This window comes from Melanerpes formicivorus, unplaced genomic scaffold, assembly GCF_026170545.1.
Source record: "Melanerpes formicivorus ecotype bairdi unplaced genomic scaffold, bMelFor1.0.p_v2 SCAF_62, whole genome shotgun sequence".
NCBI lineage: Eukaryota > Metazoa > Chordata > Aves > Piciformes > Picidae > Melanerpes > Melanerpes formicivorus.
Genome location: NW_027142414.1, coordinates 1,869,625 through 2,155,771, shown reverse-complemented (window position 1 = coordinate 2,155,771; position 286,147 = coordinate 1,869,625). Strand labels below are relative to the sequence as shown.

Genomic DNA, 286,147 nt, shown 5'->3' with positions numbered 1-286,147 from the left:
AGGCCACTCCTGATCGATAGAGGGCCTTGAAGTTCTCGCCTTCTTTCTGAAGCACTTTGAGGCAGTACTCCTTGACTCGCTCGTAGTTCACCAGCTCAGCCTGGAGCAGGCAAGCTGCAGGGGATGGGGATGATGGGCAAACAGACAGACAGTAGAACATTAGTGCCGGCGGCGTGTTTATCCCTGCCCTGCAATCTGCACGGGGAAAACGAGCGGTTTAGGTGAGGGAAATGACTCAGTCCCGTAATTCAGACAGGGTGCAGTGAGAGGGATTGTTTGCCAAACCCGATTGTTCGCAATTTAAATACAAATGCTTCTATTTTTGCCATCGCAAAGAGAAGGGATTGTTTTTTCTCGTGGGTGGGTGGGAGGGTGAGAGAATGTAAACAACTTCTTTTGTAGTTACCGCTTTGCAGACTGAGGGCTGGAGCTCAGGAAAGTACAAAAAGGTAATCAGATCTCTGACAAGGGAAAAAAGGAACTAAATTACATCTAAGTCTATTATTTGTCTTAATCCAAGCCTGTTAAAATTTACAAATAACCGCTAACTGCCTTTTATTCAGGAGGTCCTGTGTGGAGTTTTGCTATAGGGAACAAAGTGCTCTGCTCTCATGCTGCCAGCAAACCAGAGACCACCTGGAGTTGCAAGACAGGGAACAAATGTGCTACGCTTGTGCTTTCTGCTAAGTATTGCAGCACAGGTTCATCCCCAGAGGTCAGTTCTGCTGGTTTCCTCAAGGAAAAGGCAAACGCACTGAAGAAACAGTGCACTGAGGACTGTGCGTTGAAGGACAATTGTTGCATAAACATCAAGGAACATCCCCATCCTGAGCTTTCCACAGCTAGGAGCGAAATAAACGCAAAGGGGAGATCCTTGAGGCATACTTTACAGCCCTGTTTGTGGCTTACTGTAGTGCTTACTCTGGTGGGTTAAATTTTGTCAGGCATAGTCAGCATGAAGAATTATTTGGGGAATACTGACAGGAACAGGACACGGTGCAGTCACAATCTTTGGGAGAAGGAAGAAATTTGTGATGTCCACAAGCCCACCTGGTTCTGTAACCCAAGGCAGCTTTGGAATTGACATACTTTGGGGAAAGAAGGCAGGATGTTGCTGCAAGGAACAGTTCAGAGGCTGGCAGTGTCAAGTGCCAGGGCATGGAAAGAAATTTCCCATGGCAGGTGGTGTTACTCAGTGTGTCTCTGGCAAAGAGACTCACTGCTCCTGGAAATCCAAGTCATCACAGTTCAGGTGTCACCAGTGAACTGCCAGGCTTCATTTTTTGCATGTTAACTGCAATCTCCAGCTGAGAAGACACAGTGCTAGGTCAGGAATATGATACAGTTCTTGATCCCCTTCCCCTGCACCCCTAAAAGTAATCTGTGCACCCATTCTGTATCTCACTTTACATTTTGTAAGCAGGAGATTGGCTAGATGACCTCCAGGGATTCTTTTCAACCTAGATTAGCCCAAGTCTATGACAAGTTAGCATGGACAGAATATATGCCTAACCTAAGTACATGTTCAAAGCTTAAATAGCTAACTGGGAACAACTATAAACAGGCTTTTACCAGTACAGAACTGACAGTATAGAGGTGTTGAGCAAGGACTGCAGAACTAGCCCCACCACTGGTGCATTTGCTTGAGTGACACAGTAACTAGCAATGAGAGCTTTGTCCCATTTGCTTTAATATGGACTCCTAATATATTTTAACAGCTTTTGCCATTAAAGTGCATGGGTATTTCAAAGGCATCTGGTTGCTCCCTGTTTTATTGCCAGTTTAAGTGCATCTATGTTTCTAAAAGCTTAGAAGCATTTCCTTATCCAGAGTCTGTCCCTTCCTACTTGTCAAACGTCGCTTTTTCTCACTCCATTTCTCACAGAGCTTGAAATGATTATGCCTTGTTTTCCTTTATTTTTTGAAGCTACTAAAAAGATGAGTGTGTAGATTTACTGCCAGCTTCACAACCCTGGAAAGGAGATTGCTGTGTTTATCTGCTGACCAGTGGCATGTCCGGCAGTGGCAGTAGCTTTCTGCACACCTCCACTCTGATCCAACCTTTCATGTTCTATGAAACTGCCTTTCAGAACAACTGTGAGGGGTGGATTTCAGTCTCTCTGTTCATTTACTACTGGGTATTGCCAGTTAGAGCCATAGAAATTACTCTTGTGAAAAATGACAGGCAGTCTGTTCGTGTCTATTAACAAAACAATTCCATGTTAGACTTGCTTCATGGATTGGTTTGAAAGAAACAAAAATCTCTTCCACAGCCTGCTAATTCATAAACCCAAATGGGCTTCAAGATATCCAGCTAGGTTCTTTTGGTGACTCACACTCCCAGCAAAGATTCTGCAGGGCATCCCCAGTAACCGTGCACATGGCAGAGAGCAGTCAGTCCCTCATGGCTGGCAGGAGAGACATGTGTTCATCTGAACAAAGTGAGCAGATGGGTGTGCAGGAAACAGTTCTGCTGGAAGAGTTGGCCATTTGAAGAGCCAGTGTTGGAAGCAGCTCTTGGAAATGAACCTGAGGGGAGTGTCTCCTTTATACATATTCAGAGGTGTATGCTTGCAGTCCTTAATGGGCTGTGATTCTCCCTATGAGGAGAAGTTGAGGGAGCTGGGGTTGTTTAGCCTGGAGAAGAGGAGGCTCAGGGGAGACCTTATTGCTCTCTAGAACTTGCTAAAAGGAGCTTGTAGCCAGTTGGGGATTGGTTTCTTCTCCCAGGCAAACAGTGGCAGAACAAGAGGCCACAGTCTCAAGATGCACCAGGGGAAGTTTAGGCTCAAGGTGAGGAGAAAGTTCTTCACAGAAAATTGGCCAGTGGAATGGGCTGCCCAGGGAGGTGGTGGAGTCACCTGTCCCTGGCGCTGTTCAAAAAAGGATTGGATGTGGCACTTGAAGCCATGATTTAATTGTCATGAGGTGTTAAGTATTAGGTAATAGGTTGGACTTGATTTCTGAGGTCTTTTCCAACCTGATTGATTCAATACAAGTATCAAGGCTGTTAGTAATTCAGCTCTCAGATGGAAGAGACTTCCTACCTAATTCAGTCAGAAGAGAACTGTTTTGAAAACTCTGTTGGTTTTGCATCTTTGACTGGGAATGTTTGTTTACCACATCAAACAGCTCATTGCTTGCTTTCTTACTTCATAATAGGCCCCCAGTGAATCCTTTTGAGGAACAGAGCTCACTCAGAGACCAGAGAGAGACATTTACTCAGCTCTTCCGCTTTCCCAAAACTGAATGAGCTTGAACCTGCACAGCACCATCTCTAGTAGCATTCTGGCAATTGGAAGGGTGCCCTTGACTTGCAGATGTAAACTTACAGGCAACCATTCCCTGCAGGTCTCGTTGCAATACAGCATCTGGGGGCTACATGTCTCCAGCTCTGAGTGTAGGGAGTCCTGCTTCCCCACAGCATGTGATGGTTATCCATCACACTTGGTTATCTGTTCTCAATTTGGCAGCTGATGTACTGTGTCAGTTTAAGCAATAACTACTGTATTTTAAAACCTGTATGGCATGTGGTCATGAAGAGACCCTGTCTGCTATAAAATAAGGTGGTTTGAAACTACTAGGTGTGAAATGTGCTAAGGGCAGCAGCAGAAGGTTAGTGTTATTACCTCCAATGGAGGGGCCCTGTCCTTCATGCTCCCTGATTGCTGATGTTTAAGTAAGGAAACAGGAAGTTTGGGTGATTTTCTTCATAAGAGGAGTGTTAAGCCTAGATTTTTGTGTTTTAACTTGTGGACTCAATTTATGCCAGCCAGTTCCTTGAGTTGCAACAATTTGAATGCTGTAATACAGATCTGGTACCCTTAGAGCAAATTTATGTGGCCTTGTTCAGCACATGGTTAGGCAAAACAAAGATTAAAGCACCTTTAGAGCCAAAGCATGATCACACCTATAACCTTTCTCACTAGAAATGGTAGGAACTTGTAACTAAAATCCTGGCAACTGAGGGGTTTGTATTCTGGTTTATTGCACCTTGAGTTAGTGGTCAAGCACTGGAATAGGATGCCTAGCGAGGTGGTGGAGTCACCATCCCTGAAGGTGTTTGAATAAACCGCTTAGACATGGCACATCAGAGTATGGTTTAATGGCCACAGCAGTGTTAGGTCAATGGTTGGACTCAATAATCATAAAGGTCTCTTCCAGCCGAAACAACTTTGTGATTCTATGAGTTAATTTTGAATTCCTGAGTATCTTTGAGGAAGATATCTAAACTTGACAGGTGCTAGTGAGAAAGGATCCCTTTTCTTCCAAAGGTTAATTACCTCTTTGTTTAAGAAAGGATATTACTTTTCTGTAGTGTTTTCTGTGTGAATGCCTCTGTGCAAATAGCACAGCTTGGCCCAAACTTTTGCCTTCTAATTCTGGCTGAGCCAAGATCTAAGCCTGGAAGTAGGATGTATGTACAGGTCTTAACATGGAGATTTTGAACAACAGTATCAGGAACCTTGTCCACCTGGCAATTTTCACCAAGGGGTAAATCTCCATGTCAGAACAATCCTCCAGACAGTCTGTGTCACCAGCTAAATTCCTGCTGTAGGCAAGGCTCAAGACTCTTCTATGTTACAGAACACTTGAATGAGCCAAATTACTCTGCAAATAACATTAGTGTATCCCTACCCTGTGGCACGTTCCTTGGGCTCAGCACATAGTTAGTCATAACAGGAATTCCATTTGCTGTTGCTCTGGGAGATGAAAATGCCCCTGCCCTCCAGGAATACCTTGGGTTGCAAGTTCTTGTTTCACAAACTCCTGCCTTGCTTACTGTTTGCTGTCACTCAGGTAAGCCAGCAGTGCTGCCTATTTTTATGATTGCCTTGTACCTTCCCCTGTAGGAGAGAGTCAGCTGTTTATAACTTTATAGTCTTTTAAGTTTTTGGATTCAACTGTTCCATGTGCAATGTCTGCCTTTGGAAATGTCAGCCAAGACCCTTCAGGTATTTTTGAGAAACAGGCCAGGGAAACATAACTTCTTTGTACCTTGCTGAAGATCTCTGGTGACTGTCTCTCTGGATTTGTCTGATGCCTACTCATCACTTGGCTTTGCAAGCTGAAATCTGGCAGGTATCATTTGTGTCAAGCAGGTGCCTTCTGTCATCACTGGGGTAATCTATAGCTGGCCAAGTGATAATATTCTAAAAATAAAACCAGTATAGCACAGCATATAGTATTCTGAAGAGATGCTTTAGGATTTAGTACCCAGTCCACTGACTGTCCACGCTGGGCACAATCCAGTTGAGGAAAAATTAGGGATTTGGAAACTTGGAGAGCAAAAGAGCTCCAACTGGCTCACTGGTCACAGGAAGAAAGGAGTGCAGAAAGAGGAAACCAAGCTGAGAGGAGTTGTTTCTGTTATGACAGAAACAGAGGGAGGCAAGCTTTCAAGGGGAGGAGATGAGGGCTGAGCCACATGGGCACAGAGGCATAAAACTGTTGAGGTGATGAAAGGAGTATAAGAGTGAAAAGGGAAAGCCTAAGGCAGAAGTGAAGTTGTGAGTTTGGGACAAGGTGCTAGGGGTAGAGAGATCCAGTGCAACCAGCCTGGAGACTGAAAAAAAGCATTCATAGCAGTGAAATTCAAGAAATTCAAAGAAAACTGTTCTCCCTAGGTGTGTATGGCAGCAGCTCCTCTAGCAGATAGATCACTTAGCCACAAGTACATTCCTGCTCTGAATCATTCTTTTCTCTGCTGGGTGTACTCACCAGGAAATGCAATGCTGAGGGCCAGCCCTGGAGTCTGGATCTGGTGTCCTCTGCAGGAGCTTACAGTAAATCATGTGGCTGAACCACTCTTGTATAACCATGCAAAAGGATCTGAATCCAAAGGACCCTTGTTTTCCATTCCTTAGACTGAAAACCAGCCTGTATTCATAGAATCAACAAGGTTGGAAAAGACCTCAAAGATCATCAAGTCCAGCCTGTCACCCAAGACCTCATGGTTTTGTTTTGCTACAAAGAGAAGCAGCTAAACCCGTTTCTTCTTAAAACTGAAGTGGACATTCCCTCTTTGCTGTATTTATTTGGACTGGAGTTGAATAGTCTGTGTGGATTATTACTCCTTAGCAAGTGCTAGGTACACCAACCACTACAAACTCAGTTTGTATTTCACAAACTGACAAGTGTTTTTCCCAGAAATAACCACAACTTAACTGCACAATACTTTGCTTTCTGATCTGATTTTGCCCCAAGTATAGCAGCCAGCAGCTTGCTTGAAATCTGTTTCAATTGCAAGAAGAGGGTGCATAGTCTTGCCCTGGTTCTACTCTGGAAAACATGTGATAAATGCTTTCATGCTGCTGCCTCAGGGTTTTATTCAAGCATTTGATTAAGACCTTTATATATCATTGAACAGGCTTTGTTCTCCTATCTCTTTATATAGACTCAAAATAATAGAGCAGACCAGGAGAGTCATACTTAGGAGACTTGAGAAGACTTGGTATCCTTCACAGTGATGCTTTTACTCAGGGGGAGGCGGGGGTGGGGGGGGGAGAAAACATGGTAGTGATAACTTCTGTTCTGATTTAAAGTGTCTGGGTAGAAATAGTATTGTAACATAACAACAACAATAACAAGGGAAAAAAAACCAGGAGGAGTAAAACAAAAAGTTGTCTTGGAATAGACAGCATTTTCTAACCATGCCACTGGTTAGGCCACACCTTGAGTCCTGTGTCCAGTTCTGGGCCCCTCAGATTAGGAAAGATATTGAGTTGCTGGAACATGTCCAGAGAAGGGCAACAAAGCTGGGGAGGGGTTTGGAGCACAAGCCCTGTGAGGAGAGGCTGAGGGAGCTGGGGTTGCTTAGCCTGGAGAAGAGGAGGCTCAGAGGAGACCTCATTGCTCTCTACAACTACCTGAAGGGAGGCTGTAGCCAGGAGGGAGTTGGTCTCTTCTCCCAGCAACCAGCACCAGAACAAGAGGACACAGTCTCAGGCTGTGCCAGGGGAGGTTTAGGCTGGATGTTAGGAAGAAGTTCTTCACAGAAAGAGAGATTGCCCATTGGAATGGGCTGCCCAGGGAGGTGGTGGAGTCACTATCACTGGGAGTGTTTAAGAGAGGACTGGATGAGGCACTTGGTGCCATGGTTTAGTTGAATAGATGGTGTTGGGTGATAGGTTGGACTTGAGGATCTCGAAGGTCTTTTCCAACCTGGTTAATTCTATTCTATTCTGATGGATGCATCATTAATCTCTGCATGCTGCAGTCTGTGTAAATGGTATTTACAAAAAGCACATGGAGCTTACAGCAGCCACTGGAAGAACTGGAAGGGATACCATTACTACTTAAGACTGAAAAAATGAGCCATGTGTTAGTAATTTAAATGATCATTAACTTCTAAAATAAATGAGGTAAAGTGTGTCTCAAGAGATGTGGAAAGGGTTATCTTAGATTAAAATTCACCTTGATCTTAACCTGCTGTGATTTGGATGTACAGTGTAAGATGATCTGGACTACTGGAATGCTATACAAATTTCTCTGAAGCTAAAGTTATTGACCTTGAGTGTACAGGCCCCACAGGCTACCTTTGGATGGCACAGCCTGATTCTTAACCTGTGTTAAATTTTCACTCTGGATCAGCACTAACAGGAGTCGTAGGACACATGGGAACATAAGCCTACACCAAGAGAACAGAGCAGAGGTAGTAAAGCATCTGTATCTACACTAAGCTCCAGGTGTGCTGTGCCTCTCAAGAATGCAACCCAGCATTCCTCAAGAGATGTTTAAGGCATCTTTCCCACCAGCAGCCCACCTACAGAAATGCTGCATGAAATTTCACTGCTAGGCTAAGACATCAATGAGGGTCTGTAGTTTCCAAACAATCTCTTCCACGAAATATTTCTCTTCTTTCTCTCTAGTCCAAGCTTGCAAACAAAGAGGATTTTCTGGCTTCTCACCAATAAAAAGATAATTATAGACAGCTTGATAATATCTGGCAATAACCTGATCAGCTGACTCCTAGTTCCCAGACAACTTTAATGGGATGAAATGGGAGTATCAGGATGACAGTACAGCTTCCCAGCCAGTGGCTTTCCTTTACTCTTCTCTAGGTACCGAAAAATCCTAATCATCCTCATATGCTTCTGCTTGTGTGGAAAATGAAAAACCAAACTGTATGACAGGTTTTCTCTCTCTCCATAGGGAGAAATTAATGCTAAACAAAGTGTGCACCCACAAATATTTGGAAAGACCAAAGAAAGCCACCTCTTCCAGGCTGCTATCCCCTTCTTCTCACTCTGCCTCTCAATTTGTAGACAGATACCAGCTGGGCCTCCCCATCCTGCCTTCCTGGCCATGCTTTCATTCCAGTGCATGGCATGGTCTCCTCAGTTCTCTGCTGATCCCAAGTTCCTTGTTCCTCTTCTGGAAGAAAAACCCTGACTTCACTGTTTCGATTAGCTTGTCTAGGAGAGACAGACAGTACTAGTGACTAAAATATGTTGAAGTTTCCACACATCAAAAGGTATCCAGTAGTTCTCAAAGGGGCTGTTGAGCCTGTGTCTGGCAGCCCACTCTAAGATTCTGCTTACTGTCATTCCTCGGAGCACACAGGGCTGATAAGGAGGAGATAAGTAACAGCAAAAGTGCTCTACTGACTGTGAAGTTTCAAGGCACTGTCAAAAGGGACAAAGATGACAATGTGATGTGAAACTGGTAACATAACCTGGTACACAGCAGTACTCTTATTTGGGATGGCAGTTGGCAATACAAGATTTAAGATTGCACTCTTTGGGACTATTAAGATTTTCTCTTTTTTTTTTTTTTTTTTGGCTAAAATACGTGAGCTGGAAACAGTCAAAGAGGAAAAGGATGTGAATATGCTAGAGGATCACAGGATGACTGAGTCATTCATGTGACATAGTTATGGACAGGGAAATGAGAATCTGAGAGAAGTTTATTAATAAATCCAAACCGGTTAGCAGTGGTTCTCAAGCATGAAAATGTAATATTTACGTTACAGTTTTTATCCTATCTAACACAGCAGAGGATGTTCTGATTAGTTACATGTCTAAGCCTTCTTTTCTAACCTTATTAGAGTCTTTAACTCCATGATACCTTCTGGCACTGTACTCCAAGCTAATCAGCCCTGGGTTTAAAAAAATTATTTTGCATTAATCTACTAATTTAATTTACCTCCTTCCACCACATAAACCAAGCTCATGAGCTGCCTTGGTCTGAGCATAGTAGAGAATCTATAAAGCAAATTGAATATATTTTCTTTGTACTTCCAATATAGATGAGGGAGGATCTTATGCTGCTCTGATTTCCTTGCAATATGAATGCACTACTGTGTCTTAAGCAATTAATCACTGCAAAGCATTTAAGAGGATAGTAATCTAGGATTTGAATTGTGCTAGGATTAATAAAACCCCATGGTGACTGAAGGAGTTGAGGCTGAATTTTGAGCCATGTAGTTTGTTGGGGAAGGGGGGGTGGAAATCATTGCTTACACGCATGGGGCTGAGATTCTGATTTGATTCTTTGAAGCATTAGACAAGGGGGAAAAAAAAGGTGCCTTTGCAGAACGAGGGCTAGGGCTGACTTACAATGGCTTCCCAGAGTGTTGTGCAGACTCCTTGCCTAATCATTCTGCTTCTGCAAGATCAGCTGGGTAGGGTGATGACCTCCCTGGGCAGCGCCTGTTTGTGAGAGGCTGTGACCATTCCATGGATTTGTTCTCTGGAAGTGTGGGGGAAACAATCTTTCTGCCCATTCCCTCTCTAGGAGCAGGAATGGGGTAGAGATATGTGAATTCTCACAGCTTCTTCTCTGCAGCTGGCTGAAAGATCATTCTTTGTGTCACAGATGCTTTTCATTTGAGGGTGAATTTGTAGCTTAGATGATGACTGTAAGGATACTGCAGGACACCAAAGGTAGATATTTTTTCAGTAACATCAAGCCAAGAGTAGCAGAAGGAAGCACTAAAGGTTTGATATACATTTTCAAATCCCAAACATTTCCTTTGCTTTTAATTTGCTTCCAGGAGTAAATTTCCTCTCTCACTACACTGGGGAATATGCAGGGGAAAGGATACCCTGCTGCTTGTTTTGTATTCTCTTCTCCATCTGCTTCAGGTAGCAGCAAACAGCTCTTACCCAACTTGAAAGACTTAACTCTGGGTAGCTGGGCTAAGAAAAGCACCATCCAACTGGGCTGATCTGAAATCACTCTTTGTATGTTAGGCTAAGCCTTACAGATGGATCAGATGGGTAGTGAATTTCTACCACTGCCTGATTAGGGTCTACCATGACAGGCCTGAACGCTCTTGCTGTACAGAATAAGGTGACTTATAGCGAGGTAGATACCTCTCTTGAATTTCCTGAGGTAGAGAATAAGCTCATTAGATATCTCGGAGGTGGTCAGGGCAGAGTAACATCAGAGGTATGAAAACTGACAGGTGTAACCAGGGCATTAACAGGAGCTTTGGAACCAAAGTTTGAGTAAAGCTAGTTTGGTGGCTCCTTGCTGGTTGACAGAGAGGCTCCTTTCCAGCAGTTCCCAGGCAACTAGATCAATGGCTAGATTAGGAGAGTTTTGCTGCCTGCCACTCCAATATGAAATGAATTGCTGTTGCCATTGATGCAGAACAATCTACATGACAGCCCCCTAAACTGGCAGCAAGCAAATGCAATAGGCAGTGCTCTTATTAAAGAATGGGAATACTGAGTAGTAGCTAGAAAAGCACTCACTTCAGTAGGGCAGAGAGCTGACCTGTCAAAACATGGACAGGTTGAAGAAGGAAAAAATGCTGTAGCCTTGCAACCAAGTGTCCTGCGTTCTGAAATGCTTACACAGCAATCTAGAGACGGTTGTTCTCTCCATGGAGGGACATGTAAGGAGTTAGTGCCTTGCAGATGCTACATATGAGTGAATAGAACTCAGATGTCCTGATAGTTAGGAGCTTGGGCCACAGGGCTTGTCAAGCAGTTCTGGGGTCTCTGACAAACAGATCCACAACTGCTAGAGGTGCAAAGAGCACAACATTGCTTTCCATGACCCAACCCCAGTGGAGAGGCTGCTGCAGAACCATTCAGGAGTGGTGACTTGGTCCAAAGCTTTCAAGATGAATGCATGCTGCTGTGATGGGTGAGGTTGTAATCATGGCTACAGAGGACGAGTGTGTGTTAAAATGTATGCCATTGGAGGAGTTGGTCATTTTATCAATGGGAGTGCATGACAATGGATGTGAAGATAGTCATATACTTGCACCTGTACATGCTGTTGTAGAGAGGGGTTCTTCCTTATTATACATAAATAAGTTGTCAGCACCAACTGTCTTCCTGTAGGTATTAGAGCAGAGATGGTATTACAGGTACTACAGCTTGAGAACAGCCAGGAAGGGAAAAAAGGTCCAACCTACTGCAAGCATAATCAGCTCAAAGGAATCTGGTGCAACAAGGTGCTGTGGGGCAGAGTATGAGAACAAAAAGAACAAGAAAGTTTCACTGGCAGAACAGAGATGGGAGAAGCCTTGAAGAGGACAAAATTTAGTCTAGGAGGTAAAGCAATATGACATAACTACATTGGAACTGGGAGGGCCAGTAGAGGAATTCAAAGGGTAAAGGCATGAACTGCATAAGCAGTCTTGACTCTTGAGCTGAGAAACATGATGGGACAACTGGGTACACGGGACAAAGCCAAGGAGAAGCAGATGGTGCTCTCCAGCCTGTGAGCCTCAGGGCAATGGCATGTCAAGAATTTTGGAGAGTAGGGAGACTGGAGTGGATTTTGAAGTGAAGATTGTGACATTAGCTATAGCCTATGGATAGTAACAGATGAGCTCTGGCATGTCAAGCTATGACAGCTAAAGATCATTGCTCCCAGCTGTCACTTCTGCCATGGGTTATCACAGAGAGAAAATGTGACTGTGCCTAATTTGTTTCCATGAATTGTCTTAATATTGTTTCTAGCAGTGCCCCAAACTCCAAATGGCTATACTAAGACAGACTTGTCTACTCCAGCCCCACCTTCAATGGTTGCCATTGTAGCTGCCTAGGCAAGTGTGTAACAGGAACACAGCAAGCTACAATGTCCTACTATAAGCCCCCAGCGTTACCCAAGGGAATGTGTCTGAGCTGAAGCTCCCTTCAACAGCACCAGCAAAGCTTCCAGAAGCTGCACTGATGCTACAACCTTTGTTAAATAGAACAAAACAGTAACGCTCCACGCCACCACAAGATTTACCTGCATTCATCTATCAATGTCCTAAGCTTACTGTTTCCCATCCAAGGTGCAGTGCAGGAATAAACAAAAGGAGACAAATTCCTGGGCAGCCATTAGTAACAAATTTCTAGTTAATTATAGGAATATTGACTCTTTTGCAAATAATTTTTAGTCCTCAGTATTAGTCACTGGTATGGTTGCTTGAGCAAGCTGAAAACAAGATTAATAAACAGTTGTCTTCCTTCTACATCAATTTCTCATCCATGAAGTGAGAGAACAAAGATGAAAATAAGCACACAATGCATTTTTCTCCAAACTTCTTTTCATATTGTCTCCCTTTCTTCATTTTGTTTCTTTGGTTTCATTGTCCTTGCATATTATTTTCTGTGAGATAGCACAACATCAAGAAACTGGGACCTGGCAACATTTAAAACTCCCCTTTTATTTATTCTGTTTGCTTTTACTGCTCCTTTCCTCACAGCAGCTCCTTTATCAACTGCACATTAGATCTCAGCCTAAGATCTCGATGTGAAAGCTTCTGATGACCCTCCATTCTTGGAGCATTGCTTGTACTGTGCAGAGGACACTGATAAGGAACAGGGGATGTGCTGCTGAAGCAGTTCTAGGAGAGAGGATGGAGAGGCAAGTCTGCACTTGGGTTTGAATATTCTGTGTCTGAGCTCAAGTGAAGAGAGGGATGCTTCTCCTGCTGAACCATGCAGATGTGGCCCAGCTCTCAGAAAAGGAGGAAACCATGGAGCTCATGGGTGTATTTAGCAATAGATTGCAGACCAGATGTGATTTTTACAGATTTTACTGATTTTTTTACTGGTTTTACTGAACCAGCTGAACTGTCTTCAGCACAGCACCATTGGAAATCTGTGGAGGTATAAGTGGCTGTGACTCAACAGAGGAAACTCTAGGACAACACTTCAGAAGAGGATGGAGTACAGCTGGCAGGACATGCTACTACAGAGCTCTCAGAAAACATACCAGTGTTCTCAAGGTGAGAACTCCAGGAGTAGGGAGGTGATTGTCTCCTTGTACTCTGCACTGGTGAGGCTTGAGTATTGTATCCAGTTTTGGGCACCTCAATACAAGAGAGACGTGGAGGTGCTGGAGCAAGTGCAGAAGGTGACAAAAAGGCTGGGAAGGGCCTGGAGAATAAACCTTAGGAGGAACAACTGAGGGAGCTGAGGCTGTTCAGTCTGGAGAAGAAGCAGCTGAAGGGAGACTTCATTGCTCTCTACAAGTACCTGAAAGGATGTAGAGAGGCTGGTGCTTGTCTCTTTTCACAGATAATTAGTGATAGAACAAGAGGGAATGGCCTCAAGCTATGACTAGGGTTAGACTGGACATTAGGAAGAAGTTTTTCACAGAAAGAGTGGTCAGGCATTGGAATGTGCTGCCCCAGGGAGGTGACTGAGTTGCCAACCCTGGATGTGTTTAAAGGTTGTTTGGATGTGGTGCTTGGGGATATGGTTTAGGGGTGAGCCTTGTTGGACTTGATGATCCCGAGGGTCTTGTCCAACCTGAATGCTTCTGTGATTCTGTGAAGAACAACAGGTATTCTTTGGGGTTTTATGCTGTGTTCTTGAAGCTTTGTGATATTTGGTGATATTTCCTGCTATATTTCCCATGGACTCAGCTCACCAAGACTCTTCTGGGCAATCTGGCCCAGGAATCTATACCCTTTCAGTAACCTGTTTCGGGTACATGACAAAGTCAGCTGAGACAGGCTTCTCCTCATGCAAAGGGAAGGGAATTAAATATGTGGTAGAAGTGCAGAAAAAACCACCAGAGACTCAGGTTTTGAAAACATTTGGAAGAACAGTGATCTATACAGAGGAAAATGCATCTTCTGCCTCAGCAAGAGAGATGCTGTCAGACATGTATCACTTGAACCAAGTTTGGTGGCAGGTTGCCATCCTTTCTCTTCCCCCATCCCACCCCCCAGCATCTGGATGTATTTCCATCCTATCCTCTCTAGGCATGAGAAACTCCCTGAACATGGAGAATTTTGTTCTCCAAAGTAAAAGGCAATAAAATAGCAAGTATTTCTAAAGAGTAGTTCATTACTATGGCTTCAAATCCCACTTCTTTCTTAAATGCATGTTTAGGCCTATCACTAAAAAACAAACAAAAAACCCAACCAACCAAGAAACCCCAACACACAGTGATCTGTGTTTATTTCCTGCTGCTGTTGCACCTACCTGGAGCAGTACTTCCACCAGGCCTGTAAAACAAGACATTCCCATGCACCCTGGCTGAGTAGGTGCATATATACCAAGGGTCAGGAAAGTCCCCCTCGATCAGTGAAAGTACAAACCACCTCCTGCTCTGTTTGCTGCATTCTCTCTTTTCTGTTGCATGACATCCTTACAGAGGCTGTTTTTTGTTGATGCAGCACATAAACCCTTTGCATCAAGCAACAATCCAAGACTGCTTTAACACCCACAGTACCATGTGTCCTGGTAGAGTCTGTACTTGTTAACAGTTATATACTGAGATGGGATTTTAGCAGGGACTCCTTGTGAGGAGGCCTAGTGGGTGGTCAGCAGAGACAAGTTTTACCAGCTTTTCTCATGTTTAGTTATTATTTTTACTTGGATTAGGTATGAGAAGTATTTTTACTTGGATTTCTCAGTGGGACTACTCAGTAGGTGTCTGTGCAACTGGTTGACATTTGGGAATAGTGCTGGTAGCCCACCCTAGGGCCAGAGGATGCGAAGAGTGTTGCCTGAAGAGACATGTTTTGTGGGACTGTCACTGTGACCTTTGCCTAGTCATGACAGTACCAGTGCATAGTTCTGCTAGTGTAGGAAGCAAAACCTCATTATCCAGGCTGAAATGTATCTTGCATGGCTACATTTTGTAACACTCTGTGCAGCTATGTGCCCTCCTGCCAAGACGCCTACAGTAAACTAAACGTACCTGAATGGGGACGTAAACATGTTGTGTTTCATTAACATTCATGTAATAAACAAAGCCTTACTGTACTCCCAAGAGGTCATAAATGCAGGAAGATAAACTGAGGTTCAACGAATGGAAAGATTTGGTGAACATAATACAATTGGGTAGCAGAGAGATGAGAGGATTGGACACCCAGATCCCCCAGCATCCCTGCTTGCTCTCTCCCTGGCTGCATTCCTCCTGCCAGGAATAGCTCTAGCATTTCTGCATGCTTAGGAAAACCAGCAAAAGTTTGCTTATCACACTGCAACATTCCCTGACCAGAAAAACAACAACTTAAAACTATGCTTGCCCTAAGCATTTTGCTGCTTTGGAATGATTAGGACTTGTTTCTCTCTGCAGAGCAGATATAGTCCTTTTCATCCTGTAAACCTTTAGCCCTTGTGCTGGAGTGAAGTAACAGTTGTGTCTAATGAGAGTAATGGTTGCACTTGCAGGAAAATGATCCCTACCTCTGTGCAGCACTTACAAGCATTTAAGCTTCTTCTAGATCAAAGTGCTGTAGGAATAGAAAGAAGACTAAGGGCTCCTGAGGGATATTTGGCCAGTTTGCTATACTGCAAGCATTCTTCACATACTCATCTTCTTCTGAAAGGATACAAACCACTGACTTGGGGGAAACTCATGCACCATCAGGGTGAGATTGTTTTCCCTGTTCTTTATTTTTCAGTAGGGCTGAGGGAGGCAAAAAGATGTCAAATGATTTCCTCAAGGTCAGAGACCATAGTGAGTCATAAAGGAAGGACTGTTTGCCTTACAGCCCTGCATTCATTCCACAAGGCTGTATGCTGCTGGTAGGCTTTTTCTTTGCCTACCCTAGCAATTTCTGGGAACCTTGACCATGCTGCTTGTTGCTTGTGGTTTTGGTGACATTATCAGAAAGACTTGTGGGACAATGGAGAGGTACTGAAAGGCCTGTGAGAACACAGCAGCATTGGCTTTTGCAGATGTGAAGGGGAGTTCCTTTAATGAAAAACTCCTAGAGCTTAAACTGAAGCCCAGCTAGTAGCTTACTGAAAGAAATGCGAGCAGCACTGCCAATGGCAAGCAGTGAAAATCCAAGGCTGGATTTACAGTCACAAGAATTTAAAACCCAGCAGATTTGGGACCCTTTGAAACAGGCTAAATAGTTTAGGTCATGGAGATGCCACATAGCTCTGCAACAGGGGACCTTGGAAAACACGCTGAATATTGCGAGGGTCTGATTAAATGCAAGAGCTGCCCACTCCACCTCACAGTATGAAGGCGCTCTACAAAAGCTTAAATAGAATCCGTGTGCATTTGTGCCTAAATTTACATTCTGTAAGGCAATACAGGCACTGACAATAGTTTCATGCTTGTCTGCATGTTCTTACTCTGTGTAATCACATGGATTTAAAAAAATCATCCAACCAACCCCAGCTTTCACCCATGAAATTAGCCCAAATCCCCTTTGGGTGTGTACTTCTCGCCTAATTATTTGGCTAAATGCATATTTACCTGTAGCTGATGCTCTCCTCTGACTGGGGTGCTGCAGCTAAACAAGCAATTGTGTGTGTGCTGCTCTGTTGGTGATGCAAAGCCTCTCTGACAGGTGGATGTGTGGTGGCCACATGAGAAATGACAGCGCAAACGCAAGGTGGGTTTCTTAAAATGCTAAGCCAGAAGAGTAAGCAGAGGTGCTAAAAGAACTTGATAATAAGGACACTCAGATGACAGCTGCTAATGCCACCGGGTATGCATCAGAGCTAAGCAAAAAAAGGCTTTCTCCAGAATTAACATGTACTGCTGTGATGCTCTTGGCACTACGCAGATTTGTTTGTTTTAAAAACAGCTCCAGGCACCCATTCTGTGCTCAGAAGCAAAACTTCCTGCACCTCCTCTTCTCGCAGGGTCAGATAACACTGCCTTCAACTCCAAGGGAATGCGCTGGTGCCTCTCTGTAGAGAAACTGATGGCTTTTGCTGCAGCACACTTGGAAAATAAAGTTCCACCGCTGCACCTCTTGAAATTGCGATTAGAAAGGTACACTAATTACGGTGACAGTTCTGGGGATGCTCCCTCCTGCCTCTTCCCTTCAGAGTATTTGCAGATCCTCCTGCTAGAAACAAAGCTCTGGTTCTGGGCTAGGAGCAGCAACACTGCAATTCCAGTTCCACTGCACAGTCCCTTCTCCCTCTGACATGCAGGGCATTTGGCTGCTTGAAGGCAGCCCAGCAGCCACATGAAGCTACGGGTTGATGAGACAAATGCTGTTCTCTGCTCTGTGCGTGCCATCTACTGAAAACATGTGACAACCGTCTGTGCAAAACAACAGCTTGACCTGCTGTGAGGTTATCCCAGGAAAAGCACTGCTTGCCACTCCAGGGTTAATTATATTCATCTCTTCCTGTGTTCACACTGGTTAAATTTAGGAAAAAATCTGTTCAGATCTAGGTTAAGGAGGGAGCATGTTTCTCACACTGTGTTTGTTACCACTAACAAGATCAAATACAACCAACAGTTAAAAGAAATGACCATTACGCAGGACAACTCTTGTCAGCGGGAACAGACCCATTTCTAGCAAGTGTAACCTGTGTACTCAGCAGAAAGTGCCACAGGGGTGAATCCCACCTCTCCTTCCCACTTCATTTACCTTCTACCTACCACATCTCCTTTATATGTAGCAGAGAGATTGGCTGCAAGCACGCTTTTTGAGCCCAAGAACTTGACAACCTATATTGTTCAGAGTACTACAGGCTCTTTGTATAACCTTGCCAATCTAAACGATCCTTGCCAAATACAAAATGGATCTTAATAAACCTGTGAACAGAGAGACAAAGCCACACCTGTGGTATCCCTCTGGAATCTCACCCGCCTCTCCCTTTATGCAATTTCAACAGGCTTTTGAAGGATGAATATTTGAAAACAGGATGAAAGGGGTCTAAGCTGTTCCCCACCATTACACCTCAAAGGGTATGTCAAGTACAACAGATTGTCATGGATTAAGACAAGGGAAGATGCTGGCTTGGTGTTTCAAACCATTTGCTTTATGCTGCATCTTTTTTAGCACTAAACAACAGGAAAAAAAGCTAACCAACTGTCTAGAAAGCTGAATGCCAAGTGATGATGACAGCTGACATACCAATGTCCTGGGTTTTGCCATTTCCCCACCCCCAAGGATATAAAGGGTAGTGAGTGATCCTTCACCTTTCTGGAAAAACAACACAGCTTTATTAACGTTGTCACTTTGTGCACCTCACCCAGGTTATGAACTCTCTCTTCCCTGTGCATACCTAGGCACAAGTTTTTGCTTCAGGGATGCTTTCAGGCTTGGAAAGGAAAAATCCATGCCCTGCTAGGGACCAAAAATAACCTCTGAGCCTGCAGTTCTCGCTTGGGTACAGCTTCTTGAAGTCGACGGGAGTTCTGTCTCTGTAAAGGACTTCAGAATCAGACTACAAAGTAGTTAAACCCCCCGCCCTTCCCCTCCACCTTCTTGCAGCACCTCTTCTAAACAGATGGCAGGGAGCAACGGGAGTGAGATCAAATGCCTAGTGACCACAGTGGTCAGCAGTGAAAGGCAGTATGGTATCTGCTTTCAACTTTCATTGCTAAGACGCCAAAAAAAAATTCTTTTTATATCTAGTACTATTTGGAGCTATTGCAGCAGCACCCCAACCCTTCCCCTTCCTTACATCAAATGTGGTACAAGAACTCTCTCTCTGTAATACTGTTAATTACAGACACCAGAACGGGAGCTGTGGTGAAGGCACTGAAGGACATCTCGGGCTGAGGGAAAATCACAGCATACAAGCTTGGCCACTTCCCGGGCCACAATTGCTCCAAGTCTGAGCATCCCACGTACGCGCCGCTGCCTTCTCTCCTGTTTCCCGGGGGAAGAGGACACGGGGATTCACCCACCGGCGGCGGCCGGAGCAGCTCGGGGAAGGGCTGGGGGACCGTAAGGCTGCGGGGGAGAGCCGGTGCAAGGAGCGGCCTGACCGAACCTCCGAGGCAGCCGGGCCCCGAGCCGTGCACCGGCAGCACTTCTGCGCCAGGCGTGAGAACGAAAATAAAAATGGAAGACAACGGAAGGAAAAGGGGATGGAACGGGCTGAGAGGCGAGGCAGGGCTCTTTTGCAGAGGGGAAAGGCAATGTGCCTGGCCAAGGTGGGGGACCCCGCCGCCCCGCGCCCCGCTGACCTGCCAGGCTGTTGTAGCAGTCAACCTCGATGGCCTCCACCGCCTGCCGCTGCTCTTCGCTGAGCCCGGCGGCGGCAGCGGTGGCGGCGGGAGGGCGCTGCCCGGCCGGCTCCTGGCTCAGCAGCAGCAGCAGCGCCTTGAGCTCCAGGAGGGCGCGGTGGTACTTGCCGATGGCCTCTCGGAATTTCTTGTCCTTGTAGCACTGCGCCCCTTCGCTCTTGAAATCCAGCGCCCGCCCGATGAGCTCGCCGGGCTCTGCGCTGCCCGCCGCCGCCGCCCGCGGCTGGGCTCCCCCCGCGGGGCCGTGCCCGTCGCCCGCCCCACGGCCGCCGGCGTTCAGCTTCCCCGCCGCCGGGCTCGTCCGCTCCATGGCCGCGGCGCCACCCGGCTCCCGCGCCGCCCTACGCGGGCGATCCCGCGGCGCCCGCCGCCGCGCTGCCGGCCTTGCCCCCCGTGCCGCTCCCCGGCTACGCCGCTCGCTCCCATCCTCCGGCGGCCGCCGCTCCTCCTCCCCCGCCCCGCAGCCCGCGGGGCGCCCGCCTCCGCCCGCCCCCGCCACCGGCCGCCCGCCGCAGGCACCGCCGCCGCCCCTCCGCTCTGCCGCGACCCCCGCCCTGCGCCGCGCAGGGTGGGACGGTGGGGGCGATGCCGAGGTCCGCGATGCGCCGGCTCTGCAGCCTGCCCTTCGTGCTGGTCTCGCGGGGGTCGAGTGCCTGCCCGGCTGCCCAGTTCCCTGAAGTGACCATCCCCACTGACCCCCCAGCTGCCTTCCTGCGCTTCCTCAGGCTGGACTCCCACCAGCCCCTGGCAACCGAGTGCCTCCCGCTCCCTGCGCCTTGCCCATCTGCACCTTAAGGTCTCATGCCCCCGTCTGAAGGCTAGGGTCCCATCACTTCCTTTCCCCTCCTCACTCCCATTTCCCTTCTCCCTTGTCTTGCCAAGATCCCACCACCGGCCAGCCATCATCTGCACCTGCTCGTTGTCCCTCAGAGTGTAAGGTGGTTAGGTGGGTGTAGCCATTGTCGCTGGGCAAACAAGCACCAGGCAAACAAGCTTGCTGTGTTCTTTGCATTGGGGCAGCAAAAGCAAAGGCCTGGCAACTGCCCTGGCACCAGTCATTCAAGGACATTGATTTTCCAGTGATGAGTTTTCTCATGTGCTGCTGAAAAATGGGGCAATGCCCACTAATGCCTGGAACCTTTCCTGATTTTGGAGGAGCAGGGAGTGGCTCTTCTCATGCAGACACACAGAACTGCTCTCAGCACCAGGCTGTGCTTTATTAGGCCAAATATCATGTCTGCATTGTCAGAGCGGTTCAATGTATTTTGGGTGCATTGTTGTGCCAAGATGTTTTGTAGGTTGTACCTCAACCATAAAATTTAGAGGATGGATGCAAATATAGTAAGGGTTGGGTTTGTTTGTTTGTTTGTGCTTGTTTTGGTGTTTGTTTTGATTTCCCCCCCCCCCCCCGGTAATATACTAAGAGCATCTTTCCATTTCCCATATTTAGGTTTAGGTTGGATGTTAGGTTAGGTTGGATGTTCGCTGGGCTCAGTGAAGTTCTATACAGAGAGAGTGATTGCCCATTGGAATGGGCTGCCTGGGGAGGTGGTGGAGTTGCTGTCATTGGAGGTTTTCAGGAGGAGACTTGATGGGGTGCTTGGTGCCATGGGTTAGTTGTTTAGGTGGGTTGGATTGGTTGAAGGGTTGGATTGGTTGAAGGGTTGGACGCAATGATCTTGAAGGTCTCTTCCAACCTGGTCTATTCTATTCTATTCTACATAAACTTTACATGGTAGAGCAGGTACAGTGTGTTCAAGCTTCCATAGACAACTAGGAGGACATTTTAAAATGGAGACTTGAGCTTCTCTTTGAGTTATGTTCTGCCTAGTCTGATGGCATGTGGTGGTGCAGCGTGGGGCAAACTGGGATAGTCATGCATCACAGCTCCATGTAAAGGTATTAATGCAGGTCTGGCACTGGTGCCTGGATATTTCTTGGTTAGCAGAGCTAAGAAGTTGGGCTCTGTGTACTGGGAATGCAAGTTCACTACTGATAGGTTTCTGCAAGTTGTGAAGCTGATGAAGTTGTGTTCACAGTGTGCTGCAGACATACATTTTCTTACCTGAATTCAAAAGCCTCAATAAGAAGCAAATAGCATCATACTTGTGATAAATGTATAATTTTGGAAATACTTGCATGAGAGAAATTAGATCTGAGTATCTTATCTCAGCAATGATTGTATGATTTCAAGTGCTTTGATTTCCAGGTGCCTTACTAGACACACCTCCACCAAACCTTGCCTTATGAAAACGGATACTCAGCATTCTCAGGTTCCCCAAGCCAAGAATCAGATAAGTGACTTACAACTTTTGCTCAAAGTATCTAGTATCTAGAATCAGGAAATCCTGAGGGGTGGGTGTGGTGGTGGTTATTAGTCACAGTAGCTGGAACAGAATTAATGCGTGGAACCTGAAAACTAAGGAAGGAAAATTCCTGCTGGGTCATTTTTTAATTAGTTTGCTAGTCATATTGCCCAAAGTAAGTTTAAGTAACTGTAGAGGTTTCATTGTATTGTTATTGATTGCTGTTCAGGAGAATTTGCAAGGACAATGTATGTCTCTTGTGCTGGAATGCTGACTTTGCCAGAGGGAAGGAGGTTGCCACAGAGGTTTAATTCTTGAGACCAGAGCAGCTGCAGAAGCAATGGAAGAAGGGACTGGTTTCTTGGAGGATGGTCATTGATAACTTGGCCTTCTCTTCCCTTCTATGCATTAACTTTTCGGAAATCTTTGCTAATTCTCCCTTTGGTTGCTAGTCAGCACTGGATGCTTGAAGCAAGCTATAAAAAAACTGCAGTTTCCTTACAGACACGCCTGGCAGTGGTCACTGGCAATATGGGTGCAGATGTGTTCAGAAAAGGTCACAAAATATTGATACAACTCATGTGCTCCTCACATCATGAACTACACAGAATATACCAGACTGTGGCTTAGTCCCTAATACTGCCTAAACACCCAAATGAGTTTTTCATCTTGTAATTCTTCCAGAAATGTCCGAGCTCTCTTCCTGACAGATTGCTGGTGGATATGAAAAGGAATGTCACAACTGTGTAAATTCCAAAACAGATGATAGCAGAAGTGTCTGAATGATTGCTGTTTGTTGGCCAACTTAGACTCTGTGATGATGCCAAATAGTGTCCCTCAGCTGAGAGCTGGATCTCTCAGACGTAGAATTTAAAGCTGCCACAAGGTCTGCGCAGGAAGAACGGCAAGGGTCAGTTTAGTCCATCAGCTGCTTGCTTGCTCCTGGAGAGGAGGTAAGTAATGTGATGTTGGCACTAAAATATTTAGGAAACATTTCAACACCACAGGGTCACCACATTGACTGTCCTTGTAAGAGCCCACTCTTGTTTCTTTTTCAGGGGGATCATGGTGCTTGAGAGAAAACATGAGAAGCTATTGCCTTTCCAAGTTAGGCAAGATTTGTACTCCAGAAAGACCTCACACATCTTTTAACATATGACACGATGTCCTGATCTACATCTCGGCTGCCTGCAGCCCACAGGGCTCCCTGTACAGCCTTGCAGATGATCAACACCTCCAATGATATCCAGCTTGAAAACCTGGCAGGAACCTGACAGCATCAGAAAGAGCAGGTTTGTGCATTATTTGTGTATTTAGATGGGCAACAAGGCTTGTGAAGGGCCTGGGGCACATGACCTACAAGGAGCATCTGAGGGAGCTGGGGTTGTTTGGTCCAGAGAAGAGGAGGATGAGGGCAGACCTCATCGTTCTCTACAGCTACCTGCAGGGAGGTTGGAGCGAGGAGGGGGCTAGCCTGTTCTCCTTGGTGTCAAATGACAGGACTAGAGGAAATTATTGCAAGCAGCACCAGGGGAGGTTCAGGATGGATGTTAGGAAATGCTTCTTCACAGAGAGGATTATCAAACATTGAAATGGTCTGCCCAGGGCAGTGGTGGAGTCACCATCCCTGAAGGTGTTTAAGCAATGTGTGGACCTGGTGCTTATGGACATGGTTTAGTGTTGACCAGTCAGTGCTGGGTCAAAGGTTGGGCTGGATGATCTGTGAGGTCTCTTCCAACCAGATGTTTTCTGTGATTCTATAGATACACCAGGCTGTGAAGTAAGGCATATACTCAGATAAAACAAAACCAGTTTGCAGGAATTATCTGTATGCTGTGAGATGAGGTCATGGTACTGGTCAGTATTAGCTGTCTATTGTCCAACAGTGAGGTTTTTTTGCCCATAGAAGCAGAACATGCTTATCTCTCTCATTCTGAAATAGATGGGGTGTGCCTGTCTGTCTGGATGCCCTTAGGTGCTGTGAGTGCCTCAAACTGCCTGGGTGTGCCTGTCTCTCCTCCACACTGAGATTTCCTTAACAGGTTCTAAAAGCATACACTTGCGTTGCTCAATTATTATCATGATTGTTATTATTATGCAGTGGCCACATGCTTCATAGGGTATTTTAAGACCTGTGACTCACTAAACCAGAATTTCCTGCTCACAGCTTACCTGAAAAAAATTGTCTTTGTGGGGTCCTGGTCATTAATGGGAGATGTGCTCTGGGGTGAAACTGGAAATATTAAGAAAGACACTGGGCATGTATCTGTGAGATCTTCAGATCTTCTTCTAGCTGTGATTATTCCTTTCTGCCCATAGGAGGATTAATTTGCAGGTAGCTGTAGGACTGTCCTCGTATTTCAAGACAGTGTTGTAAGGAAACTGGAAAGGCTTCTGGGTAGAGCTAAGGAGGCTGGGTTCTGGTGATGCATCTTTCTAGCTGGGTGTGTATTTGCTGTAGCATTTACACTGTGGGTGAGTATTATATAAATGGAAACTTTAAGGGGTGCTATGAGACCTCAAGTCTATAAATTCAATACCAGATATCAATTTGGAAAGCAGAATAGCCTGCATGGCCTCAGTCCGGATCTCCTTGGACACTCATTGGTGTTGAATAGGACTGTTGACCATAGAATCATAGAATCAATAAGGTTGGAAAACACCACAGAGATCATCAAGTCCAACCTGTCACCCAAGACCTTATGACTACTAAACCATGGCACCAAGTGCCATGTCCAATCCCCTCTTCAACACCTCCAGGGATGGTGACTCCAGCAGCTCCCTGGGCAGCCCATTCCAATGGCTAACAACTCTCTCTGTGAAGAACTTTCTCCTAAACTTCCCCTGGCACAGTTTGAGACTGTGAGAATTGTTTTATCAAGTCCTTTATGGGGCAAACCCCTTTCTGAATGGGTGAAAAACAGATTGGGAAGAAAATGGTATCAAGTCCTTGTGAACTGCAGAAAAGGTTCCTCACTGTCCCCATTCAGCTGCAGAATTCCCAAGCTGTGTGAGGTTCCAGCATACACAGCTGCTGCTACTGTCTGTCACCAGCTTAGTCAATCATCTACCATTTATTTCCAAATTGTATGGAAAGCTTTGCACCATAGTTTCTGGAAGACCCAGGCAAACAAAAGCAGAGAAGTCTCTGAAAACCTTTCCTTAAGGAGAGGAGAGAGAAGAAAGATAAATAAAATCATATGCAACAAATGGTTGCCCCTTAGTACAAATTCCTTCAATCTCTCCATATAATTTGTTGCAGTCAACAATCCCTTTTAGCAAAGAAACCTTTTGTTTACAAGTGTTAATCAAATGCAACACACTTCACTTGGAGAGTATTGTCCATGTGTTTCCTTCCACAGCCTGGACTGTGTGATTGGTTCATGCTGCTGAGATGTTTGATGCCTGCTGATTGCCTAGGTGAGAACAGTTAATCAGGACTACAATGAATTCCCCAGCAACAGTATACAATCAAGGAAGAGTAGTCAACAGAAACGTTTGCAGGCAAATAAGAGCATCTCTCTCTGTGACAAGTCATTCCTCAGGTGTGTATATGAGGAGCATCATTGTCGCAGAAATGTTTGCTGATAAAGAATACTAATAGGTGGATAGTTAAACAGAAGAACTGTTCAGAATCAAAATGAGTCTTCCAAATTCTGTTAACCTACTGGACTCTTTCATTCTTTTTCATAAAGAGGCTAACATCATCACAGAATCACAGAATCACCAAGGTTGGAAGAGACCTCAAAGATCATCAAGTCCAACCTGTCACCACAGACCTCATGACTACTAAACCATGGCATCAAGTACCACATCCAATCTCCTCTTGAACACCTCCAGGGATGGTGACTCCACCACCTCCCTGGGCAGCCCATTCCAATGGCTAACAACTCTCTCTGTGAAGAACTTTCTCCTCTCCTCAAGCCTAAAGTTCCCCTGGTGCAGCTTGAGATTGTGTCCTCTTGTTCTGGTGCTGGTTGCCTGGGAGAAGAGACCAACTCACTCCTGGTTACAACCTCCCTTCAGGTAGTTGTAGACAGCAATAAGGTCTCCCCTGAGCCTCCTCTTCTCCAGGCTAAACAATCCCAACTTCCTCAGCCTCTCCTCATAGGGCTTGTGCTTGAGGCCTCTCATCAGCCTCGTTGCCCTTTTCTGGACATGTTCAAGAGTCTCAATGTCCTTCTTAAACTTAGGGGCCCAGAAATGGACACAGTACTCAAGGTGTGGCCTAACCAGTGCTGAGTACAGGGGCACAATGATTTCCCTGCTCCTGCTGGCCACACTATAATAGCTAACTAAGACCCAGAATGGACCAAATCAAACCCATTTATCAATGTATCTATTGCTTCTTTTTGCATTTTAATTACAAATGAGTACTCCAATTTACAGCATGGCTGTACTGGAAATGAACGCTGCTAAACAAAGTTTGAGAAACATTTTTAATCTCTTAAAATCAGTCGATGATAATAACCCACCTGCAGGCTAAATTGCAAGTAGTTTAAGGTTAGTAATGATCACTTCACTTAAAGAGGTGGACCAAGTGGCACTTGGTGCTGGTGTTCTGTACAGAAGTATGAAGATCTGTACAGGAGTCTGGAGTAAGTCACTTGGGTCTGAATCTAATCAGGCAGTATGTGAGTGTAATTGGAGATTGAATTACTGAACAGTACGAGAATCCTAAAATGCACTGGTTCCCTGTGAGTCTTGAATTACTGGTACTCAGGAGAAATGCCATCCAGTGAGCATTAGCAGTAAAGCTTGCTCAGTTTGTGTGCCACAGAATCACAGAATATTAGGGGTTTGAAAGGACCTCTAGAAATTATCTAGTCCAGCCTCCCTGCCAAAGCCAGATCACCTAGAGCAGGCCACACAAGAATGCATCCAGGTGGGTCATGAAAGTCTGCAAAGATGACTTCACAACCTCTCCGGGCAGCCTGTTCCAGTGCTCCTTCACTCTCACTGTAAAGAAGTTTTTCCTCATGCTGAGGTGGAACCTTCTTTGTTCCAGCTTGTACCCATTGTTTCTTATCCTATCACTGGGCACCACCTAAAAGAGATCACCACCTTCATCTTGACAGCCATTCTTCAGATATTTATAGGCATTGATAAGATCCCCTCTCAGCCTTTGCTTCTCAAGACTAAACAACCCCAGTTCTCTCAGTCTTTCTTCACAGGAGAGATGTTCAAGTCCCCCAGTCATCTTTGTAGCTCTTTGTTGGACTCTCTCCAGTCCTAGGACTGTTACCTAGTCTTTATGTCATCTTACACCTTCAGGATCTAGCAGTGATTGCAACTGCACTCCAGGATAAATGTGTATTTGCCATCATTACTTCCATAACTAACACCAGCACCCCTGGGTTGAACCCTCACATGCAGCTGTAACTCTCATTCAGCTTGAATTCCTCTTACAGGCATGCATCAAATGCACATCTAACTACACCAAAGCTTGAAAAAAAAAAGTTTCCCTCTTCCAGTTTTGTGGCTTAATCTCTGTTTGTGAGATTAAAAATGAAGTGTGGGAGCAAATGGGGACACTTGTGCTCCTAATTGCTTGCTTTGTGTGACAGCCAGAGAGTGCGAGGCACAGCGCTTCCCAACCCTTCTTGCAGCCGAACGGCAAGAGGAAAACTGTGAGCGCTAATTTTACAGAGCAAGCAGAGCTGCTAGAGAAGCAGCTGCTTTTTAATAGCTGTTCCAGTGATGTGCAATGGAGTTAACATCTCAGAAGAAGGAAAGTTGTCTGGGAAGTTGCTAGTTTGGAGACATCTTTGGGAACCAAGGCTTATGCGAATTGTCTTACGTGTGGCATCAATTTTTATTGTCTTATGTCATGGGCAAGTCTTTGCTAAGGTTCAATGCCTACAAACCTTGATGTGCCTGATGTGTACCAAACCCTATGAGAAGGCTCTTGATGTGTGAGATGTATAGGACCAGACTAATGTCAAAAGGAAAGTTTCTGTTGTTTTTATTTTCCTGTCTGGTCTCAAAAGTCCGAGCAAGTTGTAGATGGTGATCAGCTGAGTGGCCCCCAAGGAGAAACAAGCTATTTCAGGAAGTGTGGCTGATGATGCAGTAAATGGTACTCTCCCTTAAGAGAGTACTCAGCCACTCTGTTGGCAGACTGGCAGGCCCTGCGGCTCAGTTAGCTATGCTATCTTTGGAAGAGAGGTGAGATGAAGGTGGTTTATGCTCTGACCTTTAATACTCTTGTGCTGTTACTGAGTTTGAAGTGTAAGCTGCTGCAGGTTCTGGGTCAAATTTCAGTGTAAATGCATTTGCACTTGCTTTTCCAATTGGATACAGTTATTCTGCTTGCTTTTTTCTCTCTCCTAACGTGCTGGGGGTGCTGCAGTGCACAGCTAAGCAGATGGCTCACTTCATCCTAGAGACAGATCCATTTCTGAGCATGGGGATTCTTGTATCTAAAGAAGCGCTGGTGTGAAACCATTTGAGTGAAAGCTGCAGTGGAAACTGGAGATACTTAAGATCATTTACCACATGTATGGATGATCCGTTCACGAGAAAGCAGAAAAAGGCAGGAAAGTCCTGAAAGAGAAATGCTTCTTGCTGCATCTCCAGCATGCATCATCCTGCAGCATGTGGAGTTTTCCTCAGGACATCAATCCCAGATTTGCTAGAAACAAATTTGTAAGGTCTGGTGAGCACAAAGCCCCAGGCAACGTGGTCACAGGCTCACCATCTGTGCATGATCCTACTAGCATCAGGCCTGTAGCTCACATGGGAGGTTCTCAGCTTTCTTCTTTTGATGCAAAAATGGTGGTGCTCCACATCCAGGCAGCTTTCCAGACCAGACCTCATCTCCCAGGACACTGCAGCAATGGAAGGTGGCCAGTAAAATGTAGTATCCATATAACTCTCTGTATAAGAGGAGCTTAAGTGAACCTTAAGTGGGGAAACATCATTGCTTCATCCTGCAAAGAGAAGAGAAATTCTAATGGGCCTTGATTTATGAAAGCCTTTCAAAGTCATTTAGAGAGGCCATGTGATATTGCAAATGTAAGGTCCCAAGTGTGGACACATGGAGATTAGCACTATCACTATTTAGTCAAAGCTCACTGAGGATTAGACTGCAGAAAATTTATTTAGCTGCTCCTGCAATGCATTGTGGTTGCATTATACTCTTCTAGGAGGTAGTTCTTTCCCCATAAGCTGTTGTGAGCAGCATATAGAAATGAGGGGTGTGAACATGTCTTATGAGGAGCAGCTTGGGGAACTGGGTTTGTTTAGTGTGGAGAAGAGAAGGTTCAGGTGAGACCTTATCACTCTCTATATCTACCTGAAAGGAGGTTGTATTGAGGTGCATGTTGGTGCCTTTTCTCAAGTAACTAGTGATAGGACAAAATCAAATAGCCTCAAGTTGTGCCATAGGAGGTTTAGATTGGATATTAGGAAAATATTCTTTACTGAAAGAGGGGTCAGACATTGGAACAAGCTGCCCAGGGCAGTCACCATCCTTGCAGGTGTTAAAAAAACACATAGGTGTAGGACTCTGGGACATGATTTAGTGGTCATGTTAGTGTTGAGTTGACAGTTGGACAGTTGGGTTGTTGGGTTGACAGCTGATGCTCTTAGAGGTCTTTTCCAATCTTAATGATTCTGTGCTTCTCTAAGGTTACCCTGAGGAAAGTCTGAAGAGCAGTCTTTATGGCCCTGCTTTCCCACAGAGTGCTATCACATACCTCCTTAGCCCCAGGCAGGGGTGTCCTGGCAGCTCAGGAAACGAAGGCTTCTCAGTGTGGAGGAGATTTTGACATTTGAGTTTTCTCTAATGTTTTTAGAATTTTTTTCCCTGTTGCTGCCCACTGTGGGCCTTTTCTGGGCCTTTCCAATGATGTCCTCATTAATTTCTGCATTTTGTGTGACAGTGAAATGTTCCCTGACCTGGTGGCTTGGCTCCCAAGCATCACTGGCAGGTAAAATGACATTTGATGAAATGTCCTCAGTGAATGCAAAAATGCATCTCCTGCTCATGTACACATGTACTTGTACTTACACACAGAGGAATTATAGTAATGACCTAAATCACCAGCAATAGGAATACAACCCAAAGACTTTGGTCTTTAAAATAAACAATTTACATTACAAAGTATCATTTTCAGCACCACTTTCATGCTTTCACTATTTGGGCTACCTCTAAGTTGGGCCATATAAAACGTGGGCAAGCTGTAACATGAGTGAGTTTTGCCCTGGAGACAGTATCTTGTACAAGTCATGTCCCTCAGGTAATACCAGGTTAAATGATGCAAAGTTCAAAATATAGAATAGAATAGAATAGAATAGAATAGAATAGAATAGAATAGAATAGAACAGAACAGAACAGAATTAACCAGGTTGGAAAAGACCTTTGAGATCATCCAGTGCAACCTATCATCCAACACTATCTAATCAGCTAAACCATGGCACCAAGCACCCCATCCAGTCTCTTCCTAAACACCTCCAGTGATGGTGACCCCACCACCTCCCTGGGCAGCCCATTCCCATGGCCAATCACTCTTTCTATGAAGAACTTCTTCCTAACATCTGACCTAAACCTCCCCTGGCGCAGCTTGAGACTGTGTCCTCTTGTTCTGGTGCTGGTTGCCTGGGAGAAGAGGCCAACCCCCACTTGTCTACAACCTCCTTTCAGGTAGCTGTAGACAGCAAGAAGGTCTGCCTTGAACCTCCTCTTCTTCAGGCTAAGCAACCCCAGCTCCCTCAGCCTCTCCTCAATAGGGCTTGTGCTCCAAACCCCTCCCCAGCTTTGTTGCCCTTCTCTGGACTCGTTCCAGCAAGTCAACATCTTTCCTAAACTGAGGGGCCCAGAACTGGACACAGGACTCAAGGTGTGGCCTAACCAGTGCTGAGTCCAGGGGCAGAATGACCTTCCTGCTCCTGCTGGCCATACACTTTCTGATACAGGCCAAGATGCCATCTGCCTTCTTGACCACCAGGGCACTTCTCATATATGACTGTTAGGGCAATATAAACTACCTTTAATCAAGATACACCATGTAAAGAAAGGTCATTTCAATGTGGTGTTTCACATTTCTGAAAAAACACAGCTGTCTTAAGCTGTACTCATGATCTGTCCCCCCCTACCTTGCACTTGCATTAGAGGGTCAGAATAAGAAAACAATTTAAAAGTATACCACACAGAGGATTATGCAAAATTGCTGCTTTGAGCATCTGAAGCTGGAAATTCCTCTGTCTTGGATGGAAGCTATGAGTTTCCTGTCTTGGTACATTGGTGATGTGTTTTCTCCTTCACAATGTCCTGTTTAAGATGTTAAATATACACAATATATAGTATTTGCTAAAAGCAGAGGTACATATCTTTTTAATGTTGGTTGTGGAGACTGGAAGTAGCTTTTTATTGCAGTCAATGTTCCTGTAAAATACTGTTAAAAAATGTTTAAAATCAGCAGATAGCAGTTAAATACTAGCTATGGAAAGGGGAAAATGTATTTCTAGCAGGGATTTGGAAAATGGAGAATCATTGGTCTAGAGAGCACCAGGTGGATACTCCAGGGAAGGATCTGAACAGGAGCTTTGAAGTCAAAGGTACTGAGAATATGGAAGAACAAAGTGGAAAGAAGAAAAGATGAACTAGAAGGACATCACAGATGGGGAAGAAAATAGAAAATACTACAAGAAGAACAGTATCTTTGTTCCTTGGTGAGGAAGCAATGGATGTCTGAGGATAGAGCTGGTGCAACTTCTTGAAAGAAGTGCTGGTGGCTGGAACACCTGTACAAATCTCCATTTCTAGACCAGGGAGAAACAGAGGCCACGGGAGCAGTGGAGTGAGAAAGCAGAGCTAATTATCAGTAGCAGTGTGAAACCCGTGTTGAGGCACAAGCAAAATGTGCAGAACTCTTTTCTCTTGTCATCAGCCTACAGATAGCACTTGGTATCCAGATGACTGTTCCCTCGAGAAGTCAATTTAATCCTAAGTTAATTTAAAAAGTGCCCAGCCCTTTGCCAGTAAGCCTTCTGACAGGAACAGCAGGAAGAATTTGTCTGAGCCCTGATTCACTGCTTCCTTCAGACAAACCTGTAAAGTGAGATGGATTGATTATTTTCCAAATCATACCCGAGGTGTATTGTAATCAAGACTCCAAAGGTGTGGATGTCTGCAAGTAATAAAAGGAGATGGGCTCAGTGGAGAAAGGTGGTTAAGAAGAAAACTAATTTTCTAAACAGGGATGATAACATTGTAGGGGCTTGATCTGGTCAGCTCAAGTCAGCAAGACACCCCTTCTACAAAAGATGGGCTTGCAAAATTCCTGCTGCATAAATTCAGAGGTCAATGCCTGTACCAGTGAAGTACACGGGCATATGGGACAGGCTTTCTGAGAGCCTGCCTGCAAACCTGCCAGACCTACAGTAGATAACAGACTTTACAGCTGTCTGGGATTTTCTCATGCCAAGACCAGGTGCAGTGTATGAGGAATTCACCTGAACTCAGAGTTTCTTGCCCTCATTATTCTTACAATTTATCTCTGGAGAAGAGGAGGCTCAGGGGAGACCTTATTGCTGTCTACAACTACCTGAAAGGTGGTTGTAGCCAGGAAGGGGTTGGTCTCTTCTCCCAGGCAACCAGCACCAGAACAAGAGGACACAGTCTCAAGCTGTGCCAGGGGAAGTTTAGGCTTGAGGTGAGGAGAAAGTTCTTCACTGAGAGAGTTGTTAGCCATTGGAATGGGCTGCCCAGGGAGGTGGTGGAGTCACCATCCCTGGAGGTGTTCAAGAGGAGATTGGACGTGGCACTTGGTGCCATGGTTTAGTCACGAGGTCTGTGGTGACAGGTTGGACTTGATGATCTTTGAGGTCTCTTCCAACTTTTGTGATTCTGTGTGATTTAACCAAATCTACAATGCCCCCCAACATGGACACTTCTCTAAAATGAAAATCCCTGTATTATTATAGGTTAATTAAATTACTCAGTGACTCTCTGCTTCTCTGGTCACATCTCCTGTCAGCTACCCCCTGACTTCCATTTCCAGATTTCATTTAATTCTTGGTCCATTAATTTTCAATTATGGGTGGTTTGTTCATGAGGATCAACCCAGAAAAACCTCCTCCCGGGGCTGTTGCCTTCCTTTATGGAGTTGCACAATTATTTGACTGTTCTTCTCACAGTGCTAGGCTTAGAAATGCCAGTACTGAAAAACACAGAGTGCTTAGAAGAATAAGCTATGCCTGACCTTATTAGCAAGATCATTCATTCTGTATTGGGAGGCTTGGGAATTGGGCCAGTCTGCTGGGAGTAATGGGGTATGCCACAATTGTCCTTATGTTGTTTACTTGCTAAGCCATTGAGTATTTGGTTTAGTTTATTGATTATTCTTTTTCCTTTGTGTTTGAGGTTTCTTCCTACAGTAGCTCATGTAACATCTTAAGTTACTAAATGTGAAGACCTTCATGTTAGCCATGCAATTTACTCTAATTATTCTTAGGTGATGCCTACAAGAATATGAGACCTTGCCCAAACCCATCAGGTGATAACATCAAATGGGTGAACACACACTCAAGAGCAACACAGAGCTCCTGAAGCAGCTGATTTCAGAGAAGGTCCCTGCAACATGCCAGGGGATTAACATTTGGGAGTGAGATCCAGTACAGGGGACAGAGGCTCAAGGTTAAAGTCCAACCTCTTAGACACACCCCTTTGTAACTCCTGAATTACCTTCCCGCCTGTCTCCCCTGAGTCTCTCCCACTTCTCCCAGTGACCAAGCCCCTCTGACATGTGCCCCAGCACCATCATCTGGGATGAGGCTTCTCAGCTGCATCTATCAAAATGGAGTGGGGATGAGGGCCAATATCAGTGCACATGATGCATCATACATTTATAAGTGTATGATATATTTTAGCATTTAGGCATAGATAAGATACTTTGAAGCTTGCTTCTAAATACTGCATGATGAGTGCTTTAAAGTGAGGATAAATGCTGAAATGAGCTATCTCCCAGCTCAGGGGACTTGGTACCCAGTGAACAACTGGTCCTACTGCTAAAGGGTAAGGCAAACAAAGTACTGAGCACCTCAGCCTTTTCCTCGTCCTTGACCGCTATGTTGCCCCCTGAATCTAGTAAAGGACAGAGATTTTCTTTAGTCCTCCTTTACTTACTAATACATTTGTAGCAGCATTTCATGTTGTTTTTAACAATGGAAGCCAGATGAATTTCTTGTTGGTTTTTTTAATTTTCTCCTTTCATAGCTTCACAACTCAGCAGTCCTTCTGAGTGGCCTGCCCCTTCTTCCAAAGATGATATACTATCCTTTTTCCCACAAATTGCAACCAAATGTCTCTGTTCTACCAGGCCATCCTTATTCCCCACCAATTAATCTTTCAGAACATGGGGATGGCCTGTTGCTGAGCCTTTAAGACTGCCTTCTTGAAGAATGTCCAGCCTTCCTGGACTCCTTTGCCCTTCAGGACTGCCTCCCAAGGGACTTGAAGCAAATATTTTATGAAAAGGTCAATTTGTTTAGACAAACTGAATAAGCAGCAACATCTTTGTAGCTTCATTGATTATTTTTGTTCTCCTGTTTGAAAGGTAATATTCTGATGTACTTTTGCACTCATAAATCCAGTCTTTATCTGTCCAACAGTCTGAGGTCTCAGTGTTACAGAAATGAGAAAGCTGCAGAATTAGATTCTGGTTACCATTGAGACTAGGTGTTGCTTTGAAAATTGTTGCAGGAGATGATGCAGTTGCTATCTGGAAAACAAATGCTGTATATGGTAACTTCCACTCCCTCAGCTGTGAAAGGTATTCACAAATGGGAAAGTCAGTGTTTCCTGACTTGGAGGGTCTGAGATCTTGTTCTGGTTTCACTGGGATACAACCATAGGCTAGCCTGGGCTGCAGGCTATTAGCTGAGGCAGCTGACCCAGTCTGGCTCACAGGTCTATCCTAGACCATGGGACTGCTTTCCCATTTAATGTGACTGCTGTAAATTCACTGGGCTGAGTACAACTCTATGTACTTTATGTTGGCATTGGTATTACTATTAGTTTTGCTGCTTCATTAAGCCTGTTCTCACTTCAAGCCCATGAGTCTCCTCTCCTTTTCCTGATCACCATTCTTGGCTGGGGAGAGGTTGTGATGAAACAACCACTATAGTTTAGTCCTGGATATGGACTAAACATAGATAGATCTTTGAGGTGAAGCACAATAAATTTCCACAGTTCATATATTCTGTATTTTCCCCACAGAGACTGAAAGTTTATCAGTACCTGTAAAAGGTACTGATAAACAATGACTATAAAACACAGGCAGACATATACATTTTAAACAGATGAGACTCGTACAAAGAACTATGTGATGAGTACAGCTTTTCACATCCACTTTTGTAAATGTTCAAAGACAGGCAAAACATTTGATCTGCCATAAAAGCCACTGTGGATGAGAAAGTAGAAAACTCATGAGCAACACAAAAATTCAGGCTACAGCTTCTGTATGCCTGTTACTCACCTGAGATGCAGTTTGAAATGATCAGCTATTCTGCCCAGAATGGAGTCACAGAATCACCAAGGTTGGAAGAGAACCTCAAAGATCATCAAGTCCAACCTGTCACCCAACACCTCATGACTAAACCATGGCACCAAGTGCCATGTCCAATCCCCTCTTGAACACCTCCAGGGACAGTGACTCCACCACCTCCCTGGGCAGCCCATTCCAATCGCTAACAACTCCCTCAGTGAAGAACTTTCTCCTCACCTCAAGCCTAAACTTCCCCTGGAGTCCAAGGTTTTGTCTCAAAAGCTAGTAAGTCATCAGCTACAGAATATTCCTCTCTGCTCACCTTTCCATTTTAGGAAGGTGCATAGATGGATAATATGGATAGAAAAGGCACTGGAACTTAAGTCTGAAAGATATTGCTTTTATCACAACTCTGATAGTGTAATAAGTAATGAAACTCATTTAACCCAACCTTCCTTAAATACAAATATTGTTATAACTTGGAATGTATATACACACACACACACATATATATAAAGAGAGAGAGAAAGCGAGAAAGTCTAACAGGTTTTACAGATTGGTAAAGGGGCAGAGATTAAACAAGGGTTATTTTGAGTCTGGGTGAACAGTATCATAGGTCTTGGTAAGGCTCTTTTCCAGTACAGATCCCAGACTGATAATATAAAGGCATTTACTACTGGGCAAAAATACAGTTTCTTACCAATGCGAGTTTTTTACAGATGCAATCCTCTATATGTGAATGGCCTGCTTTGCTGCTGATTTGTCCCATTGTGACCGTTTGAGGCGGACACCCATACTGGAGAAGCCTGTCCTGGAAGAACAGCCCTATATGTGAATGACCCGCTTTGCTGCTGATTTGTCCCATACTGGAGAAGCCTGTCCTGGAAGAACAGCCCTATGTGTGAATGACCTGCTTTGCTGCTGATTTGTCCCATACTGGAGAAGCCTGTCCTGGAAGAACAGCCCTACTGACGGAGTGTGCTCATTGCCCTACCCTACCTTTTGTTTCCTCAGACAACAGTCCACACTTCATGGCACTGAATCAAGCTATGGAGGTCAGTTGTGTGGTGTATTGCTGATGGTAAATGTTATTTTTTGACAGATTTGTAGGACATATAGCTTGTCTGCATTTAACTCCTGATGTTCCCATTATCGTTATCTATCACTGGATCGTGATAGCTTCTGTGTCCCAGTGGAACCCTACTGTATTAAGTGCTATAGAAACATGTGCCTGGCTTTGCTGTTTTGGATCCATTCCACTTGATCAGTTACATTTGGGTATCTCCTGCCTTGCTATCCTGATATTTTTCTGTTCAGCAAGGGGGATATTTAGAACACTGGGGAGGGAATGGAATGGAATGGAATGGAATGGAATGGAATGGAATGGAATGGAATGGAATGGAATGGAATGGAATGGAATGGAATGGAATGGAATGGAATGGAATAGACCAGGTTGGAAAAGACCTTTGAGATCATCAAGTCCAATCTATCACCCAACACTATCTAATCAACTAAACCATGGCACCAAGCATCCCATCCAGTCTCTTCCTAAACATCTCCAGGGATGGTGACTCCACCACCTCCCTGGGCAGCCCATTCCAATGGCTAACAACTCTCTCTGTGAAGAACTTCTTTCTAACATCCAGCCTAAACCTCCCCTGGCACAGCTTGAGACTGTGTCCTTTTGTTCTGGTGCTGGCTACAACCTCCCTTCAGAGAGTTGTAGACAGCAAGAATGTCTCCCCTGAGCCTCCTCTTCTCCAGGCTAAGCAACCCCAGCTCCCTCAGCCTCTCCTCATAGGGCTTGTGCTCCAAACCCCTCCCCAGCTTTGTTGCCCTTCTCTGGACACATTCCAGCAACTCAACATCTTTCCTCAAGTGAGGGGCTCAGAACTGGACAGAGGACTCAAGGTGTGGCCTAACCAGTGCAGAGTACAGGTAATGATCAAAATAAGACCTTTTGCTTATTAATCTGTTAGTGTCCTTGCTCTACTCCATATTGCACGGATAGAAAACCATGGATATGCAACTATCCCAGTGTGTTCTCTAGGTTGCCACATACCTCCTGACTTCAATATGATGTGCAGAGCAGAGAATGAACATTTTGCTGTCCCTCATTTTTCACAGGCCCAGCAAATGGGCCAAGTTCCCCACTGCAAATTACTTCAGTCACTACCATTGAATCACTCTTGCTGTGGCCCTGGCTATATGGAGATAGCTAGCCTGAGGTCAGTGCCTGGGTGGCTTGTCTGTCTTTGACATTGTGTGGTGTGGAGGTACAGATGAAGGGACACACCAGTCAGGATGGAAATAATGAGTATTTTTTTTCACTACCTGTTGGGGACACACATGTAAAATTCCTGGGAGGGAAGCAGAGGTGTTAGGGTTACCAGGCAACCAACACTGGTAAAAATACTGTGAAAGGAGAGCAGGGCAAAAGGGATCCAATCAAGGACCTGCCTGGGCAATTAGGCACCTCAGACAGTGATAGAGTGAGCACATTAAGATTTCATAGTAGGTGAGGAAATCTGTTTTAGATAGACAGAGGCCATAAGAAAGAAGAAAAAAAAAGTGTCTGAGTATAGGGACAGCACAGAGATGAAAATTCTTCATTGAAATTAAATAAAATCCTTTATCTGAGGCTTTGTAAGGCCTGGGGTTGTTCACACAGAGAGATTTTTTTAGAGATTTCATTTATGTTCTGCCACCAATGCAGCTCATTGGATTTTGCAGCTCTCTCCAATCCTGAAACACTGCTATGAAGCATTTTTTCCCCCCCACTTCCTGATCTGGCCAGCCTGTCCAAATTTGCATCCTCTCACTGGGCAGCACAGGGCTCACTGCCAAACCAGTACCTTGGTTTTAACAGAAAAATACAGGAAAGCAAATCCTGCTTTTGTTCATCAGATTAGAGAGAGTCTTATTTTATTGACACCTTCTTTCAGATCACCTCTGTGTTTGACTGGTTTTGAAGAGCATAAAAATCAAAGATTTTTGCAATTTGGCCATACGAAGGTTTATAATGCACAGTAACATGATGGCATTCAAATCTTACTGAGAGCTGTTCTACAAATGCTAAATATGTGGTACAGTCCAGAGATTGGGATTATTAGATTATTATGTGTGCAGGGAGAGGTGATTTGTTTTCCCTTCCCCTTCCTTTTCCCCTTCCTCTTCCCCTTCCCCTTCCCCTTCCCCTTCCCCTTCCCCTTCCCCTTCCCCTTCCCCTTCCCCTTCCCCTTCCCCTTCCCCTTCCCCTTCCCCTTCCCCTTCCCCTTCCCCTTCCCCTTCCCCTTCCCCTTCCCCTTCCCCTTCCCCTTCCCCTTCCCCTTCCCCTTTCCCCTTCCCTTCCCCTCCCTTTCCCTTCCCTCCCTTTCCCTTCCCTCCCCTCCCCTCTCAGCAAGCTTTGGCTGTTAGTGGTCACTCACTGCTGCTCCTTGGCAGTGAGCAGGGCCAGGGCTCTACTCCACAGCCCTGATCAACCAACTCTTTGGAAAATGGGTGGAGGTAAAACACCAGCAGACTTCCAATCCCGCTGACAAACACAGAAAGGTAGAGCTGCGCGGGGCGGAGATCATGCTCCCCGACAGCTCAGTCTGCCTCTCCCTGGGTATTGGTCTGCATCTGCCCCAGAGCAGCTTCTGCTTCTCTCACTGGGTGATCCAACACCTGCACATTGGACTTGTTGCATCCTTTCCTGTCATGGGCTTTTATGAGGGTGGTGCCAACACAGCAGCAGAGATGCTAGGGTCAGAGATGCCTGCAGGAGCACAAAAATCAGCCATCTGGAGCTTCACTGTGCTTTTAATACATGATCATGTGTGAGATGACATTGCTGGTGCTTCCTTGCTTGGAGATCATTTCCCCCCTCCTGCCTGCAGTTATTAGCAGCCATGTGGCATCCTGACATTTGGTCTTTATTAACTTCTTGACAGATAGCCTTTTGGGGTTTATTGGGAGATTAATTGTTTTCAGGAAGCTTTTAGACTGTTAGCAATGTTTTATCTCTTTTTCTTCCCCCATCCCTTTGATCAGGTGATTTTAATGAAGCACTGTAAGATGTATCAAAATGCTCTGAGGATGCCAGGGGCATCACTCTTCTCACTGTGTCCAAGCTTTTCTGCTCTTTGCTTTGGGGACTTGGTTTTGAAGAGGGTACCAGCTGCAGCCATCATTGCAGCCGCTTCAGTTAGATCTTCCCCATGGCATTTTTCCAGGGGGAAAAAAAAAGAGCATGCAAGCCTGGCTATTTTTTTCTATAGTCAATGCATGTGATTAGGAGTATTTATAAAAACTGTGCAGAAAACAGCATCTCAGGAAAAGGAAAAGTACAGTCAGATGCACGGAACGAAAGGAGAAATTAACAGACTTTGAAGTCAGCAAAAGTGCCTGATTAAGGATTTAAACACCAGGATTTTGCGATTTGGCTGCGCTATGGGTTTCTGAAGCACAATTCAAGAGTGGCTTTTGAGACCTACTGGAAGCTGTTCCGTAAATGACTGCATGTGTAGTGCCATCTGAAGATACTAGCAATGTTGGCATTGTTTTCAGGGTGGAAAGAAAGAAACTTTACCAGCAAAAATGTTAAAAGAAGATAAGAGGGATGAACTCAGAGTAGCACACTCAAACCTTCATTCCCCCCCACCCCCCACCCCTCCCCAAAATTGTGTGATTTCAGCACTGCCCATAATTTTCTATCACTGGTTTGTTCCTTTTTGATGTCTTTCCCCCAAACCAAGAGATAAGCATTTAAAAGAACATTTCTCCATTCCTATTTACTACAAAACCTGCAGCAAACTGCTCATTTCATAGGTAATTCAAGCCTGGCAATTTCGCATTAGCAGAGGAATTTAAATCTCCCTTGTGCTCACTGCCCAGAACACAGAGTGGGACTTGAAGCTTTTTACTATTGATCTGTGAGTTCAAATGCAGGTTGGCAGAATCCAAAGTGCTGTGATGATCTCCTCATTTAGCAGGCTCTAATATGCTCTGGAAAGTGCCCAGGGTGTAATGATAAGCATACATATACAATGCTTCTCACCTGATGGCTATAGTTTGTTTATTTGTTCTGTCTCCACAGACTGCTAGAGACGTGCACAGAGACAGTTTTCTTTCCATTTGTAGATGTAGTTCTCTCAATTCAGCTGTGTTTATTTGAGGCTGTAAAGGGAGACCTTGGTAGTGTCCCCACTGCACCCATAGCACTGCCAGTCCTGCATCCACCGGAGATAACGAACGCTGTAAATTAGGGGCATGTCTCTTTTGGTGTATGTTTTTGTAGCACCTAGTAGAGTGGGGTGTAGTAGGATGAGATTCCTCATTAGCTCTGATCACAGAACAATGTAAAAATAATTCCACTCATGGAAGAGTGATACTGATATCTAAACATTGGGGCATGCATTGTGCTGGTTCTGTCCCAGTATTTGATGCATGTTTAAAGCAGACACATAGAATGAATATGTTTAAATAGTCATTTCCTAAGGTGCCTTCCTTTGGCATTAAAAGCAGCGTGCATAAATTCCTCATTTTACCTGATAGCTTCCATTAGCTCTCCATCTGTAATCCACACCTCCTGCTAACAGGGATGGAACTGCAACAGTCATTAGGCTCTCCCTGCAGAGGAAGCCAAGTGAAAAAACCTTAGACTTTTATGCTGCAGTAGAAGGTTGAAAACGTTACCAGATGAACAGTTCTTTCCAGCAGTGCTTTGGCTACTCTGACCATGTAATTGAAGATTTACTGTAAGCCATTAAACCCCATTATTTCCCAACAAGGAGTCTTTGCTTTTCAGCCTCTCACTCGTCCAAATACATACTTGCCGAGGAGAGGTGCAGAGTCAGCAGGAGAGATGGACATCATGAATAATTAAAATGGAGGTCGAGTTCCCATTTGCTGCTGAAGAGAAATGGTTTGCACAAAAATAGAATGAGACAGGGCATCAGAGATGCTCCAGGAGGGTGGCTGTTATGTCTGCTGGCATTTCTGCCCTTCAGCAGGATTGTTCATGACAGGGATATTTAAATATTGGGTCTGGGAGGGCTGCCTATCATAATATTATTTGGAAACACTCTGCTGTGGAAAGCACTAGAGAAGATATTTGGTGATGGCAGGAGCTGCTAACAAGTAGTAGTAAACTCGTGAACGGGGATCTGCAGTGTGCACTTGCGAATCACCTGGTGGAAAAGTATATTGCACAGGCTATTATCTCAGTAACAAAGACAAGCACTCAGAAATAAGAAAACTGAAAAAAATGAGGTCAGTTTTGATTTTTCCACTAGCTGTGCTGTTAAAATCTATGAAGTGCCATGTTTTTAAATCTACTGTGTTCAGTGTTAAGGATAGGGCATGCTCATGTGTTCAGTACTTTGTTTTCCTCCACTGCTCAATCTTTTTTACCCCTTAACTGCACATTAAGCAAATCCTTTTATGAAGAAGGGATTATTAATTTCCTCATGACACTAACCACCCCAGCATCATTAGATGTTTGAAGACATTAAATTTATGTTCATAAATGAATCAGACTTAAGGAACCTGTTATTATCCCCCCTTTTAGAAATGCAGTCTTGAGGCTTGGAGATTACGGTATTTGTTTGGGTTTGTTTTTTTTTTTGGTTGGTTGGTTGGTTTTTGTGGTTAAACTGAGAGAATTCAACTTCTCAGAGTGCAGAGAAATATAAAACAGACAAAGCATGACCGCCGTAACTTTATATGCAGCAAGGACTCAGCACATCTATAAATCTGGTGTCAGTCTCCAGAAAATAAGGAACTGAAATTACTGGGCAACTGTGAAATGCTGGGTTGAAAAAAGCTTCATTAATATAATGTATGACTATATCACCAAGATATAGAGCAAGAATAGAGTCCAGTGCTCCAAAGCAGCATTCTTCCGCTTTAACTGTTTGATCCTGTCACTTTCTGTAACCTTCACTTGGTACTTTGACATCTTTCACCATCTGAAACACAAAAAGTAAGCACTCTGCAGATAGCTCTCCATCACAGAAAATGAACCTGGTATATCCTCAAGTCATATAGTGACTCTAACAAGAATTCTAGGGGGTGGGGGGGAAATAAGAATATGTGGTCATGCAATTAAAGTCCATATTCTAATGCATTGGTTCAAGAGGACTAAATAAAGAGCAAATAAGCAAGGTCATCTCTAATTCATCCTAACTTTTGACTGCTCTCATACAATAATAACTCCTTTAGTGTACTTTGTACACACTCAACAGATGGAAAGGGAAGAAATTCCGTCACCTGTTACCACTCTGACGTGACACCGCTAAGGCGATAACCTCCAAGGTCACTTCACAGACCCTGCTGCTCCCAGAGAGAGAACAGCTGATCTCAGCAGCCCTCCACAAAGGCTCAGGAGAGGTGGGTGCGTGGGGCTATGCTGGTGGGATGAAGGGGTATTGAATGCTTTGTAGAGCATATTGGTGTGTTGTGGCTGTCAATCTAGATAAAAAGCTTGTTAATCTTCTTCCACCCACTGAATGTTTTCCTTCAGCATATAAATGACCAGTGGTATCACTTCAGAGTCAAAATGGCAAGGACCAAAACTTAGGATGGGAACCATACAGTGTTTTGATGGTGTGGTCTTAAACATCCCTTAATATTCTCTCCCAACTCCCAGGCTGAGTATGATGCTCATCAGGAACCTGCAGCCCACAATTCTGTCACTTCCAAAGTGGCTGGCAATTACCAGAGGGCCCAGAGGAGGTGAGAACAATTGTAAAATGCCTGTATCTTTGGGTTTTGAACAAACAGCTCAGAGTTAGCATTAAAAAGACCTTTAGATTTTGTCACTAATGATGTCATTCTGGTTATGTATCTGTCAAGGCTGGGTAGTCCTCTAAAGGAGTGACAGGCACTCTCTATTATCCCATGTCCCTTCCCCATGAGGAGGGGAAAGGCAATAAGGGAGAGAGACTGATGGGTTGGAAAAGAAAGCTAAACCAGCTTTAGTGAAAATTGTAACAAGAAAATTAAATATATACAAAATATTGAGCCCAACCCCACTAACGACCATCACATCACCAACACCACTGATGTTGTGGGCAGGCACTGGCGAAGACCCAGACTCAGTGAAAGATGGAAACCGGATTCAGGAACTGGATTCTGGAACTGGATGCAGCAACTCATGGGTAAGGATTGAAAGCAGAATGAGCAGGGTCCTCCTTGGACATCAGCAGTTGAAGAGGAAGCTTGACTATTGTCATTCCTCAGCTTTATACTGTGTATTATTTATATGGAATGGATTATGTTGATGATCAGTTTAGGGTCACCTGGCATGTCACCTGTCTCCTACCTGGAGATGTGACCTCTTACTTTCTGCACCCCAAGATAAATAGTACACAAGATTTAGCAGTGACCTTGGTCTGCGTGGGAGCCTTTTTGCCCATACTAACCCTTCATAGTAAGTATAAACATGGAGTGTTATCACTTGCAGAAGCAGACACTGTCTGCAAAAACATGCCATTAACTTCAGAAAGTGCCATCACTTAGGAGAGAGTGAGCTGAAAGTAAAATTGCTGAACAGATTTGGTTCTCTTCTAACTGAACCAGGATAGTATCATGTGGAAAGAGGGTTGTTTTCAGATAGCTTTGGAAAGCCATAGGGAAGATTTGCCTTTGCTCGAATTAGAGAAACCTATGTTTTGTCTTTGACTCCGAGGGTAATGTAAACACCTTGTAACCAAAGGAGAGAAACTAAGCAGAATTTGGTTGGATGTGTTAAAATATTGTTTTGTTATTTTGACCTATTGTATGCCTTAATTACATGCATGCCAGTAGAAAATGACCAATTGAGATGTGACACCTGTGCCTTCTGATAGGCTATATAACTTTGCTGTATAACGTAATAAACGTCTTTGCCTGCTTACATCTTGTCCTGAAACCATTGTTCGAGGTAATTACAACATCTATACTACAACAGTACCGCTCGTAGGTGAAAAGCCACTCACTGTGGCGACAGCACAACCCGGGACAGCGCGGCCCTGCGCTTCACGCTGCTGCTTTCCCGAGCAGTACCGGCGCGCCGGTAGGCAGCACCTCCTCCCGTCCCATTTCATCCCATCCCATCCCATGGGGCGGGGCGGGGCGGGGCGGGGCGGGGCGGGGCTGGGCTGGTCCCGCCCCTCTGCCGCTGCCTCCCGCCCCTCGGGCTGGCGCCGCTCTGCCCTGCTTCCGGTCGGGGCGGCAGCGGAAGTGCGCGGCGCGGCCATGGCGGCGGTGGATATACGAGGTAGGGTCGTAGGCGTTTGTGGGCTTTTTTGGTAGCGGCTCTGTTGAGTGGGGAGCACTTCTGCGGCTCCAGGTCGTGGGGATGGGGTCTGTCTCTACGTGGAGCCGTGGGTCCTGCCCGCTGCCCTGAGCTGAGCTCGGGGAGCCCCGGGGAACGCGAAGGGATGAGCCCCCGCCGTGGGGCAGAGCGCGGCGCCTGGCTGCCCCTGGGCAGTGGCGGCTGAAAGAGGAGCGTTGTGTAATGGGTCACTTGCTTGGGTAGCTTGAGGTTGCTGTGCTAGTGTTCACTCCACGTTAGTGGACCAAAGGTGCGGGGCTGGTAGAGCTGCGTCCTTTGATAGTGCTCCGTAGGGGCCACGGAGCAGCCAAGCTTACTTGTATGTCTTTGAAGACTCCGCGCAAGAGAGTTCAGTAGCGTTGGTAGTGCAGCTGTGTCGCGGGAAGGAACTGGGAAGAAAAACCGTCCAAAAAGAAGTTTCTTTGGGTATGAGGCAGGCTGGGAGAGTCTGTTCAGGGCCACCTGGGAAAAACAAGCTTCCCTTCTAGTACACTTCTGCTTTTCCAGATGGAATAAGGAGGTCCTGGAATGAGACCGTAAAGTAAGGGAACAGCCGAAAAAGAGACGTTTCGCTCCGAAGCATGAAGGAAAGTGGGAAACACGCGTGCGTGTGGGACTTGCACGGGACCCAAGCGGTGGGTGAAGCTGGTGATCCTAACAGCACTTAGGGTAAATGTGCTGAGCCCCCCAGGTAGTAGGAAAGCCAGAAAGCAGGCTGGGGTAACTGAGAACAAGAAAGGTTTGAGTGAGAATTCAGCAATAGGCATAGAAGGAGAGAATGTTTTGAAGAAGAAGGGAGGATATTTGAATGAAGCATTAAAAGATTTACAGTGTGAACAAAATGCAGGTTAAATTACTGGGAAGAGTTTGAGAGGAACAGGGACTTGAGGGGGCACAACAAATTAATTTTTCTCCATGAGGCATCTGAATGGAATTGTATTGAAAGCCTGTGGTGGAGTCTCAGAGAATGGCCAAGATATCTAGGGAAAGCTTATGCAGGGTTAATTTTGATAGTGTCACAAAGATTTTAGTCTTTTTTTTTCCTTCTAATTCTTCTTTAATGGTGCCTACAGTTCTGTTTGCTTTCCTGACTGTGTTGTTTCAGATTGCAGCCAGGAACTATGTGGACAATTAATGGAGGAGTGCTGTATTCAGATATTAGGTGGTACAAAAACCTTCTCTTAGTCAGATTGTTAAAGCTCCCTCATAGCCTTTAATACAGCTCAAGTTAAAGTAGATCTTGAAGCATACCTCTTGTTTTCTCACCTATCAAGCTCTTTTACTGTTCCCCTCAGTTTGTCAAAAGAACCATCCAGCCAGCAAGGCCAGGTGGAACAGAGTGTGAGACTTGTATTTATTTTTTGGTTTGCTGGCTTGTCTCCCAGATTGTCTTGAGATGCACTTTACTTTTGCATCTGTGATGCAAATTCCACCAAAAAGGAACAGGGAGTGGGGAACACTACCCTCTATCTCATACCCAAAATGAACAGCAGTACTCCCACCTAAGTGGGAGTAGCGGGCATGTCAGGTTCATGGTTGGTTTTGTTCGTTCTTCCCTTTTCTCTCAAGACTAGTTTAAGAAAACAGTCTTTCTATTTATAAAGGCAATTATAAATATTGGCACTAAGCAGCTATGGATAACTGAGCCTTAGAGCTCACTTTTATATTCCATGTAACAATGCATTTCTCAATCTACATATAGCTTGTGTGTGTATATATATATATATATATACATATATATATAAAATCACTGTATATATGTAGGAAACTTGCCTGATGTGCTTCTTAAGACCTGTAATTAAAGCATAATATGAGAATTTATTCTGGCCAGAATGCAGGCACCTGAGATTTCTGGTTTGATTGGGAAAGAGAGCTTGTCTTTCGGGTTTGAAAGACGTTTTGGATAATCAGTGCTACCACAAGTGGTTAATAATGGATCTTACTGCTCTGTTTCTGAGATTGCCTTTTTTATAGCAAGGAGGGAGAATAGTCACAGAGTCACAGAATGTCAGGGGTTGGAAAGGGCCTCAAAAAATCATCTAGTCCAGCCCCCCTGTCAGAGTAGGATCACCTACACCAGATCACACTGGAACACATCCAGGTGGGTTTTGAGTATCTCCAGAGAAGGAGACTCCACAGCCTACCTGGGCAGCCTGTTCCAGTACTTCATCACCCTCACAGTGAAAAAAATCCTCCTGTTTACATGGAACTTCCTATGCCTCAAGTTCTACCTGTTACCCCTTGTCATTGGGCATCACCAAGAAGAGCCGAACTCCATCCTCTTGGCACTAAGCCTTTACATATTTATAAATGTTAATGAGGTCACCCCTTAGTCTCCTCTTCTCCAAACTGAAGAGCCCCAGCTCCCTCAGCCTTTCATAAGGAAGATGTTCCACTCCCTTAATCATTTTTGTGGCTCTGTGCTGGACAGTTTCAAGCAGTTCCCCATCCTTAAACTGAGTGGCTCAGAACTGGACACAAATATTTGAGATGCAGCCTCACCAGGGCAGAGTAGAAGGGAAGGGAAGGAGAACCTGTCTTCACACCTGGTCTGTGTGAAGTAACAGGAATGCCTCTAGACTCCCCACTGCTGTTCTAAATGAGAGGCTGGCAAATTGGAGATTAATGAGGGAAAATAATTTAGGCATAGCTATTTATGCTGCACTTTTCCTGGTTTGCTGGGCAGCTAGTGTTACTTCATTAACCGTTCCTCAGAGAAGCTGCTAATAATATTGTGAACTGCTGCTTTTGGAACTGATCCAGGCATCCTTGAGCATGCAGAGTTGTTACAGAAGAATATTCACAGTGGAAAGATAAGTGGGAGTTCTGGGTATGTATGTAATGCCTGAGCATAAGGGACTGGTTCCTGCCAGAAGGGCATTTCAGTTCTTCATTCAGTCTTCAGTGGCTTCTCATCAGTTGTGTTTTAATTCTAAACAATGCATGCTTTTATATTCCTGCTTGAAAATTCTATTTGCTGCTGCTGCAGTTTAAAATGGAGAATTTCAGGGTGCTCTTCAAGGCCTCTGTTAGACCTTCAGTGATAGTAGATTTGTTAGCTTTGGAACCAGTTGTTGACTCTGCTCTGCTTTGTTAGCACACTGCTGCAGCATGATAATAAAATTCAGGGATTTTAATTAAAGAGTCCCCAGATTTGTAGAAACTTACCTGGCATATAATGCTTTGCAGGTTATAGTGTTTGGTTTGTCCAAAAACTTGCTTTTAATATAATTGTTAACATGATTTTTATTAGAGATTCCAGTAATACCCAGAGTTATGGAGTAAGTAATTTATTGCAGGCAGTTTTGCAGATTAATTGTAGAGCCAAGAATGGAATCTCTTGTTCAAGACTACTGGGAAACAGCTGCCCAATGGTAGCATCTTCATGACTACCATTCTGGTTTTGTTTCTTTGTTTTTTATAGAGTTCTTGCGAATAAAAAAAGTATCATAGAATCACTAGGGTTGGAAAAGACCTCAAGGATCATCAGGTCCAACCTGTCACCCAAGACCTCATGACTACTAAACCATGGCACCAAGTGCCACGTCCAGTCCCCTCTTGAACACCTCCAGGGATGGTGACTCTACCACCTCCCTGGGCAGCACATTGCAATGGCAAATAACTCTTTCTGTGAAGAACTTTCTCCTCACATTGAGCCTAAACTTCCCCTGAAGTGGCCAGTAGTAGGGAGACTGTTCTTTGACTTCAGTAGGTCCCAGATGAGTGGAAGCTGGCCGACGTGGTGCCCATCCACAAGAAGGGCTGGTTGGATGAGCCAGAGAATTACAGACCTGTCAGCCTGACCTCGGTGCCAGGCAAGATTATGGAACAGGGCACCTTGAGTGCAATCACACAGCACTTACAGGATGGCTAAGGGATCAGGCCCAGCCAGCATGGATTTAGGAAGGGCAGGTCCTGCCCCACCAACCTGATCTCCTTCTATGATCAGGTGACCCGCCTGCTATAATCATCAACCAGTGGAATTACTTGTAGTGTTTCTGGCTGTTTTGATACTCAGCAATCATTTCTCTTCCCAGATAATCTCTTGGGAATTTCCTGGGTTGACAGCTCCTGGATTCCAGTATTGAACAATGGGAACGTGTTGGACTATTTCTCGGAGCGAAGTAACCCCTTCTATGACCGAACCTGTAACAATGAAGTTGTCAAAATGCAGCGGATGACCTTGGACCATTTGAAGTAAGTTTTCATTTGGAACTGCTTCCTCTGCATTGTCCTTTGTCTCTCCGTCAAGAGGCTTTCAAGACTGAATGGAAGCATGCTGGAAACATCCTGTTCTGTGCTTTTGCTCCTACCACTTCACAGGGAGGCCAGGTTTTTTCATGTTTGTATGTCTTCTACTTTGTCTTGTGTTAAGCATAAAGCATGAATGAAGCATGTTCTGAGATTTCCCCAAATTACATGTTAGATAGTTCTGTAACTTAGGAAACCTGTCTTCTCCCAGCCTTCCAGCTCGATAGAACCCGAGTAACACTTAATGTAGTTCAGTGTTTTCCTGTGGTGAGTAGGATTTATGTTAGGGGATACTTAGACTTCGTAAATAGTTTGTGTTTCTGTATCCCACTGGCTACCTGCCATGACTAGTATGTAATTCCTCCAAAGAGCTGGCTTTTTAGTATGGATAATAAAAGTAGTGAGTGCTGTAAATAATCTGATCACAGATGGTTGTGTAATGAGATTGTGGCCTGCGTGAGTTAACTTTCTTTGCAGTTCCCCATCTGCTACACTCAGCACGAGTGGGATGCTTGAGAACTATTTAAAGGCTCCACAAGGGAGAGTGCAAGCTGAGATTAGAGTTCATTGGGAAAGGCACTTGTGCTCAGATGTGATTGCAGAGAAGCTTTCACATCAGATACACAGGTAGTGACATCATACACTGATGCTTTGTTTCTGTGTTTAAATGACATCTCTATGAGGAGAGAAGGTGAGCTTGCTGTGTATTTGTGTGATAACATGCTACTTAGATACTGTGTCAGGTGGTTGTAACTCTCTTTGTACATGCAGCTATGTTTTGATAGCTAGCTCAGGAAATCCCATGCCTTTATTTACTGCATGTTATAGAGCAAAGCTTCCAAAGCATCAAAACTTCATCACTTTACTGCAAAGCCCTTTGGTAGCTCTTCACATCCTACATATTTTACTTTGAGGAAGATAGTTATTCTAGTTGCTTCTTTTTCAGCCAGATGGTTGGAGTGGAGTATATCCTCCTTCATACTCAAGAGCCCATTCTCTTCATTATCCGAAAACAGCAAAGGCAATCTCCAACACAAGGTAAGGCCACTCCGTTCTGGTCACTGTTGAGAAGGCTGACCAGATAGTTGCTTTTATCTATTCATAGTTTGTGTTTAAGCACTTCTGGTTCCCTTTTTCTGCCTTTATCTTAAATCTAAATAAAAAGGCTATGAAACAAAGAAATTAGAAATGACACTTGATAGCCAACGAGTTTGTCAGGTTGGTGTTCTTTTATTGCAGCACTGGCGTACACTGGGACCTTTCCTGAAGTGTGTACTGCCAAATCCATGAGCCTATGAGCTTTTGGAGCATGTAAACATTGCATATTCACTAGTTTTCCCAGAAATCATTATCCTATCCCCTTCTGTACCTGGTGCTTGTATGTTATTCATAGCTATTATACCTTCATGGTCACTTGACCTTGTCTGTTGTCCATGGTCTTTTAACACCTCCAAATGGCTGGTGAGTGTATCCTCTCTGATAACTGAATCTTCTTGGACACCTGTCCTTCAGATGTGTGCTCCCAAGCCAACCATTTGTCTTATCTGTCTCTCAGCTCTCCCTGCTGTCCTGAAGTCCTTTTTGCCTGGAAAAGCTATCACCTGGTGACCAGCTTCACAAGTTCTGCTGCTTTTGCAGAGGCTGAGTCTTGCAAAATGCAGTTGTCTCCACAAGTCCCTTTGGAATCACAGTTACAAAATTCAACAGTTTCTGAAAAAAACCAAACCAAACCTACATGTTTTAAGTTTCCCTCTTTCAGCTATGAGGCTTTGCGGTGGGATGAAGGTAATTTTGTTGGAGTGACCTCTAGTGTGCTGACAGCAGGGGTTGCCACCTTGTGGTGAAATGGGAAGAGTGCAATGAGAAGGTGCTGCCCTGTGGTATATTATACCGAAGGAAACTGCTAACACCGTTCTTGCCGTGTCATGCACATCTGTTAGGCTTTGCAAGCGTTTTCAGTGTAATGATTTGTGCATAAGGCTGCCGATAGCCTCGGTTAGGGCTGATGAGTTGAAATGGCTAATATGTGACTGATTTACTTTGAAGAACCATAATTTCCACTAGTTAAGGAGAAGGGATTATTCATGCATCTGTTTAGGTTGTGTCATTCTCTTGTACTGCATTATCACTTGCATTATCCTTTTGTGTAGCTCTCAAAATCCCAACTCTTGTAAAGTCAGTTTTATGTTTGCAGTAGGACAGGATTTAAAGCTGAGGCTTTTAGAATAGAATTAACCAGCTTGGAAAAGACCTTTGAGATCAGTGAGTCCAACCTATCATCCAACACCACCTAATCAACTAAACCATGGCACCAAGCACCCCATCCAGTCTCTTCCTAAACACCTCCAGTGATGGTGACTCCACCACCTCCCCGGGCAGCCCGTTCCAATGGCCAATCACTCTCTCTATGAAGAACTTCTTCCTAACATCCAGCCTAAACCTCCCCTGGTGCAGCTTGAAACTCTGTCCTCTAACTGTGTCCTCTTCTGTCTGTAAAGCAGACCTTGTTCCCCTCATCAATCTGGCTAGGGTACAAATAAAGCACCTTGAAGGAACAGGTTTAAAAGAGAAACTTTGAGATGAATGCTGCGATATCTGTTGTTACTGCTAAAATTCAGCAACAGGCACACAGTCTTCAGCCAGAGCTTTAAGCTGATCCTGCTTTGTTTTTTTCTTCCCACAGTTATTCCATTGGCTGACTACTACATTATTGCTGGAGTGATTTATCAGGCACCTGACCTAGGCTCTGTCATTAACTCCAGAGTAGTAAGTGTTCTGTGATTTTTTTCATATATACTGCTTGCTTTCTGCTTTTCCTTTGGGTTGTTCCCTGTACTGCTTGAGGAGATATCCTGCTTATTACACAGTGGTTAATACCATGTCTGTCCCACATGGAAATGAAAGATATACGGACCAAAAAGCAGGATACATTGTTGTGCAGCATGGTATGGAACATCAGCAGATTCAACTCAACCCATGACAGCTGATTAAGGATCACAATAACTGCAGCTACACAGTTGGTGGAACAGTATGAAGTTTGAATAATCAGAAGAAATATTACATGGCAATTACATATGAAACAGCAAGTAAACACACAAGCAAGGCTTGGTTTGGAATGTTAAGGTAGTGCAATATTTCTCTTTAAATGAGGCTTACCTTTTTAGGTTGATGTATTATTTATTTTTAAATGACATACTGGGCTTTGTTTTGATTTATTGCTTTCTACAACTACCTGAAGGGAAGTTGAAGACAGGTGGGGGCTGGTCTCTTCTCCCAGGCAACCAGCACCAGAACAAGAGGACACAGTCTCAAGCTGCACCAGGGGAGGTTTAGGCTGGATGTCAGGAAGAAATTCTTCATAGAGAGAGTCATTGGCCATTGGAATGGGCTGCCTGGGGAGGGGGTGGAGTCACCATCACTGGAAGTGTTTAGGAAGAGACTGGATGGGGTGCTTGGTGCCATGGTTTAGTTGATTAGATAGTGTTGGATGATAGGTTGGACTCGATCTCTAAGGTCTCTTCCAACCTGGTCTGTTCTTATTCTTTTGTTCTAGTGAACTACTGCTTTGGCAAGTTTTACTCTGTCAGTTTAGAAAAGCACATCAGCAGAGGTCTTCTAAGAGCTTGTTAAAAAGATCACATTCTTGGTTCAAAACTAGATGTCCCAAGTTCCCTTCCCAGAACAAAAAGGAATATAGAATACTAATTCTAAAATTCCTTCTTTCAGAAAGGTATGCTGTATTTGCTCCTTAAATTCTGAATGCTGCCTTATGTTCTTGTTCTGAAAGCTCACTGCAGTGCATGGAATTCAGTCTGCTTTTGAAGAAGCTATGTCCTACTGTCGCTATCACCCATCCAAGGGCTACTGGTGGCACTTCAAAGATCAAGAGGAACGAGGTATGATTCCTAGCTGATCCTGCCTACTTTGGGTGAGGGAAACTAATGTAAAGAAAAGCTTGAGGCAGTGCACAGTGTTGTCATAGAGGTGAGGTTAAGAGTTTGTCTACCTGAAGAATAAGTTAGTGCTCCCTGTTAGGTGAAGGGAATCTTGGTCTTCTGTGCTGCTGGGGATGAACACTGAGGCATGAGTAGGAGATTAAAATGGGTCTGTGAAGTTGGCAACTCTTCAACCCACTGGAGACTAAAGTACGTTTTCAGGAGCCAAACTAGTTTGTTCAGGGGGTAAGAGTTGTCCTTAATCTATCTTCCACACCACCCCACCCAGCCAAGGGAGAATACAGGTGAAACTCAGAGATGAGACAAATACCAACTTGTCATACAACAAATTGCTGCTAAGAGGCCAGAACTTTTATTACAGCTTTCTCTTGCATTTGTGTGACTTGCAGAGAAAGCTAAACCAAAAGCCAAGAAGAAAGAAGAGCCAAGTTCTATTTTCCAAAGGCAACGGGTAGATGCTTTGCTTTTAGACCTCAGGCAGAAGTTTCCTCCCAGATTTGTTCAGGTATGACATTCACAAGCCATTGTATTGCTGTAAGTTACTTAGAATTTAAAGCAGTCATAAGTGCTTGAACAGCTGAAATGAAATGGGAATTTTGTGGGCTTTCTGCAATGATAACAGGCTAAATTAGATTATAGATACAGATAAGCTAATAGCTTTGAAATTGAAGGCTCTGATTGGAGTGTGGGATTCCCCTTTGTAATTGCAGAAGTCATTAAGGCCTGGGCAAAACCAAAGGTGAATTTTATTACACAGATTTGTGTAATAATCACAGAGGATCTGTTCTTGTCAGCTATCAGATTCTGCTGCTGCTTCCAGTTTCCTGCTTTGTGAGCTCAATCAAGCCACCACAGCTATTTTGCTTTAGTTACTCCATTGTTCTGGAGGCTCGGTAATTAGCATGGAAATTCCTGGCATTCTGTGAAGTTGTTGTGATTACCTGATTGTCTCTAGTTGTTATTTGTTCCACCAGGTCTTCTGCTGGGGAGCAAAGGAAATGGTGTTTACAGCATCTCACAAAACCACTCCTCAAATGTGGGAAAGACTGGCTAATTGTTTTTTGGTTTAGTGTTTTTCAGTTGTCAGAGGGAAAACTGGATGTTGTAAAGCATTAACTGTGTATGGTTAAAAGTGTATTTAGTGATCCCTTCTACACTCAACTATTAAGAGTGTGTTGCTTGGTTTATATTTCTAAGGAAGGGTTAAGAATTATGACTTTGTTTCCACTAATGTGATTTCTTGTTTTTAATGTTTGTATTCCCTCCCCCACAGCAAAAGCCTGGAGAAAAGCCTGTCCCAGGTAAAACCCTTAATAAATTCTCACATTACTTAAAAAATAGGCTTTATACAGAAGTGTCTTCTAGTTGCCATATAAGCTCCTTGCTATTGCTGCTGAGGTGGTTAGGAATTCTGGCATTGCCTAATTGTGCAAAGTATTGGATAAGAGGAGGGGGCAAAGTGCTAGGTAAGACTATGCTCTGACAGCCAGAGTGAAACTGAAAAATTTAGCTTTCTACTCCTGCCCTTTCTGTCTGTAAAACTGCATTGCTTGAAGGTCCAAATGCAGGAAGTTGTCTTTGAAAGCAGGAGGAAGTTGAAAGGTTGAATGTGGGAACAGTTTAGTCAGTGCTCAAGCTCAAAGCATGCAAAGGCTTTGATCATAAGCAGCTTCTTAGCAGGAAAACACAAACTGTCTCTCTTCAATCTATTCCACTTTTTAACTCATACAGGTATAAATTTAGTCCTTGGTTGTTCTTACACCTTTGAAATTAATTTTGCCCCTTTGACACCAGCAATATTTTCTATGTACTCTGAACAGGATTAATACATTTTAGGAAGAAAAATGGGAGGTTTAACTTTCCTTTCGCTGTTTCTTCTTAAGTGGATCAGATCAAGAAGGAGCCAGAACCAGCCCCTGAAGCTGTCAAACCAGAGGAAAAAGAGACTGCTAAGAATGCTCAGCAGAGTTCTGGCACTAAAGGACCACCTGAAAAACGGATGAGACTCCAGTGAAGAGAGTTCTTCTATATCTGGATGAGTCAGTACCTTGAAAATGGGAGATTCTTGCTCCCCTTTCTTTATATTTAAGCTCTTCCACAGAGACTGATGACTCAGGCACTGAAGGCTCTCTAATAGCTTTTTCTGTAGAAGCCTGTCATGCAAATGTTCATATCAGGATGTGAGCTGCTCCAAGGTCTTTCCAGTCTTCATCTTCTTTGGAATAATGGCTTCTGAGAATGGTGTTTAATGGACACATTTTGCAGCCTCCTGAAGTCTTCACAAACTCTTGCATCCTTTGTGTCTTGGTTTCCTATGTGAAAAGCAGAAACTTTTGTAAAAAGAAATTAAAAACCCAAAACAGACCAGTCTGAATTCTTGGAAAATGAAACTGGCTGCTAGAATGCCTTTCTTAAATGCTTGCTTTGTTAGTAGCAAATGCACCATGTGTGCTAGCAGCCTGGGTTTTTTGCTTTCATATTAGAATATATTGTATGCTATTTTGAGGAAGAAAAATTCAGCTAAAGGGTTTAGGTTTTCTCCTATAAATTGCCACACCTTTAGTCTGCTTAGGATACAGATAAAAGTTTTTTGATACCTGGAGACTCTGGTTGTAGCCAGGAGGGGGTTGGTCTCTTCTCCCAGGCAACCAGCACCAGAACAAGAGGACACAGTCTCAAACTCTGCCAGGGGAAGTTTAGGCTCGAGGCAAGGAGAAAGTTCTTCACTGAGAGAGTCGTTTACCATTGGAATGTGCTGCCCAGGGAGGTGGTGGAGTCACCATCCCTGGAGGTGTTCAAGAGGGGATTGGATGTGGCACTTGGTGCCATGGTTGAGTCATGAGGTCTGTGGTGACAGGTTGGACTTGATGATCTTTGAGGTCTCTTCCAATCTTGGTGATTCTGTGACTCAGATCCACGCAATTAGATCTCTGACTGGTGTTGGTCTCTCAATGTTCTTGGGCGCTCATTCTATTTAATGGCCAAGCTGGTCTGTTATAATAAAAGCTGGTGTTCTGTGAGGGAGATGACATCAACCAGGTGAATACGTCTTGCTGTTGCACACTCAATGAAGCTGCTTATTTTTTCTGCTTTTTCACTGTAACTCAAATACATCAATTACATCTCTTCCTCTGTGCTTCTACCACTTTCTTGCTGCATCTGATCATCTTGATTACACATCTGCCTTTTAGACCCAAGGGGGTAGGGCAGTGGAATAGAACTGGACACTGAACTCAAGGTCATTAACCTTCAGCTGAAATAGTGTGTTGCACAGCTCAATATCTGAAAAAAAAAAAAAAAAAGAGTTCTCCTGAAGTAGAGGGGTTTGAGGAGGAGCAGTAAAATGAGGAGTGGCAATAAAATGAGTAGGAGAAAGTTTCTCCTATGAAGCCACTGGGAGGACCAAGACTTTAGTTCTTTTGGAAAGAAAAGGCAAATACTGAGCCTTTAGAAACCAGAGGCATTGCAAAGCAAGTAGGAAAGTAGAGAACTCTTGGTCTGTCTTGTAGTAGGAAAATCAAGAGACAAGTTAATGAAATTGAGTTTGAGTTATGTTTAGACTGAATCATTCTGCTCTGTGCTCAGAATCTGAGTTGATTCAGAGATGAGGGTGGAACTTAAAGGGCTGACTGTCCTCACATCTGCATCTCTTAACAGCTATTTTTCTTTCTTTATGCAAAAGTACCTGGTATTACCTGATGTTGGAGGGCGTTACAAAGGATAGACTTCTGGTCTCATCCCATCTCAGATAATGAGAGGCTAGAAAATGGCTTCCATGCATGGAAAAAATGCATTAGAATGTGATAAGTGAATTGAGAGGGATAATCTTTTCCTGAGAGAATTAGATGAGAAAGCAGTGAGAGATGTTACCAATGAGTGTGTTGCTTTCTCAGTAGCTGTCCTTCAGTGCTGAAGATTTGCCTTATGAGGGACTGAAATACCTTCTGATCCAGTTACTTGTGGACAAGATACTCTGAAATAATTTTGTCAGCTAAATCAGCTTTGCTATTGACTTCAGTGGCATTATGTCAGATATTACTGTTAAACTCCAAGCAATTTCCTGCCACTAAGATGTTAAACATCTATCTTCTGCTCAGTAATGTTTTCCAGAGTATGAGAATCTCTTATCTCTGGTACTTAGATACTGTCTCTTGGTTTGGAGCCTGAGCACTGAAGTCCAGAGTCCCTCAAAGCACTTTTGGTATTTGCAAAGCTTACAGATGGAAGGGAAATAAGCAGGTAGCTCTGAAATCTGCCCTGTGCATCATTTTGTTTTGCATAAAGGAGAAATTTGGTTGTCCAGGAGAATTATCTCTATTTTTTTCTCACTTGGAATTCTAGAAGTTTCTTGGCCTAAATCATGGGCTGGAAGGAGCTAAAAATGACCTAGAATTAAGAGAAACGTGCTCCTGAGAGCCTGGAAGTACATGTAAATGTATGTGTGCACAGGAACAGATATGCATACCTGTATGTGTCTGTGTATTTATGCAAATATACACAGAACTCCAGCCAGGAGAGGGCAGAGGGGCAGTCTGGCTGCCTCAGTTCACTGTGTCAAGCTAATGCCATCTCAGATGGAGCAGAAATGCCATCTTTTTCAACCTACCACTAAGGTCTGAGCAGGCTATGTGGTGTTGCCACCCATTCCTCTTTGCTGCTTCATCCCCATGCTTTGCATTTTGGTAACCTTTTCCTAGCAAAGAAAGATGCCATTTGGACAGTCAGCACGTGGTGTACTTAGAGCAAGGTTAGAAGGGTAGGCAGGAGGAGGGACAAGGCAAAGGGGAGACATTAGCTTTATTTTGAGACATGGAGGTGCCTGGTAAAAAAAGTGAACATATGTTGTGCAAAAACCGCTGTAGCTAGACCAACAGATTGCTTCTGAACAAAAGGTGACAGGATACACTTTCCCAGCTATATTTGATGTTTTTTCAGTGGCAAAGCACCTGATAATAACTAGGCATTCAGGGTTCAAGGCAGCTTTTTTGTCTTGGGGAGGAAGATGAATTTTTGACAAAGTGTTGCTGTGGTCCTGTAATCATGTGTGGAACAATGACGAGTGTCCTTCTGCAGCCTAATGTGGATGAGTGTGGAGTGAGTTATGATGTATTGAGCTCTCCACAATCAGAAGGCTTCATTTCTTTCTGCCAGGACATTGGATTTCAACCTGTAGTTCAGAAGGCTGATGTCTTGCTAGTAGGATTCAGTTCCATAGCAGTCTGCATCTTCACTGGAAATTTGAGAAGCCTGCAAGATTGGAGGAAGAAGAGAAAAAAAAAAGTGTGAACACCATTTAGACCTTCCAAACATCTGTTTCTGCAGTTGAAATAGCTATGGATTGCTGCAATATTTTTTTTCCCTGCTCTACTGGGAAGTCAGTAATTTTTTTTCCTTCCAACCTGTTCACTGTCATGTAATGGGAATCTTTCCCTCCCTCCCCATTGATGTTTACCCAATTAGATCTGGTATAGAAGTGCAAGGCTGTGGTAACTGGTAACCACAAGCCCTACAAGGAGAAGCTGAGGGAGCTGGAATTGTTTAGCCTGGAGAAGAGGAGGCTCAGGGGAGACCTTATTGCTGCCTACAACTACCTGAAGGGAGGTTGTAGCCAGGTGGGGGTTGGTCTCTTCTCCCAGGCAACCAGCACCAGAACAAGAGGACAGAGTCTCAGGATGCACCAGGGGAAGTTTAGGCTGAAGGTGAGGAGAAAGTTCTTCACAGAGAGAGTTGTTAGCTGTTAGAATGGGCTGCCCAGGGAGGTGGTGGAGTCACCATCCCTGAAGGTGTTCAAGAGGGGATTGGATGTGGCACCTGGTGCCATGGTCTAGTAGTCATGAGGTGTTGGGTGACAGGTTGGACTTGATGACCTTTGAGGTCTTTTCCAACCTTATTGATTCTATGATTCTATGAACGGAACACAACTGTGTCATCCCTTTTTATGTAACCTCAATGCTGAAGAGCTTGTTCAGATGCTCAGCGCAGTGTTTCAAATGTAGGTTGATGCTTCTTCCCCAAGTACTCTGTAGTCCTAACTATTTAAACAGAAAGTAGTAGGCAACTTTGGGGGCAGGGAGCTGGCACTAAGACATGTCTCCAGCACACTGGCAAAGTGATTTAGTAGGGCCTTTTCTATAACGTAAGGAGTGATCACATAACAGAAGCATGCATTTAAAAATAGTGCTACAGTCATTGCATGCAGATTGTGTAAGAGGATTTTTCTCCTACTGTGGTCTGAGTTACATTAATTTCAAAAGACATAATCTGCTGCAGTTCAGTGCTGGGATGCAAAACTGATCCTTGAAAAATAGTGGGCAATTGTTCAACAACTGCACATAAAGGATTTCACAGAAAAGAGCTTATATAATTTTTAATGAGGCTAACACAGGTCACAAATTTGCTCACTGTAAAGCAGTAATAAATGCCAAATCATACACAATATGGAGATCTAGAAGGAGCTGAGGTGTACACTACTACTGCTGGCTGTGCTTGTACTGAATGAGCATGCTGCTAGTTCACAGAATCTGAAGCCCTTCTGGACAACTGTTGGTGACCTTCACAGCTGTTGGTTAGGCCTGCTGTGTGCTCAGCTCAAGGTACCAGCCCCCTCAAGGCCCTGAGGCATAAAGCAGCACCCTGCCAGCTGTTTCACTGCACAACCGTGTAAAGGGCAGAGCCTGTCTTGGACAGATTGAAATGTTTATAGTGTTGCTGTCCATGCTGGAGTGATGGTCAGGACCCAGAAGCTGGTGCCAAAAAGCAGGATTCCTGAGATGTGGTGGGAGGGTGCACCTCCTGCAGCTAGGAAAGATGAGGGCCATAGCAGGTTGGGCTTCCTCCCAGACATATTTTATTGCTGAAAAGAAAGTTGTGAACAGTTCCCAAAAGATAACAGCTGTGTCTGTGTTGAATCCCAGCACTACATTCCAAAAAAATCCCCAACCCATAGTGTGCATAGCTGTGTTGCACAGGACGTTCTGTCTCACCACAATCCAGATCACTTTCAGAGCTGTGTCTTAACAGAGCTGCTCCCTAGAACAGGGATGGCAGCAAAGTGGTAGATGTAGGCTCTCTCTTCCCCATGCTCTGCAAGCACAATCCTGTAGAAAGGCCATGGTGGGACACAACATCTGTTGCATCAGTGAGGTCTGTAGTTAAGGCACTTTGCTGCAGGTATGTAGCAGCTGTGGTGTGGATAGGCTTTATGCTTTTATGATTAATGATATTTGCCTTTTTATTACTGAACATGTTGGAAGTGAATTCCTGTTTGGTTTTACCTTTTTACTTGGGAGGGAGTGTGTGGTATGTGTATGGCTGTCGTAGCTATAGTAAGGCACATGTGAAGGAAGGGCACCAAGGAGTGCAGCTGTGTCCTAGTAACCACCTAGGGGACTGGTATTTCTGTACTTCTTTTTCATTTCAAATCTTCAGCTTTTCCAAATATTTCTTAGAGCAGAAGTTCTTAAGGAGCTGGGATTGTTCAGCCTGGAGAAAAGGAGGCTGGGGGGGGGACTGGAACAAGGCAGGGGACAGCCATTTCTCCCTGGTAGCAAGTGACAAGACTAGAGGAAACAGATGCAAGCTGTGCCAGAGGATGTTTAGGCTGGATATTAGGAAATATTTTTTCATGGAAAGGGTTATCAAACGCTGGTATAGGCTGCCCAGGGCAGTTGAGTCACCACCACTGCAGGCATTTAAATGGGGTGTGGACCTGGTACTTGGGGACATGGTTTAGTGGTGACCTTGCAGTGCTGGGTTGAAAAGTTGGACTAGATGATGTGGAAGGTTTCTTCCAGCCAAAGTTATTCTGTGATTCTGAACTGAAATAGTCAGTTCCTGATCTCTACTCACAGATCACCCTTTAATTAAACAAGCGAGCAAAGCAGAAGCCAGCCTTGGAGCTAGTAAAACAGATTTTCCCCCTCATAGTCTAACCAAATGATCCCTTTGCTGAACACCGATGTCCGTGATAGGGAGTGTGAAGCTGAGCTGGGGCCCCTCCTTGCTGTGTCTGCTCCAAAGGCAAAACACCCATTAATTTGAAAAGATCATAAAAAACTGGGAATGTGCTTGTGGTAGGGTAATGTATTTGTTCCTCCCCACAGCAGCCTCTCTGCATTCTCAAAGAGCAGAGGATGGACGTCTCAAAGCACCCTCGCAGCCCTCTGAGATGTGTCCCCAGGCAGCAGGGTGCCGTTTCCACAGGGGAAGGCGAAAGGGGCTTGTGCTCCCGTGGCGCGACGCTGCGGCTCCTCCCAGCTGCGGCCCTCTGCAGGCAGCGGCAGTTGGAGGCCTGGGGGTGGTTACCCGGGGCAGGGTCCTTCCAGACTCCATGCCCTCACAAGCCGGGGCGTGGGGTTGCTATGGAGGCAGTGCTGGGGCTGCTGGTGCTGCTGGGCCTGGCGGGGTGCCCTGCCGCCCTCAGGAACCTGTCACCAGGAGGGCTGCGTGTCACTGCCACATGGGTGACGATGCCGCGGCAGCTGAGACCCCGGACCGCTGCCGGCGCCCCGGCCGTCTCCTACTGGCTGGAGCTGGCGGGGCAGCCGCGGGTGCTGAGCCTGCGGCCCAGGCGGGGCCTGGTCTCTCGCCCCATCACCTTAGTCACCTACGGGCAGGACGGGGTCCGCTGGGAGGAGCACCCCTTCGTGCAGGACAACTGCTTCTACCAGGGCGAGGTGTGGGGAAGCCCCGGCTCCCTAGTGGCCCTCAGCACCTGCGGCCCGGGCCTCCACGGCGTCCTGTGGGTGGAGGGTGGCACCTACGAGATCGAGCCCATCCCCGGTGATCCGTTCCACCGGCACTTCCTGCACCGCATGGAGGCGGCCTGCAGCCCCGCGAGTCCCGCCTGCAGGCTCAGCTTGGTGGAGATGCAGCACCAAAAGGCTTCGCCGCCCGGGTTCAAGGCCCCCGAGGCCGAGGAGGAGGAGGAGGTGCTGGAGGACTGGTGGACGCACATCAGGTACGTGAAGATAGCAGTGGTCGTGGACAACGTGCGGTTTGTGAAGTCAGGCAGGAAGGAATCTGAAGTCTTGAGGCAAGTCATAGAAATCCTCAACGTTGGGGACTCGCTGTATAAACAGCTTTCTGTTCAGCTGTTTCTTGTGGGATTGGAGATCTGGACCAAAACCAACCTTATAAACGTTACTGACTCTGCCCCGAAGACGCTTCATGACTTTAACAAGTGGCGAAAGTCAGACCTGTCTCCACGGATGCCCCACGATACCGCTCACTTATTCGCCTTTCAGAGGTTCGGAAAGAACCTGGGACTGGCTTACGTAGGGTCCATATGTGATAATCAGTGGTCATCAGCAATTTCCTCCTTCACCGATAGGAAATTGTCCTCGCTTGTTAACACGTTTGTTCACGAGCTGGGCCACGTTCTTGGGATGCAGCATGACAAAAAGAACTGTAAATGCAGACGAGAGAAGTGCATTATGTATGAAAGCAGTGCCGACACGGATGCATTCAGTGACTGCAGTTACAAAGACTACTTTAACCAGCTTGCGCGCGATTCCAACTGCATTCGTCAGCCGCCAGCGCCCGGCACTTACTACGCCATAAAGCGTGAATACTGTGGGAATAAGATAGTAGAAAGTGGAGAGCAGTGTGACTGTGGTTCAGAGTCAGACTGCAGAAAGGATCCCTGTTGTCAGCCAAACTGTATGTTTGCTGAAGGTTCAGCCTGTGCTTCTGGAAAATGCTGTAGGAGCTGTCAGGTCCTTCCAGCAGGAACGCTCTGCAGAGCTAGTGCTGGCGACTGTGACCTGCCAGAGTATTGCGATGGGACTTCCCCTCAGTGCCTGCCAGATGTATACGTACAAGATGGAACCCCTTGCAAAGGTGGTTCTTACTGCTATCGAGGAAAATGTTCTTCCCACAGGAAGCAGTGCCAACATCTCTTTGGCAAACAAGCCAGGCCTGCTCCTTTAGACTGCTTCAAAGCAGTGAATACTCGAGGTGACCGTTTTGGGAATTGTGGTATTCGTAACAATATCCATTTTACCAAATGCAGCATTGAGAATATCTTATGTGGCAGGATCCAGTGTGAAAACATACACGAGTTACCTGTCTTGCAGAACCACCTGACGCTAGTCCAAACCCCTCTTGGAGATAAAAAGTGCTGGGGTTTTGACTATCATGTAGGGATGCCGATAGCGGACGTGGGAGCTGTGGAAGATGGCACACCATGTGGTAGGGATATGCTTTGTATCAACAGGACGTGTACCAGTGTATCACTGCTGAACTACGACTGTGATGTGACAAAGTGTCATGGCAGAGGAGTGTGTAACAATCGTAAGAACTGTCACTGCTGGTATGGATGGGATCCTCCGTATTGTGAACAGGAAGGATTTGGAGGTAGCATTGACAGTGGACCTCCTCCAGCCAGGGAGATTTTTCACACACAAAAAATACTACTTATTTTATTTTCCCCCTTTATCCTTTGTGTAACCCTTATCATATGTTACAAACAAGAAATAGTGGGATGGCTTAGGAAAAAAAAGGTCCAAATTCACTTAAGGTAGTTGTTTCAAATACTGGAAGCACCAGCAGTTCCAAACGGAGAACTGCTGGTGCATCAAAATCCACCACAAAGCACTTGCCAAAGACCAACAAGCAGTTGGGTGCTCCTGGGGAAAGCTCTCTTGAGCAAAGCCAACTGAAAATTCATCAGACTAATTCAAGACATTCTCAATAGTTCTAATCTCATGTGGCATCATTAAATGCAGAGTAAATGTTACCTAGTTTATGTTGAATTAATAAATGCAGGCAGTGAGGCATGCTGTTCTTTGCACCTTGAGCTCTTAAACTGAAGTAGGTAGGTAAGCTGTAGGTATAGCTTTTATGCTTCATATCAACAATTTACAAATGATTCTATGATTCTTAAGAAAAGTGTAAGTTATTTGCTCCATTTTGCTCCATTTTCCTCCATCCAATGTTTTATTCAGGGAGAGAGATAGTTGTGAACATCTTGCTGCTGTCCTTTATTAATAACCACAGACAAAAAATTGCTCCATTTAATTCACATCTGTGACGACACAAGCAGGCAAGAAACGGGTACTGCAGGGTGTCTGTGGTGTGAGCCCTTCCAAACTGTTTCCAGGGAGTAGCCCGTCAGGATGGAGGCACACCAGAGGGAAGAGAGTCTTCATTTTGTGAGACAGTGCAGTGTTACCCAGATCATGCCGGTAGGTGTTGTATTTCTGAACCAACAGATGCACATCAAGAGTGCAGCGACACCAAACCGGACATTTCACAAGGACAAATTGTCTTTATTCCCTGGAAACTTTCCAGTGCCTCGACTACCGAGTTCTTCTGGGAAGTGCTATGTATTTTGTTGTCACTAAGAGGAGCTGTGGGTGAGGCTGCACAACTTACCTGGATTCCTAAAACACTTGGAACTATTCTGCAAGTGTAGTTGTTCCCACATTGAATTTCTGCAATATTTGATAGATGCTTTAGCTAACTATCTCATAGGACTGTCCTTTGTTTGTGATTGCTTCTTAAGCTATTGTCCTTGCAGCTCTACTCAGTGCCATACAGAAACATTGTATTTTTTACTTTTTTTTTTTTTTTTATCCCAAGATCAGAAAATGAATCTAGCTTATGAGAAAAACAGGAGGGATGTGGAAATACCATTCAATAAGTCTTTTTTTAATTATTATTATTATTATAGTAATGACTGGATCTTCCAGCCAGATCAGCATAAACAGAAGGCTGGAGTCCAGATTTACAGTGAAAACTTTAAAGGACAGGTGTTTCTGAATTAAGGGCTATATAATGCACCTGTCTACTACCAAGGGAATTACTTGTATTTGGAAAGCAAATGCTAGATTTTTAGCAAACATACTATAAAGGCAGGGTAAGTACCCCGACGCTTGCAATATTTGAACGAAAAGATGTTGGCAACTGCAAATGCTGATGCTAAACTCTTGCTGCCTCCCAAGTGTGACATTAATGTTTTTAGAATACCCGTTTTTATGTGTACACTTTAAAAAAAACCAAAGTGGTCTGCCTCCAAAAAGGCCTGGTTACGTTGTGGTTGGATGTAAAATAAAAGGAATCTGATGTGCAGTGCTTCGCGGCTTTTTGTCTAAAGCAGACGGGCCCTTAAGCGGGGACGGCCTAAGGTGCTGTGTAGGAGCAGGTGCAGGAGGACGCGGTGTTGTACAGCCGGGGAGGGCTGCCGCCGCTGCGGTGAGAGTCCGTCAGAGGGCATTCGGGGACAGGAGGGAGAAGCCCCGTCCCGCAGCCCGAAGGATGTACCGCTGTCCGGACGCGTACTGACACCGCTTCCGACGGAACGGCCGCAGTGGGCGGCTGAGGACCGGGCCCCGCGGGCACCAGCCGGTGCTGGACCCCGGCGCTCCTCCCTGGGCCCGCGGCCTCGCTCGCCGCCCCCAGGGCCGGGTGCCCCCAGCGAGCCGGGGACGCTGGGCTGGCGGCGCAGCCCTGTCCCCGGGCGGCGCAGCCCTGTACCCGGGCGGCGCAGCCGGCCTCGAACTACAACTCCCAGCGCTCCGCGGAGCGGCGCGGCCCTCCGGCGGCGGCCGAAGAAACGAAAGAGGCTGCCCCGGGAGCTGACTTCACCTTCAGGCCGCAGCATGAACGGCAGCGTGGCGGGCGGCTTTTCGGAGGAGCTCATCCGCCTCACCCGCAGACCTTCAGGTACGGCGGAGGCGGCCGGTCCTCGCCGGGCCCTCGGCGCCTCCCGGGACGGGGCAGCCGCGCCGAGGCCTGCGGGAAGGCCGGAGCGAGACCGGTGCGGGCGGTGGTGCGGGTTGCTGGGGGGACACGTTAGCGGACTCTGTCGTGGCGGCAGGGAGGGCCCCTACGTGGAGACGACGACGAGCACAGTGCTCCGTCCCAGGCGCTGGAGCGGCAGCCCGGAGGCTCCTGGCCCCAGCGGCCTCTCCTGCCGCGGCGTGCCCCTGGCGGATACGCTGCTGTGGGGAGAGCCCGTGACCGAGGCAGGGGGAGAGCTGTCGGGGTCAGGCTTTGTCTCGGTGGGAGCAGCGGCTGCACTACTGTCTAGGGTGGAACAAGGCGCATCTGCTTTTCCCGGGAGCTGCCATCTCCAGCGCAGCACCCGCTGCAGGTGCTTTGCCCTCAGCCGTGTTGGATACCCAAAATTCAGGGGTGTTTTGAAGAGCGTCAGGGACAGTGTACACAGGTCGTGATACTACCTGGTAGTGCCAGCTTTGCATTAATTGTTCGACGCAGCATTCAGAGAGGGAGTCGAGGTGGTAAGTGAGAGGAGTGCAGACTGGAAGTGAGAGGGAACGGGGCAGCCTGTGGGGCACATTTTTGGCTTTGCTTTCCCCACCACAGCAGCCTGTGCTCTCACGGAAGCCTGTAGACACCTGTCTGCCCTCGTGTTATTACAAGCGTTACGATGCAGTTCAAGAAGTGTGCTCTCTATCTGGAATTTTGACTGCAACTTTTTAAAGTAGGTCTGGTACTAAACATTTCTGGCAAAAGCCTGCTGAGGAGGTGAACCTATTTATAGTGGCCAAGCAATGTGTGTATGTCTCTTTCAAATTTCTTTTTCAAGTACTAGGCTGAAATTAGGCAGAAAATTCTGGTTTTATGGAAAGCTAGCTAATTTAATCAGTTCAGTTTCCAGTATTATTTAACCTCTCTTAATCCTGCTAATCATGATTATCTTAATACCTTTTTGAGGAACTTTTTGAGTTTCAGGGGAGTAAATAAGGCATATAGGGAAGGTCAGAAGTTTAGCCCAGAACCTGAGTTGAAAGCTCTGCCATTCCACTTCTGGTAGTTCGCAGACCTGGGATTTTGTGCCATGTGTTCTCTTCTTTTCTATTGGTTGTGCTGTGTCTCCTTCTATGGCTGCATGAACTGGAAAGAGGGAGCTCAAGAAATGGTGGAGGGGAGATATTTTTAGCCAGTGGAAGTTTAAGTTCTGGAAAGGAAACTTACAGAGTGGAAGTTTAAGTTCTGGAAAGGAAAGGCGCAATGAAAAGCCCTGAGAATACTTAACTCGGTCAAGCATGAAGCTGCTGCCTTTGCGTCATGAAGATCTGCTCTCATCTCATGTTGCCTCTGTTTATGAAAGCTGTGACTTTTGATTACTTTTCCAATCATAGGTGGAAAGTTGCAAAATGTATACTTTTTTTTTTTTTTGAGGTGTTTTATATATGTGAAAGAGATTCAATGTATTTTGAAACTCTGATTGCTTCTTTCTGTCTTTTTAATAAGTGTTGATTAAACCTTGCACTTCCTGTGGTATTGATTCCCCCTGTTCCCAGGCTTATGGCTTCAGGTTTGTAGATTTTTTTTGGGGTGTGTGTGTAATTTTTAGTTTTTAATTTCCATCAAAAGGTGTTACACTGTGCACAGCTCTTCCTTCTTGGAACAGATATTACTCTGGCTAGAATGTCAGTGTTTCTTCAAGCTGCTGCTGCTGCTTCCATTTTCTTCCTCATTTATCTGAAGCTGCCAGGAAGAGGAGGAAAAAAAAAAGGTGGGGCAGGGTTGCTGTTAATATTTCTTTACTTCCCAGCTGTGGATGTATACTTAAAATAACATGACTCATCCTGTACATCCTTTGATCTGTGTCTGATGTAAAGTGCTGCTTCCCAGCAGGCACAAGGTGGTTTTACTTTCATTTGCAACTCTCTCAAAGTTTCTAGTCACAGCTTTGAGAGAAAGAAAGGGAAAATAAATCAGTCAGCCTGGCTGAATGTTGGGAAAATTTGCCTTCAGCTGTTCTTGACAGTAGGTTTTGGATGACTGGCTTATATCAGAAGGAAAAAAGGGTGGTTGTTTGTTGTTGGTTTTGGGTTTGTTTGATTTTGGTTTTGGTTTGTTTGTTTTTTTCATAGTATCATAGTCAGGGTTGGAAGGGCCCACAAGGATCATCTAGTTCCAACCCCCCTGCCATGGGCAGGGACATCCCACACTACATCAGGCTGGCCAGAGCCTCATCCAGCCTGCTCTTAAACACCTCCAGGGACGGGGCCTCAACCACCTCCCTGGACAACCCATTCTAGGGCTTCACCACTCTCATGGTGAAGAACCTCCTCCTCACCTCTAGCCTGAATCTCCCCACCTCCAGCTTCATTCCATTCCCCCTAGTCCTATCACTACCTGATATCCTGAGAAGTCCCTCCCCTGCCCTCCTGTAGGCCCCCTTCAGATACTGGAAGGCCACAATTAGGTCACCTGGGAGCCTTCTCTTCTGCAGACTGAACAGCCCCAACTCCTTCAGTCTGTCCTCATAGGAGAGGTGCTCCAGCCCTCTGATCATCCTCGTGGCCCTTCTCTGGACACGTTCCAGCACCTCCATATCCCTCTTGTAATAGGGGCTCCAGAGCTGGACGCAGTACTCCAGGTGGGGTCTCACCAGAGCTATTTGCTTTGATTTTATATTTGGATTTTATTTCTTTTCCCCATTGCCTTTTTTTTTTTTATTTTTTTTTCATTGCAAACCTCTTCTTAGGGAATCTCTCCCATCCCTTGTCACTTACTGTTTACAGAGAAACCATAGCTGCCTGTGCAATGGGGAAAGTGCTGTTGCAACCTGTGGTTTTGCAGATTTGAAATGCAGTTTGTTCTTCTGGATTTCAGTGAAAAAGGAAGCCTTAATCTTTAATTGCACTTCAGTCCAGCAGGTGATTCCAGCTAGAGAACTGTAGTTGAGGCTTACTTTAAAGAGCACTATGAAACATAACAAAAATGTGAGGTGGACACCAGTTCTTTTTAATGTATGTGTATTCCTTTGCATTTAGCTTTGAATCGCTGAACTTTGTCTCTATGTCCTATCCTGTTTTAAATTCTTGAAGCAATTATACACCATTTGAAGTAGCTGCATCTAAACTCATTCTGGGAGGTTAGGGATGCCAGTTCCAGCTCCTAAGATGTGAAAGAGGAGCCCTCTGAGCTCTAGGTGCCCTTGTGCTGGTCACACACTTCCACTTGCCTCTTTCCTCATCTGTAGGCAGCATCTAATGGTCTTTGCCTTTCCTCACTCTGTTTCCCAGCTCATGAAATGCTTGTCAGGCATGACTTCATGTTGCTCAAAGGTAATGATTTACTATAGCCTCCTGTGAAACGCATAAAGCTTTCCTTTCCTTTCATGCTGTGCTGAAGAGGCGTATTCCTGCCGAGGGCTGAATCAGCATTCCAAAAATAACGACATGTCCCTCTCTTCCCCAACACCCACCTGAAAACAGCTCATGGATACTTTAAGGAATGAGGCATCTTCACCCTCAGGCATTCAGGGTCTCTCTGCTTCCAAGACAAGTTTAATGAGAAGAAGTTTTCTAGTGATGATTGGAAAAAAATGGTGCAGGTTTGTGCGCTGTGAGTTTTAGCGTGGTGGAGAAGACAGGATGATGGGACAGGTGTAGAGTTCCCAACAACAGCAAGATTGTCTGAAGCTTTGAGTATTTTCTCATCAGCTTTCTCTCTGGCTTCCCTAAGGGCTGGGCTTCAACATTGTTGGTGGGACAGATCAGCAGTACGTTCCCAATGACAGCAGCATCTATGTCAGCCGGATCAAAAAGGACGGGCCAGCTTACCTGGATGGCCGCTTACGAGAAGGAGATAAAATTTTAGCGGTAAGCCCTTTCTTCTGTCCCCCTGTGTGTTCTTGAAATGCTGTGATCAGTGATGTGATACAAGATGCAGGTTTGCCACTCCAGTCCACAGAGAGGAAGGATATGATGAATGCAATTAGATGATGCTGAACAAACTCCATGAGGGAGCTGTCCTGGTGTCCTAGGGAGAGATTTGAGCACTAGGTAGATGAGTGCCTGTAGATACGGGCCCATCTCCTCTGCCTTCTTGATTTGTCTCTTTTTGTGCTGCATTTATATTTCTTCTGTGCCTTGCCTCCCTAAGGTTTTAGGATCCATCAGACCTCTTGCTCATTATGAATTGTCACTTGCACTTATGTAAATAAAGATCTCCCACCTCTAAATTTTGAATTTTTTTTGGACTGCTAGTTTGTGATTACTGATCCTTTTGCTCAGGGGATTTTTAGGCTGTACAACTTGTAGGCCTTAAAACTCTTCATTTCAGCTTACCAGGACTAATACAGACTGCTTCTTTTAGAAAAACATTTCCAAGTGTCTGAAGTTTAGTCCTGTTGGTTCTTCAGACAGCTGGCAATCATACAAGACAATATACTTTACAGAGTGATGAATGAAGAGGTAGCCTCTCCTGGTGTGATAAGTGATCTTTTAAATACTCCTCAGTTTTATTTTATAGTTGCTTACAGTGTTCCACATGTAATGTTTATTGCTTCTGTAGAGAGCCTTGCACTAGTCAGAGCCTATTACTGATCCAGAAAATGATACTAAGTTAAATGCAGAATATTATCCTGTCTTTTCTTGACAGTTTAATATCTACATGCTTGTATTTGGGGAGTCTAAATATCAAGAGAAGGGAGGCACTGCATGTCTTATCAGGAGATACAATTAGGGGTAATGAGGACTGTGGTGGGTTGAAGGGCCAGTCCTTCCCTGCTTCCCACCAGGGCAGAAAAAATGAGACTCACACAAACGGATTGCAGAAGTGGTGGGAAGTTTAAATGGAAAAGCAGTGAATGTTTTACAGAGAACCACAAGCACAGTGACAAAAAAGATCCCAAAGCATACCCAGAAGCCTCCCAGTATTCCCTTTTTCCCACCTGAGGGTACACCCAAAACCCCCAGGGCTCTTTCTTCTCCCCGCTCCGCTGTTAGGCTAATCTCAGCTGGCCAGATCTGAGATTGCTCTTCCCCCTTCTCCTCCTGGCATTAGGCCTGGCCAGGCCCAAGAGGCCTCGACATGACTCCCCCTCCATTACCACATAGGGACCATCTCCCACGGCAGCGGTGAGGAAGAAAGAGGAAGTGTAGGACTTTGTAGGTAGATTTATAGGGAGCAGGACATTATGGGATGCAATACACAGCTTCCTGTGTCCACCCACTGGGGTGGACCCTCGGGACACCAGGGGTGTGTCTTATGTGGCCGCAGCAGGGGGGCACCCAGCCCAAACTGCTACAAGGACGTAAAAGAAAAATGGGAATGGGTATCATCAGATAGTGAATGAAGTCAAATGGGTTCTAAACCCTTCTGCCCTGAGATACTAATTTAAATGAGCAAAAATCCTGACACTTTCAAGTGGATGTCAATGTATATGCGTGTCCTTCTTGTCTTGTTTTGCTACATCAAGAAGCTTTTAAATATATGTTTACAACACTCTTTCAGACAGAGATTTCAAAAGCAAACCAGTAGAGGGAACAGTGTGGGAAAGAGACTCATAATAATCATTTTGCTGTAGCTGCTCTTTTATTTTCATTAGCAGTCAGAATTACGCCTTTGCTTTGTTTCCAGTGAGGCAATAGCATAAGAAGCTGCTACTGACACAACTGCCTTCTCATATTCTGGTTTTGCTTTTAGGTATCTTTCTTCATTACCTCTGTGTTTTTGCTGGGAGTTTCTCATGTTACCTGTCAAAATATACAAAGACATCTATAATATGAATGGATGAATATGGATCTTGCTGATTGTAGTATAATTCTCCAAATACAGACTTTTGTGAAAGAGGAAGACTTTTATCTCCTTCCTGTGTTAGCCTGCATCTTAAAACAATTAGCTTTTTGCCCTTCAGCAACTGGTTGTCCTTTTCCTTTTTTGCTAGGTCAATGGCAAAGAGTTGAAGGATTTGCGGCACAAGGATGCTGTGGAACTGTTCAGGAATGCAGGCCATGACGTGTCTCTGAGAATTCAGCACAGGGTACGTTATGTTTGGCTCAGTTTACACTGGATTCTGTGATTCATAGCTCTCTCTTTCCTGAGGCTGAAAAATTCCATGTTCAGCTACTCAGTGTGAGCTGTGCATGTAAAGATGTTGTTTGAAGTATGGCCTTCTCTAGTTGCCCAGAGCTGTAAGCATCCATGCATTACTTGTTTGTAGCAGTGTCAGTGATGAGGTGAATTTGAAGTCCCCAAGTCTTTCTGTTGGTGGAGTATGGTGTGTTTTCTCTTAGATCTCCTTTCTCAGAGCCAAAGGCTTGTCTGTGATGACAGAATCTCAAGTTCTTCAGTTTTGTTTCAAGGGCTAAAATTTTTCTGGAGACAGAACTCCTTTGTTGTTTCAGAGATCATCACTTGCGTGTGTGTTGAGATGTGCATGCAGCTCAGCATTGCAAGAAGGAGGTTGAAGTGCTGGAGTCTGTCCAGAGAAGGGCAACAAAGCTACTAAAGGAGCTAGGAGCAAGCTTTATGAGGATTGGCTGAGGGAACTGGGGTTGTTTAGACTGGATCCAAGGAGGCTGAGGGTATACCTTCTCACTCTCCCCAGTTACCTGAAAGGAGGTTGTAGTAAAGTGGGGGTAGGTCTCTTCTTCCAAGTAACAAACAATAAGACAAGAGGAAATGGCCTCAAATCGCATCATAGGATATTTCTATTGGATATTAGAAAAAATTTCTTCCCTGAAAGTGTTGTCAAGCATTGGATCAGACTGCCCAGGGAAGTAGCTGATTCACTATCTCTGGAGGTGTTTAAAAGATGTGTAGATACGGTCCAGAGGGACAGGGCATAGTGATGGACTTGGCAGTGTTGGGTTATTGCTTGGACTCAATAATCTTAAGGGTCTTTTCCAACCAAAATGGTTCTATGATTCTATGAAACATGGGCTGCTGTAATTGAAATGTACTGGCACCATTTTGGGTATAGAAAGAAAGGAATCCTTGCTCCACTGTTGTAATTTGAACACCCCTGGCTAGAATTGAAGGTGACAAAGGAAATAGCCTGAAGCATGCCGAATGGGAGAGGTGAATTGAGGTCTCTTTTCTGCTCCCTTAGTAAAAGAGGAAATCTTCTGGACCAGTGTAGAGGGCAGGTAAGGAAACCAGAGAATTTGTGATGCCCTTCACCTGGTAAAGACACCAGGAAATGGTGTGGTGAGTACTTCAAGGGATGACTGGGGGGGTGTGTGTCCCTGCTCCAGGTGTTAGGAGTCCTAGTTTACAAAAGTGGCAGAGAATCATGAGGGTGCCTGGTGATGACTGGCTACACTGCAGTAAAGCTCAGTCCATCCAGAGCTGTTCTAACCCTCCCACGTGTGGAGTGTACAGCGACCTGGGGAGATCATTTTACAGAACCACCTGGTCCTGACACAGAACTGGGGGCCTCTCCTGTGATGGGCTCTGACACAAATACTCTTTTTTTCCCCCCTTGTAGTTGCAGACACAGAATGGCCCCGTGGGTCATCAAGGCGATGGCGGAGACTCAGGTGGGCTTCGTCTGGCAGCCATTCTTGTGCCAGGCCTGGCGCTTGCTGCAGCAGCGGTCTGGATCTTGCTGAGGCATCGGCAGCGGATGTGAAGAGTTCACACTTTGGATATCACTGCGTATTTTACACAGCTGTGATGTAATTTAAAGATAGAGAATCAACGATCTTACCACAGACTGATGACAGAAAGGATCATTGCCTATCATAAAGCTGCTGCTGCTGTTTATTGATTTTGTTGCAGGGTGGATTTTTGAAGCAGAGCGGAAAAGGGGGAAGGGAGCTTGTCCATGTGTAGCGGAGGTTTTTCCACCCCCTTCTATTTTGCACCAGGAACTTTCAAGCACATTCAGTTATTCCATGTTTTAAGATGCAACTTTTGGTTAAAGGGAGTGGGGGTTGAGGTGGTTTTAAATTCAAAGACATTTACTGGAGACTTTGCCTTGTTTCCAATGAATTTTTCTGGAAATGAATGATCCCTCTCTGAGCAATGCAGAGTAAAGAAGCAATGCAGAGGGTATGTTGTTCTTTTCCGTTGAATTCGTGGTGGTTGTTGCTAAATAAATGCCTTAAGAAGAATGTATAAAATTGATTCTGTTGTTTCACAGGTAAAATCATCAGCATAGCTGCTGATTTAACAGTAACATGCATTTAACAGTTCTGGAAAGGTGGAAGGTAGCCTGCTGCTGCTAGAAAAAGACTTTGATTGTCAGAGTGACTGCTCATTCCTGGGTCAGAGTTGTAAGAGAAAGCTTTCCACAAAATGCTAGTATGCTGGAGAGAGGCAGGCAGAAAATTGAATCACAGGCATAAGCAGTGGCAAAAGATTTGGGCTCATTGAAGCTATGGAAAAGTCACTGTCTTAATAATGAAGCACCTGTCAAGTGAGTTGAAGTCTGTATCTCTCAGGTTAAACCTCTGCTTTGGGGGTTATTTTTTGCATGGGGGTTGCTTTGAATAAAGTTTTCTATAGCAGCTAACAGGTTTTCTGCAGTCAGAAAAGCTTGGGGTGACTAAAAGGGAGAAGCTGAGAGCAGGCTGGGATCATCCTGGCGATTGATTGTTTGTGAGGACTGATGTGATGTTCAGGAGACAGACTGGTGGGTGTAAGCCAGCTCAGTGAGTAAAATAAATGGGAGAGACTCTTGCTCAGGAAAGCATGTTGCTGAATTTACCTGCAGGGTCTCATTTCCTCACTGTGATTTGAATAGTTTTAAATGCCCCAGCTGATGTGAGCTCTGATGTGGGGTATGACCTGTTTTTCTTATCTCCAAGAAATCAATGTCTTCTGTTGTATTTGTAACAGGAAAAGCAAACGTGTGTTCTGCTCTGTATGATACCAAAAAAAATAATCACACATGCCATATATGTTTTTAAACAAAGAAAAATTGGTGTCTTAGTGCTTTACTTACCTCTATTATGTATTATTCTAGCAGAAGATTGCCCGTGGATTTGAAATCACTGTGGTTGCTCAGGGCTGTATTCCTGCTCACTGCTGGACATACCAATGGTACGCTGTTGTACCTGATTCCCAAATCACTATAGAGTTCCACAGCACTTAGACCACATGAAATCTTGCTTTGGCCAATGAACTGCTCCAGTGTAAAGGGAAAAGGAAACAGGAGGAATTCTGCTCCATGTTCTTAGGGGACTTGGGGAGTAGACTTGGGATTTGGTGAACGTACATTGGTGTTGGATGGCCTGGGCCAATGCATGCCTTGGTCTGCAAACCAGTTATGCCTGATAGCAGAAGGGCTTCTGTTGGGACAGGTCTTTGCTGGTGTAGCACGCACCAGATTGCTTGTCTGTGACCTGGTCTGAATGTTTGGCTGTGGTGTCCACATAGAAGACAGGTGTGCATTGAAACAGATAATTAGAAGTTGATGCCATTGCCTTGCAGCCATCAGGATAGAGATGCAGATGGTAACAAAAAGGTCTGTCTGGAGCAAACCCTATGTTAGGCCTTGCCTGAATCAAGTTTCTGTGAGAGGGAGTATATGGGCCAGGCTGGGAGAAGAGTGGGTTTGTGGAAGGGATTGGGTAGTTCTGCACATTTCCCTTTGAGGTAAGCAGAGAAGGCAAAGCCTTTGGGGTTGTTTCCTTTTGGTTTGGGGTTTTTTTGTTTATGTGTTTTCAGTTTTGTTTGTTTAGGGGGGTTTGTTTGGTGCTTTTTTTTTGTTTGTTTGTTTTACCTTTTAGCTTTGGAATTTTGGTACTGTTCAGACATGATTGCCTTCTGTTGCAGGCAGTGGTCTTGTCATAATTACTGAATAATACCACAGCATGGTATTATTCTGCCTTTTCTAGAAGTCTGAAGCTTTCACTCAGAATTTAAACGATCCAGTCTAACCTTCAGGAGCAACTTTCTGTGTCTGCTGTCTTCAAACCAGAGCCTGGGGAGTACCAAGCAATCCCTTTTCCAATCTCCAGCCACCTCTTGTCCCATTTATTGACAAAATCCTTGTGGAAAATACACCTCAGCCTCAAACTCTTCTGTGAGCTGTGGCTCATGTTACTTCCTCTCAGCAGCTGGACAGTCTCATCGAAACTTTGTGCTTTACAAGGCTTTTTTTCTTCCATGTGGTTCCTGTACCCTTGAGTTTCATCTTTATATGAAATGCTGCATGTACATTTTCTGTTGTTGCAGAGTAAGTGAATTTTTAAAAAAATCTAGTGAGGACAGCTTATAAGTGATGAGAGAAAGCTTTAGCTTTTGTTACAACTTGAATCTCAGGGTTTGGGAAAAAAAAATAAAATCACAAAGACAAATACAAAAAACATCCTAACTCTAATTTAACTTTGTTTGTTTGTTTGTTTTTTAAGAACTCATTTGCCATTAATACCCAGAATCACCAAAGTTGGAAGAGACCTCAAAGATCATCGAGTCCAACCTGTCACCACAGACCTCATGACTAAACCATGGCACCAAGTGCCACGTCCAATCCCCTCTTGAACACCTTCAGGGATGGTGACTCCACCACCTCCCTGGGCAGCACATTCCAACGGCTAACAACTCTCTGTGAAGAACTTTCTCCTCACCTTCAGCCTAAACCTCCCCTGGCGCAGCTTGAGACTGTGTCCTCTTGTTCTGGTGCTGGTTGCCTGGGAGAGGAGACCAACCCCTTCTGGCTACAACCTCCCTTAAGGTAGTTGTAGAGAGCAAGAAGGTCTCCCCTGAGCCTCCTCTTCTCCAGGCTAAACAATCCCAACTTCCTCAGCCTCTCCTCATAGGGCTTGTGCTCGAGCCTCTCCCCAGCCTCGTTGCCCTTCTCTGGACATGTTCAAGTGTCTCAGTGTCCCTTCTTAAACTGAGGGGTCCAGAACTGGACACAGTACTCAAGGTGTTGACACTCTCAAGTGTCCATGTTTCTCTCCCATTCTCATCTGTTCTCTCAACCTTAATGTGAACTTCCTGACCTGCTGAAGGCTGGGTTTTCATATTCACGGTTTAAAGACAAATGCATCCGGTTTGAACTCCTTTGTATTCTAAGCGTTTGGGTTTCTTGTAGTCTCCTGAATTCTATATGCTAATAATATGTTTAACTTAGGCATGACAGCCAGACTTGATCTGAAGATAGGAAGATGCACTGCTTCTGGCACTTTTTAATTAAACTAGAGAGGAGTGTGTGGGAGGGAGAGGTGCCTTGCTCTCGAATTACCTTTAGGTTCCAACAACTGGTTTGTTAGGTTCTTCTGTGCTAGATTAAAGAGGCCTCTAATAACTGATAGTCCCTCCCTGTGAGAAGTCTTCTGCATTGTAATTGCTTACCTCTCATTGTTTTTAGGAAGAGAAGCCAACTGAGCCCTTGAAGATTCTCAGTGTAAGATACTTTCTTGGAGCAGTTCCTGTGTCTTTGTGCACCCTTTCCTGTGTTTTGCTATTGCCCCGTGAAATGCAGACACCCCAGCTATGTGCAGTCTGAGTACTGAGCATGCCAGTGCCCTGTCCTAGGAGTTTTCTTTATCATTTTTTTATCTGTAAAAGCTGAACATGTGGGTGTTTTTTTTTTTTTTGGTGAAAGTGCAGACATGTGCAAAGCAAATTTATGCCAACTCCTAAGAGCTGGCTTTTCTTCAGTAACTTTCACAAATCTCTTAGAAGTGGTATAATACAGCCTGCCCTTCTTTGTTTGCTTTCTGAAGTGCTGTAAGGAATCTGTAAGCCACAGAATAAATACCATTGCCACATGAGAGGTGAATTCTCCTCATTCCGGTTTGTAGATCAAAAGACCCAAGTCCTTTTGCTCATAGTGTGATGCTAGAAACAAGTGTTGAGCACTTGTCTATTCTGGCTTGTATGTCCTTGTCCATACCTGATGTGACCTGCATGGTGTGCTTCAAGGTGTCTGACTTTTCCATTTTGTTGAACAGCAGCATCACCTGTGCTTGCTGACAGGCCCAGATTACTCTCTCTCTGACTTGTCTGTATCCCACTACTTTCAGCAGGACTGGTGGTGTCTTCTGTTATCTTTTCTGGTGAAAATACCAAATGGAGTTTGGTATAATGGCAACTTCCCCCATGATGATTTTTCATTAGCTGTCGCTGTCTCCTGATAATTGGATTCTTTGTCTGTTAAACAGATATATTTTGATAGTGCATAGCATTGATTTTCCTAAACATATGGATATCAGCATGCTGCATGATACTAAGCAGATTACATCTGAGTGGTCAGGAAATTTTATCTGTTCACTTACTGGCAGGAGCTGATACAAGGGTAATAATCCATTCAGGTAAGCTTTAGAAGCCAGTCTTCCTCCCATCCTCTTTTCTAACTTACTGGTGTGGGTTTTGCCTATGAAAGCCACTTTCCTGTACTTGGGTGGAAGGAAAGAGCATGTCAGTTACTAATGTGACAGTATACCACAGATGGGGGCCCAAGGGAAGGGTTACATGGAGAAGACTGAAGAAGGGCCTTAACTATACCCTTGTCCTCAGGATTCTTCCTCATGACTGGCTTTCAGCAGACTCATGCTGCAACTATCCTATGTGTCTTCTGTGGAGCTCTGTTCTGTTTCTCCCCGTGTGCAACTGAGGGAGGACTCCAGGCCTTTCAAAGCTCCCTTGAAATCCCCATACAATGAGAACATACACTGGTTTAAATGAAGAGCAATGTTGTGCAGACTCAAAATGGATTTCCTTGTCAAATCTAAAAGCTTTTGTCCATGTTGCTGCAGCTGTAAGTGAACAAAGGCAAACTCCAGCATAGAGTGTGCTGTATATCTCTGACCTGGCTGCCAAAACCCACCAAACCAACCTTCCTAGGTTGGCACTCTTAGTAAGGAAGAGTAACTGCACTAAGTGTGCAGGGTAATTTGAATATTCAAAGTGGCATGTGAATGATTTGAGATCATTCACCATGCTTTCATGCTTGTGTTTGTGTCCGAGTCTTCTAGCTGTGTTTCCCTGTGGTAAGGTTCTCTTCCCTCTCATTCCTGTTCACCACTCAGCAGCCTAGTGTTTGTGCCTGGCTTGCATTTTTTTTTTTTGCTGTGACACAGAAGCAACTGTCACAAAAATTCTGCTTTTTCTCTGTGTCAGCAGGTGCTGATACTTGTTAATGCATTTGTGTCCCCTCAGCTGCTCAGAACTAGCTGTCAGACTTGGTGTTACTCCTTTCCTATTCCCTTTGGAAATGGATGCTACCACTTAGTTCTGTGACTGCCCTCATTCTGGCCTATTTGTAATGTGTTGGAGCAGATCACCTCCGAGGTAGTGGGGACTGTGCAGTTCAAGCAGTAAGGAACTCTAATCAGCTCTGAAATGAGCCCAGAGAAGCCCTAAGAACTTCAGTGTGTGGTTATATGGACACCAGAAGCTCTTGCTGAGTTATCAGTATTTCAAGCAGGATAGTCCAGGTCTCTACAGCGGTAAGGGCTGGATTTCAGTTTTGTGGATGCCTCTGAAGACCTCTGTTGATGTCATGCCAACCCCTAGCTCCCTTTTGCCCTTACAATGTGTCTGTCTCACCTTTCCAAGTGGCTGATTGTGGTGATTCTGAGAGAAAAGATGTTTCCAGCTGTTAGGCTGTGGCAGTCCAACTTGGACCTGTACCCTGTTTCCTGGTGTGGGATGGGTGGGCAGCATAGGTAGATCTTAGGGGTCACCAGCCAGATGACTATGTACCCACAACTTGGGAGCATGCAGCAGAAGCACACTTTATGCTAAGTGTGTCAGAGTATTTCTAGAATAGGGAGAAAAAGAGAAAGTTTAGCAAAGGCAAGCAGAGTTTTATAAAGACACCTGTACTTGTGCATGAGAGCAGGGTTGTCTGCATGTCTGTGGGAGAAACTTAACAGGCATGAGAAGAGAAGGGCTGAAGAAAACCTGTTTGTTCTTATTCCTAGTGTGTGAGGGAAGCATGCTCCTAAAGAACAGGAAATGAGGCTGAAATGAAATGACAGCTGAACCTGGTTCACTAGGACTGCTTGGGTTGGGGTGGGGAGGAGGGCAGGGAACACAGCTGCGGTTGGCTGGTTTAAATGCAGTGTTTTCAGGGAATGGAGAACTAGCAGAGTAAGGTTTAAGGCATGCTGGTTTTTCCTCTTTGACGCAGCCACCTGCCTCAGCTGCTTTAGTCTAATTAGTAATAAGCACTTGATGAACCATTAGAGCTACTCTGGATGCTAATAACATTCATGCAAATAGATTAGAAACTCAGTTTCCCTGAATCACTTAAAATTTAGAGTTCCTAGATAGTTTTCAAGGTAGATTGGTGACATTAGCTGAAGGACATCAAGCAGTGAAATGGGAAGTAGTCTAAGCTGGGTGGTTCTGTGGTTATTCAACATTCGTAACATTAGTGCAGGAAAATGCTTGGGTTCTTCACAGTGCTTTTTAAATCTATAATGACTGAGATCCTAGCAGTCTGGTGTGAAAAGTTGTTAGGATAGAGATTCCCAGGTGGAACTGGAGAATGCATGGAAGAAATTACTTGCTTAACTGGTGACATATTTGCTGTCTTGCTTAAGCAGCAGGGTTGCATAGGAGCCCAAATGCAACACGTGAACTGGTGGGTGCACAGTTACCCCAAAAGGTCTTTGGCATTCATTGCTCCTCAGAATGTTTTACTAAACTTCTAGATCACTGACACAATAGCACATGCAAGGAAAGGAGATAAAAGAGTTGTAACATTTAGGGCTTCTTTCGGTTCCTTATTTCTAAGTATAGTAAGTATCATACAAAGTTTAGAAATAGAGTTTAGACATTTATTTTCAAAAGGTGAGTGGTGAACCATGACTGCGTGGATTATTTTTCCCCTTCTTCTTTCTTTGTGTAAATAATACTCTTCAGAAGGGTTTCCAGTGAATTTAGAGAAGACTTTATTGATTGGATCTAGATGATCCTGGAGGTCCCTTCCAACCCTAACAGTTCTATGATTCTATGATTATGCAGCTCTGTTTACACTCCTCCACAGACTGTTAGCAGCTGATGCACAAAAAGGCATACTGGTCATGCACTCTAAAGGCAGAAATAATACCTTTGGCTATGAAGTGCTCTTGTAGAAGGGCCGTGTTCTTGGCTTGGCCATGTGGGGGTTGTGTAGGAATAGGAAGCAGAAATAAGGTAGGAAGTAAGGCCAGAAAAGATGCAGAGGCCTTGCAGAAGCAAGGTGGATATCAGCAGAATGCAAGGCCAGAGATGTGGTCTGCATGGCACAGCAGTTTACCACTGCTGGGAGCTTCCTTGCAGAAACCAAGCTGCTCAGCCTCTTCATCCAAATTCCTGCAGCACTGTGGGACTTCAGAGTCCCATCTGAGTTTGTCACATGCCACATGGCAAAATTGCAGCAGGAATGGCACAAAACCCCTTTTTGTGTGCCAGCCTGGCATTTGGAGATTACAGTTCTGCAAAGAAATTGCAGTCTTGAGACTTGTTTGTTAAATTACCTCCCCCCCCTAGCCAGCAGCAGTACCAGTTTTGCCAGTTAACTATAAAGCACTGAGGAAGTGTTGTGTAGGTATTGTCAAGGTATCTGATCAAACTGTTAACTTTCTTCTAATGGTAGTTACAAGGGAGTGTTTGAATCTGTACTGAAATTATACAGCAGGGTGTTTTATGGGCTCCACAGCATTTTGCTCAGAGGCTGAAACAGGACTTCAGATGTTCCTGTGTGAATATTTAGACACACTGGGATGAGGAGGAAAAAGCCTTCCCTATTCTATAGTCAAGTTCTCCCTGCTTGGCAAGCTTTAATTAATCTTCCCTTGAGCTTCTGGTATGTCCCATTTTGGCTGCTGAATTTGTAGTGTGGAGGATGTAAGAGCATTGAACAGCTGAATGTGGTTCTGAAGCTGTGGTATGAAGCAGGGGAATAAAACCAAGCACAATGCAGCACACGGACTTCTGTGGTTAAAAACAAACAAAAGAAGGGCAGTCTAAATGCTCCTTCAGGGAAACCACTTTGCTACTGCCCTCTCTGAGTGCTGTTTTAAATGCCAGCATCAGAACATACGTGCTGTTGCTCAAGGTGAACACCACAGTATGGAGGTGGTTGCATGTGAAAGGCCCTGATTATAAAAGATTGTCTGCAGAGGGGGAAGGGTTTAGATAACCCTGAGGACTTGTCATGAGCCTGCTGGCAGGTGGCATCTCTGCCTTGATGTCCTGGTGAGGTCTCTGCCTTGATGTCTGGTGAGGTCCCAGATGACTGGAAACTGGCCAACGTGGTCCCCATCCACAAGAAGGGTCGGATGGAGGAACCTGGAAACTACAGGCCAGTCAGCCTGACCTCAGTGCCAGGGAAAGTGATGGAGCAGATTATCCTGGCAGCAATAACTGCGCACCTGAAGGATGGCCAAGGGCTCAGGTCCAGCCAACATGGATTCAGGAAGGGCAGATCCTGCCTCTCCAACCTGATCTCTTTCTATGATCAGGTGACCCGCCTGGTGGATGTGGGGAGGCCTGTGGATGTGGTCTACCTAGACTTCAGCAAGGCCTTTGACACCGTCCCCCACAGCAAACTGCTGACTAAGCTGTCAGCCTGTGGATTGGACCACTACACTCTGTGCTGGGTTAGGAACTGGCTGGAGGGCCGGGCCCAGAGAGTGGTCGTGAACGGTGCCGCATCCAGCTGGAGGCCAGTCACCAGTGGTGTCCCCCAGGGATCAGTGCTGGGCCCTGTCCTCTTCAACATATTCGTTGATGATCTGGATGAAGGGGTAGAGTCAGTCATCAGCAAGTTTGCAGATGACACAAAGTTAGGGGCAGATGTTAGTCAATTAGAGGGTAGAAAGGCTCTGCAGAGGGACCTCGACCGACTGGAAAGATGGGCAGAGTCCAATGGGATGGCTTTCAACAAGTCCAAGTGCCGAGTGCTGCACTTTGGCTATGGCAATCCCATGCAGAGCTATAGGCTGGGGTCGGAGTGGCTGGAGAGCTCCCAGACAGAGAGGGACCTGGGGGTGCTGATCGACAGCCACCTGAATATGAGCCAGCAGTGTGCTCAGGTGGCCAGGAGGGCCAATAGCATTCTGGCCTGCATTAGGAATAGTGTGGCCAGCAGGAGCAGGGAGGTCATAGTGCCCCTGTACTCTGCTCTGGTTAGGCCGCACCTTGAGTACTGTGTCCAGTTCTGGGCTCCTCAGTTTAAGAAGGACATTGAGACACTTGAGCGTGTCCAGAGAAGGGCAACAAGGCTGGTGAGAGGCCTTGAACACAAGCCCTATGAGGAGAGGCTGAGGGAGCTGGGATTGTTTAGCCTGGAGAAGAGGAGGCTCAGGGGTGACCTCATTGCCCTCTACAACTACCTGAAGGGTGGTTGTAGCCAGGAGGGAGTTGGCCTCTTCTCCCAGGCAACCAGCACCAGAACAAGGGGACACAGTCTCAAGCTGCGCCAGGGGAGGTTCAGACTCGAGGTGAGGAGGAAGTTCTTCACCGAGCGAGTCATTCGGCATTGGAATGGGTTGCCCAGGGAGGTGGTTGAGTCATCGACCCTGGAGACGTTCAAGGGGAGATTGGACGTGGCACTTGGTGCCATGGTCTAGTCATGGGGTCTGCGGTGTCAGGTTGGACTCGATGATCCTCGAGGTCCTTTCCAACCTAAGTGATACTGTGATACTGTGATACTGTCCTGATGAATCATGAGCCCACCAAGCTAGAAAGAGCTCACCTTGGTGTGTCCAGTCAAGATCAAGATCACAGTTTGCATCTACTTTAGAAACTTTTGGAGATAAATCTGACTGATGGTTGTGTTGATGTTCCTCATTAGCTTTGCTCTTAGGAACGTTAGCATCAATGTGTCTCACCTTCACTGGAATTCTCTTAGTATGAGCAGCAATGTCCTGCCACAGATCTGCTGCCCAAATAGGCTTTCCTTTCCTCTGTCAACCATTCTTTTTCCAGTCCTTTAGCCAACCCCACAAAGTGTTGGCTACCATCCACGAATCAGTGTAGAGATAAAGCTTCAGCCATCTCTCACGTTCAACTACATTGGGAGCTAGCTGGACAGCTTTTATCTCTGCAAATTGGTTGGATTCACCTTCTCCATCTTTTAACTCTGCAACTCAGTGTGTTGGACTCCACACTGCAGACTTCCATTTCTGCTTGTTTCCAACAAGACGACAGGAACCATCTGTGCACAATGCATATTTCTTTTCGTCATCAGAAAGGTCACTGTAAGGAGGACATTCTTCAGCATGAGTTAGACTAGACTAGACTAGACTAGAATAGAATAGACCAGTTTAGAAAAGGCCTTTGAGATTATCGAGTCCAACCTATCACCCAACACTATCTAATCAGCTAAACCATGGCACCAAGCACCCCATCCAGTCTCTTCCTAAACACCTCCAGTGATGGTGACTCCACCACCTCCCTGGGCAGCACATTCCAATGGCTAAAAACTCTCTCTGTGAAGAAGTTTCTCCTCACCTTGAGCCTAAACTTCCTCTGGTGCAGTTTGAGACTATGTCCTCTTGTTCTGTTGGTGGTTGCCTGGGAGAAGAGACCAACCCCTACCTGGCTACAAGCTCCCTTCAGGTAGTTGTAGACAGCAATAAGGTCTCCTCTGAGCCCCCTCTTCTCCAGGCTAAACAACCCCAGTTCCCTTAGCCTCTCCTCAAAGGGCTTGAGAGAGTTAGTCGCTCCTCTGGAGGTTTTGTACAGTTAGTGCTTTCTGGCCAATTTGTGATTACTTCCACCAGACCAGGTCTTTCAAGATTTCCCATTCGAACTCTGTGTTGTCAGAGCCATCCACTTAGACCGTGTAGCATCCATTGCACGACGTGGTGAAGAACCTTTACCTTTGAACATCCAATTCATAACTGGCAATCTGGGAGTTAGAAGAAGTTGTGACTCATTTCCACAGCTTTTACTCCTTCAAAAGCAGCTAGTATCTCTTTCTCAGTTGGAATATAATTTTCCTCTGAGCCTTTGTAGCCATGGCTCCAGAAACCAAGTGGATGTCCATGTGTCTCACCTGGAGCTCTTTGCCATAAGCACCAGGTTGGAGCATTGTCACTTGCGGCCGTGTACAAAATGTTCTTAATGTCCAGACCAGTTCAGACAGGTCCCAGACCCATTGCAAGTTAGTATCTCCCAGAGCAAAGGGATGAGAAGAGAGTGAAATTGTTTGCATTACTAGCTTAAGTCCCTTATCTTTCCAAAAGGATTGTTTAGAACTATTTTCCTTTATAAGCCTGGTAGTGATTTATTTACATTTTACTACTTTGTGTTCAAGATCTGTGAAACATTTTTAAAGGCATAGCCTAAAACTATGTGACAGGTTTAGGCTGTGCCTTTAAGAAAGGGACAGCTACAGAATACTCTAGCTGAAATGTTTAGGTGTAAAAAGGAAACCAAAGATAGTTCTAAACAAATTTCATTGGCAGATCAGTAGAATGCAACTTTACGACCTTACAGTCTGTGTTCAGTCTCTTTTCTGGTCAGAATGCATGCAACTGACCTTGGACTGAAACTTATGAGATAAGAAAACTAACTTTCTTAACAACTGCTTTGAGGTAATGAAATTTCTCTTAATATCCATTTCTCCTTTTTTTCCCTCCATTTTTGTTTAATTAGCTTTGGACAGGAAAAGTGGGGAGAAGAGAGGGGTTTTGGGGGAACCTGGGGGGGAGATTCCCCTTGGGAGGGTTTTTCTGTGTTACTTTCTTCCCTGTATATTTTTGTATATACTGTATATTTTGTATGTATTCATTGCATTTCATTCTGCTTGTAAAATGCAGCTTTCCATTCGCTTCTCCGACTGAGTTTAGCTGTGCTTTATGTGGTGGGAGGATTAAACCTTCACACTACCACAAACTACCACAGGACTCAACAGTTGTTGCTGAAGGACAAGGTTTGGGTCACCTTCTGGCACTGTTTGCATGTGCCTCAGTCAAGGTCTTGTGTGTATTTGTGCTGATTCTTTGAGAAGCAGACCCTGCTTTTCCAAAATGCAAGCTTATTTTTCTGCACAAAGCCAACGTGCCCTTGATTTTAAAGTGGTTACAGTTAAAAGGGATTTCCTCTTGGTGGCTTCAGCTGACTGAAATAGGTTCTGACAATGGTGATATTTAACATTTTAGAGGTGAGATTTCAGGGGCAACCATTTCTGGTTCAGAGCTTTACAACAGGGGTTATGGAGGATGAATATCATGTGTTGAGGAAAGAAAAGCAATGTTAGGCTGGTGTTCCCACCACACTTCTGACAGTGGGAACAGGTGGGTGGGAGGAGAAGGGTGATGGCATAGAGTTGTCTGTCTTGCTTGTCAAATGCTGATCTATTTTAAGAGCACCAAACTGGAAACTGTTCTCTAAAACTTTGCTTTGCTACAGCTTTCTAATGATTTTTTCTGTGCCAGAAATATATTGCTTTTTTGCTGGCCTGTCACAAAACATATGTGACCTTTCTCTACCTAATTCTGAAAGTTTGTTCCCTGTCACCAGCTCTTCTATGCAATGGAGGGACACAAGAGCTATTTCAAGCCTGTGGTTTTCAAACCACAGACTTGAAGCTAAGTACAGGCTGATGCATTTCCTCTGAACTTAACTTTATTATGCTAATCTGATAAAGTGCTTGAGGGAGAAGAATGTTATGGTATCCTGGCCTGTATCAGGAATAGTGTGGCCAACAGGAGCAGGAAAATCATTGTGCCCCTGCACTCAGCACTGGTAGGGCACACCTTGAGTCCTGTGTCCAGTTCTGGGCTCCTCAGTTTAGGAAAGATGTTGACTTGCTGGAACGTGTCCAGAGAAGGGCAACAAAGCTGGGGAGGGGTTTGGAGCACAAGCCCTATGAGGAGAGGCTGAGGGAGCTGGGGTTGCTTAGCCCAAGGAAGAGAAGGCTCAGAGGAGACCCTCTTGCTGTCTACAACAACCTGAAGGGAGGTTGTAGCCAGGTGGGGGTTGGTCTCTTCTCCCAGGCAACCACCAACAGAACAAGAGGACACAGATTTTCTGCACAGAAAGAGTGATTGGCCATTGGAATGTGCTGCCCAGGGAAGTGGTGGAGTCACCATCACTGGCGGTGTTTAAGAAGAGACTGTATGGGGTGCTTGGTGCCATGGTTTAGTCGATTAGATAGTGCAGGATGATAGGTTGGACTTGATGATCTTGAAGGTCTTTTCCAACCTGGACTGGACTGTTCTGTTCTGTTCTATTCTATTCTATTCTATTCCATTCTTCGCTGTGGAAAAGAGATCTGTTTGCCCTTACTGTGAAACGCAGAGAGAGGTAATTATCACCTTTGGGACAGAGATGGGTTAGCAGGAGGAAAACCCCAGTGTGCCCTTAAGCTGTCCTCTTGAAATTTTGATTTGGAGATGAATTCAAATTGCTTGACTTGCTTTCTAAATGTATTTTTTACATTTGCCTTATTGATTAAATCAAAGGTGTCAAAAGCAGAACACTTGTTTTCAAAACCACCAGTGATAACATAAAAAAGGCTTTGGTAAATTCTTTCTGATGCATAGTCTTTGTGTGTGGCTTAGCTCCCATACTTTTCATGAGAGCACTTGATATATTTTTCTCTACCTGAATCTGTTTTCAAGTGTGCAGGGATGAAAAGAAGAAGTGATACTGCATACACGCAGGGATGACCATCTGTCCAATCAAATTACTGCCTGTTGATGGTACAGTCACTGAGCATTGGTGATCCTTTTGCAATTCCTATTAGGTTCCCTGGATGGCAATATCAAATCAGTACAGTGTTCTTGGTTATGATCAGTGGCTTGTCAGAATAGAATAGAATAGAATAGAATAGAATAGAATAGAATAGAATAGAATAGAATAGAATAGAATAGAATAGAATAGAATTAACCAGCTTGGAAAAGATCTTTGAGATCATCAAGTCCAACCTATCACCCAACACCATCTAATCAACTAAACCATGGCACCAAGCACCCCATCCACTCTCTTCCTAAACACCTCCAGTGATGGTGACTCCACCACCTCCCTGGGCAGCACATTCCAATGGCAAATCACTCTCTTTGTGAAGAACTTCTTCCTAACATCCAGCCTAAGCCTCCCCTGGTGCAGCTTGAGACTGTGTCCTCTTGTTCTGGTGCTGGTTGCCTGGGAGAAGAGACCAATCCCCACCTGGCTCCAACCTCCCTTCAGGTAGTTGTAGAGAGCAATAAGGTCTCCTCTGAGCTTCCTCTTCTTCAGGCTAAACAACCCCAGCTCCCTCAGCCTCTCTTCAATAGGGCTTGTGCTCCAAACCTCTCCCCAGCTTTGTTGCCCTTCTCTGGACACGTTCCAGCAAGTCAACATCTTTCCTAAACTGAGGAGCCCAGAACTGGACACAGGACTCAAGGTGTGGCCTAACCAATACATGTGTTGATGGTGGTTGTTTGATGGGGAAGGGTCAGATAAATGTTCATGCAAACTGGGAATCATGAATGCTAAGAGGGATGTGGAGCAAGGAAAATGAGGGCTTAATGCAAATGACGTGTTGTCACAGATGGTGAAAGAAGTGAGTCAGACTGGGATGTGCTGATAGCTGTTATTGATGAAGGAACGCTTTCTCAAACAGTTATTAGTATGGTTTAAGCTTATCATTTGTGGGCCTGTGTGTTTATCCCCAGGCTTTAACAACACAGACTGTTCAAGAGCTGACACTTGTAGCCACTTGTTCACAGCTGCTTGCACACATGGCTGCATGCAGACGGTCTCCAACAAGATGATCTGTGCCAGCATCAGTGACTGGCTGTATTGTTTCCCCTTAGCTAAGAGGATGAATGTCGATTATTGAAATAACCTGAAAAGAGCAGGAAGAGGGTAGAAGACTGAAGGCCTTTAGTATTTTACCTAGCACATCTTCAGCTTTGCAAACCAGGATAAATGGCATGCTGGAAGTGTCTGGTTATACACACCAGGAGGGCAATACACCTGTCAGTGGAGTTATCTGTGTCTAGGAGACGCAGTGTTCTTTCAATGTCTGACCTGCAGTTCCTGCCCTTTAGAAGTGGCTGCATTGATTGTGCTTCTTTCAGGATGACAATAAGGAACTTCTCCACAGAAGGGACAACTCCATGCTAGGTCTGAATGTCACACAAATTCTGATAGGCACAGCTTGACTGAGTGTTTGTTCAGAGTAGAGACTTTGAAAAACCTAAGTGGACAGTGCCACAGTTCTCTAAGCTATAGTTTATAGGCACTGACTCTGTCCTAGGATGAGTCTTTGTCCAAATAGCTGCAGTTTTTGATTTGCAGAGCTTCTGTTGAAGTCCTGCCCTGTCTCTGAAAGGAAAGGATCTTCACACAGATAACTCTGGTTAGCTGTTGCAAAAGGTGCCTCAGATGCTTAGAGGAGCTCAGGGAATGAGCCAGCAGTGTGCCCGGGTGGCCAAGAAGGCCAATGGCATCCTGGCTTCTATCAGGAACAGTGTAGCTAGCAGGAGCAGGGAGGTCATTCTGCCCCTGGGCTCGGCACTGGTTAGGCCACACTTTGAGTCCTGTGTCCACTTCTGGGCCCCTCAGATTAGGAAAGATGTTGACTTGCTGGAACGTGTCCAAAGAAGGGCAACAAAGCTGGGGAGAGGTTTGGAGCACAAGCCCTATTGAAGAGAGGCTGAGGGAGCTGGGGTTGTTTAGCCTGAAGAAGAGGAAGCTCAGGGGAGACCTTCTTGCTGTCTACAACAACCTGAAGGGAGGTTGTAGCCAGGTGGGGGTTGGTCTCTCCTCCTAGGCAACCACCAACAGAACAAGAGGGGACAGTCTCAAGCTGTGCTAGGGGAGGTTTAGGCTGGATGTTAGGAAGAAATTCCTCATAGAAAGAGTGATTTGCCATTGGAATGTGCTGCCCAGGGAGGTGGTGGAGTCACCATCACTGGAGGTGTTTAGGAAGAGAGTGGATGGGGTGCTTGGTGCCATGGTTTAGTTGATTAGATGGTGTTGGATGATAGGTTGGACTCGATGATCTCAAAAGTCTTTTCCAACCTGGTTAATTCTATCCTATGCTAAATCAAATGCCCTGCAATGATGGAAGTCTATTCTCAAGTGCAAAGAAACTTGGCTGTATACCATAGCATATGCATCTGCAGGTCAGATCCAATCCAAAAGTCTCCACCTGGAGCATGATGTGTCTTTTCAAGGGAGTCTTCTGGGCAACTGTTGGTGCTCAGCTCATGAAAATGTCAGTGACTGAGTTTTTGTGACTCCCACAAGTTCTGAAATCATATAGCAGTCAAAGCCAACCCTTTTACAGATGGCAGCACCCAGAGACATTCAGGAAGGAGTGGTGTAACAACATTTCAGTGAAGCAAGTGGAAGGGCTGCCAACAGGTAGCTCTTGGTCCTCTGGGGCAAGAGTGACCCTGTAGTGTTGGGAGAGTAATACATGCATCCCTTAAAGGTAGTTATCTTATTTCTGTGGACAACCAAGTAATTAGTGGTGTTCTAACAGCTCTTTTAATTTTCAGGTTGTTCCACTCTTGTTCAGAATTAGAGATCACTTAAGAATATTGGCAGATAAGGTTCTTCTACCCACAAAGTGCTCTCTCCTTGTCATTACCTTTCCTTCTTTCAAACATCAACAGTAATGGCAACAGGAAGACTAGAGGCAAATAAGCAGCTGGCAGTCTTCCTAATGGGCAGAAGCACAGGCTGGAGACTCTCCTGAATTGAGCAGCACAGTAGTAGAATTGCAGTAGTGTTGCTAACAGTGGCACAGAGTGCATTTTGTGCTCGCAGGGTGGCTGGGTTTAATGAGGTGAGGTACTGCTCATGCTAAATCTTTTACCAGAGCTGAACAACGTGATGCATACAAATATAGAAAGCGCTGCCCAAGGTATTAAAATGGCTTTCCTTATTTATTTGTTTGCTTATTTAGTTAGTTATTTTCCAGAACAAAAAATGGACTAGGTTGCAAAACTAGGACTGAAAGAGCTGCTAAGTTGCCTGCTCTGGATTCCCTCAAGAAGAAACGAGGGATATTGTGGTTGCCTCTCTTATCTGGCTTGAGTGTAGTGCCCTTCTTTTGGCCTAGCAAGTTTTCCACAAGTCAGAATGAGGGAGAGGAAAAGGTAGTTTTGACCACTATGGAGTTCAATAATAATGTTCAAGTGTTTGATTTCCAGTATACTTGTATGCAATCCCTCCTACTGTAGTTGTCTTGTTGGACCCTCACTCTGCGGACAGGTTTTCTGATTTACCTATATTAAGCTTCAGTCCATTCTTTCTTTTGCTCTTCTGAGAGTTTCCATAGCTCAGACTGTTTTCCCAGTTATAGGATTAAAAAAAGATACTTTACACTCAATGTGCCTATATAAGGTGAAAATGTTTGGTAGCTGTTACTATTATTTGGCCCCAGATCTAAATTGTCGAGATCTACCAAGCCTAATGGGGCAGGTTCATTCTTGATGTGCTTGAAAGGCACTGAATGTCTCACTGTGTTCTTAGTTATCTCTGAAGGGGAGGGGAATACTCCAAATTTCAGATCCTAGCCCTACTCTCATAAACTTTAAAGAGGTTTTGATTGGAGTTTTAATTTAAACTCCATTGCTTGGCTACATCTACCTGCTGGTTTGAAATTAATCTGGAGTTGAAACACTCTCTGTGCTTCATGGTGGTTCAAATCTGAATTTCAAGGATGGGGACGAGCAGGAGGGAGGGAGAAGGTAAGCTAGTGGGGCTCCTGAATTACTAGTAATGTTTGAATTAAGTGGAGTAGAGCTACATGAGTTTGATAATCTGAGCTTCTCTTTAGAATATTGCTGCCTGTTAGGAGATGCCTGCACTGGAAGTGGTTCTTTCTCGTAGTGCTACAGTTGTGTGAGAGCTTTATTAGTCTGTAATTTTTAATATAGGTAAAACCAGGAGTGGTAGTATTTGAAGGGTGTCAGTTGTGGCTGACAACTACTTCATCTCCATTTTGATACGTTCAGCTTTATGTTTGTAAGCATCCCCTGCAAAGATACAGCTTAAATATGTGGACTTCTGTGTGCTTCTATTCTATGTGGACTGCCTGCAAATTCCATTTGTCTGAGAACTATTCAAATGGCAATTTTTTTAGATGTGCAAGATGAGAGTCTGTGTCTGTGACAAGATGTTGAATTTAATCCTAAAATACCTCCCAGACTGCAACTGTTGCAAACAGCAATGGGTAAGGCCAGCTCAGTGTGCGTCAAGTTGTTGGGTGGCACCTGTCAACAAAACAGCTCTTCTACTGTCACCACTGTTTTTAGTGCTGGGGCCAGAGTATTGCTGCCTGCACTGAGATGCCAAGGGATTTACTTTGTAACCTGTTAGCTTTTGTTCCCAGGATCTCTTAGTCCTCCCCTGCGACGGAGTGGCCATGCAATGCCAGTCCTGTGGATGACATGTAATGCCCCTGGGTACCCAGCCACCTAGAAGCGGAGCAGAAAGAACTGGAGCCTTTCCATGTTGGAAGGGCAGAAGGAGGGAAGACTGCGTCTGTCTGAATCTGTGTGCCAGTGAAATTTTACTGAATGAACTTTCTGCAGTGCTCAGAGCAAGCTGCTACTGAGCTCCAGGTTTTCAGGACTTGAAAAGGAATCGTGGTCTTTAGAAGCTCATCTAAAAAGTGTAGTAGTGCTGCTCACTTCCAGGCTGTGAGTCAGAGCCTCATGGGGAGTGTGTTTGCAGTTTGGGGATCAGCAGAGGCACTGGCAGGGCTTGCCTCCTATGCAGTCTGTGGAGTGTGGCAGACAGGCTGCTGCACACAGCCTGTTCAGTGCTGCCCCTCAGAATCATGGCCACATCCAACTTTTGCTCCTGCCTACGAACAGCATGCTGAGTTCAGCCAGACTACGTGGGCATCAGCCGGTGGGCACATGCTGAAAACTGCAGCAGGGAGAACAGGGGCATTCTTCTTTTCTGCGGGGAATCATCTGCAACTCCTTTTAAAGAGCATTTTATTACAGAGTCATTTAGGCTTCAGAGACCAAAGGCTTGGCACTGCAAGATGTCCTCATTGCTGTCTGAGAGGCCTTCACCACCCTTCAGAATTGGACCACATCTTATCAACCACATTAAACGGGCGCAAGGGCTCTTCCTTCTTTCCCTGCACCTTGTGTTGCTCTCTGGTGGGACACTTCCTCTTTCCTTTATGCCGTGATTCCCAGCCCTGTGAGACTGCTGCTGTTTCTTAGCACTACAGTCTGCTCCCTGTGTCTTTTGGGTCTGCTTTTGCTTCTGAATTCAGTGGGGCTCCTGTATATAGTTTCAGTATGTTGGGAGAGGGACATTGTTGTTAAAAAACAAAGCAAACAATGTGAATTCTGAGCAAGAAAGCTCTTTCAAGGTGTAATTCATTTTATGGCAAAGTGCTTTTGAGGTGCACATAAACAAACATACTAAAAAAATCCTTCAGCTACGCAAAGCAAAGCAAACTTGGCACACGGAATAGCGTGTTAATAAGCATCCATAAAGTAGATAATGATTTCAATCTGATTTATTTTTCAGTCCTGTGGAGACAGCTGTTGAATCATACATGGTTATGGCACTTGTGAATTGGAAGTCTCCTCACGGCTGAAGGTAAATGTCAAAGACACCATGTGTTAGAACGAGATATTTAGCTTGGCAGGTATGGCTTACTCAGGAAATAGGTTTCTGGTTTGTAGATACACACTCTGCATTGCTCAATTGAGTGTATCGCTTCTTTGAGCACCCACCCTGTAGCTGTCTTCTGTGCTTGAATACCTCCTTCTCATTTAGTTAAATAGCATTTCCTTTGGTAGTGGAGCGGGGAGAGGGTATGAGCAGCGAATCCTTTCTCTTTGGCACTCTTCTAGTAAGCAATAAGCAGAACACATCTGTCACCTGTACGGTTCAGACACACAGCGTGAGGTGAGTTAGAACTGAGGTGTCAGAAGGCAAAATGTTTGTGGCTGTGTCCTTTGCTCTTGCTGACTTTGACTTCCTATATAGTGCGAGTGGGTTTCTCCTGTCAGTGCTTAGAGCTCTGGCCTGGCCTTTTTCCAGCAAAGAGATGAGGCTTCAGACAGCAAGGCTGAGCAAAGGACATCTAATGCAAAGCTTTTATCTCCTGACCTTCCAGTGCTGGTCTGAGGGAGGTGAAAGCTTTCCTAGAGCACCTGGCTCTGAAATGGTTCCCTGGAGAATTTTCACATCTCTTGATTTCTTTTAGCTTCTCACTGCTACCAACACAGACTTATCCAGGGATAAATCAAACAGCCCCGGTGCTGTTTGAGAGAGGAGCAGAGAGAAGTTTCCCCCTCTGTTCTTGAGCAGTGAGAATTGCAGCCTGCAAACTTTATTCAAAAGTGCTGCCCTTGTTCAGCAGCGTCTGTGAACGTGAGCCAGGCAAAGGACAAATGGAAAGACCATGGAAAATGGCATCACACTTGCAGCATTGCCAGTAGAATATGCTGTTATCCACCAGAAACACAGCACAGACCATTTCCTGCTGAACCTTTGCATTTTTGCCCTTGACCTGAGGAGCTGATGTAACTCAGTGTGATTGAGAGAGGCCAGGTATGTGGACCCTCATAACTCAGAAACCTGCATGTTGCTGGCATTTTACTGACTGTGTGAAAGAACACAGTGTGCTTTGAGCTAGGCACGATGGTAGAGCAGTATTGATATGGATGAGAGTGAATGTAGTGTTTTTCCTTATAGCTTGGTCTCAGGAAATCAGATAATGTATAAAGTATGATCCTTGCTGAGTACACCTAAAAATTAGATTACTGAAGGATTTTGAGTCTCTCCCAGTAGAACACACATCAAGGAAAAGTGGAGCTTCAAGATGAGCCAAGTGTAAGTACAAAGGTGTGGTCATACGCACTTGGTGCCATGGTCTAGTCATGAGGTCTGTGGTGACAGGTTGGACTCGATGATCTTTGAGATCTCTTCCAACCTTAGTGATACTGTGATAATAGTCTTGAGTGGATGCCATTGTGCACCTGTGAAACATGCCTCTGATGGCTGCATCTAGATTCCTGTAGCTCCTTATTGTCTCTTATTCCTGGGTCCTCACCTGTTGCCTATCTGCTCTGCTTACAGCCACTGATTGCCACTGCTCTGCTGCTGTGTGCCACAAAGAAAATAATTGTGGCCCTGAGCCCATCTCTGTAATCTTGGCCATTCTGCTGGATGATGTTTTTTAACTGTGCTTTCTTCCTTCTGGGTGCTGCCTCCCTCACAGATCACTACAGCTGAGATGAGGCAACGCAAGGCAGTTTGTAGGGAACTCTTCAAATTATGTTCTGTTGTGGATGATTTAGTTCCTGTAGATCCCCTCTTCCATTTTAGTCTCAGGGGAGATAGGCTTATCTTTGTCTAGCGATGAGTAGTGGAGTGGGTACAAGGGAGATGGAGGTGTAGCCCTGATTAGATCCTTCTTGGAGTGGCAGGTAAGGTTATTCCTGTGCTGTTACACACTCTATGCATATCTAAAAAGACCTTGTGTGTGAAAGTCTCCTCACTGCTATCAGTAAGTTTCATGGATGGAACTTTGGTTGGATGGTTGATTGTCACAGGTGTATCTTGGCAGAAACATACCTGAGCTGGTGCAAAGCATATTGCTAACTATCAGCTGCTGGGGTCAAGACAGGTTTCTGGCTTGGGTGAATTTAACTGAGTGGCAGGGACAGGGGATTCCTCTAAGCAGACTTAAAGACATTTAATTTAAACCAACATTTATTTTTTTTTCAAATCTTTCACTTGAATCTCTCTCTTCTCATACAAGAGATGTGATTAGCAGAGAGATTTCAAAAGCAATGCAGCTCAATATAGCGGAAAACACCTGACCTGTGTCTGATTCCATTTGGGATCTCAGTAACAGCTGCAAATGAGGCCAAGCTGAATTCCATCAGCATAGCAAGATCTCAAGAGCCCCTCTGGAATGTGCCCAGAATACAGAATAGAGCTCACCTCCTTGCATTGGCTAGCATGACAGCTCTGTGAGTGGGAGAAAGAGGACGTGTGTGTGTGTGATTCGGTGGCTAAAGGTAGACTTGTGCTGCTTGAATTTCTAAGGATGAATTCCTTGAGGCCTTGACGAGCCTGGGATGCTTTTAAGCTGGAGAAGAAGGATTGAATGCCTGCTGGGATTCCATTTTGCAAGCAGTTGTTTTTTTCTCTTTCCCTTTTTTTAATGACGAGTTATTTTGCTGCAGTGTTCTTTTGGTAAAAAATGGCTTTTTCATCCAAAAGGCTGGGATTGTTTCCCCCTCCCCCCCCAAGAAAATATTGATTTCCTGCTCAGTCAGTGAGATTTACCAAACAAAGCAAATTTCTCTCTTCTCTTTTGTCCATGAAGATATCTGGGGAGTGAGAAAAAGGATTTTAGCAAAGTGAGGAAAATAATGCGCTGAACTCTTTTCAAAGGTAGAGGGGTTTATATGTGTGCAAATCTATGTGCACATATGAATATACATTTAATGAAACCCTCAACACCTTTGTGCACGAATGTCTGTGCCAATATGGTCAGTTTCATCAGACTTCACTTTTCAAGTCTGCTAGCCCAGGTTCCTTTGGGGATGGTCAAAATCTGTGCCTGTGACTTTACCCTTCAGTTGCCTTCTGTCTCTATGCTGGATCAAACCCATTAACTGTCTAGCCCCACCCCTCCCCTCCCTTCCTCTGCCATTCCTTGATGATGTGTTTGGCCTGTAGCCTCTGCATCCTTGTGTGCTAAAATTGGTACAGTCTCCAGCATCCCCAAAGGGGTGTCCAGAACATTACAGATGGTGATTCCAGGGCAGGATGGGAAGGCCTGATGCATTCAAATCATGTGCTTCCCCTTCATTTCCCTTCACCCAGCTGGTTTCGTACAGCAGCCTCTTCTCACTGTGTCTTTGAAAAATACTTTTCTTTTTTTGATAGTTTAGGCTTCGACACTCCATAGTGCTTTCAGTGCCAGGAGCAGAGAATCAGAGAATCAAAGCATCACAGAAAGCACCTCCAAAGGTTATCTAGTCCAAGCTCCTCTGCAGTAAGCAGGGGCATCCTCAATGAGGTCAAGTTGCCCAGAGCCCTGTAAAGCCTCACCTTGAATATCTCCAGGAATGGGGCCCCAGCAACCTCCCTGTGCAACCTATTCCTGTGTTCCTCTACCCTTGTGGTAAAGAACTTGTTCCTAACGTGCAATATAAATCTACTCTTCACTAATTTGAAGCTATTGCACCTTGTCCTATCACTCCAGGCCTTTGCAAAAAGTCTCTCTCCATCCTTCTTGTAGGCCCCCTTTAGGTACTGAATGGCTGCTATTAGGTCTCCCTGGAGCCTTTTCCATGATGAACAACCCCAGCTCCCTCAGCCTGTCTTCATAGCAGAGGAGTTCCAACCCCTTGATCATTTTTGTGGCCCTCCTCTGGACCATCCCCATCAACTGCGTGTCCTTCCTCTGCTGAGGGCTTCAGACCTGGACACAGTACTCCTGGTGAGGTCTCACCAGAGCAGAGTAGCAGAGTCACCTCTCTGGATCTGCTGGCAATGCTTTTTTTGATGCAGCCCAGGATGTGATTTGCCTTCTGGGCTGCAAGCACACACTGTCTGCTCATGTCTAGCTTCTCATCCACCAGCACCCCCAAGTCCTTTTCCTCAGGGCTGCTTTCTATCACCTCATCTCTCAGCCTGTATTGTTAATGAGGATTGTTCTGACCCATGTGCAGGACCCTGCACTTGCTCTTGTTGAACCACATGAGGATCACTTGTGCCCACCTCTCCAGCTTTTCCAGATCCCTCTGGCTTATCAACATCACCACTCAGCTTGGTGTCATCTGCAAACTTGCTGATGGTGCACTTGATCCCACTGCCTATATCACCAATAAAAATACTAAACAGTACAGGTCCCAGTACGGACCCCTGAGGGACACCACTTGTCACTGCTCTCCATATGGACTTTGAGCCACTGAGCACCACCTTCTGGATGCAACCATCCAGCCAATTCCTTATCCACTGAACAGTCGACCCACCAAATCTGTATCTCTCCAACTTGGTGAGGAGGATGTTGTGGGGGGCCGTGTCAAAGCCCATGCAGAGGTCCAGCCAGGTTGTCCCTCATCCACTGACATAGTTGCTTTGTCATAGGAAGCCACTAGGTTGGTCAGGCATATCCTAGGCATACCCTGGTGTCACAGCTGAGCCTTGCATGGCTTAGCTCTGCTGTTTTGTCACTGTGAGAACTGTCTCTGCTTTCTCACCCACGGAGCAACATTCCCCTTGGCATAAGTACATTGGTTGCAGTCTTCACTGGTTCCCACTTGAAGAGTTGTGTCCCAGGCACTAGCAGGCTGAGGTGTCTGTGAGCCAGGGCCCTCCGCTAAGGTGACATAGTTCTCATTTGCTACTTTGGCACATTGTAGCCAAAAAAGGGTTTGCACTGCCCTGTTACTGCCTGCCAGCCATTTTCACCTCTCTTAGTGGTGAGCAGGAAGTGACACAGCACACACTCTTTGGGTTTCTGTATCCTATAAGGCTTAATTTTCATTAAGAATGCAAGATGCTGCTGCTGCAGTGCTGCAACAGAGCTTTCCAGCTGTTCAAGAATACCAGGAGCAGTTGCCATTTCCACAGCTACTTGGACATGTCTTGGTTTCGAGAGTCTGTTCAACTCAACTAATTTTTAATCCAGTTGATTTGTTTTCCCAACCAATTTTTTTTTTTTTTTAAATAACATCTGAAGAGAAAGAGAAATTCTGCCAGAATCCAGATCAGTTCCCTGCCCCTTATTAAGAAGAACTAATGGACTTCTTAGTGGAAAGCATGAGAAAGTTTGGGAACAGAAGCTAAGCCTGGTGTCTCCTCACCTCTGAAAACCTGAGACACAGGTGTGGTGAGCTATGGGTGTGGTAAGACTCTGATAAGAAGGGTTTAAAAGATAGCTGCTGCTTCCAGTTTCCTTTTTCCCCATCAGCTTCTCTGTAAATTGTGTCCTTCTTCTGGCTCTTCCAGATGACAGAAGCAGAGGGGCTGCCCTCTGTCCTTGCGGAGAAGCTGCTGATATCAGTCCCATGTCAACTTGAGCTCCCTGGACAGGATTTCCTCTTGGACTCAAGGACAACTTCTGTGTCAGTAAGAACCTTGGAAGAAAAAGGATACAACTAGGAAACAGAAGAGAGGAAGGCTATTGTCTTGTCCTGATGGTGGGAAAGGAAAGTGGTGATGGCTGGCTGGAAGGTAAGATTGGTGTTTAGAGGCTATTCCTGAAGGCTTCTTACCCAAGGACTCTTATAGATCCTGTGTGAGCCACATCGGCCTGTCTCCTACTCAGCAAATTCTGCCCAAGAAGAGAGTTTTGCTAATCTCCTTTTCAGCTGCAGCGCTGTCACTTCATTCCCCACAGCTGGTGGGTGAGATTTGGAGTTAAAAAGGAACAGAAGTGCTGGTCTGGGAATTCACAGACTCCTGGCAGGTGAAAGGGAGAGGGTTGAAATGAGGTTAAGACCCTTCTGCTCCCTTAAGTCCACAGCCATATGAAGTATATGAGTGCAGTCTGCAGCTGGGATCTTTGGAGCCCTAATGCAAGGGCAACCATTCTGTTAGAAAACTGCTAAGGGTGTATTTTGCTTTTCAATAAGGAGTCATTTTCTAGCTAATCATACAGGAGCTCTTATTCTAGAAATTCCTGTTCTTCAAATAACATCTTCACCCTAATTTAGAGATGGAGATCCTTCCTTGCAATTATTGTGTACTTGAGAATTATCGTTGCTGTAGATGACTTTGATTACTGCTGTGCAAAGACACAAGTCAGGGAAAGGCAAAGCATGCAGAAAGAGAAACAACTCCCACAGGCAGGTATCTAAGATGGGGCTCCTGAGCATGGCTAAAGCATGTGGTGTGGGAGAGTTTGAAAATGCAACCAAAGATGCACATGTGTCTGTCTGTGTGTGTGTAGAGGTGTGAGACTGAGAGAGAAGATGTCAGGATGCTCCTGGAGCAGGGCACAGAGTTCCCTGGGAGGAGCAAGCCTGCTATGGGTTTTGACTTTGTTGGTGGAAGTAGAACCCTGTGAGCCAGTAGGACTGCACCTGCATAACCCTTTTGCTGGTGTCATGATTCTTTTTCCTAATGGGAACCTAGATAGCACTCCAATAGTGGCATACTGCTTAAACAGAGTAGGCAGCACAGGAAGAAAAATGCTGCTTAATTTTAAGTTATTTTTATATATATGTTTTAAAACTAGTATTTTATTTTTATTTATTTTTAAATTTTATTCTGTTTTGGGGTTGGTTGGGAGGGAAAGGGGTCTGGGGGTTGGTTGAAAGGGTTGCCCAGGGAGGTGGTGGAGCCACCATCACTGGATGTGTTTAAGAAGAGACTGGATGGGGCGCTTGGTGCCATGGTTCAGTTGATTAGATAGTGTTGGATGATAGGTTGGACTCGGTGATCTCAAAGGTCTTTTCCAACCTGGTTAATTCTAAGTTTTTATATCTTATTATTTATATTATTTTATATTAAACTTTATTTCAGTGCTTTAACCAGAAAGCAGCAGATTTCAGCCTCTCTGTTAGGCTGGGGTGTGGCTGTGTGGGAGTAGTGCATGTGCTTTAGTGTTTATGACACCCCCAGTGAGCAGCTCACAGAATAGGCAAACTTTGGTGTGTGTCTGAAGCAGTACTGACACTTTTCTATGCTTCATTATCTCAAGCAGTACTTCAGGAAAAGTTGGCTCCTACTGGCTAGTCATTCCAGCACTGACGTAGCAAAATTATTTACTTAGGACTGTTGCTGTCCATTTTTTTTTCAGTGACTGAGGCTTGCATAAATCTGCATTAGCTACGGAGCTTGTTGATAAGCTCACTGAATTTGCTTAATTAATTCCTGTAATAATGAGTTGGTCCATTATCCTGCAGTGCCACCTAGCCTCCTCATCCTTGGGACAGCAGGGAGTATGGTGTGAATATTTAGAAAGATTAAAAACTACCTGGAAAACATTCATGTCATGATCTTCTCCCCCCTTTCATTTAAAGATACAACAATTCAACCTCATCAGAGCATTTTCATCTGCAGTCTGAAAATCATTGCCCTGTGGAGTTAAAACTGGGAGAGATGGAGATTATTTTTCTTCAGAATGGTAGTTCCTTGTTCATTGCAAGTACTCCTCATAACTGGTAAGGAAGCAGCCTAGCTGATGCATGACTATTAAATATTTTAACAATCTGATTCATCCTAAAGTGATTCAGAGGCTGTTGTTAGGAGTCCTATCAGAAGCTGCCATCTCTGTGGTGAAGCTGGAGTGGTTAGTGGCATAGTACTGGCGCTTTGTGGCATTTCATAGCATTCACGAGTTAGAAGTATGTGGGGGGAAATGAAGGCAGCAAATGGAGTTCTGCTGGGATGCTGAGATTGGCAGCTCTGCTACCTGAAGAAGTCATGCAGAATTGGCTTCCGCCAGTGGATGGGTGTCAGAGCAGATTGCTGAGGGGGAAAACAGCCCTAGCTCTGCTGCCTACCCTGCCTCTGCATGCCTTGGAGAGCCAGAGCTGCTGCTTTCCTATTCCTCCTCCTTTCCTGATTCTTTACTGGGTACAAGGAAGTTGATAAACTTGTGTTTGAAGAGTAGCAATGGCAAGACAGCACTTTGGCTGTGTTTCATGGGGGGGCATGGTCCTGGAATTGGGAAAATGATTGAGACATTAGCAAGGAGGCAGGGTGGGAGCAGCATCCCAAAATCAAGTTAGATGCAGGAGGTCAGTGAAGGGTAAGAAACACATCCATACATCCATGAACTCTACCAACTTTGCAAGATACCTTTGTGCTCCTCCCAGCCTCTCTGTCCTAGCTGCCAGTCAAACCTTCTCCATCACTCTTGCAAGGCAGATTTTTTTTCTTTATTTTTTATTCATGCTTTGGGTTCTGGCTTCACATTTTTTCCTTGCTGTTCAGATGATGATCTGACTTCTGTGTTACAGGATTCTTATTAAGTGATGGGGAAAATGAATTCATATAATCCATTTTTGTCTGATGCACTTCTGAGACATCTGTGATAGCTTCTTTCTTTCTCAATAACAAATGTATTTAATCTGAAGCTTTGGGTTTCAGTAGCTCTGTAGAAACAAACACACAGCTTTTTGCTTTGGCACCAGAAACTCCCTGCCTTTAGACATGGGATAGATTTGCAGTCTTTCACAAAGCACCTACATGCTGATGATAACTAAACCTGGGACCACTCTCATGGGATCAGCGGAAATAGGCAGAAAGTGGAAAAGATGAGTTTCCACAGGCTGCCTACGTGAAGTGGGGTCTCTCAGTTAGTTTGCTATTACCAAGAAAGACCTCAAACTAAGCTCAATGAATGTGGGTGGGATGGCACAACATTACTAACTTTCTTTGGTATGGATTCCGGCTTGTATTACATTAGCAGTAGTCAAAACCCCCAGTAGCCAGGTAGAATTAGAATAGAATTAACCAGGTTGGAAAAGACCTTTGAGATCATCAAATCCAACCTATCATCCAACACCATCTAATCAACTAAACCATGGCACCAAGTGCCCCATCCAGTCTCTTCCTAAACACCTCCAGTGATGGTGACTCCACCACCTCCCTGAGCAGCCCATTTCAATGGGCAATCACTCTCTCTGTGAAGAACTTCTTCCTAACATCCAGCCTAAACCTCCCCCAGCATAGCCTGAGACTGTGTCCTCTTGTTCTGGTGCTGGTTGCCTGGGAGAAGAGACCAAGCCCCACCTGGCTACAACCTCCCTTCAGGTAGTTGTAGACAGCAATAAGGTCTCCTCTGAGCCTCCTCTTCTCCAGGTGTACCACAGCAGGCTTAGGAAAATTTGGAGGTGGGAGGAGCAAGAGGAGAACATAAAAGAAATTGAGTTGCATCTCCAAATCCTGCTAGATTTTCTTCTTTATCAGCAGACATTTCTTTATTGTTTCTTGATCTTTTTACATCTGAACAATTTTGTTTGAGAAGGCACCATGGTGGGTTTTGACTTCAATCAAAAATCATCTGAGCAGTGTACATGTAGAATCACAGAATGGTTTTGGTTGGAAGGAACCTCCAAAGGTCATCTAGTCCAACCTTTCTGCTGTGAGCAGGGACATTCTCCACTAGACCATGTTGCTCAGAGCCTTGGTCAGGCTTTTCTAATGGTTAGCCATAGCCTGTCTGCTCATACAGATCATCTGCAAGGGCAACATAGAGCCTCTGGGTATATCATAGCATCATTCAGGGTTGGAAGGGACCACAAGGATCATCTAGTTCCAACCCCTCTGCCATGGGCAGGGACACCCCACACTAGATCAGCCTGGCCAGAGCCTCATCCAGCCTGGTCTTAAACACCCCCAGGGACGGGGCCTCGACCACCTCCCTGGACAACCCATTCCAGGGTTTCACCACTCTCATGGTGAAGAACCTCTTCCTCACATCCAGCCTGAATCTCCCCACCTCCAGCTTCATTCCATTCCCCCTAGTCCTATCACTACCTGAGATCCTGAGAAGTCCTTCCCCAGCCTTCCTGTAGGCCCCCTTCAGATATCTTACAGAATGTATTGGATTAAACAAAACACATCACTAAAGCCTTGTGAAGCTGTAAAATATTATCCAGAGGGCTCCAATGAATCCACTTAAGGATCTAACATGCCCTTGTTTCGAGAGAGTGATCTGCCTACTCTGTATCTAACTGAACAAGGGATAGGGAATTCAGCAGAGAGCTACCATCTTTGCTTGGGCATAGATTAATATCTCACTCTTTCAAATGAACAGAGGTTCTTGAGTGACAAGGGTTAAAAGTAGTTTAAAAATGACCCACCTGAAGAAGACATGGCAATACCTATAGTGGAGCTCCTCAGTAGAGAATAGTCTTGCACTTATCAGAAGGCACTCTGCCATCAGATGTGGTATTTAGTGTGTTACTGCAGGAGCTTATGTTGTCTGGGTGCTATAACAGCCCTGAAGAATCACATCAGCCAATGTGAATGGAAAGTCAAATAAGAAAAGGGAATTAAGTTGTAGTATTTGGAAAGAAAAATAAACACAAAAAAAACCCCAATAACCAACCCTAGTGACTTGTAATGCAAAGTAAAGACAGTGGAGCTACATTTTACTTTGCACATGCAATTAAAATACTCAATGGAAAAGTTAAAAAAATAGGACCAGTTCTGAGACCCCTTTCAATATGCTCTTGAGGGTCTCTTCCAACCTGATTTATTCTATTCCTTTTTTTCTTTTGAGGATTTCTTAATTTTTTTGTTCAAGTTCTATGAAGACTGCAAAAAGAGGCTTAGCTACAGAAGATGGAACAACTGAATTTGGTGCATAAGTTGTGTACATGCATCTCTTTATCCGATATTCTGTACCACTGGCTTTGAGAGCTCTTCTAGAATGATTGGAATGCAGCTATGATGCAACTGCAGAATATGATACTCAGCTTGACTGAACTCAGACATCTGGGCATTTGATGCCTGGATACCAATCAACTGGCAACTTGAGAGTGCTGGAACAATGTAGCTTAGTAGATAGGGAATGGGTCTAGGAGCAAGTGCTATAGCTCCCACCCTCTTTTCTGTGTTCACCCAATGTTAAATACATGTCTGTATGTGTAAATACATTAAATACGTGCCAGGTTCTGCACATTGGCCACAGCAACCCCATGCAGTGCTACAGGCTGGGGTCAAAGTGGCTGGAAAGCAGCCAGGCAGAGAGGGACCTGGGGGTACTCGTCTTTATTAGGCTGAACATGAGCCAGCAGTGTGCCCAGGCAGCCAAGAGGGCCAATGGCATCCTGGCCTGTATCAGGAACAGTGTGGCCAGCAGGAGCAGGGAGGTCATTCTGCCCCTGTACACTGCACTGGTTAGGCCACACCTTGAGTCCTGTGTCCAGTTCTGGGCCCCTCAGTTTAGGAAAGATGTTGAGATGCTGGAAGGTGTCCAGAGAAGGGCAACAAAGCTGGGGAGGGGTTTGGAGCACAAGCCCTGTGAGGAGAGACTGAGGGAGCTGGGGTTGCTTAGCCTGGAGAAGAGGAGGCTCAGGGGAGACCTTCTTCCTCTCTACAACTGCCTGAAGGGAGGTTGTAGCCAGGAGGGTGTTGGTCTCTACTCCCAGGCAACCAGTACCAGAACAAGAGGACACAGTCTCAAGCTGCACCAGGGGAGGTTTAGGCTGGATGTTAGGAGGAAGTTCTACACAGAGAGTGATTGCCCATCGGAATGTGCTGCCTGGGGAGGTGGTGGAGTCACCGGCATTGGAGGTGTTCAGGAGGAGACTTGGCAGGGTGCTTGGTTGCATGGTTTAGTTGATTATATGGTGTTGGATGACAGGTTGGACGTGATGATGTTGAGGGTCTCTTCCAACCTGGTCTATTGTATTCTATTCTCTCTTACTTTGGGAATGGAGCCTAAGGCTCCTTTTCTGTGTGGTGAGTATGAAAGATGCAGCTCTGTAATCTGAAGGTCTGGGTGCTTTTCTTGATGGGATGAGCTTTGAATCTGCAGGGCTAAGGGAGCCCAGGTTTCCAGTTTCCTGTGCTCTAGAAGGTGATTATATAAAAAGCAGCCAGTGACCCCAGCAGTGGTGGTGGTTTTTTTTTTTTTAAGAAGCTTGGTTTTTTCTTTAGGATTCTGAGTTTGTCTGCCAACATGTGGTAGGAGGCATCAGAGCACATCAGGAGACCAAATTATCTGGGGTTATTATGCATCAGAATACTGATTTTCTGCATCTCTGTCAGACTGTGACAGGAGTACAGAATCACAGGGCCTTGGTTAGGGTAGAATCATAGAATAGAATCATCGAATCAATAAGGTTGGAAAAGACCTCAAAGATCATCACTCCCAACCTGTCACCCCAGACCTCATGATTACTAGACCATGGCACCAAGTGCCACGTCCAATCCCCTCTTGAACACCTCCAGGGATGGTGACTCCGCAATCTCCCTGGGCAGCACATTCCAATGGCTAATAACGGTGAAGAACTTTCTCCTTACCTCGAGCCTAAACTTCCCGTGGCGCAGGTTGAGACTGTGTCCTCTTGTTCTGGTGCTGGTTGCCTGGGAGAAGAGACTAACCCCCTCCTGGCTGCAGCCATCCTTCAGGTAGTTTGGAACATGCTTAGCAGGGGAACAAAGATTGTCGTGGTTTGAGAGAGAGGCGGCTTAGCCGCACAGAGTATTACGCAGCACCTCTCCTTTTGGATCACATCTCATAGTGTCAATTCCTGTCTCCTTTGCAAGCATAGCATTGCACCTCGCTCCAGTTCTCTTTCATCCTGACTGTACAGCAGATTTGCTGTTTGGCTGAAGTCTGGTCACCTTGGTTCCTCACACCTCTATGACACAGGGTTGATGATGCATTCTTTTATTTACCTTGCTTTCACCTGCACCATCTCTTTGAATTACCATCTTTCACTGAGTAGTTGCACTTGTCTCCTGTGTTTTTATATAGTGTCCAGTAACATGGACCCCTGCTCCTTGCTGCAGCTTCTAAACATATTAGAGAGCAATGCAAACAAATAATATGAAAATGTTGCTGATGGAAAAACCCTCTGAAAGTAAACCTGCTTAGCTCCTCAGGTATACAACACATATGCCTGTTACTGGGTACCGGCTCTTTTAACCCAACGTGCATTGGCTGCTCTTGTATTGTTTGTGCTGTGAAATTGTAGTAATAACAACAACTACTTGCCTATTCTTTAGCATCAGAATGAACATAAATGTTCAGCCTTTTTGTACCAGTTTCCAGGTTGAAAATCTCTATGTACATTGCTTGGGTGCTCAGGGGAGACCTTATTGTTCTCTACCTTTACCTGAAAAGAGTCGCAGCGAGGTGGGGTCAGTCTCTTCTCTCAAGTAACAAGACAAGAGGAAATGGCCTCAAGTTGCACCAGGGGAGGTTTGGATTAGACATGAGGAAAAATTTCTGCACCAAAAGGGTCATCAAACATGGAACAGGTTGCCTAGAGGAGTGGTGGAGTCACCATCCTTGGAAGTATTGAAAAGGGATTAAAAAGCACATGTGATGCTTAGAGGTATGGTTTCTTTTCAGGGGCTTGAAAAAATGCAGCCTGTAGTATTTAAGAGGCCATTTCATACTTCCTTTAGGGAGGATAGTTTTGACTAATGTACTTGGAATGGGATCATAATGACAGCTTGACATGGGCAAAAGCACTAGATACAATCCAAAATGACAAGGTGTCAAACAGTATAATGGACAGCCAGGGGTGGTGCACCTGATGTGGAGACAAGACTATGACGTGTCTTGAAGTTTAAACTGGGCAGCCCTGCTGTGAAATGTGCTTGAAAGCCTCATTGTCTCCTGAGCTGCTAAGGAGCCTTTGAAAGTGCATGAGGGTCAGTTAAGGAAAAGTGTTAATTTAAACTAGAATTTCTGAATAGCAATACAAGTAGACAGACCCTCAGATATGGCCATTGCCTCTAATATATCCACTAGTCCTCTCTTGCTCTGCTGTTCTTTTGTTCTTGTCCTCAGTAGAATGCTACAGCACTGTTCACAGTACCTGGCACTGCCACTTTTTGTAACTGGGTCCTGGAGGAGGTGGCTGAAGCTCTCAGCTACTGCCTTGTTTAATGCACTAGGTAATTACCAAAGGTTGTACCTGATTCTTGGGTTTCTAATAAGTGTTGGATGGTGGCATTATTTTCCTTTTAACCCTTTTTCCTCTTTCTTAGTCTGGGAACACACATAAGGCCACATTGTTGTGTTAGACAGTGGTCATTGAAAATACACAATTACTTATGTCCTGAATAGAATAGAGTTAACCAGGTTGGAAAAGACCTTTGAGATCATAGAGTCCAACATATGATCCAATACTATCTAAGCAACTAAACCATGGCACCAAGTACCTCATTCAGTCTCTTCCTAAATACCTCCAATGATGGTGACTCCACCACCTCCCTGGGCAGAACATTCAAATGGCCAATCACTGTTTCTGTAAAGAATTTCTTCCTAACATCCAGCCTAAACCTCCCTTGGTGCAGCTTGAGACTGTGTCCTCTTGTTCTGGTGCTGCTTGCCTGGCAGAAGAGACCACCCCCCAGCTGGCTACAACCTCCCTTCAGGTAGTTGTAGAGAGCAATAAGATCTCCCCTGAGCCTCCTCTTCTCCAGGCTAAGCAACCCCAGCTCCCTCAGCCTCTCCTCATAGGGCTTGTGCTCCAAACCCCTCCCCAGCTTTGTTGCCCTGGACACATTCCAGCAACTCCACATCTTTCCTAAACTGAGGGGCCCAGAACTGGACATAGGACTCAAGGTGTGGCCTAACCAGTGCTGAGCACAGGGGCAGAATGACCTCCCTGCTCCTGCTGGCCACACTCTTCCTGATGCAGGCCAGGATGCCATTTGCCTTCTTGGCTGCCTGGGCACACTGCTGGCTCATGTTCAGCCTACTATCAACCAGTACCCCCAGGTCCCTCTCTGCCTGCCTGCTCTCCAGCCACTCTGACCCCAGCCTGTAGCACTGTATGGGGTTGTTGTGGCCAATGTGTAGAACCTGGCACTTGGATGTGTTCAATCTCATGCCCTTGGACTCTGCCCATCTGTCCAGCCTGTCAAGGCCCCTCTGCAGAGATAAATGTTGAATTCATCAGTCCCTTTGAAGGGAGTACCAAGGGTGTGAGGCATCTGAGAAAATCAGGCCTTGCAGCAGGTTGCTTCAATGTGAGTGAATGTGGTGTCTAGCTTTAGACATACATATGGGGAAAGTGTGTTGATATGGTTTCAGAACAGATCCCACAGCTATCATTCTAGCTGCTTGTGGGGGTTAGAACTGAACTGCTGTAACCACTAGTAAGAAGAATCTCCCTCTTCTTCTGTATTTACAATTCATTTAAAATTGAGTGCTTTTACAGGGCATGACTTGGACTGTGGTGCCTGCTGGCAGCAGTGGGGATATCTGCAGGATTGCACTCAAGCACTTGAAATAGAATGCTTCTGTTTCTTGGCTGGTATCAACCTGAGCTATTGTTGAAAGGCTTCAACACAGCTCAGAGCAAACCAAGCCTCGTAAAGAGTTCATCTGACTGTTGAACAGCTTATATTCATGTTAGGACATTTGTGTTCAGATTGGTCTCTTCTATCTGGAGTTAGACTCAGAATTATTTTGGTCTATGTGTTTTTTCAAACACTCAGGGACAGTGACTTCACTGCTTCCCTGGGCAACCTATGGCAATGCCTGGCCACTCTCTCAGTAATGAAATGTTTCCCTAGTATCCAATCTAAACCTTCCCTGGCACAGTTGCAGGCCATTCCCCCTTATTCTGTCACTTGATAATAAGGAGAAGAGAACAACCTGCAGATCACTACAACCTCCTTTCAGGAGGTCATCTGGGATAGAATAAGGTAGAAAAAGGAACTTAAAGATCCCTGGAGCACTGGTGAGAGTAATTCACAATGTGGAACAACTTATTTTCATGAAGGGGAAGAAAAGGGAGCCTAGACCAACCATGTTGGTAATGTAGCTCTTGCAGTTGTGTTTCAGGTTAGGAGGGGGGTGAATCCAGGTCTTACTGTGCAAGTGGTATTTACTGCCTTTCCTAGAGCAAAAGTCTTCTAAATAACAAATGCACATTTAGACTGGCTTGCATCTCTTAAGACAGGGAAATGAGTTTAAAGGCAAGGTTTTGGGTTTCATCTTTTCCTCCCTCATGTCTATAATTCAGAAGTGGCATTCTGGTCTTAATGTACAGCTTCCCCCACTCTCCCCAGTGATGATTTTAGAAATGTTTACAGGACAAAATGTCTAAGCTTGTGGCTGCCTGTCAGCTCTCCCAAATCCTGCTTATTTATAGATGCCTGTCCCTGGAATGTAGATTTGGTTTAAGTCTCTTAATTTATTTTAGTGAACTCTGGGCACAGCAGACATTGGAGTTAATTTAGCAAGTGGACAAATGTGGGAAGAGCTCATGTGCTGCTTCCCTCCCCCCCTCCCCCTCCTTTACATCTGTTAGTACAATAACAGCTATTCCCTCCCCTTTCAAGTCTCCTTAAACATCACCAGAGCAAGGCAAAACCAAACGTGGTGATCTCAGGGTATCTTTGACAGTTTAGCAGAAATCCTGTGGGATTCAGTAGGAGGTTCATTTTGCTATTTAGGGCATGAATGATAGTGCTTAGCTCCTTGCAGAAGGAGCTTTTCATGATGATGGGGCCTCAGCTGGTCCCCTGAGCAGCATCAGGACTCTGAGATGGTAAGAAGGAAGTACCTTTTCCCACCTGCACAAACTGCTCCTGCGAGTCCAGATGGTTGATGGCACCTAACAGAAAAGCTGGTGGGTTGAAGGGCTGGGGTGTGGAATTGCCTCGCCTACGCATGGAATGATTAGCCCGCATGAAATTGCTTTGCTGGAGTCCCTGTCACGTTGCACGCCCAGGGCTGAGCAGTGGCTTTGCTCTTTCGAAATGCAAATGCACACTGTTAGAGCAAAGCAGCCTACTGGGCTCTGGCATTGGCTGGAAGCAAAGTTTTCTGTCTGACTCCATCGGGCTGGCACTTTGCTATGCAGGACCTGAAATCGCCTCCCTTTCGTGCTGCCTACCTTCCCCACAAGTCTTTCTGCAGGCTGGGTAACAAGTCATGTACAAGGCTGCGGATCTATGATCTTATCATTCAGCTCCCGAGCCCTTTTTCCGGACGGGATTGTTCCCATGCTAAAGACAGTATCGGAAATGGCTGGGGCATGCTGGGTTTTGCTGATGTAACGGGCTCCTGCAATTTTCATTCAGCTCTGGTTGGCTATGAGCTGGCAGAGAGATTTGGATACGCCTCTAAATCAGATGAGGTCATCCCTGCTCTTGCTCCCCCCTCTTTTTCTCCCTGCTTCAGAAGGAGTCTGCGGTGTCTGAACAAACGTTTAAGGTCAGCGTGGTAATTCCCACACCACTGCAGTTCTCTGGGTGCAGGAATCCCCTTCTATCCCTCGTAACCCCTCCTTCTCCCTCCCCCCATTCCCAGCACCATCACAGACCCTGCTCTCCCCTTAAAGGGAGAGGAGGAGCAAAAGGAAGAGGAGTTTACCGCAGCAGATTTGATAACTGACTCTCGCATCCAGGTCGGAGGTGAACGTTTGCTGGCAAGGTATTGTAGAGTCGCCCGGGCTTCACACGGCTGTAAAGCAGCTCCAGGACAGAAGAAACTCCAGATCCTGCAGCTGTCAGAAGTGAAACTACTCGCCCTGCCCAGTCACTTGGTCCCTTCCCCGCCCTCCCACCGTGTGCTGTGCAGGGATGCGTCCGGCCAGCAGAGGACGGAGCAGGTCTCCGTGGCTGTCAGTCAGCAGGCTCTGCCCGGCTCGGGACTAGCTGATTCCGAAATAAGGACTGGCTCCGACGGAGAGCAGGCAGAGCTGGGGGTGCCCGGTCCCTCACCCTGCGTGGAAGCATCCCCCGCTCGTCATCATCTTCCCTGTAGTCCCGACTCCGGGTAATCCCTCTCTACCTCCAGCTGAGAGCTGCCCACTAACTTGGGCGCCGACGCCAGCTCTGCCTGCAGGGCTGCGGGCAGGATGGGGGTTGTGGCATTCCCCCTCTGCCCCGGGGGCAGCCAGCCCCTTCCTCTTCCTCCTCCCGCCGCTGAGCCCCACGCTGGAGCTTCTCTGGCACAGCCTCTCCGCGATGACCTGCCAGGGGCGGAGAGCCCTCCCCGGAGCGCTTGAGCGCGGGCCCAGCTCCGGCACCGCGGACGGCTTCCGGCGAGTCGGGCTCCAGCGCCCCGCACAACTCCCGGCTGCCGACGGGTCAAGCTCTGTTGCCGCGGACGGCTCCCGACGAGCCCCAGCGCTGCGGACGCCTCCCGGCTCGCCGAACGCCAGCGCCCCGGGCAGCTACCGGGAGCCGAGCTCCAGCACCGCGGACAGCTCCTGGGTACCGGCGGGCCGGGGTGGGGCTTGCCTCTGGGCTCTGCTCGCCGAGGGCCGTCGCCGACCGGCCCCGAACCTGCTGCATGCCTCGGTGCCGCCGTGCACTGCGCGGTGCCGGCAGCCCTGCGCTGTAGCAGCATCCCTCTGCTCCACCGGGAAGGACGCCGAGAGACCCCCCACACACGCCACCAGCCGCCGTTCTCGTGGTATCGGAAGAGAGCTTCTTTCTGGGTGGATCGGGATTTACGGGCTTGGACAGTGCCTGGTTACTCTGGTGTCTGCAGACCCTGAGGTGTGCTGCTACAGAGTTGGAAAGGAACGCTCACATCTGTCGTACTGTGGAGGAGTAAAATAAACCCTATACAATCATCAAACTCAGCCCAAGCCTTCCTGCCTCCCTGCAACCAACTTTACCACCCCCCTAACCACAAGAATTCCCTCCTTTCCTCCCCCCTCCATGCTCCTTCTTTTGGAGACTGTAGGATGAGGCATCTCCTTCTGCCCAGCTCAGGTTAAAGGCTTACCCCGAAGGCAGCAGCACATATCTGGCAGGGACTGAAATTATTTCAGCTTCTACTGCAATCAGCCATGGCAAATGAACCGGTAATTCTGAATGTTTATGACATGGTGAGTATGAAAGAGTAGTGGTTTTTTTTTGGGGGGGGGGGTGGGGGTGGGGGGAAAGGGCAGTGGGGCCGCCTAGGAATCTGTGCTTGAGGCAGGCAAGTGTATGAAGAAGAGCAAAACACAGGTCCCCAGAGAGACTGATTCCCACCCTACCAAACTCTTCATCCAAGCATATCATGTTCTGGCTGTCAGAGATGATGCTGACCCTGCCTTTTTACTTTGGAACATCTAGTAATACTGTACCATATTACAGGTAAAACTGCCTGATTTTATGCAGAGTCTTTAAGGAGCAGCACTGGGTGAGAGGAGAACTTTTTAATTTCCAGTGTCCCAGTTAAGGAAGGAGATGTGATCATCTCTTTCTTTGTGGGAGATAATTGCATCACGCACTGCCAGGCTGTGGGGAAGGGATTGCATCCAGGGAGGAGAAACAACTGTAGAATTGCAGTAAGGACATAGTTTCTAGGGTAATAGTACTGATCAGTCCCTCATAAGCATAAGATTGTAGTTAATTTTCTCTGAAGGTTAACCACAACAATAGGAGCAAGAAATTGTTTGGACTGGTGAAGTTTCAGCACAGGGACATGCTCCTCATCAATGTTTCCTGAAAGTTCATAGTGTACCAAGTAGCTTTCCTTGCCCTCCTCGTGGAGTGGGGAATGTCAGTGTGAATTGTCTGTGCTAGCAAATCAGAAGATATGAATGCCTTGGCGCAAGTTCTCAGAGAGAAGAAAGCCTTGGCACAACCTGTCAGCTTTCTGGTCTGACAGATGCTTAGGAGAGGCATGCTCAGTTGAGGAACATTTTGAGTATGATGTACTTGACCTCTGGTTTTTGTTCATGAGCTAATGATTTAGCAAAAAAGAGGGGGAAAAAAAAAAAGCTTTCAGATCATCTGAAAATTTACTGAACTTTGCTGGGGAAAATACAACCTTCTAAGGCCCAGGTGCTGCCTAAGTTCTAAATGTCTAGCTCCAGACCTGTAAGATTATGGCATGAATTTTCTTCTTGTCATCAGGCAGTGCTGACTTTCAACAGGAAGACCACAGTCTAATGTGGGTTTCCCTGTTGGGGGAATGCAGAGAGTAGAATCAATAAGGCTGAAGAAGACCTCAAAGGTCATCAGGTCCAACCTGTCACCCAACACCTCATGACTACTAAACCATGGCACCAAGTGCCACGTCCAATCCCCTCTTGAACACCTCCAGGGATGGTGACTCCAGAACCTTCCTGGGCAGCACATTCCAATGGCTAACAACTCTCTCTCTGAAGAACTTTCTCCTCACCTCCAGCCTAAACTTCCCCTGGCACAGCTTGAGACTGTGTCCTCTTGTTCTGGTGCTGGTTGCCTGGGAGAAGAGACCAACCCCCTCCTGGCTACAACCTCCCTTCAGGTAGTTGTAGATGGCAAAGAGCTTATGAGTTGGTTTCTGTAAACATCAAACCCTTTTTTATGATAAAGTGATCTTTTGTTGACTAAAAATGTTGGGTTGTTCTCTAAGGGAAGAGTGAGTGGTAAGGGGTATCTAGGTAGGACCATCTGAAAAACACAACTACAGTGCCTTGAAGCCGTCTCTTCTAGAGCTGGTATTGGTAAAATTGAGAAAGTTGGTGTGAAATCCTTCCCTTAGACTTTAGTTTTGAGTGTTGAATGGTCAGTTGCTTGATAGCCTGAACTGTCAGCTCCCTGAAGCTGTTCTTCAAGCAAAAGATCTGGACATCCTAGCAGTTGGTAGCTAGCACTTGGTACCAAGAGACTGGTGCTGCAAATGCACACTAAAGTTTCATATTAATGCTTTAAGGAGGATGCAGGCATTGTGCTGCCCTTTTATTATCTACTCTCCTCCCTGCAATTTCTGTAGCTTGTTGTGCTGCAGGCTGTGGTCTGAACTCTTCTCTCTCAGCCACTGTTGAGCTGTCCCAAATCAGTGAATATTTTGGTGCTGAGTTGAAGAGATCCACATACTGGGTGGACATGGTCTTTTACCAGTGATTTTTCCTGTGACTGACACCAAAGATGAAGCCCAAACAAATTACTGGAGACTGGATTTGCTGTTAATGGCCCACTGTGTTCTGAGATGGGTACCCAGGCACAGTGAACTGAATTGAGGTCATGAGTTTAACTCAGACTGAGGAATCTTTGATGCTTAGCAAGCCATGAAAACCTTCATGTGTGAGTACTAACTCCATGAGTTAACCACTCTGTACATAGAAACTGTTCTATTTTCATGTAGCATCTGTTTGACTACCACTGAGTCACGCCTCGTTCAGGTCCTACATTATGATTATTGAGGCTGCATGCTTTTCCATTGCTGCTATGATTTTAGCAACATGGAGTTTGGAATGGAGCCATGCAAAAATCTGCACTTTGTTATGCTGTGAATTGCGGGGGAACTGGGAAATGAGCACATTTGCTTGAATGACTGTTGGAAAACTAGCCTTCATGGGGAAAGGGGGGAAAAAAAGGACAGCTGGGCATAACGATTAACTGGATGTAAAACTCTGCTTTCCTGACAAGGAACATGACCCCTGTATGGCATCTGGAAGCACTTATGCTGCAGGAAAACTCACCCCTAGGGCAGAAGTTCAATTATGAGCTTTGTGCAACTATGAAACACTCATTCTGTGTAGCCTGGTGCATTCAAAGATTATAGTCATTTATCCTTTTACCCACTGGATATGTTCCAGGCTTCTTTAGGAAAAAAAGTGCTTCTATTCAATGAGGTGTTTTGCACAAATAGCTGAAGCAGGTAGATCTATTTGCAGACTTATTGTCTTCAGAATAAAAGAACTGAACAAAAATTACTACCTATTCCAAGTGTTCAAAATATCATCACTGAAAGAAACCTCCCTCACCCTCAGCTTGTAGGGTGATTACATCCTGCTCCCTCTGTTGCTAAAGAGCTTCTCCACACCTGCACTCCTACAAAACAGATAGGGCAGGAGAACTTTGCTACTCAACACTTCAAAGAGCCAATATGTGGATATTGAACTCTGATTTAAGGTCTAAGTGCAAATACAAAATAAAAACATGTATCAGGGGTGTGATGAATCCCTTTCCCAATCTGAATTCAGCTCTAGCTCCAGGACTTGCCCTAAGCCAACAGCTGTTTGGAGACCTGCATGAAATAATTTGGTCTATTAAAATCTGTGATAGAACTTGCTCTCATCAGTCAGTTGTCATTCTGTCTTCAGAGGGATACATCAAATTCCTCTTCATAACTTGCAGCTCTCTTCTCTTTGCCCTGCCTTAATAAGGTGTTTATTGTGGATCAGGTCTTGGATCACAGGGTTGACTTCCTTCAGCCAGGATGTCATCCTGTTTTCTCATCTCTTTAAATCCTTGTGCCTTACTTTGGAATAGTTGCTTCAGTCACTGCACATTAATAAATGTTGCCTACTTAAATCAGACAGAAGAGCAACTGAAATGATTGCCTAGGTTTAAATCTTAAACAAGCAAGCTAAACATATTCCAAGCTAAACATATTCCACTAAAAATAGTTCATTTGGCAGAGATTCAAGCTGGGGGCTCTCATCATATTTTCAGCTTATTGCACAGCGTGTTCACGCTATCAAATTAAAAGCAAAGATATTCATATCACTGCTATCCCCCTTTTATTACAGATATGGTTGTCCTGGATTTCCACTGTCTTTACAGCTGATAACATACAAGGCTGTCATTTTGATCTGCTAGTAATTTTGCTTACCCTTTATGCTGAGGAAAATGAGCCCCTGAGGTGTGTGGCAGAGGAGAATCAGAGCCCCATTTGACAGGGAGCAATGATGTAGGGTCTGTTTGGATGAGAGAGGTGAGTCTCTTTCTGAGCCTTGCTCACTGTTATTCCATTGGTTCCACAGGCATTACTTGTCTTCTCCTCTGGAGTGAGTGAGAGTGGAACAAAATTCAAGTCATTGTAGGCACACTGGCTCTGAGATATTTTTTTTTTTCCCCATGACTTCCAGTTTCACAGAAGTAGCCACAATGTAATTCTTTGTAATGGTCCTCTCACCAGCTCTTTGTGAGGAAAGGCATAAAGCTAAGAGGGCCTGTGTGGCCAAAGAATAAATGCATAAAATGAGTGCTTTAAAGCCAGCCTCTGATACAAAATAGTATTATAGAGGTGGGAATTTCCCTTTTTCTCTTTCAAGTTGAGTCATTTTCAACGTTGTGCATTGATGTGCCCAGAGAAGGGCAATGAAGTTGTTGAGGGGTTTGGAGTACAAACCCTGTGAGGAGAGGCTGAGGAACTTGGGGTTGCTTAGCCTGGAGAAGAGGAGGCTCGGGGGAGACCTTATTCCCCTCTACAACTACCTGAAGGGATGTTGTAGACAGCAGGGCTTGGTCTCTTCTCCCAGGCAACCAGCACCAGAAAAAGAGGACACAGTCTCAAGCTGTGCCATGGGTGGTTTAGGCTGGATGTTAGGAAGAAATTCTACACAGAGAGAGTGATTGCCCATTGGAATGGACTGCCCAGGGAGGTGGTGGAGTCACCATCATTGGGGGTGTTTATGAGGAGACTTGATGGAGTGCTTGGTGCCATGGTTTAGTTGATTAGATGGTGTTGGATGATGGGTTGGACGCAATGATCTTGAAGGTCTCTTCCAACCTATCCTATCCTATCCTATCCTATCCTATCCTATCCTATCCTATCCTATCCTATCCTATCCTATCCTATCCGGAGCAGATGACCTCTCCTCCCAGTCTTAGCATTCTAGTAACCTTTTTTTGGCTTCTTGTGTGAGTGGAAAAGAGAGTGAGACTCTTGGCTGCTATAATTAAATACTTTGGGAGTGAAGGAGTAGAGGTACTTAGTACCTCTAGCTTTGGTACAGGAAGAACATTTGAGTCTGCTTTAGAAGCAGCAACAGGATTGCAAGAAGAGCACTTTGTTCTGTGAAGTGATTGTTTTAAGCACTGGCTACATCATGGAACATTTTATTATCTCTCTGGAGGAAGGAGCAATTCTATTTATTCACCAAAATGTCAGCATGTTTGTGATTACTCTTAGTAGCAATTTCAGATTGTCTTGACTCACTTAGTCAGAAGAGTGAGAAATCCTATTGCAAGTGGTGGTCCCACCTCTGCACTACTCATTAGTTGTTTGTGAGCTGCTCTGTGTGGAGGTGTACAGCACCACCTGACTCTGGTATTCCAGGAAGCCACATGGAGAGCAAGGGAACATTTTTGTCAAGTATCTTGACAGCTGTGGAGTTTCTGGCTGTGGTGGGCTGTAGAGATGCTCTCAGCGACAGAAGGTCACTAGGATCTCTTCTTTCTTTTTCCTTTTTCACATGCTGGCCAAATGAAATGTATTTAACAAATAGAGAGCAAACTGCAAAATATTGCCTTGGGGAGATCTTAATTAACTCCTGGCAACTCCTAGACCATGCATATGAAAAGTTGTTCTGAAACAAAATCACCAGGTTTTAAAACACATGAAGTGAAATGTTTTGACTCTTCCTTCAAATATTTGCCAGTCATCTCTGGCCAAAATTATTTGTCAAATGTGAATCATTTCAGTTTTCCAAAACATGCTCTTCACTCAAAAGTTTACATTCCTGGAAGGGCTTGGTAGTTGTATCATATTCCTATTCATTCTGTAGCCACTCTCAAAGCTCAGAAGAATCCCCTCTTCCATGACTAAGAACTAAGGAATATCATGGGTGTTTTATCTTCTTCACAGGCTTGTAAAAGACAAATTTGATCCTTAAATTCCTGAATGAAAAGGGGAAGATTTTGGCCATGGAGCTTTACTTTGTCAGTGACTCTTCATTTACCCAGAGCCTTATTCGTTGTGCTGTTTTCAAACCACATCAAATACAGCATACTGGGTAACAAAACAGAATGGTGAGACAGCAGGTGCCTGGTGTCTAGTAATAGGTTCCCCATAGTGCTGTAACTTGTCCTACATAAACTAAACAGCCTTTGCTTCTAAGAGTAGCTGAGCGTAGTACGAGGGATCAGGTAGATCCCACGTGCTTGTTTTCTGTGCCTTCCTAGGGCTTTTAGCTGGCCTTCTGTGCTGTTCTGTTGGGTTGGAATCTTTTTGGGGGGGTTAGAACTGAGTTTAGACTGCTAAACTGTGCTTATGTTGCATAATAGGTCTGGGGTTTATAAACACAGAATCAATAAGGTTGGAAAAGACTTCAGAGATCAAGTCCAACCTGTCAGCCAACACCTCATGACTATTAAACCATGGCACCAAGTGCCACGTCCAATCCCTTTTTGAATACCTCCAGGGATGGTGACTCCACCACCTCCCTGGGCAGCCCATTCCAATGGCTAACAACTTTCTCTGTGAAGAACTTTCTCCTCACCTTGAACCTAAACTTACCCTGGTGCAGTTTGAGATTGTGTCCTCTTGTTCTGACGCTTGTTGCCTGGGAGAAGAGACCAACCCCCTCCTGGTTACAACCTCCCTTCAGGTAGTTCTAGACAGCAATAAGGTTTCCCCTGAGCCTCCTCTTCTCCAGGCTAAACAATCCCAGCTCCCTTAGCCTCTCCTTGTATCACATAGGTAAAGTAGTGGACCCACAGCAAAATCTGTTACAGTGATGTCCTACTTGTTATTATGGGTCCAAGAACTCCTTGGACAGACTCTTAGTTGAGAAGCAGGAAGATTAGATAGGACCAATGCTGTGGGTGAGACAGGAGGCAGAGAAAGCTATTCTCACTGTATGTCAGCAGAGTTCTGAGACTGTTATCCAGACTGCTTCACTTTTCTTGGATGTCTTGAATTTGAAAATAATAACAATAAGTTCTGGCAAGTCCAGTGGTGATACATAAGAAATTCCAAATACATCAGGCTGAGCAGCCTGGCACGGTGTGCAGGTGAGTCTTTGCTTCTGCTGCTCTTTTCCTTCTAGACTACCACATCAATTTAATTTGTGTGACAACAGGCTGACCTTAGGCAGGCTAGTCATAGAATGGGATTGTTGCCTTGCTCTGCCTGAACTCAGCAGCAGAAGGATAATGAAAGCAGTTTTGTGATGCAGAACACTGTTCTTTACTTGTTGCCCGGATCAAGCTTCTGAGAAAATGATAAAATGCAACTAGCTATCCCTCTCTTGAACCTTTGGAGAGAGGAAATCAGTTGGAGGCAGAAGAGAATGGAAACTGAATAAGCTGAGCTGCAGCTGAGTCCATTCCTTCCTGGAGGAATCCAAGCATGAATCTGATCTAAACTAATTAAGAAGCTAAAGACCAAGTGGCATGGCCTTGGTTAATAAGTGCAATGACCAAGTGTGCCCATTTATGCATAGTAAATAGATTTCAGTTGTCTTAGCAACAACCTGTAGATGTGTTATCCAGTCTGTTTTGATGTCAGGTTGACGAGCTGACTACCTGTCCATGTTACTGCTGATCTTCTCCAATACTGCAGGTCTTTAGCTGACTACTCTGTGGTTATACACAAGAAGTTTTAAAAGCTCTCTCTTTACTGTACACAGAGCTTTGCCTTCTCCAGCTACAGCATTCATCCCATCAGCAAGCTCACTGAAGCAGTGCTTTGTTGCCCTGTGGACTGACTCGCAGGGCCACGTGGGAACTCTCACTTCTGCTAGTCCTGCATGCACTACCACTGCTCCACAACATGCTCTCCTTTACATCAGCAAATGTAAGAGATTCTTAATGAGTGAGCAGAACCTAGGAAAGCTAACACAGCGTAAAAAAGTATGTGAACTCTGCTTCTGGAGCAAAGCTTCACAGATCCTGTTGTTAGCTCAGTTCCCACACCAGTGCTCCTGAGTTAGTCATCTGCAGAAACTATCTGGCTTACTGTCTCTAAAATACTCATTTCAAGGTGGCCCAAATTCTTGTGGAGTCAGAATTCTTATGGGCCAGATTTCACATGTAAGCCCAGAGGCTCAAGGTAAGGTCAGCTCTAACACAGAGATAAAGAAAACTGCTGCTGCTACTCTACGTTGTCCGTTTATCCAACTGCAGGCAAATTCACAGTTCCCCAGCCTGTCTCTGAGCATCTCTGAGACACATTATTGTTTCCCTTTGAAACCATATGGAAGCTGGTTTCCAGTGAGTCTTCTCTCTTGCTTTTTGGGGTTTCCCTAAACAGAAGGGCAGACTGCTTTTAAAACATGACACTTCTGTGAGCAAGATGTAGCCTCTGGCTCATTAGGCTGTCAAGGTTCCTAATGTCACTTGGCTATTCATTAGAGCAAACAAACCCCTCTTAGTATTGATGAAAGCTGATGTGTTGACAGTCTGGGAGGCTGTTGCTCTCCTACCAAATAAATTCATGTTGGCAGTAGCAAAGCAGATCCTTGTGCCTTTTGTACCTCGTTCCTGGTTTATAGATTGAACTACTCTGGCGTCATGGCTCAGCTGGTCACCCAACATCCCCTGAGGCAGCCCACAGGGACCAGTTATGCATGTGGTGGAAACTTCTGCTGGAGAGAGCTGAGCATTAGTGTAGAAACAGAGATACGAAGTTGGAACAGCTGTCAGACCATTTCTAAGTGTGGTAATGGGCAGGTAGGTAGTTGTGCATTAGTGCAATGAACTGAATTTAAATGGGTGTCCTAGGGCTGAAAGCTGTGTTAGTGACCCGGGTTGCCCTCACCCTTCTCTGTTTGTTTCATTCTCTCTTGTTCCTGTTGTTATGCCAAGATGGCGTAGCGGAAGCTGGGCAGGGAGGCAGAGATCAGTCAATACATAAAATCTATATTTCTGCTGGGGAACAAAAGAAGCAAAATTTACAAGTCTGGTGATTCTCTAGGAAAAGGGCTCAAACTCTTTGAGGGTCTGTGTGAACACTGGGTGTTCTTCAGAGGGAGAGGGACCTTGCAGAGGGACCTTGACAGGCTGGACAGATGGGCAGAATCCAATGGCATGAGATTTAATACATCCAAGTGCTGAGTTCTGCACATTGGCCACAGCAACCCCATGCAGTGCTACAGGCTGGGGTCAGAGTGGCTGGAGAGTGGCCAGGCAGCGAGGGACCTGGGAGTGCTGGTCAATGGTAGGCTGAACATGAGCCAGCAGTGTGCCCAGTCGGCCAGGAAGGCCAATGGCATCCTGGCCTGCATCAGGAGCAGTGTGGCCAGCAGGAGCAGGGACGTCATTCTGCCCCTGTACCCTGCACTGGTTAGGCCACACCTCGAGTACTGTGCCCAGTTCTGGGCCCCTCAGTTTAGGAAAGATGTTGACTTGCTGGAATGTGTCCAGAGAAGGGCAACAAAGTTGGTAAGGGGCTTGGAACACAAACCCTATGAGGAGAGACTGAGGGAGCTGGGATTGCTTAGCCTGGAGAAGAGGAGACTCAGGGGTGACCTTCTTGCTGTCTACAACTACCTGAAGGGAGGTTGTAGACAGGCAGAGGTTGGTCTCTTCTCCCAGGCAACGAGCACCAGAACAAGAGGACACAGTCTCAAGATGTGCCAGGGGAGGTTTTAGGCTGGAGGTTAGGAGGAAGTTCTATACAGAGAGAGTGATTGCCCATTGGAATGGGCTGCCCAGGGAGGTGGTGGGGTCACCATCACTGGAGGTGTTCAGGTGGAGATTTGATAGGGTGCTTGGTTGCATGGTTTTGTTGATTAGGTGGTGTTGGATGATAGGACAGACATGATGATCTTGAAGGTGTCTTCCAACCTGGTTTATTCCTATTCTATTCAGTATGCAGGATCTAGAGAAGTGAAAATAGATGTCTCTGCCTCAGAGCTCTATCTAATCAGCATGTGAATCTTCCCAGACTTCTCGTCTGGGAGCAAAATATGAGGCTATGTCCTAAGAGTGGAAAATGGTCTTAATTGCTAATTTAGTTTCTCAGCAATGAATCTTAAAGTGTCTGGGACAGCAATGATAAGGGAGGAAGAAATGCTGTGGGTTACAAATGATCTCTGATAGGTAGGAATGCTGATCTGCAGCAGGTATAGACATGGTGAAAGCATTTCAGCCTGTTCAGTGAGTGTCTTCATCGTGTGAGTCAACACATGGGTCAAATGCCATGTGATGACTGATAGATCCATATCTCAGAGAATGGTCTGAAGGTTCACATAGCTTGCTGAACCTTCAACTACTGATCTGTTACTGTGCTTTACATGCAGTCTTAAATCCACAAGAATCTATCAACTCCTATGCTGTTCTCTTCAGCATATCCGTTGATTGATTTATACTGGATACTGAAGCAAGGCAAAATACCTCATAGATGCTGATGGCTGACTCAGAGTTTAAAGTGCATGAGGAGTCCAGTGTTGCCTTCTAGACTGAATTACAGGTTTTGCTATAGATTAGTTTTCCCTAGGTACATGATCTTCTAGATGTCTGTTCATGGCTTATCTGTGTGTTTTGCTCTGTCGGGGATACATGGAGTAGATGATCCTATAATTGCTCTGTATCTGTCATTTCCCCCAGCTCTGGATTAGCCTGGTGTGTGTGAGAAGTGACAGAGAGGACCAAGAGGTTAAGCACAGAACTAGTTTAGTAAGTCATTACCTCTGTCATTATCCTGCACTCTTGGGCAGTACATGTGGCAAGAGCCTCAGCAAGCTGCTTCTAGCTGCAGAAAAAGAGGTCCAGGTTGTTGGTATTTCCAGGTATGGTTGAGGGGCTTTCCTAGCAAATATTTTATGTAGAAATGAAAGGCTCCATTCAGCTTCCTGAGCACAGACATTAAGGGCCATCTAGTTTCTTCCCTCACGGATCCTGTTTCATTGCTATCAACTTTGTAGAGATGTCTTGAATATTTTAGGGTATATGAGATGACATGACATGCCCAGAGGTTCTGACATGAGTGCTACTTATGTGCTGGGGGAGGTTCAGTAGTAGTTCTGCATTTGACTTCTACCATCTAGTGTGCTGATGCATATGGAGTGACAGTGACCTGGTTAAAATCCCTGAGGGACTCAAACACAACTTTCCCTTTTGTGCAGGTCTGCCATAGAAGCAGACAGCAGAAAGTTCCAGGCTTGGTTGTTCTGGGTCCCTTGTGTCAAAACTTCATGGTTTGGTTTGAAACACTCGCCATAAGACTGGATGTTTCCAGTGGATTGTAGGTGTTTCAGGAGGGTGTCCAGCCTGAAGCCAGGTAATAATGTTAGTCACACTTACTCTCTGGCCCAGTTAACACATATTTTATATGAAAGGAATCTTTATATGAAAGAAAACTGTTTCTCCATGAGGGGTTAAGAAAGCCTGACTCAGATACACTATAACCAGGTTGCTCCCCTCTGAGGCAGGGGGACAGTAAAATCCCCCCTGGGAGGCTGAGGTGGTTAGAACCCTCCTGGACAAGTGAGGTTGTACCCTCCTGGACAAGTGAGGACTCCTGGTTATCAGGTACAAACAGAAAGCACTTGCTGCTCTTGTAGAAGAACAAGTAGAGGTAAACCTTTCTCTTCCCTTCATTGCTTTGTTTCCATTCAGGGCAGTTTTAGGCAGATGTTAGGCTTTGTTGCCCTGAGAGGATTTCTTCTGCCCTTTCCTAGCTGTCTGGGTACCTAACTAGGAGAGTCAGATTAGCAGCCAGTTTTAATGAGCACACAATCTAGTACATCTTTAGAGTCTGTGATGGAGGGACTTGTGGAAAAACTGGGAAGACAGTCCTGGAGGTTTCCAAATCTGTGGAGACCAGATCTTAAAAATGCATGTCCCAGCTGAAATCCACCCACCATCTGTCTCCAGTTCTAACATTCATTGTTCTTGATTGCAGTGCCATTTGCTGTGCCCTTGTTCAGTCTAATTTTTGTAGCTGCTCATTATCCAAGACAGCTGGCTGTCTTCTCATTGGCAGTTCTTCAGGATGTGGAATAGACCTCTTCTATTTTCTGCTGCTGGAGCATTGTGCCTTGTGTGCTTGCTGCTGTGAGAATACTAGGAGCCAGTGCGTTGAGGAATGGGTTGTACTGAACTGAAACAGAATACATTAATTCCAGTGTAGGCCAAGAAAACATGGGGGCAAAATAAATGGGTCCATTTCACAATCATGTCTTCTTGGGACCAGAACAGAGGGTACTACAAATCCTTTTTCCCCCTGTAGGTCTCATAATATAAGCAAAAGAGCTGTGACTTCTGCTTAAGCAAAAACTCTGGAAGGATAAACAAGTGCAAACCACATGGATCTGTGAAGATTTCAGTCGATTTTATTGTCTGAGTTGAATTCTGCCTCCTCCCTTGGGCAGAGTGCTGTTGGCAGGAGGTGCTCTGTATCATAGTAGCCAGAGACTTTGGCAATCCAGGCCAGCAGACAGGACATCCCTTGAGGAGAAAGGGAGGATAGAAAGGCATTTATCCCAGCACCCTGTTAATTGGATTGGTCATACCTTCTCCCTCTGACTGCTGGGTGTACTCTTCTGTCGCTTGTATTCAGGCAGAGCTAATTGGAGGGAACACTTCACCTGCGTGCTGAAATGGGAGACAAAAGAAAAAGGAATGGGGAGGGGGAGAGAGACTCCTTATACTTTTTCATAGTCTTCTCCACTGTCTGCTTTGGAGATAAAAGCAAGAAAGCAGGAAGCAAGCTGAAGTCAAAGTGACATCCTAGCTTCCAAAACCATCTCTGCAGTGAAGTTGTGGTAGGAGGCTCAAGCGTCCCTCTCTGGCTTTTCAAGTGCCATTTGTAGTATGATGTGTTATTGAAATGCTTCAAGGATTCCCTTTGTAATGTGTAATTATGCTGCAGCTCAGTGCTTGTTGCAGCTGCTGTTTTGAATAATCTTGGTACAGTTAAAGCTGTTTGTTGGATCAGATGCATTTATGCAGATGGAGATTTTAAAGTTAGTGTAAAGAACAATTTAATAGTCTCTAACACATCAGGTGCTTCAAAATCCTGCTCTTGGTACCTCTGAACTTGAATACTACTTTGTCATACCCACAGGACCTTGAAGCATAATTCCAGCTGTCTGTTACCTCTCCTGAGATCTCAGAGGTGTCTCATTAAAGCTGATGTTAAAGGCTATTAAATACACGAATGCAGCTTCTAATGATGCATCTCATTTAGTGAGTTGTCACCAGGAATTGGCAGGGATCATTTCTACTCTGGTCCCACAATGGCATGGATAGTGAAAGCCACCTGGAGAAATGCAGGATAATATCTTCTTCTGTGCTGGGAGACAAAAGGCAAAGAGTCTTGAAAAGGCTACTGATGTCCAGGGTCACACCAACCTTGTCACCTTCTCATCCTACCTCCTCCCCTCCCTCCCTCCCACTGACAAAGTGCAGGCTCAGCTCCCTGAGCCTGCAGATGGGAGGCATCTGTCCTTGAGCTCATGGTGTCTCTCCAGCCACTCAATTATTAATCATCACAATATCCCTTATGTCAAGCATCTCAGCTGCTTGTGAAGCATGGAGATCTGTTTTATCAGAGTCAGAAAGGTTTTAGTGCTCTGCTGCTCTTCATTTGTAAAGTTGTTCTGTCAAAGAACTTCAGCATCCAGTAGTGATAGTTGCCTCATCTGAGCCCCATACCAGATGACCTGGTGCCAGGGGGGGCAGTAAAGGTGCAAAGTGGGAAACCAGAAGGGAAAGTTGAGGTTGTACCATGGATCCTACAAGAGAGCTGGTGCTGTACCTTGGGATCTGTTCAGAACTGTGATGCTACTGCAGCACAAGTATATTGCCCATTAGGAGCACCTTCTAGGAAAAACACATAAGTATTTAGCTTCCTTGGAAGATACCTGGGAGCTTTTGAACCCTTGGGGCACAACTACTTTCCTGTGACTGTTGACTGTCTGTTGTGCCTGTCTTTGGGATGCTGCTTGAAATGTGCTCTTTAGTGTCTCTATGACACAATTGGATTCTGTGTTCTCCTCCACCCTTCCTTCTATCCCAGGATCCAGAGTGAAAGAAATGATGGTGGGTCTGACAGAATTCTATTTTGTCTCAGGAAATTGATAAGTGCAGGGTCCTGCATCTGGGTCGAGGCAATCCCAGGCACAAATACAGGCTGGGCAGTGACTGGCTGGAAAGCAGCCCTGAGGAGAGAGACTTGGGGGTGCTGGGGGACAAAAAGCTCAACATGAGCTCTCAGTGTGCACTTGCAGCCCGCAAAGCCAATCAGATCCTGGGCTGCATCAGGAGAAGTGTGGCCAGCAGGTCAAGGGAGGTGATCCTCCCCCTCTACTCAGCTCTGGTGAGACCCCACCTGGAGTACTGTGTCCAGTTCTGGAGCCCCTATTACAAGAGGGATGTGGAGGTGCTGGAACGTATCCAGAGAAGGGCCAGCAGGATGAGCAGAGGGCTGGAGCACCTCTCCTGTGAGGACAGACTGAAGGAGTTGGGGCTGTTCAGTCTGCAGAAGAGAAGGCTCCGAGGTGACCTAATTGTGGCCTTCCAGTATCTGAAGGGGGCCTACAGGAAGGCTGGGGAAGGACTTCTAAGGATCTCAGGTAGTGATAGGACTAGGGGGAATGGAATGAAGCTAGAGGTGGGGAGATTCAGGCTAGATGTGAGGAGGAGGTTCTTCACCATGAGAGTGGTGAAGCCTTGGAATGGGTTGTCCAGGGAGGTGGTTGAGGCCCCGTCCCTGGGGGTGTTTAAGAGCAGGCTGGATGAGGCTCTGGCCAGCCTGATCTAGTGTAGGGTGTCCCTGCCCATGGCATGGGGGTTGGAACTAGATGATCCTTGTGGTCCCTTCCAACCCTGAATGAAACTATGAAACTATAACACTGTTGCTAATTAGCATAGCTAAGTTCAGGCTCACTCTTATTTATTGTCTGCTAGGACAGCATGATTGCAAGAGACCAGCTCTTAAATGCAGTAATAGCTGGAGCTGTTTCTTCCCCCTCCTTTCAGTTCAAACATAGTTATTGTGTTCAGTGATACCACAATGTTTTGTGAAAAGTACAAGTGCTTTGAACATGTGGGAATCAAAAAGCTCTCGACAGACTGTGTCATGCTGCCAACAAATCATGTCCTTGGACCCTAGCCGAGAACAACCAAACCTTTGTTTTGAGTAAAGCACTGGATGCTGAGAAAGAAATGCAAAGCTCTAGTCCTAGTTCTCACCTTGATTGCACTTCTAGCAAGTCACTTCAATCTCTTTGCTTTGGGTTGCCTCACCTGTAAGAAGGGAAAGAGAGCTCTTGCCTCTAGAGTGGGAGGAGATACTTGGGAGGTTAAAATTCTAACTGCTTTTTGGCATCTAAGAGGTAACTGCCTGGACTGATGTGACTCTCATAGGAATGGGAGGCAGCAGCAGGGTTTCTGAGTGGTGGGCTGTGAGACAGTACCCACCCAACCTGTGCCCAGGTCTCTGCTCTGTTGCAGCCTACTCAGGCTGGCTTAGCAGCTGTCCCTAGCTGGTTAATCGGGAGGTGGTGGTGCCCCTCCTTTCCCCACCAGAGCCTGTCTGGGGAGGGTGGGGAGTTGCTGCAAACAGCCAGCCTCGACATCTGCTCCTGGCCTTGGCTTTTGCTGCCCTTTGACCACATATAGCAGATGAAGCATTCAGCTGCTATTGCTGTCATTAGCATCCAGTCTTCCTAGGAGAAAACTGCTGGCTTTGTGACAGCTGAAATCTGATTCAGAGGAAGCTTTTTACTTCAGCATGTACAAAAGCAAGGGAAGAGTGAAGTAAGGGGGAGGGAAAGGCAGCGCTCATTCTGGTATTCATTTAATTCTGTTGGGGAAAGCCCAAGCAACTCAAGATGATGATGTGTGAGCTGCAGACACGCCTGTTGCAGCGTGATGAATATTGTTCAGGGGACTGAGGATGCAGAAACTGGGAGTAAGAAAACAACACAGCATGAGGGGAACGTATGGCTTGCTTCTTGCTGGGATAAATTAGCTCCCACTGACCAGTTTTGTGCTTTGGAGCTTGCTGATGGTACTTGCAGCTTAAAGCAAGTATGAGTTTCTCCATGCTGTGCTGCCATTGCAGGTGTTGGGACAGGAGGATACGCAAGAGACCTGCTTAACCTTCACTCAAGCACATGATCCTTTCTCGGTCCTCTCTAGTGCACTTCCCGGGGTTTCTCTGGGGAAGGAAAAGGTTGTTATCCCCACTCTGCAGCTGGGGCACTGGCATGCAGGGAGGCTGATTTGTCTGATTCTAGGACATGAGGAAATGGGATGAAGCTGCATCAGGGGAAGTCTCAGACTGGACATTAAAAAAAGGCTCTTCACTGAGAGGATGATTAGTCACTGGAACAGGGTCCCCAGAGAAGTGGTTGTTGCACCAAGCCTGTCATAGTTCAGTCATCATGGTTTCATTTTAGGTAGCCTTGCATCAAATTAGACTCAATTATCAGGGGAGACCTTAATGCTGTCTACAACTACCTGAAGGGAGGTTGTAGCCAGGTGGGAGTTGGTCTCTTCTCCCAGGCAGCCAGCACCAGAACAACAGGACACAGTCTCAGGCTGCGCTAGGGGAGGTTTAAGCTGGATGTTAGGAAGTAGTTTTTCACAGAAAGAGTGATTGGCCATTGGAATGGGCTGCTCATGGAGGTGGTGGAGTCACCATCACTGGAGGTGTTTAGGAAGAGACTGGATGGGGTGCTTGGTGCCATGGTTTAGTTGATTAGATAGTGTTGGATGATAGGTTGGACTTGATGATCTCAAAGGTCTTTTCCAACCTGGTTAATTCTATTCTATTCTATCCTTATAGGTGCCTTCCAACTTGTGGTACTCTATGATTAGGTGCCCTGTTGCTGTACTATGTCTTGGGTTTTGAGGTGGATTTATGTTTGTGAGATGGTTCTTGCTCTTCTCCACCTGTGTCTGCTGGAAATGCCCCAATTACTTTTTAAGTACTGTGACAGATGTATCAAAGCAAAGAGTTTTATTGAGATTTCCCAGTTTGATTTCCCCTTTGATGGAGTTCAGGTGGGTTCCAGCACTGGAATGAACTCTTTCAGCACTCAGTCTTTTTAAAATGAAAGTGCAGTCTTTCAGTTGCTGTGGTGATTTCCAGCTTGAAAGAAACCTCATAGGATTTCACGTTGTACTGTGATGCCATCAGGACCAGAGATGGCTCTTCCTAAATTAATTTACTGAGCAGCTCTGGTAATAAAACTCAAGAGGCTTTCTGAAAAGATGTCACTTAGTAAACAGAGATAAATGAGCCAGAGCATGAAAGATTAATACCAGCCTCTCCCTTCCCTATTTCCCATGACTCTGTACAAGCTTTGGACAGAGGTAGGAAGAGGTAAGGAGAAACTATCAGTCCTAGTCTGCCCGATGCCTCGACAAGAGGATTGCATGCCTAATAATCTACCAGAATTTATCCCCTGCTTTAGAAATAAAAACCATTGCTCTGGGCCAGCCCAGAGCCTTTATGCTAGCCAGGTTTGGTGGGTTATGATTTAACTTGATGGCAAATAGAGTTGAAAATTTTCTTGTGTTTAATGCTTGGGACTTGTCAAAATAACATCGTACCTAGAATCTGGGGGGATGGTAGGAAGACAGCGACCTTACACATTAGGGTTACAGGAGGAGATGTGTATAAACACTGCATGCACATATGTGCTGTGGGGACAGCTTGACAGGCTGCAGGCTTTTGGAAAGAGCTAGTCTAGCAAAGGAGGGGGGAGAAAAGCGTCTGTCAGTAAATGGATAAAGATGCTCTGTTCTGCTTTTCAGAAGCACCAATCATCTTTACAACTTTGACAGGTGGCAATGGGGCAGGAGGTGAGGAAGAGATTCAGAGAATTGTGCAGGTGGCAAAGAAATTAATCCTAATGAATTGGAAGAGCAAATCCACAGTGAGCAGAAAGCTTTGGATTTCTGCCCTGCTGGATATGAATACGTGCAAGAGAATTCCTTTTGGATGCAAGAGCTAATTGGGTCATTACAATGTAATCTCAAAACCTTTGCTTAATCTGTACCCTGACTATCAAAGTGTGAGGCAGATTCTGTTCCAGTGGTTCATAATGCTAGCCCAAAGTCTTTCAGATGAGTGTTTGAAATAGCTCTCCTCTTTATCTTTCCATCTCTTCTGGGAAATAAAACCTCTCTGTTAATTTTGTGGTTTGTAAAATATCACTGAGCTCTGATGGGGGGGGAACTAATTTCAACGCTTCCTTTCAGTGTTTTCATTCTTCTTTGTGCAGAAGAACACAAACATAAACATGACCAGACTGGCTCAGACCAAGGGCCATGTCATCCAATATTATTCTTCTCTCCTTAGTACCTGCTTGTGGGCATTATGAGAGAGAGAGCAGCACGAATGTATGTGACATTTCCTTCTAGCACTTTCACAGCTTCCAAACATATTCAGCTCTGGGTCTTCTCTGAGCTTGACCTCTATCTCATTAGTAATCCTTGATAGCTCTTTCTTTGATTCAGTTCTCTTGAAGAAGGTAACCTGTTGTATTAGCATCCCTTGCCAGGGAGCTTACAGGTCTACTACCTAGTGGTGAAAAGCCAAGTAATTTTTTTCTTTCTTCTACTTTTTTTGTGTGTGTAGGCTTTATATCTGACAGTAGTCATTTCCCATCTACTTTTCCCATGCCACTTGCAAAGCTCCACCATATCTCTTTGTCTCATGATGCTTAAAGACAATTGATGAAGTATGTAATCAAAAGTGGTTTTTAATAAGTTAACTACTTATTCACTGACTACTCCAATGAATAGCAAGAGCTGGATGTCACAGGGCATCCCCTTGTGGAAGTCATGTTGACCTTTACCCAAAAGATACTATTTATTGTCTGTTTTCTCTCTTTTTGTCTCTTATTGTCTCTTTTCTCTCTTCTGCAATTTAATCTGGTCTAGATGCCAGGCTTGCAGACTTGTAATTCCCTGTATCTCATGTAGACCTTTGTTTGAAGATTAGCATTACAGTTGCTACCTTCTGGTGCCTAGGTGCCAGACATTTTACATGAGTGGCTGCCCACAATCATTAGTAATTCAGATATTTTGTCCCTGTGATTCCTCTCTTACTCTTGGGTAAGTGACATCCCACACTTGGTATTCTCCAGGGTCAAATCCATCTGTCTATATCTCGCACTTACCTATGTCAGCTTCAAACAGCCTTTCCTGATTTAGAATAGAATAGAATAAAATAAACCAGGTTGGAAGAGACCTTCAAGATCGAGTCCAACCTATTATCCAACACCATCTAATCAACTAAACCATGGCACCAAGCACCCCATCCAGTCTCTTCCTAAACACCTCCAGTGATGGTGACTCCACCACCTCCCAGGGCAGCACATTCCAATGGCCAATCACTCTCTCTATGAAGAATTTCTTCCTAACATCCAGCCTAAACCTCCCCTGGCACAGCTTGAGACTGTGTCCTCTCGTTCTGGTGCTGCTTGCCTGGGAGAAGAGACCAACCCCCACCTGGCTACAACCTCCCTTCAGGTAGTTGTAGATGGCAATAAGGTCTCTCCAGGCTAAGCAACCCCAGCTCCCTCAGCCTCCCCTCATAGGGCTGTGCTCCAAACCCCTCCCCAGCTTTGTTGCCCTTCTCTGGACATGTTCCAGCAAGTCAACATACGACACACTGCTGCGTCTTGCTGAGATCACAGCAGACTGCAGATTTTAATTCACTCTTCCTGTAATTTCTAAAAAATAGGTAGGAAGTTGGGGCATGGGAATCTCACCAGTTTCATTTTGATGGAGACAGGAAAGCTATGATGCAAAGATGTGTTTTTCTCTGAAACAGCTGTGTCAGGTTTAGTATCAATTGACCCAACACACTTTTCTGTTGGAGGAAGGATTGATGAAATAGCTTAATGTAATTGGAAAGGCTGTCCTTGTCTTCCCCCCCCCCCCCCCCCCCCCCCCCTTTTTTTTTCTCCTTATAAAGCCTACCTGGAAGCTAAAGGTAATTTGGAAGAGGAATGATCACCAGTGAGAGAACTCTCTGTCTGCAGTGCTCTCTGCTGGATACCTTGGGGTTTTCCCACCCTAATTTGTGGGTTCATGTTATCTATATTCTTTATGTGACTGTGCTTGAACTAAGGTTTGAGTGTGACAATGCCAAGCAGTTCCACACTGTGAAGAAATAGAGCATCTGGGTGCTTGCAAAGGCTTAGGTATTCTTAAGGCTTTAAAACCCAAGACTGATTTCTGTTTACATCACCCAAAGTAGTATGTTGTTCTCTATGCTGGCTCACCGATAAACCTAGTTGGTAAGCTTTCTCTTGGAGACAGTATGTTTTCTTTCAAACTGGCAGCAACACAGCAGTTCAACATCAGGCTGGTCTTGCTCACATCTGTTGTGTACTGTCATCTGGTCAAACAGATGAAAAACATCCTGTGCCTTGCGGAGTTGCAAGTGCAAGCGAAGAAGGTATTTGCAAGCACAGATACACAGATCTCAATGGTATTGCTGTTTGAATGAGATAGAAACCATGGCTACATGAGGACATGAAACAGCAATCCAGCCCACATCAGCGTGTCATGGTCTTTTTTTCACAAAGAGAGAGGAAAAAGGTACATTTTTGGCTAGTATTTATCTACCCCAGATTGTTTCCCTGCTTGGTTACCTGGAATTCGCTGCTGCTGAAGGGAGCGCACCAAGCTGTGTATTTGTTCTTGTCATTCACAATGTAAAATGTACCTTGGAGGATAGTGTCAGCTGGGAGAGGGTTAAAACTTTTGCATCTTCTGCGATTTTCTTGTTGAAGAAGCCTGTCCTTTGAGCAGACCTAACTATTGCCACAGATGGCAGAGGCACTTCTATGCAAGTGGCCATAGAAGAGGATGGTTGGGAGAAAATTGTTCCCATAAGACTTGCCAAGGACAAATCTGTAGTGCAGCACTTTTGGTGCAATACTAGGCCTGCTTCTAGGCTTGCTTACCAACATGCTGTATGTGAAGAGAGGTGGATTGTCAGTCTGTCCATGGTTGGCTCTGTACATGTTCAGGTTTGTTTGCTACTATACTTTGCAGGACACCTCATGTGAACCAGAGAGTTGAACTGGGCTGTTCTCTAGGACTCCACAGTACACATGCAGACTGTATTTGTGTTTGCACATGTGATGTGTGAGCAAATCTATCTTATTTGCTGATGCAAGTCCCATCTGTTCTCTCCTGTGGGAGGAAGCAATGCTCTGCCTCTTATAACCTGCTGGTGTTTGTCTTGTCCTGCTGTTGATGAATTATTTGTGATACCAACTGAGCTGCAGCCATGAACTGAGATTTCACCATATTTCAGGCATAAATGGGAATCAGAGAGAGAACTCTGTCTCCAGAGAGATTATGAGCTGCTTTTTAATCTAGGTCTGATAGGATGCATGTAAACAGCAATTGGTTTATTAACTTCATCTGATGAACCTAACCTCTTCCAAGATCAGATTTCCCAAGGATGCAAACTTTCCTTTGGCTGCAGTGCCCAGTTAAATACAACTTTGTTCCCTCTGTCAAGTTTTATATTAATATTTTTATCCCTCTTTGCTGTCTTCCCATAAGGCTGAGCAAGATTCGAGAAGTGCTAAAGTAAAATGAAATACATAAATGCTGGCAACTCGCACTTCATAAAGCAAAAAAAAGTTCTACGTTAGGTGAAATATATCAGGCTGAGCTGCTGATCTTATTTGTTTGATAAATCTGTTTACCTCTTGCATGTATCCATCTAACTTAGGAAAAGGCAGATATATGGAGTGTGAACTGAATGGTCTCCAACCCATCCGTTTGTCACTTGCATGATGTATCACTTACATGACTTTCATTGATGGAGTGTCCAGATATTCCCTTGTCTTATACAGGAAAAGAAATATTTATTTTCCTCTTGCTCTGCAGGATAATTGCCTTAAGTTATAGATTTATAACATTTGTATTCCCTATCTTATGTGAGTGAACTTAAACAAAAGCAACCCTGGAGAACTGAGATACGCATCTCTTGTCCCTGCATCTTTTGTGGGAATCATGTCCCTATCTAAGCTGAGCCAAATTGTGTGGCGTTTTGTTCTTGTTCTCCTGCCCCATGCATCATTCTGGAAAGAGTGGGGTGATTTTTGTTAAGTCTCTGGTTCTCTGGGAAGCACTTCCCCCCCCACTTTGTGGCTATGTTGTATGACTTGTGTGTAGAATCATAAAATTGCTTTGGTTGAAAAAGATCTTTAAGATCACTGAGTCCAACCGTTATCTAACTCTACCAAGTTTGGGACTAAAGTATGTCCCTCAACACCACATCTATGCATCTTTTAAATACCTCCAGGGATGGGGATTCAACCACTGCCCTGGGAAGCCTATTTCAGTGTTTGAGACCCCTTTCAGTAAAGAATTTTCTTCTAATATCCAATCTAAACCTCCATAGAGCCCGTTTCTTCTTGTCCTATCACTTGTTACTAGGGAGAAGAGATTAATGCCTGCTTTCCTACAACCTCCTTTCTAGTAGTTGTAGAGAGCAAGAAGGTCTCCCCTCAGTCTCCTTTTGGCCAGGTGTAGTGTCTTATGAGAAGCATGGGCTCTTCTTTTTGGTGCTAATCAAAATGGAGTTGTGTTTGGAGTGTGCTTCTTCACTCCCAGAAATGAGTTATTATCTGCTTTTGAGAAAAGTCTTGGGCCATTGTCAGTTAGGGCTGAATAAAGCTTCATTTTCCTACAATAGACATCTGGGCACCTAGAAGGTTCACAAAAGGGCCAAATGAGCGAGACAGTTTAATCTGAGAGCAGATGTCTTTGGTATTAGAGGATATTGTGAGCTAGATGAGACATTTACGGTGCTTACCTCTTTTCCCTACATTAGCCTGGCCACAGCTCAGGTTAGATGTCTGCTCTGCATGCAGATGAATTTTTTGGCAGGTCTCTCAAAGATCTGGCAGACAATACCACTTGCATGCCATGGTATAAATATATAGACATTTCTCTTGTCACTAAAATAAATAGGAGCCAAAGTGTAGGTGCAGTATCTTAGGGATTTTATAGAAATGAATGCAAATGACAGAGAGGAAGGCGGGGAAATAGTCCCAGTGAAACTTGCTACATAAGGCAAATTTCCATTCTTGACCTTACTGAAGTATTTCCTTATCTTCCCTCTTCCTCTTCAATCCCTGATCTCACTGGGTCCATTTCAGGTGTGGAGATACCTTAAGATCCATGTCTGTGGTGAAACCAGTTGGCTGAATCACTAGGGTCATTCCAGGTCTGTTTCTAGATGTATGCAGTGCACAATGGGCTAGCACAGAAGATTTGTTTTAGCATAACTGTGAAATGATACTGTGCTCAGCAGAAGGGCAATACCTAGTGCAGCCTGAATGCTAGTCCAGCACCACTCTCATACATGCTATGTTGTTTAGTAGGAGGTGGGAGCAAGGGTAACAGTATTTCCCAAGGAAGCTGTATTGGTATGTTTCTGCTTCTCTCTGTGCAAGGGCGTGTGTGAAAAGTAAGCACAGGGCCTCTCCCTTTCAAGGGGCAAACATCTACATTTTATTCTGAAATGGGTTTAACCCAAACCAGTACCTTCATAGTACTAAATGCTGATGGATTGTTGCCAGGTACTGCTGCTGTCATCTCTGCCTTTCAGCAAGGGATGGCTAGGAAATAGAATAGAATTAACCAGGTTGGTAAAGACCTTTGAGATCATCGAGTCCAACCTATCATCCAGCACTATCTAATCAACTAAACCATGGCACCAAGCACCTCATCCAGTCTCTTAAACACCTCCTGTGATGGCAACTCCACCACTTCCCTGGGCAGCCCATTCCAATGGCAAATCACTCTTTCTGTGAAGAACTTCTTCCTAACATCCAGCCTAAACCTCCCCTGGTGCAGCTTGAGACTGTGTCCTCTTGTTCTGGTGCAGCATGAGTACTGCAGAGTTGCATGTCAGACCAGCAGACACTGGATTTTTGAATCTCCATGGCACAACAGCATTTTACCATTGCTATATTCAGGTTCCTTGCTTTCTGTTTTATGCCTTAAATTCTAATCTGGAGGCATCTCTGCAATGTGATTCTTTCATAATCATGCTGCAGTAGCAGAGAAAGGGTGTATGATAATATGCATAATAATACAGCATAACTATCAACTGCACCCATATCCTTTCTATTGTAGGAAAAGAGAACACAGAGTGATGAGATGCTGTATGAAATTGGCACTGTATCTGAGGAGTTTTGTCCAAGACAGGACAAAGCACTGTAGAGGAAAAGGGCAAGTCGCTAGCTGTGGGAATCTGTGTTTCCCAGTATTTTTCTAAGCTAAGCTGGTTAGGCACACTGCCAGCCAGGCCTGGCCCCTGGAACATCTCCAGGAAAAACATCTCTGCTTATCAAGGGTTTCCCTCATCCATGTGGATAAGAGATTCCCATCTCAGAAGCTTGGAGATGAATACTGATTTTTAATTTTTCCTGTCTGTCTGTCTTTCTGTCTTCTTTTCCCTCCATAATGAACTAATGTTAATGATACTCAGTCAATTTCTGCCAAGGCTACTACAAGACATTCAGGCTGGGGTCAGAGTGGCTGGAGAGTGGCCAGGCAGAAACGGACCTGGGGGTACTGGTTGATAGTAGGCTGAACATGAGCCAGCAGTGTGCCCAGGTGGCCAAGAAGGCCGATAGCATCCTGGCCTGCATCAGGAACACTGTGGCCAGCAGGAGCAGGGAGGTCATTCTGTCCTGCAGTCAGCACTGGTTAGGCCACACCTTGAGTCCTGTGTCCAGTTCTGGGCCCCTCAGTTTAAGAAAGATGTTGAGTTGCTGGAGCGTGTCCAGAGAAGGGCAACAAAGTTGATGAGAGGCCTCGAGCACAAGCCCTATGAAGAGAGGCTGAGGGAGCTGGGGTTGCTTAGCCTGGAAGAGGAGGCTCAAGGGAGACCTTCTTGCTGTCTACAACTACCTTAAGGGAGGTTGTAGCCAGGTGGGGGTTGGTCTCTTCTCCCAGGCAACCAGCACCAGAACAAGAGGACACAATCTCAAGCTGTGCCAGGGGAGGTTTAAGCTGGATGTTAGGAAGTAGTTGTTCACAGAAAGAGTGATTAGCCATTGGAATGGGCTGCCCAGGGAGGTGGTGGAGTCACCATCACTGGAGGTGTTTAGGAAGAGAGTGGATGGGGTGCTTGGTGCCATGGTTCAGTTGATTACATGGTGTTGGGTGACAGGTTGGACTCTATGATCTTGAAGGTCTCTTCCAACCTGGTTAGTTCTGTTCTGTTCTATTCTATTCTATTCTCACCAAAGCCAGCATGGTACTTTCCTTAGGGGTAACAGCCTGCACTGTACTCTTTTCTGAAGCTGCTGCTATTGGCTGAAGGACAATCACCACTGATTTTGGCAAGTGAGCAGGCATGAGACACCAAGAATTTACATGTCTGTATGGCATGTAAGTACTGGACTGAAATTTGGATTTATGCCTGGAGAGCAGCTCTGAGAGTGTTACTTGTTTTCTGTAGGGATGTAGATATCTTTGTGGTTTAACTCCTGGCTATGATGTTCTATTGCCACCATTAAGAATGCCAGGGTGAGGCCTGTGCCTATGGACTTTGAGCAGCAAAGAGTCAATGTTGAAAAGCAGAGCTGGGAGCCCATCTCTACTGGGGTTTCTTATAATCTGAGTGTGGAGCCCACCTGTTCTGGCTGTAGTATAGTGGGAAGGTCTTCCATTCAAATTATTGATACTAATGGTGTTAAGCACTTCAGGGTAAATGGGAATTTGAAAAGGAGTTTGGAGGATCACAGTTTGGAATTTGAAAGCAGTATCACGTTAATTAAACTTTAGTTCTGAGCTTTTCTTTAGTATGCCCATAGCAGAGCAGGGAAAGTGAACCTCTCAAGTCCTTGTTTGACATTCTGGTTATGGGAGTATCCTTCATCAGTTTGTCTATGGATGTTTGAACATGCTTCCACATCCTGTTTGAACCCAGGATGTTTTCTCTGCTTTCCTTTGGGCAATAATTTTCTCTCCTTTAACATTTGTGTGCCTCTCATTTTCAATTTTACTTTTCCCCCACTGAAGATGTCAGCTTTTGTCTAGTAAATGTCTGCCAGCCTGCAGATTCCTTTGAAGTAGTTTGCTGTTCCTTTGGATCTGTGCAGAACAGGTTGAAAACAGTGTTACTGTGCCTTGCATTAATGAGATAGAACAAAAGGAGCTATTGACTTGCTTCATTGTCTATGGCATTCTTGGTCCTTCTGTGACATCAGAAAGGGACTTCTTATCCCTTTGTGATGGCTGTAATACAAGGACTTTGTTGTTACCTCAGTCTTCTACAAGTAGTTATCCATATAGGAACTTGGCAGAAGTCAGAAGTTGTTTTAACTAGTTTCTTACACTTTCTTGATGTAAAGAGATGTCCCTGCCTTGTGTATCGAGGATGCTGCTGTCCTTGATCAAAGCATTAATGAATGGGGTTGCAATGTGTGTAGGTATACAGTGTTGTCAATAAGAGTTTTGACTTTTAAGGCTGTGAGTTCTCAGGAGATAGTAGAAGTTTAAAAATCACAGCTGAAACTTCTAACTCTTCTACACTCTTCCCTAATTCTGTTTGTCAAATGGGATGCTTATTTTTCAGTAGACTATTGTGTCTTTGGAAAAGAAAACCAGTGTGATATCCATTTTCAGAAGAAGAGCTATGGGTGGATCAGCATCAGTCCTTTCCACTTCAACAAACCATATGACAGTCCTGCAGATTGCTTCTTTTTGGTGGTTAACAATCCAGCATGGAAGTGGTGTTGGATTGTTAACCTTTGAGTCAGGATGTTGAGCTCATCTCTGCTCCCAGTCTGCTGTGCCTTTGTAGTCACAGCACAAGCTATATGCTTGTATTTTCTTCTTCTGCTTCTAAAACAAAGGTTATCTTCCTGCTTCACACAAGTGTTATGAGGCTTAATGACTTAATGCTTGTAAAGTACTGAAATCCTAGGAAGGATTGTGAAGTAGAGAAGCAGAGTGCCATTGAGCCATCTGAACTGAGATGTAAAAAAACCTAAGGAGATCTTTGAGTGCATCTTCAAATTTATGGAAAGCCTGTACCTTGACAGTTGCCACCTTTGCTATGCATAGGAGCAATCCTGAGCCTCATGGTTTCCAGGATTGCAATTCCTGAGTGACTTTCCCTTCTAGTATTACATCAGAAAGGTCTGTTTCTCCAAGGGGAGACCAAGAGCCAGATGATGATGAACCTGCATGCTGGCTCGCTCTCTCAAATTCTGCCCTGCTTTGCTCTGTTTCTTTTTGGTTTTCAATCATTTCATCTTCACAAGAAACTTCGAGCCCTAAGTTAAGCTTGATATCTAATTTCTTCCATTTAATAGTAATCTCTCAGAGTTTTTCTCCCCACTCCTGTTCTACCTTGGCACAGTATGTCTTCAGACAGCAGCACAGAAGGGAATGTTCTTGCCAGAATGAAATTGTAAGTGGTCTGCATGCAGCTAATACAAGTTTTCAAGGTCCTATGTCTGGCAATAAGGGCTTTGTTTAGTCTGTTGCATCTCATCTCTTCAGAATGGTCACAGCCTGGCATTTTGGAGGGTATTCTCCCTTCCCCTACTACTGACTAGATATGGTTTGGTAGGTAAGCAAATCTTGTGATATGAATAGAATAGAATTAACCAGGTTGGAAAAGACCTTTGAGATCATCAAGTCCAACCTATCATCCAACACTATCTAATCAACTGAACCATGGCACCAAGTGCCTCATTCAGTCTCTTCCTAAACACCTCCAGTGATGGTGACTCCACCACCTCCCTGGGCAGCACATTCCAATGGCCAATCACTCTTTCTGTGAAGAACTTCTTCCTAACATCCAGCCTAAACCTCCCCTGGTGCAGTTTGAGACTGTGTCCTCATGTTCTGGTGCTGACCGCCCGGGAGAAGAGACCAAACCCTACCTGGCTACAACCTCCCTTCAGGTAGTCATAGACAGCAATAAGGTCTCCCCTGAACTTCCTCTTCTCCAGGCTAAACAACCCCAGCTCCCTCAGCTTTATAGGGCTTGTGCTCCAAACCCCTCCCCAGCTTTGTTGTCCTTCTCTGGACACATTCCAGCAATTCAACATCTTTCGTAAACTGAGGGGCCCAAATGACAGTTGATCATGTTTGGACACCTGGCAGCTCTGAGTAATAATCAGAGGACAACTGAAAGGAGTCCCATTCAGGAATAACTGCAGATGCTTCAGTCCCCTAAGCCATAGAACTCTGCTCCTTGTTAACAGGATGAGCAGATAGACTTTTTTGTTATAGGTATTAATTTTCTCCCCAAAAGGCTTTGATGGCTATACCTATGAATTGGATCCTGTAGAACAATACTTCATTCCTGAATGGAGGCATCACAGTGGAGCATGTTTCAACCTATGCTGCAGTGTTTGGATGTTCTCATTAGATACCCAAGAAAAAGGCTGCAAGATATATGCCTCACGTGGTCAGACACGGACTGCTGGTGTGCCTGAGGTAGCCAAAGAGCAGTTACTTCTTTAGCCATGAAGGAGCACTTAAAGAGTAAGCCAATGAGGCAGAATCAGTGTCATGTTAGCATTTTGCTATTATGAGAGAGAAATGCAGGAACCTAAAGAAGGACCTAGATAAGACCTTAACAGAGAAGTCTTCACTGATAATTTTTTTTGGTGGCATGGATCTCTCAATCTCTTCTGCTAGAGCTGTTTACGTGGGCATGTCTCTCTTTGATGGAGAAGCTACACTTGGTGATTAGAGTGTTCATCTTGAATATGACAGACCGAAGTTCAAATCCCTGCTACCTGAAGCAGTGAGATGAGCTGTGCTTTTCGGTACCTCAGGGCCACGGTACTGCTCTTAGGCAATCAGCTATTCTGTGGAGGACTTGAGGTGCATGTTACCTGCAGCTCAAGTCCCTGTTCAGAGACAGAAGCTTTGGCCTAGGTAAGATTGATATGTAGAGTGGAGTGCATTTTCAAAAGGTGCACTAAATGTCTGTTTGCCCTCTGTAATGTTGGACCTTGGGACAGATGTAGAACAAGAGGACACAGTCTCAAGCTGCACCAGGGGAGGTTTAAGCTGGATGTTATGAAGAAGTTCTTCATAGAGAGAGTGATTGGCCATTGGAACGGGCTGCCCAGGGCGGTGGTGGAGTCACCATCACTGGAGGTGTTTAGAAAGAGACTGGATGGGGCAATTGGTGCCATGGTTTAGCTGATCAGATGGTGTTGGATGATAGGTTAGACTCGATGAGCTCAAAGGTCTTTTCCAACCTGGTTAATTCTGCTCTGCTCTGCTCTGCTCTGCTCTGCTCTGCTCTATTCTATTCTATTCTTTGGAGAGAAAGACTGGTATTAGTCCACAGAAGATAGTGAAGATCCTTACCAATAAGTAGAAGGTGTTATTATTCCTTGATCTGAGCAGGGCCTTGCTACAGCATTGCTCCACAGCATTGCTCCTGTTTATTATTGCAGTTCTGAGTTACATCTTTCCTGCAAGATGACGTACAGAGAGCCCTTAGGCTATACTTGTGACCCAAGACAGTTCCAGAGCCAAAGCCTCTGTATTGTGCTTGAGATATCTCTGGGTGAACCAAGGTGTAGGGTATTTATCTCCCTATGTTGGTGCTTGGTTGGTTTGCTTGTTGTTGTGGGTTTTTACAAGTCACCTAAATCCTCTTTGACAGGAAGTCTTCTTCCTGACATGCTCTGAAGACCATGCCTGTAGGTGTACAGAGTCTCAAACATGATCCTAGGCTCCTAGACGTTAGCAGAGAAAACCAATTCAGACCATTCTGTCCTGCACAGGCATGCTACGGCTTTCTTAATATCTGGTGTTGAGTTGTGCAAATGTTTCCTGGTGCTTTCTTGATGCCAGGAAACTTCTAAACACTTAGCTAAAGTCTCTCTTTTTGAAGCTGATTATGTTATTCCACTTGAATCCTTTCATATTGTTCTTAAGAAGTCTTCTCCCGTAATTCATGTCAGCCCTTCAAATGTTTGCAAATTTGTCATCTGTAGTCACTGCTTTGCCAAGCTATTAACTCCTCTGAATTAATTCTCTTATAAGTCAGTCTCACCATTTCCCTGATCATTTTGCTGCTGTTCTTTTTGAATACCTCTTGACCTGTCACTGTGAATGCATCCAAGGCAAAGGCTTTATCACTTTGCTAAATTTATAACACATCCAAATTTCTCAAGAATGTTCCCTGAGTAAATATGCTTCTGTGTAAGCCTGCAAATGAATGCTTTCTTCTCCCCTAGCTTCGTATAGCTGAGATTAAGATGGTACATCAAAGCTGTCAAAACCAAGGAGATATAGCATGTGAAGTGGTGTTCAATAGCAAGGGTAATCCTTCTACAGGGCTGTTTATGGGAACACTGCCTGGGACTGGTCCTTGGCACTGGCACATGCTGCACCCATCTCCATCAGCTCAGTGATTTCTGTGTGATACCTTCAGCCCCACCCCAGCCCCTTCAGGTTGGGAAAATGGCATATTGCTTCTCATATGGCACAATCAGTCTACTACAAATGGCCTGTTGTGTGCACAAACACCTAAGATGGGCCTTTAGTGTTGTGACCAGTGAGACAAACCCTTGGTGGATTAACTTCTGTGGGCTTCTGTGTGTTCTTACAAACAGAAGAGACAAGGATGTTCATTCTGCTGGGATAGAAAATAGTTGCTTAATTTAGGCAGCTAGTTGCCCTATCTCTCCACTGGAGAGGCAAGTTTCTGCTCAAGCTCTGAACCATAGGTTGGAGGAGCATTCACTGTCCCCTGAAAGAACTAACTGTATTTAATGCAGATCACTCTGGATTTAGCTCCTTTCTGAACATCAGGCTGCAAACCTGTGTGGCTTGAGGCAAAAGATACCCAGTGGTAAACTTCTCCCAGTTGTTGCTGCAGGAAAGAAGCTCTGCTTGGGACAATGCCTGCTGTCAGTGCAACAGGGTAGGCAGTGGAACAGTAATGGAGAAAGTAGATAATTCTGAGAGACTTCACATAATACCAGTGCACTGAGCCAGGACTGTGCCTGCCCTTCTATAGGGTGAGGCCGTCGGTGGAAACGGTGAAGGTATCCTGTTCTCACAGCTAACTCCTGTTAATGAATTGTAATTAAAAATATTTTAAATAGAACCAAAAGTTAACTTCTCAAATGCATGTTTCCACAGCATGATTAATGTTTCCTTCTGCCCTGCTATTCTTCCAGTCAAATCGCATTGCGTCACAGCACTGAGGCGTAAGCAGATTTCCAACTCTCCCTCGGCAGCAGCAGCAGTTTTTAATCCACATAGAGTGCTTTAGAAGCCACTGCAATAAGCTCTTTATGCTTTGTGATTGCAAAGACTTTAGTGTTGGCTCATGCATCAAGCAATTCAGAAGCACATTATAATGTCTGAAAAGTCATGGCAACCTCCAAAGCAATTCCTCCTCAGCAGACAGCTAAGAAATGTATTTAGCCCAGTCTGAGAGGAAGCAGAGCAGAGCCTGGCTGAAACAGAAGAGCTGCTGAGACTGAGTTGGCTGTCCCAGTCCGATGGACCTGTGACCTCTTGTCCCTCTCCAGGGTGCTTCCTGTGTCTTTTAGCATTTGTGGGTTTGCAGGAGGGAATGAGGGAATATGTTTATCAGTATACTTTGTGAATTTGGGGCTGTCATTTCCTAGGAAATTCCTGGTGTTTCAGAGTGTGTGTTAAACTGAAAGGTGGACAACTGTCCTCAGCAGAAGTTTCTTTCACTCAAAATGCAGCAGTGGAGTCAGTTGAGTGCCGAGAGATACCTTTCATTTTTCTTCTTTCTGTAATGTGACTCTGCTTCTCATATGTCTATTATCCAGTCAGTTCTCCTGTCCTGGTCCAAGTCTGACGTGGGGTCCCTCAGTGAGGTCCTGTATAACCCTGTATCCCTGCTTCAGAGCTACTTCAAGCTCCCTGCCTGCGCTGAAGCCAATGAATTCTCAGTACTTGAATGCTCTCCTGGAAGAAAATCCATAGTTCCTAAATCTTCACTCGGATCTGCCAGTTGGGTTGTTTGCAAACAGGCTATGCCCGCATCCTGGGAACTGTTTTTCTTGCCAATCACCACTGGAAGCTGAGTCTATCTGTACACAAGGGCCTGCTTAGGGTGCAGGACTTTGTTTCTTTAATACTGTCTGGTACTTTAAGTGAAAGTTAACCTACCTGACTACAGCAGGTGCTTTTGGTGAATTGGAGTGACCTGACAGCCTGCACACCCTGGTCTGTGACTTGCAGATTGATAGCTTTTGTGAGTAGCAAAGAGGACCTGATATAGGAAGTTATCCTCCAGCCAGTAAGAGTCACATTCTGCGTGTGCTGGAGTGAGGCTTCACCCAGACATCTTTCCCCAGGTTTGAAGCAGCAACTCTATGTCATTGTTCTTCTTCTCTACATTCTGTTAAGCTTCTTTTTCAGTTGCTATTCTGCCCACATGCATTTCTATCCTTTCCTGCTTAATCTTAATCAGGGCAATAGCATTTTAAGCATGGTGAATATGCAAGTCTTGGACCTTTGGAGAACTGAGTGTAGGAGACACAGGTCACACTGAAATGAGCTTCGGTCTCATCCAGTTGCTAAAGAAAACTTACCAATAGCAGCTATGCTGTATAATTTTATCTCATCCCACATGATAGTAATTCACATTACTAGAGCTCCAGGCCAGGAGGAGTGAACAGCAGGACTGAGCCATATTGGCAGAACTGAGTGTGTGCCTAGGGCTGTGGAACATACGCCACACTACTGCAATATGACTGAAGTGCCTTGGCAAAGACCTATGGGAAGCCCCCTGTCCTGCATGTTTGTAGCTGAGGTAATGCTTGCTTCACCCCTGCAAGCACTTCCGTGGGCCAAATTATGGATTGTGGTTTAGAAAAACGTATTGCAGGAAAGTGAAACTCTTCTGAAGTTGCTGGCTGTATAGGGCTGGGATTTTACTCACTAGTTTCCTGCAGTGATGCTCTCTGGCTTTCCCTTCTAGTTTGGTGCTCTCATATTTCATACCTAGATCAATTCAGCTCAGAAAATAATGCTGAGATATTACTTTGTTTCCTGGCTTGTCTCCTGCATCAATCAGATGTTGCCTTTTTAATGCTGGCTTTTATGTTGGGCTTTAACATTGCAGAGGATATTCCCAGTGTTTGAGAACGTGTACTAATACATGCACCAATTGGTCACAATTTTCTGCATGTTTTCATGATGCTGCCTAAGTTGACTTCAGGGGCCAAACACTGCTAAGCCCAGGACAAAGCCTCTGGGAAAAGACTTTCATAGAATCATAGCATGATTTGGGTCAGAAAGGACCTTTAAAGGTCATCTAGCCCAACACCCCTGCAATGTGCAGGGACATCTTCAACTAGATCAGGTTGCTTAAAGCCCTGTCCAATCTGATCTCAAATGTTTCCAGGGGTGGACCCTCCATCCCTCTGTGGGCAACCTGTGCCTGGTGTTTCATCACCCTCAGTGTAAAAAATGTGTTCTTTCCATCTAGCCTAAAACTACCCTCTTTTAGTTTAAATACTTTGTCCTGCCACTGCAGGTCTTGCTAAAAAGTGTATCCGTGTCTATCTTGTGCTGAGAGCTCCAGAGCAGGACACAGTACTCCAGGTGGGGTCTCACCACAGTGGAGTAGAGGGGCAGAATCCCTTCCCTGGACTTTACAGTGTGTAAAGGCAGAGATGTGAAAAAATGTTCTCTGCCAGTCTGACTCCTTTCATGAAGCACTCTAGTTAGCAGCTGGAACCCTGGGTGTTCTCCACTTGGATTTGTTGAGCCAAGAGTCTTTTCTGCTCCTCCATTCTACAGAAAGGAGACATCTCTGCAAAGAATTGCTTGGCTTTGCAATGTGTAACTTGGCCCTCAAAGAGGAAAGGACTAAGATCAAGACCATCTAATAGGGGGACAGTCTGTTAATGGACATGTGATTACAGGATCCATAAAGGCTAGCAGAGGGTGAGGTGATTTGTCCATTTCCTTCAATCCCTTAAGACACTCCTTGCTTACTAGCAATCATCAGAATTCTCTGTGTCTCTTGGCACTTTTTCCCCTCTCCTTCCTCCTAGAAGCAAATCTTTGCCAATGTGTTCACAGGGAAAAGGAAGTAATCCTGCTGAATTACATACAGGTAGTGTTTTGAGAGGAGATATGTTTAAATTAGTTTCTGGCTCATTATCTGTCCCACCCACCCTTGGGACAGGTTTCTCATTCAAAGCAGTGCGTGGTCATACATGGACATTAGAGCAACCAGATTAGTTCAGGCAACCAGCACCAGAACAAGAGGACACAGTCTCAAGCCGCACCAGGGGAAGTTTAGGCTGGAGGTGAGGAGAAAGCTCTTCACAGAGAGAGTTGTTAGCCATTGGAATGGGCTGCCTGGGGAGGTGGTGGAGTCACTATCCCTGGAGGTGTTCAAGAGGGGATTGGATGTGGCACTTGGTGCCATGGTTTAGTAGTCATGAGGTCTTGAGTGACAGGTTGGACTTGATGATCTTTGAGGTCTTTTCCAACCTTACTGATGCTATGATTCCATGAGTCTGTCTAACCTGGTACCCTGGATCGGACGATGATTGCATGTGATATCTGCTGAAGAGTACAAGAACATGGTGAGGATCTAGGACACTGAGTACTCAGAGTTTGGAATTATTTGCTGAAACCAGATTTATTTAACAACTCCCAGCAGATTTCTTTTCTGTATGTTTATCCTTATAATGAGAAAAGATGGTTCAGTGTCTGTTCAGCAGTGGATGGATCTGGTGGAGTGGAGTATCCAGTCTGTGCTGAGATACTCACAGAAGTGGTCTCGTCTCCAGCCTCTAGGGAGCTGGTTTGTTAAGCTGCTCAGTGCAGTGATGCAGGAGAGATTTTGGTGACATACCATGGAAAATAATGGTCAGAATTAGGGAGATAGAGACAAAGTTAGTGATGGAAACTTCAGTGTTACAATGCAATATTAATTGAAGGTAGAAGTTAGTGGTTGGATGGATGGAACTCTCGGAAACTCCTGTTTCTGGTAGGACTTCCCACGAGCTGCTGCTGTGAAAAGTCACCAGGATGACATCTGCTAGTATCATGCCATCTGCTTCTCCATTCTAGACTTACTGGAAGCATATCAATATAATAAAGCTTTTAAATTTCTTTTCTTTCTGGAAAGTTAGGGCATGGCTCACTGTCCCAGTGAGACTGTCACTTCCATCTCTGTGTGAAAGATGGATAGATGAAATGAATAACACAGCAACTGACTCAGAGTATCTTCTAGAATCTCAACTATCTCCCCAGATATTCTGGTCTCTGAACCAAACCAACCAGGACTTGAATAAAAACTGGAAAATTTCAGATTCTACTTCATCAGGGACCTGCTTTAAAAGCTCCTAACTGATACAATACAAACTAAATGCAGAGAGGTTACTCTGGGTTTGGATTTTGAGTCCTGGGTTTCTGCTGCTTCTGTGAAGCAGCTACAGTCTGGTTAGCTTTCCTCCCTGCCTCTCTTAGCTTCTGAGCTGTTCTCTCTCTGTTGAAAGTGGAAATGAGACAGCATGCTTCAAGTCCCTCTTTGTAGGGTTTACAGCATGATTTTGCAGGCAGGATGTAATGTAAGCATGAATCACAACTCCCTTTAAGACACTGCTGTGTTGGATTCCCTGAGTCTTTCATCTGACTCAGAACAGGCTGCAGATTTTTGTTTTTAATCTAAGCAGTATCCAATTTACTCGAGAGATGAGTATTTGCTGATTGTTACGCTCAGAATTGCAAACCCCTTGAAAAACAAGGCCAGCTCGTGCATTTATATACAAACCTGGTTTCAAATCTGGCTTGGATTCTCTCTTCCAGCTCAGCAAGTGACTGACATGTTCACTTTAGCAGAGCTTCCTCCCAAGACAAGCCGTGGGCTGTGCCAAAGTGCCATGAGGAGTTCGCTGCCTGTTCAGTCACACACTGGAGGCAGATTCTGCAGCACCCTGGAGACAGGGGTGAGATGAGGACAGCAGCAGCCATGATTCAGAGCTGCTTTGCATTTTGGTCTTGCTAATAGATTGTACTGAAAATTTTTATTTACAGTGAACCAAGATACAAATCAGATCCTGCTTTGATAACACCCTTGTGTTATTGCAATTATTTGAAAGGAAGTACTAACAGTACTAGACCAGTACAGCTTCTGTTCAGTTGAAATTCAGGTATGGCTGAGGCTGTTGCAGTTCAGTCCATAACAACTCACTAAAGGAATTTATACTTGAAAAATAACACCATTTAAATACAGAACTGTCTGTGTGATAGGCGTAACCCCCAACATCTGGCATCAGACAGAGAGCCATATTTGCTCCTTGAATCTTTATTTCTGGTGGAGCTTCCTCACCACTTGTGCTTCCAGAGCTGTCCTCAGCCTGGAGTTCAGCAGGATGGGCTTCAGGGACTGTGACTCCATGCTGGGAACAAGAGTGGTTGGGGGACAGCATAGGCTTGTGATCTGACAGAGCTCTGCACGTATGAGGTGATCGTGTCTCAGTGCATTACTCTAACAGGCTAATCAAGGAGAGGTTTTGGGTTTTTTTCCTGCTTGTTTGCTTATTTGTTGTTTGAATCCAACATAAACTTAAAAGATGTAAGAAGGAAAAGCTATAGCTGGAAGTGATTTTCAGTTCAACTTTCTAATTTGAAATACAAAGTCTAATGCAGAGCAGCCTCTGCAAATAGCCCTGACTTTGATAACTGGCAAAAGCATTTCTAATTTAAAAAGTCTCCCTTCTCTTCCTATTAGTTGTTCCTCTAAGCAAAGCAGCTGGTGTGACCTGGGCATTGTTGCTGTGAGACAATAGTTCAGCCTGAAGGAAGAAGACAACCTACTTACTGTATCCTCTGGGAGCTGTTATGGTGGTACTCTAGAAATCAGTGTTTATCTGAATCTTACTGAGTCTATCCGACAAGTTAACCCCTCAGATTTGGAAGATCAAAGAACTGAACAATGGGACACAGGCTTTGGTCTCTTCAGCAGATGTGGTCCATGTCATATGGGCTCCTGTATGCAACCTCTACCTCTGCATCTTCTTTCCCAGTCATAACAGGGATAGTCCTGTTGCAGAGGATGGGGCAATATAGAACTGTGGAGAAGGGCAGCAGTGGTCTCACAGAAAGCATTTCCAGGCGATTTACAGACCTATTGCAGTCATCAAAAATATGTAAGCAAGCAGTGTGAGGAAAGTAGAGGGAGTATGCTAGACCTCTGGTTACCTGACAGCAGAGGGGTTCTCACTCATGGAGAATAAATCTTATGAGGAATGGCTGAGGGAGCTGGGGCTGGTTAGTTTGGAAAAGAGGGGGCTGAGGGGAGACCTCATTGCTCTCTACAACTACCTGAAAGGATGTCATAGAGAGGCTGGTGCTGGTCTCTTCTCAAAGGTAATTAGTGATAGAACAATAGAGAATAGACAATAGAGAACGGCTACAACTGGGTAGGTTTAGACTGGACATTAGGAAGAAGTTTTTCACAGAAAGAGTGGTCAGGCATTGGAATGCGCTGCTCAGGGAGGTGGTTGAGTCACCAACCCTGGATGTGTTTAAAAGTCATTTGGATGTGGTGCTTGGGCATGTGGTTTAGGGGTGAACTTTGTAGAGTAGGGCTATCAGTTGGACTTGGTGATCCTGAGGGTCTTTTCCAACCCCTGTGATTCTGTGATACTATGTCAGCTCAGTGACACCAGACACCGGGGACTGTGCAGCTTATTCTGCCTCCAACAGAAGCAGCTACCAGACCCAAAAGAGAATTGTAGCTGAATAAGTCTGTCTTTGTACAGGGACAAGTGAAGAACACTCGCTTTCCTTGTAGTGCTTGATTAAAATCAGAATTTAGTTCCTCTGAGTTACTGGAGATGCATCTTCACTGCATAGTAGCTGTAAACAAGCTGGAAGTGTACCAGACATTTCCACTCAGTGCCTGAAAACATAGTTTCTGTAGCAGCACAGCTCTGCAGCTAACCTAATAAATACTAGTGCTGAGCAGGGCTAATTATCTCCAGTGCGGCACTGCCCTGGCATGTCTGTATAGCTTCCCACTCCAGAATTAGCATAGCTGAGACTTGTTTGGGTATCTGCGCTGTCCTTCACGGTATGGTGGAAACAGGCCTTGAGCAGTGCTTGGTACAGGAGCATTTCGTGCTTGCACCAGACTGCAGCATTACTCTGCTCTTAATGTACTGGGGAAGTGCTAGGCTCTGGGGAAATGAAGTCACTTTACAGCTCCTCTTGAAGATTTGTTTTTGACTTGGATGAAGTTGTGGTCACCCTGGACCTTTTGCCTCCTCTGAAAACAGTGCTTGTTAGTGTATGATGCCTCTGAACAAAATGTTGCTCCAACTATATATTTTTTTTCTTCTTTTATTCTACAATGGAGTTACCAATCATATAATTACTAAATTACTCTGACCTACAGGGGGAACAGACATCTGTCTGTATGACTTCATAGCCTGAAACCAACTTAATAAAAAGTAGATGTTGGAAAGTGTGGAAAATATTTGGGGATTCTCTAACTCAAGATTTTTGCAGATCAGGTAAGACAAGTGAATTGGTAAAACTGGCTCAGTGTCAGTTATTTAAGTGGCAAGAGAGATAAATAATCACATATCCTGTACCAGCTGGGTTTGTGAAGGTTCCAGTCCAGCTAGACCTTGATACAGGCTATTGCCTTACGTGGAAAGGATTAGATGAACATTTTTTGAAGACCTAGTCTCAGCCAGCTGTATAAACACAGCCCACTTCTGTCAGTCTGTAAGGAGTCTCAATTTGTTTATTTCAATATCATTTCAAAATCACTCTTGTCCATAAGAGACCTTGCCATGAGGACAAGAGATGGGGAATATACCCTAAACCCAAAGTCATGTGTTCTGTTTCCACTAATATTTCCAAATGTGGCTTTTCTCTTACTGTAGTACTGGATAAATGAATACACCTCCACCTTGGGGATTGGTGTCTTCCACTCTGGCATCGAGATCTACGGCAGAGGTATGAAGCACTTCCTTTTCACTACCTGCAGAGCATGGGGACAATTGTATGGCTAGTCTGATACAGAAAAGCACTCCAAACATACAGCTTTTGGCAAGGAGTGTTTTGAGGAACAAAAAGTCAGCCAGACCACTTTTTGGAGCCCATCGTGGAGTCCAGCAGGAACTTAGGCAGTTTTGTCATGCACCACGTAGCCCTTCTTATTTTCAGCATGTAACTGCAGACTCTATGGTGTGTGGAAGTGTGTGGCAGGATGGCAGGTAAGAGGGACCCAGCAGTGTTGGAAAACGGCTCTTTAATGAAGAAGATGGAGGGAGAATGGGACAGATGGAGAAGACAGAGGACAGGTGGATCAGTGGTTGTCTTGAGACCTGCACATCTGTGTTTGTACTAATCCTCTCTTTGGATGAATCCATTTTGCATTGATTCTTTATGAATGTCTATAGTCTAGAAACCTTGGCATTTAGATTTCCAGGTCTTCAAAGCTGTTCTTTTAAAACAGCAGAGTTACAAGGAAAAACAAAATGTCTAGTAAGACTTTTGGAGTGGTCTGCATTGAGTTGAAGCTGATTAAAGCACCCATTGCAACAGGCAGAGTCAAGAGATCTGGGAAAACAGCTGCAGAGTAGTGAAGGACAGACCAGTATTGCAGACTTCCTGTTTCCTCCTTCAGCATTAGATGTCAATGACTTTGGCTACTCTCATGGTATTTTTAGCCAGCACCATGCAGTGAATACAACCCCTCCAAGATGGCCTGTATGACATGGAGGGACTTTCTGGCTTGACCTGCATGCAGAGGCAGCACAGTGCAATCAGCTTGGTGTTCTGCAAAGAATCCCTACTTACCTGTCAATCCCTCTGGAAGATTGATCTGTCCCTACTCCAGGAAAGACTTCTTCCACCTCAGTATCACCACTGACAGTCTCTCTATGAGAGACTGAGAGAAGCCACCTGGAAGGGCACAGAGACAGAATTAGTTTGCTTGGCACTGTGGCAAAGCAGTAGTATTAGCATGGAGAGAGGCTGTGAGAGGCCAATAGGTAACCAAACAGAAAAAAACATCTTTCAGAGTCTAGCTGAAATGGATTTTGGCAGTAGCCCAGCCCCTGATGCTGAGCCATGCAGACAGCTGCCATAGACTTTTTCCTGACTTTGTGTTCATTTAATTACTCACAGTCTGTTTCCTTCCTTGTCAGAGTTTGCCTATGGAGGGCATCCCTACCCTTTCAGTGGGATTTTCGAGATCACACCTGGCAGTGCAGTAGAACTTGGCGAGACCTTTAAATTCAAGTAAGGGCCCTTTTCTACCTCTTTTTCTCTGCCCCCAGTAGCCATCAGTGTGGTCGTTGTGGAGCAGGAAAGCCCTATCCTCTGGGTCCCCGCTTCCTTTTCCTTGCAAACACCCTCCCTGCACCCTTTACTTGATCCTGGTTCCAGGCCAGCCCTGCAGGTGGATTGAAGGGCATGTACACCAAAGAAGAAACAGTGCTGAACTGTGTGTGTCAGGGTTTAAAGCCTACTTACAAATCAATGCAGTTCTTTTTTCTCATTTTCTGTGCTCCCAGTTCCATCTGTCAGCAAGAACAGGAGTAACTGTGTGTTGCACAGGGGAAAAAACAAAGCCTTGTCTTTTAATGAGTATCACCTATTTGTGGATGCTGTGCAGAGTACCAGAAGTCATCTCCTGTATTTATTCCTTCTTTGTCACAAGCAACAGACAAACTGATAGAGGAGGCTGAGAGGGTGCTGCATTAATGTGTTGTTCAGTGTGCTCAGACTGTGGGGCTGCTGGCAGGTGAGGCTTGATGTTTCCAGACTGCCAGTTTAAGCTGAGGATCACTGGAGACTTACAACTAGCACTACTAAGTGAACATTGGGAGAAGCAATAGATTTTTGCACAAAGTGTTCAGTCTGCTCCTCTTTGGCCTACCCCATGGAAACTCTCTCAATCATGAATCATAGAATGGTTTGGGTTGGAAGGGACCTCCAAAGGTCATCTATTCCAACCCTCTCTGCAGTAAGCAGGGTCATCCTCAAGTAGATCAGGTTATCCAGAGCCCTGTCAAGCCTCACCTTGAGGCCAGGATGTGGCCTCAACTACCTCCCTGTGCAACCTGTTCCAGTGTTCCACTACCCTCATGGAGAAAGCATCTCCTCTGTCCTACTGAAAATTTATGTTGTGGAATGATAGGCAGAGTGGGAGCAGAGCTGAGACTTTCCTGGTGGTGATCAGGAAACTCTTGAAGCTGTTTGTGGCGCTCCCTGCTTTGTGGATAATGTGGGGATTATCTGTGCCATTTTGTTAGTGAGAGTCTCCAGTAGCCCCAGATATGCATGCCCATGCTTTAAGCCTGCCCTTCTTGTCAATGCTCAATGATCTCTTCCTCCTTGGGTACATATCACTCTCTTCACTGTACCTTTCCATGTTTCCTGTTGTGTGTTTTGTTTCTCACTAGAGAATCCATTGCCTTGGGCACCACAGACTTCACAGAGGAGGATGTGGATAAGATTATGGAAGAGCTGGGGAAGGAGTACAAAGGAAATGCGTACCACCTGATGCACAAGAACTGTAATCACTTCTCTGCTGCTCTGGCTGAGGTGACCACAGCTGCTTTTTAAAATTTATTACTATTCTTAATTTATTCTTTTTTGCTTCTTCAGATCTGTAGGTAGTGCTTACAAAAAGAGAACTGGGGTTAGCACTGCTTGCCCCAACAGAGTTCATTGCCACATATGCTGTCTCTGCCCTTTACAGTTTTGGAAGGTCTTGCCTGTTAACAGGGATGAGGTCAGCAGGTGGAGATGAAGCATGGTTATCACATTTGGTCTAAACTGTGCGGGGAACAAGGAGTGCCTGAGTTGTTGGGTAGGTGCTGAGCAGGAATCGGAAGGGTGGACTTAGCCAGCATGCAAATGTGCATCATTTTTATAGCAAACACAAACAACCCTGTGTGATCTGCAAAGGAATGAAAATGACTTACCAGTGCTCTGCAAACAAAGCTTTGCAGTATTCAGGAAGTGGGTGTCCCTCTTTCTTATTTAATATGTGTCATCCAAAACCCATTAAATAGAAGTATTGATTTTCCTCATAGACATCTTTGGTGCTTTTTCATTTTCATGTTCACACAAACACTGTGAGTTACAACAGGGCTGTGATTTCTCTTCGGAACTGAAGCACAGAGAAGCACAAATTTGTCCTAAATACTTGCTTATTCAGGATATTGGATTTTGGTTTTATTCCTGAGGATCTGATTGTTTTGAGGGGAAATGCTTTCCTCCTCACCCCCTAGATGATGTGTTTAAAGTGCAGTTCATTAAAGGTGTGAGTATTCAGCACTCGTGTAAATCTGAATTCAGGACCTTCACTCAGTGCCAGAAAAAAGATGAGAAATGCACAAAATGGAAGTGAGCTTCCATAAAACCTGTTTCTGTGCTTTCCATAGGTGCTTTATGGCAAATGTAAGGAGAGAATAGAATTCCTTATGATTGGGTTCTGATGGTTAACACCCATCCTGGAATCAGTGGGGGGAGGGCTTGTAAGAGCATTGCCCTCCCTGCAGGGGGTTTTCCCCCTGGGAAACTAAATTAGTCTGTTCCACTCCCCTCCCTGCCCAGCAAGGCTATAAAAGGGAGCATACTGCAGCCATTAGCTCTCTTGGGGCCCTGCCTTTGCTTGGACCAGGACTGCTGGTGGCTCCCTGCTTCTCTGCCACATGGTTGGGCCTGATCCTTCTCCCTGCTGCCTCCACACCTCTTCAGAGAGATTGGTTTTGTATTCTTGGTTTTCTTTCCCCTCCCATCCATCCTTGTTTCTTGCCCTTGTGAACCTTTTGAAGAAAATTCTTTACCTCTCTACTTGCAAGCCAACTCCAAATTATTTCTTGGTGGATTTGCTCCTTTCCTTTCTTTTTTCCTCTCTGTTGGGAAGGAGGAAGGGGGAGCAGGGGACGGCTTCTCAGCCTTGTCCCCCATCTGAGCTCTTAAGTCCCAGTTAGGCTCAAACCAGCACAAGGGTCTAACTGCTTTAACAGTGAAATTTTCATTTCTCCTTCTGAGGTCCCCATCCTCATTCATTGCACATCACAGTATCACAGTATCACTTAGGTTGGAAAGGACCTCGAGGATCATCGAGTCCAACCTATCAACACAGACCCCATGACTAGACCATGGCACCAAGTGCCACGTCCAATCTCCTCTTGAACGCCTCCAGGGACGATGACTCCACCACCTCCCTGGGCAACCCATTCCAATGCCGAATGACTCGCTCGGTGAAGAATTTCCTCCTCACCTCGAGTCTAAACCTTCCCTGGCGCAGCTTGAGACTGTGTCCCCTTGTTCTGGTGCTGGTTGTCTGGGAGAAGAGGCCAACCCCTTCCTGGCTACAACCACCTTTCAGGTAGTTGTAGAGGGCAATGAGGTCGCCCCTGAGCCTCCTCTTCTCCAGGACATCTCTCACCTTTCTTTATCATATGGGGCAACAGGCCTCTGCCAGCAACCTCTCTACTCACAAGTGTCATTCATCCCCAAACAGGCCCAATCAGAGATTCAGAGTGAGATGAGATTCTGTAAAATAACCCACCACCCATTATATGGTTTTCTAAGAAAATCCCTGGTGAGTTCAAGAAGCAGCAATTCATTTACAAGGAACCTCCTTAGGCTCTTGGGAAAACCAGTTCTCCACTGGTCTCATCCTCGCTAATTACAGAAAGACAAAATGACTGAGTCCTTTCTGTAAATGCTAGCAAATTAAAATAGGAAGAAATTGTATTGGCACAGAGAGTGAAGTTTCAATCTGCAGTGATCAAGTCAGTGTTAGCCACACTGCTGTTTTGGAGTCCAATAACCAAATTAGTACAGCAGAAAATGGGAACTTGAAAAATTCTGAAGGGGACCCAGGAGAAAGCTGTGTGATTATTACCAAAAGCTAAAAATCCCTCTTCATCTGCAGCAGTGAAATAAGGTCATTGCCTATTATGTATTTTGATATGAGGAATATCTATCTCGTGTTTAAGCCATAAGCACAAAGCAGTGCTTCCTTGATTGTGCTATTACACATCAGTGAACCCCTCACTGCCCCTTCCTTACCCCACCTTCCAAACACAGGTCAAATAAGAGATACTAATAAAAAACAACAAGGGCACTCTGAATTGTGCTTTTAATATGCCTTCAGTGTACATCTTCACAGGAGTGGAATTTAGGGTTAAGTTTTCCTGCAGGAGCCTTCTTGATGGATTCGATGCGCTCATTCACTGCCCTCTAACCTGTCCAGATAATAAAACAAAAACTTAAATGGCTTGTTCTGACACTTCTCCTCCCAGGGGCAGAATTTATTCAGGATTTAGGTCAGTTTTAAAGAAACCCTCCATAAGCAAGCAGGATTTTTTTTGTTGCTGTTGCTCAACTGGCACCAGAACAAGAAGACACAGTCTCAAGCTGCACCAGGGGAGGTTTAGGCTGGATGCTAGGAAGAAGTTCTTCACAGAAAGAGTGATTGGCCATTGGAATGTGCTGCCCAGGGAGGTGGTGGAGTCACCATCACTGGAGGTATTCAGGAGGAGACTTGGCAGGGTGCTTGGTTGCATGGTTTAGTTGATTAGGTGGTGGTGGATAATAGGTTGGAAGTGATGATCTTGAAGGTCTTTTCCAACCTGGTCTGGTCTATTCTATTCTATTCTATTCTATTCTATTCTATTCTATTCTATTCTATTCTATTCTATTCTATTCTATTCTATTCTATTCTATTCTATTCTATTCTATTCTATTCTATTCCTTATTCTATTCTATTCCCTATTCTATTCCTTATTCTATTCTATTCCCTATTCTATTCCTAATTCTAATTCTGTTCTATTCTTATTCTATTCTATTCACATAAGCCTGTGTTTATTACCCTTCTCTAAAGTACTACAAATACAAAACCAGAGCAGTACCTGGACCACTTCAGGCTTAAGAAGAGAAGGTCAAGAGAAGTCTCTAGCATCAAGATACCAAAAAGATTCTTAAAGAAATAGCTGATTTTAAGACACTAAGCAAAGTCCTAGCGATTCAGTGTGCCTCAGTCAGCAACATGAGAAATGTATGTGGCTGTCTTATGACAGATGTCTCCATCTTTTCCAGTGAACACAGCAGTTTGGTAATCTCTGTGTTTTGGAGAAGTAGCACAGCTCATCTGGGGATACTTCTGACCTCTTGGAGGAAAGACTGCTGGATTTCTGTTGAGACAGAACTTGCATGAATTGAAAGCAATTGAAGTTTCTATTTGCATTTCCTGAGTGCTTGCTTAACTTTGCAACCTTAGCAGTTTTGTTTGTTTTGGTGGGGTTTGGTTTTGTTTTCTTTTTATTTTCCTTTTTTTTTTTTTTACTTTTTATTTTTGCTGTAGTTCCCATTAAAATGAAACAAAATGAAAATTGCCACATGAGGAAGCTCTGTGTCCTACCATATTGAGCTGTGAGGCATAGCCTTATAGTGCAGAGAACATGATGACTATGTGATGGGTGTCAACATTGTGAAAAGGGGCTTTCAAGACTGCATAGATATGGTTTTCCATAGTGGGCAGAATCACAGAATCACCAAGGTTGGAAGAGACCTCAAAGATCATCAAGTCCAACCTGTCACCACAGACCTCATGACTAAACCATGGCACCAAGTGCCACGTCCAATCCTCTCTTGAACACCTCCAGGGATGGTGACTCCACCACCTCTCTGGGCAGCCCATTCCAATGGCTAACAACTCTCCCTGTGAAGAACTTTCTCCTCATGTTGAGCCTAAACTTCCCCTGGTGCAGCTTGAGACTGTGTCTTGTTCTGGTGCTGATTGCCTGGGAGAAGAGACCAACCCCCCTCCTGGCTACAACCTCCCTTCAGGTAGTTGTAGACAGCAATAAGGTCTCTCCTGAGCCTCCTCTTCTCCAGGCTAAACAATCCCAGCTCCCTCAGCCTCTCCTCATAGGGCTTGTGCTCGAGGCTTCTCCCCAGCCTTGTTGCCCTTCTCTGGACACGTTCAAGTGTCTCAGTGTCCTTCTTAAACTGAGGGGCCCAGAAATGAAAGCAGAACTTGTATTTGTGCTCTAAAATTAATTCTGAGATGAGACTGTTTAGTGTTTGTATTGTCCTCTCTATCAGAGTTTTCACCTTTGAAGCAGTAATAATAAAAACAACAACAATGATGATAATATTCCCCTATAGCTGTATTATGTGGCAGTTAAAGACAGGAAACAGGAAATAAAAACCAAACAATTAAAAGATGTAGAAATTTTGTTCAGCAGAATATAATTTATTAACTGGAACTGAGATTTAACTCCAGCCACACAAAAAGCAGCCAAGGATTTCAAGTGGATATAAATTCTTGGTCTTTCTGTTGCTGTAGTGCAACTGTAAGGTGATGCTATCAATACTGCACTGCCTTTTCTTAACAGAGTGGGGTGGGGATTGAGGCTTAGTTTTTAGCTTGAAAGAGAGGGTGACCAGTGTTTCTTCCTACAAACTTTTAGTCCTTCTGTTCATGGGCATAAGCAGTTGTAGTAAGTTCAGGAAACTTGCCTGAGTAATGCCAAGCAATTCACATTCCTTCTTTCTGATTATGCAGCCCTCCTTTCACACTGGGTATTTTCCTTCCTACAAAAAGGGTTCTGAAAACTTTCAGTGACAGCTCTCTTACCTGCCAAGGTTCATTAGCTGGCTTACGGCTTGTCTCGTTCTGCAGCAGCACACAAAGCCAGAGCTAGAGCTGTATGGCCATGAGGCGATGTATGAGTTACTGTGTATTAACCCAGACCTGGCTGGCTGGATGGCCATGCGCTAGGTAGCTGTGTTTAGCTGCCTTAATTTCCTCGTCTGGCTGTGGGCTTGCTAATTGGTATCTGTACAGATGTTGCCCCAGTGGCTGGGCCACAGGGTGGGAGGATACCATCTGGTCTTGTGGTCTGAGGGCAGATGCAGCCGTGAGTCCTGCCGGCTGAGGTCATGTTTCTGCAGAGGGAATGAGAAGGAAGTATAAGGCTGGCTCCCCCTTCCCGGCCAGCTTTCTCAGGACCACACCGTGAGGCAATGGCCACATGTCCAATTGTCAGGACCTGTAAGTCAGGTTGCCCCTCCTCAGAAGGACTGCTGAAGCTATAGGAGTCAAGCTTTATAATCAAATTTTGTGTTCTTGTCATTTACCAGCACTTTCTCAGCAAACAGAACATCCGTTCAGGTATCTTCCACCTACACCTATTTATGAATGATTTTTCTGTCAAATTTCTGCTTTATATGATGATGCCTCAGGTTCCAACGTGATAACTGCAACTTCTCTTCAGCAGTTATATGCAGACTGACTGCTAATGGTTAGGGGCATGCTCTGTTCATAACTCTGTCAGTTGGCAAGTCCAGCACAGGCAGATAAGCTTTTCTTAACCACTGGGCATGGCTTTGACCTGCTGTTTAACTCCAGAGAAGCTCGCTTTGCAGTGTGATTGAGCATAATTGCATGCTGCTGTAGCATCGAGCCTCTCCCTATGATGCAACAAACCTCTTCTGAGTGTTCTGATCTTCCTGCCCACATTCAAGTGCAAGCTGCAAGGGGCTTTGTTACTCCTGCATGGGCATTGAGCTCAGAATTTTCCTTACTCTCTACTGCAGACTGCTGAGCGTGTTCATACTTGCTCAAGGTTTAGATCTCTCCCCACTTTGCCAGTTCCCTATGGACTTCTAATGAGCAGCTACTGGATCAAAGAGCCATGGCTGGGTCGGCTCACAAAGCAGAGAAAGAAAACAGAGAATGCCCTGATTTCAGCAGCAGCAGTTCAGACTTCATATTCTTCAATGCCATTTCATGGCAGACTCCTCACTAAGTGACATAGTGAACATGCTGCATGATTGGGAGTTACTTCCTGTGGATTTCCTGAGAAATTCTTACTCATCAGGGAACTCAGTTATTTAAGGAGTGAAGAGCTATGAGAGAGCATAAGTCTGCCTAGTAAGTGCCACATACCATCTTAATTAGTTTCCAGGGAAGTTCTGATGTAAAGCAGCACAGAATTTCTTAGTGGACAGTCATGAGAAAGAAATTGGATGTATTCTCTGTGCATTTGCCCAACTTCAATTTAAGGTCACTAGTACAAACACCACTTAATATCCTGTTTGCAATCTCCCTTTAACCTCACCAGCAGAGTTAAATGATGGTCAGACTCAGTGAACTTATTAAAGGGTCTTTGCCAGTTGAAATGATTCTATCATTCTCTCTGTGTCAGTGTGGGAAGGTGATGGCAGCTTGATCTAAGCAGTGAAAGTCTAGTTAGGGTTGCCTCAGCCACTCTCTTACTCCTGCACCATGGTACCTATATTTATATATTACTTAAGCAAATTGTTAGTGGGTTAAAATGAAGAGGGCCATCAAACTGGAATTAGCTATCTGCCTACAGGAAGCTTACTCTTTTCGTGGTGCTTATGTTGGCACTCCCTAGAATCCAGTAGTATCAGTACCATGGTCTCTGAAGAAACTGTCCAGGAGGATGGGCAATCCTTTGGAGGTACTTATGCTTGCAATTTCCTCAAAGAAAAATCAGGCCAGCATCAGGGCCCAAACTTCCCATCCTGTTCTGAGTTTGTGTCTTTCTCTGTGTCAGTACTCCAGGCAGGCAATGCTGCTGGCACACAGCAGGGGTTCTAGCATTCTAATGAGGCAACACACGTGTGGGGAATTCAGTTAGAATCATCTAAGTCTTGAGTAAAGCCCTTCTCTTTGATCACCTGTTGTTAAGTCACTATGTTCTTAACAACCCTGCATACATGCTTACAAAAGTAAGTCCAAATGGCCAGTTGAGAAGTTGCAAAATATTCATTTTCTTTATTAGGTGTCCTGGGGGATGAAAGAGGCTATTTAAATTCTACCACTTAGAGTAGAAAAGGGGAAAAAAAAAAAGCTTTGGAACATTAGGAAAAAACCTTTTAAAACAAAAAGGCTAAAGAAATTATTGGGGGGTTTTAATTATGTGAATCATTGAATTTTCTGATTTTCTATGAGATAGCAAAATGACAGAAGTTGCAAATTGCTGTAAAGCAGACATGAAGGGAAAGGAATATATTTGTGCTTTCAGGAAAAGGCCAACTTTGAAGTAAGCTCTGGGCTCTAAATACCCCTGCAAGGACCCACAGCTTTGAGGTCTCAGCCATGTCACTGCTTTGCAGGAGCACTTGTCACTGCAGTGGTTTGGAACAAGGATTACCCATGACAAACATGCAGTTACACACTTTTGGTAACCAAGTTTGTGCCCTTCCCCCCTCTTCCCTTCTTTTTTCTCTTTCTCTCTGGCTCAGAAACACCTGAGTGATCTGGTACAAATTCCTCTAGAGTTAATGAAAGAAGGATTACCATGACTTTCTCTTATACCCAGAGAAATCTATTAATAAAAACCCCCCAAACAACAAAAAAAGAAAGACTAGAACTGAGTTGAAAGTTAGTGCACATCTTTCACATCCACATGTGATCATTCTTCAGAAGGCTCTGTAAGGTCATTTGGATTTGAGGGATTAAAAATTCTCTCCAGGAAAACAGATTGGTATCTCATTATTCAGCTTCCCAATGCACCCGCTGATCCTTTTCACCACTGCATTCCTTCAAATATCAAAGACTCTGCTTCCTTATTGCTCAGCATTTCTTGATTCAAAGGACTGGATCCAGGGCACAGTGCTCAGAGATGCCACCTGGGTAAATAGCTAAAATGTGATCCAATTATTAGACCTGAAATAGGACTTTTTTTACAGTAAACCAAATCACCCAAAGTAGAGCAGGCAACCACCAACAGAACAAGAGGACACAGTCTTAAGCTGTGCCAGGGGAGGTTTTAGGCTGGATGTTAGGAAGAAATTCTTGTGATTGGTCAAAGGAATGGGCTGGCCAGGGAGGTGGTAGAGTCACCATCACTGGAAGTGTTTAGGAAGAGACTGGATGAGGCACTTCATGCCATGGTTTAGTTGATTAGATGGTGTTGGGTGATGGGTTGGACTTTATGATCTCAAAGGTCTTTTCCAACCTGGTTAATTCTATTCTAAGATGAGCCTTTTAGAGGTATTTGGCAAACTATTACTAGGACTTTCAAGTGTTTGGACAGACCTAGCTGGTGAGATATGCTCAACCTCAAATAACTGAGAGCTTTCTGGATAGAGAGAAGCTTGTTAGGGTGTGGGAGAACAAGTTGGGCTCAAGATTTATTTACCTTTTGTCTTGCATTTTAGCAAAAATTCTCCTGAATCTCAGTCAGAAGATGTTCTGGAGCAGGGAGTCCCTCAGCCTCCCCCATAGCAACTGTCCTACTTTAATTATTTACATCAACTAAGAATGTATTTCAGCAGGAGAAGAGCAGAATTCATAGGCTTGTGGGTTTAGAAGCTCATTTTGAAGTTGTAAGCTTTGCAGAAATTTCCAGAGGGAGAAAACTATTTTGGGAAACTATTTTGTTTGTGGGCTGAAAGGGCCTTGGAAAATAGGCTTGGGGGTTAATGAAGTCAGCTTGGCTTAGTCTTTGTTGACACAGGAGGAGTCTTCTAAGCATCTGAGGTGGCTTAGGTCAGCCTTGGAAAATTCTTCAGTATCCTAAATGAGGCTGATTCCTACAAGGCAAGGGCTATGGACCTTGTCACAGCCAAATGCTTGTCTGCCAGTCAGCTGCAGCACTGAAATGCTCAACCTGGGAGGTAAATAGCTCCCAGTCTGACAAGGTCAGCAGAACTCTCTCACATTGGTGTGAAAGGATGGTCTCCAATAGGAAATACCTTGAATATTAGCAGATGGATCTGAACAGTGGATCCTGCAAAATAATGGTTAGAAAGGACCGAAGCAGGCATCTAGCATACAGACTATTGATGCTGACAGCACAGTGATGTTATTAAATCTACATGCCAGATTGGGTGGAAATGCTTGGTGAAGCCACACAATCTGTGTTTCCTTGGAAGGCAGGGTGCAGTCAGGCTTACTCACACGCAGATCACATCTAGGTTGAATGCTATGGCTTCTTTTCCCTTTTCTTTGTATTATTGGTAAAGATCTGTTCTATTGATAGTAACAGAGAGAGGCTTTGTCATTGCAGATCAGCATGATAGCAGGAAATACACATCACTTGTAACTCGAGTGAGGGTAAGATCTCTGGAATTGGGTTTAGAGCTATATCTGATGTATGCTTCCCTGATGGCATGACTGTCTTGTTTGTCCTTTGTCAATATGGTTAGAGCTTTGGCAGGCCAAAGGGATCTTATTTTACTGGTGGAGGGCCTGGAGCTGTGCTGAAGTGACAGGAGATGGCAGCCAATGCATACTCTCTTCTCTTTGGCTATTTACCTGTCTCTTTTTCTGCCAAGGTGATGCTGACAGCATATAACAAACTTGCATCAGAACCCTGCTTATCTTAGATGAACTTGACTTGCAGTAAATGTTCTGAAAAAGGCAGCTTTGCTGAATCAAGGGCTGGGTGGCCAAGAAGGAAAATGGCATCCTGGCCAGTATCAGGAACAGTGTGGCGAGTAGGAGCAGGGAGGTCTTTCTGCCCCTGCACTCAGCACTGGTTAGGCCACACCTTGAGTCCTGTGTCCAGTTCTGGGCCCCTCAGTTTAGGAAAGATGTTGACTTGCTGGAACATGTCCAGAGGAGGGCAACAAAGCTGGGGAGGGTTTTGGAACATAAGCCCTATAAGGAGAGGCTGAAGGAGCTGGGGTTGCTTAGCCTGGAGAAGAGGAGGCTCAGGGAAGACCTTCTTGCTGTCTACAACTCCCTGAAGGGAGGTTGTAGCCAGGTGGGGGTTGGTCTCTTCTCCCAGGCAAACAGCACCAGAACAAGAGGACACAGTCTCAAGCTGTGCCAGGGAAGGTTTAGGCTGGATGTGGGGAAGAAGTTCTTCATAGAAAGAGTGATTGGCCATTGGAATGGGCTGCCCAGGGAGGTGGTGAAGTCACCATCCCTGGAGGTGTTTAGGAAGAGACTGGATGGGGTGCTTGGTGCCATGATTTAGTTGATTAGATAGTGTTGGATGATAGGTTGGACTCAATGATCTCAAAGGTCTCTTCCGGTCTATCCTATCCTATCCTATCCTATCCTATCCTATCCTATCCTATCCTATCCTATCCTATCCTATCCTATCCTATCCTATCCTATCCTATCCTATCCTATTGCCTTTTTTTAATCATCAGTGAATATGTTAAGCTGAAAGCTTTTCAGGTCCACCCCCCCACATGCATGAGTTCTTATCACAGTGTTAATAAAAGCTAGGCAGCTCCCCTTTGCCTGGAATCTATCAGGGAGACAGTATTAAATACCAGAGAAAAGAGCTTTGGGTGGCATTTGAGTCACAGTGAAAAAGCAGCAGAAGCTTTAATAAACCAGACTTCAGCAGATCCTAAGCAGACAAGTGATCGCCATGTTTTCCTTAGCCAACAATTGCTTTTCAATTGCCTCCCCTGAAGAAGAGGAGAGGTGTTCTGCTGCATAAAAGCCTGCATGCGGTTATGTTAACGTCAGGGGACACAATGCTCTCAGCAGATAGAAAGAAGAGAAAGAAATTAACAAGCAAATGACCAAACAAACAATCACAGGGCATTAAAGAATGTTAGAAACGCTTTATTACCTGTTCCTCACTGAAGGACTGGTTCATTGCAGCAGCCTTTGAATGCTGTTAGCTCTATGGGGGCAGGCTGTGTTTGTGTTCTGTTTTCTAACTGCCAGGTACATTGAGAAGCTTGCTAATAACTACATCCTGCACCCATAAATTATTGTCATGGTTTCAAATGAATGCAATTTTCCCTCTTGTTTCTGCCTGTAAGTATGCACGACCTTGACTGCCTAGAGTTAATAAACTGCTGTACTGAATTCCAGATGTGGCTTCTCTTTGGAGGCAAACAGATCCCTAGGTGGTTTGTGCATTAGTTAAAATTTATGAAGCATTTGGGAAGTCCTCAGAGTAAAGGCTGCTGCAAAAATACAAACATTTTTTACCATGGTTAACTTTCCTAGCCTTGCTGTCCTGGATGAATCTCCTAGCCCAGTAAAAACAATTTGTGGAATAACTTCTATATGGGATCTTTTGGCACTCTTAGTCCATCCTATTTTCCTTATCTATCAATGTGCACATGGGAATAGTATGAGGGTTAGGAACTGGCTGGAGGGCTGAGCCCAGAGAGTGGTGGTGAATGGTGCCACATCCAGCTGGTGGCCAGTCACTAGTGGTGTCCCTCAGGGATCAGTGCTGGGCCCCATCCTGTTCAGTATCTTTACCGATGATCTGGATGAAGGGATGGAGTCCATTATCAGTAAATTTGCAGATGACACCAAGCTAGGGGCAGGTGTTGAACTGTTAGAGGGTAGGAGAGCTCTGTAGAGGGACCTTGACAGGCTGGACAGATGAGCAGAGTCCAATGGCATGAGATTGAACACATCCAAGTGCCAGGTTCTACACATTGGCCACAACAACCCCATGCAGTGCTACAGGCTGGGGTCAGAGTGGCTGGAGAGCGGCCAGGCAGAGAGGGACCTGGGGGCACTGGTTGGCAGTAGGCTGAACATGAGACAGCAGTGTGCCCAGGTGGCCAAGAAGGCCAATAGCATCCTGGCCTGCATCAGGAATAGTGTGGCTGGGGTTGCTTAGCCTGGAGAAGAGGAGGCTCAGGGAAGACCTTCTTGCTGTCTACAACTACCTGAAGGGAGGTTGTAGCCAGGTGGAGGCTGGTCTCTTCTCCCAGGCAAGCAGCACCAGAACAAGAGGACACAGTCTCAAGCTGCACCAGGGGAGGTTTAGGCTGGATGTTGAGAAGAAGTTATTCATAGAAAGAGTGATTTGCCATTGGAATGGGCTGCCCAGGGTGGTGGTGGGGTCACCATCCCTGGAGGTGTTTGGGAAGAGACTGGCTGGGGTCCTCGGTGCCATGGTTTAGTTGATGATATAGTGTTGGGTGATAGGTTGGACTCTATGCTCTTGAAGGTCTCTTCCAACCTGGTCTGCTCTATTCTATTCTAAATGAAGCAGGCATCACACACACACACACATTCCCAGCAAGTTTTGAGCACATCATTTCAAGCTTTTGCAAATGGTGTGGTTTGGCAGTTATTCCAGGCTTTCCCTTTAAAGTGATCCATCTAGCAAAAAAAAAAATATTAAATATGAAGATATTTATTTTAAGAGTCTATTAAAAAAACGCCAAAACAAAACACAACCAAACAATCCATCTCAAGCCCTTTGGAGCTTGTGGAAATGTGGGTGTTTGGCACTACCTGTTTTACTTTATCTGGGTGTTTTTGCATGTCTTCCCAGCAGGTGTCCTTATCTGTTATAAATAAGCATAATACCTTGGAGCTAAGTTAGTTTGTACTGTCTGGCAAATTAATTTCTAGTTGCACCATCATGAAGCTTTTGTGTGTGTAAATGCCTGAGAACAGATGCCACCTTCCCATGAATGAAGATGGCAAGCAAAAGGTCTGTCCTTTTCACCAGCTGTCTGTTGATAAACAAAAAGTGTCAGGAGCATAAATGAACTGAGTGTGTTGATAGGCTTTAGGCTTTAGAGACTGGAACCTTTTGCTCAGGAGTCCTGCCAGCACTGCTAGACAGCAGGTCTCTCTCCCTGTTCCTATGGGTTCCTGTATTCTCTCTTCTCATTTTATCTCTATCTCCAGTAATCTGCTGCTCACTTAGGAAACAAGAGCTGAGAGTGAAACACAGGTTTTTCTTGGGTATTTATTCAGGGGAAAAAATAGATCCTCTCAATGCCCATCCCTCTATGCTTGTGGGTTGGCCTGGTGACCTTCAGCATGTCCACAAACACTGCAAAGCATAACCCTATTAGGCAGCAGCTGTTCTCAGCCACTGCCCTCAAAACAGCACCTGCTAGGAGAAGGCTGTTCCTCTTAGTGCTATCATGATAATATGAATGAATTGCAGTTGCACATTTGTTTGGTGGGAGAGACATTATTTTAAATGTCACTAACAAGGCTAGACTTAATTATACTTGGTATTCCCCAAATTGTCATCTGTTAAGAGGCCACTTGCTGCCTCTTGTCATCCTGCAGCTGCTGGCTGTATGTAGAAGTGCTGGTTACAAGGAACTTCATGCTCAAAGAGAGTATTGCCATATTCCAGTGCTGGTATAGAACTAATCAGTGATGTAGCTCAAAATTAAGCTCTGAATGTGGTTCACCCGGATGTCACATTTGCAGCCATTGTGCTACTACACTGGTGGCTACAGCTGGTGAAGCTGAAATGGTGCTGTTGAGTGCTGAGGTGGTCTAAGCCAGCTGTCCTGTTTGACCCTGAGCTATCTACTCCACCTTTTCTGTTCTGGTAGCCCTTTATGCAGACTCCTGCATAGAGGCAGTTTTGTCCTTCTGCCATAGGACTACAGATATGACTGACAAGTTTCTTCCAGCAAAGGGAGCAAGATCATAGGTATTAGTTCCTTCTTCCTATGCCTTCCCTTTTCCTCACTCCTGACTGGACTTAGGGAAATTCTACACATCTATGAAAATGGTGCAGGTGTTTCTGCTTTACATGACAGAAACAGCTGCACTCCTGGGGAAGACCTGTAGGGGTGGCAGTGCCCTGCCTTCTGTGGTCCAAAAAGAGATTGCATAGGAGAATGGAAGTATTTTAGACAGTTGCTTAAATGTGTTTAAAAGATTTTTCGGTTCCTGCCTTTGACTCGAGATGCTACCTCCCAGAATGCAGCCTCATTACTGAGCTCATTCAGCCTCATCTACAGTTTCTTAGCTGTACTCTTTTCCCAGCAAGATGCAGCCCATTCCTGGCTTCATGGCCCAGTGAAGCAGTTCCCTGCATCTATTTTGTGATCCCCCCAAGCTAGTTATATTCCTTAGAGCAGAAACCATTGGTTTTTACACAGTAACCATGCAATAAATCTGCTTCAAGCAATTGATCCTAGCATGCCAACTCCACCAAGCTGAGACTGTGCTCCTGGTGTGTGGCAAAGGCTGCATGTCTGTTCTCATTCAGGAATGTTATTTCCTGCATATATGCCATGTGCAGCAGCTGATGCTTAGAGGTACATTCCTCAGAGATGCATTCTCTGCCAGCACTGGGCAGTTAAACTACCAGTTTAGTTTTTGTAAGGTGATAAAAAAGATATCCCTGTGGATTGTGTTAATGGTTCATTCCAGATGTGTCTAAGCACTCAATTCATTCTGTTGCCATGCTTCTCTTTCTACATATGGCTTTTGGCTACACTAGCACAGCCTGCAAGCTTTGCCTGGGCTGAAGGCTGGTTCATGACTAATGGCCTTTCTCTGAAATGCTGATAAGCATCCTCTATGCTCTGTTGTCTAGGCCTTCTAGGAGCTAACTCATAGAATCATAGAATCAACAAGGTTGGAAAAGACCTCAAAGATCATCAAGTCCAACCTGTCACCACAGACCTCATGACTACTAGACCATGGCACCAAGTGCCATGTCCAATCCCCTCTTGAACACCTCCAGGGATGGTGACTCCACCACCTCCCTGGGCAGCCCATTCCAATGGCTAATGACTCTCTCAGTGAAGAACTTTCTCCCCACCTCGAGTCTAAACTTCCCCTGGTGCAGCTTGAGACTGTGTCCTCTCATTCTGGTGGTTTTCTGGGTGAAGAGACCAACCCCCACCTGGCTACAGCCTCCCTTCAGGTAGTTGTAGACAGCAATAAGGTCTCCCCTGAGCCTCCTTTTCTCCAGGCTAAACCACCCCAGCTCCCTCAGCCTCTCCTTGTAGGGCTTGTGCTCAAGGCCTCTCCCCTGGCTTGTTGCCCTTTTCTGGACATGTTCAAGAGTCTCAATGTCCTTCTTAAATTCAGGGGCCCAGAACTGGACACAGGACTCAAGGTTTGGCCTAACCAGTGCTGAGTCCAGGGGCACAATGACTTCCCTGATCCTGCTAGCCACACTATTCTTGATGCAGGCCTTCTTGGCCACCTGGGCACACTGCTGGCTCATGTTCAGCTGGCTGTCAATCAGCACCCCCAGGTCCCTTTCTGCCTCACTGCTCTCCAGCCACTCTGACCTGAGCCTGTAGTGCTGCATGGGGTTGTTATGGCCAAAGTGCAGCACTCGGCACTTGGACTTGTTAAATGTCATCATGTTGGACTCTGCCCATCTGTCCAGCGGGTCAAGATCCCTCTGGAGAGCCCTTCTACCCTCTAACAGATCAACACCTGCTCCCAACTTGGTGTCATCTGCAAATCTACTGATGACTGACTCAATCCCCTCATCCAGATTGTCAATGAAGGTATTAAACAGGATGTGGCCCAGCACTGATTCACAGACTGGAAAGATTTCCCTTGGGTTCTAAAGGCTTTGCTCTTAAAGTGTCCGGGGGAGGGTGTGTGTGTGTGTGTGTGTGTGTGTCAGGCGCTGATAAAAGCCCTTTGCAATTTGCTAAGACTCACCAAGGGGAATACTGTTACAGGAGCTCAAATAGATACATGCCCCACGTGGACACCACCTCATTTTTAGCAAAGCTGCTAAGTGGAGGTGGCAGTGGGTGTGGTTCAGCAGGTGTTCAGTGCTGAACTGTCTGAGCCTCAGTTTAAAGGCAAGAACTGAAGTAAATAATGTGTATTGCTTGAGCAGCATAATGTTGCCTCTGTGCATGGTGATTTTCATGGCGCTGTCAGCAAGACTCACTGAAAAATTCCTAAGTGCCTTGAGTTCTGTGCACGGCCTGAATTGCCCCAGTTGTGTCATCCAGCAGAGCACAGAACCTATTGCATTTGAGAGCTCTCTGTTACGATCTGCAACTGATCAGCTCTTCACTTTATTTTGAAAGGGGCTTAGCCTGTTGGACTATCTCAGATAATGTTCAGCATGTGCCCATGTACACAAAGTCCCCCAAAATGCAGCACTTGGATAGCATTGTCCTCTAGGAGGCAGGATACAGCTTATTCCATTGCTGGATGGCGTTTAAATCTATGTTTCCCAGCTGCCAGGCTGTTCCCCTGCCCACAGTAAAGCTTCACCATCTAAAGCACTACTGAGCAGTAGTGTCTAGTTCTTGGGACACTTAGGGGAGGAAAGAGTGATGGGGGTGCAGTCCTTACTCCCAGGGCAGTTTGTACATTTTAACCAGTGACTGTTTAGTGCAAACTGATGCAGCTTAAGATGCTCAGAGGAACTTCTTGCATCCTAAATGAGTTGTTTCTTGATGAGTTGAAATCCTAGTGTGGCTTTGACAGTTGCCTAGAAATAGCACACAAACTGTCAGGTCCCATTTCTCCCACACATTTGGCTTCAGCCACGGATGTCTGAACTGCTGTTTCCACTTGACTCTGCAGATGCCAGCTGGGTCATTCGCAGTTCTTACACCGAGTTCCCAGAAGAAGCTGCGGCAGCAGGACTTGGCTTTCTATCACAAGGTGCCGCTCAGTGGAAGCTGCAAGTACATGCAGCCTTTGCTGAAGTACCTGCCTGAAACAGAGACTGGTCTCTCGATGGGCTGCCAGAAGCTGTGCTTGCTGTCCCAGTCTGTGACAAGTACTGGCTGCCTCTGTGGGTTGAGAACAATTCACACCTTCAGAGACCTGACAGAGAGAAAAAGACAAGTGGCAATGATAGCCAGACACCATTCACAGGAGGTTTGCAAAGCCCAGGGAAGCCCTGCCTGGGCTGTGGTGTTCCAGGCTTCAATACCAGTAGTCTAGCTTCTAATGTACCCTGCAGTGTTTCCTGTCCCTAATGCTTTTCTGCCTCAAATAACCTATAACTAGCCCCTGAGCTTATATTTCAGGATTGTATCTCACATGAACTTAGCCTTTTCTTTAAAGTTCCCTCTACAGTCATCTGCATATCAAAAGCCTCAGCTATTTTCTTGTTCAATGTCAAACTCAGGTTCCACTACAGGTACATGAAGTTTCCCAGTACAGGACAATTTGGTATGATGGTCAGAACCAACAATTTCTGACCCATAACAGCTTTTTATTGATGAACTGACACGATGAGCAAATGACCCATCACAGAGAATTTTACCCCCTTTATAAGAGAATCCCCTACTTGTTTGGCAACGAAGAAAAAACCCAAACCCACACACTGTAAAATCCTAAGCCCTAAAAATATCTGGGAAAAAAAAAGGAATTCTGCTGATGGAAAGAATGGAGAGTAACAGGGTTCTGTGAGTTTATCATTCCAGTGTGTGTGGTTTTCAGCTGAGAATTGCCCTGAAAAGCTGCAGTAGGTAGATTTTTCTGTGGCTTCATATGCAATTGGAAAAGACCCAGTTCATCTTGCTTCCACTATTTTTTTTTAAACTCAGTTGGCTTAATCCCATTGCAGTCAGGTTTATTTGATGTTCCTCCATTAGCTGCGTACTGCTGGATGCTCCAGCACAATATGCTTCATGGCAAGGGGTGATAAACACAGGAGCAGGCTGCAGTGATAGCGGCATTCCCCGCCGTTGCCCTTCTGCTCCTGTTGAGTATTGTGTTTTGCTGTGGAATAGTAAGGAGGCTTCACTGACAAGAGGTGAGGACAAGCATGACTGAGGAGAGGGAAACTGCTTTGACTTCATCATTATCCTTAAGCTCCACCAGTGGCCCTTTGATGATGGATGGACTGATGCTCACATATCTCTGCTCTTTTTCTGTCTCTTCCTTGCCTCACTGATTCATTCTGGCTGAAGGAGCTCCCATAAACAAAAGGCAAGCATCTCAGCATTGCTTCCACATTGGGAAGTGCTATTTCATTTGCTAGTGAATCTGCTTAGGTGTGGTGGTTTGAGCCTTAACTGGGACTTAAGAGCTCAGATGGGGGCAAGGCTGAGAATCCTTCCCAGCTCCTCCCTCCTCTTTCCCAATAGAGAGGGGAAAAAAAAAGGGAAGGAGCAAATCCACCAAGAAATAATTTGGAGTTGGCTTGGAAGTAGAGAAGTAAAGAATTTTCTTTAATATATATATTATATATATATGTTATATATTTTATATATATATATTTTTTAATATATATATATATATATATATATGTGACAATAACAGGTAGGGTTCACAAGGGTAAGGAACAAGGATGGATGGGAGAAAAAATAAGAATACAAAACCAGTCTCTTTCAAGAGGTGTGGAGGTAGCAGGGAGAAGGATCAGGCCTGACCACATGGCAGAGAAGCAGGGAGCCACCAGTAGTCCTTGTCCAAAGCAAAGGCAGGGGCCAAGAGACCTAATGGCTGCAGTATCCTTCTTTTTATAGCCTTGCTGGGCAGGGAGGGGAGTGGAACAGACTAATTTCCCAGGGGGAAAACTCCCTGCAGGGAGGGCAATGCTCTCACAAGCCCTCCCCCTCTTGCTTCCACGATGGGCGTTAACCCATCACATTAGGAAAGAAAGACAATGCTTAAAAAGAGTATTTCCCTTTAAGGCAGATTTACCTTGTGCTGTTCTGTTGTTTCAGCTAATTTTCTGAACAGTCATACCGTGGTTTTGTTTTCCTATTATTACCTGGGGGAAAAAGCTTTATTAAGGCTTATGATTTCTTGAGAACTGAACTCCAATGCACACATAACATCACAAGGAGCCTAAACGGAGTCACTTTCAGTATGGTGCCAAAGTTCCTAAGGAGGAAGAAAGAGAAATGCTACACAATCTACAGCAATTGTGCTGCACTATTTGGCTTTGGTTCAGCTTCGGTGTCTGAGTAGAACATATTAAACACAATTAAAAAACTTCTGCAGTATTCTTGTGAGGGCCAATGGCATCCTGGCCTGCATCAAGAACAGTATAGCCAGCAGGAGCAGGAAGGTCATTCTGCCCCTTTACACTGCACTGGTTAGGCCACACCTCGAGTACTGTGTCCAGTTCTTTGCCCCTCAGTTTTGGAAGGATGTTGAGTTGCAGGAGCGTGTCCAGAGAAGGGTAACAAAGTTGGTGAGGGGCTTCGAACACAAGCCCTATGCGGAGAGACTGAGGGAGCTGGGGTTGCTTAGCCTGGAGAAGAGGAGACTCAGGGGTGACCTTATTGCTTTCTACAACTACCTTAAGGGAGGTTGTAGACAGGCAGAGGTTGGTCTCTCCTCCCAGGCAACCAGCACCAGAACAAGAGGACACAGTCTCAGGCTGCAACAGGGGAGGTTTAGGCTGGAGGTTAGGAGAAAGTTCTACAGAGAGAGAATGATTGCCCATTGGAATGGGTGGTGTGGTCACCATCACTGGAGGTGTTCAGGAGGAGACTTGATAGGGTGCTTGGTGCCATGGTTTAGTTGATTAGATGGTGTTGGATGATAGGTTGGACACGATGATCTTGAAGGTCTCTTTCAACCTGGTCTGGTCCATTCCATTCCATTCCATTCCATTATGGCCAGATACCTCTTGTGAGAAAAAAAAAAATCAAAGAGATCAGCACATTTTTATGAGTGAGTCTTAAACGCAGGTGGAGAGGTCATCTGCTTATAGGCACAGGTAATAACTCTTGCCATGGAAACCAGGGATGTGGATGGAGATAAAGAATTGCTAATAAAGTAATTGCTCCCAGATAAAAAATAATAATAAAAAATAGATTCATATAGCTGTATCTGAGGTTATGTAGAATGTGGCACTGGTAGGAACTGAAACAAAAGTCCTTGTGGTCTTTTAGGTAAAGAACAGTCTATGCTTGCAATTAATTTTAGCAGCTCAATGGCTCTGCTCATTCTCTGATACCTATGATAATGTCTTCAATTTCACACATTGATTTTTAAACACTGCATGGCAAAACAAAGTGAATTCAGTAGTCAAATTAGCAGTCAGAGGTTTGCCACCTTCTCCACACCGCTTTGGAAACTCCATGCTGTTGGAGCAAGCTGATTCCCTTACCCTCAAGGTGACTGCTGGAGTCGGGCTTAAACTGTTCTGCTCAGGCCAAGCTCATGAAGGACCAGCTGTCATTGGCCATAATAACTATCATGAGGCATAGCCTGCCCTCTAGCAACTGCTTCAGTTATGCTCCCTGAAAATCTCAGAATCACAGAATCACCAAGGTTGGAAGAGACCTCAAAGATCATCAAGTCCAACCTGTCACCACAGACCCCCTGACTAAACCATGACACCAAGTGTCACGTCCAATCCCGTCTTGAACACCTCCAGGGATGGTGACTCCACCACCTCCCTGGGCAGCCCATTCCAATGGTGAACGAATCTCTCAGTGAAGAACTTTCTCCTCACCTCGAGCCTAAACTTGCCCTGGCGCAGCTTGAGACTGTGTCCTCTTGTTCCTGTTTCCTCTTGAAACCTCTAAATACTGCATTTCTATTGGCAACAACACAGGCCTGCAACAGCTGAAATATTTGTCCAGAATTTCCGAGCTTCTTGTAAAAAGAGTGTCATTGTCTTGGTTGAGAAGCAGTAGCAGGCTTGCTCCTTGACCCATGGACTACCTGGAGAACAGAATGCCCAAAGATGTTTGGGGCCATGAATTTTCCCCAGACTCTGCTTTTATGCTGACAAGGACTATGGCTGGCAGGGCTCTGTGCCTGTTGAGCAGCTGTGTAGTCACTTGCATTTATAGCTGTTTCTGACCAAGGAAGACACTGCCTACATTTCAGATAGCTCTCTTCTGAACTACAAGGAATTGGCCTTGCTGAGGTGGTGGTGCAGATGGGAATGACATTGCCACCATGCACGTTTTTGGGTAATATTAACTATGCTCCTTTTTTGGTTTCCTCCACAGATACTGTGTGGGAAAGAGATCCCACGCTGGGTGAACCGCCTGGCCTACTTCAGCTCATGCATCCCCTTCCTCCAGAGCTGCCTTCCCAAGGAGTGGCTGACCCCAGCAGCCCTGCAAAGCCACATCAGCCTGGGCCTCCACAAGGAAGAGCAGGGGGACACAACGGATGACGAGTCCCCCTCTACGTCGGCAACCCCCTCAGCCTCAGGCTCATCTCGAACCTGTAGACATACCCGGGTCTAAACTGTGCCCAGTATGCCCTCAAATAACATACCCCTCTCTCTTGTACTATTTCTTTTTCACACCCCTTCACACACCATGGTTTGTCTCTTCTTCAACAGACAACTCAGCAGAGGGAAGAGCCATTTTACTGAGGAGGTGAAGCTTCCATGAGCTACCACTACAGTTGCTTGGCAAAATGACTATGAATCCCAACACTGAACTGAGGAGTGTGGCAACTAAACTGGATTCTCCTCCCAGAGCCCCCATGCCCCTCAATCCACAGAGAACTGCTAGCTCTCTCAGGCATGAGGGCATGTGTTTGGGCAGGGGGGTAACATACTGTGATGTTCCTTCTCTGGAACTGTTTTATCTTTTTATCTATTCCCCCACCTTTGTGAGCCCAGCAGCCTCTTCTCTATTTTGCTGGGTTTGCCATTTCCCAGTGACAAATCTCCTGCCCACATCCAGTGAAGGAATCAGAGCCAGAACTCACCCTTCTCATCTCTTAGACCAGCAACAGCCCCATCCCTTTTGTAATTACCAGGTTTCTAATTCATGTGAAGGACAAACGAAAGGTGCTGCTGTTCTACAACCACCAGTTTTCAGTACTCAAATTTCAGAGCTAGAATGATCACCCTGCTCTTGAAAATAATAACAAAGAACATAGAAAATGAATGTGTTACTGTGGCTTTTCTTTGGGGTCAAAAAGAGGATGGGGCTACTGCTTAGAGGCAGCTAAGTAGATGCAGAGATGACTGTTGATCATATTGGTGCTTTTTGATTTTGTGTTGTGGTTGGGGTTTTTATGTTTGGTTGGTTGAGGTTTTGTTTGTTTGTTTGTTTTCCTCATGGATTCCCTGAGGAATCCCTCTCCTATCTAAAATTTGCTGCCTGTCTTTGGGGGAATGGCCTTCCTGAACGGAAGGAGGAGGAAAGAGAATTTACTGGGAAGTTCAGTATTTCCTTCAGAATGCCAATGTGTTTCCTTATCCTTACTTTTTGGAGGTGGAGGGGGCCACATCTGGAAATCATGGATGACCCTTCCAATGCATGGGCCACTGTAACACTTTCCATTGTGTGCACTACTTCAGTGGCATGAAAAATGGGCATAGTTGTCTCACTGGCATCTCCAGGCTTGCTCTTGACAAGAATCTGGTCCTTGGATGTATTTATACTCATTTTGACAGCTGATGAGAAAGGAGAGGAGGAGAAAAGGACAAGTATACCAACTCTTCCAATTACCTCACTAGGACTTTAGTCAGAAGACATAGGAGAGATTTACAGAGGAAATCCAGGCCCCCTCTCTCCCTTGCAACTCCTCTTGGCTGCAGAAAGATGGATGAAAAAGTAGCAGGCACTTGTAGATAGGGTTGCCATTTTAGAAATGCTGTTCTCAACAGCTACTACCACCTCAGGACTTCCACTCTCTGCTCAGAAAGAACCACAAACCCTTAAGATGGGTGGTTGTTTCCTCTGATTGGTTGTAATAGCATGCTAGGGCCAAACAGCTGTCTCTTTTGCTCAGGTATACAGAAGTGTGTGCTTTCAGGGCTGAAAGTCGTGGCTATAATGTACATCATGTCTGCACAGGCAGTGCTTAATGGTTTGTTACATGTGCATGCTCTTAGGCTTTGGAGAGATCTATTGGATGGAAATACATTTCATAGGATGGCCTCACTCCACTGCCTCCTGAAGTGATGCGTGTTTGGGCAATCTTTACAACATGCCTCTCATTTTCAGCCTCCAAACAATTTGCTGCAAGTTCTGTACTGAACTAAAGTCAGGTTCCTGCTTAATCTTGGCTACTCACAGCCAATATTCCACTGTGAGCAATTCTGCAGCTCCTGGTAGGTATCCAGTCCAGCACCAATCCTGATTACCCTGGCTTGTTCAGGGATGTTTAATAAGATTTTCATCCTGTTCTCCTTCCAGCTGTCCAAAGCCCACGTTACACAATGTACTTTGCACTCTCTATTCCTCTGCAGTCATGGTGACTGCAGCCTAAACCAGCAGTGCTAGCTTCATTTGTCTGAAGTTCCCAGGGTGCCTGCCAACAGCCAGCAGCACATTATGTGCAGTGAATTTTAGAATCTTTTAGGTCCTTCTCTGGAGGAAAGTGAGAAGAGGCTTTCCTAGAGCTTTTGTCTAGGCCAGGGAAACTGCAGTCAGAAACACGTAGTTCCTGATGTGGCAAAAGCCAGTGAGCCATCATGGTTGTGTTTCTGCTCTGCACCTGGGCTTCAGATACAGCACCATGTATCTGTCTAGGAGAAAACTAGGCCTCCAGAGAAACACTCCACACAGAAAAGCCTCTCATACTATTTCACAAAGTGAAAAAATTATTAACTGGCTGTATGGCAACCTGGTCAAGAAAGCTACATTCAGCCTTCCTGGGGACATGAATATGTACTTGAGGTATGGGGAACAACACTTAGGGTGAGCTGTCAATGCCACAAAATCCAGATGTTTATATATATATATATATATATATATATATATATATATATATATATATATATATATATATATTATGTTTGTCTTTTTGTTTATGACAGTAGGGGTCACACCAAGGAGGCATCAAACCTCTGTTCTAAATCAAAACCAGAATATTCCAGTCTTCAAAAGCATTTCTCCCCATGCCTCTGTTCAAGGTGACCAGCCAACAATGACAAGAACAAAGGGACACTGTGGAAATAAAATATGTATTGATGATAGCTTTACCTCTGTAATTCAACACCATTTTAGGTTATTAAACATGAAGACATTTTAAAAGTCTAATTTACTATTCATCTCTGGCACAGTGTGTTTATTTTAGAAACCTTTCTTATCCTTCCAATTATTAGAAAATGACTGTTGCTACACAATCATATTTGTATTTAGCTACACAGTTGTGTTCTCTTGCTGGTTTAGAGCATAACACCACAGGAAAATTGCAGATACCAGCAGTTATCAATTAAAACAAAAGAGCAGCTTGTGAATCTTAACAGGAGTACCCTATGGCACTGTCACAAACTCCTAATCCTTCTTCTTCCTGCCAGGACTTTTGGTGCCTTTTTAAAAGGTGGAATGGGAGGGCACCAACTCTGCATGTAAACATCAGCAGCTGTGGGTTCTGCTTCTAACAAAGAGGCAGGTGGGGCATTAAGACTGAAGGTGAGGCTAGCCTAATGCTGGAATACCAGAGCTGCAGTACAAACTGCTTCTCTGGAAAGTTAGGGTGAGAGGAAAGAGGTAAGTAATAATGTCTCTGCTCAGTATGCTTGTATCTGTAATAAGCAACTCTCTTAATTTCAGGAGATTAAATTTCAGACTATTCTTACTGTTTTGGATTTTTATTTTTTTTTGTTTGGGTTTTTTTGGTTTGTTTTGGTTTTGGTCAGTCAACTGTGATTTGAGGCCTGTGTCTTACAAAGTTTTAAAAGGCACACTCATATTTTCAGAGACCCTGGGTGAGCTGGTCCCCCAGCACTAAGCTTGTGCTCCGAGTTCATCCCAGTTTCACCACAGCACAGGGATGGAGACAGACCTGCTCGCTTGTTCTCATCACTCCCCACTGAAAGTTTGCATTTCTCTTTCCTTTGTGCTATTGAGGTACTTGCAAAGCAGTAATTTCCTGCTATGTTATTTTTTGGTTTCTCTTCAGTTCTGTTTGTCTCTAGGCTGGAGAGGGTTTCACAATGAGTGGCTACTGGATTGCAGTAATGTAAGCTTATCTTCTCATACGTGTTCGATTCTCCTCATTTTAGTTTGTATATAATTGGTGACTTCTGACATGTACCTCCACCAATTCCCTGATGTGAATGGAGAAAACCAAAGGAAGAAATCATCAGTGTTTCACTTTCAAATGGTTTTAAGTTACTCTTGCATTGAGGCAGGAGCTGCCCTATTCCACTTTGTGCTTGCTGTGCACACCATCAGGTTATGATTTGCATTGTGGAAAGGTTGTGTTGTGACTTATGAAGCATTTAGAAGAGGAGCTTTCATTCTCCCAGCTCCACTCTGCCACTGCCACACGCTACCAAAACTTTGGCTACAGTAATATATGAAAACACTGCAATCTATGGTTGATAAGTATGTGCTCTTACCTCTAACATGTCAGCACTCTAGGTGTTGTGCATGTGGCTGTAGCTGAAAGGTGTTAGAGTGGATGGCATGGCACATTTAAATACTAGCAGGAATGCATGACTAGTAGCTCTAAATGTCAGAGTAGGACTGACCAATACTGCTTCTATAGCCAGCTTTGTTTTGAGCAGGCTATAAAACTTTTTGGGGTCCAATGAGACTGCAATTAGGGATAACAATGCAGGAAAACAGACAGTTGGCCATGGCAATCTTCTTTCCACAGGAAACCATCCAGAACAAAAAACATGGCAAGTGACCAGGCCTTCACAAATGCTTTAATCAATGAGCTTTGAGGCAAAGGTCAACATTACAGAAGGCAGCCTTCAGCAAACACTAGTGTTCACCTACCAAAGCTAGTAGGGACATGCACACGCACTGAGCCAGTGTGGATAGCTCCAAGAAGTGATCAGCGATGCCTGCAGAAACGTGGGCAGGAGCCTGCTGAGCCGGGCTGTGCCACACAGGCTGGCTGGATCACAGGAACATGAAGGTTGGAAGGGACCTTTAAGGGTCATCCAGTCCAACCCCCATGCAATAAACGGAGAGATCAACTAGGTCAGGCTGTCCAGAGCCCCGTCCAGCCTGGTCTTGAAGAATTCCAGGGGCATGACACCCACCACCCCTCTAGGCAGCCTGTTCCAGTGTTTCACCACCCACACTGTGAATAATTTCGGCCTGATATCTAGGCTAAATCTCCCCTGTTTTGGTTTAAAATCCTTAATCCTTGTCTGGTTGCGGCAGGCTGTCCCCATCGTTCAAGTACTTGAAGGCTGCAATAGTTTCCCAGGAGCCTTCTCCTCTCCAGGCTGAACAGCCCAACGCTCTGAGCCTCTCCTCCCTTTCGCTCCATCCATCTCCCTTAGACGCCGAGGTTCGCGGTGCCCACGTCCAGCCCGTGCCAAACGCCCCGAGAGCAGGCGGCGGGGCGCAGGCAGCAGGGCGGAACGCTGTGTTCGCGGCGCGTTGCAGCGGCGGAGGGGGCCGCTGTGGAGGGCGGACCCGCGCCCCGCCGGAAGCGCCGCGGCCGCGGAGGAGGCGGGAGAGCGCCCCCGGGGCCTATGGGGAGGGCGGGGGATGGAGCGGCTGCGGAAGCTGTGGAGAGGCCGCACGATGACTTTCGGGGTCCCCCTGTTGGTGAGCACCGCGGGGAGGGGCGCTGGCACCGGGAGGGAGGAGCGGCCTGGGGGCGGGTCGGTGCGACGCCAGGCCCCGTCGCGGCGGCACCCCGTATGGGCGAGCGTGCGCCGGGGGTGCCCCTGTTGCCCTACGGTCGGAGGGTCTGGAGCTTTGAGCGCTCAGCCCAGGCCCAGGTCGTGTGTGCTTGCAGGGTCTGGCTGCCGTGTGCTGCGGGGCAGGGAGCGGCAAGAGGGGGGCACGCTGTGGGGAGGTGTCTGTTGAGGTCTAAGGGAGCACGGCGATTGGATTTGTGCTGGCAGGATGGAGAGCGAGGGTTGTCCTCGCTGCAGGACGGTGCTTCTGGCTTCCACAGTTGTTGGGACCTGCAGGGGACCTGCGTGTGCCCGGAGAGAAGGCGAGGGGAGGGCGTGAGCTGTGTGCTCCGCTCTGCTTGCAGGTTCAGTGATGGCATTTGGTGGTCAGGGGAAGGGTTAGCGTAGTCGTACAGATGTTTCTCACTAAAAGGTGAGGAGAACGCAGCTTGGTGTTTGTTTGTTTTAAGCATCACTTAAGTGTTCGTCCAGCTTCCTTTAGCTTTTCAGCGAATTTTAAACCGCAGTGGATGTCTGGGTCTGATACTTTGTATCTCTAAAGAAATGGAAAGGTCGTGAGTTGTATGATTTGATAGGTTAATAGCGATTGAGCTCCAACCAATAGGTGAGGCATAGCTGTGAAGAATAGTCGAGATTAGAAAATATCAGTAAAGCTAAAGGAATGAAAAACTTGTAGGATGGACAGCATAATGGATTGCTCTTGCACATCCTGACTACCTGTGCACACGAGAGCAGAAATTAAACAATACAGAGCACCTCTCCTATGAGGACAGACTGAGGGAGTTGGGGCTGTTCAGTCTGGAGAAGAGAAGGCTCTGAGGTGACCTAATTGTGGCCTTCCAGTATCTGAAGGGGGCCTACAAGAAGGCTGGGGAAGGACTTCTCAGGAAATCAGGTAGTGATAGGACTAGGGGGAATGGAATGAAGCTGGAGGTGGGGAGATTCAGGCTGGATGTGAGGAGGAAGTTCTTCACCATGAGAGTGGTGAAGCCCTGGAATGGGTCGTCCAGGGAGGTGGTTGGGGCACCGTCCCTGGAGGTGTTTAAGCCCAGGCTGGATGAGGCTCTGGCCAGGCTGATCTAGTGTGGGGTGTCCCTACCCATGGCAGGGGGATTGGAACTAGATGATCCTTGTGGTCCCTTCCAACCCTGACTGATACTGTGATACTATGATACATTTATGGATAGAGATGCAGGAAGGAAGAGCAAATCAGCAGCCAGGACAGTGTGAGTTTAGTTTGCGCAATTCCTGCCTCGGTTTCCATGTATACAATCAGTGTGGAAAAAGTTAGCAAATTTCTTGGCAGATAAAGAATAGGGCAAAGGATAAGTCCAACATTTTAATATTAGTACTTGATATTAGTACTAGAGATAATGGGTGTCAGACTCCTCGTGCCTCCAGCAGCATGCCTCAGAGAAATGGAGTGGTCCGAAGAAGAAGAATGACACTAGTCAGACAGTAAAGAGGTTCTAGAATAAGGACTTAAAGTGGAAATATCTTTGCAGATGAAGACACTGAAGTGTCTTTTCTCCAAATGCTGATGAAGACATTTGCAAGGAATGAAAACAGAGTTTAAAAACAAAACCACACAAAGAAACCAACAAACTACTGTGATAATACCAGCACTGAATAAATCATTTGCATCAATAACTCCACTCCCAGATAGTGCAGACAACCTCTTCATGTAATACCTGGCATAGAGTGATGAAGCATAGCATTAGAACTGGTTAGATATCCTGCTGCCTGCATGTATATCTAACAGGCCATCCATAACTTTGTTGCTTTCAGGCCCAGGCTGAATTTATTCTGCTTTCTGATTTGTCATGTCGGTTTTTGAGCGCTCTGACATTAATCCTTAGTTCAACACTACTTTTCTTAGATGTTTAAGGTTGGATATAGTTGTAGGTCACATGTTGTTTATAGCATTGTTTGATGTTTGCAATTTCTCTTTCAAGATGATGGGAACCCAGGCAGGCTAGTACTCTTCAGCTCAATTGTAACCCCATAAAAGGTTTTGGGAAAACGTTACATGATTAAATTACAGCTGCTTAGATGTGATAACCTGCTGGACTGAAAAAACTCACCATAGCTTTTCAATAATAAGCATAGCAGATTTTGTATTTGATGGTTGCCTGTAAGAGGGCCACAGAGCTGAGACCTCCAGTCTCCGGAGTGTCCAGGCCAGTAGATGGACACAGGAAATAGAATAGAATAGAATTAACCAGGTTGGAAAAGACCTTTGAGATCATCGAGTCCAACCTATCATCCAACACCATCTAATCAACTAAACCATGGCACCAAGCACCCCACACTCTCTTCCTAAACACCTCCAGTGATGGTGACTCCACCACCTCCCTGGGCAGCCCATTCCAATGGCCAATCTCTTTCTATGAAGCACTTCTTCCTAACATCCAGCCTAAACCTCCCCCAGCGCAGTTTGAGACTGTGTCCTCTTGTTCTGGTGCTGGTTGCCTAGGAGAAGAGACCAACCCCCACCTGGCTACAACCTCCCTTCAGGTAGTTGTAGATAGCAATAAGGTCTCCCCTGAGCCTCCTCTTCTCCAGGCTAAACAATCCCAGCTCACTCAGCCTCTCCTCAATAAGGCTTCTGCTCAAGGCCTCTCTCCAGCCTCGTTGCCCTTCTCTGGACACATTCAAGAGTCTCAATGTCCTTAAATTGAGTTTTGTGTAAGGTTTTGGCTTAATGAGCTTGTGTGTTAAGCCTAGACTGTGTATTTCTTTGTATTTTATATGCTTTGCTGTGCTCCCACTCTGTAACTATAGCATTGCAGTTTGTGAATAGCCTTTCCATTTCAATATTGCATTACCATCCAATCCACTCTGTGTGAGTGTTATTCTTTGGCCCCTTTTGGAGCAATGGAGCAATCTGTCTGCTTGTTAAACCATGACAGATGGCTCAGCTGGTATAGTAGATGAGGAGGTGCAACTGATACACAAGATCTTGAGTTTGATTAAGTTTTCTACATGACCTGTGTGAGAATTGCACATTACAGGAAGTATGGCAAGGATGTACTTATCATTTGTGTTCTCAGAGGATTGAAAACATACTGTGAAGTGTAATTAGATGCCTTCCAAATTGGAAGGTGTCTTAGGTGGGGTGCATCCTGCAGAAGTAATGTGGGCTGTAACCTAGCGATGTCATCCTGGGATACAGAAACTTGTCAAAAGTAAAGCATGGAACAGAGCTCTTCCAGACTACTCAAAGCTGGAGTAGTTTTCTGCCTTTGTGGTGGTATTGTAGAAATGATGAAGACAAACTCTGAAGGCTCAAGAAGAGTGACATGAAAGATGGAGTAGACATTTCTACTGCTTGGAGGAATTGACTTAGATGAGAGAAATGTGAGAAGTTCTGTGTATCATATATTAAGAGTGGTAATTGCTTTTCATGCCTTGGGAAGAAGGTACCAAAATAAATGTGCTGTAGATCAGATGTGAGGAAAACACCACTCTTTGTTAGGATAGGGCAGCTGTATACACCATAGGGTTTTTAAGGGGAGGGTCTGGCAGCAATGGCTTAGATTTTCTCAGTTCTGCTTCAGTGCTGGAGGTAAGGCTTCAGCTTCCCAGGGCAAGGCAGACCTGTGGTTATTCCTTTGGCCCTCCTAGTGCTTTAGCATGATTTGCCATAGGTCATAGCAGAATTTTTTGAGACTGGTTCCTTTGCACTGCCTACTTTCATTCCATTTCTGTTACTGCAGAGCACTTTCTTCCAGAGGCAATAGTGTACAGAGGAATACTTTATTATGTTTCTTTCCAGGGTTTCATATCTCCCTGCCTTAAAATTCTGATGCCCCATGAGTACTCCAGAATATTTCTGTGTTGCTGCCCAAAGGCTTCCCAAGGAGTAAGAAAATGGAAAATTCATGCAATTCTTGTCAGTTCCCCAGCTGTCTATTGAATGCTGAAAGCCTCTCTGTAGCTGAATTGTGCTAAAAGATCAATTACAGTAAAAAAAAGGGCACTGAATCCATACACAGAATCTGAGGGAGCCTGCCTTTGTAACCCTTGACATTCTGCTGAAATTGCTGATAATACTAAACCCAAACATTTCTGTTACCTTCTTACATTCCCCCCACATAATTCTTTTACTAGTCAGGACTTTGCCCTTCACTATTACCTAGGCTTTCATCAGTGACATATTTCCTTTTTGTGTTAAAATAACTACACTGCATTAAAATATTAAAAATATCAAAATAATGAAATGTAAATAAATAAATACAATATTAAAATGATTGCACTTGCTGTATGAATGAAAAGTCCCCATGCCCCTTTGTTTAAAGCCTCCAAGGTTAAAGAAGTCAAAATTCAAAGAGAGATTGCATGTCTCATACAGATGCACACACACACACACATATATATTGCAAATGTTTTTTACTTTGTAGTGTAAGTTATGTTGATTCTTCATTCCTTTGGGCCCAGGGCTGTTGGATTTCAGTGAATTTTCTTCTATTCTAAGGCTCAGAGAAGACCTTCTTGCTGTCTACAGCTACCTGAAGGGGGGTTGTAACCAGGGGGGGTTGGTCTCTTCTCCCAGGTAACCAGCACCAGAACAAAAGGACACAGTCTCAAGCTGCACCAGGGGAGGTTTAGGCTGGATGTTAGGAAGAAGTTCTTTACAGAAAGAGTGATTGGCCATTGGAATGTGCTGCCCAGGGAGGTGGTGGAGTCACCATCCCTGGAGGTGTTTAGCAAGAGACTGGATGAGGCACTTGGTGCCATGGTTTAGTTGATTAGATGGTGTTGGGTGATATGTTGGACTCGATCTCAGAGATCTTTTCCAACCTGGTTAATTCTTTTCTATTCTTGGTTGATCTTTAAACCTCAAACTGATGACAGCTTTCAGAGCAAACTGTAAATCACAGTTTTCAGTCATACTTTCTCAGAAGGTAAGAGTGTTTCCCTGTGAGCACAGACAAGACTGTAGGGGGTAGGAATTAAACCTTCAGGAAACCCTGATTTGTAAATGTTTCCTTTAACTCTGTGAACTTCACAGATGTGTTATCTCTGCGTGGTATGAAACAGGAAGCATGCAGGAAAGAGTGATGTAACCTGCTGTGGAATATTTTAGCAGCTTGAGTGCTACAGGGTGAGTAGTCTTAAAGCACCGGTGAGGATGGTAACATCTGTGTAGGTGTTGGGATGAGCTCCAGTGACCTGACAGATGCATCTGTAAAATTTGCAGTTGTGATGAAGGCCCGTGCCTCTCTGTGGCAACTTCAACATCTTTGTCAGCTATACTGACATCTCCATTTCCTACCAAGATCATGGGAGCCTTTTCATTACCACATGAAGCTTAACTTTCATGTCTTCTCGATACTTGGTTCTGTTACAGAAAATGAGCTTCAGTCACCACTGCTTTACATTCCACAATCAACTCTACCTGGCCAAAAGCAAGGTTGTCTGTCAATGTCCTATTGCTGCTGTGATGCTTCTGTAAGATCTTGAGAGAGCAAGGCTGTTGGAATGTGCTGCCCAAGGAGGTGATGGAGTCGCCGTGCCTGGAGGTGTTCAAGAGGGGACTGGACGTGGCACTTGGTGCCATGGTTTAGTAGTCATGAGGTGTTCGGTGACAGGTTGGACTTGATGATCTTTGAGGTCTTTTCCAACCTTGTTGATTCTATGATTGCAGCTAGTGGATCCCATGTCCTCCCTTTCTTATGAGACACTGAACATGTAAGGTTGCTTCTCTAGTGCTGGAACTAATTTTTTTAGGCAAGTACAAAGGGTGGTTCTAGATCAGTGAGGAAATGTGTTTGGATTTCAGAACTGCAAAGCAGTAACAGTTTTTGTAAAAGTTTAAAAACTGTTTCAAAAAAAGAACATTATTACATAGGTTCCCCTCACTTCCCCAAACTTGCCTTTGTGGTTCTGCCTCTGTCTGATTCAAAACAGACATCTGTCATACTCCCTAAGCTGCAAGATGAATGTGTAGACATAGCTCCAGTTCTGTTGTCAACATGTTAACAGTGAAAATTTCAATTCTGAGGATGCAAACTGGTGTCTTGGCAGAGACAAAATAGTCTGTGGCTCATTTGAGGGTTTCTGTTGCACACCTAAAATAAATATATATTGCTTTGTAGGTGTAGTGTTGCAAATTTCAAACTTGCAGTATGTTGCAAAATTCTCCATATTCTCCATATCTATAGAAGTAGATTTTGGACATATTTTTGTGTTTTCTGGTTTGGTTTTTTTTTTTTTTTTTCCTCTCTGTGTAGTGTCTATACTTTTAAAAGTACTTTGCTTTACAGTATCACAGATCACAGTATCACAGTGTCACCAAGGTTGGAAGAGACCTCAAAGATCATCAAGTCCAACCTGTCACCACAGACCTCATGACTAAACCATGGCACCAAGTGCCACATCCAATCCCCTCTTGAACAACTCCAGGGACAGTGACTCCACCACCTCCCTGGGCAGCACATTCCAATGGCTAACAACTCTCCAGTGAAGAACTTTCTCCTCACCTCGAGCCTAAACTTCCCCTGGTGCTGCTTGAGACTGTGTCTTCTTGTTCTGGTGCTGGTTGCTAGGGAGAAGAGACCAACCCCCACCTGGCTACAACCACCCTTCAGGTAGTTGTAGAGAGCGATGAGGTCTCCCCTGAGCCTCCTCTTCTCCATGCTAAGCAACCCCAGCTCCCTCAGCCTCTCCTCATAGGGCTTGTGCTCGAGGCCTTTCCCCAGCCTTGTTGCCCTTCTCTGGACACGTTCAAGTGTCTCAGTGTCCTTCTTAAATTGAGGGGCCCAGAACTGGACACAGTACTCAAGGTGTGGCCTAACCAATGCAGAGTAACAGGGGCACAATGACTTCCCTGCTCCTGCTGGCCACACTGTTCTTGACGCAGGCCAGGATGCCATTGGCCTTCTTGGCCACCTGGGCTTCTCCTTCTGGATCTTGTCTTTGTTTGATGTGCTGCGCCAAGTGTTGCCAAAAGAGGAGATGGGGTAACTTGGGAGAGTGTGAGAGTTTCCCGTGAAGAAATGTGTTTCTAAAATCTCTGTCCATGTTTCTGCACACAGAGTACTATAATGCCATCTACTTTGCTGCCTTGAGAAGTACAGGTTTACTTGGAGGAACACTTTGTCTAGAGATGCCAGGAATGCGCATCTCATACAGGACAAGAAGAAAGAGCAGAGTAGAACGAGTCCCTGACAACGAGATCAGTGATTCCAGGTACTATTAGAGAAGGTCAGTGGCATCTTAAGCCCTTGTTAATGAACCAGTTGTCTCAGCCTTTTTTGACAAACAAAATAAAGCAAAGCACCCCACCCCAAACACACACCTTTCCCAGGCATCAGGACATGCAATTCTTTTTCAGTACGTTAGTTTCATTCTTTGGCGAAGTCAGGGTCACCTGAAAGCCATGATGATGCCCAGAAGTATTTTGCAAATACTGTGAAATGTTAATTGATTGTGCTGTGAGACACTGAAAGTTTTACAGGGCTAATGGATTGGGGAAATGTTCTTATCATTTAAATAACTAAATTTCCCCAGATTTCTTTAAATAGAATTAACCAGGTTGGAAAAGACCTTTGAGATCATCGAGTCCAACCTATCATCCAACACCATCTAATCAACTAAACCATGGCACCAAGCACCCCATCCAGTCTCTTCCTAAACACCTCCAGGGATGATGACTCCACCACCTCCCCAGGCAGCCCATTCCAATGGGCAATCACTCTTTCTATGAAGAACTTCTTCCTAACATCCAGCCTAAACCTCCCCTGGTGCAGCTTGATATTGCGTCCTCTTGTTCTGGTGCTGGTTGCCTGGGAGAACTGACCAAGTTCCACCTGTCTACAACCTCCCTTCAGGTAGTTGTAGATAGCAATAAGGTCTCCCCTGAGCCTCCTCCAGGCTAAGCAACCCCAGCTCCTCCAGCCTCTCATCATAGGGCTTTTGCTCCAAATACAGCATTCCCAATTAATTTCATAAAAAGCCTCTGAATTCTGTGTCCTGGGCTGTGCCGAACACAAGGCACACCTTTTTTTCCCCATGGATTCTGGAAGATCTGCCCATAAAAGATGATGTGAACAGGGAGAGACATGGGAAATTCTTAGGAGTAATCACATTTCTGAGATCTATGGCTGCCATCAGTGTCTATGTGTAGAAACCATTATTACATTATCTTCTGATGCTGGTTGAGAAAGGATTACTCCAATCAGCATTTTTCACTTTTAGATATGTCCATGTTATTGTTAACATCATTCACACTATCACCTTGATCAAATCATAAGATTGAACTGCAGGACTTTTATTGGTATCTATTACTTCATGTCACTTTACAATAAGGTGTGACATATGCATAGCAGTTGATTTAAATGTTAATACACTTTGGAGAGAGGAGCAGAAATTAACACTTACCCACAGGAAGAGAATTCTGACTTCTAATACTTGCAGATAAATTGTGACTGCCTGTAAGAGTCACAAGTGTTACATTTGTAGCCTGGAAAGGCAATAAATACAAACCTGTTCTTAAAATTTTAAACTGGTTACTCCTAATCATTGAAGCACAGAACATTGCTTTTATGCTTCAGTGACTGGTATTATAAATACTGGGTCTCTGAGCTGATGATGAGATACATCTTTGACTTCTGCTGCACTTCTGCTCTGCATCTCCTGTTCATCTGTTTGGTTTTGAACCCACAGTGGAGTGTGGAGCTGTTCCAGACAAAACCCCTGGAACTGTTTGTGCTGGAGTGGAAGCCAGTGTGTGTTCAAGCTCAATGAGCTTCTGTGGACTCCAGTTTGGGCTGTCTGAATTAGCTGATTTCATTCTTTCAGTTGGCCATCAGGCCTTAATATTTCACAGTATCACAGTGTCACCAAGGTTGGAAGAGACATCGAGGATCATCGAGTCCAACCTGTCACCACAGACCTCATGACTAGACCATGGCACCAAGTGCCACATCCAATTTCCTCTTGAACTCCTATAGGGACGGTGACTCCACCACCTCCCCGGACAGCACATTCCAACGGCTAACAACTCTCTCAGTGAAGAACTTTCTCCTCACCTTAAGCCTAAACTTCCCCTGGTGCAGCTTGAGACTGTGTCCTCTTGTTCTGGTGCTGGTTGTCTGGGAGAAGAGACCAACCCCTTCCTGGCTACAACCACCTTTCAGGTAGTTGTAGAGGGCAATGAGGTCTCCTCTGAGCCTCCTCTTCTCCAGGCTAAACAATCCCAGCTCCCTCAGCCTCTCCTCACAGGGCTGTGCTCAAGGCCTCTCCCCAGCCTTGTTGCCCTTCTCTGGACACATTCAAGTGTCTTGATGTCCTTCTTAAACTGAGGGGCCCAGAACTGGACACAGTACTCAAGGTGCAACCTAACCAATGCAGAGTACAGGGGCACAATGGCTTCCCTGCTTTCTGAGCTCATCTTTTGAATCAATGCCTTAAACTTTTGTTCTGATTCTTAACCTTTGAGTACTATTTTCCAGGTAAATATTATACACTCTTTAGTAGTCCATATTTCTTCTGTGTTCCACTTTAAAGCATAAATAGAGTGTGTTTGCCTTGTTGAGTGCTGTTCAAATGGCTAACTTGGCACTTGGGGGAACTGAGGTTCTATGTTGAGACTCAGAAGAGGAACATAAGTACAGACTTCTCTGTTTTCACTTTGTGTGTTTAGTCCTGCTCCAAGTCTCCATCTTCTTCAGGGGATGGCGATGGTTGATGTGTACTTTAGTGCATTTAATCTGCATCCTCTGTCCAGTGTTGTTAATAGGGAAGTTTTACCTGAGTAGTAGTGTTTTCTTTTTATGTTCTTTACTGCTGCTTTCAGTTTATTGTTTTGAGCTGGGCCTAGCATACCACAAGAACACCAGCTTGCCATGATATGTCACTATCTCTCATTGTAATGTGCTGGTGAGAGGCCTCGAGCACAAGCCCTACGAGGAGAGGCTGAGGGAGCTGGGATTGTGCAGCCTGGAGAAGTGGAGGCTCAGGGGAGACCTTACTGCTCTCTACAACTACCTGAAGGGAGATTGTAGCCAGCAGGGCGTTGGTCTCTTCTCCCAGGCAACCAGCACCAGAACAAGAGGACACAGTCTCAAGCTGCACCAGGGGAAGTTTAGGCTTGAGGTGAGGAGAAAGTTCTTCACTGAGAGAGTTGTTAGCTGTTGGATTGGGCTGCCCAGGGAGGTGGTGGAGTCACCATTTCTGGAGGTGTTTTGGAAGAGACGGGATGGGGTGCTTGGTGCCATGGTTTAGTCATGAGGTGTTGGGTGACAGGTTGGATTTGGTGATCTTTGAGGTCTCTCCCAACCTTGGTGATTCTGTGATTCTGTGCCTTGTCTGGATTGGAACTTCTGATTAAAGGGAACGATAATGTTAATAAAGAATCAAAGCGTTGGCTTTCAGAAGCTTACGAAGAAAGAGAAGGTGGTGCTCTGAAAGTGCAGCTTGACCACCAGGGCACACTTGGGTTTTCAAGCAGCTGCAGAGTGAAATTCCCTTGCCACCTGGCCAGCCCAAGCAATGTGTGTAATGCAAAATGACAATGCTGTGTCTGAAAATGCCCTTTTGTGCAAATTCCCATGCTGAGGAGCATACATATGTTTCTGTCTCCTCTGCATTGTTCTTAGTTTGGTTTCCATCAAATGCATTTTCTGTGCTTTCCAACCTGTTATGGAATGGGCATTTAAATAAACAATGACATAGAACAGTAGCAGTGAAAGGATATGGACAGGTTTAGTTTTGTTTTACTTTGGCCCGTAGTCATTCATATTTGCAAAGTCACACTCTGTATGGAACCAATTAACCAAATACCTTGGGTCAAGTTTAATACTCCATACAGAGTTGGGCATGCTGTGAAAACTATACCCCTCTGCTTTATCAGTCAGTTACAATTGGCTCCAGTTTACACCAGCTGCTGTCCCAGGGTGGTAGGTCTCAGGGTGGGTGCTGACCCAGCATAGTAGCCATGCAGTCATCTACTGGCATATTAAATCCATTTTTAATGTAATGCAAATCAGTCTTTCTGCAGTTTGTGAATTCTGGTGTATGCATTAAGTCAGTGCAGTTTGCTGTCCTTTTGAAGAAAATGACTACTAAGGGATGGATAGTTTCAGATTTTGGGTTTCCTCAAAGGAGGCCTCTGATCTGAACTGAAAATTGTATCCATTTGTTGTAGACAAGAAGAAAAGTTAGACTCCCTTCTGTGCCCATCGAGGGTAGAGAGAGGATTTAGTAAGTTTCTGAGGAGACTTTGCACCTTTCTGTCTTCTGAGTAGTTTCAGCTTTAGAGCCAAGTGCTGGAATGGCTGTGGAAAAACTCCCGAGAGTAAGAGCTGGCAGAGGGGGGCGCCTCAGGTTAAGATGACTTGCCTGGGTCTTTTCTGGGACTGGCAGTTTGCCCTGCTACTTTATTTAGGGAACTGAAAAGAGACTTCAGTCTTCTGGGCTGTCAGATTGCCATCTTTCACCAGTCTTGCATTGCACATAAGACAGTTTTTTAAACAGGAACCCCCCCAAACCCTTCTTACCACGATCCCTGCAAGCTAAAAGAAAACCATTCACATGACTGTTCTAATTTTGACACTCCTGACAAATAGCTGGAGGCTTTTGCAGCAGCAATCTTGAGGTTAGAAAATTATCATGTACCTTCTCAGTGATGTATATCATAACACTTCCCACCACTGTGTAATCTGTGTTGCCAGCACTAAATACTGTGATTTGGTTCATTTAGGGATTTATTTAATGTTGTAATCTGGCCTTCACAATTAGTCCTGTAGCAGGACTGGCTTTCTCAAACAACAGAGATGCCTGTAATATGGCAAATTGCTGGGTGCTGCCAGAGAAATAATTTCTGGTTACTTTAACCCACTGCACTGAAGATGGTTGCTTTAGATTGTGCAGGAGACTGAAAATATGGGGAATAGAATAGAATAGAATAGACCAGACCAGACCAGGTTGGAAGAGACCTTCAAGATCATTGTGTCCAACCTATCGTCCAACACCCCCTATCAACTAAACCATGGCACCAAGCACCCTATCAAGTCTCCTCCTGAACACCTCCAGTGATGGTGACTCCACCATCTCCCCAGGCAGCCCATTCCAATGGGCAGTCACTCTCTCTGTGTAGAGCTTCCTCCTAACCTTCAGCCTAAACCTCCCCTGGTGCAGCCTGAGACTGTGTCGTCTTGTTCTGGTGCTGATTGCCTGGGAGAAGAGACCAACCTCTGCCTGTCTACAGCCTCCCTTCAGGGAGTTGTAGAGAGCAATAAGGTCACCCCTGAGTCTCCTCCAGGCTAAACAACCCCAGCTCCCTCAGTCTCTCCTCATAGGGCTTGTGTTCCAAGCCCCTCTCCAACTTTGTTGCCCTTCTCTGGACATGCTTTGGCTATAAGTCCCAAGTTCTGCTGTCAAGAGAACAGTTAGAGTGACCATCTCACTGTAGCTGGTGACAAGTGCAAACATTCCCCATCCTAAGATGTGATTCAAGAGACAGGATTGCTGCCATCTCTAACTGATTGCATAACGTACTTCCCAATGGAGAAGGGAACAAATAGAATTTTGAAAGGAATGTTATTAAAGAGAATTTTATGTCACTTTTTTTTTTAAACATAAAAGATTTATTGAGGTTGCTGAGTGTATGTGACAGATGGTGCTCTTATGTCACATCCTATCTTTCATTTTGTTTTGGAACATGCAAGTCTTCCATGCATGCATAATTGCATTACAACATTGCAGGGTTCTTTTTTGTCTTGGTTGGTTTTGGTTTTGTTTTGGTTTGGTTGTTTCGTTTTGTGTTGTTTGTTTGTTTGGGATTTTTTGGGTTTGTTTGCTTTTTTTTTGTCTGTGTGTGTAGTGACTGAAACATAAAGGAATAATCCAATGTGAGATCTTTAGGGGGAGGTGGTGCTAGCAGTGCTGATATATGCTCTTTGCTTTGCTGTAAAGTGCTGGCTGACTGGTATGTTTTATGATTTTTGCCTATTGAAGGTAAACTTCAGATGACAAGGGAACAGGGAGAAGTTATAATTTCCTTGATGTACTGAATGCATTTGAGTAGCTGGACAGATGATGTTCACTGTGTAATAATGGGGTTTGCTCCACACTCTGAAGCATATAAAATAAGTAGTTCCCTCACAATCAAACAATGCAGGTCTATTTGAAATGTTAATCTTCAGAGCTCTTCAGATGCCAGTGCCTTAATGATTTATGATGTAAGTAATGTATCTGTATGATCCTAAAATTTGGCATGAAATAAAATATACCTTAATATTCTTTATATGCTGCATTACTTTTCCCCTTTCAGTAAACTGGAGGGTGAACTTGAGCCTGACTTCATTAGAATGTTGCCAACCTAACTGCTTTATTTATATGGCATCCTGAATCCTGGCATTCAACAAGTCCAAGTGCCGGGTGCTGCACTTTGGCCATGGCAACCCCATGCAGAGCTACAGGCTGGGATCAGAGTGGCTGGAGAGCTCCCAAACAGAGAGGGACCTGGGGGTGCTGATTGACAGCTGCCTAAACATGAGCCAGCAGTGTGCCCAGGTGGCCAAGAAGGCCAATGGCATCCTGGCCTGCATTAGGAATAGTGTGGCCAGCAGGATCAGGGAAGTCATTGTGCCCCTGTACTCTGCATTGGTTAGGCCACACCTTGAGTCCTGTGTCCAGTTCTGGGCCTCTCAGTTTAAGAAGGACATCGAAACACTTGAATGCGTCCAGAGAAGAGCACAAGGCTGGGGAGAGGCCTTGAGCACAAGCCCTATGAGGAGAGGCTGAAGGAGCTGGGATTGTTTAGCCTGGAGAAGAGGAGGCTCAGGGGTGACCTCATTGCTCTCTGCAACTACCTGAAAGGTGGTTGTAGCCAGGAAGGGGTTGATCTCTCTAGCAACCAGCACCAGAACAAGGGGACACAGTCTCAAGCTGCACCAGGGGAAGTTTAGGCTTGAGGTGAGGAGAAAATTTTTCACTGGGAGAGTCATTAGTCATTGGAATGTGCTGCCCAGGGAGGTGGTGGAGTCACCATCCCTGGAGTTGTTCAAGAGGGGATTGGATGTGGCACTTGGTGCCATGGTCTAGTCATGAGGTCTGTGGTGACAGATTGGACTTGATGGTCTTTGAGGTCTCTTCCAACCTTTGTGATACTGTGTGATACTGTGGTAACTTCCAGTGTGTCTTTTATACCTGGACTAGTGGATGGAACATACTGAATTTTGCTGTTGCCCTTGGCTTACACTGGGAAAATTTGTCCCTGGTAGTATTATTTGAATTGAGGAGTGGCTTTGCAAGGAATGTAGAGGTTATCTCTATTTTGTAGATGGGAAATTAGAAAGGTATGTGAGACCTATAGAATATGTAAAGCCAACAAGCTGATAATGATGCTGGACTTTTAAATTAGAGTCTTGTCTCACTTTTAATCATTTTGACTGGTGACTCTTGCTGCTTCGTTGTTGTTTGTGTGTATGCATTCTTACTTCTATATCTAGTTAAATTAAGGTAGTGAGGATATTTTCCCTCATAATGCAAAGAAGAGAAGGCAAACACGTAAATCAGGACTAGCATTTCCACTCCATGAATTGTCAGTCACTAAGTCCTTTACTTCCTTTAATGCTGTTACACTTGCATACATTCATTTATACCTTCTCTTACTAGCTTTTTAACACACTTTCCCAAAACCTAACTGACTAATTGCTGCTCTGGCTTGTGTAGATCAAGGAAGTTCATGTTCAGAGCTGGCAGCTAAATGTATTGACATGCTGTTGATTAAATAAATGCTGAATAAGACTGATTCTGGTCTGGTTTTACAATGGTCTTAGACATCATGTTAGGTTCTTTAGAACAAATTACTTATATATATTTATTGTGTGTGTGTGTCTCTGTGTGTATTCTGTACTTTGGAAAATGATGTAATCCTAGTCCTAACCTTCCAGCATTACATGGTGTAATATTTCACAGTAATTTCTTACAGCATCAGTGTTTCAACCTAAAATAAATCAACCATTGCAGTGCTGGAAGTGTAAAGGCAGCTATACTGGTAAAGCCCAATAAGCAAAATATGCCAGTTTGCCCCAGTAGTTACACTGCTTGTGCTGTGTGAAGAGCAGAAGTGCATCAGAAACCAAGCAGGTTTTTTTTCCCTTTAGTAATATAAAGGTGATGTGAGTAAAACAGGCCAAAACCTGTCTAAAGGAACTGAGATGTCTGTGTATCAACTTCTTTATCACCATGTATATAGCTGCAAATATAAAATGTGTTGTATAATAAATAGGTGGTTGCTGTCCAACAAGTGATATAATGAGATGAGATAAAATGAGCAGCACATGATTTATTTCATGCAACAACATTCTCCTTTATTTCCCTTAGTTACAGTGTATGTAATATAGTTTTGAATGAGCAAAGCTAAAGAATATATTATCACAGAACATTAGGAGTTGGAAGGGAACTTGAACGATCATTTAGACCAAATCCCCTGCCAGAGGAGGATCACCTAGAGTGGGTCACACAGGAACATGTCCAGGCAGGTTTTGAATGTCTCCAGAGAAGGAGACTCCACCTCTCTGGGCAGTCTGTGCCAGCGCTTTGCCACCCTCACAGTGAAAATGGTTTTTCTTATGTTTGTGTGAAACCTCCTGTGCTCCAGCTTGCACCCATTGCCCCTTCTCCTGCTATTTGACATCTCTGAGAAGAGCTTGGCTCCATCCTCCTGACACTTGCCCTTCACATATTTATGAACAGTAGTGAGGTCACCCCTTAGTCTCCTCTTGTCCAGGCTAAAGAGACCCAGCTCCCTCAGCCTTTCCTCCAGAGGGAGATGATCCACTCCCTTAATCATCTTTGTGGCTGCACTGGACTCTTTCAAGCAGTTCCCTGTCCTTCTTGAGCTGAGGGGCTCAGAACTTTTATTTTATGGTTTTGTTATTTTATTATTTATTTCCTTTTTTAGCCTGGACCATGGTTTTGTAAGACACAGCTTATATGTTAAAATAATAGTTGGGTTACGAGGAGGAGGCCAGTTGAAGGTCTTCCACTTGTTTATACTGCATCCCATAATGGTATGGAGTTCATACAAGTTTGTTATCAGGCAAACTGATTTTTAATTGATGTCACAAGTAATTGCTGCTTTCTGCCTGGTTTAACAGATGTGTACTGAACCATTTCTAACACAGTTGCTTTAGCCCTGCCATAGCCACTCTTTGACAGCCTGCTACTATACACAGAGGCAATAACCTGTGCTTTGTAGCAGCCATAAACTTGTCTGTAGCACCTCTGATTTCTGTTCATTAAGACTTGAAGTTTGTTAACTCATTGGCTGTTAATTAACACAAGGCTTGCTAGGAGTTAAAAGGAGGATCTGCTAATGAAGATTTATGCTGAGGTGTCAACCATATTGAAATTCAATTAGTTTCATCCTTGAGACTTTCAGCCTTATGTGTTACCATATCTTTAGGTGACAGATCCACTTTAATTGAATAGTGCTTGAACAATCACAGAATCAACAAGGTTGGAAGAGACCTCAAAGATCATCAAGTCCAACTTGTCGCCACAGACCTCATGACTAAACCATGGCACCAAGTGCCACATCCAATCCCCTCTTGAACACCTTCAGGGATGGTGACTCCACCACCTCCCTGGGCAGCCCATTCCAATGTCTAACAACTCTCTCAGTGAAGAAATTTCTCCTCACCTTGAGCCTAAACTTCCCCTGGTGCAGCTTGAGGCTGTGTCCTCTTCTTCTGGTGCAGGTTCTTTTTAAGCTTTTTGAATACTTCATTTTCTGTTTCCTGTTTCTCTTTTTGACTAAAATACTGGTGCATGAGGGTTCTTTTTTTGTTATTGTGTTTGGTTGGTTGGTTGTGGTTCCCCCCCCCCCCCCCCCCCCCTTTTGTATTTTGGTGATTCAGTATTTATAACATCATTGATTCTTGAATAGTTATGCTAGAAGTATGGTGCCATCCAGTTTTACAGTAGGTCAGATTTCTGGTCACTGAAAGTTAACTCGGTGCAATGTGATAATTTTCTGATCGTGGCCTAGTAGATGAGTGTTCCTATCACAAAATATTATCATAGTATCATAGTATCAGTCAGGGTTGGAAGGGACCACAAGGATCATCTAGTTCCAACCCCCCTGCCATGGGCAGGGACACCCCACACTAGATCAGGCTGGCCAGAGCCTCATCCAGCCTGGGCTTAAACACCTCAAGGGATGGGACCCCAACCACCTCCCTGGACAACCCATTCCAGTCTGTTTCTCTCTAATTATTAGCTAGAGGTTTAGACTGGATGTTAGGAAGAAATTCTTCACAGAGAGAGTGATTGCCCATTGGAATGGGCTGCCCAGGGAGGTGGCAGAGTCACCATCATTGGGGGTGTTTAGGAGGAGACTTGATAGGGTGCTTGGTGCCATGGTTTAGTTGATTAGGTGGTGTTGGATGATAGGTTAGATGCGATGATCTTGAAGGTCTCTTCCAAACTGGTCTGGTCTGGTCTATTCTATTCTACTCTATTCTATTCTACTCCTACTCCTATTCCTATTCCTATTCCTTATTCTATCCTATCCTTTCCTATCCTATCCTATCCTATCCTATCCTATCCTATCCTATCCTATCCTATCCTATCCTATCCTATCCTATCCTATCCCATCCTATCCCATCCTATCCTAAATTTCTAGGCTCATTGAAAGGGCCAGGTAAGAAAGAGGCTGTGGAGCCTTCAAATCCTGGCTGTCCTTGAAGGGTTTTCTGTTCTGCGAAGAGCACAGTGGTCCCTAGGTTCCAGTCTATAATTTACCAGCATATAAGTGTGTGTGGTGCACTCACATGGTTGTGACTAATTTAATCTGCTTGATGGGTAATCATGTAGTCCTGCAACTTCTAGAAGGAATAAATGTAGAAGATTGGTTTGTTTGTTGATTTGTTATTTAAATGGAATGAATATGACTTTGTGGCCTTGGTGATGTGAGCTTTGCGTTGCATACCTTTTGGAAAGAATTGTAACTACCTGCACAGCATAATTAGAACAATTCTTGGACACGAGCCATTGCTGCAAACTGAGTGTGTACCAGTCAATATTGTGTAGAAAACAGTTACCAGTGCAGCAACTGCCTGTGATGAAGGACTGTAAGAGCAATGTGGTGTAATAAAACAGCATGGGGTTGAGGCTTGTTTTTCATTTGGTTGGTCAGGTATTTTTTTCACTCAGGTCCTGAAAGCTTCCTTGTGCTACCACCTTCCATAGATGTGCATCTCTAAATGGGGAGCCTTCTGGCCTCCTGTGCCTTAACAGAGAACAGCAGAGAGTCTGTCAGGTCAGAGCAGGAGCCTGATTCTTCCACAAAGCAGCTAGTTTTCTAAGTAAAATTTAAAGTCCTTAATGTTGTTTGTTAATAATACTTCATCTTCTTTGGTTACTCTCTGTTTTTTTAATAGTGGAAATACATAGGCAGTTTTATGCTAGCCCTCTGTCATAAGAAAGAATAATTTAACAACTTCTTTATGTGCATATAAAGGTTTCCCCCCCCCATTTCTCCCTTTGTTATTCTCATTTATAAGCTTTACAGATGTGGAGGGAATTGCAAGCCATCTAAGGAGGCAGTAGTAAAAGTGCAGGTGTGCTGGATATGATTTCTTAGCCTATGTGATAATGTATCATTGAACTACAGCTTCAATCTTTTAAGAAGGTTAATTAGATCTCTTATCCACAGACATCAAAATAAGTCAATGTGGCCTTGGTACTTCCCCACAGAGTTTGCAAATGATAAGAATAAATCCTGTGGCATTGAGGTAAAGGTTCCTTTGCTGCAGTTACGTCAAGAAGCCATACAGGGAGGGGAAAGAAGGGGTAAGAGGAGAGGAAGTGTGTAGAAAATGTGAGTCATGAAGTAGTTGCCTTTGTATAAAGGAGGAAATTCATTAAATCCAAGATTTAGAGAGTGGAAGAAGCCTTTGGCTTTACATATACTCCTCTTGTCCTATAACATATCTTCCAAGTGATACTTGTTTTCATTTCCTGGTGTTTCCTGGTGTAGGATCTCTTGGTAAATTAATTGGGTCAGTATGCAAATGAAACTATGAAACTATGAAACTATGAAGCAAAGTGGTTTTTTCTCCCCCCAATAGTCCTCTAACATGTCTGTTTTCCTGTTGTTATTTTTCAGTTGTATCTTGTTGGAGGATCTTTTGGGCTCCGTGAGTTCGCTCAAATAAGATACGATGTTCACAAACTACATGGCAAGGTAGTTGAAATGGTTTGCTTTAGTTTTCATTTAATTTCATTTTGCATATGTACTGACTTCAAGCAAACTATTGGTATGAGGAATTTGTCTTTCAGTACTGGGCCCTGGGCAAACAGGTAAGGCTCTTGGGTAGCAAGTAGTGCAGGTAACAATAAAGGGGTTGACATGATGATGAATCCTTTTACTGTCTGAAATGTATCAACATAACAGAAAAATTGTGTTCCTTTGTTTAGTTATCAGTGGCAATTGTGAGTCCTAAGGAGGAAGTCTAGCACAACTGGAAGGAGGTTATTTCAAAGATATTTTATCTGATGTAGACTAAGAACACTGATATTTTAGAATAGAGTAGACCAGACCAGGTTGGAAGAGACCTTTGAGATCATCGTGTCCAACCTATCATCCAACACCGTCTAATCAACTAAACCATGGCACCAAGCACCCCATCCAGTCTGCTCCTAAACACCACCAGTGATGGCAACTCCACCACCTCCCTGGGCAGCCCATTCCAATGGGCAATCACTCTCTCTGTGAAGAATTTCTTCCTAACATCCAGCCTAAACCTCCCCTGGTGCAGCTTGAGACTGTGTCCTCTTGTTCTGGTGCTGCTTGCCTGGGAGAAGAGACCAACCCCCACCTGTCTACAACCTCCCTTCAGTTAGTTGTAGAGAGCAAGAAGGTCTCCCCTGAGCCTCCTCTTCTCCAGGCTAAGCAACCCCAGCTCCCTCAGCAATACTTGGCATTGAGTATATAGTATTAGATGTTTTTTAGGGCTTGGCTTTGCATTGCCTGAGATAAGCAGATACCTTTAACATTGAGCTATGTCCTATTCTGTAAGGTTTGTGAAAGAAGCAGGGGCTAGTCTTGAGCTGTTATGTCTGAAAGTGCTTTAACCAAACTGGAAACCTGAGTGAGGGAAATATCTTGCTTACTAGTGCTGCTTACACCTCCAAACATAAAATTAGTTCCAAAACTGGCTTTCTGCTGTGGTCACATGTTTGAGAGCTTAGAGATCCCTTTTTTGTTTTCCCTTAGACCCTTACTGTGGCCCATTAAAATTTACTATCATCATTCCTCACTGTTCCTTGTGCTGCATGCCTGGCTATGGCTTTTGAAGCACCATGTAGCCCACTTCTGCTCAATCCTGTATTTCACATAGCTTATAGACAAATCCAGTGCTGTCTTCTAGGTATTTTCTATCAGTCCTGAGATTTTAGGACCATTTGGAACCTTAGTATCAGTCAGGGTTGGAAGGGACCACAAGGATCCTCTAGTTCCAACCCCACTGCCATGGGTAGGGACACCCCTCACTAGATCAGGCTGGCCAGAGCCTCATCCAGCCTGTTCTTAAACACCTCCAGGGATGGGGCCTCAACCACTTCCCTGGACAACCCATTCCAGGGCTTCACCACTCTCATGGGGAAGAACTTCCTCCTCATATCCAGCCTTAATCTCCTCACCTCCAGCTTCATTCCATTCCCCCTAGTCCTATCACTACCTGATATCCTGAGAAGTCCTTCCCCAGTCTTCTTGTAGGCCCCCTTCAGATACTGGAAGGCCACAATTAGGTCTCCTGGGAGCCTTCTCTTCTGCAGACTGAACAGCCCCAACTCTTTCAGTCTGTCCTCATAGGAGAGGTGCTCCAGCCCTCTGATCATCCTTGTGGCCCTTCTCTGGACACACTCCAGCACCTCCATATCTCCAACCAGATGGGGATCACAGCAGGGCCATGAGTTTGCCTGTTGTGTTTCTGTCAGTTTTCTGGTCAGATTCCTACTCGGTGAGTTACGTTTGGCCTCCATGATGTGCGCTGTGACCTCAGCCCAGGGAAGAAACCCAGTAACAGTTGTGCACATTCAACTCTATGAGGCTCCTTGTCCCAACATTTATAATCAAGGGAAGCATCATTGAATTAGACAGTAGTACATGAAAGCTCTGAGGGGAAGCTGGAGTTCTTAAGCTCTGAAAAGCTAAAAAAGGACATCTGGATTCTGCTGTAACTGCTATTGCTTAAGACTGCAGCATCCCTTTTGTGTTTTCATTTTCACTACAGTTTCCCTTAGGAATAGATGAAATACAAATAAAGAGCAGTGCAGTATTGGTTGAGAGATAATAACACCAACCTTGGGCTCATTTGTAGGCAGACATTTCAAAACAGTGTGTTCCAGTAATTTCCTTTTCTATGTCCATAAAAAATAGAGCTAAGAACTATTCTAATTCTTTAAATAAGGCAGCAAAAGAATTTAGAATGCATTTTAACTGATAAAGAGAAACAAACCTAGTTTAGAAAGTACATGAAACACAGGAAAATAACATTAATCTAATTAATTTGAAACCACTATTAAAGTTCCTGGTATTCATAGCAGCTGCTAAATTTACCACTGGTTAAAATGGTTTTGTGTTGGAGCAGAATGTGCTTTCCTCACATAACACAATTTGACTAGCCTAAGTCCTTATCAGAGCAGAGACAAGCACTCAGTAAGGAAGAGGTTGGGCAGTTATATGCATATTGCAATAGCCAAGAAAATAAGTAGGATTTCTATTGTTTACAGTTGCTCCTTTGGAATAGTAACTATGTTTAATTAAATAAACCCTTTTTTTACAAGAGGCTCAAAAGGCTGTCACAGAATTTAATTGAATTAAGTTTCATTGCTTTATTGTCAGGAAAGGCAGGATGATGATGATTATGATGATTATTATTATTTCTGTTTTCCTGTGGAAAAATCAAAGTTGAAAAAAGTTAAGCACCCTGTCCAAAAGTAGATTAGGATTCATAATACCTGCATGCCTGTCCTTTCTGATCATGTTTTAAGGATATGCAAACCACAGTATCACCCCCTTTTGTAAGCCTGACTCCTAAATTTGTTTCCTTGCTAATTGAGCTGCTAGCTAGACAGAGCTGTAGTGGTATATCTCTAAAACATTTCAAATGCTAAACTATAATGCCTTCCCTTCCAAAGTGTTTGTCCTTTCCAAGTCTAACCATTCTCACTGTGCTGCGCGGGAAACCATATTAGTCAACAACTTCTCAGTTGACTCTGGTATTTCAAGGGAAGCATTGTTACTAAGGGGTTAATTGCCACTTTCACAGGGGCTCAATGAGCAGATGCTGCATTAGTGACAATGTCTGTGTTATTGATGGCAACCTGGCTTTTGAAGAGGAATCAAAATTCAAGAGAAAATGGTAGTTTGGATATTTCAGGAAGTATAGGGCTAGGATTAGGGGTGGGAGAGAGGCAGAGCCTAGAGCTGGACCTGGAACGGGGCTAGGAAGGGGCTGCAAAGGAATTCTGTCCTCTTGTTCATTTGGGTCATGGCTTGGAATTCTGGGCTGATGCTCAGCCAGTGTGTAGGATGGACAGAGCCTAGAGCTGCAGTTGAAGAGGGCACAGTGACAAAGAGATCCTAAAGCATACCCAAGATCATCCCAACACTTCCCTCTCCCCACCTGAGGGTACACCCAAAACCCCCAGGGCTCTTTCTTCACCCCTCCCCCCCCCCCCCCCCCCCCCCCCCCCTTCCCTTCCACTGTTAGGCTAATCTCAGCTGGCCAGATCTGAGACTGCCCTTCCCCCTTCTCCTCCTCCTGGCCTTAGGCCTAGCCAAGCCCAAGAGGCCTCAAGATAGCTCCCCCTTCATTACCAGATAGGGACCATCTCCATAGGAGCAGTGAAGGAGGAAAGAGGAAGTATAGAACCCTGCTGATGGTTTTATAAGGAGCAGGTCATTCTGGGATGAAATACGTGGCTTCCAGTGCCCACCCACTGGGCTGGAACCTCGGGACATCGCAGGTATAACTTGTGTGGTGGCAACAGGGGGCACTGAGCCTGAACCACCACAGTCATGTTCCCTTTACACACTGAGTGCTCTGGGTTTTTAAGCAAAGTTCTGCTCAGACTCTTGATGTAAATGGCTGTTTTTTGCTGGTCAGAATTCTCCTGCAACTAATCAAGGATTCCTCCATTATCTGTTGCTGCCAAAATGTCCATTAATGGAGGAATCATTCTGTAAGAGGTAATTGTTTCTTTTCTGGGAAGAATTTATGCAAATCCAAATTGGGTATAGAAAACCAGGTATGCTTACGGGAAAATTACTGGAATTAGAGGAGAAGAAAGGAGTAGCTTTGTATAGGCATCATTCCAAACACCTTTATTCTCAAGTGGAAAACTAGGCCCTTTCTCTGTCTTACTTCTCATTCTGTATGTAATGGAATAGAAATGCTTATTTAAGGAGGTTTTATATAGGAGATGTGACTTCTGTATAATAATTGAATTGTTTTTATTTACTGTGTGCCCACTGTTGTCATTCAAGGCGTGTTAGAGACCTGCTGATCTAATTGTGGATGGAAGAATCTCTGCCCTGGTGAGGCTGCGTCTGGAATATTTTGTCCTGTTCTGAGCCCATCAGTTCAAGAAGGACAGGGAACTGCTTGAAAGAGTCCAGTGCAGAGCCACAAAGATGATTAAGGGAGTAGAACATCTCCCTGTCTCCCTTCTGAGGAAAGGCTGAGGGAGCTGGGTATCTTTGGCCTGGAGAAGAGACTAAGGGGTGACCTTATTAGTGTTTATAAATGAAGGGTGAGTGCTGGGAGGATGCAGTCAGGCTCTTGTCAGTGATGTTCAGTGACAGAACGAGGGGCAGTGGGTGCAAGCTGGAGCACAGGAGGTTCCACATGAACATAAGGAAAAAAATTTTTCACTGTGAGGGTGACAGAGCACTGAAACAGACTCCCAGAGAGGTTGTGGAGTCTCCTCTGGAGACATTCAAAACCCACCTGGATGTGTTCCTGTGTGACCTACACTAGATGATCCTGCTCTGGCAGAGGGTTTGGACTAGATGTCTTTCAAGGTTCCTTCCAACCCCTGACATTCTTTCATCTCAGACATGTGGAATGGTCTGTGCAATTGACTGTTGGTTATTGTGGAGGGTTGAAGAGAAGCAGCTTACCAACTACCAGGGAAAGGCCAGACTGTCAGCCCAGCAGCAAACCATCTAGACTAATAAAAGAGAGTTCATAAGCTCCAAAACTGCTTTGCTGAAGAAGTGTTATTGCAAGGGAGGTTTGCAGAGTATGGGGAGGGGATAGAACTGAGTAAGTTCCTCCAGGGTAACATGCAGCAGAAGCACTTCAAGGAAGACTAGAATCTATGGGTCACTCTGTCACAAAGCAGAGCATCAGTTAGCCTTTGAACTCTGTAAATAGTTCTGCCGTGGCATATGTATGACAGTGTTGCTATACATACATCTCTAGTGCGTACAAATAACGTAGGATAGAATAGAATTAACCAGATTGGAAAAGACCTTTGAGATCATTACATCCAACCTATCATCCAACACCATCTAATCAACTAAACCATGGCACCAAGCACCCCATCCAGTCTCTTCTGGATTAATTATCTCCTCCAGTGATGGTGACTCCACCACCTCCCTGGGCAGCCCATTCCAATGGCAAATCACTCTTTCTATGAAGAACTTCTTCCTAACATCCAGCCTAAACCTCCCCTGGCACAGCTTGAGACTGTGTCCTCTTGTTCTGGTGCCTGGTTGCCTGGGAGAAGAGACCAGCCCCCACCTGGCTACAACCTCCCTTCAGGGAGTTGTAGAGAGCAATAAGGTCTCCCCTCAGCCTCCTCTTCTCCAAGCTAAGCAACCCCAACTCTCTCAGCCTCTCCTCACAGGGCTTGTGCTCCAAACCTCTCCCCAGCTTTGTTGCCCTTCTCTGGACACATTCCAGCAAGTCAACATCTTTCCTAAACTGAGGGGCCCAGAACTGGACACAGGACTCAAGGTGTGGCCTAACCAGTGCTGAGTCTGGGGGCAGAATGACCTCCCTGCTCCTGCTGGCCACACTGTTCCTGATACTGGCCAGGATGCCATTTGCCTTCTTGGCCACCCGGGCACACTGCTGGCTCATGTTCAGCCTACTATTGACCATACCCCCAGGTCCCTCTCTGCCTGGCCGCTCTCCAGCCACTCTGACCCCAGCCTGTAGCACTGCATGGGGTTGTTGTGGCCAATGTGTAGAACCCTGCACTTGGATGTGTTAAATCTCTTGCCATTGGACTCTGACCATCTGTCCAGCCTATTGAGGTCCCTCTGCAGAGCTTGGTGTCATCTGCAAACGTCCTGATGATGGACTCAATCCCTCATCCAGATCATTGATAAAGATATTAAAGAGCATGGGGCCCAGCACTGGTCCCTGGGGAACACCACTAGTGGCTGTTCATTTTGACTTTGCTCTATGCAAAGTGAGTGCACCCTAAATGTAAAATGTTAAGAAATGAGGATAATAACATTTTCTGTCTTACTGAGGCAGAAAATGGAAGCAGTGAAGAGTACAAATGACCAAAGTTCCTCCATTTCTCCTAGACAAGTTTTACCCTAGAATCATCTCTTATACCTTAGAATGCACATAGTGTGCCACTCTGAGAGTTAAAATCCAAGTGAAAATGGAAATACCTGACCTATTCTTTCAGAACACTATCCTCTATGAGCAATTAAACTCTGAAACCCAGAAAGAGCACAAAAGAAGTGCTGGTGGTGGCATGAAGCTTACTAGTAAGTGTGCTAGGAGCTTAAAGCTTTCTCTGAGTAGATGCCCTTAAAATTTCTTTTAAAGGATTGGCAGTGTTTTGAGCTCCTTTGCTAATCTTTTTGACCAGATGACTCTTGTGTTATTACCCCCTTAAAGACATCTGCAAGATAAAAGTCTTGTCATTATCAGTTCTCATTTATTTCATAGAACCAATAAGGTTGGAAAAGACCTTTGAGATCACCGAGTCCAACCTGTCACCACAGACCTCATGACTACTAAACCATGGCACCAAGTGCCATGTCCAATCCCCTCTTGAACACCTCCAGGGACAGTGACTCCACCACCTCCCTGGGCAGCACATTCCAATGGCTAACAACTCTCCCTGTGAAGAACTTTTACCTCACCTCAAGCCTAAACTTCCCCTGGCACAGCTTGAGACTGTGTCCTCTTGTTCTGGTGCTGGTTGCCTGGGAGAAGAGACCAACCCCCACTTGGCTACAACCACCCTTCAGGTAGTTGTAGAGAGCAATGAGGTCTCCTCTGAGCTTCTTCTTCTCCAGGCTAAACAATCCCAGCTCCCTCTGCTTCTCCTTGTAGGGTTTGTGTTTGAGGCCTCTCTCGTTTACTTGGTGTCTTAAAGTCCTAAGTCAGGAAATAATTATAACTCTGAGGATCTTAGCTTTCACTGTATAATTCTAGACCTTGGAGGTGGGAAGAAGAAGAGCACATATGGTGCTGGAAACCTTGCTGTCCTTTGAAAAAGAAAAGCATGAAGAGTGGAAAAGCAAAGAAGGCTAATGTAATGATTTATGACACTCTGACATTTTACTCATTTACAGCTATTCTCATAATTGAGCTTGATAATGATTTAAGTGTGGTGACTCTGTGTTTCTAGTCAGTATTAAAGTTTCAGGATAATGTTGGTGGCTCCCTGATGTTGTCCTTAACCATTGTATTTGAATGGGTGTCAGGGGACTCACCACAACATGTGATTTAAATAGCTTCCACTGATCTCATGGAAGTTCTATTGCCATTTTGTTCAGGTTCTTGCTTCAATTTCTTCCTCTTCCATGGAGGTCCCCCCTGCTTATGAAGCCGTTGAGTTTTAGTGTTTCACTTTCTGAGTCTGGGAAGATAATTAAAGGCAGATGATTAATCCTGTTCTACTTTACATAGGGAGCAGGGAAGTTAATTAATCCAAATAGAAGGAGCTATTTAAATTGCAGTGAGTGTTACAAAAAAAAAAAAGATTTCCTGAGGTGAGTTCCATCAATTCAGGTGTTTTGGGTTAGGGTGAAGTAGTCTAGGAGGAAGCAGGAGCAGAGAACGGATCAGTTTCCATGAGACCTTTTTACCAGGGGAGAACATAACTGGCATTTGCCTCAGGAAGGTCTAGGAAGTCAGTCCAGCATTTTCTCATTAGTATGAGTGGATAGTTGAGAGGTAATTGAAGCTGAGGGGAGACCTTCTTGCTCTCTACAACTCTTTGAAAGTTTTGATAATTGTTGGACTTCATAATCTGGTCTACCCTACTGCAGTTCTACCCTACTGCAGTTCTACCCTACTGCAGTTCTACCCTACTCCTGTTCTACTCTACTCCTGTTCTACTCTACTCTACTCTACTCTACTCTACTCTACTCTACTCTACTCTACTCTACTCTACTCCTATCCTCTCCTATCCTCTCCTATCCTCTCCTATCCTCTCCTATCCTCTCCTATCCTCTCCTATCCTCTCCTATCCTCTCCTATCCTAGCCTATCCATCTGAAAGGTCTTCTCCAATGGAAATAGTTTTGTGATTCTAACCGGTATCAGCCCATTAGAGTGCTCTTGCCTTGCAAAGAGAAATGGTTCTGGTTCACAGACTAACACTTGTTTCAAACTATTGAGTTGAGATGGTGACAACTGCATCAGCACAGTGTTTAAATGAGGTTGCAACATCCACCCAAAAGCAGGGAATACAGCTGCAAGTGACTGGACAAGACTGTGCTGTGTTGCACATCCATGTTGCTGTCATACATAAACTAGCTCAGATATGTCTGCAGCGGGTCCACACATAGGCACACCCTGAAATACTACAACTGAAATTATTGGTTATTGCTTCTGTTTTACCTGCCTGTGAACTCCACCTGGATAGGATTTGTTTGCCCCAGCAGATGATTGGTTTGATTTTGGGTTTGGGTTTTTTTCGTTGGCTTTGTGGGGTCTTTTTGGTGGGTTTGGTTTGGCTTTTGTTTTGCTTGTGTGTGTGTTTTGTTTCTTTGTTTATTTATTGTGTTTGTTGTTTTTTCTTTTCCCCCTGCAAAAGGAAGCATTACAGAGGTAAATGTAGTGTGAAAGGTTATTGTGAAGTTAGTATGGTTTCTGAACAAGCCACATAATTTTCTTCCTTTAAATGATGTGGTTTTGCAAGGTGTTTTTGTTCCAGTTCTTCATGGATAGGCATCCATGCTTGAAATTGTATTATACCTTGGTGTTCCCAAAGATCATAAGTCTGACCAAGTCAAGTTGACTTGACTTCACCATTTCAAGGAGTAATCTGGATAGGCCAGGTGATTTTGATTGGACTGGCCTGGCAAAGCCCGTGGTGGTGTAGTTTGTTCTAATGACAGCTAATGAACTTAACACAATGGCTGCCAGCCCAGGTCATTCTGTACATTCAGTTACCTTCCATCTTCTGCAGGCTTTCTGCCTGATTTTGATCCTCTTGATCCTGGTGTGCCAACACCCCCTACCTATGCTAAAGTCAATTTAAATTAACAATGGTAATACTCAAAATACTCTGAGTTATTTATATTGTTAAAGTTAAGGAAATGAGATCTCAACACTTAGTATCTGCTCAACTAAATCTAAATGTATGTTTATGGTGCAGTGCACTGTCAGGGATTCATCCTGCTCAGGTTTCTATTGTCTTAAATGAATTCCCAGTTTGAGGTAGCTATCCAGGCAGGTTGTGTGGATGTGAAGGGAAAAACATCCCATAATATGCTTCATTCAGTTTTAAAGTAGATGCTGGAGAAATAGGTTGTTCTCTCAACCAATGTGAAACTAGGGAGATTAGGCTCAACACTTTATTATTACCACATTCCAGTGAGATGAGCACCATCCATGGCATATGAAGATACATATATTCAATATGACCAGTGAATGGTAGGTGAGAGAATCATAGAAACAATAAGGTTGGAAAAGACCTCAAAGATCATCAAGACCAACCTGTCACCCAACACCTCATGACTACTAAACCATGGCTTCGAGTGCCACGTCCAATCCCTTTTAGACCACCTCCAGGGATGGTGATTCCACCACCTCCCTGGGCAGCACATTCCAATAGCTAACAACTCCCTCAGTGAAGAACTTTCTCCTCACCTCAAGCCTAAACTTCCTCTGGTGCAGCTTGAGACTCTGTCCTCTTGTTCTGGTGCTGGTTGCCTGGGAGAAGAGACCAACCCCCTCCTGGCTACAACCTCCCTTCAGGTAGTTGTAAACATCAGTAAGGTCTCCCCTGAACCTCCTCTTCTCCAGGCTAAACCATCCCAGCTCCCTTAGCCTCTCCCCATAGGGCTTGTGCTGGAGGCCTCTGAAGCCTCTGCCTAACTTCAGGTGCAGACAGGTTAGGGTTTTGGGCACATATCTTAAAGTGGAATTTTATATTCTGTGGAAATGCTCACATCTATTCAACTGACTGTAGGAGAAACTGAACTACAGACCTTTTGCTCCAAGTCAGAAATTTAGATGGATAAAACTAGGTGAGAAGAAGCCTGCCCTAAATATTCATTGCCTGGAGCTTCATTGGTAAACTAGCAGATGGCTTGAAGGAAGAGGAACTCTTATTTAATCCACTGTTTGTCTGAGGTATTCTATGGCTCTGAGGAGTTTCCTCCGTGATTTTGTTGGAGGTTGTGTTAACATCCTGTTTGGTTTGAGTGTGAACAAAATCAGAATGTCTTTAATTGGTGCCTGGTGGAAAGGTATCCTTTCTAAACTCATCAGCAAGGGAATTGTTTTAGTGTCTGTTGCAGAACTTGGAGGAATAATTAAGTCTCCTTGTCTAGCATTTTAGTATTTATTCATTTATCAAGGCATCTTTGTGTGTTTAATTGGTTTCAGTAAGCTAATTATACAAGCCCATTGTGGCAAGGGATTGATGGTGGTGATTATTGTTCTCTTCTTTTTTATAACTTAAGCAGGTTAGGTTGACCTGAGCCTCAAGTCTAATGAAGACAAACTTGGTCTAATGTACTTGTGTAAGTAGATTCAGTTGATTTTTTTTTTCCCAAAGACTAAATTCATTAATGAGCTTTGCCCTAGGGCCTCCAGAAATTAAGAAAATAATGCACTGAAATGTTGTTTGGTTCTTTAGGGAATGTGAGAGGCATAAGTTTTTGACTGCTTGTGGGTGAGGAAAAAAGATGGTTGTCAGTCATTTATGTAAAGAAGTGCATTTTGCTAAATTAAGCAGATCTTGCTTTCCAGTGGAGGGTTTAGAATTGGATGTTAAGGAGACAGCCTGGTTCCTGATTGATGGGTAAGCAGGTGTCCTTACAGTGTCTCTATTTCTGTTGGCAGGGGAAATTTTGGAACTTATTACATCTTTTAACCATGGTTTGGAATCATCCAAGGTAGTAATTTCAGTCCTGTAATATGGCACAGAAATGAAAGGGTAGCAGAGCTTTTTATACTCTCTATTGTGGTGGCACCAGATGTTCAGACAACAGTTTTCTTTCTTTTTTTTCCTGTTCAGTCCAAAAGGATTGTATGGCAATGAGCTCTTTACCCATGCTATTCTTGAAGATTTTGAGGTTCAGATGCTAGTGTTGGGTTTATGGTTTTGCACTGATTTCAGCAAAAACTAACCCATTTTGCTCGAGTTCAGATTACTTCCCCACTTTGTCTCTAAACAGCTGCTCACTGAATTTGGTACACCAGGCAGAGATGTGTATTTTTCCCTTTGTCAGACATCCTTTCAGTTTAGCATATTAACCACTGTTTTTCTGTAAAAGGCAAATGTGGAGTCAATCTGGGAATCAGTAAGATTTTTATTGCCCCATTCTGGGGCTGACACTGTGTGCATACTTTTGAATGGCTTCCAGTGACTGGATCCATCTAGACCTCTACTGCCTGTCATCATCACAAACAGCTTAAAGTGCTGTAGGGCAGTCTGGATGTTGCCCATAGCTGCTCTTTCATACCATCTTGTAGAAAGTTGACAAAAAAAGAGACCAAGGCTATATAGCCTGTCCTGATGAAACCAGGAGACTTGTAAATACCAGAAGACTTCTATTAATAACCTGAAAGAGCTTTGGGCTCTCAAAATCACAGTGTAGTTGTTACAAGTTGGGATGGTCCCATTTAATCCAGATTTATTACTATCTGATGATAGTAATAATAGTAATGCATAGATTCTTTTGGTAATATGTGTGTTCACTGATGAAGAATAAAAGCTGTTCTGGGCCCCTCAATTTAAGAAGGACATTGAGACACTTGAACATGTCCAGAGAAGGGCAACGAGGCTGGGGAGAGGCCTTGAGCACAAGCCCTACTAGGAGAGGCTGAGGGAGCTGGGGTTGTTTAGCCTGGAGCAGAGGAGGCTCAGGGGAGACCTTATTGCTCTCTACAACTACGTGAAGGGGGATTGTAGCCAGGAAGGGGTTGGTCTCTTCTCCCAGGCAACCAGCACCAGAACAAGAGGACACAGTTTCAAGCTGCACCAGGGGAGGTTTAGGCTGGATTTTAGGAAGAAGTTCTTCATAGAAAGAGTGATTGGCCATTGGGAATGGGCTGCCCAGGGAGGTGGTGGAGTCACCATCCCTGGAGGTGTTTAAGAGGGGATTGCACGTGGCACTTGGTGCCATGGCTTAGTCATGAAGTTTGTGGTGATGGGTTGGGCTTGATGATCTTTGAGGTCTTTTCCAACCTTGGTGATTCTGTGATCCTTTTTTATTTGGAATGCCTGTTTTTAAAATGAATCTTTAGTTTGTCTGGTTGTATTGTGTCAGCATAATTTTTTGGCAATGAATATGAAATTGTGGTGTTAATGGTACCGAGTTTGTCCAGAGACCCTAAATAATAGTATTCAGGGTTTCCATGGTAAAGTGTTTCACTGAATCTTTGTCAAGCTTTTTTAAAGAAGATTTTTCTTATGAAGGAAAGCTCTTCCCTGTCAGTTTCCATGCATGCAGTGGTTATTGCTGCTGCAGAAATTACAAGCCTCTTCTGCCCTCCATCCTGGAATGTTGTGCTACATGCTGTGTAGGATACATTAATAAACATCATTGAATCAAAAATGGCAAGTCTCTTGAGAGGCAGAGAGATCTTGTGCCTTTTATAAAGACTGGGGAAAATGGCTTAAAGTTTCATGGGCTTAATATCTATCGAGATCTGAAATTTTGATTCTTAAAATTTCCTTTCTGCAACTACCTGTGTGGTGTTGCTTTTTGGGCTGAAGATTAAGATGTTGAGTTGTTGGAATGTGTCCAGAGAGGGGCAACAAAGTTGGTGAGGGGTTTGGAGCACAAGCCCTATGAGGAGCAGCTGAGGGAGCTGGGGTTGCTTAGCCTGGAGAAGAGGAGGCTCAGAAGAGACCTTATTGCCCTCTACAACTACCTGAAGGGAGATTGTAGCCAGGTGGGGGCTGGTTTCTTTTCCCAGGCAACCAGTACCAGAACAAGAGGACACAGTCTCAAGCTGCACCAGGGGAGGTTTAGGCTGGATGTTAGGAAGAAGTTCTTCATAGAAAGAGTGATTTGCTGTTGAAATGGGCTGCCCAGGGAGGTAGTAGAGTCACCCTCCCTGGAGATGTTTAAAAAGAGACTGGCTGGGGTGCTTGATGCCATGGTTTAGACAGTGTTGGATGATAGGTTGGACTTGATGATCTGGAGGGTCTTTTCCAACCTGGTTAATTCTGTATTCTGTATCCTTTATGTACCTAAAATTCTGCTTTTGGGCAGGCTCTCTAGTACCGTAATTTTCATGATGCTGCATGCCTTGGTGTCTATTAAACGTACAGAAAATGTTTTATGCTCCATTAAATAGATGTTCTGCAATCCATGCTGTGCATGAGATCTGAGTGCTACTGCGTGAGCCATTGAGTACAGCTTGTGAGGCCTCCCAAAAATGGTTGTTGACGTAGGGATGCTGCTTTCTGTGACCTGCTGGTTCAGCCAGACAGCAGGTACCCAGGATGTGGGTGAGAGTTTCAAGACACATCTTTATCTGTGAAGCATGCAGTAACCATAGATTACAGGCACTATCAGCTCTCCTTTTAAAAACTCATCTCTGTATGGAATAGTGAAAAATTGTAAGAATGAGAGAGAAAATGTGACCTGGTGCTTAGATATGTGAAGTAGGGGAAACCTGGCTTTTAATTCCTATGACTTTAAAAATGTCTGTATTTTCATCAAACAAGTATTTAATAGTAAACATCCTGAATAGAGTAGAATTAACCAGGTTGGAAGAGACCTTTGAGATCATCGAGTCCAGCCTATCATCCAACACCATCTAATCAACTAAACCATGGCTCCAAGCGCCCCATCCAGTCTCTTCCTTAGCACCTCCAGAGATGGTGAAGCTGGACAACCTTTTGTCAGAGCATTCCTCTTTCTCTGAAATGAGGAATTTGATCTTTTTCTTTAAAACAAACAAAAACTGGTCTGCCTTACCCTGAGATGGCTAATGACTATGAATCCTAACTGGAAGGAAGTATCTTCTCAAATCTCAGGATAAGCTGTTTCAGTATTTACAAACTCTTGTCTGTAGTTAGTGCTGCTCTAATTGCAGCCCAGTCCAACATATCCCCTTTCTAAGCATCTTCTCTTGCCTTCACCCCCTTACCCCTTGATTCCAGAAGTCTGTTGATTTTACTACACAAACAGGTCCCTGTATATCTAGTTTTGAATCTTCAGATGTATGTACTAACATCTCTGTGCTTACTGCTATTGACCCATCTTGTATAAGCACCTTAGTGACCCTGTGCAGCGTTCCAACTTTCTCATATGAATGTGCAAGTTGAGGAAGCACTTAGAAGATTGCCTTGGAGCAAGTACTTCACACGGGGACTTTCATAGGCATGTTCTGAATTTCCTGGACATAAATACCTGGCATGTCTTACTCAGAACTATTAGTAAAGGGAGCATGTTAGATGTGTCCTGCACACAAAGCAGTTCTTTATTCAGATGCACAAAACTCCTGGTGCATGTAGATGTCCATGATTTCCAAGCATCGAGCAGCCCCATTATACGTACTACCTGACTATGCTGCCCAACATCTGGAAATTCCAGGCAAATATCCACAAGTTTTTACCTTTTTTAGTTTTTTTTAATTCATTTTTATTTTTTTCCAGGGCAGAATTTGTGTTGAAAAAAAGGGGCTGTGTCCAGAGAAACCTGGACAGCTGGCAGCTTTATCTCAGATTATTGAGCTTGTCTGTGATGAAATACAAAATAGAGTGCAAGTATTAAGACTTCCTTGGTTTAAACAGAAGCCATTTTTCAATGTCATCATTCTTGATAGCATTTTTGTTGTCAAGATTAGATTCAGCTGAAGAGAAGGTTATTAAGTGGAGAAACTCATTCTGATGCCATGGCAAGTGGAACTAATTTCAGTACATAAAATGTTGAGCTCTTTCAGGTTTTTACATTTTCTATGCTACCAAGAATTCTGTATGGTTGCTTTAAATCCTGTCATATTGCCACAATTAATTACTAGTATTTTTGCCTTGTAGTTGAAGTGATTACAAGTGTGTAATTCAGCTTCAGGCAGTTTATAGCCAAAACATAATTTAATATCCAGCTGGTTTTCCTCTCACATCCATCAAGCACCAGAAAACATCTAGCTTTCCAAACTCGTCTTGGGAAGCCAATAGCCATGGTGTCAGGAGATTGCAGCTCAAACAGAAGTACTGGGATCCCAGGCAGGTCAGGTTTTTCTGCACTTCTGGACTTGCAGATCACTGCAGAATTTAAAGGGCAGTGAAAACCCTTTGCTCTTTCCGGGTACTGAGTGGAGAAGAGAGATGACTTGACTTGATAACATCTAAAATGTACGAATTGAAATCTTTTGCATTTATAATCCCCACTGAATTAGGTGGAATTGCTTGTTAATGCTGTGTGTTTAGCCTTTAGAAACACATCTGGCATAACAGGAAAACAGTAACTTTGCTACTCTGGTTAAAATGTAATTATAGCAGCTTTTGCAGCTTCTCTAATGTACCCATCAGAAATCCTGAGCCTTTGGCAGGCAAACATGTTATTTATTAAGAACAGGAGCTAAATATCTTTCAAAAGAGAATGGTGCTTGATGTACCAATGTGTTGCAAATTCTAGTGATCTGAAGTAACAGGTAATTTGCAAGATGAAAAGCTTTCTGTAAGTGCAAAGTGTTGGAGTAGGCTTTTTCTCCTTACTGCAGAACTTCACTAGATGTCAGTGTGGAAAGAATTTTGAAACATAAATGCTGCACAAACTGTCCAATGAGAAGTGTTAATTCCTTTAGCACGTGCAGATTTAGGGCGTCATTTACTATGAATTTGGTAGTTTGGGGGTGGGGGGGTCATCAAATTTATTTGTAGAAATACTTGCAGTGTGCCCAGGTGGCCAAGAGGCCCAATGGCATCCTGGCCTGTATTAGGAATAGTGTGTCCAGCAGGAGCAGGGAGGTCATTCTGCCCCTGTACACTGCACTGGTTAAGCCACACCTTGAGTCCTGTGTCCAGTTCTGGGCCCCTCAGTTTAGGAAGGATGTTGACTTGCTGGAGCGTGTCCAGAGAAGGGCAGCAAAGTTGGTGAGGGGTTTGGAACACAAGCTCTATGAGGAGAGGCTGAGGGAGCTGGGGTTGCTTAGCCTGGAGAAGAGGAGGCTCAGGGGAGACCTTATTGCTGTTGTAGAGGTTGTAGACAGGCAGAGGTTGGTCTCTTCTCCCAGGCAAGCAGCACCAGAACAAGAGGACACAGTCTCAAGCTGTGCTAGGGGAGGTTTAGGCTGGAGGTTAGGAAGAAGTTCTACACAGGGAGAGTGATTGCCCATTGGAATGTGCTGCCCCGGGAGGTGGTGGAGTCACCATCATTGGAGGTGTTCAGGAGGAGACTTGATAGGGTGCTTGGTTGCATGGTTTAGTTGATTAGGTGGTGCTGGATAATAGGTTGGACGTAATGATCTTGAAGGTTTCTTCCAACCTGGTCTGGTCTGGTCTGGTCTGGTCTATTCTATTCTATTCTATTCTATTCTATTCTATTCTATTCTATTCTATTCTATTCTATTCTAAATGAAGCTTCAGAGCAATGAAAGTAATTTTGATAAGTTCACATTGAATCCTGAAAGTTATTGCTGTTCAAGTCGACGTAGAAAGTCAGAATTTGTTTCAGTATTTACACTTTTGAGTACACTTCTCAGTATTTAAACTTTTGGGATTCAATTTATAAATTAAAATGACATTTAAAAGCATAATTGAAACATTTTTTGTGGATTAAAAAACAACCCCAGAAGGTGAGGAGAAAGTTCTTCACAGAGAGAGCTGTTAGCTATTGGAATGGGCTGCCCAGGGAGGTGGTGGAGTCACCGTCCCTGGAGGTGTTCAAGAGGGGATTGGACATGGCACTTGGTGCCATGGTTTAGTAGTCATGAGGTGTTGGGTGACAGGTTGGACTTGATGCTTTTTGAGGTCTTTACCAACCTTGTTGATTCTATGATTCAGATTGGATGTTAGGAAAAAGTCCTTCATGATGTGGGTGGTGAGACGCTGGAACAGGTTGCCCAGGGAGGTGGTGGAAGCCCCATCCCTGGAAGTTTTTAAGGCCAGGCTGGGTGGGGCTCTGAGCAACCTGATCCAGTGTGAGGTGTCCCTGCCCATGGCAGGATGTTTGGAACTTGGTGCCATGGTTTAGTCATGAGGTCTGTGGTGACAGGTTGGGCTTCATAATCTTTGAGGTCTCTTCCAACCTTGGTGATTCTGTGATTCTGTAACAAAGCCCAGGAATGCCACCTTTCAGATCTGTACTGGGGTGGTCTGTCATTCTGACTTTGCGGTGGTTGAGTCTGTATTTAGAAATGGTTCACGGTTATTTATGTAGTAAATTTTCTTTTCCTTGCAGGGACCTTCCAAAAACACCAAGGGTCTTGCCATTAGTTCTGGACTTAGGGATGTTTATTGGAATATTTTGTTTTGGTTTGGACTGGAAGGAATTTAGACTGCACTGAATTTTGCTGTGAAATGAAATTTATGTTAGCATACTCAGAGCCAAGATTTGTGCTTTATAAATCAGATAAATAACTGTTTACCTGCAAATCAAGCTGGATGCAGAAGCGTACAAATCATTGATTAGGTATTTGTGTTCTTCTTGGAACTGAAAACTGTAGAACCCATGTTAGTTTTAATGACCTTATGCATGAGAAATCTAAGTATGCCTAAGAACTTGCTGAAGTATGAGATGGTTTGGACATTATGCTAGCCTTAAATTTAATTGTATTTCCCATGGCATTACCATGTGAAAATGTATGGTCCAGAGTTTGAGATTGTAGGTCCTTTTTTCTGATCCATCTGGAAGCAAGTAGAAGATTTGGATTTAGAGAGGTCATTGGTACACGATGTACTGTAACTCTGGGAACTGCTGCTGTAATAAGATTTTATATTGCTCTTTTGGAAATGTCTGCATTGATTTCTGTCAGAGGCTGGATGAAATATTTTTCTGTGTAACTGTCTGTATTCTATGTAGATCTTAGGAAAGAGTCAGAGGACACAAAGCCAGGTTCTGCATCTGATCTCCACTGCCTCCCCAGTGTTCAGAAGCACTCCAAGTCCAAGCATATGCAGTAGGCTTACCTAAGTGTTTCTCCTGTATTAAATAGCATAAATAATGTAGTTATAGGATGTTGTGCATGAGGTTGCATGGAATGGTATGTTTTGCCTTGCCCTTCTCTGTTACCAAAGACTATGCCAAATGGTTTGGCATAAGTACAACCTTTGTTGTACTTTACAACCTTTACAAGCTTTGTTCCTTTAATTCCTTAAGTAGAATGACACTCAGCTTGGCTGTAGTCTACAGTGCACTTCCTAAGTCTACAGCTTCTCCCTTTTCTGCAGGTTCTCACTCTGCTCATAAACCACAATTTGAAATATTTATGACACAGACCTTTGCAACATTTTGTGGGAGTCTTTTCTCCTTAAGGAAGATTAAGATTGACTGATCCGTGCAAGATCACCGATTTTTCCATTTAGGGGATTTAGGCATATGATAAATGTTTTCAAAGAGGCTATTCTACTGGGAGAGCCAGTACTAGTGGTTCTGGTTTACTCTGTTTGAAAAAAATGGGTGAGGAGAATAAAATGAAGGATTTCACATAAACAGTCCTTTTGTGGACTCTGTGTGTGGATACTGCAGGAGAATCGTGTCCAATCTATTTATGCTGATGGGAGCAGATGAAAGAAGAAATTAATTCACTTTCATTACATTCAACCCATTGTCCTTTCTCATTTCCAAAGTAAAAGCTGAAGTCTTTCTCAGAGGGATGTTATTCTGTGAAGGATACTCATGGTGTAGCAAAAAGAACTGATTTAAGATAAAAACATCTTCTACTGCCTTCTGTTAATGCTTGCGAGAGGGAAAGTTTTGTATGACTTCGGCATACAAATATTTGTTCGGTATGTGCCAGTCTCTGGACCCAAGTATACAGCTTACTGCACTGCCTTATGAAAGGATATTGTTAACAGCACAGTCCTCCTCTCATGACATGGTTTTCTCCTCACAGATACCTTGTGTAGTAGTTGAACCCTTCATTTTACAAGATGTAATACATTCGAGCTTTGGGTTTTTTCACTAAAACCAATGACCACAAATAGTAAGTGGGCAAATAAGTAATAACAGTTATAACTGAGAGAAACACTGCTTGTAAAAGAGGGCTATTTAAATTGCAGACACAGGCACATGTGTACCATGGATGACTGGGAGGCCACCCTCAAAATTATTGTGTGAATCGACGTGCTCCTTCTCTCTGAAAGCTGTACTTGATTGTCACTGCTAATCTGCTTTGCATTCCTGTGTTTCACAGAATCACAGAATATTTGGGGTTGGAAGGTGCTGTTAAGGGTCACCTACTTTAGGCTTGATAGGGTGCTTGGTTGCATGGTTTAGTTGATTAGGTGGTGTTGGATGATAGGTTGGACACAGTGATCTTGAAGGTGTCTTCCAACCTGGTCTGGTCTGGTCTATTCTATTTTCTATTCTATTTTCTATTCTATATTCTATTCTATTCTATTCTAACCCCTCTATGGTGAGCAGGAGCATCTTCAACTAGATCATGTTGCACAGAGCCCTGATGAGTGGAATGGAATGGAATGGAATAGACTTAACCAGGTTGGAAAAGAACTTTGAGATCATCAAGTCTAACCTATCATCCAACACTACCCAATCAACTAAACCATGGCACCGAGCACCCCATCCAGTCTCTTCTTAAACGCCTCCAGTGATGGTGACTCCACTACCTCCCAGGGCAGCACATTCCAATGGCCAGTCACTCTCTCTGTGAAGAATTTCTTCCTAACATCCAGCCTAAACCTCCCCTGGTGCAGCTTGAGACTGCGTCCTCTTGTTCTGGTGCTGCTTGCCTGGGAGAAGAGTCCAACCCCCACCTGGCTACAACCTCCCTTCAGGTAGTTGTAGACAGCAATAAGGTCTCCTCTGAGCCTCCTCTTCTCCTGGCTAAGCAAGCCCAGCTCCCTCAGCCTCTCCTCACAGGGCTTGTGTTCCAAACCCCTCCCCAACTTTGTTGCCCTTCTCTGGACACATTCCAGCAAGTCAACATCTTTCTGAAACTGAGGGGCCCAGAACTGAATGTGACATTGAACGTTTCTAGGGTTGGGGCTCCTGCCACCTCTCTGAGCAACCTGTGCCAGTGTTTTGCCACCTTCATTGTAAACAATTTCTTACTCATATCTAATCTGAGTCAACCCTCTCTTAATTTAAAATCATTGTCTCTTGTTCCATCACAGCAGGCCCTACTAAAAAGACTGTCCTCATCTTTCTTATAACCTCCCCTCTAAGTACTGGAAGGCCTTCAGGTCTCCCCAGAGCCTTCTCTTCTCCAGGCTGAAACAACCTCAACGTGCTCATCTTGTCCTTGTAGGAGAGGTGCCTCATCCCTCTGAACATCAGAAGGGGATACCAGTGGCATGCTTGGGGTTCCTTTGTGGAAGAGTTGTAACTTCCATTTCCTGGAGGTTACATTAGTAGCATTCACAAATTTCACAGTTGCTCTCTGTCTGTATTATTTGCTTTTGAACTGAAATACACTGTGGTCTCTTGAGGATCAATGCAAAATTGTTAGCTAGAGATTTATTTATTTATTTATTTTTACTAGCAGAACATTTGGGTTTGTAACTGTACCAGAAATATTTGTGTCACACACAAAAATTTCCCGCTGCTGGCAAGAGAGACCAACAGTTAATCACAGTCCCTGCAAGCACCACATATTCTTCCTTTGCTCTGAAGTGGTGCCCATTGTTTGCCCCCCGAGATGGATCTGGTCCCCCCTGCCCCCCCCCCCCCCCCCCCCCCCCAAAATTCAGTCCATATTGTAACTGAAAATCTGAAATGTCAGCCCTAAATGAGTAGTGGCAGCCAGATATTAAAGGGATTTTAGGTAATTACAGCCACAAATAGCTACCAGTGAAGATTTCCAAGAATAACTTTGTACTTAAGCCCTATTACTTTCAGCCACCTAAGAATGTTTTTTTTTTCAAGTCTTCATCTGTGGGAACCTTTTGAAGTTTAGTATGGGTAAATCATAAGGAGCAGCAAGCATGAAATGGGACAAAATTCTCATTTGAAAACATTGTTCTTAAACCTTCTTTTGAGCTTTCTGTCTATACCTGCTCTTGCGCTTTGAATGGATGTAATGTGAAATAAGAATGTATAGCCCAAAAGACTTTAAGAATGTTTCATTCATTGTTGCTTCAAGTGCTGCAGTAGGGAAAAACCAACACCACCACTGAGCCAGCCTAAAAAAAAATAGTAAAGCCTTGAAAAATTTTATTTACAGTATTGGTTTTGAAGCCTTGCACACAGCTTCTGATGAAAACTGAATAGAATTATAGAGTAGAATCATAGAATCAATAAGGTTGGAAAAGACCTCAAGGATCAGCAAGTCCAACCTGTCACCCAACACCTCATGGCTACTAGACCATGGCACCAAGTGCCACGTCCAATCCCCTCTTGAACACCTCCAGGGACGGTGACTCCACCACCTCCCTGGGCAGCCATTTCAATGACTAACAACCCTCTGTGAAGAACTTTCTCCTCACCTCGAGCCTAAACTTCCCCTGGTGCAGCTTGAGACTGTGTCCTCTTGCTCTGGTGCTGGTTGTTTGAGAGAAGAGTCCAACCCCCTCCTGGCTACAATACTCACATCAAGTGTTTCAGTAGTTTTTCAGTAAAAATTTAATGTGAAGTTATGCTGTAATTAGAAGCCCATATATCTTAGGACTCTATATTTAGAGACAAAGCTTGCATTTAAATGGGTCTTAAGTCTGAGATTTTTCCTGTCAAGAAGGAGCCCTCTAATGCAAAAGAATATTGTCTTCTGCTCTTTCCTGCCTCCTAAATAGTAGTGCAGAGGACACTGCCAGGCTGTTAGGGCATTTGGGCTTTGTCTGCTTCCTCCGTTGTATTTACTAATAGGGATTTGTATTCATAATTTAGCTGGTGATTCATTTGCTGGTCCGTAGCTGAGTAATTTTAGCTCCTTTGGCAGTATTTGCGTTGGCATAGCGGTCGTCAGGCAAGCGAACGTACGCGTTTAAATTTGGATCTCGTGGCAGATGTGTAACGTAAAGGAGCTACTGCTCTGGCGCAGCCACTTTTCGTGGCTCTGCCCACATTTTAAGTGTTCCCTAGTTATGAGCTGTGATTGTGGCTCACATTTGTGTTTATCTGCCTCTTCAGAACGAAAATGGCACCGTTCTGTTCTCCTTTCTTTGCTGTTTTTTTCTTTGTTGTTCTTGTGATCTTGTAAAGATGGTTCAGCGTTGGTACCGACGCTGTGGGAACAGAACTTTACGGTGAGGCTCTTTCTCAACTGCCATATTGGTTCTGAAAACAATTTGTAACCCATCTGTCTCCATTTCGCAGCTGAAAAGCAGGGCTTTGCAATCAGTCTTTAGAAAGTGCAGATGACTGTGCCAGGGGAAGTTTAGGCTCGAGGTGAGGAGAAAGTTTTTCACTGAGAGAGTTGTTAGCCATTGGAATGGGCTACTCCGGAAGGTGGTGGAGTCACCATCCCTGGAGATGCTCAAGAGGGGACTGGATGTGGCACTTGGTGCCATGGTTTAGTAGTCATGAGGTCTGTGGTGACAGGTTGGACTTGATGATCGTCTTTGAGGTCTTTTCCAACTTTACTGATTCTATGACTCAAATTCTGTGCAGAGTCATAGAATAGAATAGAATAGACCAGACCAGACCAGACCAGACCAGGTCAGGTTGGAAGAGACCTTCGAGATCATCGTGTCCAACCTATCATCCAACACTATCTAATCAACTAAACCATAGCACCAAGCACCCCATCAAGTCTCCTCCTAAACACCTCCAATGATGGCGACTCCACCACCTCCCTGGGCAGCCCATTCCAATGGGCGATCACTCTCTCTGTGTAGAACTTCTTCCTAACCTCCAGCCTGAACCTCCCCTGGTGCAGCTTGAGACTGTGTCCTCTTGTTCTGGTGCTGCTTGCCTGGGAGAAGAGACCAACCTCTGCCTGTCTACAACCTCCCTTCAGGGAGTTGTAGAGAGCAATAAGGTCACCCCTGAGTCTCCTCCTCTCCAGGCTAAGCAACCCCAGCAAGTGTGTTTAGATTGTTTTATGTGGGTAAGTATATATAGGAGGGAAAAAAAGGTAAAGACAAGACGAAATACAAACTTTCCCCCCCCCCCCCCTTTTTCTTTTAAATTGTTTTTCTTTCTGGTGGATCTTTGAGCAAAATAACATGTCCTTCAGAGTGAACTTCTGTCTTTCATGTGCCTGCCTGCTGAGTGTTGAGAGCATGTCAAGATGGTGTATATTGTGCCCTCAAATCAGGGTTTAATTACTTTTTTGCTAAGTTAATTTGCTGAGTAAAACTCCTGCTTCTAAAGAAGTTTCTCTTAATGTATCATTTACAGCATAACTTTTTTTTTTTTTTGAGAAACTTTTAACTACCCTCCTTCATTTCTGCATTTTTTGGGTGTCTGTGTTAAAGCTACAGCATGAAGCAGTTATGAATATTTGGAGGCTGTGTCACCGTTTTAGCTACTCTTCTCCCTTTGTGCAGGCAGAGGAGCCAAGACAAATGTGAGGACAGAAGGGCCTGTAAGGGAGCAGGAGCAGCAGTGACTTCACTGCTTATATTCCTTTATCTTGCATAAATGTGACCATGCAAACACCACACTTAAAAAAAAATACACTAAAAATTGCTAAAATAAAACTTGATAATGGAGCTATTGAACTTGGCAAGATAAATTCTGGCTGTGGTTAATTAAGTAAGAACACTGCTCCAACCATGTTATGTTTGGTGCTTTATTAAATGGATAGAAAGCACAGGAGGAGAACAACTCTTGCTTCTTGACTTGCTGGAACATTTATTTCCCCTTGTCTATATGTGTGTTGAGAGAACACCAAGCATAACAAATGGTGTTTGCCTTTAGTTCTGAATACAGTGAGGTCCATGATCACTCTTATCTCAGTGAAAGCAAGCTTCAAAGAGTTAGCATTTCTGCACATGTGATGGATGAGTTTGTTGTTCTAATGAAGCATGGCTGTTGTTGGAGGTCATGGTCACAGGAGAGCCGTAATCCATCTTTAATGAGGGGCAGTTGTATGCAGGCCTCAAATGCCACGACAGAGACGTAGCATTTCATTTTTTATTTGATGCGGAGGGCCAGTGCAGAGACAGTACCTTGTTTTACAAGTTGTTTTTATATTACAAAGAAGGTGGGAGCTGTATCCTGCACAGACTTCAACCATTTTCAAAGTTTTGGCTTAGTTCCCAAGTGTAGTGAGTCTGGAGGTTGCAAACACATTTACTTCTCTGGCCAGATCTCTGATCCGATAGGGAAATCAAACCTCTGGCCATGCACAGATGGTGTTAGACTTGCCTGTCTGAGCATCCTTAGGAACTGAGGTCTCACAGCCTGCATACTAACTAGCAGGCAGTGTCTGTAATCAAGGGGAATGTTATGGCCTAGGGAAATCTTCAGAGCAGTTCCCGTCAATAGAGGTAGTAGGTGTGTATTTTAAGTACCTCTGAGGATCAGGAGCTTGTGTTGGGACAGAATCTGAAAGGAGAGCTTCTCATCTCATCATTCTCAACCAGGCAAATTCTGTGACGTGTTGCCTTCTTTTTCTCTTCTAGACTGCTTATAGGCATTTGAAGTTGGTTGTGACAAGGACAGCTGAGCCCTTTTCATTTAGATCAAGAAGCAGAAAATTAAAAGAATAGCAGTTTTTCTTCATTGAACTAGTCATAGCTGCACTAGTGTACCAAGGATGTAGTACTAAACTCAGTACCAGTCTCCTCACACATCTGTTTTGTTTAACACTGGTTGTATTGAAGCTTTAAAAATGAGAATGTTTTCTTATGATAGATTTATTTGAGACTTTAATTGATTAGCCTAAATACTGTGTCTGAATACTGCATTTGTGGCTGATGTCTGTTTGAAGAGAAGACAAAACACTCTCTCTAAGCATGAAGAATGCTAATTCTCTTTCTCTGCTTTGCTTCCACACTAAGGCCTGTGGGAGACAGATGCTTCTTAGTGAAGGGGAGGATGAACATAGCTTCTTCTGGACTCAGAAGTTAAAACATGGAATGCATCTGCTATGGTTCACTGACGTCTCTGTTCTTAGATTTGTTCTTTGAACAGATTCCTGTGAAAGGTGTCGGGAATCATTGACATTGTTGGCACAGAATCAGAACTATGAAACAGCTGTGTATTCACCAGAAAAATGGAAGCTTGACTCATGCTTAGACACTGAAAAACCACTGAACACAACATTCAGCAGTAAAACATGTAATGTGATCACAATTGTCTCTTTCGTGGTCGTGTTTCATCTGTTTAAAGGCATTGCTTGGCTTGACAGTTTCAAACTAAAGAGTTACAGATCTTAGTGTCTAAGGTAATGCAATTGCAGGTATAAATGTGCTTCCTTTCTTGATTTGAAAAAAAATTGGCTGTTGACTTGTCTCTTTTCAGCCCAAGTCTTGTACTGTGTTCATCATCCTGGTATCTGAACAAAGAGCACAGGAACTCATTTAGGGATGGGTTTTCATTTAGAGGTTAAGATTTTTTTTAAGGAGAAATTCTTAAAAGCAAACTTATCTGTTTTGGGTTTGTCTTGCAGGTCGATCCAGCTTTGAAAGAAAAATTAAAACAGAACACAGTGACACTGGAATCTGAATATGAGGTAAAATAAATTTGTTGCTTGTGGCTCATAACCTTGGCTACCCTTGATTACCCTGGCCGCTGGTGGGCTGTATCTGGCCCTAACTAAAATTAGATCAGCCATCTGCCTTTGACTCACTGATGTCCAATAAAACCAAGATTTTGTGTAATGAAAGGTTTTTGAACATGCAGTGCTTCTTTCTGAACACAAGCTTTACTTTGATGTCCAGGTGTCAAGTACAGTGGCACAAATTAAGTTCCACCATTTCTGTGGCTAACCAGTCTGTAAATGCAGAGCTGAGGTTGGCCTTAGATGGAATGTGTGTATGTGTATGTGTCAACAGTTCCACTGTATGAGTTTTGATGATCTGTGTATCAAATTAGGGAACAAGGTGTTTGGTGTGCTTTCTGCTGTTTCTTGCTTCTGAAGCTTACACGTGTCTTTCAACTAACTGCTGTTCTTTTTCCCTATTTCAGAAAATTTTATAGGGAACTGTTTCACTCTTTCCTCAGCCATGCCTTTTCTTCAGATGTTACTGAGGTCCAAAATGGCTGTTTTGGTCAGATTGATAGCCACAGTTCCATAAATCTTCAGGCCTGCAAAAAGCAATGTTAGGAAAATAGGGAAAAACCACCCTGTATCCAGAAACAAAGGATAAAGCTGTGTAAGATAATTGATAATCTTCTAAAATGACTTGAATTGAATGCCCAGCTAACACTTTGTCTGTCTCTCTGGCTTACATGTTTAACACGGGTTTTCTTTTTCTTCCTGTGCCACATTCCTGTCACAAGCCTTTGAAGAGCTTGATTGCACCCATATCTGTCAGATGTCCAAATGGCAGCACATGGTCTTGCTGATCAAACTTTCCTGTCATGTTACTGTTTTGTGATTTTTCTGAAACAAGAGCAAAACTTTTCCTGTTTCTGTATGCTTAATTTCTCAGAATGCCTGCCCACCTGCCAGGTTTATGACAGTGTCTTTGCCATTATTGCAAACAGGTGTGGGGCATCCTCCTTCTATGAACCATGTTTTATGGTGCAGGGAATAAAAATATGTGATCCCTAAGTGCATGTGGAAGGCTCCAGTGGAAGCTCAAAATGTACAAATCCACAAAGTTCTGATTGCCTCAGGGATAATTGTGTCTCACTTTCTTGAGAATATACTGCAAGGCTGCTTTGGTTTATTTATGTGGAAGAGCCCCAAGCAGTGAAAGAAACCACATCTCTCTGTTTAACTCACTACCTAACCTCAAAATCAACTGATCTGTATTCAGATATGCCTTGCTTTCTCTTCAGAAGTAAATAGTTGAAGGATAATATTTAAATGGCCATAAATGCATTAGCTTTATGGATAAATCGATGATAATAAAATACAACTGGCATAACAACATATTACAAGCCTACTGGGTAATGAGGCTTCTTCCTGATGGACAGAAATGACAGAAGCAATCTTATTATTTTCTTCCTCTAAACTACAGAGAGTTCCCAGACTGAAATTCTCCCAAAGCAGTATTTAGGTGTTAGAGGGGCTAGACCAGTTCAACAAAACAAATGGATTTCCATTTCCACATAATGAAAATGCATTCAGATTAATGTTTTGAACTCTAATCTCAATATGCACTTTACTCTGGATACCAACTTGCCAGCACCAGGCAAATTCATTACTTGCTTCACTGAAACTTGTAGAACTACCAGCAGTCGTTGTGTGTACTTCATAGACTCAACACTGAGCGTGTGACAGATTTAGTCAACGTTACCTGTATATTCTGTTGGACAAAATCTAACCTGTCACTGAGTAACAGCTGGTGTTTAGGAGAGTAATTTTTTGTAGACCCCATGTGTTCTGGGCCAGGGTTTTTTTTTTAAACCCCCCCCCCCCATCATGTTTTTTTTACCTTGTCCAAAATACAGCTCTTGAGAACATCTTTTAATTGTATATGTAGGTCACAGTGGAGGATTACACTGGTGGCTGTTACTAAATATGGTATGAGAAGAGATCAAGGGCAGTTTAAAAAAAAAAAAAAAAAAAGTTGCTCTTTTCATATGTAAAGCCTTATTTTCCAATATTATTAGCATTTTATCTGCAGCTGTTACTGAGGACACCAAGCCAGCTCTTTTGAAGCATGGTTGCCTGATCCATGTAAATGTCCATTGGCCCTCTCTACGACTTTTAAAAATACCTTCTTGTCCTTACAGAAACCTCCTCACATACTGCCTATATGCTGAGTTCTTTTAGAATGTCACAATTCCTGCAACAAGCATACTTCTTTATGGGCATATTGCAAAAGATAAAGACTTTTGTGTGTGTGTGTGTGTGTGTATTTAAAACGTGTTGAAGTCTGTGTTTTGTCGCCAGCGTGGTGGTGGTGGTGGTGATGAAAAAAGTTGTAATCACAGATTGAATCAACTTACTGTGAGGAAATTAACATAAAGACATTTTCTCACCTTCTAATTTACTAACTTATGACTTCTCAAGCTATACACAAGTTCCTTTATTTCACACAGGAGTATTTCTGGCCAGGATACTATTTTGAGGAAGGAGGAATTGGCGTGTGTAATAGATACTGCACTTCTTGTATCTCTGATCTGTTAATAATGCTATTTATCTTCTGCCTTGGGACATGCCAGAGGAGCAAGCTACCTTTGCATGCATTTTCCCTTTATGCATTCCTTTCACACATTTTGGTGTCCTCATATGTCCTCATTAGTCCTTGCTGCTCCCCTTTGCCTAATAAATCACAGCTCTGTCCACTAGTGACACTGGTACTGATGTGAATGTAGTTCTGCTGCTGAGCTGGGCCTTGTAGAACACACTGTAAAAAATGTCAAGTGTTTGACCTGTGACAAAAGCCTAGAGTATTTTATTTGAAAGCATAGAAGTATTGTTTGAAAGAGGGGGATGAAAAATTGATCAATGTGATCTGTGAAAAACATTCTTGTAGATGTTTGACCACGGCAGTACAATCCTTTTCAGTGCTTTAAATGCAATCTCAGGATGGCATTCCTTTTTCTAACACTTGCTTTCTGTCCTTCTGTCAAATTAATGGTCTAGTACACACTGAAAAAAAATCTGTCCTCAGTTAGTTACATCAGACTCTAAAATAAGGAATTGTTGCTTAGGGTTTTCAAACAAACGAAAAGCTCTTTAAATGGAATTTATTAACATTTTACAATGAAAACATCAGTTAGATTTGAATCAAATGTATGGTATCCAGTGGGAATCAATGACAATTGAAAGCAGAGATAAAAAAATATCACAATAAAGAAAAAAATGTGAAGGATTGCTATGGAAACAGTGCATGAGATTATAAAGCAGTGAAGATTGATAAAAGGCACTAAAGACATCAGAGAATTGTCTGATAAGTTAAGCTGACAAGGATATGGGTAAGAGGATGGTGTTGCAGGGAACTAAATACAGTAATGAGAATGTAAAATCATGAGGAAGCACATTGGCAGAGTAGCAACATTAAAAAAAACAGCATTTCTATTGCTTTTGGAGAAAAAATTCCATGTATTCAAATGTGAAGAGACGAGGGATATACTTCCAAAACTCTTGATAATCAAACAAGATGTTATTTAATATAGTGTCAGGCTCTTATGGCTGGGAAGAAAATGCTGCGAAGACTTCAGTGACTGCTCAGAATATCAGTCTGGGAATGATGATTCTCTGGGAATCATCACTGGGCAGGAAAGTGGTGTTCTGAGGTGCTCAGTGAGATTTGGTTCATACCTGGGCTATACTGAGTACTTTTTTCAGTGATATGGAAGTAATTGTAAAATGAGTACTGAAGTGCAAGTGACACAAAAGTATTGAAAGGGCAAAAGTGTGGCAAGGCAGGGAGCTGGTCATACTCCTTGGGAAGCTGGCTCCATTAAATGAGCAAAGTACCTTTTGAAATAGCCAAAGTTATTTGTTTAAAAAACTGTAAATGCAGGCCCTAACCCTCCAGTAATGCTGGAGAAGATTTAGGAGTCAGTGCATAAGTAATTCAGATTGATCTGCTGTGCACGAAGAGCTAATTCAGTCTTTATGAATATAAACAGGAATGCTAGATGGTAGAATAGAATAGAATAGAGTAGAATAGTATAGCATAGACTAGACTAGACTAGACTAGACCAGACCAGACCAGACCAGGTTGGAAAAGACCTTCAAGATCATCGAGTCCAACCTATCATCCAACACCATCTAATCAACTAAACCACGGCACCAAGCACCCCATCAAGTCTCCTCCTAAACACCTCCAGTGATGGTGACTCCACCACCTCCCTGGGCAGCCCATTCCAATGGCCTTCTGAGTGTAATACTGATGAGACTAGTGCTGAAATGATGGATCTACTTCTGGTATCCACATTTTGAACAAGGCTTTAAAAATGGAACATGTTGCTGAGCAGGCTGAATATATCACCTTAGGGCTTGAGAAAATGCTTTAATTAAATCTTTTTAAAGATACCAAAAAGAATGTTAGTTATATACAGATGCCTTCATGAGAAGAAATGCTCGTTACTGAAGATTTTGGGTTTAATTCCTAAAATTAGAAGTATGTTTCGTTATTAGTAGATGGGAGCACCGTTTGAAGAGGGTCTTCACCCAGGGCTTTGAGAGGGCTTTAAACTAGGTGTGAAAGGGAGGGTGATAACAGCATCAGGCTTTTATGTGATAAGCTGTGGGATGACACACCAGAGCTGGTGGGATAGGGAACTAGTAAGAGCCTTCAGCCTGTGGCCCTGAAGCATGCTGGGGACACAGCAGCGCACCCAAAGTCTCATGGAGAGGAGCCAATTTCATAACCCATCCAGAATATTCTCTGATTGCCAGCATGCTTCCAGGTGATGCCTACATGCACACTCACTCTAAATTTTAAATACTTTAAAAGATTGTTATGCAATTCTTGCATGGTCTTTGCTTCTCAGGTTGTTTTTACTCATCTGTATTTAATGCTCAAACTTACGCTGTGCAATTGTAGTCTGCACCAGCAAGTTACAGTCAGAGAGTGGGTCTCACTGTCTGTCCTAAGAGGCTTACTGATTGAACACAAAAATGAGATCTAAGATGCCACTGCAGTCTGGCCATGGAGTCTGCATGCTTTTTAACTAAATAATCAAACTTTTAAAAAAATTGAATGGAAAAGGTCCCTATTTCAATACCTGACTTCATCATACAGCTGGTAAAACTTGAGTTTTGCCCAAGTACAGCTGGGAGACATCACTGAGAAATACAGAGGCTGAGGAGAATACTGTTGGCAGGTCAGTATGTAGTACTCCATCTTGTTCATGGCATCTTCCCAGCGAGTCACTGGAAAGCTACTGCTGCACTGTGCCCTCTTACAGTTCCAATGTGAAAATAGTCTAAGCATGATGGAGCTGAAAACTAAAATACTCCCCAGCTACAGAAAGAGCCCAGACCTTACCTTCTGAAATGTTCTCTTCATTCTTGTAAGAATGTAGATAGATGCCTCATTCCCTCTCAGATAGAAGTCACTCTGATTTAATTTTGAAGTCCTGTTGGTTCTGACAGAATGAAAGATTCATCAGGTTTTTGTGTACTGTACAATCAGCAGTATTGCTGAGAAATAGTTTTACTGTTATGGGCAGTATAGTGGGGTCTAACACTCATATTACTGTCCTCATCAAGTAGACAGGGGATGGCACAGAGAAGAGAGAGGAGGATTATCTTTTTTCCTAGGGGAAATTTCACCCCCCCAGCAGAAATCAAGCAGTAGCCATTGATATTGCTGAAAAAGAAAGCTATTTATGGCTGAAAGGATTGAAATTGCTCTTTTAATATTTAGACAAACCCCTAGTTTCTACACAGAAATGCATTCTGTTTCTGCATATAAATTGATAAGCACCTTATGGAAGAGAGCTGAGTGGAAAAATCAGCAGAAAGGTGTAGATAAGAAACAAAAGTCCTAAACTGCACTAACCAATGTTAGTGAACGTTAGGTGGACTGAGTGAGGCCAGGATAGAGGAGCAGTGTGTGAGACATGATTTAATTCACCAATTCAGAGTGGCTGATTTGAACATGTGGTTACTGTAAAATAGTTATTTAATTTCCTGGATTTAAGATTAATTGGACTCCAGTTCTGGAGCCCCTATTACAGGAGGGATATAGATGTGCTGGAGCGTGTCCAGAGAAGGGCCACAAGGATGATCAGAGGGCTGGAGCACCTCTCCTATGAGGACAGACTGAGGGAGTTGGGGCTGTTCAGTCTGGAGAAGAGAAGGCTCTGAGGTGACCTAATTGTGGCCTTCCAGTATCTGAAGGGGGCCTACAAGAAGGCTGGGGAGGGACTTCTCAGGATCTCAGGTAGTGATAGGACTAGGGGGAATGGAATGAAGCTGGAGGTGGGGAGATTCAGGCTAGATGTGAGGGGAGGAGGTTCTTCACCATGAGAGTGGTGAAACCCTGGAATGTGTTGTCCAGGGAGGTGGTCGAGGCCCCGTCCCTGGAGGTGTTTAAGCCCAGGCTGGATGAGGCTCTGGCCAGCCTGATCTAGTGTGAGGTGTCCCTGCCCATGGCAGGGGGGTTGGAACTAGATGATCCTTGTGGTCCCTTCCAACCCTGACTGATACTATTATTGTTGTAAACCACCTCTGATTGTATCTTTTCATATGCCCACACACTTCTGTTAGTAGCTTCATAGTGGCAACTGGTCATTTCTTGTGGTAATCCCTTAGCCCTTTGCTGTGATATTCACCACAGCTTTTTCTTCTTACATAAGCAGCCTGTACAAGCTTATTTTTCAGACCTTGTCAAAAAACACTGTGTATGACTCATGGGTCTGCTCTATTTTGATCCTTGTACACCTCTTTCTTTTTTTGATTAAGACTGTATTTTTTAATCATTATTAGAAGGACATAGTGTGCCAAGTTTTATATACACCAAGTAAAAAATATTGCCCACGCTTCCAAGTATACATAGTTCATGCAAGATGTTTGAAATAAACCTCTGTGGTGACAGGACACTTTTGGAGGCATCCTCCAGATGCTGTGGAAATCCACGTGCTCTTCCTACCAGCCACAGAACTGTCATTTTTAGCTCTTTTTAATTTTTTCTTCTTTCTCTCTCCCTGCATTCCTACACTGTAAGAGATCACATACCCCTTCAGCCAAGGTCACCTTTATGTAGTTAACAAAAATTCTGCACACGTGCCCAAAGCCTGTCCTTGGCTGCTCCTCTTTTAGAGGCTTGTGCTGCTCTAACTAGGACATACCTGTACGAAGTTGACAAGATCAGGCACTCAAAAGTTGGGAAATTCCCTGGTCCTGTTAACTTGGCTAGGTCTCCCAAGCTGTAATTCCAGAGGTGAACTTCAACAATGTGCCCTTCTCTTTCTAGGACACATGAATCATGGCTTGATATAATTTCCCATATACAAGAGAAATGAAAACTATCCTATGGGCACGTTAGTACTTAATTAAAAGTGGAGTTTGCTGAATTTTTGAGATTTGATCTTGAAGGTGTAGTATTGCACTCATGCTGTTCATTATGTTGGGTGTTTCAGGGTCTTATTTTTACCCAAGAAAAGAAGATAAGGTGGAAGTAAATGACCCACTCACGAGTTCTCTTGACTTTACCCATGGAACTTTTGAACCAAGAAGTCCATCTTGGGTGATCTGCAGGTGTAATGTGTAAATGGCTCCAGGTTATCCTCTGAGATTTGATGTGTTTTTCAAGGCATTCTTCATTTTAAGAAGTGAAGCAGTGTGTTGATTAGAAGGAAATCATGGTGAAGGAGTTGGGGCTGTTCAGTCTGGAGAAGAGAAGGCTCCGAGGTGACCTAATTGTGGCCTTCCAGTATCTGAAGGGGGGCCTACAAGAAGGCTGGGGAGGGGCTTCTCAGGATATCAGCTAGTGTAGGACTAGGGGTAATGGAATGAAGCTGGAGGTGGGGAGATTCAGGCTGGATGTGAGGAGGAAGTTCTTCAGCATGAGAGTGATGAAGCCCTGGAATGGGTTGTCCAGGGAGGTGGTTGAGGCCCTGTCCCTGGAGGTGTTCAAGACCAGGCTGGATGAGGCTCTGTCCAGCCTGATCTAGTGTGGGGTGTCCCTGCCCATGGCAGTGGGGTTGGAGCTAGATGATCCTTGTGGTCCCTTCCAACCCTGACTGATACTATGATACTATGAACCCTAAGTCCTAGATGCAAATATATCTGCCCAATGTTATTTTCCATTATTTCCAAAACTCAAGGCTGTGTAACTGTGTAGGTTTAACTGAATGCTACAAGTGTTTGATTTACTGAGTAATTTCTATCACTATAGCATCTTCACTCAAAACTATGAGAGCTTTAATTACAATCTCTTGACACCTCTGAGATGGAAGTAAATCCTATTCTTGTTCTTCAGATTGGGAAAAGGATGCACAAGCAAGTTGCTGGCACAGTTTCTTGATGCACATCTTTTACAGTGTAGCTACTCAGAAACGTTTCTGGTCTCTCTCCACCCAGGGATTCCTGCATCTATGCCAGTTCAAGTATTGCATACCCTTAAATAGGTTTAGTTCATCAACAGTATGTATTTCTTTTCTTCATCTATTTCATTTTTATGAGTGGGGCACAGCCCCACACTGTTTTGATTTGGCATAGCTAAAGGGAAAATTACCTATGGGGAAAGAGTCTCTTAAATCAGTTCACCATGGGTTAGTTAATTGATCCATAGATGAAAGGTCTTAGATCCCACTGAAGTTAGCCACAAAGCCTCTGATGGTTTCATCATCATGTTTTTTCTGCCAGTCTTCAGCAAAACTAAAAAGAGAAGCAGCTCTCTGGCTGCTTACATGCAAAAATATCCCCATTCCTTCCCTTAATGAACAAAAAAACCTTATTCTGGACATAGCATGCTGCTTGCTGACTTGCTTGTACACTAATAACATTTTTTACTTGGAAAAATGATTCTTTTTAATCTGAAGATTAAATTGCTAATCCCATTATCAAATGCTTAATGACAGGTGTTAAATTACATCACATCCTAAACAAATTAAGCAACATCAAGCTTAGAAGAAGAAAATAAGGTGTCCAAAAGTTGTCTCTAGGAGGGAGATGTAAATAAACAAGTAAGGCCCTATCAGTGTGATGATAAAGTTAAGATTTTCAGTTAGGCACATGACAGCAGATTCAGTATTAGTGTGATTTCTGTACCTTGGCATCTGTACATCACCATAGAGTTCCTCGATGTATTGTTTATGGCAAATACTGACTGGTTTAATACACTTCTTCCACTGCATGTTTCAGCCATGAGGATATTCTTCCTGGCTCATCTTCTATCTGTGAGTGGGTTTGCTTACTATAATGATGGGAAATATTTGTCTCTCTGAATGAGAGCAATTTCTTTCTGTGGTGCTCACCACAGAATTTATTGTATCAAGCTGTATAGCAAACAGGATTTTCTTATCCTACTTTTCACATGTGGGAAACAAAGACTGAAGTCAAACATTTTTCAGCAGTGACCACCTTGAAGTGACTCAGCCTGAGCACCAATTGCTCTAAATGAATTTCTGCAGGTTTTGGTTTGTTTATTATGGCAGGAAGAGTAGCAAGAGTAGGGTTCAAACTATTTTTAAATAGTTTATTTTAAGGCTTGACAGAGAATTGTGGCTTTTCCTTAATATCAACTCAGGCATATCACAGTAGTATCACAGTATCACCAAGGTTGGAAGAGACCTCAAAGATCATCAAGTCCAACCTGTCACCACAGACCTCATGACTAGACCATGGCATCAAGTACCATGTCCAATCCCCTCTTGAACACCTCCAGGGACGGTGACTCCACCACCTCCCTGGGCAGCCCATTCCAATGATGAATGACTCTCTCTATGAAGAACTTTCTCCCCACCTTGAGCCTAAATTTCCTCTGGCGCAGCTTGAGACTGTGTCCTCTTGTTCTGGTGCTGGTTGCTAGCACAAAGAGACCAACCCCTTCCTGGCTACAACCACCTTTCAGGTAGTTGTAGAGAGCAATGAGGTCACCCCTGAGCTTCCTCTTCTCCAGGCTAAGCAACCCCAACTCCCTCAGCCTCTCTTCCTAGGGCCTGTGCTTGAGGCCTCTCTCCAGCCTCGTTGCCCTTCTCTGGACACATTCAAATGTCTCAATGTCCTTAAACTGAGGGGCCCAGAACTGGACACAGTACCCAAGGTGTGTCCTAACCAATGCAGAGTACAGGGACACAATACCCTCCCTGCTCCTGCTGGCCACACTATTCCTAATGCAGGCCCGGATGCCATTGGCCTTCTTGGCCACCTGGGCACACTGCAGGCTCATGTTTAGGCAGCTGTCAATCAGCATCCCCAGGTCCCTTTCTGTTTGGCAGCTTTCCAGTCACTCTGCCCCCAGCCTGTAGCTTTGCATGGGGTTGCCGCGGCCATATAAACCAGCCATGAAGAAGCTAAGGTCTCTTTACATCCTTATCAGTACCTTTGCATCAGGCAAGCTTTTGGACAGGAGTCTTAAAAGTCAAATGTGTGAAGTATAGTTGAACATTTTTGGGGGTGGGGTGGAGTTGTTAGCTTTGCCTCTCTACATAGCTGTTTTTTGTTTCTTGGTTTTGTGGTTGTTGAATTTGCAGCTTCTGTCAGTGCTGGTTTTTTTAAGAGGTAGTTCAGCTGATTTAGGAAGTGAATCAGTAGATTTAATGGACTACACTGATCTTACTTTAAACAGCTAATTTTCAGTATCCTTTGGGCTATTTGAGAAAAGCAGAAGAAGCAGTGCTGGTCTGATCTGATTACACTTCATTGCAGTCTCCAGTGATTGACTATTTAGCACATTTGAATCAGGAGGACAAAGCTTTTCGGTTTTCAGGCTGCCAGTTCATATGTATTTCAATTTACTAAAACCTGGGAGTGATTTATGTGATATCTTCATTAAGTCAGGTGGGCAGAGTCTAGGTGGCTAAAAAGAAAAAAAAAATAGATTAAAAAGACAAAGATAAAAGAAGTTAAAGAGCCAGTTAGAATGAAAGAGGTGGGTTTTACCTGGGAGGAGAACTAGCTGCTTGCCTGATTCTCACTGTCCAGCTCAGAAAATATGCAGGAGCTGTGTATCTTTGCAGCTTCATGCTGCACCTCATTGATAGAAGGGCTCTCAGTTTGGTCTTACTCTCAGCACTAAGAAAATTGAAAATGTAGCTATGTGTGTATCTGTGGCCTACATCTAGTGTAGCCATTCTTTTGGTGGTGATACTGTTGTAAGAATTTTCATGTGAGTGTCCAAAGAAAAAGGTTGGATTTGGGTTAGTTGTGTGTGAAGTAGCATCATGGTTTAACCTCAGCTGACAGTTGAGCCCCATGCAGGCACTCTCTCACTCCCCACTGGTGGGCTAGGGAGAAAATCAGAAAGGTAAAAGGGAGAAAACTCGTGGCTTGAGATAGAGACAGCTTAATAGGTAAAGCAAAAGCTGTGTATGCAAACAAAGCAAAACAAAGAATTCATTCACTGCTTCCTATCAGCAGGCAGGTGTTCAGCCATCTCTAGGAGAGCAGGGCTCCATCACAGGTAATGGTTACTTGAGCAGACCATCACGCCAAAAGTCCCCACTTTCCTTCTTCCTCCCAAATTTTTATGCCTAATGTGGCATCATACCATATGGAATAGCCCTTTGGTCAGCTGAGGTCAGGTGTCCCAGCTCTACCTTTCCAACTCCTTGTGCACTCCCAGCACAAGATAGAAAGTAAAGACTAAAAAAAAAGATGAAAAATACAGATAAAAAGTATGCATGTCTCTTTTTATAGACTTCTCTGTGTGTCCTGTCTTTAGATACTGTGAGTTTTGTTCTATAGAATAGAATAGAATAGAATAGAATAGAATAGAATAGAATAGAATAGAATAGAATAGAATAGAATAGAATAGAATAGAATAGAATTAACCAGGTTGGAAAAGACCTTCAAGATCATTGAGTCCAACCTATCACCCAACACTATCTAATCAACTAAACCATGGCACCAAGCACCCTATCCAGTCTTCTAAACACCTTCAGTGATGGTGACTCCCACCACCTCCATGGGCAGCCCATTCCAATGGCCAATCAGTCTTTCTGTGAAGAACTTCTTCCTAACCTCCAGCCTAAACCTCCCCTGGTGCAGCTTGAGACTGTGTCCTCTTGTTCTGGTGCTGGTTGCCTGGGAGAAGAGGCCAACCCCCTCCTGGCTAGAACCTCCCTTCAGGTAGTTGTAGACAGCAAGAAGGTCTCCTCTAATGGAGCACCTTTGGGGATAGTTTAGATCCTCACAACTGGGTTGTTCCTTTGTGTTTAATAAAATCAGCATGGTTCCCTTCTGTTAAAGCACAAGGTTATTTTCAGTCTAGTTTTCCTTGAAGCTTCCATTGGAATCAGATGTTACACTCTGAATTTGCAATTGGAGTGGATAGTCACTGCTGCATGGGATGATGTGTACCTTCCCCTTTTCTCCCTCCTTCCATGTCAGCTCAGATCCCTTCCAGATGAAGTGAGGTACCAGATAATCATAAGATGTACAAAGCAGTGAAGACAATTCTTTAGAAGGACCTTTGCCAACTCCACTGTATAAAAAATTCAGTTGCTCCTACCTTGTGAACGTCTGCTCTGTTTGTGCATGTGTTCTAACAGATCTTCTGTTGAGTGTTGCCTAATTTCTTTTGATGCCTGACTAACCTCATTGCAATTTCCTCAATTGTAGAAGTGGCAGAAGAGTTTTACATAACATGAACTAATAGCAGCAGGTCTGTTCTGTTATAGCTGCTGAATTATTCTGGGGCTATTATTCAAGTCCCACAGTATTTGCCCATTTTTTGGATGATTGATGGCAGGCAAATTAGACCACGGGCTCAGGGCAGGGCTAAAGTTTTTTTGGAGTATTTTTACAGCATTTGCTGGGATGAGGCCCTGAACACAGATCAGAGGTTTAAATCTCAACTGCAGTACCTGTCATTAATGGTATGCAGCATGGCCCTTTTGGGGACATGTAGAATAGCCCTGTTCTCTGGTGGTGGTGCAGACCCCTCCTCAGTCTTTTGTTGGCAGAGCCCCACTGTGTCCAATGTACTGTTCCATGCTGCAGGCTGCTATGTGGGACTAGAGGTCTGGGAAGGGCCTTCTGTGTCTCTGCCAGCAGGACTGTGAATATGCAGTGCACGTTTGTCTTCTTCAACTGCAGCAGCTGGAATGTGGTGTCAGGAAGGTGCCTGTTCTTCACGTTTGCCTGCCTTTAAAGCTGGATAAGTACTTGCAATCATTGATTCTTCTGAATGGGGAAGATAGGAATAGGCAAGGAAATAATTAAATCTAGGTAGCTTTAAAGTATCTGACAGTTGAGCCAGCTAGTGTATCTCATGTATGATTTAGTGAGAGACCTGTCTGTGGTGGTTTGGTACCATGAGAAACTAGGCAGCAGAAAACATCACCTACCTCTCTCAAAACTGCATGAACTGAGAGGGATCACGCTGTTACTGTCTCTCTTTGTCTAGATAATTCATCTTTTCCAGTATGCTTTGTATCTATGCTGACAGGATACTACAGGTCACTAATTACTAATCTTCTCTTTGAACTGTATCAATGCTTATCACTCTTGCTTCCGTGCTTGACAGACTTGCAGTTGCAGAATAGATTGGGAAAGCAAGGTGAGAGAAGAAAGAAAAAGTGAATACAAGATCTCATCAGTCGTGTTTCATAGTTTCATAGTTTCATTCAGGGTTGGAAGGGATCACAAGGATCATCTAGTTCCAACCCCCCTGCCATGGGCAGGGACACCCCACACTAGATCAGGCTGGACAGAGCCTCATCCAGCCTGCTCTTAAACACCCCCAGGGACGGGGCCTCGACCACCTCCCTGGACAACCCATTCCAGGGTTTCACCACTCTCATGGTGAAGAACCTCCTCCTCACATCCAGCCTGAATCTCCCCACCTCCAGCTTCATTCCATTCCCCCTAGTCCTATCACTACCTGAGATCCTGAGAAGTCCCTCCCCAGCCTTCCTGTAGGCCCCCTTCAGATACTGGAAGGCCACAATTAGGTCACCTGGGAGCCTTCTCTTCTGCAGACTGAACAGCCCCAACTCCTTCGGTCTGCCCTCATAGGAGAGGTGCTCCAGCCCTCTGATCATCCTTGTGGCCCTTCTCTGGACACGTTCCAGCACCTCCACATCCCTCTTGTAATAGGGGCTCCAGAACTGGACACAGTACTCCAGGTGGGGTCTCACCAGGGCTGAGTAGAGGTGTTCAGGTGCTGTAGTGCTTCCTGTCCTACATCTTGTTTGTACCTGTTGATGAGTAGATGCCATGATGCCCACCTTAGTTGTTTATGCAGCTATATGGATAGCTCCTTAATTTTTTTCCTTATTGCTGAACTTCTTCTGCAGGGTAGGTCAAAGCTGATCAATCGAATAATGACACTGAGTTTCAGCTGGAAAAATAAAACCATTTAGAATAGTACATATTTTCAATCATGTCAAGTTGACAGTGTTACTTTTGCTGTTTATCTGCAGAAGCTGGAAAAGTCTGACTTGGATAACTGGCAGAACATCAGAGGACCCCGTCTGGGGGAAGACTCCAGGACTGTTCAGAAGCGACAACGAGAGGCTCTGCGTCTCAAAACAGAATGATTGAGCAAGACTGCTTTGGTGCTCCCCCTGCAAAAAAACCAAGCCCAACAACAAAACCACCTTAGGCTGAACTTTTAATTTTTAATCCATTGTCAGGAACAGACTTGAGATGGGTGGGCTGCACTGAGCCGTGTGTAACTGTGAGATCAGTCCAAAAAGCACTGTATAATGTGAAGCTCTTTGTTTGCCTGCATTTGCATAGAGCTCCACGGGCTGTAGATACAAACTCTCAATTAAAGAATAGCTGATTATTCTACTGAGAGTATTCCAGTGTTTTTCACTCTCTGTCATTCAAAACTGAGATGCTACAGCACAGAATAACATTTCAGGAGCCACTTGTCAGTACCAGAAGTTGTCACCCTAATGAGAACAACAGTGCTGTCATCTAGATGTGCGTGGCCCAGTAAATGCTGTTTCAGGGAGCCTCTGCATGACTTCAGGCTCTTAAGCTGGGAAGGGACTCCACAGGCATATGAGCTGTTTGGAACAGTGAGGCCAGTTTTGGCTAAATAATATTCTTGCTTCATTTCCAGGAACTTGACTGTACAGAGTGTCAGCTGGTAGTTGCTCAAATAACTTTTGTGTAGCTGTGGTGATATTTTTGCCATTACCTCTGTGCAGGTAGGTCCTTTCCACTGGAGCTTCTCAGTTTAAATTGGGAGGATTTTTCCTTACTAAAAAATAGAACAGAATAGGAATGGAATGGAATGGAATGGAATGGAATGGAATGGAATGGAATGGAATGGAGTAGAATAGAATAGAATAGAATAGAATAGAATAGAATAGAATAGAATAGAATAGAATAGAATAGAATAGAATAGAATAGAATAGAATAGAATAGAATAGAATAAGAGTAGAATAGACCAGGTTGGAAGAGACCTTTGAGATCATCGTGTCCAACCCATCATCCAACACTACCTAATCAACTAAACCATGGCACCAAGCACCCCATCAAGTCTCCTTCTAAACACCTCCAATGATGGTGACTGCACCACCTCCCTGGGCAGCCCATTCCAATGGCAAATCACTCTCTCTATGAAGAATTTCTTCCTAACCTCCAGCCTAAGCCTCCCCTGGTGCAGCTTGAGACTGTGTCCTCTTGTTCTGGTGCTGCTTGCCTGGGAGAAGAGACCAACCCCCACCTGTCCACACCCTCCCTTCAGGGAGTTGTAGAGAGCAATAAGGTCTCCTCTGAGCCTCCTCTTCTGCAGGCTAAGCAACCCCAGCTCCCTCAGCCTCTCCTCATAGAGCTTGTGCTCCAAACCCCTCCCCAGCTTTGTTGCCCTCCTCTGGACATGTTCCAGCAGGTTAACATCTTAGAGAGCTAAGAGCTATGCTGTTTTACTGTGAGCAGCTGTTGTAGCAGAATCCTCCCAAACCACTGTATAGTGGCAAAGCTCCTCTTACATGTATTACTGCATTTGTGCATGTGCAGAGAATTTATCTTTTGATGAATCCTTCTGAAATCCTTGTCTTTTTGCATTTGCTTTCGTGTGCTAAGTGCTTGCTGATAGACGAAAGCATGCAAGCATTCAGGACCCTTCTGCTGAGGCAGCTTTTATGTTTTTATGGTTGGGGCACAGCCCCACATTGTTTTGATTTGGCATAGCTTAAGGGAAAATAACCTATGGGGAAAGAGTCTCTTAAACCAGTTCACCATGGGTTAGTTAATTGATCCATAGGTGATTCAGTGAAGAAGCATCAAGTCAATCTTTCAAATGAAATGATGCTTTTGATAAGGTTTACAACAGATTGTCAAACTCCTCTTCAGAGGAATTGAGGAGTAGAGCACAGGTTAACAGTAGATTCCAGTTTCAAAGCATTCAGTGATGCCTATGAGTAAATCCTTTTGGAAGTGTCTTTGGAAGATGTATGGTCTTACTCCTCTCTTCAAGAGTGCCAAATACAATCTAAATGTCCTTTGAGATGCTTGATTTAGGGTAGCCTCCTTGTCCTCATGAAAACCTTCCCTCAGCACTTAGTTTTCTTCAATCTCTCAGTGATAAGGCCTAGTTTTTCTTTCAGAAAGAAGAACTAACATTGATTTAGAGAAGGTTGCAAGGCAGTTCATAAAGCATTACATGAAGTGTCTTATCCATGTTTTATGCATGTGTTCTTCTGGTAGAGTTGCAAAGACCATCAGAAAGTGTTGCATGTTACTTGGAACAAGGTTGGAGCCATGTGCTTGTGTATTTCCCTGTTCAATATCATAGATACCTTGGGTTCTAAAGAAATGTACTAACAAATTCCACCAACCAGAAGAGGCACAAGAGGAGCAATACAAGAGTGAGGTAGAGGGAAACAACTGGAAAAGTAGAATATGGTTGCACTAAGCTGTGCTACACCTAGACAAGAAAAAAAGCAATATTGATTTAATTGTTTTGTCATTAGTTTTACTGAAAAAACAAAGCAATATTCTTGGGCAGAAAAGATAAAAAATAGGACTAAATAAGGAGTGATTAAAGCTGTGCACATGGCTAAGCATTTTTTCTTCTCCTAAATCCAGGTTATGGTGCTTACAACATGGACCAATGCTACCCCTGAGATAAACACATGGTGTTCTAAGAGCAGCGTGTAGGAAAAGCTACCCTTTCCCCTAGGGGAAGAAGCAAAGATATTTCTCTTCCATGAACACCTTAGGCTTATCAATTTTCACTCACTTTGTGGTTTTAGTGATTTGGTATCCCACAAAAGTTATTTTGGAAGCAATCATCTTATTTCAGCAGGTCGGGAATTGTAGTTGTAAATAAGTACTTCCACGCAGAAGACTTTTTATGTTGTGGCTTAGGACCCAGTTTTGATTGGTTGCTTGCTGGTTGTAGGGTCTCTCTATCCTTCCCTGTTTCATAGGCACTAAATTTCCTGTAGCTTCTGAGGGCATATTTGGAAGGAACTTTTAAGTGACATCTCTGGAAAGTGATGGATTTAGCTCTGAGAAATACTGACATGCTGCTGGAAAACTTCCCAACTTGCCTCTCTCTTCAACTTCCCTTTGAAGAGACATCCCTTATCTATTGACAGTGCCCTAAAAACCCAAAAGTTTGTTGTTTGGGGGTTTTTTTTAATGCTGTTGACCCATTTATGAATTAAAAACCCCAAACAAACAAAAAAAACCCAAACACCAAAAAAACCCCAACCAAACAAAACCCCCACAAAACGAATCCCAAGCAGAACAATATCTCTTTGGCAGGTACAGAAGCTGCACCTTTCATAAAATGTTATTTCAGCAATTTTTTGTTGCCCTGTGCTTGGACAATGGCTTTCAGTTTTATGCTGTGGTTTGCTTAGCCATGGAATTGGAAATAGTACTTTGGGGAAGGAATAGATGGAGTCAATCAAAGTGCCTTAAGTTGTCATGCATCCCAGAGTAGAAGGCACTCCAGAAGTGTGGAAAATTATAGTTCACAACACTAGCAAGAGAGGGAAACTTAATTAGTTCAGGACTCATGCATAGTTTGGCTCCCTATTTGAACTGCCCTTTTGAAATCCATGTTACAACACTTCTGGTTATCTCTATGGCACCTGGGGACAGCTATGTTGAATTCCTGAATTGTTATTCTAAACATCTGTGGGTGTTGAGGGGGCGGTCAGAGGTAATTACATGGAATTGTCAGTCTGAGGCATTGTTTGATGTTTTTGCATCCTCTTTGGTAACTGGTAAATAGCTGTCTGAAGGGAATGAAAACAAGGCTTTAGTTAAAGGTGTGAAGTATGAAAGGGATAAAAGAGAGGACTGCAGGAGCCAGTTCTTTTAATCAGCCTTGTGGAGGTTAGACATAAAAGAAGCAAGTCTGGCTAGGTGTCTGCCTGTGTGTGGACTGAGAAAACAGGTTCAAAATCTCTGTTCTGACAATGAAGGAGAAAGTGTTTCTCTCTCAAAAGAAACTGTGGCAAAGTTGGTCTCTGCAATCTTCCCCCAGCAAAAAAAAAGCAGAAGGGCATAGAAGTGAAGGGCATCTGGGGCACCTGTCTCCAGGAACAGGGAGAGCTCAGTGTAAAGGGTATCTAGCTGGATGGTTCCCAGCTGCAGCTATCTGCAAAATGCTAACCAGATATTTGTATGAGATCAGCCCCGTGGAGCCTGCTTACTGAGTGTGTTTCTCCTATAGCACTTTGAATTTGCAGAGTCGTGGATGACCCAAAAGAGAAAGTGCTCAGTATCTTAGTTCAGCTGTAACGCAGATGAAGAGGAGGCTTTGCAAAAGCTGTAGCTGCTGTGATCCAAAAAAGGGTTCCAAAACTTGCTGAATAGCATAGCAGTTGAATTTCAGAGCTCCTAAATACATCTGGATGAGCGGCTGGGTGTTGAAAACTGTTAGAATGAAGATGTGGGAAACAGTCTTGCCAATAGTGATCCCCTAAGATCTTGAACGTGGCTCCAGCTACCCAAATAAAGGTAGGCTAGAGTATGAGAAGAGATGAATGATGATGAGAGAATCAGACCAGAATATAGAATGCAGAAACTGCTGAAAAAACAACTTGAACATATCCCATCATCAGCTGGGGACCAGTCCCAAAAAACAGAGGGAGAAATCCATTTCTTCACAGAGAAGCAACAACTGCCATGGATTTAAAGGTCACTGTTCACTGAATGTTTTGAGATTTTTATTTAGCTGTATGTGCATGTGTACAGGTGAAACATGAAACAGCAGGTTTCACCTTCTGAAGTAACTACACAGACCCTTGCACTTCTGGATGATCTTGCATTTGCTCTGAGTTGCTGTGTTTGAGTTTCCAGCACAAGTCTAGGGCAAATCTCATTTTTCTAGCTTGTACTTTCCAGAGGCTTTTCTTCTTGCAAGAAATGGGAAAGCCTAGTGTTATGCTTTGCTAGTAACTACTTGATGTCCACTGGAAAAAAGTAAGAATACAGCAACAGGGAAAAGAAGAGAATGATCTACAGTCTTGAGGGAATGCAGGATAGCTATTTTTACATGAAGATGGCCAAAGAGTTTTCCATAAACCCTTTTCATGGTCAAAAACACTGCTTTCTGACAGTGTTTGCAGTGGAAAACCATTTTTCATCCTTCAGTGGAGTAAGGTTCACACAAAAATTTCCAGCCTATTTTAGATGAGCAAATTGGAAGGCTTCAATCAAAGGAAAGTAATTGCTTGCTGTTTGGCCTTCTTTTCCTGCAAGGACTTGCAGCCAGACCCAGCCAACACACAAGCAGCCTCTATGCTTAGAAACAGAAACCCCATGTAAAGGTTCTTCTTGAGCCTGTCCTCACCCCATGAGCCCAAAGCAGGCTTTGACACCACTCAAATCAGAACGACCAGCTTTTGTTGTTGAGCAGGTGCTCTAATTGCGTGCTCAACCATCTTGCTTAACACAGGCAATCAAAGTTTCACCCTCACCAACTCAATGCTGCTTGGGAGGGGTGTTAAAATAAAACCCAACCAAAGCAGCAGCTGGTGGTGCCCAGAAAGCACATGTAAAACATGGTGATCCATTACAAATGTGAGAAGAAAATAGTGTCTGTGCCGTAGTTAGGGGCCATGTGAGAGAGAAAAGAAGCTGAAATCCAGATAGAAGGGAGTACTGTGTATTGCCAGTGCCTCTGTAGAAGACATTTGTGCACTTTCACCCAGCATACTTGGCGTCTAGCTTGATGGACTTCAGTTAGTGGGTAAATTACCATCCTTTTTTAGCATATCTGTTTCAAGGTAGGTGGTAAGAACCTTGACACCTACTGGTGTCCCATAGGGATCAGTGCTGGACCCCATCCTGTTTAATATCTTCATTGATGATCTGGATGAGGGGATTGAGTCAGTCATCAGTAAGTTTGCAGATGACACCAAGTTGGGAGAAGATGTTGATCTGTTAGAGGGTAGAAGGGCTCTGCAGCGGGACCTCGACTGGCTGGACAGATTGGCAGAGTCCAACATGATGGCATTCAAAAAACCCAAGTGCTGGGTGTTGCACTTTGGCCACAACAATCCCATGCAGAGCTACAGGCTGGGGTCAGAGTGGCTGGAGATTGACTGGTATGTTTTATGATTTTTGCCTATTTAAGGTAAACTTCAGATGACAAGGGAACAGGGAGAAGTTGTTATAATTTCCTTGATGTACTGAATGCATTTGAGTAGCTGGACAGATGATGTTCACTGTGTAATAATGGGGTTTGCTCCACACTCTGAAGCATATAAAATAAGTAGTTTCCTCACAATCAAACAATGCAGGTCTATTTGAAATGTTAATCTTCAGAGCTCTTCAGATGCCAGTGCCTTAATGATTTATGATGTAAGTAATGTATCTGTATGATCCTAAAATTTGGCATGAAGAAAAATACACCTTAATATTCTTTATATGCTGCATTGCTATTCCCCTTTCAGTAAACTGGAGGGTGAACTTGAGCCTGACTTCATTAGAATGTTGCCATCCTAACTGCTTTATTTATATGGCATCCTGAATCCTGGCATTCAACAAGTCCAAGTGCTGGGTGCTGCACTTTGGCCACAACAATCCCATGCAGAGCTACAGGTTGGGGTCAGAGTGGCTGAAGAGCAGCCAAACAGAAAGGGACTTGGGGGTACTGATTGACAGCTGGCTGAACATGAGCCAGCAGTGTGCCCAGGTGGCCAAGAAGGCCAATGGTATCCTGGCCTGCATCAGAAATAGTGTGGCTAGCAGGAGCTGGGAGGTCATTGTGCTCCTGTACTCAGCACTGGTTAGGCCACACCTTGAGTCCTGTGTCCAGTTCTGGGCTCCTCAGTTTAGGAAGGATGTTGACTTACTGGAATGTGTCCAGAGAAGGGCAACGAGGCTGGGAAGAGGCCTGGAGCTCAAGCCCTACAAGGAGAGGCTGAAGGAGCTGGGATTGTTTAGCCTGGAGAAGAGGAAGCTCAGGGGAGACCTTATTGCTCTCTACAACTACCTGAAGGGAGCTTGTGGCCAGGAGGGTCTCTTCTCCCAGACAACCAGCACCAGAACAAGAGGACACAGTCTCAAGCTGCACTGGGGGAAGTTTAGGCTTGAGGTGAGGAGAAAGTTCTTCACTGAGATAGTTGGAATGTGCTGCCCAAGGAGGTGGGGGAGTCACCGTCCCAGGAGGTGTTCAAGAGGGGATTGGATGTGGCACTTAGTTTAGTCATGATGTGGCACATGATTTAGTCATGAGGTGTTGGGTGACAGGTTGGACTTGATGATCTTTGAGGTCTTTTCCCACCTTGTTGATTCTATGATGTTCAGTACTAACACCATTGTGTGTATTCAGTACTAAATGCATTACAGGATTAGCCTCAAGGAGGTCTAGTGGCTCCCAGGTGTGTGGCTTAATCCCAGGCAGGATCAGAGGTCAACCCACCTGTCAGCCCTCTGTGACTTCTCCTTGGGTTTTCTGTCCTCTCTTCCAGTGTTCCTCCTAAAAGGTAACATCTCAGTCCCTGAGCTGCTCTTCTCTAACGGAGCTGGTTGAAAAATGTCACCTTCTTTTCATGGTCTACCAAGAACTGAGAGTAGTGGTTTCTAAATTGATTTGAAGCTGTCCTGCAAAAATGTAAGTTCAGAAGCAGAGAACCTAGTATTGTATTCCCATAGGTATGGCACCCAGCATACACTGGGTCTCTTTTTATCTTTAGATACACAATGCTGTGCTCTGTATTTTATGTACAAAGGAAATTAAATGTACGGTTTTTTTTCTTTAAAAGATGAGATATTCATCCATCACCAGCTGTCAGTTCCTAATAATGTTGCCCAGAGAAGTGTTATCTGTGATTTAGTGGCTTTAGTGAACTATCTTTTATTGAACAGAGGACAGCAGAATAAAAATTCAGCTTAATACAGCTCTTTCCATACTCTCTCTGAATAAACAGAGGAAAAGAGCAAAGAGTCTTGGGTTCCAGGCTTGAGTTTGTTCTGTTTTACAGTAGATAGGGCATTTTAAGAAAGAAAAGGAAAGAAAATGAAAGTGGAGGGGGGGTGGGGAGAAGAGGAAATAAAAGAAGAAATGTAGAAAGGAAAAAGCTTAGGGACAAAAATAGTAATCGAAAACACAGTGTTCTTTCTGACTGGTCCCTCTGGATAGAGTAGGAATGAAAATTGTTTCTGTATCAGGCAAAAACTTTTGAGCTCAAAAAATACTCAAGTCAGAATGAAAACTCAAGTATAATATTTTGCAAGACAGTGGTTTTAGAAATAACTTTTTTCTGGGGGGAGGGGGTGTGGAACTCCAATGTTTTCATAGAATCATAGAATCAACAAGGTTGGAAAAGACCTCAAAGATCATCAAGTCCAACCTGTCACCCAACACCTCATGACTACTAGACCATGGCACCAAGTGCCATGTCCAATTCCCCCTTGAACACCTCCAGGAATGGTGACTCAACCACCTCCCTGGACAGCACATTCCAACAGCTAACGACTCTCTCAGTGAAGAACTTTCTCCTCACCTTGAGCCTAAACTTTCCCTGGTGCAGCTTGAGACTGTGTCCTCTTGTTCTGGTGCTGGTTGCCTGGGAGAAGAGACCAAGCCCCACCTGGCCACAACCTCCCTTCAGGTAGTTGTAGAGAGAGCAATAAGGTCTCCCCTGAGCCTCCTCCTCTGCAGGCTAAACAATCCCAGCTCTCTCAGCCTGTCCTCGTAGGGCTTGTGCTTGAGGCCTCTTCCCAGCCTTGTTGCCCTTCTCTGGACACATTCAAGAGTCTCAATGTCCTTGTTAAATTGAGGAGCCCAGAGCTGGACACAGTACGCAAGGTGTGGCCTTACCAGAGTTGAGTACAGGAGCACAATGACCTCCCTGCTCCTGCTGGCCACACTATTTCTGATGCAGGCCAGGATGCCATTGGCCCTTTTATTTTCAAGTTTTCCCATTCTTGATTCATTTTCCTCAGGTGAGCTTAACTTCAGAAATGAAAACTCCCCATTGATCTTAACAGTGTGGGTTTCCACTTAAAAGGCTGTTAGCACAAAGTGTCTCAACAGTTTCCAAAACTGCACAAGAAGCATTCTCAGTAAGGGGAAAGATCTGTCAAAGCAGATCATTCCCAGGGAACAAGCTGCAGAGTGTCAATCAGTCAGATTGAAAAAAGCAAAAAGAAAAGAAAAGATACAAGCGAGGATCTTTCACCATTGGTACCAGTGAGTTCCTTTGTTAACTGGTGAGTGCTGATCCTGCTCTCTGGAGAGCGTGTGACTGCACAGCCCTGTGGCTGTGTACAGCAGCGTGCTCCCCCCAAGGGGTGCACACCTGCATTCTGGAAGTTGCACACTTTCAATTTAATAGGATTTTGCTGCTCAACAATCCCAAAGAGAAGACCTACCCCTTACTGCATCAAGTATTCTGATATCCTAGTTAATGACCAGGCCCAGGTGAACCTCCTGAGATTCAACTGGGTCTTGCACCTGGGCCAGAGCAATCCTCACTAGCAATACAGGCTGGGGGAGGAGGTGATAGAAAGCAGCCCTGTGGAAAAAGACTTGGTGCTGATGGATGAGAAGCTAGACATGAGCAGACAGTGTGTGCTTGCAGCCCAGAAGGTAAATCACATCCTGGGCTGCATCAAAAGAAGCATTGCCAGCAGATCCAGAGAGGTGATTCTACCACTTTGCCTGGAGTTCTGCATCCAGGTCTGGAGCCCTCAATATACTAAGGACATGGACTTGATGGATAGGGTCCAGAGGAGGGCCACAAAAGGGATCAAAGAGTTGAAACACCTCTGCTACAAAGACAGGCTGAGGGAGCTGGGGTTGTTCAGCCTGGAGTAGAGGAGGCTCCGGGGAGACCTAACAATGACCTTCCAGCACTTGAAGGGGACCTACAAGAAGGATAGACAGTTTGCAAAGGCCTGTAGTGATAGGATGAGGGGAAATGGCTTCAAACTAGAGAAGAGTAGATTTAGATTGGATGTTAGGAACAAGTTCTTTACCACGAGGGTAGCGGAACACTGGAACAGATTGCATGGGGAGTTAGTTAAGGCCCATCCTGGAGATATTGAAGGTGAAGCTTTACAGGGCTCTGGGCAGCCTGACCTAGTTGAGGATGCCCCTGCTTACTGCAGAAGGGGTTGCACTAGAAGACCTTTAGAGGTCCTTTTTGACCCAGACCATTCTACAATTCTATGATCTTTTGAAGTCCTTTCCAACCCCTAACATTCTGTGATTCTAACACATGCTCTCTATTATCCCCTCTCCTTTCCCAAAGGGAAGAGAAGGGGAATAAGGAAGAGAGATGATGGATTAGTAAAACTTAAACAGCTTTAATGAAAAGGATAACAATAAAACGAAATACATACAAACATATGCAAAGTATTGAGCCCAAATCCCCTGATGGCACTGTCACCACTGATGCTGTGGGCAGACACTGGGGAAGTCCCAGACTCAGCAACAAGTGGGAACCAGATTCAGGAGCTGGATTCTGAAGCTGGATTCATGATTGAAGGTAGAATGGACAGAGACTCCCTTCATTGCCAGCTGTTGAAGAGAGTTTAACCCACTTGTAGAAGTGGACACTGCGCAAACATGTTGCTGGCTTCAGAAAGTGCCATTGCTTAGAACAGCCTAAGCTGAAAGTAAAATCACTGAGCAGAATTAGTTATGTTCTGACTCATACCAGGCCCATTTGAAGGGACTATAGTCAATCTAATTTGGGAGTCATGCCTTTACCTTTATTTGGCTGTCTGCCCCACTGCAGACTTTTTTCTTGCCTTGCAAACATCCTGACTGGGCTGCAGATGTGACTGAAGTTAAGCCACATACTTTCAGCACAGAAGTCTGAGCTTGCACATTTCTTTTAGCAGGCATTTGGGTCTGTGTGCTTTCTGAGCAGTGCAAACATCCTTAGCAGCTCTGCTGGAATAACAAGCAGCAAAATCCTATGTTTTTATTTTTATCATCCTTTAAATCCAGATAGAACAGAATCAAATAGAATTAACCAGGTTGGAAAACACCTTTGAGATCATTGAGTCCAGCCTATCATCCAACACTATCTAATCAACTAAACCATGGCACCAAGCACCCCATCCAGTCTCATCCTAAACACCTCCAGTGATGGTGACTCCACCACATCCCTGGGCAGCCCATTCCAATGGTCAATCACTCTTTCTATGAAGAACTTCTTCCCCACATCCAGCCTAAACCTCCCCTGGTGCAGCTTGAGACTGTGTCCTCTTGTTCTGGTGCTGGGTGCCTGGGAGAAGAGGCCAACCCCCACCTGGCCACAACCTCCCTTCAGGGAGTTGTAGACAGCAAGAAAGTCTCCCCTGAGCCTCCTCTTCTTCAGGCTAAGCAACCCCAGCTCCCTCAGCCTCCCCTCATAGGGCTTGTGCTCCAAACCCCTCCCCAGCTTTGTTGCCCTTCTCTGCACACGTTCCAGCAAGTCAACATCTTTCCTAAACTGAGGGGCCCAGAACTGGACACAGGACTCAAGGTGTGGCCTAACCAGTGCTGAGTCCAGGGGCACAATGACCTCCCTGCTCCTGCTGGCCACACTATTCCTGATGCAGGCCAGGATGCCATTGGCCTTCTTGGCCACCTGGGCACACTGCTGGCTCATGTTCAGCCTACTATCAACCAGTACCCCCAGGTCTCTTTCTGCCTGGCTGCTCCCCACCTACTCTGACCCCAGTCTGTAGCACTGCATGGGGTTGTTGTGGCCAATGTGTAGAACCCAGCACTTGGATGTGTTCAATCTCATGCCCTTGAACTCTGCCCATCTGTCCAGCCTGTCAAGGTCCCTCTGCAGAGCTCTCCCACCCTTTAACACATCAACTCCTGCCCCCAGCTTGGTGTCATCTGCAAAATTCCTGATGATGGACTCAATCCCCTCATCCAGATCATCAGTGAAGATGTTGAACAGGATGGGGGCCAGGACTGATCCCTTGGGAACACCACTGGTGACTGGCCGCCAGCTGGATATGGCACCATTCACCACCACTCTCTGGGCTCGGCCCTCCAGCCAGTTCCTAACCCAGCACAGAGTGCTCCTGTCCAAGCCATGGGCTGACAGCTTGGCCAGGAGTTTGCTGTGGGGGATGGTGTCAAAAGCCTTGCTGAAGTCCAGCTAGACTACATCCACAGCCCTCCCCCACATCCACCAGGCAGATGATTGTGGAAGGAGATCAGGTTGGTCAGGCAGGACCTGCCCTTCCTAAATCCATGCTGGCTGGGCCTGATCCCTTAGCCATCCTGTGAGTGCTGTGTGATTGCACTCAAGGTGCCCTGTTCCATAATCTTGCCTGGCACTGAGGTCAGGCTGACAGGTCTGTAATTCCCTGGCTTGTCCAACCGGCCCTTCTTGTGGATAGGCACCACATTGGCCAGCTTCCAGTCTTCTGGGACCTCTGCATTGAGCCAGGAGTGTTGAAAAATGATGGAGAGAAGTCAAATGCCGTTTGATCAATTTTTGTAAAAGTTCAGCCTGGTCCTGATAAGAGGGTATTTTTTGGGGGGGAAAGGTTTAAAAGGGAATCATAACAGGCAGCGTTTTGCAGCTTGACTTAGGGGAGTTACTGCAGAGGATCAGCTGGGAATATTCAGGGTGTGTTTCAGTTGAGCTAAAACCCCTCTATATTTTAAATAATCAGCAATTTAAATGTGTTAAATGTTTGTTGAATGTTGATTTTTAATGTGTCTTCCGCGACCAGCACAGACCTTTTACGTTAAGTGACCTGGGGTTTGTGACTAAGCCAAGCTATTCAGACTTTGCAACAATGAAGCTGTTGGTGGGAACCTGTACTTTCTATGGCCAGACCCAGCTGGCTGGTCAGCGGTTTTGAATACCAGGAAGAGGAGGAGGAGACTTTTACCTCACATCTTTCATCCATTCAAGAAGATTTCATGCCCCTGTAATTAATTATTCACAACAAAAATCCAAAATCAACCAGTCTTGGTCCCTTGAAGCTACACAGGGCTGTGCAATGTTACCTGACAGGTCCGTTTTCCTAACACTATCTTAAAAGTGCAGATATGATTTCCTGGCAAAGCCAGATTTGCATGTTACTGCCTTAGACTAGTCTCACTAACTTGATAGCCTCCTCTGCATGTATTGTAGCATACACAAGCCTCCCAGTTATTTATCCCTGAGGTGTCTGTTTGTTTTCCCCTCATCTTCTTTGTTAGCAGTAGAAAGATGCACAGGATTTTCTACAGCTCCCTAAGGTTGAAACCTCAGCAATTCTTCTCCCCAAAAGGACATTTTCTTTTTAAACAATGGCAAACTATCTGCTTTTACTGCCACAGATTCTGCACAGTCTTTCTGCATTTTCTTTTCTGTGTGTGCAGGTAATGCCAAGAAAATACGGGGAGAACAGGTGTTAGTTCTCCTCTGTGCTCTCTGTCTGGAGACAGTGTGATTTAGGAACTCCTGCAGCAGTGGACCAAAGCATTTCTGTGCCTTGTTCTTTTGTCCTTGGGGAAGTTTTTTTCTGGCCCTCAGATGATTCACCACTCTGCTTTCTTTGCATGAAGAGGTGTAGCAGAAGGTCTGAAATTTGGAAAACACATAATACTGTCAGGCCTCTTGTGTGTTGCCGTGCTGCTGTTAAAGCTGGGTGTGCATGACAGAGACAGACAGATATATTTGACAGCCCCAGAGACTGCATTCCCTTCTGTGCCCACGCAATGGAGAGCTGGAGCACAGTATCCCTTTGCAGTCATTGCCTTGCCAAGGTGGGGACTTGCCAAGGATCTCCTCTGAGGGATGAGGATGGTTGTGGCAGCAGGAACTAGCTCTGTGTGGTAATTGCCTGCTCAGGTTACGTGGAAGAGAATTCCTTTTTCTGTCCATGCATTTGCTATCTCCACAGAAGTCAAATGCCTATGCAAACAAAGCACATGCAGTCATCACTTCATTCAAAAGTAGATGCTTGCCAAGGTGGGTATTGAATTGTGCTCCACCACTTCTTCCTTTCCACTGACCACGAAAGGCACTTCCATGACGAGTTTTGATCACTTTGCCTTTATAAACCTAGCCTTGGAAGATCTGGATCCCAAGGAATCTCCCTATTTAGCAAGCAGTTTGAGAAACTCCTCTTCTGGATTTCATGGAAGTTAAGGAAAAAATCTTTGGATGGATGCTTGCAAAACCAGTGAGGGCCTGTGTTCCCCTGCTAGTGCCCCCAAGCTTCTCTCCCTGAACCCTCTGGGACAGTGTTATGGACTGTGAATGGGTGTGAAAATTAGGGCATCTCTGATACTGCCAGAATTTTGAAGTTTGTTATTTCTTTCTCTTGAAAAGCTGGTGAGATTCTTGACAGAAATAAAGATTATCTCAGTAAACTATTTTTACAATGATCAGCAAATATTTTACTGTGTCACACTGGTGTTCAGACAGAAATTGCAATCCCAGCATTGCCTACCACAGAGGTAATATATCTAAGATGCCTTTTTGGATCAGGGAAATCATGGCACAGACAAGGGGAAGTCATGCTATAGGCTTTCTTGGGCAGCACTGAATGCAGTCCTGCCTGATGGATTAAGTAAACTAAGGGAATGCATCTTCCCTACTTCAAAAGCAAAGTTTTGCTTGGACCATCCTTCAGCCAAAGCTCCTTTTGTATGGGCAATAAGGACAGAGGATCCAGAGTCTTCTCCAAGTCAAGAGGGAGCAATAGAAAGATATTTTCTGCTGTTAAAGATAACCTTATGTACAATAAGGGCATGGACAGTGTGTCAGGAAACTGTCCCAGTGAGACTACTTTATTGATGCTGCCTCAGGTTGCCTGTAACATGTGAAACAGCATTATTTCTACAGCAGGGAACTGGCACAGACCTTTCAGGATTATGTATTAAGAGCAGCAAGTCAAATACTATCTGCCTAATGTGATAAATTCTAAGTATTATTCCAAAGAGGTTTGCCTGAATCTCCTCTGCCAAGCACATAGAGGCAGCTGCCAGTTGCTTTTATCCTCAGTCCCCTTCCCATTATTGCTTCTTGGCCTTTTGGCTAAGATCAAGTGTAGTATCAGTTGATGTCTTTGGGGACTCTATCCTGCCCTGGCAGCAGGCTGGGCTCAGTGACCTCCTAGCTCTTTTCCATCTGTAACTGCTATAATTCCTGCTCTTTACAAGACCTGGCAGCTTTTAGAAGCCAGGTCCCCTTTAACATGCCTTGCAAGTACAGCTGAGGTGCATTGCCCTGCATTGCTTCTGTTTCAAAAGGCGGGTGGGCCTCAGCTTTCTAGCCCGGGAGAAATTGTGATGCAGCTGGAGGGCTTAGCTCCCTTCTGTTGACGGCCAACATAAACCCATCTATGTGTAAGAGGAGATTCTTTCCTTTTTTAGTTTCTGTAATGTTTGGAGGAAATATGAACCAGAAATCGTTGGAAGAAGAAAAGAGAGGTAAGTCTTTACAGAGCTTTGCACTCCTGCATCAGCGGGGCTTAAGCCAGGAAAAAGACATCCCCTAGATAGGAAAACTTGAAAATGCTATGCTACACTGTTCATGTTTTTATGGTTTTGGTAGTAGTAAGCTTCCTAGATCTGAAGCTCACAATGGGCACTGTAATTGCCAGCCAGAATTAGTGCCTGAGGACCTTATGTAATCCTGGCTTTTATGCACAGATCTATTAATTTCCAAGGAAAAAGAGTTTGTTGGGCAGTTAGACCTGGGGGGAAATGCTGATGTCCCAGATAAAAACCTTTGCATGCTACTTTGTCTGGGAGTTTGTTGGAACACTTTTTCAATGCTTTGCCTTCCTGACCCATTCTAACTACTGTGATAGAAGATGGGTGATGTAATGTAGGTGGCACCTCCCTTCCTTCCCAGTTTAAACTGCTGCAGTTGCAGAATCATAGAATAAACAAGGTTGGAAAAGACCTCAAAGATCATCAAGTCCAACCTGTCACCCAATACAACATGACTACTAGACCATGGCACCAAGTGCCATGTCCAGTCCCCTCTTGAACACCTCCAGGGATAGTGACTCCACCACCTCTCTGGGCAGCACATTCCAATGGCTAACAACTCTCTCAGTGAAGACCTTTCTCCTCATCTCGAGCCTAAACTTCCTCTGGTGCAGCTTGAGACTGTGTCCTCTTGTTCTGGTGCTGGTTGCCTGGGAGAAGAGATCAACTCCCACCTGGCTACAACCTCCCTTCAGGTAGTTGTAGACAGCAATGAGGTCTTCCCTGAGCCTCCTCTTCTCCAGGCTAAACAATCCCAGTTCCTTCAGCCTCTCCTTGTAAGGCTTGTGCTCAACCTCCAAGTGAGGTGCTCTCCAGCAACAGATTTTGGCCAGACATCTGTGTGCATTTTTCTGTTGAGCTTTTCCTTCAGGGCAGTCCCTTGGTTTGATTTCTGTGGTGGACCTCCCTCGGGAATTATATGGAACAATTCCACCATGCATGATGTATGGGAGTTTGGGGGCTTTTCTTGGAACAAGAAATCATATATATTATTTCTGGAAGAAACCATAAAATGATAGAGGGGGGAACCCTTGTGGGTAACTCAAATAAAGGACTTTTACTCCAGTATTCCTACATCAAACCCCGTAACTACAGAGTGTTTTCCAGTCGCTATGTTGGCAGACATCACTTAAAAACCTCACCCTTGTGGCTGTATCTACCCTTTGTAGAGGAGTTACATGGAGGATGCTGTGAATTTGTCTTCCGCCCTGGGAGGGTTGGCCAAGTATTGCCCCAAAAAGCTTTTGGGGTGGCATCGGCCAGGTCTAAAACCCTTGATGTAGGAGCAGCTAAAGGAGACTTCTGCTGCAGGAAATCTCTGGCTGGCTTGTGTAGGAAGGCAGCAACATCTTCCAGAGTCTCCATTTCTCATCCTTGTCTCAAAGATCTGTCTGGTCTAGCAACACAAGTTGTGGGAGGCCAGGTTATGTTCACTGTCTCTGGCTGCTATTTTTGGTATGTGATTTTTTTCTATTTTGCCTGGCTGGGTGTAGAGGGAGTGTTTCTATGCTTTAGGGAACACTGCAATTAGATTCACTCAAAACAATCATGATTATTAATTATGACTGGTTTGTTACTAAAAAAGGAAAAGGTAGAAATAAATAATAAACCATGGTTACTTGGAAGACAATCTCTGTCTCTCTCTGTCTCTTTGAAGAGCTTTGAACAGACCTAGGAGCATTTGGATGCTCCTTAGGGGACAGCAAAGCCCTCATTTCCATACGTGGCAGCCAGCCTTGCTCCAGTGTGAGTAATCTGATGAGGTTTTTGACACAAGAACCATTTTTACCAGTTGGTGACCCTTGTTTGGTAAATCCCAGAGAAGTGCAGCAGCTGGGCAAATCTCAGCTGTGTTCCAAATAATTAGCAAAAGTATTTGAATCAATAATGGCAGGAAAACCACTAAACCAGATCAGGGGAAAAAACAAAACAGAAAGTGTTTGGTCAAGTGAAATCTGTTTACTGAGAAGAGCTTCTGTCTCCCTGTGGGTACGTGGCCTCAGGCCTGTAATGTGTAACAGAATCTGTTCCTACCTGAATTCCCACTTCACTGGCCCTGTAGAAGCTGAACTAGAGAAGTGCCATGCAAGCTGCTGGCCCTGTTTGCCAAGCTCTTGCCCCTCCCAGTGTCATGGTGGGGGATGCTGTCATGCTAGGAAGTGGTGCTGACCTGGGAAGCTGCTGCTTCACGCTGCTGCTGAGATAGGCAATAGCAGTGAGCATGCACAGAAAGGTCTGCTGGGAGGGCAGGGCACTGTGGGCTGCTCAGTGAAAGAAAACCATCTGTTGTCTTCAAGTTTCTGTAGAAATGGAGTTTGCCATGCAACAAGAGCCTGCCATTATTGGTGACAGTCTCACGGGTGCCACAGCTTGGTGCCTTGGTTGTGGAAGGACTGCTTCACTCATTAATTCGGCTTCCTGTGCAGGGTTGGAGAGGCTGTGATGCCCTATTCTTGTGGCAGCAGCTCTGCAGAATGTCTTTGGAGCCTTTTTTGATATACATAAATACATCATTGCATCACAGAATGGTTTGGGTTGGAAGGGACCTTCAAAGGTCATCTAGTCCAAATCCCCTACAGTGAGCAGGAACATTTAGAATAAACAGAATAAACCAAACCAGGTTGGAAGAGACCTTCAAGATCATCGTGTCCAACCCATCAACCAATCCAACCCACCCAAACAGCTAACCCATGGCACCAAGCACCCCATCAAGTCTCCTCCTGAACACCTCCAATGACGGTGACTCCACCACCTCTTTGGGCAGCCCATTGCAATGGGCAATCACTCTTTCTGTATAGAACTTCTTCCTAACATCCAACCTGAATCTCCCCTGGTGCAGCCTGAGACTGTGTCCTCTTGTTCTGGTACTGGCTGCCTGGGAGAAGAGACCATCATCCACCTGTCTACAACCTCCCTTCAGGTAGTTGTAGAGTGTGATAAGGTCACCCCGAGTCTTCTCTTCTCCAGGCTAAGCAATCCCAGCTCCCTCAGCCTTTCCTCATAGGGCTTGTTGCATGTTCAACTAGACCAGGTTGCTCAGAGCCCTGTCCAACATGACTTTGAATGTTTCCAGGGCTGGGGCTTCTACCACCTCTGAGACCAACCTATGGCAGTGTTTCACCACCCTCCTTGTAGAAAATGTCTTCCTTATTTCTAGCTGAAGCTCTTTAAACCCATCACCACTTATCCTGCAACAACAGGCCCAGTTGCCCCCATCTTTCTTGTAGGCCCCCTTTAAGGTTGCTATAAGATACTCCTGGAGCATTATATATTATCTACACAGGAGCATACACTTGTATTATATATATATAAAATATATATTCAGTTTGCTTTTTGCCTTCTTTTTTCATTCATGGGAGCTGAAAAGCTGTTTCACTTGCTTCAAACATGTATGAAAGTTTTTTTTTAGTTTAAAGTTGCCTCTAAGAGTAATGAATTCTTTCATCCTGTAATCAAAACAGAAGGCCGTCTTCTCTCTGGTTAATTTTTCCAGAGAGGTAACTCATGCTTCTGAGTTTACTAAGGAACTTCCTTCCATGTTCCTAAAGGAGTAATTCATTAGCCCTTAACACAGATTTTATACTTAAATGATTTCTGGTCAGTAGCTAGGACGTAAATTGAGTGTGCTCGTTTTCACAGAATCACCAAAGTTGGAAGAGGCCTCAAAGATCATCAAGTCCAACCTGTCACCCAACACCTCATGACTAGACCATGGCACCAAGTGCCACATCCAATCCCCTCCTGAACACCTCCAGGGATGGTGACTCCACCACCTCCCTGGGCAGCACATTCCAATGGCTAACAACTCTCTCAGTGAAGAACTTTCTCCTCACCTCGAGTCCAAAGTTCCCCTGGCACAGCTTGAGACTGTGTCCTCTTGTTCTGGTGCTGGTTGTCTGGGAGAAGAGACCAACCCCCTCCTGGCCACAACCTCTCTTCAGGTAGTTGTAGACAGCAATAAGGTCTCCCCTGAGCCTCCTTTTCTCCAGGCTAAACAACCCCAGCTCTCTCAGCCTCTCCTCATAGAGCTTGTGCTCAAGGCCTCTCCCCAGCCTCGTTGCCCTTCTCTGGACACGTTCAAGAGTCTCAATGTCCTTCTTAAATTGAGGAGCCCAGAACTGGACACAGTACTCAAGGTGTGGCCTAACCAATGCAGAGTACAGGGGCACAATGATTTCCCTGCTCCTGTGCATGAAGATATCTTCTCCATCTAACCTCACTATGAAGTTATATGAGGCTTGCATATTGCTACAAAACATCCACCTCAAAAGAGTTTTCCAACGTGTAAGAGGAAATGTCTGGTTTTATGCTCATCAATAATTCAGGAACCACAGGTGTGGTTAAAATGCTTCCAGTCATCCATTTCTCCTTATGCAACTTTTGAAATGAAGGATATGAGATGCTTATTAGAAGTGCCTTTCAGTAGTCCTGCACTTTTGTGCGTGCAAATTTTTCTCCTGAAAGGACAATGAAATGCCAAAGTCAGTCCCTAACAATAATCCTGAGTAGAAACCTTGTGTGTTTTCTTAATCTTCCTAATACAGAAGAGCTTCACAGAATCTGTTGCTTAAGGTAAAAGCTTTCCCTTTAACAACTGAGGTCTTGTACCAGTCTTACGTGTCCTGGTTTTAGGTAAAAATAACCATGTTGCTGGTTTTTCTTCCCTTTTTAATCCTCTGCTCTCGAGATTTGTTGCCTGCCATTTACAGCATTTGCAACTTGCAATTAAAGTTTCTATTTTAAATACCTAAGGCACAAGCAGGAATTACTGTAACTTAGTATTTAGCTCTGCCTTTCAACCAATAGAAGAAGGAAAAACACCATGTTTCAGATGTGAGGCAAAAGCATTTAAAGCTACAGAAAGTTCAGAGTGACCTAATGTTAAACAAAAAAACAACCCTGCAATTTTGTTAAATAATTCCTTGTTAGTTTGAAGAGCAGCCCTGCATAAAGTCTGCCTGATATAGGCTGTTAGCTTTTTTTTTTGGTAGCAGAATTGCAAGTATGTTGAGTGTTGGAAGCAAGAAGAGCTTCACATTTGCATGATTACCTCTTTATTATCTAAACCCCCCTGGACATTCACCTCTGGTCTGGAATGAGTATATGTAGCAAAGAGCTGTATTCCCTGGTAGAACAATTTATCCAGCCTGTGCACTGGTCCCCAGGCCTCTCTCTCCCCAGGGCCCCCCAGGAGCAGCAGGCAGTTGGCAGGGGTTTTGTGGTGCTTGTCTACCGGGAGGCTTGCGTTTCCATGGAGCATCCTGCTGCTGTGTGTGTGAGGAACCCCAGCTCTCCCTGCTGTATACTCAGTGCTACAGCAAGGAAGGGGCTCTGAGGACCTCAGAGAGCAGCTAAGGTGGCCAACAGCATGGGAGATGTGGTTACATTTAAGGGCTAGACCTCTAAGGAGTCTGGCTGATGGAAAGTTAGGCAGGGGAAAGTCTCTATTTCCTTTGTGGGGCTGGGGAGTGCTAACCGATGGCCATCCAAAGAACTAGACTAGGCCCAAGGTTTGAACCTTGGCTGTTAGTGTTGTATGAAGGAAGGACATAATGAAAACCAAGAAATGGTCTTGTCCCCCCAAATGCCTTTTGGACTAAATAACTGTTTGTTGGCTAGCAGGAAAGCTAGAAATTCTGTCCCAGCAGGGATGGGGGAGTGGGATGAAAGCCTGTGTGTATTTTTAGCACCCCTTGTAATCGTGTCACCTTTTAAAATGAAAGCACCAGTGCATTAGAGCGGAGGAACTGGGGAGAGGACGTGTTCTACCAAGGGAAATGTCATGCTCAGAGTGGATTGACTGAGTCACACATTGACTGAATGATATTGGTGCTGTCCAGGGCAAACTCATCTCCTCCCTGCTGCATGCTTCCTCCCCCTCCCAGCTCCTCAGTTTTATTTTGATTCCTCCTGCATGCATCTCTCCCCAGGTGATTCCACCCTCCAAACTATACCCAGCTGGAATGAAACCCAGCACATGCAAGATGCTTTGGGATGTTCACCCAGAGTGGTACCCAGGGGGTAGGCAGGCCTGGCCAGGTGCCATGGCCTGCCTTGATGGAAGCCAATTAGCAATGCCTTTTTCATTTATCTTTTTGCCGAAGAAAAAAGCAGATCTAACGCAAGGAAGAGAGGAGGGCATCTGTTCAGCAACGAATGTTTATTTGCTGTTCACCTCCAAAATGCCAATGAGCATTTGTGCTGTCTAGTGAACTGACTGTTGGCCTTGGAGAAATTACTGATGCTGCTCTTGAAAGAAATTGTCCCTTACTTGCTAAGGAGATGGAAAAGATCTGCCGCAGTTTCCCTCTGTGCTCGTGGATAGATCATGTCATTGATCTGCTTTGCCCACTGTCCTCCTTTGCCTAGCCTTCATAGGCTGGTAAGAAGGCAACAACTGGTTTCTCTGCATTTACACAATACCCAGGGCAATGATCCTCTGCAGTGGATAAATTCCTCGGTGCTGTTAGCATGCAGCTCGAACAGCTGGAGGCCACTTGTAGCTGTCCACCCTGTACCCCTGGCTCAGCTCCAGCAGGGGCATACAGGCACCAGAATTGGAGGACTGGCTTGCACTGTTGTTTTGGCATGTTATTCAGTGCCAAGTGGGAAGGTAAAGAAGCAGGAAGGATACTACTGCTTGAGGAAGGTTGACTGTCACATGCTAGGCAGACAGGTCTCTGTGTCTTGGTGAAGATGCCATCTGTGGCTCGGGTGACCTTCCTTACTGAACAAGGTGGATGTGCATTGAGTGCTGTAATCCTTTAAATGGGTCCTGTTGTCCCAGAGCGTTGTTTATGTGCCTGAGAGTTGGAGGCAACTCTCACCTCTTTATCCTTCCTCCCTTGAGCATCACATTGAATCCCTTCTCCATTGTACAGGCACCAGCAGAAGTGTGATGAATCTTCATTGTGCCAAGACTGTGGTCTCATGTTTATGCTACCTCCCAGAAGATTAATTAAGCCATGGTGCTGGCTTTATCCTCTCTCTCTCTCTCTTTCTCTCTCTCTCCCCTGTGCTTTCACTTGATGTACAGCTTCATGACTTGTCTGAAGGCAGAAGTGGAAAACTTCATGTGAAGAGCATGAGGGCTCCCTGAGAGCAGCAAGCCCACCAGCACAGCAAGCAAACACCAGTGGAGTGAGCTGACCTGGGCTGGCAGGAGCTTTTTTTAGCATGATCAGAGATGAGGAAATATTTCAAAGGGTGAATGTGGCTTTAATAGATTCCTTTTATTTTTTGGGTGTTTTTTTTTTCCTAGGCATTTTCATTTTACCTGGCTGTTAATGACAACAATTTCTATTTGTACAGCTCCCACCTAGGGATCTCCAAATATTTTTTCTGAGGCTGGAATGTCTGTTTTTCAACCTAGTTTTATAGACAGTGAAGCTAAGAAGTAGACAGGTTTGTGCAACAAACTCGTTGCAGTGCAGCTGTGCCAGGGTGAGAAGAGGTGAGCTGGCTGGCTGCTGGAGCTGTGCTGGCAGATGGAGAGGTGCAGAGTTGCTGGGGAGGCTTTAGGGCTGGCTGCTGCAGTGTGGGGTGAGGCTGGGCAGCTGCCCCCCGACTGCATCTGTCCCTGCCATCCATCCTTTCAGTAAGAGTGGGTAATTCTTGCTGAGAGTTGCTCTCTCAGAGGTTTGGGATTGTACACATTTGGGGCATGGCTTTGTCTGCTTGTGTGCACACCAGTATGGTGCCTTGCTTTAAGCATCCCCTGTGCCACCTAAGCAAGGCCTTTCCAGCTCCCCAGCATGTCTTGGCCAAGTTAGAGAGCAGCCCTGCATGCATACAGGCATTTGTTTTAGGGACTCACCCATCAGTTAAAGAGGAATTACATGCTTAACTTACTAAATTACTCTTGGCTTTGCTTAAGTGTGTAGTTAGGAATTATGTACTCAAAGATAACCATTTGTAGGACTGGGGTTTGCTGCCCTGCTTCCATTTCCCTAAATTACTTATGCTCTTAGAGTCTTATTCTGCCTGAGTGATGTCTCTAGCCACTGGGATCAGAGGGTGGCAGAGACAAGTGAGATACAGACCCACAGGAACACCTCATTGCTTTGGGGAGTTATCTCAAAACTTGGGAGCGTTTCAGGGGTCCAAATATAGCTGAAAAAAGCTTATTTAAATGTTGCACAGGGCTAAATGCTGGCTGTCCTCCAACTCCAAGCCTTTCTTCAAGAGACCTTTCCCAACATGGGTGGGTTGGCCATGGTTATCCTTATCTCAGCTGCTGGCAGGGCTGTGTCGCAGAATCATGCCCTAGCTGAGGACTGCTTGGTGTTTGGCAAGCTCAGCTTTGCAGACTGAAGCCCTCCCATACCTCCCCTAACAGTGCCTTCTCCAAATTGCTATCTGTGTCCCTGGAGGACAGCACTGGGGCAACATAAGCTGTCCCTCCCTGTGGTTAGACCACTACTGAAGGCTATAAAAGAAGAGGGCTGACTGGCCCTTGTGACCACAGCCTTCCACCAGAGACACCCATCTGCAGGATGAGGCCAGGAAGATCACTTTGCTGAGACATCCAGACTGCAGTAGGCAGTCTGCTCCTGAACAGCAAAGGGTCTGAAACCAGTAACAGTCATAGGCAAAGCCCAATGTCCATCAGCTCCTAGGTGCTGAGGTACTGGGGTCTCCTCAGCAGTGCCTCTCAGAGGATGAGGTCGCCTAGCCCTGCCACAATTTTGGCAAGCTTTGGCCTCCAGGATGAAAGCAGCCAGAGGAAAGATGTAGCTGTGCTCCAGACCGCACTGTATCAGTGGCTGGTTGGTTCCATCACTCAGCATTGGGCCCTGACTCTGTCCAGTTCTTGGCTCAGACTACACCTGTCTATGCAGATACTTCTAGGTCTACAGTCCCACAGCACCCTAAGAGCCTCCTCCTGGCCAAGTCCAATGAAGGTGACTTCTCTTCATCTGCAGAAACATACTCCCCAATCCTATTTGGATGTTGCCTTCCTCAGCTCCTGTCCTAAAGCAAGTGTCATGGTTATGGCTTTGCTGTGCTCCTCCTGAGGTTTCCATTTCCATGGTGGATGGAGTGACTCAGAGTGGTTTGTGAAGTTTTACAAAGACTTTCTTTGACCCTTGGGAGAAGAAAACCGGTATGGTTTCTAGTACGTACCCTTGCTTTCTGCAGGGTTTATTTTTCTCTCCAGTAAAGCAGGGACTAGCTTGGGCAATAATTTAGTGGTGTCACCTACAGGACAGCTGGTATTTGAGAACCAAGCCACTTACCTGAGATCATGCCTTTGGAACAGGCGCTCGCTCCAGCCTGCACCGAAAGGGAAGATCCCTGGCCCACAAAATGAACACTGCCTTTGGTGCCCCTGGACTAATTTGGCTCTTGCAGTAAAACTGAAAATGCTGTTTCCACAGTTCAAAGAGAGGCTTGCCTGCCCTCAGTGAGAAGCTTCCACTTCTTTTACATTCCCCCCCCAACTCCAGAGATCCCAGCGACAAACTCTGTGTCGCTTCAATGTATTTGTTCAATTCATCCTGCACACTCAATTCAGTTTTCTACAGCTTTTAGCAGCTCTCTTGTTTGAACACAGCTTCATCCCACATCTCCTTCCTGCTCTCTCTGTAACTACCCAGGGAAAGGCAGGTTTGTGTTTGCCTTTGAAAGCAGCAGCTCTTTCCAAAGGCCTGCCCATCATGTGGCTGTTTGGCAGCTGAACCCTCTGCCATAGCTCTTCAGGTGTTTTTTTCACAGAGGCGCCTCCTCATCTCTGATCTTCTGATAGCAAATGTTTCCTTTCATGTCCTACATCAAGGCTGGTGCTTTGGCCTCCTATCCCATTTGCTCCTCTCTTTTAATGCTGTGCCAAGCATATTAATGTCAGGCAGTGCTGCCCTGGACCCTTTGGCATAACTCTGAGTGCAAAACCTTCCCTTTGCCCGCTTGGCCAGGGCTTTTCTGGGCTTGCTTCTTCCTGGCCCCTTGTGCACGCTGCATTGTTGGCACCATCAAAGCCACAGCCTTTCTATTGTCCTATTTATTTTTCTCTAAGTCCTGTGTTCTTGGGCTCTGAGGAACCTGATCTAGCTGCAGGGAGGTTGGACTAGTTGACCTTTAAATTTCGCTTCCAACCCAAACCATTCTATGATTCTTAGGGATCCAGAGGGCTGGGCTGATTTCTGGCCCAATTGGCTCCACTGTGTCCATCTCTAAATGCATCCTGCTGCTCTCTTGTGAGAAAGGCCTGTGGTCCAAGCACAGCATTTGGGACCTGAAGAAGGAAGGTGGCCCAAGGAGCAAAATATCTGTTGCATGCAGACAGGGGCATGTTGACAAGTGACTGTAATTGGGGATTTTATTCCTATTTATCCTGGTGTGACTGCACACAAGCCAGTTGGGCTGCTCTGTATGTGCTCTGGTGAACTGAAGTTTTGCTGTGGTGTTAGTGTGAAGCAGAAGCTGCTCGTTGTCCACATCTCTAACGCATAGAAGGGGTTTATCCAACCTGACTAATGCCCTGCAACACATTACTGATGCCCAAGTGAGTAAGGCAGGGGAAGATCTGGTCACTCTGCTTTACTGACAGCCCCCTTGGGCAGCTGGAGTACTGTGCAGTGTGACAGCTCTCGCTGGCTCTGGCTAAGCTGGTGATGAGTCACCTTGAGTGCCTGACTTCTTGATAAGTCCTGGAAAAAAACAGGGTAGTTAAATGCCAGCCAATGGGGAAAATTTTCAGCTGGGCTAAGTTAAAGTCACTCCATAGCTGTCAGGGACCCTCAGCCACCAAACATCCACCTCAAGAGCTGGCTGGTGCAATAGCTCTTACCTGCAAAAGCTTTGCTGAGGTGAGGCTGGTAAGAGGGTCCAGAGCTTTTAAGGAAAGCCTGAGCTGCCAGCACTGTTTTCACTCTCCTGAGACCTCATAGTTTGTCTTATTAGTGGGGCCAGGTAAGTAAAGTGAAGGGTTCAGTCTTCCTCTGCTTTTCAGAAATTCTGGTAAAGCAGCAGCTGAGAAAATACCTCAGTTTGTGTCTAATCTACAGTTCTTTCCAGCTCCTCAGTTGTCTCTTTAATCACTTTAAAAGCTGATAGGAATTATTGATTTCATTTACTCTGTTTATCTTGACTGATTCTTTATTTGGAAACCAGAGTCTTGAAATGCAGAAGAAAAGCAAGGCTCACCTCATGGGCTGGAACAAAAATGTGCTTTAGGGCATCTGAAAGCTCTAAGGTGGCTTTGTATTTCCATGGGTTATGCTGAAATACCGAGTCCCTGGCAGGGAGGGGACCACAAACCCACTGCTGTGCTGTGGAGCGGACCCTCGTGGTCTTCTAGAAAGAACCTCTCTTGCTTATCGCCTGGATGTGCTCTTTTCCAGCTTATCTGAGCTCACAGCTCTGGAGAACCACTTGGGAGGAAAGCTGCTGCCAGCATTTCTGCCTCTGCCCAGGTAGCTCCTGCCCTCCAGGGCAGGTCTCATTGGTCCTAACTGAGGCATAAGAGACAAACCGTTTCCAGTTAGTGTGGCACAAGCTTCCCTCAGAACAGTCTTATGAGTGGGTTTGATGGTCAGTCCTAAGAGCACCGAGGGGAAGCACCGTAAAGAATATCACAGTATCACAGTATAACTTAGGTTGGAATGGACCTCGAGGATCATCGAGTCCAACCTGTCAACACAGACCCCATGACTAGACCATGGCACCAAGTGCCACGTCCAATCCCCTCTTGAACACCTCCAGGGACGATGACTCAACCACCTCCCTGGGCAACCCGTTCCAATGACAACCTTCTAACCCTAGGAGCAGTGAAAGACACTTTTCCAACAGCTGTGCTCGACTACAAGATAAGTTTCAGATGACCCACCTGAAGGAAATAAAAAGGAAAAAAAAATAATCTTCATTCTGGACAATCCTTGACCTACTTTTCCAGTCCTGTTCCTTCCCCATCACCACCCATTGCCTGTGAGAACACAATGTTTGCAAGGAAAATTGCTGTATGACTGATAATGGTTAAATGCAGTTTTCTTCATTGGATGCTTTAGAAAACATAAAGAACAGCTAAGTGCACAGACAGACTGTTGCATCCAAATGATTTACTGCTTTGCCTTTTATAGCTCTTGATTACATCAGGTTGCTGCATCAATATCTCATCTGTTACAGCCCAGCCTGATGGGCCAGCAAGGCAAGGAATATTATTGCTGGGTGGTTTTCCAGGTGGTGTAGCAATTAAAACGGCTTTCCAAGGGGATGTAGTGCAGATTTCCCCCAAAGCTGGGAAGCAGTTTAAACTGATGCATGTTTAGATGCTTGTCCAACCCATGAATCTAAATAAAAATCGCTGTTTTCATAAAATATTGAGGCTACTTTGCTTAGGGCTGGCTGTACTTGAGCAAAACCATTTCGTGTGTGTTTCACAGCACCTGTCTTTAATCCAAGGCTGCAATCCAGGCTGCAATAGCTGTCTGTGGCAAGAGATGAGTGAGGACTGTAAATCAGGGTTTGGACTCCAAAACCTCTGGAAAGCAAAGCTATTTGAGTCCAGCTCAGAAAGAGGTACCAACAGCAATGCCTTTCTCCAGGCTGGGATTTACAAGCTTCATCTCCTTCAAAATACCAGCAGGGTAAGGTCCAGGACTTGATACTTTAGTGCCACATCAGTGTTTGGTTTTGCATATCACAAACTTCATGGTCCTTCTGGGAAAGCATCCTCTTGCCTTCCTAACAGTGGAGAGAGCGCGTGATGGAATTTGGCTTTGCCAATCCAGCGAAGCCTGCAACACGAACAGGTTCCCAATGTTCTCACAGTTCCTGCAAGGCCAGATCCAAACCCACAAGAGGGTCTACCATGTAATAGAAAATCTACCCCCTGCCCTGCTCTTGTGGCTCTTCTGCCTTCTTCATTCCCTTCAGTAGGCAAATCAGCTTTTGCTGTAGGCTGCAGAAGGTGACAGAGTGAAGTTAACTGAGGTTATGTGTTACCTCTGCCGTGGCACAGAGCAGTTGGAGCAGAGAGAAAGGGAGCAAGAGGGAAAGAGGCTCTATGCACTTTGAGAGGGCTGTCCTCAGAGTGGACGGAAAAGGTGGGGCTACAAAAGCAAGTACTAAACCAGTTCATCAGTGCCTTGGTGAAAGAGGCAGTAGTTGTGATCTTAAGTTCTGGACAACACAGAATGGGAGAGGCAGGGAGAAGAGAGGGAAGCTCCCTGGTGAAAAGCATTTCCATCAACAGTTCAATTTCCTACTGTTGCCAGAGCTTGTGCCTCATCCATGTACATCTCTAAATCAGATACACTTCATGCTCCTGTTTGTTGGCTGCACACTAGGCACAACGAGTGATGGCAGGAAATTGAACACAGGACTGCATGTCTGTGGCTGCAGGGAATGTGATGGCATTAAGCAGTCTGGCCAAGGGTCTCTTTCTAGTGCCTCTAAACCTCACTAAAATACAACGCAGAACCTCAGTTCCAATTTCCTGCTCTCCTTTGTCCTGGGTCAGAGCAACGGCCTGGCATTATCAGGTGACCCATCATATTAAAACCAGGGGGGAGGAAAAACCACAGCAAAACCAAAATCTAATGCTTTGCAGTCTTTGAAGTGCTTCCCCTTTCATCCTTGCCCATAAAACTTTGATTTAGTTTTATATCCTGGCTCAAGGGTTTCTTTCTGTCCCAGTGCTGTGATCTGTTCAGTCCAATTTGGATGCTTGTGGAAACCAAGCACTACCTGCACCCACATGTGGCTCATGCTAGCCTTTCCTTCTGGACAGAGGTGAGGCTGGGGCTGTCACCCGCTACCACCATCCCATGCCAGGGAAGCAGGAGAATTGTTGCTGCCCCAGGTAATCCCCTTCCCCTCTGCTTCATTAAATAATGACCAGCCAAAGTGTAATGCCAGGGTGGCCAGTGACCTTGTGCTGGGCTGGTGTGTGAAGGAGGCAGCCCTTGCATGATGCAGGGAGCTTTCATGCATAGTGCACTCTGAGAGGCTGACACAGTGCCAGTGGGACTGCAATAACTTCCTTTCCAGTTCAATGTCAGCAGCAAACCAATGACCTGTTTGTGGTCTTGCTTTTCAGTGGCAGACATCCAATCAGCAGCTGTCATTAAAAGCCTTTTGTACTCTGTGAGGGGGCTCCTGGCTGTCATGTTCTGGACAGAGTTCAAATTCCATTCTGCTTCTGCAGGTTACTCTTGGAAGGTGTCAGAGGCAGTACGCTTTGTGTCCTGCCCTCTGTCACACTGCACTGCTCCTCCAGGCTCTTTAGCAGCTCCTATAGCATAGTATGGACTACAGTGTTCACAGGGACAACGTTCCAGCTAATTCCCATAGGATCAGGCTTTGGTTTGATCTCATTGTAGTCTGTACTCTGCTGAAGTGACTTGAAGCTCTGTGCATCTCCCACTGGGCAGGGCAATGCAGTGACACTCAGCTTGTCAGGACCTTGCAGCACTTGTCTGTCTCTAAATGCATTGGTTAAGGGAGAGGTCCTGCACTGGCAGGGGTGGGTGTGAGGACAGATTGTTCTCAGGTCCTCCAACAACTCAGAGAAGGTTTCTGAGGTTGATGAGTTTTTGTTTTCTGTATTGGTTTTACAAGGTGTAGAGACCCTTGATCTGGCCAAGGACAGAGCAATGCTCAGACAGTTAAGACAGTGCCTGGAGGCTGAGGTTGGGTTCTTGGTGCTTCACAGCTGGAGTATCCTTACTGCTACTGAGAGGTGACAAGAGCCTTTTCCAGGCAGCAGAGCCCTGGAGGAGTTTTCCACCTGTCTTATTTACTGTGTGCTGGTAAGAAATCTGTGAAAGGAACTTCCCCTGCTCAGCATCTCAGCATCCTGGGAGTTTTCTGTAGCAGGGACTGACACTCAGCTGTGTGTTTCCATCAAAGAAAAGAGGTGACCTGGTTTGGAGTGTTTTGTCTCATCACTTTCCCCACTGGTACCTGGGGTAAGAGGGAAGACTCCATAGCTGAACCTGGTGCTGCAATTGCATTCAGGAGAGGAAGGCTTCATGTCCCCACCTTCTGTGGTGAAAATCTTTGTCATAAAACTAATCAGTAATTTCACACATCCTGATACACTGTGCAAATGATTAGACACAGCAGCAGCTGGAGAAGTGATGGCACTCATTGAGGCTTTGCTCCTTTTAATAATATAATGTTTCTCTTTTATTCCACACACGTACACATACACCCTTTCCTGAACACACACTCATTGCTCATGGAAGCTGGCAAAGGACTTAAAATTTCAGTACAGCCCCCAAATAAGTCCAACAAGGGAGCTGCTCTTGCAGCCTGTCTCCTGGCCACACGGCAGCAGCTGTGTGTCTCACAAAGGCAGGAAGCCATGCAGCCACCAATAAAGAAAGGAGGATGGAAATGTGCCTATGCAGAGGCTAGATAAAAGGTGTTTCCTTGGTTTCTGTCTTTCTGAAAACATGACAAAATGAGATTCACCTCCTGGCTCCACTGCTTGCTGTTTTCCCTGCACACCCTCGTAGGGATGGAATCAAAGCTCTTAACAGCTATGCCCTTCACTTCCCCTGGGAGCTGTAATGGGTCTGGGAGCAACCCAGCCCAGAGGAGCCAGGGACTTGTCACCCAGCTTCTGAGTGCAGCAGGTGATAGGGAGCAACCCAGATGCCTACAGGCGTGCTGGGCTGCAAGACAGTGTTATGCAGAGGGGATACTGTTCTACCAACCAGTGGAGAAGAGGGGAGCCTTGTGTTTGGGGATTTCTTTTGCATAGTGGTAGCATATGGTTCGGATATCCCTAGTTCCCCTTGGCAGAAGCCACAGCTCTCTGCCTGTGCCGTGTAGGACACGGAGCCATCCTCCTACTCTCCCTTCAGTAACAAGAAAGTACCTGAAGAGGCACTAGAAAGACATTAAGCAGAATATTACCATACTGAGTAGGGGTGGGCTCAATCCATTCCTAGATGCAGCTGAAACCGGCAAGATCACGGAAGTGGGGACGGCAGCTGCAGGGGGAGCACAGTGGTTCATAGCAGAACCAGCTGAAAGGGAACCCAAGCACCTCAGGCCCTGCTGCTCTTGCAGTGTGGGCAAAACAACATGATGCTAAGAAAGGAGGTTGCTTTGAGATGCTTCTGCTGCTAGGATGTCATTTCCTTTGTCCAGTAAATGCTAACTTCTGTAATGAGGCACATGATGCATGTGCTGAACCTCACCTTCATTGTCCAGAGGGCATTGTGACCAAGTATCCAGAAATTAGCCCTTGCAGCAGCCTTGGGAGATGAGTAATGCCCTATTGCATCCAAGGAGTTGCCTGGCACTGCTGGAGCTCCTGGAGTAAGATAGGGCAGAGCTGGGAGCAGCATGTTTCCTGGCTCCCGGTCAGGTTACTTGGTCTGCAAGCTGCTGAGACTCAGAAGCCTGTTCTGTTGCATGGATAACTGGAAGATGGACATAGAAACTGCTTCTAGCACTGTCAGTTCCTTTGACTTGCAGTTCAGAAGTAAATCTAGGCTGTTCTAAGGACTGTGGATACAGCAGATGTGAGCTGAGTGCAAGCTGGGGCAGAGAACAGCATGTAGAAGTAGTGACTGGGTTGCTCATGTGGGTTCACAGATAATCACTGACCCCAGGAGGAAGGGGACTGGTGGGAGAAAAGGAGTGAGGACTCTGCCATGCCCCCAGAGTTTTCTGCAGGAGTCTTTCTGGGATACCAAAAGCACAAATCTTAAATAGGACCTGCTCCCTGGCATCACTCATTACCCTCCACAGAGGCAGCATCGCTGGGGAGGCAGCATGCTCCTGAGGGGCTGGATCCTACCTGCAGCTTGTCACCATTCTGGTCCCAGCCTGCCAGATCAGCCTGCTCTGAGCACACACCTGCTTGTTAGGCAGGTGAGCTGGGCCTCCCTGAGCACTACAAAGCTGCTTGCTTCTTCAGCTCTTGCCAGCACTGTAGGGAGCACAGCTCTGCTGGCCTTTGGGATTTGGTTTCCTCCAAACTCTGGTGTTTGAGGTTCTGCTGCTCTTCCCATTAAAATCCTTGGCATTTTCTCATGGTTTAGCCTCTGTAAATGGATTGTGGTGTTGGCACTTAATGTACATGTGTGTGATACCTGTTGTGACTTCTGGCATGGGTTCCTGGAGCAAGGAGCCTGTGTGGTCTTGCTTTGCCAGTAGGTACCTACCTGTGCTAGTCCCTCCCATAGCTGTAGGACCTACTAGCCCTCTGCAGGAAAACTTGGTAGTCAAGTAGCAGTTTCCAAAACTTTAACTTCTCCCTTGTGAGAAATTAGGCAAATGAGGGAAGGAAGGAGAGGCTGGGGATGCCAAAGCTGAGGGAAGCACCCAGTCTCTCTACTGGGAGACAAGGACTGTGGCCAGCTGGGTCTTGTCTGGCCAGCTGGGTCTTGTCTGCCCAGCTGTGCCAAGTGATGTTGAGTCACTCCTGATTAATGTGATGCAGGTGTGAATCCTGAACAAACCTCCTACCTGCACCTAGAGGTAAGGTAATTGTTCCTACCTGGTGTTTTTGATCTGTGGTGAGGTGATGAATTTGGTAACCAATGCTGTGAGTGGCCCCATGTGTCTGGGATTTCTGGAAGAGGGAGGTACTGCTCTGTAGCTGCAAGATGGTCAGCAGTGCAAAAATTAATGGGAAAATTCACACCGGCCAGAGGCTGTGCAAACTGCCTGCAGCCTTTGTCTGCCAGGAGCACGAGGATCATGCTGAGGGCAGAAGATGGGCAGCCTGAGACTTCCCATTCTGAAGTGTTTCTGCCATTCTGGGATATCCCTATATAATCTCCAGAGCAAAACTCCACCTGCACATCATGGGACGCAAATGAGTTATCATGGAGAGAAAGAAAGAGAGCTACTCCAAGTTCACAGTTTATGTGATGTGGTGACAAAGAGCAACAGGTAAACCCATATCCCCACAGCAAGCACATAAAGGAGGACTTGAAGAGGGTGGGTGGTGAGAGGAACAGGGGCATGAGTGGGTGTGCAGAAAGGGGCAGAGGCTGAGTGTAGGTCTGTGTACAAAGCACAGGGCAAAATACATATTGTGTGGAAAAGAGACCCCTTTAGAAAGAAAACTTGGGCTGTGAAAGACCACTCTGTCTTTTGTGCATGCATCTGAGCATGCCTTTTTCCTCCACAAATCAAATTCCTTCCATCTGAATCCTTTTGGCTACTCTGATGGTGGAATCCTGTTCCCAGAGCAATGCTGTGGGACTGTGACAGGACAAATAGGTTATGTTCAGCAGGATCTGAGCAGACACAGGTGGCATGCACCTCTGTCATTTTGTGGCTGTGCATTTTTTTTAAGCACTGAAACAAGTGATACTACTTGAGTTTGACCCTTGTCATCCTTTAAGTGGGCTCAGCCACTTCTTCTGAACATGAGCCAGCAGTGTGCCCAGGTGGCCAAGAAGGCCAAAGGCATCCTGGCCTGTATGAGGAATGGTGTGGCCAGCAGGAGTAGGGAGGTCATTCTGCCCCTGCACTTAGCACTGGTTAGGCCACACCTTGAGTCCTGTGTCCAGTTCTGGGCCCCTCAGTTTAGGAAAGATGTTGAGTTGCTGGAATGTGTCCAGAGAAGGGCAACAAAGCTGGGGAGGGGTTTGGAGCACAAGCCCTGTGATGGGTGGCTGGATGGAGCTGGGGTTGTTTAGCCTGTAGATGAGAAGGCTCAGGGGAGACCTCATTGCTCTCTACAACTACCTAAAGAGAAGTTGTAGCCAGGCGGAGGTTGGTCTCTTCTCCCAGGCAACCAGCACCAGAACAAGAGGACACAGTCTCAAGCTGCACCAGGGGAGGTTTAGGCTGAATGTTAGAAAGAAGTTCTTCACAGAAGGAGTGATTGCCCATTGGAATGGGCTGCCCAGAGAGGTGGTGGAGTCACCATCACTAGAGGTGTCTAGGAAGAGACTAGATGGGGTGCTTGGTGCCATGGTTTAGTTGATTAGAAGGTGCTGGGTGATAGGTTGGACTTGATGATCTCAAAAGTCTTTTCCAACCTGGTTAATTCTGTATTCTTAAACCACAGCACATATCAGAAGGGCAGTTGGGTGACATAACTAGAGGTTGAAGTCAAGGCTTCAGTGGTGAGAGTGATGGCAGCCCTCCTCTCAGGGAGACTCTTTGACCTGCCACAATCACCGGAGCAGTCTAGGATCAGACCTTGCACCAGGAGCAATTGTTCCATATGTATCCAATTTATTTAACAGCTTCCCCAAATCACTTTAAATTCCAAAGATCAATGGGAAAAACCCTCCTCTTTTATTGATTTTTGAAACCAAAGACAGAGAAAAATAAAAATCAACTGTACCTCCATCACTCTGGTTTCCCTGTGAAACACTGGCACCAGCTGTTTTTTGCCAGCTTCCTCCACTATGTGCTGTCTCACAGCATGAAAAACAATTGCTGTGTTTCTAACTAAGCCAGTGCTTCATGGAGAGGATTCACCACGATTCTAGAGCAGCAGCTGGTGCTTTGGCCATGTGCTGTGCACAGGCTGACTTTCTTACACCTCTCTCAAAGTATTCCCCCTTCATCCTGTTGCCTGTACCTTCAAATTCTGGGTAAGCTACTCCCTGGCCAGTGGATTTGCTAGCAGGCTGAATTGTGCTGCTATTGGTAATGAAAAATGGTCAGGCTACAGGTAACATATTGGTAGCAGGAAGATGTTCTCTCTCTTGTGGATTCCAGTTCCTAAGGGTCTTCCACAAAGGGAAAGTGCAGGTTTTCCTGGGTCCTGCCAGACCTGGTCAGAGACCATGTGTATCCTAGAGCTGGGTGCATCTCTCCAATCAATCCACACCCAAGCTGCTCACTATTTTTAATTAAACTGATAACTTTCATTAACAGCTGATGTTAAATTACTTCATAGGGGTTTTTTGATTATAGGAGCTGAGTCTCCTAGAGAGAAGCATGGCTTTCTTCTGACTGCCCAGGGGGGAAGAGGCAATCTGGCACTCTCCACTTTGTCCCAGATTTTCGAAGACAGAGACATTATCGCATAGGAGACTTTTCTTTATTCATTTTATTTTTCAGTAGGTCTCAGTTGCTTTGCTAAGAAAATTATTGCATTGACCTTAGGAGGATAGTAAAATCTTATGCTATCTTGATCCAGCATTTACTGTTATCCCCGCTGGACTCTGCTGTTAAGGTCTGTATCTGTGCTGTCTGGGAACATCCCCTGAGGTCTGGGGCCTTCAGCTCTGGCATCTTGCTTGCTCAAAGTGGAGACAAACCACAGCGTGAATCCTTGTTTGCAGCTCCCACAGAAACTGTGATGATGTGAAGGGCAGGGGCACCTGTAGCTGCACCAGCATTTCCTGAGCACCCACAGCCCTGTGCCAGGCTCTGCTAATGCAGGCCATAGGGTGAATGTGCTTCTCCCTAGGAGATTCAGCTCCTGGTCTATAAAAATCAGGGGTGAAAAACTGCTATGAAGTAATTTAACATAAACAAAGAATGAGCAATGCTTTGTCCTTCCTTGGGCATCTGTGACAGAAATCCTTTTGGTAGGACCTGTGGGGGAATTGCTTACTGGTCACAAGAATTGCCATGAAGAGAGGGTGGGCTTTCCCAGTGTCTGAACGGACCTTGTGCACTGTTGGGGATGTTTGTGTGAAGCTCAGCCTGCCTCTCAGAGCCTCACTCATGTTTGCAAAGCAGACTTTTACATTTAAACTGGGTTCATTTGCTCCGTAATCAGGGACAGCCTTGAAGCTGCCTCCTACACCATGGCTCCTTTCCTCTTTCCCCTAGAAAGCAATTTTTTCTCAGATTTGGATCTTCATTTCAAGGCACTGCAGATGCATCATACTAATAAATGTCACATTATCCCATCACTTCTGACATGTACGTGAGCAGGCACCTGATGAAAGCTGATGAGAGAGGAAAAGCAAAGTGATGAAAAAAAGAACCAGACACGTAAACCAGGTTCACCAAGCCCAATCTTGAGTGAGAAAAGAGGGCTGTGCTAGGTCCTTACATACTAACCTTGGAGCAGGAGCAGTTGGGCCACTTGTACTCAAGCAACAAGGGCAAATGCAGACAGTGTTTGTGGCTATTCTTGGGTCATGGGTTGAAAGATCAGAGAAGGTTTGTTAAGATGATGGAAGAAATTCCTATGGCTTTGCTCAGCTAGAAATTTTCCAAGGAGACAAACCTGGAGCTTGTGGTGTGTCCCACAATAAAACAATAACGTGACCATATCCATCTGGATATGGATTGGATGTTAGGAAGAAGTTCTTCACCATGAGGGTGGTGAGACACTGGAACAGCTTGCCCAGGGAGGCGGTAGTAGCCCCATCCCTGGAGGTTTTGAAGGCCAGGCTGGATGTGGCTCTGAGCAATCTGATGTAGTGTGAGGTGTTCCTGCCCATGGCAAGGGGATTGGAACTAGATGATCCTTGAGGTCCCTTCCAACCCTAACAAGTCTGTGATTCTGTGATCTGAAATTTTGGAGGGTGCCTGTGTGAAATTCTGACCCATTTGTGCCAAGTGCATGGCTGGTGGGTGAAGCAGGGGGAGTAAGTCCTTTCTGAATCAGCTAACACACTCCTAGAGTTTCTTCTGGAACTTATAGGACATTGGCAGGTTTTTTATGTCAATAGATGATACCAGCCTGGCAGAGCAAGTCGATGCCTGTTCCGCACGTTGGTTTTATCGACGGTGCTGCCATCGGCTACATTCTGCTGTCAGCGTCTTTATTATCAGCACAGCTGCCAGCAGAAGGCTGAAGCCATGAAATGCTGAAACCATGGATTAAGTTAGAAAAACCTTCTCTAGTCGTAGGTGGACAAGGAGAGGAAGAGCAAAATCACTCATGAGAGAAGGACTGGACCTATGGCTTTCTGGCTCTCGAGCGATGAGAGTGTTGAGTCAGTCATCAGCAAATTTGCAGATGACACCAAGTTGGGAGCAGATGTTGATCTGTTAGAGGGTAGAAGGGCTCTCCAGAAAGGGACCTGGGGGTGCTGATTGACAGCCAGCTGAACATGAACCAGCAGTGTGCCCAGGTGGCCAAGAAGGCCAGTGGCATCCTGGCATGCATCCAGCAGGAGCAGGAAAGTCATTATGCACCTGTAGTCAGCACTGGCTAGGCCACACCTTGAGTCCTGTGTCCAGTTTTGGGCCCCTCAGTTTAAGAAGGACATTGAGAAACTTGAAGGTGTCCAGAGAAGGGCAACGAGGCTGGGGAGAGGCCTTGAGCACAAGCCCTACTAGGAGAGGCTGAGGGAGCTGGGATTGTTTAGCCTGGAGAAGAGGAGGCTCAGGGGAGACCTTATTGCTGTCTACAGCCACCTGAAGGGAAGTTGTAGCCAGGAGGGGGTTGGTCTCTTCTCCCAGGCAACCAGCACCAGAACAAGAGGACACAGTCTCAAGCTGCACCAGGGGAAGTTTAGGCTTGAGGTGAGGAGAAAGTTCTACACTGAGAGAGTTGTTAGCCATTGGAATGTGCTGCCCAGGGAAGTGGTGGAGTCACCATCCCTGGAGGTGTTCAGGAGGGGATTGGATGTGGCACTTGATGCCATGGTCTAGTCATGAGGTCTGTGGTGACAGGTTGGACTTGATCTTCGAGGTCTCTTCCAACCTTGGTGATTCTGTGGTTCTGTGACTCTGGAGGGGAATGGGGTTTGCTTTACAAATTGTATGTTTACTTTTTGTTGCTGCACAATGAAGTTATTAACCATCAGTTATATGTCTGTTGCTCACAGGGAGTGAGAAAACTTTTATGAAAGAAACAGTGTGTGTTCCTTCAATATGTTAGTATTTGATAGTCTTCCCCTGGTTTTGGTTTAGGTGAGGTAACTCTGGAAGCATCAAATTATTTTGGCATTCATTGAAAACTTTAGTTTTCAATGCTTCTTTAGTGAGATTGTGCTAAGCAGCCCAGGAGTTTGAAATCCCTGTATTTTATTTGCTAAAGCTAAGGTAAACAAGAAGGGGCTGGGGTGGTTTGGGGTTTTTTTGTGTTTGGTTGGTTGGTTGGTTTGTGGGGGGTTTTTAATAGTATTTTTATGTAAATGATTTAGATCCTCTCTTCCTAGGTTAGTATGTTGCAAGGACACCTTTAAGACAAAGGAGATAAAAACATTTCATGTACTTCCACTGGTGATGAACAATTTTTGCTTAAGCTGATCAGTGTAAGACCAGGAAGGGAAGAGGGAAATGCCTGGCAGCACTTCTTAAACGTATTAGACATGATTTTTATGTACTGAGTTGAGGTGATGAGGTGAAATGAAACATCTGTGTACAATGAACAGCTCTGACTCTCTTAAGTTATTGTCAACTGTATATTTGTGTGCTGCCCCCAGGGCTTGTTCCCGCACTGTTCTCTGACTCCTGACTTGCTCTCACTGAGCCTGAAACACAAGTGGTTGTTTGGAAGTGCCTGATGATGTGCTGTGAGTTGGGAGAGATTCCCTGGGATGGCCAGGATAGTTTCCTTTGCTTATTATTGGAGGAGACTGAAGAGCTGCTGCCTTTGGGGGTCTCTCCCCACTGGCAGGGCTGTGAGGTTTGGGAGGTGGCCACCCAGCTAGTGAGTGATAGTAGCTGCCACCAGGGTCCCTGCATCCATGCAGTCTTGGGTTTTAGCCATTGATGCTGTGCTGCTGACTTCATGTACTTTTTGACAGCTTTCCAAAGCATAGCATTTTCCTGGAGAAACTAGCTGCTCATAGCTTGGATGGGTGGACACTTGGCTGGGTGAAAAAAATGGCTGGATGGCCAGGTCCAAAGAGTGGTAGTGAATGGAGTTAAATCCAGTTGGTGACCATCCATAAGTGGTGTTCCCCAGGGCTCAGGTTTGGGGCCAGCTGTGTTTAATACCTTTATTGATGATCTGCACTAGTTATTGGTGAGGCAGCACCTTGAACTCTATGTTCAGTTTTCAGCTTCTTGCCCCAAGAAGGACACTGAGGTTCTGAGGCATGTCTGAAGAAGGGCAGTGAAGCTGGTGATGGGTCCAGAGCACAAGTCCTGTGAGAAATGGCTGAGGGAAGTGGGGTTCTTTAGCCCGAAGAAAAGGAAGCTCAGGGTGGGTGTAACAAGGTTGATGTCAGTCTCTTCTCCCAAGTGAAAAGTGATAGGACAAGAGGAAACTGCCTCAAGTTGCATGAGGGGAGGTTTAGGTAGGATATTAGCAAACATTTCCTCACTGAAATATTTGTGAAGCCTTGGAACAAGCTCTCTAGAGAAGTGATGGAGTTGGAAGGTGGAAATGGGTACCACCCCTGGAAGTATATAAAAGTCCTGCAGATGTGGTACTTAGGAACATGGTTTAATGGTGGACTTGGCAGTGCTACGTTAGTAGTTGAACTCAATGATATTAAAAGTCTTTTCCAACTTAAATGATTCTCTAATTCTATGTTAATAAGGGGTCTTCCACAGCTCCAGCAAGCCTGCTGGGCACTTTAATGCCTTGGGCCACACATGTATAAATGTCTCTGTGCCTCTGGGCACTGGAAAACCCTTCCCATCCCTGAAGACATAGTATCATAGTAGGCAGGCAGCTCTGTGTGAGGCTGGCAAGTGTCCGAGCTTAGGCATCTCAGCACATGTGAGATTTCACCTTGTCCTCTGGTCTGCATGCATCCTGTACCACGTTCCCACCCTGTACGCTTCCTTGCTTGGGTTATTTGGGGACAGCAGGAGTGGGGAGATACAGGTCTGAGTCTGGGACCCACTCTTTTGTGCTGCCATCTCCTTCTCATTTACCCCACCCAGCAGCAGCCTTGTGGCCTCCTCCAGCTGGACCTTGGTCTCTGGGATTCCTTGTAACAAGGAGTAGCCAGACCAGGGTGTGCGACTGTTCCTCAAGGTCTCTAGATCATTTCTGTGCTGAGATGTGGAGCTGCCCTGTGAAGCCATAACCAGAACATACCAGTGAACTCGCAGGGACCCAGTGGTCCATGCTTTGCTGTGGGGGACCACAGTCTTTCTGCAGCTTTCCTTACTTGTTTTTGGCAGTGTGAAGTAGGTGCAACTGTTTCACATCACCCTCCCTGTAACTGCTCTGCTGCCCTTTCCCCTTTCCTCTCTGTATATCCCCTGCCTGTGCCAAGGTAAGAACTGTTACCCAGACTCAGGTTTCTCAGAGCAGTTTACACAGCTGCTTTTGACATGGACAGTTTGTGCATGTGCTTGGGTCTCACCAGAAAAATTCTGCCCCCTCATCATCTCACAGTGTAAGGGGAGTCATTGGTGACAACGGGTTGGGGACAGTTTCTCTCTGGAAGATGAAACAGCCCATCCTTTGGCTGAATAGCCCTGTGTCAGGGACTGTTGCTTTAGAGCATACAGGCTTCCTGTTTTTTTAAGGAAGTGACAAGCCATGCCAGGAGGTAAATCTTCTGCAGACACATGTCTGCCTGTAATTACTGTGGCAAAACCAGGGGATGCCAAGGAGAGACAGTCCTGTGTGCAAACATTGTGATGTGTCTTTGCAAGGCATAAACCTACTGTCCTGTCCCACAGCCCAGGAAACCATCCCTCAGTCATCTTCTGACAATGTCAAATAGCAACTTTGGAGACAACATGTACGTTTTACCTCATAATGACTTGCTGTCCCACAACTTGTTATTTGACTTTGGTGAAAAAGAAGTGACTGGGAGGTTTCTGCAAGCCCAAACCAGAGCATGCAGCTTCACATGGGCACAAGGACCAACTCTGCCCATGTAATTACATCGCCTATATTTAATCTCTCAGAAGTGTTTGGCAGATGCTTTAAATTCCAGATATGCAATCAATATCTGCTGTTCTGAGGCTCAGCTACCCTGTTCTTCCCCTCCCTTGCTTCCAATACCCAAAGTCAAGTCAATGCACTTGGAGGGTAGAGGAGTGACTGCTGCTCAGTGAATGTCTGTCTCCAGGTACCTGGGGGGCTCTCATGGCGATGGGTGCGTGTGTGTGCATGCTACACGCGAGACGTGCTCTGCCTTTATTTATTTTGGAAAGGGTTTGCTCTGGTTTTGTCGTGCCTGGCTTTTAAACGCTCTGAAAATCCCCCCCTTGGACTCCAAAGAATAAATATGCATGGCTTGTAATTCTGTTGCAGCCCTCCCTGGCTGCCAGCTGATAGGGTGACGTGGAGTTTGGAGGCTCGCAGATTGGCTTTTTGATTTGGCTTCTTGCTGCAGTTGTGCAAACCTCGCTGGCTCTCAGAAATCAGGCTCAGCGCTTTGCCGTGATGCTGGGAAGCCTGGACCGAGCCCTGACGGTGTGAGAGCGGGAGCGGGGGAAGCCCAGCAGATTCAGTGGCAATCTGGGGGACAAGCCATTTTCTCTTCCCCCCTCCCTCGACCCCCATTCATCTTCGTCCTCCTCCCCCTCCGCCAGCTCTCCCTTCCCTCCCCAAACTCCATCGCACGGAGCTGAAGATCGAGGCTGGTGGATTTATCAACATTTTACCTCCACCCCCACCCCCTTTTCCAGATGCACCTCCCCGCTCACCCTGACAGCTGCAAAAGCGAGCACAGGTTCTGTAACGAGCCAGGCAACTTGGACTGACATGCAAAGGCGAATCCCCCCCGAACCCGCACACACCGTCGGTGAATCACCGGGAGATGCGATGAGCTCCCTTTAGGAACCGGAAGGATTTGTACTGGGGAGCCAGCGGAGCCCCCCCTCAAAAATAAAACAAAAAAGAAAAAAAAAAAAAAAGGGGGAAAAAAAAAGTCGGGAAAGCCATCAGAAGGGGTAAGTACGTGGGTGCTACCCCCTGCTCTGTAGGAGATCCAGGGCTGGCGGTTAAGTGTCCTGCTATTAAGTGGGGCTTCACGCCTCACATGCGAATGGCCGGGGGTGCTGGGGAGGGGGGAGTGGTGGAAGGGGGGCTGCGGGGGGCTCCTTGTAGCTCATCTCCCGGGCTGGGAGTGGGAAGGGAACGTGTAACGTTGGCCCGGCGCTGGGAGCCCGCTCTATCCGCGCTGTTTTCCCGGAGCCGCGATGCTCTGTGTGTGTGTGTGTGTGCGGGTGCGTGTGTGTGCTGCGGGGGCAGGGCTTTGCATACGGCGCGGAGCAGGCGCTGCGGGGTGGATGCGCGCCGGGGAGGGGGCGCCGGGCCGGGCCGGGCCGGGCGCTGCGGGGTCGGGGCCTGGCGGGCGGTGGGAGCCGCGGCGGCTCCGGCGGGGCGTGAGCGGCGGGGAGCAGCCCGAGCCCGCGGCACTGCGCGCGCGACCCCGGGATCCCCCCAGCCACTGGCGGGGGTGCCCCGGCTCGGCGCGGCGCGATGCGGCGCGGCCCCCAGGGATGCCGGAGAGCCCGGGAGGGCGGCTCTGCCCGCGGCTGCCGGGCGGGAAAGCGGCTTTCATGCAGTGCCATAAATTTCCCTTTCGGTTTGCTTTTAATTTCCTTTTTTTTTTTTTTTTTCCCCCCCTTTTTTTTTTTTTCCTTTTTTTTTTTTTTTTTTTTTTTCCCTTTCGCCTGTGTGGGAGACCGGGGTCGGTCCAGCCCCGGCCGCGAGGTGGGGGCACCGAGGCCGCTGTCCCGGGCAGCTGTCGCGCTCTGTCCACCGGGGCCGGCTTGTTTACCCTCGGTGTCAAATATAGCTGCTGCGCCAGGCTCTGCCCTAAATAGAGCAGGGGGCCGCTTGCGGGGCCCCCGCAGTCCCCGGCAGGCAGGGGGGAGCAGTAATGTCTCACACACAAACACATAAGAGCTGACCTAAATGTTGGGCAATTTCATATTCTTTCTCCCTTCTGGCAAGCTTCAGGGCTTTAATTTTGTCACCTGTGTCTAAAGTATCGATCACCCTGTGTGGAAGATAAAACCATTACAAGTGATTTGGGGATTTATTACTGTTATTCAAAAATGTGAAGCTATGGCCATCCCCCCATCTCTTCCCTCCCCTCTCACCTCCCAAGTGGAGCTGTAGTGTAGTGGTTGGGTTCCTGGCTCCTTGGTTTGTTCCTGGGCACGTTCTGGGGATTTCACCCTAAAAATCTTTTCAGATGTAAGGTGAGACACTGAAGGAACAGTGTGGGTGAGAAGGGGTTTTCCTTTAATTCATTGCATCTTGTAGAGCAGAAAGATGATTTTGTTGAGCTTCTTTATTTCTGGAGAGGACAGGGCTGGAAGACTTAGGTAACTGTCAGCAGCATCTTCCCATTCAAGAGTGCTCATCCTGTGCTCTCTGGGAGCCTGGCGGGAGGCCCAGGAGAGCAGAGCTGGCTTGAGGGGACTGCTAAGACACAAAGGCCTTGAAGGTATTTTGTAGGTTTGGTGCAGTGGGGAGAGGCATCACTCCCCCATGGCACAAGCATCCAAATCCTACTCCATCCACTGCTGTTGCAGGCATTTGTGTAGCTTTATCATGGTTAAGAAAGTAAGTCGTGTTTAGTGCTTATGTTCAGGCCTCTGCGGTCAGCTGGAACAAGACTTGTTTTCTGAGCAGAAGTCATGATGATAGAGAAGAGCATGTCCATCTACTGCTGAGGGCTGGCTGAGGAGCAGTGAGAGCGAGAGCTCCTGGTTCTGCTGCAAGTGTGAAACCTGATGGCAGTCAAATTGGTTATCCCTACGGTAAATAAAACGGTGTAATAGCAACTGGGATGGGGAAGGAGAGAACTGAGTGGGAATAGATAAAGAGCCCTAGGCAAAAGGTGCAGTACAGCCATCTGCTTGGTTTTTTTCTCCAAGCTAAATATGAGTCCTGCTCTAGTAAGTAGGTGGTTCAACCATTTCTGAAATGGCCAAGGTATGACAGATTGTGGTGATCTTGCTGCTGAGGTCCTGCATGAGTGCAGGGGAAATGCAAGCAGGCACCTGGTCTCTGGCACACCTCCAGTGTGCTGCTGGGTGCATTGTTTCATCTCCCCAGGTCTCATTTGTATTGTTAATTACATGTTGCTACCCATGTGGGGATTTTGTGAGAACACGGTTGCAGCAACTAGTGGGTGACAGGGTGCGAGAGAGAAGGCAAGCGTGTAGCCATCCTGACACCACGCTGTGCAGCATTGTTCCTTGCAGAGAGATTGCCCCAATCCACTGTACAGCAGCCAGCTGACAGGATGGCACCTGGGAGGGTTGATGCCATCACCAGGTGGCATAGTCCTTAGCATCACCCTGGGCAAGGTGAGAAGCATGCTCTGCACTGTCTTGACCACCAGCATCCAGAACAGCAGAGTGTATGTGGAGCTGGATATTGAGTATGGCCTGGGTCATCCACCATGCTGTGCACCATGGGCTCTCATGGGCTACTGCAAGGGCAGGAGCTGCCCCATCCAACTGGAGCAGGCTTTGTTGTTGGGAATCATGGGCAGTTCTAAATAGCAGTCGCAGGGTACTCTGGGCACTGCTTCTTGGCTTGGCTGGCTTGTGGGAAGAAAAGAGATACCCAAGGATAAACCCAGCCTCCCTGTTTCATCTGCCTTCCTCTGGAGCTGGTGGTGCTGAAATCAGATGAGGTTGATCTGATGCAATGGTGTTGCTGGTCAGACAGGTAGAGGGATTGCTAAGGACCTGGGCTGACTTGCTGTTGTGCCCTGTCCTGGAGGTATCCTTTGGTTTCAGAGAATCCTTCCTGTGATAGGCATCTTCCATCCCCAAGGCAGGGATGTGCCATAACAGAGTGTGTCAGCAGTTTTTATTAGAAACCAAGTGAAGATGTATTCCCTCCACCAATATACAGATAAATGGTCTGTCTGTCAGGTTTTTGTTTGCTTGTTTTAAACAAACAGCATCAGTCTCCTCCCCTAAGCTTCCCCAATGACCAAGTGGCGTTGACAAATAGTTCCTTGTTCTTTGTTGCTGTTGTGTTTCAGACTCTTTCATGTGCTTAAACAGTTAAAAAGATGGCTTTGATTGCCAGCCAGCCCTTTTGTTTTTTTGAGTCAGGCAGTAATATCTAATTCTGTATTACTAAAAAAAAAAAAAAAACCAAAAAAAAGTGAGGGAAATTAAATTATTCAGACAAAACCATCTTCTTAACAGGGGGAAAAAAAAAGTCTCTGAAGCCAGGAAATTTATATTTGTGATGCTCCGTCTCCCATCACCCACTGTGTTTAGTTATTGTGGCATAGATTAATACTGCTGTTGATTTACTGTTTAGATAACAGTAACTCCTAAAGACATCAGCCTCGTCGGGAGCCCGTGTTTCCAAGTTCCATACAGATGTCTAATAAATTATAGTCTAGTACCAAAGAGTTTCATGCATTGAGGGGTGCATGAGATCACAAGCTGGTCTTGGGGGGCTTTTAAAATACCTCCTGTGCTGCTGAGCTTGTGGTTCTGCATTTGCTGATTTCAGTGACGTGGGGCTCAGGGTTGGAGACAAGCTTGCTGCACCTGCTCACTTCCAGGATGAAATCCAAGAAGCACCTCGAGTCTCCTGCAGCTTCAGTGGACTGCTGGGCTGCTTGGGGACTGATGTGATACAGACAGTAGTCTATATGCTTCCTTCCCCTCTGCTCTCTCTTCTTTAAACTGTAAGCTTTGGTTGAGGGCCATCACAGATGTGTGTGCTCAAAGTTCAGCACAATGGCTTCTCATCTCCCCTCTAGGCGTCTTTGTCAGAGGGTTTCATGGGAACAGCAAGGCAGCATTCTGCCATTCTGAAGGTACCACCACTCTTCTATCTTGCCAGTATCTCAACAGTAAGCGCCAGCAACAAGACCCAGGTGCTGTTGTGCCTGTGGTAGATCATCGTAAAGTGGTTAGTTCACTCTATAAGAACACGTTTATAAACAGGTGGTGATCATGCCCCCATGTTCCTTCAGCTCTCAGTTTTATGGTAATTCTGTCTTTAAATCCGCTTGCTGGAGCCTTTGATCACACAGCTGAGCTGTCATTGATGTTTCTGACAGTTGACATCATGGGAGAGAGGGGAGCTTAGAGCTCTTAACATTTCTTTTATGATAGCTTGTTTTCTAATGAAACACTCCAGTGAGGATTTTCCAACGTAATAAAACAGGGAGCTTTTGCAGAGCATTCAGATTTAGGGAGAAGCTTCTGTTTCCATTGAGCATTTCCATTCACTAGGAGATTATTTCAAGCCTGCAAAACTGGGCTTGATCTGTTTGCTGCCTACCTCTGCTGTCTTTTTACCTGAGCCTCCTACCTCAGGACAGCAGCAGAGACAGCCAGGTCAAGAGCAATCAGAAATACTAAGTATCCTATGCTGCTTGGCGTATTTTGCAAGCAGGGTGGTGTCAAAGAGTTTTAGAAACTGTAGGCATGCGAGACTGCACTGCCACTGCTTTCCTCATCATCCTCTCCTGGGCTGGTGTTTAGAGGCAGTCTGGAAGCAAACAGCAGCACAGAATACAGTTTTAATAAAAAGAAATGTGGTGATGCAGGCATATACTCATGAGAGGGCACTTGAATCTGACTGCTGAGGGTGTGTTGAAGGTGATGTGTTCAGGCCTCCGGTGCAGACAATGCAAGGTGCTCTGCCAATGTGTTCCTGTGCTGCATGGTGGTAAAGGCTGGTTTCTTTCCCTGGGCAGAGCAGGGGTAAAAGCAGGGGAACGAGAACACGT

The 286,147-nt window shown here is 45.1% G+C and overlaps 7 protein-coding genes, 1 long non-coding RNA gene and 1 pseudogene across 11 annotated transcripts in view; 8 read left to right on the top strand and 1 right to left on the bottom strand.

Annotated features, from left to right (window-relative positions):
* The window catches only part of TTC9 (tetratricopeptide repeat domain 9), a 26,284-nt gene extending 6,463 nt beyond the window's left edge, over positions 1-19,821 (bottom strand). The window contains exons 1-2 of the mRNA XM_068162130.1: positions 19,315-19,821; positions 1-114 (exon numbers count right to left, since the gene is read on the bottom strand). The exon at positions 1-114 is cut by the window's left edge and continues 69 nt beyond it. Coding sequence (XP_068018231.1) covers positions 1-114; positions 19,315-19,684 — 484 coding nt within the window. The 5' untranslated portion in view covers positions 19,685-19,821. The remainder of the gene's footprint in view (positions 115-19,314) is intronic.
* Positions 19,822-42,464: 22,643 nt separating this feature from the next.
* On the top strand, positions 42,465-43,423 carry LOC137453199 (uncharacterized). The gene is made up of 3 exons (XR_010990287.1): positions 42,465-42,544; positions 42,804-42,889; positions 43,232-43,423. It is a non-coding gene; the product is annotated as an uncharacterized lncRNA (long non-coding RNA).
* A 931-nt stretch (positions 43,424-44,354) lies between these two features.
* Positions 44,355-55,042, top strand: MED6 (mediator complex subunit 6). Its single transcript, XM_068162129.1, has 8 exons — positions 44,355-44,414; positions 48,509-48,668; positions 49,669-49,760; positions 51,406-51,488; positions 52,510-52,618; positions 53,068-53,183; positions 53,952-53,979; positions 54,562-55,042. Exons 1-8 carry the CDS (start codon positions 44,393-44,395, stop codon positions 54,690-54,692), a joined length of 741 nt encoding a protein of 246 aa, XP_068018230.1. The 5' UTR covers positions 44,355-44,392; the 3' UTR covers positions 54,693-55,042.
* Positions 55,043-61,038: 5,996 nt separating this feature from the next.
* LOC137453198 (disintegrin and metalloproteinase domain-containing protein 21-like) lies at positions 61,039-64,740 on the top strand. The gene has a single exon (XM_068162258.1). It carries the CDS (start codon positions 61,039-61,041, stop codon positions 63,199-63,201), a length of 2,163 nt encoding a protein of 720 aa, XP_068018359.1. The 3' UTR covers positions 63,202-64,740.
* A 406-nt stretch (positions 64,741-65,146) lies between these two features.
* On the top strand, positions 65,147-75,721 carry SYNJ2BP (synaptojanin 2 binding protein). Its single transcript, XM_068162127.1, has 4 exons — positions 65,147-65,344; positions 69,125-69,261; positions 71,331-71,426; positions 72,876-75,721. Exons 1-4 carry the CDS (start codon positions 65,281-65,283, stop codon positions 73,017-73,019), a joined length of 441 nt encoding a protein of 146 aa, XP_068018228.1. The 5' UTR covers positions 65,147-65,280; the 3' UTR covers positions 73,020-75,721.
* Positions 75,722-98,187: 22,466 nt separating this feature from the next.
* Positions 98,188-177,655, top strand: LOC137453148 (deubiquitinase DESI2-like). 2 transcript variants are annotated; one of them, XM_068162125.1, is made up of 6 exons: positions 98,188-98,464; positions 110,296-111,729; positions 150,394-150,466; positions 151,663-151,756; positions 152,923-153,064; positions 174,089-177,655. In XM_068162125.1, exons 2-6 carry the CDS (start codon positions 111,691-111,693, stop codon positions 174,329-174,331), a joined length of 591 nt encoding a protein of 196 aa, XP_068018226.1. In that variant the 5' UTR covers positions 98,188-98,464; positions 110,296-111,690; the 3' UTR covers positions 174,332-177,655. The 2 variants fall into 2 exon arrangements, with proteins under 2 accessions (XP_068018226.1, XP_068018227.1); XM_068162126.1 differs by lacking the exon at positions 110,296-111,729.
* Positions 177,656-179,461: 1,806 nt separating this feature from the next.
* COX16 (cytochrome c oxidase assembly factor COX16) lies at positions 179,462-239,626 on the top strand. The gene is made up of 4 exons (XM_068162128.1): positions 179,462-179,566; positions 198,788-198,865; positions 224,756-224,818; positions 239,254-239,626. Exons 1-4 carry the CDS (start codon positions 179,507-179,509, stop codon positions 239,368-239,370), a joined length of 318 nt encoding a protein of 105 aa, XP_068018229.1. The 5' UTR covers positions 179,462-179,506; the 3' UTR covers positions 239,371-239,626.
* A 14,607-nt stretch (positions 239,627-254,233) lies between these two features.
* Positions 254,234-254,297, top strand: LOC137453201 (U2 spliceosomal RNA; annotated as a pseudogene).
* Positions 254,298-280,815: 26,518 nt separating this feature from the next.
* The window catches only part of SLC8A3 (solute carrier family 8 member A3), a 136,591-nt gene continuing 131,259 nt past the window's right edge, over positions 280,816-286,147 (top strand). For all 3 annotated transcript variants that reach the window (XM_068162122.1, XM_068162124.1, XM_068162123.1), the window contains exon 1: positions 280,816-281,366. The gene's annotated coding sequence lies outside the window, so the exon portion shown is untranslated. The remainder of the gene's footprint in view (positions 281,367-286,147) is intronic.

Bases quoted from the DNA above. Each gene is read 5' to 3' on its own strand.
- MED6 (XM_068162129.1), top strand. From the start codon at position 44,393: ATGGCGGCGGTGGATATACGAG. The intron at 49,761-51,405 runs GTAAGGCCACTC...TTCTTCCCACAG, and splicing joins AAGGCAATCTCCAACACAAG to TTATTCCATTGGCTGACTAC. The intron at 53,980-54,561 runs GTAAAACCCTTA...TTTCTTCTTAAG, and splicing joins TGGAGAAAAGCCTGTCCCAG to TGGATCAGATCAAGAAGGAG.
- LOC137453148 (XM_068162125.1), top strand. From the start codon at position 111,691: ATGGCAAATGAACCGGTAATTCTGAATGTTTATGACATG. The intron at 111,730-150,393 runs GTGAGTATGAAA...CTCTTACTGTAG, and splicing joins TTCTGAATGTTTATGACATG to TACTGGATAAATGAATACAC. The intron at 150,467-151,662 runs GTATGAAGCACT...CTTCCTTGTCAG, and splicing joins CATCGAGATCTACGGCAGAG to AGTTTGCCTATGGAGGGCAT.
- COX16 (XM_068162128.1), top strand. From the start codon at position 179,507: ATGGAGCGGCTGCGGAAGCTGTGGAGAGGCCGCACGATGACTTTCGGG. The intron at 179,567-198,787 runs GTGAGCACCGCG...GTTATTTTTCAG, and splicing joins CTTTCGGGGTCCCCCTGTTG to TTGTATCTTGTTGGAGGATC. The intron at 224,819-239,253 runs GTAAAATAAATT...GTTTATCTGCAG, and splicing joins CACTGGAATCTGAATATGAG to AAGCTGGAAAAGTCTGACTT.
- SYNJ2BP (XM_068162127.1), top strand. From the start codon at position 65,281: ATGAACGGCAGCGTGGCGGGCGGCTTTTCGGAGGAGCTCATCCGCCTC. The intron at 65,345-69,124 runs GTACGGCGGAGG...GGCTTCCCTAAG, and splicing joins CCTCACCCGCAGACCTTCAG to GGCTGGGCTTCAACATTGTT. The intron at 71,427-72,875 runs GTACGTTATGTT...CCCCCCTTGTAG, and splicing joins CTCTGAGAATTCAGCACAGG to TTGCAGACACAGAATGGCCC.
- LOC137453198 (XM_068162258.1), top strand. From the start codon at position 61,039: ATGGAGGCAGTGCTGGGGCTGCTGGTGCTGCTGGGCCTGGCGGGGTGC.